Raw genomic sequence first — 236398 nt, forward strand, 5'->3', positions numbered from 1 at the left:
TATCTTCAAACGAGCGGAAATAGTTGAGCCTGGGACAGAGCCCAGAGGTGCCTCTGTATGAAGCTCAGGTGAGAAAGTGTGCCACCTGGGGGAACAGAAGGTCCCCTCCACCCCACATCCCTCCCTGCCCTCACCAGCCAAGCCTCACAGAGATCTTGCCAGGCTTGCCGAGAGGCGGGAGTGGGAGATGAGAGCCTTGTGGACCACAAGCAGGGGAGAGAGGAGAGGCCGTCTTTTCTCCAAGGGTAGCTACACTCCTCCCAACCTTCTGGGTGGTTCTCCGTGGTGCTGGTGCGGGGAACACGGCAGAGGCCACCCAGCGTAAATCGCTGCTGCCTGAAATGGAATCCAGTCTCCAGGCGTCAGGAGGTGGAGGGGCCGCTCCCCACTGCTGCTCCCCGCCCCCACATGGCCCCCCGAGCCTCACTGCCACCAGGAGAGCAGCTTGGCCTGCGAGAGACACTGCTCCGCTCACAGCCGCTATTAACCTCGGGAACTCTCCGGGCAGGATGCCAACCCGGATCTCCAACCGGGAAGGAGGAATCAGAGCTAGCAGATACCTGTGCTGTTGGAGGTGGATCTCTGGCTGAGGTCTTGAGCAGCTGCCTTTCTTTCTGTGTCTGATGAAATATGAGACATAGCCAGGGGACTCCTCCTCTCAGCTCCTCCAGGAAAATGCCCTCCAGCCTCCAGGGATAGGCGAGCTCCCCCAGTGAGCGTTTGGAGGATCTGGGATGTCTGGGGAAGGCCTGCTCGTTCAGGGAGTCCGAGGCCCAGAAGTGCCTCCATAACTGCTCTCGCAGCCTCACTCCTCACTCGCTCTTCCAGCCATGTGCTCTCCATGCTCATCCCTTTGGTCCCCTTCCTGCAGACCACATAGTACCTCTGGGGAGGTGGTGACTAAAGATACTTGGTTCTCCTTTTTGCCATTCTGGAAAACCTGCCAATTTCAGTTAGTGAGAAGTCTGTGTAACAGTACTCTGCCATACTAAACAGGGTTTGTAAAATGTCACTATGGAAGGAGCCGTAGAGGCTAGCAAATGGTGCTGAGTGTAAAAATTAGGAATAAAATGAAGTGATAGTACAATATATGAAAATTTAAAGTCCATACATGAGACAATGCTCATGTGATAAAACTACATACCTACTCAAAGAGAAATACCTTTCATAGCGATGTGGTTGCCTATTGGGAGAAAAGGGATCAACGCTGGGAACTGAAAAAGCAGGAAAAGCAGAAAATGAAGAAAAGGGGAGGGAGGAGAAAGGGGAAGGGAGGGGAGAGTAGGAGAAGGGAGGGGGAGAGAGAAATCTGCTGTAAAGATAATGGTAGCAGACTATGTCTCGAGTGTGAGCAATTCTACCCTTTAGAATGAAGTTCTAGAACAAAAGTTAAAAAAAAGAAAGGAAGCAAGCCCTACCTAGTCTAGTCTTTTTATTTAACAAATGGAGAAATGAAGACTCAAAACGATGAATTATTTGGCTGTACTCGATGGCAGAAACCAGATATTTTGATTCCTACTTCACTGCCCCCTCTACTGCGTCTAACTGCTGCACATGTGCTTATGATACCTCCTTGCCTCCTCTTCTAATGAGTAATTCATGCAGTTACAGTTTTTAACTAGAGATGTTGATCATTGCTGGCCCAACTCACATCCCCTCCTCAGAGAAGCTGGAAGACAGGAGCCTTGCTGGATACCGGATGACGCAGCCCTCCTCTTGAGGGGGCATTTGATACAAGGGCAAGCCTTCCCTAGATAGAGGGACGGATGGCCAATCACCATGATTTGCCTGATCTGAGGGGGTGCCCAGAACACAAAAATTTCTGTGCTAAAACTAGAAAATTCCTAAGCCAACTAGGACAAGTTGGCAACCCTAGCAGAAAGGGACTTATGACCTGTGTAGCCAAGTTCAAAACAATAACATGGGCAGTCAGCTTCTCCGTTAGAAACTGAGAAACTAAAAGGTTGAGGCCAGGGGGTGAAGTAAAAGTCCTATGATACAGAGAGAGGGCAAGGGGCGTTGAGGAGCTGCCGTGGTGGCCATATGTAAACAAAACTAACGGCAGGAACTATGAATAAGTAGAGGACACTGATTATATTTTAGGAAAATTGACTTTCGGTAGCTTTTTCCTTAAAAACCACCGTAGCCAATTTCAGACCCTTGCAGAGACTCTTTCCAGATGCTTCTGTTTGCTGCTGCTGTTTCTGCTTTCATTGCCAAGGAGAAGACTGTAGCAGATGACTCTTCTGTATTAAAAACAATTCTCTTCAGACCAGTGCTGCTTGTCTTCCAGATTAAAGAGAAACAAGCACAGTGCACCACACTTAGAAATGTCGAGTTGGGAAACGCGAAAGTGACTTCCTGATTCCCACCTCACATCTTCTGGAGCTCACAAAGCTCTTAATTAGCCCAAGTTGATGTAACGGATGGCTTTTCCCAAAGATAGCAACAGTAGCATTTCCCATTTCTCCTTCTCTTCTTATGCTGTTACTTTGACGTTACTCTCCTTAAGAGATGGAGTCTGTGTTCCCTGTTTTTGAGACTGATGGGCTTTTGTGACTGTCTCCTAGAATATGGTGGAAGCAACACCGTGTGACGTCCAAGGCTAGGTCATCAAACACAGCTTCCATATTGTTCACTAGTGTATTCAGTCTGGAAGACATCAGTTGCCCTGTGGACTGTCTGCCCAGAGACAGCCATGCTGTGAGGAAGCCCAAGCTGCTCCATGTGGAGAAACCACACACAGAGGTCCTGAGACTACATGGGGTGAGAGATCAATGTCTGGCCAGCCCCAGCTGCTTCATCTCTTCTTTCTTCCAGCTCCAGCTGGCAGGCGATTACAACTTCATGAGAGACCCTGAGCTGGAAGTGACGGGCCAAGCCATTCCTTAATTTCTGACCTACAGACCCATAGTTTATAAGAGATAATAAAGTGACTATTGTTACTTTAATCTCCTAAATTTGGGGGTGATTTTTATATGGCAATAGATACAAGAATCAGCTGACCTTGAAGAGGTAATCACACCTGTGACCTGATCTCTCTTCAGAACCATGCCTGCCACAGCGAGACCAGAGGAACCTAACTAAATGCAGCAGATATCCCGCACTCCAAGCTAGGAATATACTTCCACATTTGCTTGAAACACAAATCAGACCAGTTTTCTAGAAATACTCATTTTACTGAATGACTCACAAAACATCCTTGATACATGTGAGTATTTCAAATAAGTTGAAAAGTATTTTTCTTTACAAAAAATTATCTAGACTCAACTTTTGGGGAACATATCAGGATGTGCTAAATTCTAAATGCAGGACTCACCACCAGCAGTTGAAAGCAGCTGTGTTTTCTAGGCACCAGACCCCAGGCAGCTAGTTTAGCCCTGATGCTGGCCGACACATACAGAGCATACAGACAGGAGACCAAACACAAGACTGTAAGACCAGGCAAGAGAGCTGAGCCTCTTGGAGGATGAAATTGAGTTGGGATTTTAGGACTGCCCAGTTTTTCCTCAACAAGGAAGTTTCAGGTTTCAGTTGAGCACGTAATTGTCTGGGTAGAGAATATATTCAGTTCAATCTCCCTTCCAGCAGGTGTAGCCATGTGACTAATTTCTGGCTGAAGGATGTGAGTGGAACTGATCTTTGTCACTTTTGGGATCACGCCTGTGAAAGAAATGGGCGAAGCTCTGGCAATGAATGGTGGTGGAGGTTGCACAACCATGTGAATGAACTTAATGCCCCTGAATTGCACACATAAAAATAACCAAAATGATAAGTTCTATATTATGTGTATTTTCCCCCAATATGGATGAATGAATGAACAAATAAATAAAAGCGAGGGGCCCCTCTTGCCCTTTCCCCCTCCCCTGGCTACAGTGCAGACATGGCAGCAAGAGCTGGGGCAGCTGTCACAGACTGTGCGCTGAAGCTGAGTATCAAGGATGGCAACGGGACCACACGGAGGGACTTGCATTCCTGATCTCAGGTCCCTGGACAGCCTCTTGGGCCAGAGCCACCTGTCTAGCCCTCAGCTTCCTCCAGGCTGTTTTGTGAGGGAATAATACACAACTGTTTTGCTAAGCAACCTTGGGATCTGCTTGTTAGTACAGCTTAGACTAAACCCTGACTAGTGAAGCAAAATTGCAGGAACATTATCTCTTTCACCAAGTAGGAGAAATTCTACGGTGATCACTTTATCTGCATGGCAGTAAGAGGGCGCTGATCTCATCTGTGCCCCCCTGCTCCTCACCACTAGTGGGAAGAGATCATTCAGCTCAGGGACATTTCAAGGTTACACTGTGAAAGGTGAACAGTATTAGTGAATGGAATATTTGTTTCTCTGTGGGCGTGCCTGTCTACAGAACTTGACCTGAGCCATAAGGGACCACCAGCTACATTAATTCCCTGTAGCCCTTTCAGTGGCATCAGTCATAGTAGCAGCTGGTTGGAATCAGGACCCTGTAGGGCTAGCTAAAATGGAGAAAAGGGAAGAGAAAGGAAAATTAGAGAAGGGGAGCTCCTGGAAACCATCAGAGATTAACTGTAAATGGATTGAAAATCCTGGCCCCGAATTTCCTTCCCACCCTCTAGTTATTGTGACTGTGGCCGAGAATAGGTCATAACTGTTCCCAATTCAGAGAATTGCCACCGCCCACACTCCCCTCCCACACACATACCTGGTAATGGGAGCCTTCTCCTAGACCCATAACAGTGTTGCAACTGCTCAACTTCTTGAAAAATCCTTTGCATCCTGTGCCCCCATTTCCCTCACTCCTGGGCAATCTCTCAGTTCAGCCACTCAGTCGTGTCCAACTCTCTAAGATCCCATGGACTGCAGCACGCTAGGCTTCCCTGTCTACTGCCAACTCCTGGAGTTTACTCAAACTCATGTCCGTTGAGTTGGTGATACCATCCAACCATCTCATCCTCTGTCATCCCCTTCTCCTCTTGCCTTCAATCTTTTCCAGCATCAGGGTCTTTTTTAACAAGTCAGTTCTTCGCATCAGGTGGCCAAAGGATTGGAGCTTCAGCATCAATCCTTCCAATGAATATTCAGGACTGATTTCCTTTAGACTGGTTTGATCTCCTTGCAGTTCAAGGGGCTCTCAAGAGTCTTCTCCAACACCACAGTTCAAAAGCATCAATTTTTTGGTGCTCAGCTTTCTTTATGGTCCAACTCTCTCATCCATACACAACTACTGGAAAAACCATAGCCTTGACTAGACAGACCTTTGTCGGCAAAGCAATGTCTCTGCTTTTTAGTATGCTGTCTAGGTTGGTCATAGCTTTTCTTCCAAGGTGGCTTTTAATTTCATGGCTGCAGTCACTATCTGCAGTGATTTTGGAGCCCAAGAAAATAAAGTCTTTCCTGTTTCCATTGTTTTCCTATCTATTTGCTATGAAGTGATGGGATTGGATGCTGTGATCTTAGTTTTTTGAGTGCTGAGTTTTAAGCCAGCTTTTTCACTCTCCTCTTTCACTTCCATCAAGAAGCTCTTCAGTTCCTGTTGCTTTCTGCCATAAGATTGGTGTCATCTGTGCCTTAGGGCAATCTCTAAGCCTTCCTATTTATCCCCTTCCCCGTACCTGGGGGAAATTACTAAGGTCCTTATCCCCAAGCTCGCCTAGCAGCCAGATCCAATAAAGTAATTTCGGCCCTTAACCTGAGATGCCCCACTCTTGTGTAATGTCTCACACGTTTGCCACACATTCCCCTATCACCCTCTTCTCTGGCTCTGCCCCTACTTGCTAACGGTGGGCCTTCCTAAGGAAGAGCTTCGGGATGTCCCACCCTTCCCTCCTCAGCTCCAAGACCTCACTTGGGCACTGTCTCAGGCTGCTGGTGAGTTAGAGGTCTGAAGGGAGACATTTTAATACCAAAATGTACCCTTTTGTAAGAGATGTGTAGCCTTTTGTAAGGAGTGCCTTTTGCAAGGTGCCGGCATAAACCTGGTTTTCATTGTTTAGCTAACAGGGCCACCTGTGCGGTTTTCCCTGAGACTCAGTCTGGCCTGCAGGATTCAGCTGGGGAATGTCTGTGCAGGATCAGAGAGAGTTTAACCGTGCAGGAGTGGGGAACTAGGTAACCATTCACCTCCCTCCTACCTAGGGCAGCAAGACATGGCCCCTGCCCAAGTGTCCCTGACATGTTTTGAGACCACCCGCCTTCCCCCAGGGAGCTGCCGAGAGATCCAGAAATCCAGCAGAGCTGCAGGCCAGTATTTGTAATGCTCTTTGTTTCTAGAATTCTGTTCAAAAACAAGCACTTAGAAGAATTTGGAAAAAATTATGATTCTAGCCATGTCTTTTATAAGTGTCCTTCTCTAAAGAAGAATTTGTAGACTTGGGGCAAGCCATAACACCTCAACATTAATTTTTCTTCACTAGTAGTAATAGTAACTGTCACCATCATCATTATTATTGAAAGTTGGTGGGAAATGTAGAAAAGTCATCAAAGTTGAAAGTACAGAGAAACTCTAAATGCCCTTCATCTTTTTCAACAAGGATTAATATCTACCAGATTTGCTCCGTCTCTCTGCATTTGTGTGCAGAATTTTGTTCTTATTGAACCATTTGAAGGTAAGTTGCAGACATCGTGACATTTCATTTTAAATACTTCAGCATGTATCTCCTAAGAATAAGGACATGCTTCTAACCCAACCAAAATAGCATAAGCACACCTAAGGCTATCAACATTCTGGAATATTATCTAATAGCCAGACCATAGTCAATAATTCCAGTCATCTTAATAATACCTTTTATAGCTTTTTTTTCACCAAATTGGGATCCAATTGAAATTCACAGAGTGCATTTGGTTATTAGTCTTTATTTGGTCTTCAGTCTAACTTTTAGAACTTTTTTCAACTGAAGTAAAATTAACATTCAATTTAAATGCATCCATTTAAAATGTACATTTGATGAGTTTTATACACACACACACACACACACACATATATATGTATACTCTTACAACAATCACCACATCAAAATATAGAAAATGTTCTCTCATGCCAACTTTGCAACCAACTACCCTTCACCACCCTGCCCCAGTCAACAACTGGTCTGATTTTCTTATCACTATGGATAGCTTTACCTATCAAGAACTTCATAAATCCAAGAATTTGGATTTGCTTCTTCTGTGTCTGGCTTCTTTTGCTCAGCATATTTTTGAGAATCATCTGCCTTATTGTGTATATGAGAAATTTGTTCCTTTTTGTTGATCAGTAAGAGTCAGTTGTATGAATATACCAGATCATTTATCCAATCATCGATTGATGAACTGACTTGCTTCCAGTTTTATGCTATTGTGATTCAAGCCACTAGGAACTTTCATATGTAACTCTTTTTGTGGACATATATTTTCATTTCTCTTGAGTAAAAATCTAGATTTAAAATTGCTAGATCATAGAGTAAGTGTATGTTTAACTTTATAAGAAACTGCCAAACTGCTTTCCAAAGTGCTTATAATGTTTTATACTCTTACCAGGAATATATGAGTAGTTTCTCCACATTCTTAACAATACTTCATGTTATCAATCTTTTCACTTTTTTTTGTTTTCCTGGGTGTATCTCAGTGTGGTTTCAATTTGCATGTCCCTCATAGCCACAGATGTTGTACATCTTTTCATGTGCCTATTGCTTATATCTGTGTATATATACACACACATATATACTTTTGTGATGTGTCTATTCAACTATTTGCTCTTTTAAAAACTGGGTTGCCTTTTTGTTATTGACTTGTATATATGAGTCCTTTCCCAGGTTTATGTATTACAAATATTCCATTCAGTGACTTGACTTTTCATTTTTTAATGGTGTCTTTTGAAGAGCAGTTTTAATTTTGGTGAAATCCAGTTTATCAATATTTTAAGATTGGCACTTTTCTGTATCCTAAGAAAATTTTGCCTAGCCCCAGATTGTTCTTTGTTTCATTCTAGAAGTTTTTTAGTTTTAGCTTTTATATGTAGGTCTAGAATTCTTTGAGTTAATTTTTATATATAGTGTGAGATAGGGGTTAAGGTTTTTTTTCGTACATGTGTTCAGTTGTTCTAGCACCATTTAAGACTGTTTTTTTCCCATTCGATTGCCTTGACAGCTTTGCCAAAAAAAAAAAAAAAAAAAAAAATGACATTGTGTATATGGGTCTTCCTGGGTCAGGAAGATCCCCTGGAGAAGGAAATGGCAACCCACTCCAGTACCCTTGCCTGGAAGATCCCATGGACAGAGAAGCCTGGTAAGCTACAGTCCATGGGGTTGCAAAGAGTTGGACACGACTGAGCGACTTCACGTCACTTTACTTCACTTCATATAGGTCTACGTCTGAATTCTATTTTATTCCATTGTCGAGTCTATGCCAATATCACAGTATCTTGACTACTATACCTTTATAGTAGGTCTTGAATTCAGTGTGTATTTCAGGTTTGTTCTTCTTTTCCAAAATTATTTTGAGTCTTCTGGTCCTTGTCATATAAATTTTATAATAAACTTCCCATTTTCTTTTTTAAAAATAGCTGTTGAGATTTTGGTTGGGATTGTACTGAATCAGTTAATCTGTTTGGGAGAACTTGCATTTTAACAATACTGATTCTTCTGATCCATGAACATGGTAAATCTGTCCACTCATTTGTACATTTCATAGAGATATAATTTAATTTTTAAAATTAATTTCATAGAGGTCGTTTAATTTTGTTCAACAATCTATTGTAGTTTTCAGTATACAGTTCATATATGTAAGTTTATCTGAAAACAAATTTTTATATTATAAGCAGTATTTCATTTTCTGTTGTTTTTGCTGAATAAGGGCATATATTTTTCTGTCTATTGACCTTGTGTTCTATATTCTTCCTAGATTCAATTTTGGTTTTAGTAGCTTATTTGTGGGATCCTTAGGAGTTTCTATGCTCACAACCATGTTTTTTTCTTCCTTTCCAATATTTATCCCATTCTTTTCTTGCCTTTTTGCATTGGCAAGGCCACGTAAAATGTTGAATAAAAACGGTGAAAGAAAACTCCCTTCCTGTCTTTGATCTTGGAGGGAAATAGTCTTTTACCAAAATATGTGATCCCAGGGACGGGGGAGCCTGGTGGGCTGCCATCTATGGGGTCGCACAGAGTCAGACACGACTGAAGTGACTTAGCAGCAGCAGCAGCAGCTAAAGTTTAATAGGTTCAGAAAAAGCATTTTACACAGTTCAAAACCCATTCGTGATGAATTCTCAGTAAACTTGGAATCAAAAGTCAAAGACATCTATCTTGTCTTCCTTCAGAGATTGTTGAGTTTTGTTTTCATAGGCAGTTAATTCAGGGATTGACTTGATTCTTTCAGGACTTGTTTTTAAGCTTTGCTGAGGCAGCTTAAGACTTCCCTGGTGGCTCAGATGGTAAAGCATCTGCCTACAACGTGGGAGACCTGGGTTCAATCCCTGGTTCGGGAAGATCCTCTGGAGAAGGAAATGGTGACCCACTCCAGTATTCTTGCCTGGAAAATCCCATGGACAGAGGAGCCTGGTAGACTACAGTCCATGGGGTTGCAAAGAGACAGCTTAGCTAAAGTAGGTTTAGCCCTAATCCTGAGGTGTGGCCTTTCTGGTAGTCTAGCCCTAAAACCCTCCATGCTCCGTGAGGCCTTTCCATTCCGGTTGGTCAGAACTCAAGCATCTCCCAACTCTGTGGGCTCCAGGAGTTATTATGTTTACAGCTCCCTGGTAACCTTTCTTTCCCAGAGTGTTGCTTTTCAATCTAACTGGTGGTGTCTCCCACTATATGTGCACAGCCTAGTATTTAGCCACAGACTCAAAAGGAAGGGTCTAGAACTCCTTCTCTGTGTAGTTTCTTCCTCTAAAATGCAAACTCCAGCTGCCTCAGCCTCCCCTCCCCACCATTCCATGTCTGTCTTGTCGGCTCAGTGAGAACTCTGTATTCTGTTTGCACACCCCTCCCTAAGTTGGGGACCCAGCGAGTACCTCTGGTAGAAAACTTGAATGACTGTAGGGCTCACCTCATTTGCTTCCTTTCTCTCAGAGAGTCCAGCCCTGAGCTGCCAATCATGTCATGTCTGAAAACAAGTATTTCATATGTTTCACCCAGTGTCCTAGTTGTATGTGCCAGAATGGCTAGCCAGTACTACTTAGTCTGTCAGCAGTGGGAGCAGACGAGCTATTTTTAATGACCAGTTAGGTCTAAACTTATTCTGAAGAGCAAGAGAGAAAATATTCCAGGCCACACTGTTTCTGTTGCAATCACTCAGCTATGACACTGTAGCACAAAAACACCCGTAGACAATCTGCAAATTAATAAAGCATGACTGGTTTCTAATAAAACTATATTTACAAAAATAGACAGCTGGCCTGCTAGTCATAGTTTGGCAACTCTCGATCTAGAGCAGTGCTTCTGCCTTCCTTTACTCCATGCTGTAAACTTTTTGAAGAGTCCAAGCCAATCATCTTATTGAATTCCCCCAATTCTAGATTGATCCAGTTAGTTTCTCAAGGTATTGTGTAATGTATTCCTTCATCCTCTATATTCTCTGTAAACTGTTAATTAGATCAAGAGGCTTTATGAGAGTCAGGTGAAATATTTGGGGGTGAGAATGATGCCATAGGTAATGTTGGGAATATTAACTTTTGGGAAAAACCTCATCCAAGTTGATGCACTTCAATCATTGGTTGACACATTCATTCACTCACGCATCCATCATCCATCCAGCACGTTTCCACAATGAGCTGACCCTCTGTCATGTGTGATGCTGGGTGCTCTGATGGATGCAGTGATGCAGCCAAGTCTTTCCTCAATGACTGGGTGACAGAAAAGCACAGAGCTAGAAAACTCAGTGCTTCACTCCATCTTTCTGGGTCAGAGTCAAAGGGCTCATTTTATCAGAAATAGTTGCAAACATATAGATTCACCGACCCCTCAGATCCAGTGAAATAGAACCCCTTGGCAAGGTCCAGAAACCTGTGTTAACCAATTCCATGGTTAAAAGAGGTAAAAGGAAAGCAGGTTGCAACAAATGTTAATTCCTAAGGGGTGAACCATCCACCTAGGAGGAGGCTGCATTTTCCATTGATTTACCAGAAAGGCAGACATAAAGGACATCCCCAGGGTCTGGCAGCCCTTCAGTTACAGGAGCAAAAGCATCCTGGCCCTGGTGACTGTGGGGATTTAAAAATATGCCATGAATTCTTTGGGCCACCTTCCTTCAAAAGGTAGAAATTCATTTCTCTCCCCTTGAGGGTAAGCCAGACTTAGAGATTTGCTTCTAACAAATAGATTATGGTGGAGATGATCATCTTTGGCTTCAGGACTAAATTCTGAAAAGCACTGCAGCTTCCCCCTTGCTTTCTCTTAAACCTCTTGCTGAAGTGAATCCAGGCATCATATTGGGAAGGACTCCAGCAGCCCCATGGCTATCCTCATGGAAAGCAGCTGAGGCCTCCTATGAAAAGCCAGCATCACCTTGTCAGCCTTGTGAGGGACCATCTCGGTAGTGGGCTGTCCAGCCCCCATCAAGTCAAGTCAGAGGACTGTGACCTTGGCTCACATTTTGACCACCATCTCCAAAGAGACTGCAAGCCAGAAAAACCCAGCTAAGCTGCTCCTAAATTTCCAACCCACAGAAACACAAGGGATAATAAGTTTATTCATTTGGGGATCATGGGTTATGCAGCAGTACATAATTAATAATACAGAGGCACCACACATGATTTTAGAAGTGCTGCTGAGACCGTGCCAGTGAGCCCCATCTGTCTCTCCAACTCGAGAACATCATTACACAGGGCTCTGCCTGCTTTCCTGTTGAACACATGTGTCTTCTCAACTGGTGGCTGACCTCACAGTGAAACTCCTAGGCAGAAACCTGTGCCCAGCCTCCAAAGAATTGGGAGCTGGAACATCCACCCCCTGAGTGAACGATGTTTGGAGATGATGCCATCTCCCCTTCCTTATCTGCAGAGTGGTTTTTTTTTTTTTTTGAGACTTCTGTCTGAATGGATGGCAGCTGGGCAGCCCCACTCCTGGCTGGAGAACAGCTCTACTCAATGCAGAGCCAACACCACATGTGGGCATCAAAAAATGCCACCTTTGTTTCATTAGCACCGTATTCGAACAAAACCAGCCGACTGGCTGTGATTGTGAAAAAGGTTATAACATTGCTTTGGTGCCAGAATTCTCTAGTCAATTTGATAAGTCCTATGAAGAAAGGTTAAATGTTAAGGGATGGCCAGTATTTTTTGGTTTACAGTGAGTGTGGGTGGGGGAGGGAGCAGAGTACAGTGTGCTGACCTTGCCTTGTCTGCCTGATTTTGTTGTATATTTCTCTTGTAGGTACAAATAAAAAGTGAGGTTGTTTGTATCAAGTAAGACTTGGATTAAATTTTAAAAAATTAGACTACAAGCCAGTAAATAATGAGCAAAGAATGTAAACTGATAGTTCACAGAAGAGTCAAAATCCCTTGACCTTTGAAAAGATTTTCAGTCTGACTCATAGGTTATTGCTGTTCCGTCACTGAGTCGTGCCAGACTCTTTGTGACCCCATGGACTGTAGTACGCCAGGCTTCCCTGTCCTTCCCTATCTCCCAGAGTTTGCTCAAACCCATGTCCGTTGAGTCTGTGATGCCACAGGTAGAGAAGTATAAATTAAAACTGCCCTGAAATATGATCTTCCACCTAACAGATAGGCAAAAACCAAACGTTAGATTTGAATGACATGCTCTATTGATGAAGCTATAAGGAAACAAGCACTTTTATATCTTGCTAATAAGAGTGCAAAATGGCACACACCTTATGGAGGAAAATTTTTCTGTATCTAACCAAATTGACTGGTTTGATCTGCTTGCAGGCCAAGGGACTCAAGAGTCTTCTCCAACACCACAGTTCAAAAGCATCAGTTCTTTGGTGCTCAGCTTTCTTATGGTCCAACTCTCACTTCCATACATGACTACTGGAAAAACCATAGCTTTGACTAGATGGACCTTTGTTGGCAAAGTAATGTCTCTGCTTTTTAATATTATGTCTAGATTGGTCATAGCTTTTCTTCCAAGGAGTAAGCGTCTTTTAATTTCATGGCTGCACTCACCATCTGCAGTGATTTTGGAGCCCAAGAAAATAAAGTCTGTCACTGTTTCCACTATTTCCCCATTGCCAGAAAGTGATGGGACTTGATGCCATGCTCTTCATTATTTGAATGTTGAGTTTTAAGCCAGCTTTTTCACTTTCTTCTTTCACTTCCATCAAAATGTTCTTCAGTTCCTCTTCTCCTTCTGCCATAAGGTAGTGTCATCTGCATATCTGAGGTTATTGATATTTCTCCTGGCAATCTTGATTCTAGCTTGTGCGTCATCCATCCCATCATTTCACATGATATACTCTGCATATAAGTTAAATAAGCAGGGTGACAATATACAGCCTTGATGTACTCCTCTCCCGATTTGGAACCAGTCCATTGTTCCACGTCTGGTTCTAACTGTTGCTTCTTGACCTGTGTACAGATTTCTCAGGAGGCAGGTCAGGTGGTCTGGTATGCCCATCTCTTTCAGAATTTTCCACATTTTGTTGTGATCCATACAGTCAAAGGCTTTGGTTTAATCAATAAAGCAGAAGTAGATGTTTTTCTGGAACTCTCTTGCCTTTTCAATGATCCAACAGATGTTTGGCAATTTGATCAATCTGCAAGGAGATCAAACCAGTCAATCCTAAAGGAAACCAGCCCTGAATATTCATTGGAAGGACTGATGCTTAGGCTGAAGCTTCAATACATTGGCCACCTGATATGAAAAACTCATTGGAAAAGACCTTGATGCTGGGAAAGATTGAAGGCAGGAAGTGGATGACAGAGGATGAGATGGTTGGATGACATCACCAACTCAATGGCCATGAGTTTGAGCAAGCTCTGGGAATTGGTGACGGACAGGGAAACCTGGCGTGCTGCAGTCCATGGGGTTGCAAAGAGTTGAACACAACAGAGCGACTGAAATGAACTGAATTAAACTGAACAAAATTAAATATGCATCTACAGTTCAAAATAGCAATGTTACTTTTAGAAATTTACAGTGAAGATGCATCTACTCAAATTAAAAAAAGCATAAATATGAGGTTACTCACTGTGATGCTATTGTAATATTTAAAGACTAGGAAACTTCCCTGAAGGGCCAGTGGTTAAGGAGCCAACTGCTAATGAAGAGGACACAGGTTCAATCTCTGGTCCAGGAAGATCCCACGTGCCACTTAGCAACTAAAGCATAGGCACCAGATCTACGGAGCCCTTATGGTGCAACTGCTAAAGCCTGGGTGCCTAGAGTCTGTGCTGTGCAACAAGAGAAGCCACCACGAGGCCCGTGCCCTGCAACGGAGAGTAGTCCCTGCTCGTTGCAACTAGGGCAAGCCCACACACGGCAGCAGAGACCCAGCACCACCAAAGACTAATTTAAAAAACAGGGGCAATCTAAATGGCCATAAAAGCTGAACACACCATGAGATATTCACATAATGGTGTGCATATGTATGCGTGCTCAATCGTGTCTGACTCTTTGTGATCTCACGGACTGTAGCCCACAAGACAGCTCTGTCCATGAGATTTTCCAGGCAAGAATACTAGAGTGGCTTGCCATTTCCTCCTCCAAGGGGATCTTCCTGATCCTGGGATTGAACCTGTGTCTCCTGCATTGGCAGGCAGATTCTTTACCACTGAGCCACTGGAGAAGCCCAGTATAAAAATAAATAAATATATGGGTGGTTTCCCAGGTGGCATTATTGGTAAAGAACCTGCCTCCCAAGGCAGGAGACATAAGAGACTCAGGTTCGATCCCTGGTTCAGGAAGATCCCCTGGAGGAGGGCATGGCAACCCATTCCAGTATTCTTGCCTGGAGAATCCCATGGACAGAGGAGCCTGGTGGGCTGTAGTCCATGGGGTCACAGAGAGTCAGACACGACTGAAGTGACTTAACACACACACACACACATATAGGCACACATACATACCAAAAAAGAAACACTGGAAGTATATACTTGAAACGAATAAAAATAATGATGGCCTAAAGGGAATGGGTGGAACAGGGTAGATGAGAAAGGGGTGGAACCAAGACTTTTCCAGCACATTTTTTCATTGTTTCATATAGTATATGTTTTATGTATTCAAAAATTAAAAAAAAATTAATACTGAATATTAACAGGAATAAATGACTGTAATTGTATATCAAGTCAGTAATATAAAAGCAAAGAAAAACAATTATCTAAATAACTTTCAACACGCTATTTTAAGTTTACATATGTGCTTAGTAAGATATATTTTAAGGATTTAAAAACTTCAAAAAATCTTTTATTTTACTCAGTAGTTTTAATGGTAGTAACATTGAATTGTGATCCAAAGAAAGAAAGAATTCCAAAGCCAGCAACCTACTATGGAAACAGGAGACCCTTATAGAAGCTGGACCACAATTCTGGCTTTTTTCCAGAGCCAAAGGGTGCCTCAGACATGGGCCAGGACAGGAATGGAGCAGCGACCCGCCCAAGGCCACACACATCTAACCAGCTGTGAAGGCCCCGCCCCAGCACACAGCCCTGAAGGGCACAGGCCATCCTGAAGGACATCTCTGCCAGGCTCGACCCGTGGGATTGAGAACAACTGTTAGTGTTCACAGAGCAGCTGTGGGGGAACAGCTCGGCCAGCTGGACCTGCAGAGCTGTACTCTAGCCCCCAACCTGCAGGCTCCTGTGGAAAACTCCATCTGGAGAAAGCGCTGAGAGAGCAGAGCTTCAGAGCCTGAGAGAGGAAAGCTTGGAGGCAACATAGCACCTGAAGGCTTGAAGGAAGCTGGCAGCACCAGAGTGTCTGGTGGGGCCTGGAAGACTAGGCAGGCGGGGCAATGGTTACTTGCTACACGGGGCCTGGAACCACCAGGCTGGCCCTGAGCTGAGAAAGAACCACAGCCCCTCTAGGGACTGGGACCTCACCAAGCCTCTGCAGTCAAACTAGATCCTGGTTCCCTCCTTCTTCTGGAAGAGACAGTCCTCCTCATTTGTGAAAACCCTTAACAAGCCATTTGATCCACACAGCACCTGTTGGTAGGAATCACTGGCTCATTCAAAGGCCTTTAAGGAAATTTCCTAGGAGTGGTTTGGCACATGACACCAGTGGTGGCTCATCCACCCCAACCAAACTGTCCTGCCCAGCTTCCACCCCCTCAGGCCTGAGCAAGCTCCTGGAGAACTTGTAAAGCAGTTAAATCACCGCCCAGCTCTCTTCCTCATCAAGTTGCTATCTGTCACTTTGTCCCCTCAGGGAGGGACAGCATTAAGTCACCCTGCACTCCTAGCCTTGGTCCCATTCAGACAGAGGGCCGGGCACCCATTCAATGAAACAAGGTGCAGATGACATTTCTAAGCAGCCACATACTTCACTCAGCAGGAATCTCCTCCCACCCCTCAAAGCATTCCTTATTAGCAAAAGCTCCATCCATGTCCTCCACTTTGTTCCTGTTGGGGTACTTGGATTGGTGGCCGCAGGCATGATCCTCCAGGAATCCCAGGTATGCGAGATCCAGGAGGGCTTACGGCATGAAGCACCCAACCATGCATGATTGCCCACCAACATGTAGAGGACATTTTACCCCTCCACCCACTCACCACTGAGAGTGGAATATTTCCTACCATGTCAGTGAACAGAGGATGTCAGCAATTGCAGCCACATTTACGGTGAGCTGGCGAGCTCCGAGGGAACTCAGGAAGGAAGGAACACCTGCCATCTAGCAGCCATCAGACTGCAACCACTCCATATGATGAGCCCTGAGGAAATTCAGGATGTGAAAATACAGGATTCTGGCCCCAGATAGCTGAGACGCATATCGAAGGAATGACTTCAGGGAGCCCAGGCTCCTGCATCTTCCTATACATAGAAAAGTACCAAATTCCTTAATTTGAGATATCTGGTTTTCTTTAATTTACAAAAATCTTTTGATGTTCGGATTACTTGCCCTGTGTTGTAAAGCTCCTATGCATCATGGCTTCCCACCTCACCTCCTCTGAACATTTCTCTCGGGGTTACTTGACATGCTGCCTCCCAGGCTTGAGTCCTAAAAATTTCCACCAAATTAAAAATAACTCTCAACCTTTAGCTTGGGTGTGTTTTTTCGTTTGACACCACTCCCACAGCGTGCTTCCTGACCTCCCTTTCCTTTGTAGAAACGTCTACACCAGAGACTCAAGGATCAGTGTCCAGGCGGCAGCTAGCAGAGCCCAGGCCACCACACTGATTGGTCCATCATGGGCTGGGAGGAACTGAGGAGTCCTGGCGGAGGCAGTTTCATACTTTTGCCCACTTGGACGATCTTGAGCATTTTCCGTTTCAACCTGATTAGCATTTTCCTCCACTCTGTCTCATCTTGATAAATGTCACTGATGCTTCCAGTTTGTAGACACATAGCCATCTTGACTTCTTCCAACACAAAACCATGCCTTCCTCAATAAACGAGTCCAAATTTTCTCAGTCTGGGAATACAGGAGGAAAGGGTAGGTGACATCACCCTGGCTTTGTTTCCCCACTGCCTTGGAGCTCTTTCATGAATCACATGCAGAGCTGTGTAGAAGGCTAGGACTGGGCAACACCGCAAAGCCTCCATCAGCACTGGGGACTAACCGGGAACTCACATGCTACCCCTCAAAGATCCTTAGTGCAGGCTGGGAAGCATAAACAGAACCCTCCAGAAGGAACTGAAGTTAAAACAAGGAGCTCATAATCCCAGATATTCTAGCCCACAAGATGTTGCCTCTGCACTTCCCTCTGTTGTCCTCTCGGCAGTGTTTCCCAGATTCTGAGATGATTTGGGCCAGGTTGAAATGGGAGTCAGGAATTTAACATGTTCAACAATTATCTTGGTTCTTATCATCATGGAGCCTTTCAGATCCAACCAGACTACCATCTCTCTTTTGATTTGCAATGTTGTGTTAATTACTGCTGTACAGCTAGTGATTTGGTTACACACACACACACACACGCTTTACAGAATTTTGTTATTTTCTGTCAAACCTCAACATGAATCAGCCATAGGTATACATATATCCCCTCCCTTTTGAACCTCCCTCCCATCTCCCTCTCCATCCCATCCCTCTAGGTTGATACAGAGCCCCTGTTTGAGTTTCCTGAGCCATACAGCAAATTCCCATTGGCCATCTATTTTACACATGGTAATGTAAGTTTCCATGTTACTCTCTCCATGGATCTCACCCTCTCCTCCCCTCTCCTCATGTCCATAAGTCTATTCTCTGTCTGTTTCTCCGTTGCTCCCCTGTAAATAAATTCTTCAGTACCATTTTTCTAGATTCCGTATATATGCATTAGAATATGATATTTATCTTTCTCTTTCTGACTCACTTCACTCTGTATAATAGGTTCCAGGTTCATCCACTTCATCAGAACTGACTCAAATACATTCCTTTTTATGGCTGAGTAATATTCCATTGTGTATATGTACCGCAAATTCTTTATCCATTCATCTATCGATGGACATCTAGGTTGCTTCCATGTTCTAGCTCTTGTAAATAGTGCTGCAATGAACAATGGGATACGTGTGTCTTTCTCAACTTTGGTTTCCTCAGGGTTTATGCCTAGGAGTGGGATTGCTGGGTCATATGGTGGTTTTATTCCTAGTTTTTTAAGGAATCTCCATACCATCTTCTATAGGGGCTGTATCAATTTACATTCCCACCAAAAGTGCAAGAGGGTTCCCTCTTCTCCACACCCTCTCCAGCACTTATTGTTTGTAGACTTTTTGATGACGGCCATTCTTACTGGTGTGAGATGATATCTCATTGTAGTTTTGACTTGTATTTCTCTAATAATGAGTGATGTTGGGCATCTTTTCATGCATTTGTTAGCCATCTGTATGTCTTCTTTGGAGAAATGTCTGTTTAGGTCTTTCCCCCACTTTTTGATTGGGTTGTTTGTTTTTCTGGCATTGAGTTGTATGAGCTGCTTGTATACTGTGGAAATCAATCCTTTGTGAGTTGTTTCATTTGTTATTTTCTCCCATTTTGAGGGTTGTCATTTCACTTTGCTTATAGTTTCCTTTGCTGTGCAAAAGCTTATAAGTTTAATCAGATCCCACTTGTTTACTTTTGTTTTTATTTCTGTTACTCTAGGAGGTGGGTCATAGAGGATCTTCCTTTGATTCATGTCATCGAGTGTTCTGCCTATGTGTTCCTTTAAGAGTTTTATAGTTTCTGGTTTTACATTTAGTTCTTTAATCCATTTTGAGTGTATGGTGTTAGGAAGTGTTCTAATTTTGTTCTTTTACATGTAGTTGTCCAGTTTTCCCAGCACCATTTATTGAAGAGGCTGTCTTTGCCCCATTGTATATTCTTTCCTCCTTTGTCAAAGATAAGATACCCATAGGTGCACGAGTTTATTTCTGGGCTTTCTATCTTGTTCCATTGGTCTATATTTCTATTTTTGTTCCGATACATACTGTCTTGATGACTATAGCTTTGTAGTATAATCTGAAGTCGGGAAAGTTGATTCCTCCAGCTCCATTCTTCTTTCTCAAGACTGCTTTGGCTATTCAGGGTCTTTTGTGTCTCTGTATGAATTGTGACATTTTTTGTCCTGCTGCTGCTGCTGCTGCTAAGTCGCTTCAGTCGTGTCCGACTCTGTGCGACCCCAGAGACGGCAGCCCACCAGGCTCCCCCATCCCTGGGATTCTCCAGGGAAGAACACTGGAGTGGGTTGCCATTTCCTTCTCCAATGCATGAAAGTGAAAAGTGAAAGTGAAGTTGTTCAGTCATGTCCGACTCTTAGTGACCCCATGGACTACAGCCTACCAGGCTCCTCCACCCATGGGATTTTCCAGGCAAGAATACTGTCCTAGTTCTGTGAAAAATGCCATTGGTAATTTGATACTGATTACACTGAATCTGTAGACTGCATTTGGTAGTATAGTCATTTTCACAATATTGATTTTTCCTACGCAGGAACATGGAATATCTCTCCATCTGTTTATATCATCTTTGATTTCTTTCATTAGTGTCTTATAATTTTCTGTGTACAGTTCTTTTGTCTCCTTAGGTAAGCTTATTCCTAGATATTTAATTCTTTTTGTTGCAGTGGTGAATGGGATTGGCTCCTTAATTTCTTTTTCTGATTTTTCATTGTTAATATATAGAAATACAAGTGATTTCTGTGTGTTGATTTTGTATCCTGCAACTTTGCTAAATTCACTGATTAGCTCTAGTAATTTTCTGATACTATCTTTAGGGTTTTCTGTGTACAATATCATGTCATCTGCCAACAGTGAGAGCTTTACTTCTTTTCCAATCTAGATTCCTTTTATTTCTTTTTCTTCTCTGATTGCTGTAGCTAGGACTTCCAGAACTATGTTGAATAATAGTGGTGAAAGTGGACACCCTTGTCTTGTTCCTGATCTTAGGGGGAACGCTTTCAGTTTTTCATCATTGAGAATTATGTTTGCTGTAGGCTTATCATATATGGTCTTTACTATGTTGAGGTAGGTTCCTTCTGTGCCCTTTTATTGAAGAGTTTTAATCATAAATGGGTGCTGAATTTTGTCAAAGGCTTTTTCTGCATCTATTGAGATGATCATATGGTTTTTATCTTTTTATTTGTTAGTATGGTATATCACATTAATTTACATATATTGAAGAATCCTTGTATTCCTGGAATAAACCCAACTTAATCATGGTATATGAGATTTTTGATGTGTTGCTGAATTCTGTTTGCTAAAATTTTGTTAAGGATTTTTACATCTATGGTCATCAATGATATTGGCTTGTAGTTTTATTTTTTGTGTGTTGTCTTTGTCTGGTTTTGGTATCAGGGTGGTGGGAGCCTTGTAGATGGTGGCCTCCTCTGCAATTTTTTGAAAGAGTTTTAGAAGGATAGGCATTAGCTCTTCTTTAAATGTTTGATAGAATTCTCCTGTGAAGCCATCTGGTGTTGGGCTTTTGTGTTTTGGGATATTTTTGATCACAGCTTCAATTTCAGTGCTTGTAATTGGGTTGCTCATAATTTCTGTTTCTTCCTGGTTCAGTCTTGGAAGATTGAACTTTTCTAAGAATCTGTCCATTTCTTCCAGGTTATCCATTTTATTGCCGTATGGTTGTTCATAACAGTCTCTTATAATCCTTTGTATTTCTGCCTTGTCTGTTGTAACCTCTCCTTTTTCATTTCTCATTTTGTTGATTTGATTCTTCTCTCTTTTTTTTCTTGATGAGTCTGGCTAAAGGCTTGTCAATTTTGTTTATCTTCTCAAAGAACCAACTTTTAGTTTTATTGATCTTTACTATTTTTTTTTTCATTTCTTTTCCCTTTATTTCCGCTCGGATCTTTATGATTTCATTCCGTCTACTAATCTTGGGTTTTTACTGTTGTTCTTCTTCTTTTTCCAGTTGTTTTAGGTGTAAGTTAGGCTGTCTATTCAATGTTTTTCTTGTTTCTTGGGGTAGGATTGTATTGCTATAAACTTGCCTCTTAGAACTGCTTTTGCTGCATCCCATAGGTTTTAAGTTGTTGTGTTTTCATTGTCATTTGTTTTGAAATGTTTTGATTTCCCTTTTGATTTCTTCAGTAACCTGTTGGTTATTTAGAAACATGTTGTTTAATCCCCATGTGTTTGTGTTTCTTACAGTTTTTTTCTCGTAATTGATATCTAGTCTCAGTGTTGTGGTTGGAGAAGATGCTTGATATGATTTCAATTTTCTTAAATTTACTGAGGTTTGATTTGTGCCCCAAGATGTGGTCTATTCTGGAGAATATTGCATGTGCACTTGAGAAGGTGTTTTCTTCTTCATTTGGATGGAATGTCCTGAAGATATCAATGAGATCCATTTTATCTAATGTATCATTTAAGACTTGTGTTTCCTTATTAATTTTCTGTCTTGGTGATCTGTCCATTGGTGTGAGTGGGGTGTTAAAGTCTCCCACTATTATTATGTTACTGTCAATTTCTCCTTTACGTGTGTTAGTGTTTGTCTTATGTACTGAGGTGCTCCTATGTTGCGTGCATAGATATTTACAACTGTTATGTCTTCCTCTTGGATTGATCCCTTGATCATTAGGTAGTGTCCTTCCTTATCTCTTGTAATATTCTTTATTTTAAGGTCTATTTTGTCTGATATAAGGATTGCTACTCCAGCTTTCTTTTGCTTCCCATCTGCATGGAATATATTTTTCCATCCTCTCAGTTTCAGTCTATATGTGTCTTTATGTCTGAAGTGTGTTTCTTGTAGACAGCATATGTATGGGTCTTGTTTTGGTATCCATTCATCCAGTCTGTCTTTTGGGTGGAGCATTTAATCCACTCACATTTAAAGTAATTATTGATATATATGTTCCTATTACCATTTTCTTGATTGTTTGGGGTTGATTTTGTAGATTTTTTTTTCTTCTCTTGTATTTCTTGACTATATAAGTCCCTTTAACATTTGCTGTAAAGCTGGTTTGGTGCTACTGAATTCTATTAACTTTTGCTTGTCTGAAAAGCTTTTTATTTCTCCATCAATTTTGAATGAGATCCTTGCTGGGTACAGTAATCTTGGTTGTAGATTTTTCCCTTTCAGTACTTTAAATATATCCTCCATTCCCTTCTGGCCTGCAGAATTTCTGCTGAAAGATCAGCTGTTAAGTGTATGGGGTTTCCCTTGTATGTTACTTGTTGCTTCTCCTTTGCTGCTTTTAATATTCTTTCTTTGTGTTTAGTCTTTGTTAGTTTGATTAGTATGTATCTTGGTGTGTTTCTCCTTGGGTTTATCCTGTATGGGTCTCTTTGTGCCTGTTAGACTTGATTGACTATTTCCTTTTCAATGTTAGGGAAATTTTCAACTATAATCTCTTCAAAAATTTTCTCATATCCTTTCTTTTTCTCTTCTTCTTCTGGGACCCCTATAATTTGAGTATTGGTGCATTTGACATTGTCCCAGAGGTCTCTGAGACTATCCTCAGTTCTTTTCATTCTTTTTACTTTATTCTGCTCTTCAGAAGTTATTTCCACCATTTTATCTTTCAGCTCACTGATTCATTCTTCTGCTTCAGATATTCTGCTATTGATTCCTTCCAGAGTATTTTTAATTTCAGTAATTGTGCTGTTTGTCTTTGTATGTTTGTTCTTTAATTCTTCTAGGTCTTTTTGAATTAATTCTTGCATTTTCTCCATTTTGTTTTCAAGGTTTTTGATCATTTTTACTATCATTATTCTGAATTATTTTTCAGGTAGTTTGCCTACTTCCTCTTCATTTATTTGGACTTCTGTGTTTCTAGTTTGTTCCTTCATTTGCATAGTATTTCTCTGCCTTTTCATTATTTTTTTAACTTATTGTGTTTGAGGTCTCCTTTTCCCAGGCTTCAAAGTTGAATTCTTTCTTCCTTTTGGCTTCTGCCCTGCTAAGGTTGGTCCAGTGGTGTGTGTAAGCTTCATATAGGCTTAGATTTGTGCTGAGTTTTTGTTTCCTTGCTTGTTTGTTTTTCCTCTGATGGGCAAGGCTGAGTGAGGTGGTAATCCTGTCTGCTGATGATTGGGTTTGTATTTTTGTTTTGTTTGTTTTTTAGATGAGGCATCCTGCACAGGGTGGTACTGGTGGTTGAGTGGCTGGGTCTTGTGTTCAAGTGGTTTCCTTTGTGTGAGTTCTCACTATTTGACTGTGGCTCAGATCATGAACTCCCTATTGCCAAATTTAGACTTAAATTGAAGAAAGTAGGGAAAACCACTAGACCATTCAGGTATGACCTAAATCAAATCCCTTATGATCATACAGTGGAAGTGAGAAATAGATTTAAGGGCCTAGACCTGATAGATAGAGTGCCTGATGAACTATGGAATGAGGTTCGTGACATTGTACAGGAGACAGGGATCAAGACCATCCGCATGGAAAAGAAATGCAAAAAAGCAAAATGGCTGACTGGGGAGGCCTTAGAAACAGCTGTGAAAAGAAGAGAAGCAAAAAGCAAAGGAGAAAAGGAACGATATAAGCATCTGAATGCAGAGTTCCAAAGAATAGCAAGAAGAGATAAGAAAGCCTTCCTCAGCGATCAATGCAAAGAAATAGAGGAAAACAACAGAATGGGAAAGACTAGAGATCTCTTCAAGAAAATTAGAGATACCAAGGGAACATTTCATGCAAAGATGGGCTCGATAAAGGACAGAAATGGTATGGACCAAAGAGAAGCAAAAGATATTAAGAAGTGGCAAGAATACACAGAAGAACTGTACAAAAAAGAAAGTGGCAAGAATACACAGAAGAACTGTACAAAAAAGATCTTCACAACCCAGATAATCATGATGGTGTGATCACTCACCTAGAGCCAGACATCCTGGAATGTGAAGTCAAGTGGGCCTTAGAAAGCATCACTACGAACAAAGCTAATGGAGGTGATGGAATTCCAGTTGAGCTATTTCAAATCCTGAAAGATGATGCTATGAAAGTGCTGCACTCAATATGCCAGCAAATTTGGAAAACTCAGTAGTGGCCACAGGACTGGAAAAGGTCAGTTTTCATTCTAATCCCAAAGAAAGGCAATGCCAAAGAATGCTCAAACTACCACACAATTGCACTCATCTCACATGCTAGTAAAGTAATGCTCAAAATTCTCCAAGCCAGGCTTTAGCAATACGTGAACCATGAACTTCCAGATGTTCAAGTTGGTTTTAGAAAAGGCAGAGGAACCAGAGATCAAATTGCCAACATTTGCTGGATCATGGAAAAAGCAAGAGAGTTCCAGAAAAACATCTATTTCTGCTTTATCGACTATGCCAAAGCCTTTGACTGTGTGGATCACAATAAACTGTGGAAAATTCTGAAAGAGATGGGAATACCAGACCACCTAACCTGCCTCTTGAGAAACCTATACTCAAGTCAGGAAGCAACAGTTAGAACTGGACATGGAACAACAGACTGGTTCCAAATAGGAAAAGGAGTACATCAAGGCTGTATATTGTCACTCTGCTTATTTAACCTCTATGCAGAGTACATCATGAGAAACGCTGGGGTTGAAGAAGCACAAGCTGGAATCAAGATTGCCAGAAGAAATATCAATAACCTCAGATATACAGATGACACCACCCTTATGGCAGAAAGTGAAGAGAAACTAAAGAGCCTCTTGATGAAAATGAAAGAGGAGAGTGAAAAAGTTGGCTTAAAGCTCAACATTCAGAAAACAAAGATCATGGCATCTGGTCCCATCACTTCATGGGAAATAGATGGGGAAACAGTGGAAACAGTGGCAGACTTTATTTTTTGGGGCTCCAGAATCACTGCAGATGGTGATTGCAGCCATGAAATTAAAAGACACTTACTCCTTGGAAGAAAAGTTATGACCAACCTAGATAGTATATTAAAAAGCAGAGACATTACTTTGCCAACAAAGGTCCGTCTAGTCAAGGCTATGGTTTTTCCAGTGGTCATGTATGGATGTGAGAGTTGGACTGTGAAGAAAGCTGAGTGGGGAAGAATTGATGCTTTTGAACTGTGGTGTTGGAAAAGACTCTTGAGAGTCCCTTGGACTGCAAGGAGATCCAAGCAGTCCATTCTGAAGGAGATCAGCCCTAGGATTTCTTTGGAAGGAATGATGCTAAAGCTGAAACTCCAGTACTTTGGCCACCTGATGGGAAGAGTTGACTCATTGGAAAAGACTCTGATGCTGGGAGGGATTGGGGGCAGGAGGAGAAGGGGACGACAGAGGATGAGATGGCTGGATGGCATCACTGACTCAATGGACGTGAGTCTGAGTGAACTCAGGGAGTTGGTGATGGACAGGGAGGCCTGGCGTGCTGCGATTCACGGGGTTGCAAAGAGTCAGACACAACTGAGCCACTGAACTGAACTGAGGAACTTCAGAATTATTGGTTCTAGTTCCATAAAAAATATTATGGGTGCTTTCATAGGGATCACATTGAAGAGGCCACCTTAACTTTAACTGTCCCTCTGATCCACTCCAGCCTCTCAGATGGAACTTGGATGAACACATACTCACCTCCCCCTTCAGCTTTCATCCTCTGAAATCCACTTTGTTGTCTGTCCCACTCCTCCATAGCTCGTAGAAATACTAAAGGAACCTGACCTTGTCCAAAAATGCTTCAATTTCAGTAGAATTTCTTGGTTGAGTCCACTTAACTTATCCCTGGGGAAGGACAAAGATGTCACAAGAGGGGCTTTTCATAGTGTAGAGGGAGCATGGCAGCCGCCTCGTTGGGTAGTCCCACCTGATGTAGACCTCATCACTGTTTTCTGTAAAGTAGAGCATCACACCTCCCAACACCACTGGAGGAAAATCTGGAGTAGGATTTCTTATGCTCCTGATGATAATGTTTAGTGTTCAAAACAATACATGAAAAGATGCTCAACATTATTTGTCATGAGGGAATGACTTCATCAGTGAAGTCAAAACCATAATGAAATACCGCTTCTCACAAAGATGACAATAATAATAATGACAATAATATTAACAAAATAAGTGGTGCTGAGGATGTGGAAGAATGGAACTTTTGTACATGGTTGGTGAGGACATAAAATGCGGCAGCCTCTGTGGAAAACAGTATTCAGTTCTTCAAAAACTTAAAGGTCATGTATGACCCAGCAATTTCATATCTATGTATATACCCAAAAGAATTGAAAATAGATACTCCAAAAGATACTTGGATACAAATATTAATAGCTACACTATTCACAACTGCCAGAAGGTGGACGCAGCCCAAATGTCCATCATGAATAAAGTGTGGTATATACATAAAATGGAATATTACTCAGCTCCCAAAAGGAATGAAGTATTGATACATATTACAATGTGGATGAAGCTCTAAAACAGCTAAATGAAAGCAGGCAGACACAAAAGTTCACATATTGTATGATATAACTTACATGAAATACCCAGAAAAGGTAAATCCACAGTGGGAGAAGCAGGTTGGTAGTTGTCAGGGGATGGGAAGGAAATAGGAGCAGAGACTGCTTACTGGGTGTGGGGTTTTACTTAGGGATGAAAATATTTTGGAATTAGAGATGTATAGAGATTCACTATACAACATTGTGAATGACCTAAACACCATTGAATTGTTCCCTTTAAAATGGTTGATCTTATATGACTAATTTCACATTTTTAAAAAAGTTAATTGATAAAAAGACAAAAAGAAAATCAGTAATAGCCTGCCAAATGGGTTTTAAGAGCTGTCATACTTTTTTAGAAACTTCATAGGTGAAGGATGCAGCTTCCTATGACTAAAGGATTCGTCCCAGCTTGGCTGCCCGAGACTCACTCCTGCAATGAATATCTCTTGCCTAGGGCCCCCTTCCAAGGCTGTGGCTTCGTCAGCTCTCCCTTGGCTGAACACTGAGGAGATGGATGGAGGTAAAACAGACCTCTCCCACCAGAAGGTCAAACTTATACCTAAGCATTTCTAACTGCCATTTAAGTTTACTAGCATAAAGTAAAACACCCAGTTATGAACCCTAACTTTGAGCCATTAAAAAGGCTCTTGATCATATATGAGAACTTGTGTTTAAAACTTAACTGTACCTAGACGTTTTGGCTTAATCATTTTAAACAAGAAACAGCAGAAGCAAGTGGTGATAATCGACCCTTTGTCCTAATTTTAGAATGTGAATAATTAACCTTCCAGGGGGGAAAAAAGCAGAATTTTAAGAGTAGTTCAATCCAATAAATGTTCAGTTTAGAAACAGGTATGTCCTGCTGGTACAGACTGTTACCCCTGATTTATTGCAGTGGCAATTCCCATGAAATCAGTCATTACTTCAGTTAAACTATTGAAGCATTAACGCCTTAAATTCTGCTTTCAGGCACTTAAATATTGGATAATACTGATTTTTTATGGGGATTATGGTAAAAAGGGCTTTTGGTAAAAGGCATAAAAAGTTCACATCATTGCTACATCAAATTTTGTTAACAAAAATGCTAAGTTCCTACAAATTTTCAATTCTAAAAATACGTTTTTCCCAGGTTAAATCGATAATACTTAGTGATTATTGTTTAAGGTTTATATCTAGAATAAATATCTATTATAGTACCCAACACTACAAGTGTTTTTGTTCAGCAGTAGACTTATAAGAATAAAAGCTGGTGGTGCAGACAGTTGGGCACCTTATAATACAGAAAGACACATCCTTCCTGAATCTCTATGGGGGAATCTAGTTACCAAAATTCCCAAGAAATTTCTTCTCCAAAATGTCACATCATTGTAAGAAGGATTTCAGGCATCAGTGTATTGGTAACTGCCCCAGTGTAGATTACCTAGTTACCCTAACTACCTTCTTTCGAAATGAAAAAAAAAAGAAAAAAGGAATAGGAAGAGGAGGAAGAAAGAGGAGAGGGAAGAAGAGGAAGAAATAATAAATAGGAGAGTAATCTGGTTTCCCTGCCCCGGAAGCAATTAACATTGGAAACCCAATGGGCCAAGCTAAACATTAACCACTGCTTTTGGTTGGCCTTTGACAGCACAGGGTAGAGATATCCACCTGGCTTTCAGAAACCAGCTATGTGGGTTCAACATCTAACCTCACCATTGAGAAGTAATGTGACCTTGAATAAGTTCATCAGCCTCTCTGAGCCTTTGTCTCTCCACGCACCAGTACAAATGACCCCACCAATCTCCTGGAATAGTAGGTCTCAGTGAGAGAACCTGCTTAAGTTCCCATCTGGAGGTACCCTGCCTCTCCCACGGTCTAAGGCACTGACGGCTTAATCTGGAAGGTTTGTTACTGATTTTGATGCTATACCAAGAAGTCAGGACACAGCTGATGCTACTGTATTTTTTATTAGAAAACAAATTAAATAAAAAAGTGATTGATTCTATATAAAATTAAACTCGAGTCCATGGTTCATGGTGGGGAAGGCTCAGAAGATGGAGACAAGGATGTGGTTGCAGCAGTTTCTTTTTCTTCGTATCTGGGAGGCAGTTCAGATAAGAGATGGAGAGTGTGGGAGGGCTCAGAGGATGAAGCGGTCCCAGAAATAGTATATATCGATTCACAATCTCTCTCAGAGGCCGCGCCTTGGCCTTCAGGAGTTTGGGACCTATAAAGAAGAAGAGGGAACATGAACGGGAGAAGAGGGAATCAGTCATCATGCTCAAATACCAGGTGCTTTTCACGTGTTTAGTTAGATGCATTTGGAAGCATTTGCAAGGGCTTCCAGAGTAATTTCTTCCCATATATATTTTGCATAGATATGTTTTAATTTCTTACCCCTTACTGTCCTTAGAGCTGATTGTAATATTAAGACAGTTTCACTCCTGTTGTCATTCCCCTTGTCATTGAAAAGACAAAGGGTACAAACATATAGTGAAGTGAAGTTGCTCAGTCGTGTCCGACTCTTTGTGACCCTGTGAACTGCAGCCTACCAGGCTCCTCCATCCATGGGATTTTCCAAGCAAGAGTACTGGAGTGGGGTGCCATTTCCTTCTCCAGGGGATCTTCCCTACCCAGGGATCGAACCCAGGTCTCCCGTCTTGTAGGCAGACACTTTACCATCTGAGCCACTATTCACACAAACATAGATGCCTTCCAAAAAGAACATGCGCACACCCACAGCTACTCTTCTCTGCTATTCCATCTGGAGACAGCTAACATAAGGGAGACAACCTTATGCAAACAGAAAATTAAATCATTAAGCCAGAAACTTGAAGGGAGTTGGGAAGGCATACTGGTTACTGGAGTGGGCTCCAGCAAAGGGCAGACCTGCATCTAAATTTCCACCCTGCTGCTTTTGAGCTGTTTCATCTCTAAGCCTCAGCTTTCTCATCTGTAAAATGGGGGTGATGACAATGTCTACCTTCTAAGCAACTATGAGAATGATAGAAGGAAATGGAAGGAAAGCCAGGTTCTGGCATGGTAGCAGGAGTCGTTTTTAGAAAAAGTAATAAACATGTATCTATTTATCTCTGCAAAATTCATCACTGGAGAAAAGAATACAAAAATTCACAAACAGAATTCTCCAAATTCCAGAACCCAACCTCCCTTTCATCTACACAGGGCAACTCCTGCATTCATCCCAGGTCGGATCTCCAGCTCACCACCCAGTCTGGAACACTAGACTGTGTATCCTAAAACATGAATGACCAGGTAAGGCAGCACTCATCCCTAGCATGCTCAGGTCCCTAGCAATCTCTTGGGTCTCGCTTCTCTCTGCCTTTAAAAAATGCACGTCTCAAAAGTCAGTTTTCACTGAGTGCTGCTCTGTCCTGGGAGATTTTCCAGTGATCCTGTCTTCACTTCCTACTCCCTGGGTTCCCATCTGGGAAGGTACAGTGCCTTCCCAGCCCTGGCATTTCCCAGAACTCCTTGCTTTCATACCTTCCCTGCCCGTGGAGTCTCCACAGGTCCCTGGTGATTCTGACCTCTTGGTTTCAGCTGCCTCTTTCCAGTCCATGTCCAGGACCTCAATTCCCTCCAAGCTCTGGCCCGTCCAGTCTCCCTCCAAGGCCCACACCTTGCTCTCCTTCCACTACAAGCCAGCTCATTCTCTTCTCCTGATTATACGAGCCCATTCCCATCCTCCTCAGTCAGGGACCTTCCCTGCCCCTGTCTCTCACCCTTGACATCACAACCTCTGATTTTCCCATCATCCTCCACCACAGACTCCCTCCCATACTCCTCCTCCCACCCCCTTTTATTTTTTAAATAAATGCTCTATCATTTTATTCAATTTGGCCACAGCACACGGCATGTGGGAATCTTGGCTCCTTGACCAGGGATCGAACCCACGGCCCCTGCAGTGGAAGCACAGAGTCTTAACCACTAGACCACCAAGAAGTCCTGCTCCTCCCTTTCTGATCACCAGTCCCAGGCTCCTGTTACCTCCAGCCTGTCCATGATCATGAGTCAGCCTCCTAACTGGTCTGGCCGCCCTCAGCCTTTCCCCAGCTGGATCAGAGCTAACCACTGCTCACATTGCGTTGCTGTAACTCCTCAACCTTCAATGGCATCCCTCTGCCTCAAGGGAAAACACTCACATTTATACTGTTTAATGTGACTCCAGGCAGGCCTCCTAATTTGTGACATATGGGAAGCCTGGGGGATGTAGATGGGAATCTACCATTTCTCTTCAATCAATCTGAGAAGACTCTGAGGCCCAGGAACAACTTAAAATTGAGGGGAAAAGACTGGCATGCTCAAGGCAGGGTGCAGGCTGATTTCAGTCAGTCACTCAAGTATCCCCATTAGATATCAGAACCTCTGTACATGCTGGGGGTCTCCTGGGGCCCCCACACCTCCCACAGTCCACAGCAGCCTAACTTAGCAGGGGCCTCCCGAGTTCTGGTCCAGCGCTCAGGCTGGCTGACAGGTGGCTCAGCATTTTGAGACCCAGTTCTGCCACAAGTGCATACAGATGCCTGGAGAAGGCTTCACATGAGCCTGGCGTAAGCACTCTTATAATTTTTAACTTATGTGCTAGCTAGAGTTTCCTGGAAGGCACTGTGAATGTTAAGACGATAACTCTGACATCACGTCAGCAAAATGGATACTCCTCCTTGATGGTTACACCTGTGTCACACCATAAAGCTGACCTGGCCTGAAGCCAGGCACAGGCCTGAAAAGGGCCAATGCATCTACACTTCCAGTTCAAAGGTAGAATCTTACCCAGAGTGAAAGATACTGTAATATGAAGGTGGACTTTCATCTGGAAGCAAACCGTCAGTCCCAGGACTCCGGGCAGCTGCAGAGGCTGAAGACTCAGGAAAGTAAGGTGGCGGAGGGGGTGGGAATATGATCACGGCATCACCTAAGGAAACACAACATTTTGTTGAAGATGGATGGGTAATAAATGTAAGCAAATGAGCAAGAGCTAAAGACATTAATTACACATTTGGCCCATCTATAGCAAAGGTCAGAACACCAGAATTGAAAAGTGGGTCTCTCAAATGTACAGAGGCAGAGAATAGAGGTCACTAAGGAACTGGAGGTGAGGGCAATAGAGTCAGAATTTAACGGAGGCAGAGATTCTGTTCAGGATGATGAAAAAGCCTCTAGGAATTGATAATGGTGATAGCTGGTTGTACAACACGGTGAATGGACCGAATGCCACTATACATTTAAAAATGATTAAATTGGTAAATTGTAGGTTATATCTTGTTTACCATATTAAAAAAACTGAGCCTACATTTCATAGCAAGTCTCAGCTAAAGCATTTCTGGTGAGTGTTTGCTAACAATGTTCCTTATCTCCCCTGGGATGTCCCCTGCTGTTAAGTTTTTCTTATTTCCAACTTACAGTTTTAATTCTTCAAAAGTCAGCTGTTGGGTAAAGCGCCTCTGCTGCTCAAATGCAGTTTCAGCCTCTGGACAAATGACGGCACAGCCACAATATAGGCCCTCAGCCCTATTTCCACAAATGTGGTTTCCATTCTTCCTGAGTTTTTTATCTACCATCGTTTCTTCCAAGCTTTATCAAAGTCAAACTCAAAGCAAAGCTAGGGTTTTTCACCCCCTGCATTTTTTGTTGCTACTGTTCACTCCAGAACACATTCCTGTGTTTTGGGGAGGGGAACAGGGAACCACATACAAGCTCAGATTCCAAATCAGAATGTACTAGATGAGTTGCCCAGAACCTTCTAGATGTGGCGGCACCACTATGAAGAGGTCTGAGGGCAGCCTCTGCTAAGCTGGCCACTCCACATGACAGCTCAGGAAGAATTAAGGAGGAGAGGACTTTACTTCCCTTCAGGGAGGAGACTGGTTTCTACTGGTGGCAGTCCTGATGCTCGCAGGGTTCTCGAAAGCGACCAGGGTTCCACTCGCCAGTTGCTACCCGACGTGGCCCAAACAAGCCCTTTGTCCTCTCCAGGTCCCAGCCCACATCTGTAAACTGCAGGCAGTAACTTCAGCTGCCTCAGAGGACAGATAGGAGGACCAGATTCATGTGAGGGGTTAAGACGGTGCTGTGCATGGAACAAGCTCTCTCAGAGGTCACACACCCTCAGAGGGACTTTCTCCACACCCACCAGCAAGTGGCGCCTGTTTGAATGTCTGAAAACACTCCCAACTGGCCGTCTGGCCAGTGGCTCCACTCTCCCCCTTGTTGCCTCAAATGCCTCCCCTGAAGAAAATGCATAAACTCCATCTCTCCTTCTGCAAGGAGATGGCAACTGGAGCTTAAAATATGTGTGACTAACTGAAGCTCAAAAAACAAGTGGTTGTCTTGGGATTCTCATTTAATTTTTTCAGAAGGTCTTGGTAGGTCGGAGGAAGGTAGGTTGAGTGTTCACTTTAATTATACACTGCAGGACAAAGCCTCCAAAGCAGGCCAATCACCTATCAAAGACAGAGAAGGAAGTACTCCGCCTCCAGCCATCTCCGAGGCTGACCCATCCTCTGCCAGGTCTGCGCCCAGCCCTCCTGCTCTCCCTGGGAAACTCCTGGCTCCCATTCCCTATGGGGTTTCTCCTGCAGGACTTGATGTCCTCTGTGGGTTGACCAGTCATCTGCTTATGTATCCAGGGTCCAACACTGGGTGTGCCCACAACACGCATACCATGCATCTTGATTTATCTACTCTGTCTTCTATTCTGGGAAGAGCTGAATTCTGGCACTTAGATAAGATTTGCCTCATATCACCCTCAATTTCCCTCGTAAGGCAGAACTGACCATTGACAAACAACATCCAGTCTTGACAATTGTGCTAAAAGTCATGATTTCTAAAGATGTAAACCCTATTCCATAATATCAAAGGAGAGAAAGATAGTGAATTACAGTGCCGGACTTTCACAAATTTGATAGGACTTAAATGGTTATACGGAAAAGATTTTAAATTCTTCAGTGCCAACATCAGGATAGAAATGCTCAGGAGCCACCGCACCCCTGCTCCAGCCCCCAGTTCCCCTGATTCCAGTCACCAGGAGTAAGGCTGCACCCCCAAACTCCCTGATAGTAAACCCAAAGGGCACACTCAATACGCCCCCACCTAAGTGAAAGAACATGAGCATCCCACGAGTACATTTACTTGGCCTGCACTGTGTTCCCCAGAAGAACTAAGAGCATCTATAATATTGGGTGAGCCTTTTCATCATTTAACAATGACTCAGGACACCAGGTGAAGGATGAAGCCTGCAGAAACAGAATTACAGCAAGTGTCCTGGGAGGGCCTATGTGAGCATATGCGTGCCCACCGCCTCAGTTAGGATCCTGGCTCTGCCACCTGCTAGTTTGTGACCTTAGGCCAATTACTTGGGATCCCTGAGGCTTGATTTCTTCGTCTTTTACATGGAGACACTGAGTATCTGCCACAGTGGCCTGTTGAGGGCATGGATGAATTTCACATAACAGGTTCTTGAAGAGCACACACTAAAACACTTAGATCCTTATTTGGCCCAAGAATAAGCTCTACATGTGTGTTAGCTATTATTAACAAATAACTAGTGTTGATGTCACCGTAAGCATATAAACGCACAATTAAGTAAGCTGGGAACTTCAACCCTGACCGAACACAATGATCATCTATAAATCCATCTGCCCTTCCTCTATGAGGCCAATACCATGCGAGGCCCACAGCCCCAGGAATCCCCCCAGTGAGAACTGCCGGCTCAACAGACAGCCTCACCTACGAGAAACAGCTCACTTCTTCCCTGTTTCCTCCAGTTTCTGCTCTGTAATCCCCTTTGCCCACCCAGCCTTTCAGATGTTAAGGCTGTGCCTTCAGGGTGGGAGGCTGAAATAAAACAGCGATTTGCAAAAATAAGCAGCGATGGGGGCTTTTCTTTCTGTGTGAAGGTGAGACCAGAGCTCCTAATGTGGTTCTGTGGGGGCCTGACTCTGGGACATGGTGATGCAGGTCTTCTGCAGGGGGACCGAAAGGGAATCTCTGGGCATCCCATAGGGGAAAGAAGTGACCAGGGCAGTCACATTTCACCTGTATCTATGCCCCAGCTCCCAAACTTTGCCCAGACCCTGAAAGAAAGTGAAAGTGAAGTCGCTCTGTCGTGTCCGACTCTTTGTGACCCTATGGACTGTAGCCTACCAGGCTCCTCTGTCCATGAGATTTTCCAAGCAATAGTACTGGAGTGGATTGCCATTTCCTTCTCCAGGGGATCTTCCCAACCCAGGGAATGAACCCAGGTCTCCCGCATTGTAGACAGACGCTTTACCGTCTGAGCCACCAGGGAAGCCCCGACCCTGAAGTCAAGGACAAAATTACAGAAGATGAATAAGGTGGACAGCAGTACAGAAGACTCCTTCAAAACGTGGAAGACCAGTGGACTTGCAACAGACTCAGAATCCTAGAATGTCAGTGCTGCTAGGAAACTCCAAAGTGGAGTGTTCATTTTACAGACACACAAAGTAAGGCCAGGAGAACTTAAGGACTTCCAAGGGCCAGCTAGTCAAGGATAACCAGTGATGAGCACCCACGTTTTCAACAACCAGAAGTACCATAAGAGTTTGCTGTGAGTATAACAGGGGAAAGGAAACAGGGTCACGTGGCAGGTCCCTCAGGTGACAGAAGGCTCCCAGGGTAGCCTCAAGACCTCTCACTGTCCTCTTTATTTGCCCTGCAACCTCAGTCAAGGTCACAACTCAATGTCCTGATGCTTTTGTTAGATAATAGGGTATTGCTGGGAGGAAAGGATGTGCTGAGGGATTCTTATGGGGATAATGACAGAAGCAGAACTATGTCTGTGTGCATCTGTGTGTGTGTGAGAGAGAAGGACAGACAGAGAGAGGACAGAGACGAAGAGAGAGAATTTAGGCCAGACCCAAGAGCAGCCTTGATGCTGCAGCCACGGTGATATGAACAAGCAAAGCAAAGACAGCGACCCACCTACAGTCACCTGGATGGGCTCCAGGCTCTGAGTTTGTCTCTCTTCACTTTCAGAAGCATCCTGGGCCCCATTCAAATCGTTTCTCTTCTTAACGTGGGCGACCACGAAGAAACACAATCCCACAAGCACAATCAAGGGACCCAAGATCTGAAGGGACAGGAATCCACAGATCTGGGGCTCTGAGTCAGCTGTGTCTGTCTCATTCAGTGGTTCCTGCATCCAGTTTGAGCTGCACCCAGGTACCCAAATGCCCAGTACGCTGATGAGCATACCGCTCGTCAGGAACAGAAACCCAAAGATGAGACACTGGACAAACTGGCGGCTCTCCCCACAGAGGAAGGGTCGGTCGGAGTTCCTCTGGTTGTTGCCTCGCAGGCGCTCCTCAATTTGCTGAAGTCGTGCCCGGGAGCGGGCCAGGATCACAGCCCCGAGTCCAACCACGGCACACGCGGGTCCGGCGATCTTCAGCACCATGCTGCAGTCTGGGAAGGTTTCGTATTGGCACGCCTGGAACCCAAAGATGGAGAGCAAGACTCCCACGCACAGCAGGATGGCACCGATGACAAAAAGGAAGAAAATGAGCTTGCTGACATGCCTGTCTCCCTGGACCTCGTCTGGCTCGGCAGCAGCTGCAGGAGACATGGCCAGGAGAGGCCCCTTGCCTGAGGTGGGCGGGATGTGTGTGTTCAGCAGCTCTGCAGACATACCCAAACACCAAATTATAAAAGTGCTGCAGGTGTTCCTGACCTGCCCTGTTCTTTTCCCAAAATCACACTAGGATAAAATCATAAGGAACAGCTTTGTGCAACTGATACACTGTAGAACAATGAGCTGGTTCATGAGTCAGAGGAGCTGGCATTCAGAAACTCCTGAATATGTAATTTTATAAAGATATGTAAGAAGGGGAAATGCATTTACCATGCACCCAAGAGTATCTTGAAAACTCAAAAGCCATACAACAAAAGTAACTGGGTGTGGCTTTTCCTGTTATGGTCTTATGGACTCACACACACACACACACACACACACACAATGGTAAGTAAGTGAAGGAAGAACCACACGGATTGTTTTGATTTATTGACATCCCACATTTCATCACAGCTGCTCTGAGCATTTCCAAGTAGGTAAATTTTCTCCTTCAATAACTAACTTTCCATTTCCTGTTTTAGACTGCAGCAACTTTCCATTCCTGGCTTTATTCTAAGGCTCCATCTACAGAAGACCCAAGTTCAACAGTTTCAACTAAAGGTAAAGGCGGTTCAGGAACACAGTGAGTTTGGGAGATTTTAAGTTAATTCTGTCAAAATGTGAGTCTTGAGACCTCAAACAGGCACACACTGGGGCTGCCCTGAAATCTGGTGGTCTGGTTACTGGGTCTCGGATGACTTGGGGGGGTCTGGCACAGCAGGTCACGTAGCACCTTGTCCCCCAGGTGGGCAGGCGGCCTTCTGCTTCCCTTCCTTCATGCTGCCACCCACTTCCACAAAAAGTTTCGGCCCCATTAAAAATATGCAGCTGATAAAAATCACCAGTTACAAAACACTAAACAGTGACAGAACTTTGACTCTGAAAGAGTATCCATGAAATCAAGTGGGAAAGCACCTTCCACAAGACCACCCAAGCCCTGTACTTCAAGGGTCTTCTATATTAAATGTACCCCCAAGCAGTGGGTCAAAAGTTGTCTACTTTATACAGACTGACTTTATCAGCCAGTTACCTTGTCTTACACTAATGAATGGAATATTTTTCCAGGACCCTTCCAGTTAGGGCACTCAATAAGACAACCCCAGTGTGAAGAACATATTCACTTACTCAAAGGAGGAAAACTTGAGAAATATTTTATGCCACTTGTATCCATGACCCCACGAAAGAGCTAGAGACTGAGTCGCTAGAGACTGAGTCGCTAGAGCCAAGGCCATCTTGACAAACACAAATCATGTGCAAGTAGCGTCAGTTTCAGTAAAGAAAGGAAACAGCTGATCTTATTCTAGGAAGTGCTTTTCCAGGAATAAATAAGATAAAATCAGAAGGAAGTTGGAGAGAGAGGGAAATAGAAGTGGGAAACAAGTTTGTGCTTTACACTTGGACAAACTATATTTATGAAGATGAAATTAAGCTGAAACAAACATGGAAAGTATTGCACTAATTTAAAAAAAGATTCTGAATCCTGTAATATCTTTTGCTGGTCTGGAGATAGAGGTGAAGGGTGACTCTGTGCTACAAAGCCCTATCAATTCATTGTAGGGTGGTGTTTTGACTTTGATGTGAGTCACAGGGCTTCAACCGCCTTAAGGAAAATTCCCAAATACTAGTAAAGCCTAAATTTGAATGTGTAGCTTCCGTCAATGGGGTCACACAGAGTCGGACACGGCTGAAGTGACTTAGCAGCAGCAGCAGCTTCCTTTCCATGGACTAATGGACTAAGTACTTGGCATAGGTAGTTAATCCCCCATGCAAATTAGTATGTGAGTAGTTCGTCCATCTCTCTGCCCGCCACCCCCGACCACGGATGCGCTCACACAGTGGCACAGATACCTGCAGTAATAGGAAAGTAACCCTTTCCCAAATACCAGCCTACACTTCATTTCCCCAAAGCCAAATCCGCCTCACGACGCTGTTTGCCAAAGGACATTTCCAAATGAGCAGTGGGTCACCACTTCCAAAGCGCTGTGTTTGGGGGCTGACGCAAAGAGAGGCAAAGCCCTTCTTGGGAAAGAGCTCTGTGGGTTTCGGGAGCCAGAGCTCCCGCGGGAGCAGGTTTAGCGCGGCTGCTCCGCGCGGCGCCGCTCCCCGCACCCCGCCTGGACGCTAAACTCAGCGCTCGCCCCGCGGCCGCAGAGCGCGGTCCCCAGGGGTGCGGAGGAGCGCGGGGCCCGGGGCGCTTACCTGAGGCTCGGTCCTGCGAGCGCGCTGCCCGCGCCGGCAAGCGGCTGGCAGCACGGGCCGTGGGCACCCGGCAGAGCGCGGCGCCCGCCCCCGCCCGCGGCCTGGCCGGCGCCCGGCGGCCGCGCGCTCTCCCACCTGCGCGTCGGGGCGCGGAGGGCGGGCCGCGCGGTGTTTACCGGGGAGGCGGAGCGCGGAGGGCGCAGCGGCGCGCGGCGCGGGCAGGGCCGGGCGGACTGGCCGGCGCTGGCCGCCGCCGGGTGCTGCCCTTGCGGGCCAGAGGCGCGCCGGCTCCCGGGTGGAGAGTGAGGGGCAGCTTTGGGGCCCGGGAGGCTCCGCGTCCGTACCGGTGCGCGCAAGGAATCCGGGAAGAGTGGCCCCCGCCGCCACCTCCTTGGCCTGTGGCCCTCGGGCAGGGGGCGGAAGCTGGGGTTCTCCTGGCTGTCCCAAGTCACCAGGCGACGGTCGCGACCCGGGCGGCGTGTAGGAGCCTGTTCCCTTCAGGGCCGAGAGCCCAGAATTTGCCTGGGAGGGGCGCAAAGGGCAGCTCCTGCCCCTCTCTTCGGCTTGACCGCCGCCTAGGCAGGGGTCCCCGGGTCCCCGCCGCTGCGCCCTCTGCGACGGTCCACCCAGTGGCCTGTGGCCCTCCTGCCGCTCCGGAGACCTTGGCCGGGGTCAGTGGAGCAAGCCTCTCGCCGCGAGCGCCCGGACGAGCAGGTTATGAAGACACCAGGTCACAGGAACGTGCGCTCCATTGGCGTGTGAGACAAGGGTCTCCCTGCCTTCCGTCCTAGCTCGGAGACTCACGTATGGTCACAGTCGCTGTTTGCCATCGAACTCCCTTCCCGGTTCTCAGTCGCTAATGATTTGCCGGAATTAAACTGGTAACTTTGCCCTTGAACCAGGCGGTTTCGGGATGGGTTTGCTAATCCCGTGCTATTTGTAACCTGCCCCGTGTAACACGTGACACGGAATTAACTGTGCCAGTTTCCACACCAGAGGTCAGGGCGCTGTGAAAGGTGAGTCAAGCTCAAACAGGGGAGCGCCCTGAGCCCTTCCCCATCCCTGCCACTCCTCTCTGGGGTCCTGTCCACTTCTTCTGAAACCCAGTCAAGAGTTCACACCCATTGCCTTAACCTTTTGAAAGAGTAAGCCCCTTGCATGCCTAATACAGCAGGTTGTCCCCAGCCCTTTTCCACTGCAGTAAAGAATGAGTTGGTTTAGCTGATTACAGAAGTGAGAGGGAGACTCATTCAGAAGTGAGAGGGAGGCAAATAGGGAAGGGTGGCCACCTGGGCTCTGCAGCCCAAGGGCTGGGTGGGTGAGACAGGGCTGCCTCCGGGAGGAAGGCTGGCAGGGTCCAGTGGGAGGGGTTTGCTGGGCCACTCACCGCACTGCCAGATTATTGCTATCTTGAGTATCATCACCCCTTGCTCTGGGCCAGGTTCTGTGTTACCCACTTCGCCTACATACAGCCTGTGTGGGGTTCTCTGCTATGTGTCTCCAGCAACTCCAGAAAGGTTGCAGGCAACAAGGGAGCTAAAAAGTTCATTTTTCAGCTGAGGAACCGCAGCCCTAAGGGATGTAGAGTGACCCCCACAATTGGTTAACGGGGAGCACGGGCCTGAACCAGATGTACCGACTGTTCCTCCCGGGGGACGCCTGTCACCCAGAGGACACACAATGCCACAAACTCAGAAAATGGCTTTTTTATTACGTGGCTTTTTGATCATTACAACAAAACTGACACTGTTCCCAAGGACACTGCAGCAATCTGTGTCCGGGTGGAGCTGGTCAAAGTGTCAAGTTCTACCACCTGCTGGAAGGGCCTCCCAGCACGCCCAGCGAACGAGCAAATAACCAGCAGTGGCGATTACACAACACCAGGGGCGTGCAGCTTTCTAAGAACGCAGCCCTGACTATAGGATCTGCCTCCCTACACAGGCCTGCTAGCAACTCCTTTCTGTACAAGGGGCTTTCCTTCTCCTTCCCCTATGCATTTTTTCCTTCTTCCTTATTTGAAACTCAATCTCTGGCCCCGTCGTGTGTGGGGCTGCGAGGGGCCTGTTGATACAGCTGCCCCTCTGGTGCCACATGACTGCAGGCTGGCCACACATGACAGATTTGAATGTACTGGCACCAAGGACAATCAGATTAGCCTCCACTTGGGATGTCTGCTGCTTGGACTGTTTGTGTCTTTTGGAGCCTGTTTGACTAAATTAAACTCCTTGGAAACCAATCACCGGTCAAGTATGAAAGACGTATCCACCAGCCTTCAAGGTGCTTATCTTTGTAGCAGACCTGTTCTTAGGAGATTGGATGACCTTGTCACTAGCTAGAACCTGGTGGCCTTTTCCAGCCCATGCGGTATGAAAAAAGATCAGTCCAGTATGAGTCTTCAGAAAAATAGCATCAGAACAAGCCTTAAAAATGGATGAATCTTGAATTCAGGAAGTGAATATGGAGAGTAAAGCTGAGGAATGCATCCATTTATTCGTTCAGCAAATATTTATTGAGTGCTGCCTATGTGCCAATAAGAAATACAAAATCCTTTTGCCTCATGGAACTTGTGTTTTTAATGAGGAGAAAGGCAATGAAAGAAATGTGGAAATTACACAGAGTACTAGCAGGTGAATGGGGGTCCCGGGTGGCACAGTGGTAAAGAAAGTGCCAGTGCAGGAGACGAGGCTTCCATCCCTGGGTTGGGAAATTTCCCTGTAAGAGGAAATGGCAACCCACTCCAGTATTCTTGCTGGGAAAAATCCCATGGACAAAGGAGCCTGGTGGGCTACAATCCATAGGGGTGCTATCGAGTTGGATACTGCTGAGCGATTGAGCAGGCAAGCAGAAGGTGATAAGTGCTGTGGAGAAAAAGAAATCACAAGTGGAGATTGGGGATTGCTGGGGAGATTCCAGTTTCATAGGGTAGTTAAGGAAGGCATGTCCGAGAAAGTGATATGGCAGCAAAAGCTTAAGGGGAATGAGAAGGCAAGCCTATTGATATCTATCATCGCATAAGAAATGATCTACAAAGGCAGAGTTTAAACAACAAAGGTTATCCTCTCTCTCAATTTCTGATGGTCAGGAATCTGGGGACAGCTTAGCAGGGCGTGGTTCTGGCTTGGGATCGCTCGTGAGGCTGGGGTCAAGCAGTTCGCTGGGGCTACCTCTTCTAAAGGCCTGACTGGGGCTGGAGGATCTGTTTCCAGGGTGCCTGTCTCCCGTGGCTGTGGCGGGGAGGGATCTTTTTCACTCTGTAAACCTCTCTCCACCGCACTGCTTGAATGTTCTCAGGATGTGGCAGATGGCTTCCTCTGGGGGGCGTGATTCAAGAGAGGATGAATGAGGAGGAAGCTGTAGTGCTTTTTATGACACAGTCTCTGAAGTTCCACATCATTGCTTCTGCTTTATTCGGTTCCTTAGAATTGAGTCACCAGGTCAAGGAAAGAAGGATTAGGCCCCACCTCTTGAAGGGGAGAGTATCAAAGAATTTGTGAACACATTTTAAAACTGTCACAGAGAAATGTGGAGGTATTTGGGGGGAGAAGGGAAGGGCACTTCAGGCAGAGGAAACGGCAAGGACAAAGGCAGTGAGGCAGGAGCAGGCATAGCATATTCAAGGAAGGACCAGAAGCCAGGGTAGTTTGAGCAGGTAAGCAAGGGGGAGAGACTAGGAGGATGTCAGAGAGAAAAGGTGTGTCTGTCACGTCTCTAGAGTTTGTCAGGCTTGGTAGGCCCTTGTAAGTACTTCCCCCAACACCCCGCCCCACCCCGCCCCACCCTGCCCCGCCGGCCACTCTGTATAGCTCGCAAGATTTTAGTTCCCTAACCTGGGATTGAACCCAGGCCCCAGCAGTGAAAGCACAATGTTCTAACCACTAGACCACCAGAGAATTCCCCATTGTAAATATTTTGAGCATGATGAGAAGCCTTTTCAAGGTTTTTTAGCTGAGTGTGATTGATCTGACTTATTTTAAAAAAGAAAATAGGATTCCAAGTGTGAATAGCCATGGGAGGAGTAAGTGGATATGAAGAGACCATTAAGGAGGCCATAACAAATAATCCGAGAGAGATGAGTGTGGTTACTGTTTGGAGGTGATCAACACAATTAGATTCTGAATGTGTCTCATACATCTCAAAGAGAGAGTCAGCAGAGTTGTCCATGGACTGATATGGGTTTTGACCCAAAGGTTTTTGACCTGAAGAACTGGAAACATGGTTCTGGCATTGACTGAGACGGCAGGTAGGCCAGTTTGAGGGTGAGGCTTCACAGATTGGTTTGAAAATTGATGCTTTCAAACTGTGGTGCTGGAGAAGACTCTTGAGAGTCCCTTGGACTGCATGGAGATCAAACCAGTCATCCTAAAGGAAATCAACCCTGAATATTCCTTGGAAGGACTGATGCTAAAGCTGAAGCTCCAATACTTTGGTCACGTAAAGAGCCAAAGAGCCGACTCATTGGAAAAGACCCTGCTGCTGGGAAAGATTGAGGGAGGAGGAGAAGGGGGCGACAGGGATGAGAAGGGGGCGACAAGGAAGAGAAGGGGGTGACAGAAACATCATCGACTCCATGGACATGAGTTTGAGCAATCTCGTGAAGGACAGGGAAGCCTGGCATGCTGCTGCTCACAGGGTTGCAAAGAGTCAGACACGACCTAGTGACTGAACAGCAACTTTGGGATGTCCATTAGACATCTGAGTGGAGAAGGTGAGGAGGCAACGGAATGTATTGTCCCGAAGTTCAGGAATTCTGAAAGAAACAGCTTCCTGTGTCTGTCAGTGATGGTCATTAGAACATCAACAGGGTTGGACCCATCTTCTAGAAGAGTTGACACGTGCATATGTGGCTACTGCGGGCTCCAGGCAGGCAGAAAGCAAGGGGCCGACTGACGCCTGACCCTCCCCAGGGCACTGCCAACCCGGAGAAGCAGCTCAGAACTAGTGATTGGCTCAAGACTGTAGAATTCAGTGTGCTCATGTTTCAGAATTCACAAGATCGCAGAAAGACGGTTCATCAGTCGAGTCTGCCAGCTTCTAGTTTTCCTTTTCTCTTTTGGTTGCCCTCTGGTTCTGCTCCAGGTTAACCCGAGCACCCAGAGGCATGCATTCCTCTCTTCCAATTCCTGACATTTCCTGAGGCTCCCCTGGGGTACAGGAATTTGCTCTTGAGTGCTTTCTTGGATCCTTGTTTCAACTCATATTCCCAGGACTCCCGGCTATGCCTCTGAACCGGGCTGGGCCTCCTCCAGTGGCCTAACTCTGTAGAGGTTGCTGTAGGCAGGGGAGACCAAGGTTCCTGGGGCATTTTCCTCCTCCCCACCCTGGTGTTAGCTGTTGACCCAGGGGCCTGAGAGCTGTATCTGATGTGGGTTAGTTGTTTCAGTTGTATCTGACTGTTTGCAACCTCTTGGATTGTAGCCCACCAGGCTCCTCTGTCCATGGGATTTCCCAGGCAAGAATACAAAGGTAGGTTGCCATTTCCTCCTCCAGGGGATCTTCCCAACCTGGGGACTGACCCGGGTCTCCTGCATTGCAGGCAGATTTTTTACTGTCTGAGCCACCAGGGAAGCCTTCCGTATCCGAGATGGGATTTGGCAAACTTGAGTTGATTGTTTCAGTTTGGCCCCTTAGCTGACCCCCAGGGCAAAGATGAATTTTTTTGCAGAGTCATTTCATTGCCTGGGATAAATATTGCCTGGGTGCTGTTGATTTTTCATGGCTGATAACAGCTCAGCTTGAGTGTGGCTAGCTGGAACCGGATGTGTGGAACACAAGGAGTTGTTGGAGAGAGAATGAAAGTGAGGCTTTGCCACTTGGTTTTATCGATGGAGGCCTTCTCACTGTTAAGGAGAAAGAGACACCCTTCAACAGAGGTGGCAGCCCCTGGGCAGAGACTAGAGGAGGTGTGGATAATAAGAGGTCCACAGAAGTGCAGTGGTCTCCTGTTTCCTGGCATCTGCTGTTGGCTCCATCAAATACCTACAGCTCCCTGGGTCCCAAAGAATGAGTCATTCCTCCCCAGCATATAAAAAAGGGATGAATCCGAACTCAGTTTAGATCTTGGCTTTGCCACTGTGTGACCTTGGGCAAGCACACAACTTTTCTGTGCCTCAGTGTCCTCATCTATAATAAGGAAACAAGCAGACCTACTTCAAAAGATGCTGGAGGAGGAAGTTTCTGGCCCATGGAGGGCCGTCAGTGAATATTATTGCCTCGTCTTCCATCTGTGGCTCCTTCCCCACAATCTTCAGAAAGGTTGATCTGATAAATCCATAGAGAAGGTAGAGACAGAGGAAAGGGAAGGTCAGGGTCAAGATGCTTGCTGAGAGCAAGGTGAGTCCCGTTGGCTTTGAATGCCAGCTCAGCTCGCTTCTTCTGAAACACGTCTCCCAGTATTTCTCGGCATCTCGCAGAACTGTCGCGGGATCTCAAAGACGAGCCATGCAGGTGGCCACCCTGTGTTCTCTGCCTCTGCTCCACCACCGTCTGCAGCCACTCAAGCGTCAGGAAAGCACCTCTGCTGCGGGTGTCCCTGGAGGCATGAGGGGACCCTGCCCGGCGCTCCCCCAGCAGCCAGTGGCAGGGGTTCGGGTCCTGCCTGCCAGCCTCGCCCATGTCCGCCTGACGGTATTCACCCCATCACTGTGCCCTCAGCTCTGGCTTTCCACGTCCTGGCTGCCACTGATGATTCCAAAAGGGACTCAAGTCAGTGTAGAGTGTTGTGAAAATAGAGCCAGGTGAAATAAATATGACAGTAAATGAGAAAAAGAAGAGGGAAAGAAAAGGTTAACTGTATTTCCCACCTGGTTCCTGCAGGGTGGGCTGGAATCCTTCTGCTGTGCATTTGAGCCATTTACCCGTTTTAGGATCGGATCTGGAAACATGTCTGAGATGTTGGAGATGGCTCTCCAGATGGCCTGACTACTGAGGGGCTGGACGTGGGGTTCTCCAAACCCAGCTGAGGGGCCAGCGCGTGGGGCGCAGCCTCCCTGTGTGGCATTGGTTATCTCCTCACCATCACACACCCGAGCCCTGACTTCTGTTGCCACCACTGCTGGCCTCGAAAGTGAAGCAATAAGAACTTGGACACCTGAGAACCGGGCATCTGACAAATTAAAGGTGGTTTGGCAGGAAGCCATCTCCTGAGTGCCCTGCTTTTAACAGAAGGTTCCTTGTCACAGACACAGAATGCAGGTAAAGCCAGGGCCTGAGGCAGTGCTGATTCCAAAGGAAAGAAAAGAAAGCTGCTTTGGGTTTCTTTCTTTTTTTATTTTTTTGTTATCCTACCTCACAGGGTTATTGAAAGGATTAAATGAATACAGAAAGGCCTACTGTAATTTGTGCCTGGATGCAGATCGGGGAGAAATATTTTCTCCTAAACAGTGATAACAGCTAACCCTGCATAAAACCTGCTCTGTGTTTTGTGACGTCCGCCTCTTAATCTCTTGCATTTTGTAATAAGCTGATGAGGTGGCTATGGCTGTGCTCCATTTCACAGACGCACAGAGAGATGAGCAGCTCCTGGCTGGCCAGAAAGTAGCCGAGCTGGCCTTAACGCACCAAGCTTCTCCTCTCTCGTGGGTGAGCGCAGGAGGTAGCGATGGCTATTTTGTTAACATCAATTTAGATCAGTCAAGTTGGAGAAGGAAATGGCAACCCACTCCAGTGTTCTTGCCTGGAGAATCCCAGGGACGGGGGAGCCTGGTGGGCTGCCGTCTATGGGGTCACACGGAGTCAGACACGACTGAAGCGACTTAGCAGCAGCAGAGTTAGTCAGGAGCAAGCTAACAAACTCCCACCCATTCTTTAATTCTCCAGCTAAATGGCACTTCCCCAAAGAGACTCCCTCATGGGAAACAGCTCGGTTCTCCCACACCACCCGTTGTTTTCAGGGTCCTTTGTAGCTTTCATTCAGGGCACTTCTAGCCAGCGTAGTTATTTACTACCTGTTTGCTGTTTATACCACGGTGCCAGCTTCTGCCTTTCCTGTTGCTGTCATCACGGACCTCCCAGATCTCCTGCCGTGTGGCTCCGATGTTGGCACCAGGTGCTCAGATCTCTTCCATTTCAAGTCCTACCTACTACTGGATGCATTCAGCCTTGCATGGGGGACACCTGGCCCTCTGCTCTCCAGCCCTTCCTCTCGGTCCACCTCAGGGGCTGCCCCTACCAGCTCTTGCTGTGCCACAGTTGACCTGAAGCAGCTCCTCCTGCAAATGCAGGAGCTGCACCAGCTCTGTCTGTCATGCTCATCCAGTCATTCCAGCTACAACCATCCTGTACACTCACCCGGACGCTGCGCCTGCTCCAGAGGGCGCCTCTCTTTTCTTCACGTCTTTCTTATGGATTACAGTCCATGGCCGACCAGGTCAGTGGCACTCTTTCTAATGCTCTGCATTTCCAGGCCTGCATCTTTTCATCACACCATCTGCCAGCACAGCCTTTGCTCACTTGTCTGCTTTGCTCAGAGCCAGCACCTGAGCAGTTGAGTGCTGGCTGGGGAAAGAACAGCTCTAGGCTCAATTGCTCTCTGTGTAAATCAGTGTTCCCAAAGCCAAGAGCCCTAGGCAGTGCCTGGCAACCCAGCCTGGTTTTGCTCCTAGATTCACTTTCCAACGACTGTTTCAGCAGGTGGCCCAAGGCCCAGGGAGCCTTTTGCTCCACTCTTGTGACACCTCTGATGGTCCAAATCCCTGCCTGGCCAGCATGGTTCTTCAAGAGAAGACAAGCCCTTGGCAGAACCTGTTCCACATCAGATGCCCCTGGCATGGGGTCCCGGGGTTACACTCCTGAATTTGTTCTCAAATACTTGGTTCCTAAAGCAGAATGGCTTCTAGCTCAAGCTAGGGGCTTCAAGCCCTGGCCTCCCACTGAGCTAGTGCCAGTTCTTCCTTCACAGTGACCCTGCCCTGACACTGAACCCATGGCATCATTCTAGGCCCCCTTGGGATGAGTTCTTCCTCGAGGGCCCTAGATTATCTCCTGCCAAGGCCAAAGTCAGAACCACCTCCATCCATCAGCAAGATGTAAGGGAGGGAAGGTACTTTTCATTCTCCTCTTCCAAGTTCTTGGCTGAAACCCCATAACAAAAGAATATTAACAAAAAAGAAAACCGACAGAAGTTTACTATCATGGCTACCCCCTGGATATATGGGAGATACCTAGGGAGAAATGAGTAAGTCCCCAAGGTGGTCTAGAATTCAGGCTTAACTACCGCCTTAGTAGGGAAAAGGGAGGGGGAATGATGGCTTCTTAGGGGAGAGTAAGTGGTTTTTAGGAGAGATGAATGGGCCCCTGGAGAAATAGATGGGAGGTGTGATCATTCATGACAGTTTGCTGGAGTGTGGTGTTGACTTCTGGAACTTCTCTTCTGTGATAGGAGTCAGTCTTCCCTGGTTGATGAAACTTCTGGGAAGGGGATTTATGACACTTGAGTTTTGTTTGGAAGATCTGTCTTCAGGTAGACAAGGGGAGTTCTGAGAAAGACTGCATTTTGCTGTTTTTTAAACTGCCTATAGCAGTAAGAATCACTTTTAAACTATAAATAGTTTTTAAAAATTTGAAATGGGAATATTTTGTGATGTGGAATATATATATAATGTATATTTTTTTCCAAAGCATAATATATTTATTTCAAAGAAATATAGTAAGGTGATTAATAAGAAATGCTCTTGTAGTAAAACTATTACATTGGGATAAAATTCTGTGGGGAGGAAGTATATGGAAATAAAAGATTACTGTAACAAAAACCACGTAATATTTGATATATTGAATAACGTGAGTGTTAGTCACTCAGTCATGTCTGACTCTTTGCAACCCCGTGGACTGTAGCCCTCCAGGCTCCTCTATCCATGGAATTCTGTGGCAAGAATACTGGAGTGGGTAGCCATTCCCTTCTCCAGGGGATCTTTCTGACCCAGTGATTGAACCTGGGTCTTCTGCATTGCAGGCAGATTCATTACCATCTGAGCCACCATAAAAGTTGGCTAATTTTTAATAAGATATTATGATTATTTCATGAACTAACGGCTAAACCAAGTTAATCATATACACCCCGTGTTTTGTTTCAGTAGCTACCAAAAATATCTGAAGTACCTGAAGGCTCGCTACTCCCTCACAATCCCACTAACATGTGAAAGCAAAGATCTCAGACATCTCAAATCAAATTCAACTAGACATACAGATGCTTATTAAACGTCATGCACAAAGCAGTGTATATGGCTGCCCATCCCATGAGCATGAAGACGCTGACCTGACAGGAGGTGGCCCTGACCTGTTCTGGAGCCAGAATTTTCTAATGCTCAACGAGTGTCAGGTCATCAGACATCCTTGTCCATCAGCTGTTGGCTGACCTGGGAAGGGTTGAGCCACTGGTGCCTTCCGTATGGACAAGTCGACCTTGCTTACTCTAGAGTGAGGGATACCTCTAAAATCATAGCCACCCATGGGTCTTGCATACCTCAGATGCCCCAGGGAAGAAGCCCATTGCTAACTTCATTGCGCTGGTTAACAGACCACTACTTTCACCAATAAAACCACACTTCAGACCCTTTTGCTTATTAGCCAAGTCCAGGTGTGGGTTGAAATAAGAATGCAGAAGCCTTCGTGGGAGCCACCTGACCTGTGGCCTTTCTGATCTTAGCTGACTTCTGGATATCCTAACTGGCCTGTTGGAGTTTAACCTAAGTAGCATGCACACAATGTCATACTTAGCTGCAGAGTTTTAAAATAGATCACAGACACTTAACAGTGAGTGTGTATCCTACCTTTTAAAATGAGGTGTGTTTTATTTTTACATGTATTTATTACGTGACATAGATAGAAATCTTGTCTACTTAGATTTATGATGAAAATTTTACACGCAAACTTTAAATGAGCAAGGGACTGTGCTGTGTGTGCTTAGTCACTCAGCCGTGTCCAGCTTGTTGTGACCCCATGAACTGTAGCCTGCCAGGCTCCTCTGTCCCTGGGGATTCTCCAGGCAAGAATATTGGAGTGGGTTGCCGTTCCCTCCTCCAGGGGATCTTCCCAACCCAGGTTTTCCACATTGCCGGCAGATTCTTTACCGTCTGAGCCACCAGGGAAGCCCAAGAATACTGGAGTGGGTAGCCTACCCTTCTCCAGGGGATCTTCCCAACTCAGGAATCGAACTGGGGTCTCCAGCACTGAAGGGGGATTCTTAACCAGCTGAGCTACCAGGGAAGAACAAGGGACTACATAGTTTTAAAAATGAGTTCAGGGTCAGCCTCAGCAGAGTTTCTTCGGTGGTGGTGCAGAATGTCTCCTTGGCTGTTCTGTCCTCTCCTCGTCCTTTCCCTAGAACCCTCACAGCTCTGCGCTCCAAAGAGCCAGGTGGAACAGCCTCTACGACATCACCGAGACATTCCTGGGATACTGTCTCCCAGCAGAGGGGCCCATCTGGCCTTATAGTTTATAGCCGAGAGGCTCCTTGGGAGATTCTTTTTTTAAAAATTAATTTATTTATTTTAATTGGAAGCTAATTACAATATTGTGGTGGTTTTTGCCATACATTCACATGAGTCAGCCATGGGTGTACATGTGTTCCCCATCCTGAACCCCTACCCACCTCCGTCCCCATCCCATCCATCAGGGTCATCCCAGTGCACCAGCCCTGAGCGCCCTGTCTCATGCATCAAACCTGGACTGGCGATCTACTTCACAAAGATCTATCCGAAGTGGTGTTCTTCTTCTTAAACTGAGAGGCCCTGATTGCTTAAATAGCAGCTTTTCTCCTAAGAAAAAAGCGTTATTTTACCAGTGCCCTCTTCACAATACAAATTCTACGTATATTTGATTTGTTTTGTTTTAAAGATCTCTGTGTTTTATTTGACTAAAGCTGAGCGCCGAAGAATTGATGCTTTTGAACTGTGGTGTTGGAAAAGACTCTTGAGAGTCCCTTGGACTGCAAGGAGATCCAACCAGTCTATCCTAAAGGAAATCAGTCCTGAATATTCATTGGAAGGACTGATGCTGAATCTGAAACTCCAATACTTTGGCTGTCTGATGCAAAGAGCTGACTCATTGGAAAAGACCCTGAGGCTGGGAAGGACTGAAGGCAGGAGGAGAAGGGGACAATAGAGGATGAGATGGTTGGATGGCATCACCAACTCAATGGACATGAGTTTGAGTAAACTCTGGGTGTTGGTGATGGACAGGGAGGCCTGGTGTGCTGCAGTCCATGGGGTTGCAAAGACATGACTGAGCAACTGAACTGAGCTGAAGCACCAAGAGAGCAGGGAGGTGTCTGAACTGCTCCCCACCATATTCCCAGGGCCTGGAAACATTCCTGTGGAACCATGACGAAAGAAAGTTAGTCACTCAGTTGTGTCCGACTCTTTGTGACCCCATGGACTGTAACCTGTCAGGCTCCTCTGTCCATGGAATTCTCCAGGCAAGAATACTGGAGTGGGTTGCCATGCCCTCCTCCGGGGAATCCTCCTGACCCAGAGATTGAACCCAGGTCTCCTGCATTGCGGGTGGGTTCTTTACCGTCTGAGCTACCAGGGAATAATGGTAGGTGCTCAATGAATATTCACTGAATGAAGGATGAGATGACTTGAGATGGGATGAGATGAAAATGAAACCAAACCAGGAGATCCCCTGTGTCAAAGCTAATGATGGTGGAGGAACTAGGCCAGCAGTCAGCTAAGTGGATCTGGATTTCTAAGTGGCAGTGGATTTCTAAGGAAACTGGGTAAAAGCCTCTGGGGACAGAAGACAAGCCAGCCAGGTCTGGGTCCATGCAGAGCCAATCAAGAATTCTGGGAATTCAGAAGGCTGAGTCTAGATATGAACTGACATAGATAATAATTCCTTCTTACTGGTTCCTGGTTGCCAGGCTTCCACATTCCTCCACTGCTCTCTCCAGCTGTGACGGCTCATCTTTCATTTCCTGCTTTCTTAGCCTTACCAGGAGCTCCTGTTTCACAGAGGTCATTGTCTCATCAAGTTTTCAAACTCATAATTTTATACTTGGCCTCCTTATTCATGTTTCTCAAATGTATTTGATGGAAGCCTGTTTCTGGTGACTGTACTTCACCTGCCATTGGTTTTACCTGTTGCGCTTCTCTCTATTTTGTTCTCTCCTTTTTAAAAAAAAAAACAATCAATGCAGAGACATTTAAAATTAGTACTTGTTTTTGGATAAGGTCAGTGTTTTGTGGGCAAGATATTGTTAGGAGTTATGTGCAGAGAGAGGACAGGCCTGTGTTCCAAGCTGTTACAGGTATTCTCCTAGGATGTGCTGTGGGTTGTGTGAGTTGATTCTTTTAGACGCCACTCCCCGCAAGCCAGCCAAAATCGCAACTATCGAGTTCCTCTGCGGGAGCCTTCCCTACAAGTACAGCTTGTACATGTGATTCCATATTTGACCCTTCTTCCCCACATTTTCTTGGAGACAAATCAGGTCAGAAAAACTCCTGCTGCCCAGGCACTTGCTTGTTCTCGCTGCGGAATAGTTCTTTAATTGTGCGCTCAGAGTGGTTGTCTCCTGCCTTTGGAGAAGCACGTGTGTTCGGTTTGTTTGGGACACGCAGCTACAATTCCAAAGGCACCCTTCCTGCTTGATGGGTTTGCTTTCACCTAGTGATGAGGTGATGGCGGGGGGCAGCGAGCCTTCCCTCACGTCAGCCAGCAGGGCCACCCAGGTGATTCTCATTCTCTGGGTGTCATTGCACTGATACCTCTTTATTAATATTATGTCTTGTGGTTTTGAGTTATCTATGTCCTCTGGCTTTGTCCAGGGGGCAATTTGCATTTCTGTTTCTCACTGTCATCACTGTCTAGGGACAATTTTGAAGGGGGAGAAGAGGGCAGCATTTGTTGTAAAGGAGCCATCATCTGGGCTGGGGAGGGTTTTGAATGTTGGCAATGGAGAGAGGCAGGCATCCCATGTGGAGCAAGAGATGGTGATAGATGAAGGTCAGGGGTTGGAAGAGTGCTTTGGAGTTAATGAGCCAGACTGTTGCTGCTGCTGCTAAGTCGCTTCAGTCGTGTCCGACTCTGTGCGATCCCAGAGACAGCAGCCCACCAGGCTCCCCCATCCCTGGTATTCTCCAGGCAAGAACACTGGAGTGGGTTGCCATTGCCTTCTCCAATGCATGAAAGTGAAAAGTGAAAGTGAAGTCGCTCAGTCGTGTCCAACTCTTCATGACCCCATGGACTGCAGCCTTCCAGGCTCCTCTGCCCATGGGATTTTCCAGGCAAGAATAAATGAGCCAGGCTAGGTTAAGCTAAAACACTGAATGAGGTCAGGGGAAATGTGAGACAAACTTACTTGGGAAAAGTCAGAAATCCTTCCCTGCCAGATGGGATGTGTTCACTGAGTTCTGTAGGCACAGAAGGGGCTTCCCAGGTGGCTTATACCAATGCAGGAGACACAAGAGATGTGGGTTTGACCCCTGGGTGGGGAAGAGCCCCTGGAGAAGGAAATCCCATGGACAGGGAAGCCTGGCGGATTATAGTCCTTGGGGTCACAAAGAGGCGAACACGACTGAGTGCATACATATAGGCAAAGGAGAGCCATTGAAAGTTTATAAACAGAGCCTTAGCAGGTCATAGTTGGAAAACAGATTGAAAGCGGACAGAGCATCAGACAAACCAGTGACGAGATGTTGCTGACACCTGGCAGAGGAGTGTTGAGAAATCAACCTCCTGACACACACACACACACACACACATACTTTCTCTCTCTTTATATCGATTTATTCATACTATATAGGTCAACAGAGATTCAAGCAGGTTTACAAACGACATAATGCAACTACGTAAAGTGAAATAACAAATGTCATGCTATGGTATAGAACCCTGCCCGCCCACCACCTCCTCCTGACTTGAGTTCTTTGAAGACCAGACCTACATGCCTCGAATGTCTTTCTCCTCCCCTCTGGGAGGCAGACACATAAGAAAGAAGAGAAGGGCAGCTAGGCTGATAGGAAGCTGCCTGTCATCTCATCCTTCTCCTGTGGACTTTGTAGGCCAAAGAAGGGGTCGCTGAGGGAGGCAGGGGACGCCCTGGCCTGGGAGGGACGTGAAAATGGGGCAGTGGAGCCCTCACGACATCTCCATCCCCTGAGGACGTCTCTCAGACATGTGGAGGCTGCTCTCCGGCTTTGAGTTTAGGGGACGGTGGAGCTCAGGGATGCTGAAATCCATGCTCAGTCAGGAGGAGCACCCACTGAAGGTGGTGGGTGACCCTGCCCTACAGAAGGAGTCATCTCATCGTTGTTTATACAAACAGGTGAACTTCATTTCCAACACTATCTCCCCACCCTTGCTGGTGGATGCTAATCCTGCGGGACCTCTCCTTGGCTGCACTTGGATCTACTTAGATCTTTCTGGCATTCTCAAGTTAGGAGCCATATTTTCCCAGGTGAAAACCCTTAGGTGAGACGCCAGCTGGGAAACATCAACCAGACTTGTGAAACTTGCTTCTCTCTGGAGCCAATTAAAAGAATATGGATGGGACCTGGAAGACCCATGTCTCATCCTGGCTCTGAGCAGGAGCTGGGGAATTCGTTTTTCTATAGCTCAGTTTCCTCATCTGTAAAGTGGGGTGAGATGATCCCTTTTCTTGCTAGCCTCTGTCCCGAGGTCATGGAAGAGAGGAACGCTTGCTGGCATGGGAGCAGCAGCAGGAGCCCACCCAGCAGAGGAACCCTTGCTGGCCCAACACATGTCCACTGACAGTCTGACCTCGTGTCAGGAAAGAAGCAGTGGGCACCCGTCATGCAGGCCGTGAGCAGAAAGGAGCAGTGGCTCTGGAGGCAATCCCAGTCCTGACTCTGCCACTGCCTCGCAGGGTAGGGGGGCAGGATGGGCTCTGGAGCTCAGAGGTGGAGATCTTCCTTCAGCCCCAAAGCCTTTACTCAAGCGCAGTCTTAAGCATGGACAGCCAGGAAGGCTCAGTGTGTGGAACAGATCTTGGGCTGGACTCCCTTGGAACATTAGCCTGGCCCCTCCTCCCTACACACAGAGAAGCTGGACCCAGAGAAAGCAGTGTTTGCCTAAGATCACACAGCTGGTTCATGACAGGGTCAAAATGAAAGGGAAACAATCCAGAGATCTCCCATTTGATGAAGATGGATTTCCGGATGAGCCTGTAGAAGCGGGAAGATGAACGGAGGAGGGAGCAATCAGAGGTGAGCAAGAAACAGTGAAGGAAACCTTGCCCAGGATGAGAGAGCCCCAAGAGAAAGAGGCCTCGGCTGGCTCATCGGGGAAGACGGGTGCTGGGAATGGGCTTGAGTCCATTGAAGAGGGGTGGGTGGTGGCAGGAAGCAACTCAACTTTTGCCATCAAGACGGCTCTGTCAGTGGGGAGAAAGCACCACTACCCTTCCAAGTGAGGGTTCCTATAAGTGCAGGGCTCCTAGAAGTCGCTGGAACTGGGATTTCCTATATGATATGCATGCTGCTGCTGCTAAGTCACTTCAGTCGTGTTCGACTCTGTGCGATCCCAGAGACAGCAGCCCACCAGGCTCCCCCATCCCTGGGATTCTCCAGGCAAGAACACTGGAGTGGGTTGCCATTTCCTTCTCCAATGCATGAAAGTGAAAAGTGAAAGTGAAGTCGCTCAGTCGTGCCCGACTCTTAGCGACCCCATGGACTACAGCCTACCAGGCTTCTCCGTCCATGGGACTTTCCAGGCAAGAGTACTGGAGTGGGGTGCCATCGCCTTCTCCGATGATATGCATCAGTCTGTGTCATTAAGTGTTATCATGCAAATAAAGGCTTCCTAATTGTTAAGCACGTAAGCTTGAATTAAAGCTATTGGGAATGCAAGAATAGTAAATAAAATCAAAATAATAAATATGATAGAAGTCATAGTAGGCCTAGCACTTAATAAGGCGAAGGTAGCTCCTCCAATTAAAAATATTAACAGATGCCCAGCAGTAGTGCTGCCTGTTAGTCCCACCGCTAAGCCTGTTGGCTGAATAAATAGCCTAATGGTTTTGATTATTAGTAATATAGGAATAAGTGGAATGGGTGTCCCTTGGAGTAGGAAACAAAATGTTCCTTTTTTGGGAGTGGGGGGAATCCCGTAATTACAGTTTCTGCTCGTAAGGGAATGGCAATTCCTAGATTTATTGACCACTGTGTAGCAGGTGTAAATGTGCCTAGCAGGTTTTTTGAGCCAATAAATAAAGTAAGTGATGTGAGTGTTAGCGATTGCCTTTACTTACATGCTTATCATATAGCGAGGGGGCTTGCCTGATGGCTCAGCTGGTGAAGAATCTGCCTGCAGTGCAGGAGACGCAGGTTCAATCCCTGGATCGGGAAGTTCCCCTGGAGGAGGAAATGGCAACCCACTCCAGCATTCTTGGCTGGGAAATCCCATGGACAGAGGAGCCTGGCAGGCTACAGTCCATGGGGTCGCAGAGAGTCAGACACGACTGAGCGGCGGCAGCAGCACATAGTGAGTCTCAGTGCCTGCCCACCCAGAGGGTCCCTGCGCCTGCAAGAGCCCTTGCTTGGAAGGGTCCTGGCACTTTCTCCCCAGTGGCAGAGCTGCCGATGGCAAAAGCTGAGCTGCTTCAGATGACCATTATCTGTTTTGGTGTATGTTGAATTCATCATCTTTGGATAGAAATGACACAGTTACTAATTAGTTAGTGGGGTTTGAGAAACTATTGAAACAACAATAGGTAATTCTGTTATTGTTTGGGTAGTAAACGAGGTGAAAAAAAATCCTTGTTCATTTTGTTCCTCAAGGGGTATAATGTTTGATGTTTTAATTTCAGTTCTGAGTTGAAAAATAAGAGTGTTTAGAAATTTTCAACTGAAATATAGTAAATAGTACTAGAGTACATCATGAGGAACGCTGGGCTGGAAGAACCACAAGCTGGAATCAAGACTGCCGGGAGAAATAACAATAACCTCAGATATGCAGATGACACCACCCTTATGGCAGAAAGTGAAGAGGAGCTAAAGAGCCTCTTGATGAAAGTGAAAGAGGAGAGTGAAAAAGTTGGCTTAAAGCTCAACATTCAGAAAACTAAGATCATGGCATCTGGTCCCATCACTTCATGGGAAATAGATGGGGAAACAGTGGAAACAGTGGCAGACTTTATTTTTTGGGGCTCCAAAATCACTGCAGATGGTAACTGCAGCCATGAAATTAAAAGACGCTTACTCCTTGGAAGAAAAGTTATGACCAACCTAGATAGTATATTCAAAAGCAGAGACATTACTTTCCCGACTAAGGTCCGTCTGGTCAAGGTTATGGTTTTTCCAGTGGTCATGTATGAATGTGAGAGTTGGACTGGGAAGAAAGCTGAGCACCGAAGAATCGATGCTTTTGAACTGTGGTGTTGGACAAGACTCTTGAGAGTCCCTTGGACTGCAAGGAGATCCAACCAGTCCATTCTAAAGGATATCAGTCCTGGGTGTTCACTGGAAGGACTGATGCTGAAGCTGAAACTCCAGTACTTTGGCCACCTCATGCAAAGTGTTGACTCCTTGGAAAAGACTCTAATGCTGGGAGGGATTGGGGGCAGGAGGAGAAGGGGACGACAGAGGATGAGATGGCTGGATGGCATCAACGACTTGATGTCACGAGTCTGAGTGAACTCCAGGAGTTAGTGATGGACAGGGAGGCCTGGCGAGCTGCAATTCATGGGGTCGCAAAGAGTCGGACATGACTGAGCAAGTGAACTGAACTGAACTATAATAATTATGATTCATGTTAATATCTATTGTGGCTTATCCTTAGGGAAAGGTTGAAATTCTCAGTTTTTAACTTAAAAAGTTTACACTATTTAGCTTCTTAATGATTTTATAATTTGATGGTGACCCTTTTTAAAATGTTTTAGTGGAACTAATTTGAAGTCAATAGTCATGAGGCTGTGACTTGACCCCTAAATTTCTGAATGTTGTCCAAGCCTATAAATATCAGTGTTGTGGAAGATGCCCTGGAATAGCATCTGTCTTTAGACCTATGAGGGAATAGCTCATGGGTGTAGAACGTCTTTGGGTAAATTAGCATTCAGACTGTTGTTTCTGAAGGTGAGACTGCCCCGTTATCGACTGGCTGTAGTTCTCACTTAAGATCCACTGTAGGAATTATATAGGAATCAAAGTTTAGAGCTTCATAGTCTGTGTGTTCAAAGCTTCACTATCATAGGTCACCTATAGTTTTTACAGCTAGGGAAGGACTATTAATTCATCTATTATGTAAAGAATTTGTAACCATGGTAGAGCAATTAAAATTAGAATGATAGCAGCTAGAATAGTTCACACTGTTTCTACCTCTTGTACGTCTATTGTACTTATGTGAGTTAGTTTAATGGTTAGAATTAATGAAATAATGTAAAGAGCCACAGAACTAATTGGGAAAGCACTTATGACTGTATAATCATGACAATACAGAAGTTCTTCTATAAAAGGCAGTGTTGTGTCTTGCAAGCCTAGTTGGAGTGGATATGGCATAGAGATACAAAAGATTTGAACCTGTAATTTAACTTTGACAAAGTTACATAATTTTTACTAATATCTCACTTGTTGAGAAGACATAGTGATTATGAAGTTGGCTTGAGACCAGCTGGAGAAGATTTGATTCCTTCCTTCTTAAATTTATGCAAGTTATTCAAGTATGTTATGGTGGGAAACAGATGTTCAAGGTATTTGTTAATTCCACTACTGCATCTAAATTCTTGTTTAGATGCAAAGTCTTGACAAATAATAAAAATCACCGGTATTACTTCTGTTAATGATAAACCTATGGATAAGGTGATGTTTCGTGTTGTGTATACATCTGTATCCGGAGAAGGCGATGGCCCCCCACTCCAGCCCTCTCGCCTGGAAAATCCCATGGATGGAGGAGCCTGGTGGGCTGCTGTCCATGGGGTCGCAAAGAGTCGGACTTGACTGAGCGACTTCACTTTCCCTTTTCACTTTCATGCATTGGAGAAGGAAATGGCCACCCACTCCAGTGTTCTTGCCTGGAGAATCCCAGGGACGGGGGAGCCTGGTGGGCTGCTGTCTAATGGGGTCGCATAGAGTTGGAGACTACTGAAGCGACTTAGCAGCAGCAGCAGCATACATCTATGTCAGCAAGAGTAATGTCGTGGTATTCCTGAAAGGCCAAGAATGTTGTGGAGAGAGATTTATATTAATGCTTACAAACTGAATTGTAAAATGAAACTTTGCTTAGGTTGAGTCTGTAGTCTGAAAATAATGAAAATCAATGATCAATCCTCTTAAAATGGTGAATACGGCTCCTGTTGTTAAGATATAGTGAAAATGTCTTGCTGCATAGTATGTGTCATGAAAAGCACTAAAGATGAATTAGCTAGGACAATTCCAGTTAAACCTCCTATTGAAAATAAGAAAATAAAACTTAAGGCCCATAATGTGGCCAGTGGTCATTTAATATTACCTCCATGGAAGGTTGCTAGTCAACTAAATACTTCAACTCCTATGGGGACAGCAGTAATTAGAGTAGCTGATGTAATACATTCTCATGTGAACATCTGCTCCTACTGTGAACACGTGTTGAGCTCACATGTGAAAGCCTGGGAAGACATATCTCTTCAGACTATTACTGTGTACTCCAAAGGTTCTTGTTTTCCTGAATAATATGTGATGATATGTGAAATTATCCCAAAGCCAGGTAAATGAAGGACGTTAAAATCTGGGTGGCCAAAGAATCAGAATAAATGTTGATATAAAATTGGATCATCTCCACCTTCAGGATTAAAGAAAAATTAATTGACTGTGGTTATTAACAAAGTGATTCTAACTGCTAGAACTGGGAGTGACAATAATAGTATGGCCAGAATTAAAATGAATCAAACAGTGGTGTTTGGTAAAGAGATGTAGCTGGAGATTTTATGCTAATAATTGTGGTGATAAAATTAATAGCACTTAGAATTGAGTATGAACCTGCTAAATGTAGGGGAAAAAATAGTTAGGTCAACAGAAGCTCCCATGTAGGCCACATTGCCAGTAAACATAGATACACTGTTGAGCCTGTCAGCCTGTTCTAGAAACGGTGGTGGAAAAGGTGAAAAGCTGTTTTACTGGGGGAAATGCTGTCACGTGCTCCAGTTATTAGTGGAACTATTCAGTTTCCGGATCCTCCAATTATATTAATACTAGGTATAGCTAGGAAAAATCACTACAGATGCATGAGTGGTACAGCTACATTGCAGATATGATCAACTTCTAGTAAAGCTCCAGGCCTGATCTGGCACAATTAAAAGGCTTAAGGCAGGACTTCCACTCTGGCACAGACTGAAAAACAGATGCTCAGGGTCTGTGACATTATGGTTTGTTGAGAATAATCAGCAGTTTATGAACATAGAAAAAAAGACTGAGCAAGCATTAGACTGTAAATGTAAAGACAGGTTGAGGCCTTTTGGCCAAGCCCTGTGGTAAATGACATCAGTTCAGTTCAGTCGCTCAGTGGTGTCCGACTCTTTGTGATCCCATGGACTGCAGCACCCCATGCCTCCCTGTTCATCACCACCTCCCAGAGCTTGCTCAAACTCATGTCCGTCGAGTTGGTGATGCCATTCAACCATCTCTCCTTTGCTGTCTCTTTCTCCTCCTGCCTTCAATCTTTCCCAGCATCAGGGTCTTTTCCAATGAGTCAGTTTTCCGCATCAGGTGGCCAAAGTATTGGAGTTTCAGTTTCAGCATCAGTCCTTCCAATGATTATTCGGGCCTGATTTCATTTAGGATGGACTGCTTTGATCTCCTTGCAGTCCAAGGGGCTCTCAAGAGTCTTCTCCAACACCACAATTCAAAAGCATCAATTCTTTGGTGCTCAGCTTTCTTTATAGTCCAACTCTCACATCCATATTTGACTATGGAAAAACCATAGCCTTGACTAGATAGACCTTTGTTGGTAAAGTAATGTCTCTGCTTTTCAATATGCTGTCTAGTTTGGTCATAGCTTTTCTTCCAAGGAGCGAGCATGGCTAATTTAACTAGTGAGCATTTTAATTTCATGGCTGCAGTCACCATCTGCAGTGATTGTGGAGCCCAAGAAAATAAAGTCTGTCACTGTTTCCACTGTTTCCCCATCTACTTGCCATGAAGTGTTGGGACCAGATGCCATGATCTTAGTTTTCTGAATGCTGAGTTTTAAGCCAGCTTTTCCACTCTCTTCTTTCACCCTCATCAAGAGGCTCTTTAGTTCCTCTTTGCTTTCTGCCATAAGGGTGGTGTCATCTGCATATTTGAGGTTATTGCTGTTTCTCCTGGCAATCTTGATTCCAGCTTGTGCTTCATCCAGCCTGGCATTTTGCATGATGTACTCTGCATGTAAGTTAAATAAGCAGGGTGACAATATACAGCCTTGATGGACTCCTTTCCCAATTTGAAACCAGTCTGAAAAAAAAAAAAAATGCAGAGAAACTAGTCTGTTGTTCCATGTCCAGTTTTAGCGGTTGCTTCTTGACCTTCACACAGATTTCTCAGGAGGCAGGCAAGAATCTCTCTTTAAGAATTTAATCATCTCTTTAAGAATTTTCCAGTTTGCTGTGTGATACACACAGTGAAAGGCTTTGGTGTAGTCAATAAAGCAAAAGTAGATGTTTTTCTGGAACTCTCTTGATTTTTCTATGGGATCTCTTGCTTTTTTATGGGATCAAAGCCCACCAAATCTAATCAGAATTTAGTTTAACAAAAGTGTTTGGGGAAGGAAGTGGGAGGAAGGTTCAAAAGGGATGGGACATATTGATATATGGCAGAAACCATCACAAGTTTGTAATTATCCTCCAATTAAAAATAAATTTTAAAAAATGGTTGATTTGCATTCAGTTGATGTAGGATATAAGTCTTGCAATCCTTATCTTCAGGAAGTAAGTAAATAATACTTGATTAGGGCTTTGAAGGCTCTTGGTCTGCATTCATCTAGATCCTAGTCCAGTGCTGATAATATTGATGAAAAGGGAAGAAGTACTGTTGATACTATGATTAGTGGTGGTGAAAACATTATTCAATTCATAATTTTTGTATTGTCGTTCTATTTTCATGTTATTGATAGGAATGTAGTTCATGATATGGAATAGACTGTATTAAATACAGACTGAACAGTGTTCTGGTAGCTATTAATATTGGTGAAATAGTCTTTATTTCTTGAGTAATCATTCATTTAGGTAAAAGCTCAAAGTGGTAGGAGACCTCCTAATTATAATGTTATAATGAGAATAAATATAGCAGTTAAGGGTGCTTATTTCACAAATTAGGGGAGGGATGGCATTGTGGTGGATGAATTATGTATAATAATATAAATGTAGTTAGTGTTTATAAGTATAGGATTATTATAGCTGGATTATAAATGATAATAGCTGTTATTCAATTTATGTTACCAATTGATGAGCAGGCTATGATTTTTTTGTAGTTGGGTTTGGTTGAGACTTCTTCATCCTCTTACTATGATTGATAAAATAGCTCTATTTAGTAACATGTTTAGATTAATGAATGATGAAACTCAATATAAAAGAAAAGTTTTTATATTTCTATCAAAAAGAAACTTGATAGTGATACAAGTTATGTCATGTTAATAAAATTAGGTACTCAGAAGTAGAATGGGGCAAGTTCATGTTTTATGACAAAGGCTGCTGTGATAATGGATGTTGTTGAATTAAACATGTTTATATTTGTTCATTGGCTAGAATATATTAGATTAGTAAGAACAGATGTGATGGCTTGCGTCAAAAAATATTTAGTGGAGGCTTCTTTGGCTCATGAGTTGAATTTTTAATTAAAACTAATAGTTAATATGCTTATTTCAAAGTCAATTCAGATTATTAACCAGTGTGAGCTTATCATAACAACTGTAGCTCCTGAAATGAGAGTGAAATGATAATAAAAATAGGGGATTTATTACTATGGGAAGGATATAAATCAACATTTTCAGGGCATGGGCCTGATGGCTTATTTAGCTGACCTTACTATAGAATATGACATAATTGGTAGCACAGAAATTTTTGAATTCTTAGTAGGTTCTATCCCTGTAATAATAGAAATAAGAGGATTTACACTCCTATAATTTATTCCATCAAAGTAACTGTTTTGTCAGGCATTATGTTTGGTGGGATGCTTGTTATAATGATGGTTAATAATACATTTCATATTAAAAGAGCTAGTGTTAATAGTAGGAAATTTTTCATAGAAGATATATAAGTTGGAATCATGGAGAGGATGCTCAAGTTTATAGGGAAAATAATTAGGAAGATGATTTAGGTAATAAAATCGAGTGTATTTCTGGTTTGTGGGGGTCGGAAAATGCTCCTATGAATAGGATTGTAAAAAACATACTCATAACAGTAATGTTGGCATCTTCTGCTGGAAAGAGTAGGGCAAATGGGCCTGTTGCATGCTCAGAATTGAAGCCAGAGACAAGTTCTGATTCTCCTTTTGTTAAGTAGAAAGGAGCTTGCTTGGTTTCTGCTGGAATTGAGAGAAATCATATTATGGCCAGCAGCCAAGACAGAGAAATTAGACAGAAGTATTCTTGAGTAGTGATTAAGTTGAAAGGGTCATTGTTGTTCAGTTGCTAAGTCGTGTCCAACTCTTTGTGACCCCATGGCCTGCATCACTGTCCTTCACCACATCCCAGAGTTTGCCTGAACTCATGTCCACTGAGTCAGTGATGCCATCCAACCATCTCATCCTCTGTTGCTCCCTTCTCCTGCCTTCAATCTTTCCCAGCATCAGGGTCTTTTCTAATAAGTTGGCTCTTCACATCAGGTGGCCAAAGTATAGGAGCTTCAGCTCAGTCCTTCCATTGAATATTCAGGACTGATTTCATTTAGGACTGACTGGTTTGAACTCCTTACTATCCAAGGGACTCTCAAGAGTCTTCTCCAGCACCACAGTTTGAAAGCATTAGTTCTTCAGTGCTCAGCCTTCTTCATGGTCTAAGCTGAGAGTTGGACTTGAGAGTCATCTGTATATGACTACTAGAAAAACCATAGCTTTGACTAGATAGACATTTGTCGGCAAAGCGATATCTCTGCTTTTTAATACACTGTCTAGGTTTGCCATAGCTTTTCTTCCATGGAACAAGTGTCTTTTAATTTCATGGCTGCAGTCGCCATTTGCAGTGATTTTGGACCCCAAGAAAATAAAGTCTGTAACTGTTTCCATTGTTTCCCCATCTATTTGTCATGAAGTGATGGGACTGGATGCCATGATCTTAGTTTTCTGAATGTTGAGTTTTAAGCCAGCTTTTTCACTCTCCACTTCCACCTTCATCAAGAGAGTATTTAGTCCCTGTTCACTTTCTGCCCTAAGGGTGGTATTATCTGCGTATCTGAGGTTATTGATATTTCTCCCAGCAGTCTTGATTCCAGCTTATGATTCATCCAGTTTGGCATTTCACGTGATGTACTCTGCATAAAGCAGGATGACAGTATAGAGCCTTGAGGTCCTCCTTTCCTTATTTGGAACCAGTCTGTTGTTCCATGTCAAGTTTAACTGTTGCTTTCTTACCTGCATACAGATTTCTCAAGAGGCAGGTCAGGTGCTCTGGTATTCCCATCTCTTTCAGAATTTTCCAGAGTTTGTTGTAGTCCACACAATCAAAGGCTTTGGCATGGTCAATAAAGCAGATGTAGATATTTTTCTGGAACTCTCTTGCTTTTACGATGATCCAGTGGATGTTGGCAATTTGATCTCTGGTTCTTCTGCTGTTTCTAAAACCAACTTGAACATCTGAAAGTTCACGGTTCATGTACTATTGAAGCCTGGCTTGGAGAATTTTGAGTATTACTTTACTAGTGTGTGAGATGAGTGCAATTGTGTGGTAGTTTGAGCATTCTTTGGCATTGCCTTTCTTTGGGATTGGAATGAAAACTGACCATTTCCAGTCCTGTGGCCACTGCTGAGTTTTCCAAATTTGCTGGCATATTGAGTGCAGCACTTTCACAGCTTCATCTTTTAGGAGAGATGAATTAATACCAAGTCCTTTGAATTTCAGGCTATTGCATGAAGTACTCTAGTATAGTTTTAATTATTGCATTTAGGGCTAAGCATAATGGAATATTGGATTCCTGTTTGAGTCTTATTGTGTAATCAGGAATATTAAAGTCATTTTAGCTGCAACTTTTTAGCCTGATTAAAATTTATTATATTTTTAACATACTTTACACTGAAAGTTTTATTAATTTGAGTTACTCATATGACCTTGATGGCTGGCACGAAATTTCACAACTCTTGCTGTTGTTTAGTCACTCAGCTGTGTCTGACTCTTTGTGACCCTATGGACTGTAGCCCACCAGGCTCCTCTGTCTATGGGATTTCTCAGGCAAGAATACTGGAGTGGGTTGCCATTTCCTTCTCCAGGGGATTTTCCCAACCCAGGGATCAAACCCCTGTCTTCTGCACTGCAGGCAGATTCTTTACCACTGTGCCACCAGGGAAGCCCCATTTGGGCCACCAAATGTCATGGTCTGAGCAGGGGTTAGAAAAGAATTTCCAGACCCAGAGTGTTTCAGAATAGAGTTTATTAGAGCAGGGGATGCTGTTAGAGCAGTGGGGGCAGCTCAAGGGAGAGCTCATGCTTTTGTGGGCTAGTACCCAATGTCTATAGCCTCAAGATAAAGACAGTTCCTGCTAGAAGGATGGCATTAGGTGAGTGGTTAGGCTGGGTATTTTTACCTAATGTGGGATTAGGGAGCTGGCCAGTTTAGATCAGTGGGGCTTATGGCAATGGTTGATATGAGGCTCAGTCAGCTCTGGAGATGACCTTGATCTGGGGCTCTGCATCTGTGGCTTTGGTACAGCCTGTGACTTTGGTGCAGGGCTCCACATAGGTGTCATGAGCTACTTGGTAATGTGCCTCATACCTACTCCTTTTAATTGTTGGTGATCCAAAGGCCATTCTTACTTGGATGAAGAATACTTGCACGTGTAATTTTATTAAGAAATAATAGAAAGACTGGGGCCAAACCTCTGTGTTTATGGAATTAGTAATCTCATCTAGGTATTTTTAGTGCCTTGCTTTATTGTTAGAGTAACAAGCTAGATACAGGGAGATCCCTGTCCATCAGAATTTTGTGAATTTAAGTAGCACACTAGTGTTCAGTTCAGTTCAGTCGCTCAGTCGTGTCCGACTCTTTGCGACCCCATGAACTGCAGCACGCCAGGCCTCCTTGTCCATCACCAACTCTCGGAGCTTGCTCAAACCCATGTCCATCGAGTTGGTGATGCCATCCAACCATGTCATCCTCTGTCGTCCCCTTCTCCTCCTGCCCTCAATCTTTCCCAGCATCAGGGTCTTTTCAAATGAGTCAGCTCTTCGCATCAGGTGGCCAAAGTATTGGAGTTTCACCTTCAACATCAGTCCTTCTAATGAACACCCAAGACTGATCTCCTTTAGGATGGACTGGTTGGATCTCCTTGCAGTCCAAGAGACTCTTAAGAGTCTTCTCCAACACCACAGTTCAAAAGCATCAATTCTTCAGTGCTCAGCTTTCCTCACAGTCCAACTCTCACATCCATACATGACCACTGGAAAAACCATAGCCTTAACTAGACGGACCTTTGTTGCCAAAGTAATGGCTCTGCTTTTGAATAAGCTGTCTTGGTTGGTCATAACTTTTCTTCCAAGGAGTAAGCATCTTTTAATTTCATGGCTGCAGTCACCATCTGTAGTGATTTTGGAGCCCAAAAAATAAAGTCAGCCACTGTTTCCCCATCTATTTCCCCTGAAGTGATGGGACCAGATGCCATGATCTTCGTTTTCTGAATGTTGAGCTTTAAGCCAACTTTTTCACCCTCCTCTTTCACTTTCATCAAGAGGCTCTTTAGATCTTCTTCACTTTCTGCCATAAGGGTGGTGTCATCTGCATATCTGAGGTTATTGATATTTCTCCTGGCAATCTTGATTCCAGCTTGTGCTTCATCCAGCTCGGCGTTTCTCATGATGTACTCTTATAAGTTAAATAAGCAGGGTGACAATATACAGCCTTGACGTCCTCCTTTCCCTATTTGGAACCAGTCTGTTGTTCCATGTCCAGTTCTAACTGTTGCTTCCTGACCTGCATAAGGTTTCTCAAGAGGCAGGTCGTTAGTGGAAGAATTTTAAGTTACTGTGGAGGGAGTACATTTTTCTAGTCCATAGGTTTTTTTTTGATTTTTGGTTGTGCTGGGTCTCTGTTGCTGTGTGAGGACTCTGCCTATTTGTGGTGCTCGGGCTCCTCATTGCAGTGCCTTTTCTGGTGGCAGAGCACAGACTCTAAGGGGCACGGGCTTCAGTAGCTGTAGCATACGGGCTCCGTAGCTGTGGCGCATGGGCTTTAGTTGCTCACAGCATGCAGAATCTTTCCAGACCAGGGATGGAAGCCGTGTCCCCTGCGTTGACAGGTGGATTCTTATCCTCTGTACCAACAGGGAAGTCCAGGTGAGTAGGTTTAAAGTTAGAGTTCTTGGTGTTGAAATTTTCATTTTGTTAAAAATCTTGGCTAAAGTATGTCTTAGTTTAATTTGTGATTTAGATATTTCTTACAGAAAGTAAGCTTTTATGTACTTATTGGAAACTTGGCAAGATTGGTAATAAATATATACTGTGAGGTGTACAGGAACTAAGGGGAATTAGCTAATTTTTATTTGGAGCATAAATGTACACATGTATCCATTTTCTTATGTATTTCAAGCATTGGCTAATATCTATGGTTCTTGATGTTGAAAAATAATATTCAATATAGACTTGGCTATATGTTGCTTGACTATGTCAAGGACTCAGATGGCCATAGCTGCCCTCACATTTAAAAATATCAAAAGTATGACATCATAGTTAAGTGTGCACATGGGCTGATTCGTCATTAGTCCAACAAGATGTCTTATTTAAGAGGAAAGGTTGGGAGATTTTAGGTAAGATGGTCCTGAAGAACCAGATGGCAAATACAGTTCAGTTCTAGAAACCTCCATGTGTTAAATGGGCCCAAAGCAAGAAGAGGGGCATGTTTGTGAATGAGTTGCAGACTTCCCAAAGCTTTGGATTAAGGAAGTCATTGGTTGTGATAAGTATGGTGACTAGAGTTGACTTAATGGAATTTGTACAATTAGTATTTTGTTCTGTGTAATTATGTTATATTCATAGTTTGTACTCATGCACGGTGTAAACAATGTATAATTATATATAGCGTGTATCATGTACAATCAAGTATGTATGTACTAATACACTGTAATAGGGTAGGTCATTTAATATCTGAAGTACACAGCTATGTGATCATCTAGAGCTTTTTAATACTGACATAGCACATGCAGTAGTAGTTTACTGTTGATGTACAACTTTCAAGGAATAGTTTAGGTAGAATTCCAGCTTTGGGTGCTGATGGTGGAGTTGGACCTTCTTCCTTGATGTTGCAGGGAGGTTTTTCTCCTTTTCTGGGTTACAAGACTGGAATGATAAACTACAAAGATTCTTCATTTTAGGTTATTTTCAATTAAGATTGTAAGTAGCCGAAGTAGAGAATAAGAAAATAAAAGATTGATGCTAGTTGATAAATGGGCGTTTAACTGGTTATCCTCCAACTCTTTTACATTGGTAGGTCTGCTACTAGAAGTCAGAATGAGCACTGGCTGAGGGGTCAGAATGTTATGCTTTGATATATGAACTATTGAGATAATTGCTTGAATTAGGATGGAAAATAATAGAGCTAATATGCCACCTGTGAAAGTGGAAGTCCCTTAGTCGTGTCTGACTCTTTGCGACCCCATGGACTATACAGTCCATGAAATTCTCTAGGCCAGGATAATGGAGTGGGTAGCCTTATCCTTTTCCAGGGGATCTTCCCAACCCATGGATTGAACCCAGGTCTCCTGCATTGCAGGTGGATTCTTTACCAACTGAGCTATCAGGGAAGCCCAGCCACCTAAATTATTGGAATGATATTGAGGTGATAACATCAAGTTTCTGAAATTTAAAAGGCTAATTCTGCCAAAAGCTACCCTAAGACAGAAAAATGATTCAGTGGAAACTCTGGGAGCTTTCAGTGGAACAGTTTCCTGCCAACCCAAGGAAACGGCCAGTGTCAACATCATTAACTGACTTGTGTGTTGATAGGAAACTGATGTAATTAAATATTGTTATGTTAAAAAAAAGATATCCTGAACCACACTGTACTTATACATTTCTCTGTCCCTTCTCTTGATCGTACCTTTTTAAAAGAGATTTATTTGGGCAGAAAAAAGAATTGATCCTGTATTCACTTAGGAAAAATGAATCAGGGCATTTAGCTTTGAAACAAAAAAAGTGTATGTGTGTGGTGGGGGGAGCAAGTGGAGCAGAAATCTACTCCAGTACATTAATAAGCAATACAAAACAAAGTAGTTATTTTGCAGAATGACAGAATCAAGTGGAAGGTTAAGGCAATGATCAAAATAGGAAGACCATCATGTAAAGAGATACTGTTTATATCAGCTTGTACTCTATTTCTAAAACTGTTTTTCAAAATAAAAACTTTTTGTTATAAATGTAATACCTACTCATTATTTTAAAAAGTGCAATTTGGACATTAAACATTCTATGTAAAATAAAATATCCCATTACCCAGAAATTATAATACAACTTGGTACATAATTTTACAAAGGTTTTTTGCTTTAAATATATGCATTTTAAAAACAAAAATTAATTACCTTTAACATCTAACAATGTCATGGCAATATTCCATGTTGTTGCTATTGTTCAGTCACGCAGTTGTGTCCAACTCTGCAATCCCATGGAATGCAGCATGCCAGGATTACCTGTTCTTCAGTATCTCCCAGAGTTTGCTCAAACTCATGTACATTGAGTTGACAATGCTACTTAAACATCTCATTCTCTACCTTCCGCTTCTCCTTTTGTCCTCAATCTTTCCCAGCATTCAGTTCAGTTCAGTCGCTCAATCATGTCCAACTCTTTGCGACCCCATGAATCGCAGCACGCCAGGCCTCCCTGTCCATCACCAACTCCTGGAGTTCATTCAGACTCATGTCCATCGAGTCAGTGATGCCATGCAGCCATCTCATCCTCTGTCGTCCCCTTCTCCTCCTGCCCCCAATCCCTCCGAGCATCAGAGTCTTTTCCAATGAGTCAACTCTTCGCATGAGGTGGCCAAAGTACTGGAGTTTCAGATTTAGCATCAGTCCTTCCAAAGAAATCCCGGGGCTGATCTCCTTCAGAATGGACTGGTTGGATCTCCTTGCAGTGCAAGGGACTCTCAAGAGTCTTCTCCAACACCACAGTGTTGGGAGCCAGCATGAGGAACTCCGCCCATGGCAAAGGTCATGAGGAAGGAAGCTTGGCATACACAAAGGCGTGATCAAGCCTCAGGAAACCCCCTGTTCCCGAGCATCTACCCCCAAATCAGAGTACTTTATGGGGAGCTCTCCCCCATAACTATTTCTCTCGGAGAAGGAGTTAACTTGCAGCTCCAAGTTAATAAAAATTCCTGGGCGTGACAAGAGTGTTTCAACTTACGAACTCTGAAGGTTCTCTGGCCTGCCTGATCAGGCTCGTCCGGCCGCATGTGATTGTTTACAGCCTCCCAACTGTGAGAGGCACAGGATGTTTTAAAACTTTCTAAATACAGACTCTTTTGAGAAGTTAAAAGATCATTAGTATAGTATTAGTGGGTCGATTAGGAATTATATTGGTGAAGGGTTTTTTCTTCATTTGTCATGCCAATAATTACTGCTAATTCCCTGCTGCCCTCGGTGTGACAAGGATGTCTCAGGTCAAACCTCGTTGCTGACAGACTAGCTCGTGTGTGTGTGACAACCTCTCAGCCATAAACAGCACAGAGAGTTTGGAGTATTAGCATAGGGCTTTTTCCATTGATGAGTCAATGATTGCCATCAGACCTCCACATCCTTAGGCACCTAGGAATACATTAATCAATGTATTTGGAATATAGAAAAGGAAATATAGTAGTTTTTGATGTTAGCAATACTAGACTTTTGAGTTAATGAATCTTCTCTTTTGTTATAGATCACTGTACTTTGTTATAAATCACTATAAATCACTATGCTATGTAACTTTATCACTATCTTAAGACAAAATAGATCTTAAGGGGAACATTGGTGAAGGGATTACATTTGTTGAGTCAATATTTGCTTCTAAATCTCCATATTCCTGCCCTTATAATGAATATAACTAGCATATAGGAAAAATAAGTATTAACCTTTAAGATTAATCATGTTAAACCTTAGGTTAAGTAAATTCCTTTCTTGATTGTAACTCACTACACCCTCACCCTATAGGAATGCAACTTTATTTGGAGGGTGGCACCTGATTTAAGAAAAAAATCACCCCTGGAAAAATAAGTTTTCTGGTTAACTGACCGGTATCAGAAACGGCCATAAAATGTCAGCAGACCTCATGGCTAAAAAATGATGAAATTCATAAGACCTTTATATAATTTTATATGAAGCACCTGATTGTGACAAGGGTCAGGTCTGCTGACCCCCGCGTGACTCTGTATTCATCCCTATGTATAACAAAAAGGTATATAAACAAACCTGAAAAATAAAGAAATCAGATCAGTTTCTGGAAAGACTGATTCCCCCGTGTTGTTTCTTTCTCGCTCCCCGTTTTCCTGGCTGAATTCCCTCCCATCTGAAATGTGGGTACTCACCAAGCCTGCTAATTCTGCCTGGGCTTCTGAGATCGGACCGGGGAGGCCTCAGTGCCTCCTCTCCTTCGGGAGAATGAAGACGCCTGTGGCCTACATAGGTGGTGATTGGTATTCCATGTAAACCAGTTATTCAGCCTCTTTTCTCCACTAATTCTCCTACCACACTATCTGTTTCTAATCTCCCTCTATATCTGTAATTAAATAAGTTTTTTCCAGGACGCCGACTCCGTCCCCACGTTCGAATCACCCTGGATCCACCAGGGCTGGACCCCGGCACCACAGTTCAAAAGCATCAATTCTTCGGTGCTCAGCCTTCTTCACAGTCCAACTCTCACATCCATACATGACCACTGGAAAAACCACAGCCTTGACCAGATGGACCTTTGTTGCCAAAGTAATGTCTCTGCTTTTTCATATGTTGTCTAGGTTGGTCATAACTTTCCTTCCAAGGAGTAAGTGTCTTTTAACTTCATGGCTGCAGTCATCATCTGTAGTGGTTTTGGAGCCCAGAAAAATAAAGTCAGTCACTGTTTCCACTGTTTCCCCATCTATTTCCCATGAAGTGATGGGACTGGATGCCATGATCCTAGTTTTCTGAATGTTGAGCTTGAAGCCAACTTTTTCACTCTCTTTCACTTTCATCAAGAGGCTTTTTAGTTCCTCTTCACTTTCTGCCATAAGGGTGGTGTCATCTGCATATCTGAGGTTATTGATATTTCTCCTGGCAATCTTTGATTCCAGCTTGTGATTCACCCCGCCTGGCATTTCACATGGTGTACTCTGCATAGAAGTTAAATAAGCAGGATGACAATATAGAGCCTTGATGTACTCCTTTCCCAATTCGGAACCAATCTGTTGCTCCATGTCCGGTTCTAACTATTTTTTCTTGACCTGCATACAGATTTCTCAGGAGGCAGGTAAGGTGGTCTGGTATTTCCGTCTCTTCAAGAATTTCCCACAGTTTGTTGTGATCCATAAAGCCTTTAGTGTAGTCAATGAAGCAGATGTTTTTCTGGAATTCCCTTGCTTTTTCTATGATTCAACAGATGTTGGCAATTTAATCTCTGCTTCCTCTCCTTTTCTTTTTTTTTCAAATATTTTCTTTTTTATTTAAATATAAGCAGCATCCATCTCTACAGAGTATTTTCTTTCATACTGAAACCTCATCTTAGCTTTCAGAGGTTAAATTTTCCTTTGAGAAAACAATTGTCCCACCCTACTGTCTTTATGGACTACTATGGCAGTTGACTGCCAGTACCTTATCTTCCTCCTTCCACTGGTATGTATCCTCAAATTCTCATCTCTTTTTAAAAAATTATTTTTAAATGAAACAAAAATGAATATTTTTAATGATAAAGGTACAATGCATAAAGAAGATAGACATTATAAACCATTAGACACCTGACAACAAAGATACAAAGATATAGAAAGCAAAAATGAGAAGAAATATAAGGGAAAAGAAAAATATATAATCATAGTGAGACATATTAACATTTCTCTGAGAATATTTTATCAAGTGCAGAAAAAATAAGAACAAGAGCACCTTGAATGATGTCATTAATAATTTAAATATAATAGATTACATTTAATCTTATATCCTATGTAAATATATTTAGAATGTTGTATCTCATACATTCTTATTAGATTTCTATAGGACATTTAGAAAAACTGGCAAAAAAGATAAACATTGTTAAATTTCAAAAAATAGAATTCTTTTTTTGTGATTTATACATATGCACATATATTTTTGAGATTATTTTCCTTTATAAGTTATTATGACAGAGGATGAGATGGTTGGATGGCATCACTGACTCAATAGACCTGAGTTTGAGTAAGCTCCAGGAGTTGGTGATGGACAGGGAAGCCTGGTGTGCTGCAGTCCATGGGGTTGCAAAGAGCCGGACACAACTAAGCTGAACCGAACTGATAGGTTATTACAAGATATTGACTATAGTTCCCTGTGCTATACAGTAAACTTTTGTTGCATATCTATTTTTGAAAATTACGAATCTAGCATTCTATTCATACTAAATCAAATAAGTGGAATCAAAATGTCATTAATTTTTTAGTTTGGCAAAAATTCATTAGTTTTCTGAACTATATATACTATACACATTACATATATATGTGTGTATATATATATAAGCTTTTTTCTACTACCTAAAGGTTTAAAGAAGAACATACAAAAAAAAAAGATGGAGAAACTGGAAAATATAAACTTAAATGAAATGGGGACAATGAATATGAAATAGAAAAAGTGAAACAAACTAGATAAAGTAAAAGATCTTCATACAGTCCAGTTGTTTTTAGACATGACTGCTCGTTAGAAACATCTGGAACTCTGGCGAAAATAAAAAGCAATACCTGTGCATTTTGTATTTTTCAAAAAATTCCAAGATAATTCTGATATGCATCTGGATTTTAAAAAGTGATTACAGGTTTTTCTATTAAGTGGTAGTTTTGGTGATACAGAACTCTATTATTTTTCTGTTGACCAATCATGATACAATGGTATTGAGTAATGGTCACATAATCACAATAATAAAAGATGTTTACCAGTTTTCACAATCAACAGCCACACAAAAATATAATTACAATTGCAAGCTACAACGGGAACATGATTAACCTAACAGTATAAGTTACATACAATTTGGGGAGATCAAGCAGAGTGATGTAGTAAGTGAAAGTATATATATGCATATATTTTCATCCGCTCAGTCAGTTCAGCTCAGTAGCTCCGTCACGTCCGACTCTTTGCGACCCCATGAATCGCAGCACGCCAGGCCTCCCTGTCCATCACCATCTCCCGGAGTTCACTCAGACTCATGACATCGAGTCCGTGATGCCATCCAGCCGTCTCATCCTCTGTCGTCCCCTTCTCCTCCTGCCCCCAATCCCTCCCAGCATCAGAGTCATTGCCAATGAGTCAGCTCTTCACAGAGGTGGCCAAAGTACTCGAGTTTCAGCTTTAGCATCAGTCCTTCCAAAGAAATCCCAGGGCTGATCTCTTTCAGAATGGACTGGTTGGATCTCCTTGCAGTCCAAGGGACTCTCAAGAGTCTTGTCCAACACCACAGTTCAAAAGCATCAATTCTTCGGTGCTCAGCCTTCTTCACAGTCCAATTCTCACATCCATACATGATCACTGGAAAAACCATAGCCTTGACTAGATGGAACTTTGTTGCCAAAGTAATGTCTCTGCTTTTGAATAAGCTGTCTAGGTTGGTCATAACTTTTCTTCCAAAGAGTAAGCATCTTTTAATTTCATGGCTGCAGTCACCATCTGCAGTGATTTGGGAGCCCCCAAAAATAGTCTGACACTGTTTCCCCATCTATTTCCCATGAAGTGATGGGACTGGATGCCATGATCTTAGTTTGAATGTTGAGCTTTAAGCCAACTTTTTCACTCTCCTCTTTCACCCTCATCAAGAGGCTTTTTAGTTCCTCTTCACTTTCTGCCATAAGGGTGGTGTCATCCGCCTATCTGAGGTTATTGATATTTCTCCCGGCAATCTTGATTTCAGCTTGTGCTTCTTCAACCCCAGCGTTTCTCATGATGTACTCTGCATAGAAGTTAAATAAGCAGAGTGACAATATACAGCCTTGATGTACTCCTTTTCCTATTTGGAACCAGTCTGTTGTTCCATGTCCAGTTCTAACTGTTGCTTCCTGACCTGCATACAGCTTTCTCAAGAGGCAGGTCAGGTGGTCTGGTATTCCCATCTCTTTCAGAATTTTCCAGTTTATTGTGATCCACACAGTCAAAGGCTTTGGCATAGTCAATAAAGCAGAAATAGATGTTTTTCTGGAACTCTCTTGCTTTTTCCATGATCCAGAGGATGTTGGCAATTTGATCTCTGGTTCCTCTGCCTTTTCTAAAACCAGCTTGAACATCTGGAAGTTCACAGTTCACATATTGCTGAAGCCTGGCTTGTAGAATTTTGAGCATTACTTTACTAGCATGTGAGATGAGTGCAATTGTGTGGTAGTTGCAGCATTCTTTGGCATTGCCTTTCTTTGGGATTGGAATGAAAACTGACCTTTTCCAGTCCTGTGCTTCCCTGGTGGCTCAGAGGTTAAAGCATCTGCCTGCAATGTGGGAGACCTGGGTTCGATCCCTGGGTCAGGAAGATCCCCTGGAGAAGGAAATGGCAACCCACTCCAGTATTCTTGCCTGGAGAATCCCATGGACAGAGGAGCCTGGTGGGCTATACAGTCCACTGGGTCACAGAGTCAGACACGACTGAGCGACTTCACTGTCACTGTCACTGTCACTGTGGCCACTGCTGAGTTTTCCAAATTTGCTGGCATATTGAGTGCAGCACTTTCACAGCATCATCCTTCAGGATTTGAAATAGCTCAACTGGAATTCCATCACCTCCACTAGCTTTGTTCGTAGTGATGCTTTCTAAGGCCCACTTGACTTCACATTCCAGGATGTCTGGCTCTAGGTGAACACACCATCGTGATTATCTTGGTTGTGAAGATCTTTTTTGTACAGTTCTTCCGTGTATTCTTGCCACCTCTTCTTAATATCCTCTGCTTCTGTTAGGTCCATACCATTTCTGTCCTTTATCGAGCCCATCTTTGCATGACATGTTCCCTTGGTATCTCCAATTTTCTTGAAGAGATCTCTAGTCTTTCCCATTCTGTCATTTTCCTCTATTTCTTTGCATTGATCTCTGATGACGGCTTTCTTACCTCTCCTTGCTATTCTCTGGAACTCTGCATTCAGATGCTTATTATCTTTCCTTTTCTCCTTTGCTTTTTGCTTCTCTTCTTTTCACAGCTATTTGTAAGGCCTCCTCAGACAGCCATTTTGCTTTTTTGCATTTCTTTTCCATGGGGATGGTCTTGATCCCTGTCTCCTGTACAATGTCATGAACCTCATTCCATACTTCATCAGGCTATCAAATCTCTTATGATTATACAGTGCTCGGTCAGTCTATGTATTTTGGTTGGTGCATTTAATCCATTTAAGTTAATTAATGATATTTATGATCCTATCAAGAATGTGCTGAAGTCAATCCAGGGGGGCATGCTGCAGTCCATGGGGTTGCAAAGAGTTGGACACAACTAAGCAGCTGAACTGATCAATAATGTATGATCCTGTTATCATTTTCTTAATTACTTTGGGTTTATTTTTTGTAGGTAGTCTTTTCCTTCTGTTTCCTGCCTAGAGATGTTCCTTTAGCATTTGTTGTAAAGCTGCTTTGGTAGTGCTGAGTTCAACTTTTGCTGTCTGGAAAGCTTTTGATTTCTCCATTAAATCTGAAGGAGTCATGCTGGAGAGAGTCTTCTTGGTTGTAGGTTCTTCCCTTTCATCACTTTAAATATACCATGCCATTCCCTTCTGGCTTGTAGAGTTTTTGTCAAGAAATCAGCTGATAGCCTGATGGAAGTTCCCTTGTGTATTATTTGTCGTTTTTCCCTTGTTGCTTTTAATGTTTTATCTTGGTCTTTAATTTTTACAGTTTGATTATTATGTGTCTCCTTGTGTTCCTCCTTAGGTTTATCCTGCCTGGGACCCTGTGCTTCCTGGACTTGGTTAACTGTTTCCTTTCCCATGTTAGGGAAATTCTGAGCTATTCTCTCTTCAAATATTTTCTCAGGTCCCTTCTCTCTCTCTTCTCCTTCTGGGACCCCTATATGCGAACGTTGATGCATTTAGTGTCGTCCCAGAGGCCTCCTAGGCTGTCTTCATGCTTTCCGTTCTTTTTCCCATGTTGCTTGGCAGCAGCGGTTTCCGCCATTCAGTCCTCCAGGCCACGTATCCGTTCTTCTGCCTCACTTACTCTGCTACTGATCCCTTCTAGTGCATCGCTCGCCTGTCTGTTCTTTAACTCTTCGGAAAACATTTTTTGCATCTTCTCAATCTTTGCCTCCATTCTTTCTCTGAGACCCTGAATCATCTTCACTATCATTACCCCTTTTTCTGAAAGGTGGCCTATCTCCACTTCATTTAGTTGTTTCTCTGGTGTTTTTACCTTGTCCCTTCCTCTGGCACATAACTGTCTGCTTTTTCATGATTAACTTTCTATAATGTGCCTTTTTTAGTCACTGTGGGACTGTGGTTCTTCTTGCTTCTTGCATCTGCCCTCTGATAGAGGAAGTTAAGAGGCTTTTTTTTGTAAGCTTCCTGATGGGAAAGGCTGGTGGTGGGGAAACTGGGTCTTGCTCTGTTGGGCAGGGCCTTGCTCAGTAAAGCTTCAGTTATCTGCTGATGGGTGGGGCTACACTCCCTCCCTGGTAGTTTCTTGGCCTGAGGTGACCCAGCCCTCAGGTCTACAGGTTCTATTTCGGGCTCTATGGTCAGGTTAATGGCAACCTCCAAGAGGGTTTATGCCAAGGGGGACCTTCCCAGACTGCTGCTGCCAGTGTTCCCATTCCTGTGATGAGCTCCTGCCAACCCACGCCTCAAGGAGACCCTCCTACACTAGCAGGTAGTTTTGGTTGTCTCCTATGGGTTCACTGCTCTTTCCTGAGTCTTGGTGCAGGCAAGGTTTTGTTTGTGGCCTCCAAGACTGGAGTCTCTGTTTTCTCCAGTCCTGTGGAAGTCTTGTATCAAATTTCGCTGGCTTTCAAGGTCAGATTCTCTGCGGATTCCTAGTTTCTTTGTTGGATCCTCAGGCTAGGAATGGAGAAGGCAATGGCACCCCACTCCAGTACTCTTGCCTGGAAACCCCATGGACGGAGGAGCCTGGTGGGCTGCAGTCCATGGGGTCGCAGAGTCAGACACGACTGAAGTGACTTAGCAGCAGCAGGCTAGGAAGCCCGAAGTGGGGTTCAGAACCTTCACAACAGTGGGGGAATTTCTTTGGATTTTGAGTATTACCTTGCTATCATGTGAAATGAGTGCAACTATGCGGTAGTTTGAACATTCCTTGGCATCACCCTTTGGGATTGGAATAAAAACTGACCTTTTCATTATCAATGACTATAGACCTTCATGATTGTTTTAATTTATTGAAGTAGATTTATAATGTGTTTCTGGTGTATGGCAAAGAGATTGTTATACATATATACACATGCTTTTTCATATTTTTTTCCATTATGGTTTATTATAGGTATTTGCTGTGCTATCCATGATTATTTTAAATACCTATATAGTATTTCACTAAATGGCTGTTATCAATTCACTTAACCAATCCTTCCAAGCTTTTCATAGTATAAACTTATCTTTGCTTACTTGTCTCATTTTCTTAGGACAAATTCCTGACAGTGATGAAATACTAGTCTAAATGATAAATAGGGTTTTTAAAGGTTTTGGAAAACTGCTCTTAAAGGAAATTTTACTGATTCACTCTTCTGAAGATAAAAAAAGATTTAGAGCACTTTCAAGTTCACCCTGCTCCTTGAGTTAAAATTTAAAATTGTCAAGTAAGTTGGGCTAAGTGCAGAGATTTAATTGGAAATAGGCTGTAAGGAAACACGCTCACGTGCACTGGTGTGCTAAGTCACTTCAGTCATGTCCAACCCTTCAAACCTATGGACTGTAGCCCTCCAGGCTGCTCTATCCATGGGATTCTCCAGGCAAGAATTCTGGAGTGGGTTGCCGTGTCCTCCTCCAGGGGGTCTTCCCGACCCAGGGACTGAACGTGTGTCTCTTCTGTCTCCTGTGTTGGCAGGCGGGTTCTTTATTACTAGTGCCACCAGTCAGAAACTCTGTGCTGGATCTGCTGGCCAGCTCATGTTCAAGCCATTCCCAGCCCCTTCTCCTTTATCATTAAAAAAAAAAAAGGCTACTTTAAACAGTTCTGCCCCTTACACAATTCTGGCCAGTAGGAAGCAGAAATGTGCTGGAAAAGCTTTAATTCTCCTGACAGAAAAGGACAGACATACCTGAAACTGCCCCTCTCCTAGCTTTGGATGAAAACATATAATCTGAAGCTGTGGCAGCCACATTGCAACCATAGAAAAATGCCAAGTGAATCACTTGTTCTGTCCAATAATAGCAACAGAAAACTCGCAGACTCTGTGATGTGAAAAACACTTTGTTTAAAACATTTTTAGTTTTATTTTGTGTTATTTGCAGTTAAAAAATAATTGACAGATGAAATGCTGCATACTAAAGCACTGGTTTCTGAGTTACAAATAATCATAAATATCATATATAATTAGAAGAAATATGGAAATAATCAGATATAATTTAAAATAGGGGTAAAATGTGTATATATAGCAAGAGATGATGGAACAGACCCTTTGTAGTGAAAGCCACAGACACCATTAAATACACATTTAGGAGAAAGGAATAAAGCAAGTTAACGAAATAGAGAAAGGGTAGGATACATGCCAGAGGATTACTGGGTTATCAAAACATGTTTTCTTTTCCTCCTAGGCACACAGCCACACTGTATTTCCCATCTTTCCTTGTAGTTAGTTGGGAGCACAGGTCAAGTTGTTGCTAAAGGAATGTGAACGGAAATAATGCCAATTCTGGGCCTGGCCCATAAATGCCCATTTTCTCTCTTTCCCCGTCCACTGGCCAAATGGAGAAGACTTTGAGCAGAGTCACAAAAACAGAGGGAGCCTGCCCTGAATTACCGTGACGAGCAGAGCTCTTCCTCCAACCTCCTAGAACTGTGATGTGAGCAATACTATTTTACAGTGTTAAGTTCCTGAGACCTTACTTACTATAGCAGCTAGCATCACTCACTATAACAGGTGGGAGCAGGGGAAGGGGAAAAAAAGAAACTAATAAAGAAATAAGATAAGTGAAGTGTATGACATGAATGGTAAGACTGCTACCTGTTTGTTACACAGGTTCCCCAACCCAACACAACCTGTCCTTTTTATGACATAGAGTCAGCAAAATTTTTAATATTTATTAGGAAATCTTTTTCAATTTTATTTTTTTAACTCCTTTCTAAATCCACTGGTTTCTGAAAGCCTTGGTTTTCCTTGGAAGAATATAATTTTGAAACTGTAACACTGTGTTCCTAAAAAACTGGTCAGGGGGAAAGTATTTGCTAAAGCTTAACATCAATTTAAGTATATTTAGAAACAAAAATAATCCCTTGTTAAACACTTTCTACATTTTTGGGTTATATGCTAAATGAAGTTTTCCTATATAACCAATTAAAACTTAGTAACAGACCAATCTATATGCCTGTCTAAATGGTGATACAAAGTTCAAAACCAATTATTCATTACTTACCAAGCTTGCCTTGTCATAATGTCTATGACACAGCTATTATTACTATCAACAAAAGTACAGCACACAAGCCAACTGATAAATTATATATTACATGTTTATTAAGGGTACAACTTTTATGTAAAATTTACATTTTATGAAAAATCAAAAATATTTACAAAATATTGTAAGATTTGCATTGTTCTAATTACAACTCAGAGTAGTAAATAACAAATCTTAAAAACTCACATTTGTTAAGAGTTCTGTGTTTATAAATTCTTGGTTAAAGAGGCAGCTACAAAGTTTATCACTATACATAAGCAAGAACCAGCTTGCTAAAATACATTTCCCATTGAAAATCTATTGGTCTTTTTTACACCATTAGTGGATTTTTAAATGAAAAAATCAATATAAACTCATATGGCTTCAAAATTGTAACCTGCACCCGATACAAATTTATGTACCAACACTTGGTATGAAGACTGGTAATTTAAGAAAGTGCAGAAGTATAACCATTTCACTAGTTTGTATATTTTAAGGTAATACTTGATTAAAAACAAACATGGTGAGTATAATGGTGTCTATCCAATAATAAAATATTAACTGCCCAATAAAAGCAGTTTGACTGCAAAGCAATTACAGTTAAGATTTCAGTAAGGGACTGTAATTGGCATTTAAAAGGGTACAATATGTTAGAAATTCTAATTCTGTGCACTATCTAGTAAAGATGAAAATTTTAGCAAATTGTCTTATGTATTGCTTTAGTCAAATCTAAATTTAGAATGGGGCTAACACTGAATATATTAAAAAAGCACATATTGTGTTATATATATATTGCTAATGAATAGATTTTCTGCTGTATTTAATATAGCAAGGTGTTACATAAATGTATAGAGGGAGGGATTTTACTTTCTGTAGAGCTTAGGAGAACAATTAGTGATTTTATATAAATTTACTATATATAACACAATTTATTACTTCTATGCAAAATGCAGGACACTGGTACTTATCCTTATAAATAAAATTCCCATTTGTAAATTATGAAACTGTGTCCAAAATATTTACTTCCTTCAGTTAATCAGGATTTGTTATAAAGTTAGGTTTTTTACTATTTAATATTAGTAGTTTATTTTAAGAAACGCTTAACCCAATCCATCATTTCAAACAGTTTCCTCATTTTTAGCAGGAGGTGATAAGAACATAAAAACTGCCAATTTTTCCAAGTGTTGAAAATGCCCAAACTGATCTTTTCTAAAGTGTGTTCCTCACAAACTACTACAAACTCATGCTCACATCACATTCAGTAAATAAATATATAAATTTCCAATAATAAGAGTGAGAGGAAATGCTAACTTGAGTGAAAATGCCAGTTACCAATTTACCATTACGGTTTTGCAGAATTTTTTGATAAGGTTAAGATGGAACATCTGAAGGTAATCTTTTTCCCTGTAAACATACGCCGTTAGTTCTATTTCCCTAGTGGCTACAGTGTAACACTAAAGAAGGGAGCCAGGGTTCTTAAGTATAAATTGTCCTCTAGTTATTCTGAATTCCCATTGCAATTGCAACCAAAGATTTTTATAAAAAATCGCAATTATCTTATAAAAATTCTTGACTAAGATTCTGAATACAAAATATGGACTGTGAGGAAAAAAGTGAGGCACATTAATGAACACAAACTGGATAGGCACATTTCTGGGTTTTGTTATTGTTTTAAAGGCACACATTATGCAATCCATATAAAAATAAATTAAATCTACAGCATTAATTCATCAAAACAATCACAACTTCTATAAAGTTAACTGCAGAAGCAAATTTCTCTGCTGTCTTTTGCAAGCTTATTTTAAAACACATTGCACTTGAGGATTAAAAAAAATCATATAAAACACCATTTACACTTTATTAATATGTTTATATGAGAATCAAATTATAGATTTTGCATACACCTTGGACTCTGGTCTGATTACTTTATGGCACATAACTCAATTTGATTGAGTGTTATCAACATTATCCCAAACTTAGAATTCACGTTCTGTTTGTATCCATTCAATATCAAACTTAAATGTTTTTAAAAGCTATCTCTGACTCTAAAAACTTATAGAAAGCTAAATTATTTTGTGCTTCCTCTCCTGAAATTTCAGGCCTCATATTACGCTATCAGCCCCTTTTTCAACATAGACACTGAAGATAAAATTTCCAGCCTATAAAAACTTCATTTTACTGAGAATCTGAATACACGTGCTTCCTGAATATTGCAGTTGATCATTTACAGCGTTGAAAATCATTTCAGTGCTATTTTCTCCGGTGACTCACTTCAAAAGTGCAATTTAATGTTTGTAGTCAGCTCTTAAAGATATAATACAAGTCAGAATAGTGTTTGGAAAGAAAAATAATGCAGAACGGCAGGTCTGTACTACTCCCTTGAGCCAACCACTTTCCCAGGTCCATCAACAATCCGCCAGGTATCGTCCTGGAAAACACCAAGGAGACCTTTGCCATTATAATTTCACATGAACTCAAAGGAAGACATTTCCACTGTGGTTACAGATACAAACCCTAGTTCCCATCTGCTGTTTACAGTACATTAGAATCAGATCACAGGTGTTCAGCTATACTGACCATGAGTACTCTCTCTCCCAGGTGTGTCTCTATCTGGCACTTTGTACCAAAGGTCAAAGGAAACATTTCCATGCCTTCAGACTATAAACTACTTGAAAGTCATTTAGTAACTGTTAGAATATAAATGTTTCCCATGTACATGAAAAAGCTTGAAATCTCCCAACTTACCAGTGGCAAACCGCTTCTTTACTAAGGAAAGCCTGTAGCCAGTGCCTACAAGTTCAGTATCTACTCCTGAGAGGGTACTTCCCTCGCTGAGGAATTGCACTGCAAGTGTTGTGGGTTTACTGGGTCCTTCTGAAAGATCAAATTTTGCTCTGAGGGACCCAGAACCTACAAGGAAAATAACAAAGAACTTACACAGGATACTATATTTCACACCAAAAAAGGCAAGTGAGCAAGTAAAAGCTAAAAAAAAAGTCAACCCTATCCCAAATTCTTTAAACGTATACATGAATCATCGTCCTGTTTTCAAATCAGATTTTAGTCAGTGAATCTGGATTTTCATTAAGTAATCTTAATCCATGCTTCTCTTTGACTTAATAACAGTCTTCAGAGGGATTTACTATTGATATTCCTACACTGTGTGTTGTGTTGAAGTGAGTTAAAAGACAAGTAAGGCTGAGGACAGGAAGGAAGGAAGGAAGCCCTAGAAGCGATGAATGGGCATTAAAGCCAAAGGGAAATGACTGCTGAGTGCCATGGGGCGGGAGAGGTAAAGAAGCTAAGATAGCTAAGGTTGGGAAGAGCTGTTACCAGTATTACCTCTGTGTTCATCTTTCTTTCTAAAATCATGCCAAATATGTCTGAGGGGCTTTCTTTTCAATATAACCATTTATTCCACATTCCTCAGTCTAACAGTCTGGCAGAAATAGTATAAATTATGACTATTATAAATTTATATTATTATAAATTTATTATACAAAACAAAAACTATCAAAAGCTATGGACACAAAGCACATAAAATGTTGTGGGGATGATGGGGCCTATTTCAGGAAAAGGTAACTACAGGTGCAGAGACGGGAGAGCTGACAGCATGTTGCATTTAAGGTAACTTCATCTATACCAGAAGATCTGGAGGACAGATGTAAGTGGAGCAACGTGGCAGAAGATGATGGACTGGTAGCTGAGAAAAGCTCTAAGTATCTTTACAGACCATGATAAGAAATAAACATAGGGAGCCAGCAAAGACAAGGAAGACAGAACATTCCAGGTAGGAATCTTAGAAGGGCAGCAAGGTACAAGACACTACCTGAAAGTCAATAAAATGGTCTAGGACTGTAGGTGACAGGAAAAGGGTATTTGAACTGCACTGAGGGAAAGGAAAGAGGAGAATGAATTTGGAAAACATTCAGGAGTTGAAATCAAAAGGGTGAACAGGAGGAGAGGCCTAGGAGGGAGGGTTCCCAGGTTTCTGGTTTGAGGAAAATAGACAGAATTGCTGGGTAGAAACAGTGACATTCTGTGATTCCCTGTGCAGAAACTGAACACCACAGAGAAACCTGAACGAAAATGTAACAAAGACCCTACCCTATACTATTGTACCTGGTGGCACACAGATCAGTTGGGAAAATGAATTGCTGTCTAACTCTTAGCCCGTGTCCAAGTCCTCCTTAAACTTTTAGTTTGTGATATGCAACTCAATTCTGTGCAAGTGCGACCATGGGCCAAGAGCAGTCACCAGGGCAACCCTAAAACTTTAGAATATTTGCTGCTCCTCTCCAAGCATAAAGCCAAAATAGAAACAGACTTCTACTTTATTGTATTCTAATTTGGAGATCTCTTTTTAAAAGTTGACTAACCAAATCAGAACCACATTTGTAAGATGTTTCCATTTCCTCAGTCACTCTGATACCTGAACAGCAGAGGGAAACTATAATTACAATACCCAGTTAGAAAATTTGTATCCTGTTTTTCAGAGAACAAATTCAGTTCTTGGCAAATATCTACAATAATATTGTTTCATTAAATATGGGGAAAATATACCCTTTCTTCCTTGCTAACTGGCCGTACTTCCAGTTTCAACTAGGAATTTCAGGTTTATCTCCTAGTCATACAGCTAGAGTAAAAATCAGTACACTTGCCAATTGAACATAGGCAAACTTTAAGTACCAAATACGAACAAAGGAACCAGAGATTAGCTGGGTCAGGAGTGTGGTTCTCTAGTAGTAAAAGCCTAGTTCAGCACAGGAGGTATACAATACAAGCATGTACCTGGTCTTTTATGCAAAAATACCTTTAAGAAAAACTGATGATATATTTTACATTTTAATCACATGATGCTTAAAATGTTCAAAAGGAAAAAAGTGAGTAAAACTTGAAAAGCCAAAAAACCTACTTAATAGGAAAAGTTATTGGAGATTAATTAGGTCTTCAAACGGAGTAAGAGAAGTCTCCTTTGGTTAAGAGAAACTGCCATTAAAATGTTAAAGACTGTCCTGGCAATTCTATTCTGAACTGAGTTAGAGGATATACTAGGAGCGACCAACTAACTAACTAACGAGTAGAGACTTCCCCTTGGCACTGTGAACACAAACAAATGCAGACATGGAGGCAGGAGGCAATTAACTTGCTGCTTCTTGAAATAGTGATCACAGAATTAAAGGCTGATAATAGTTTTAATAAGGGTAAATGACCAAGGAAAGGTTCTCTTGAGAAAGAGTAGGCAAGATAGGCAAGGGGAGTTTTTAAAGCCTGAAAGTTTCTGTACTATTTCCGGGAGGCCAGGCAGACCTCATTAACAGAATGAACTAAACAGCATGTTAATTACTTTAATTAGTTATCAGTTTCAATTATCAAGTTTCCCAGATGTCTATAGGCAGAGGTCTGCCTGAAATGTGGGAGACCTGGGTTCGATCCCTGGGTCGGGAAGATTCCCTGGAGAAGGAAATGGCAACCCACTTCAGTATTCTTGCCTGGAGAATCCCATGGACGGAGGAGCTTGGTGGGCTACAGTCCACAGGTCGCAAAGAGTCAGACACGACTGAGCGACTTCACTTCTCTTAATGTTAGCACATGAACATAAGGAACATTTACATAATATTTATAAAGTTATAGCAAAACATTTTCTTACAGAGAAAGCACATCCAATCTAGAAGAAAAAAATGTGTTCTGAATCTCAATTGGTCCACTCTTCTTTGTATTAACTTCCACCTAGTGGTCAGTTCTAGAACTGAAGGCATGAAATTCCAGAAAATTTTCCATAAACATGCCTAAAAGATCCATTTTCAGTGCCATTACATTATAAACAAAAAAAACATGCACACACTTACCTCCATTGTCTGATTTTTCTGAAATACCAGACAGTTTCCAAAAGGCTTTCATCTGTTCTGCATTCCTGTAAGAACAAATATCTTCACAGCTAATGTGTCTAGCATAACGCCTGTACATGGATGAGCACTCCAGTAAATACACTTTAAATATTTCGCAAGAACTAGTGCTAAATTTTCTTTAGAATAGTATCACTGGTGAAAATGTGTTTATGAATAATATAAACTAAGTACTATTATTTTTCTTAATAAGTAGATATCTACCAAATTATATAATTCTATTTCTGTTGATAAGAGAAAGGAAAACAATGTATAGGTGATCGAGTACCTTCATTACTCAAGGAAAATAGTTTCATTATTAAATGGTGAAGCAGATATAAACAAACAGTAGTTAGAGTATATACTAACATTAATGGAGGAAGCAAGAGGGGCAGTTAAGACATGGGGCTAAATACTAAGCACTAACCAGGTAGGTTTTCCTATAGATATGCTAGATGCTATATTTAACTCTGTAAAATAATTATCTTTATTTTTAAATGAAAAAAATAGTTTAGAGAAGTAACGTACTTTGAGGGTAACGTTGTACTGAATCATTCAAGTCTGGGTGGGAACAGCAAACTAGTTTGTTTATTCTGGGTTTATTTGTTTATACTGTAGCTTGACTAGTGAAATGTACATTTTATAACATGATTTCCATGTGAAAATACACTAAAAATTTTCAAACTTGTAAGACAACTTTCAGAAATGAGGTCCTATACTGGAGGACTGCAGACAGAATTTAGCAGGAATTCAGAAATCTACTTCTTTACCATATTGCAGGGGGAAGGGACTGCATGTTTGTGACTCCTCCGTCCACGGGCACCACCACCTGGATGTTGGAAAGCACACTGGGTGCCACCATAGCTTCCGGGTTGTACTTATAATCCACTCTAAGATCTGTGGTGCCAGCACTACATTTCCAATATGTTGCAAGATTCAGAGGAGTGGACTGAATACCATTTGATGATACCTTTAAAGAGAGAAAAAAACAAACAACTGCCTTTGACCTACAAAGTAAACAAGTCATACTGACGTAGACATGAACACAAGAGATCACACATTCAAAAACAATAATGAGGGAGTTGTCTGTTGCTAGGTAGAGTGAAGCAGGCTCATCTCAAAGGTATAAGCATGACTCTCAAAGTGTAGACCTGGGACTGTTTACATCAAAATTTCTGTGGTGCTTGTGGACAATGCATAGTCCGCTGGCTCCAAATGCAAAAAATCTGGAGGCACTGGTGGGTGATATTAGTGGTTACCATTGCTGCTGCTGCGTCGCTTCAGTCGTGTCCGACTCTGTGCGACCCCACAGACGGCAGCCCACCAGGCTCCCCCGTCCCTGGGATTCTCCAGACAAGAACACTAAAGTGGGTTGCCATTTCCTTCTCCAACGCATGAAAGTGAAAAGTGAAAGTGAAGTTGCTCAGTTGTGTCTGACCCTTAGTGACCCCCATGGACTGCAGCCGACCAGGCTCCTCTGTCCATGGGAGTTTCCAGGCAAGAGTACTGGAGTGGGTTGCCATTTCCTTCTCTGACCATTGCTGCCTTCCAAATGCAGAAAATCTGATTCAACAGGTACAGAGTACAGAAATCAGGGTGTTACCACGTGATTCTTATTTATGCAGGTTAACATTTGAGAATGTCAACATTCAACAGAAAATTCTAAGATTCTTCATAAGAATTTAGATTTAAAACAGAAAAACTGGGTCATCATGCAGTTCTGCCAGCCTGGAGTTAGAATACTCTAAACTTCAAATGAAATTTTAATCACAATGACTTACTCCTTTTCAATGAGACCTAATCTGATCATCCTGTTTAAATTTACAATGAAAACTCCATCTTCACTCTTCCATATCTTATTCTATAGACTTTTCTTTCTCCATAGCACAATATACATTATTTACTTATTATGTTTACTATATCCCTATGCTAGTCACAGCAATTAGCAAGCACTGAATAATACATACTTGCTGAATGAATGATAAAATGAATACTTGGAATAAACTTTAAGCCAACTTAAGTGGCAGTACTTTTTTATTCTTTTATATCCTAGAAACATAAGTCATTTTTAATAGTTACCCTATTAAAAATTCAAACAAGACATAAGAATATGAAAATAGGAAACTTATCCCTTGGCACTTACTCCCCACTGTTAACCTCATGGTACATACACTTCCAGACTTTCTAGGGATGCAAACAAGATCTGTCTCATTCTTTGAAATGGCCATAATAATTAATTTAATCAATCTCTTCCTCTGTGGACATGTACTCGAGTGGGTTCCAAACAATGCTGAAATGAATATCCTTTGTACCTTCCAACCCCATCTGTGTGATTTCCAAAGAACTGATTTCTGGAACTACTGAATTAAAGGTTACACCTATTCAACAATCTAATAGAGTTACCTTCTAAGAGGTTTTCTTAATTTGTACTTCTATTAACAAGTGGTAATTTCATGGATAGAGGAGCCTGGTGGGCTATAGTTCATAGGGTCGCAGAGTCAGACCTGAATGAGCATGCACGCGCACACACACCTTTCCTAACAGAGCAATCTTTTTCATTTTGGTCAATCTAATGAGAACTAAAACTAGTATCTCATTGTTGTCTTAACAGTAATTGCTCTGATTGATTACTACTGACATGAAGCATGTTTCTAAACGTTATCTATTGAGTTACTCATCTTTTACTTCTAATTTATAAGGATTCTTTGAAGTAAACCTTTTGATATGTTTTACATAATACTCTTCCCTCATTAAATACTGATTCTGTTTAAACAAATATAAAAACACAGATTCACTTCTTTCTGTCTCAAGTATCTTATTCGCTTATTGCACGTCTTCTGGGCTTGTAGTATACTTAGGTCTTCCACACTTTAAGATTAAAATATGTAACAAACGCACAGCACACATGCATATATACCCATGGATACACAGATATTCACCCATGCTTTATTTTGGTATTTTTTATGTCTTTATTTGGGCTTCCCTGGTAGCCCAGCTGGTAAAGAATCTGCCTGCAACGTGGAGACCTGGGTTTGATCCCTGGGTTGGGATAATCCCCTGGAGAAGGGAACGGCTAACCACTCCAGTATTCTGGCCTGGAGAATTCCATGGACTGTATAATCCATGGGGTCACAAAGAGTCAGGCATAACTGAGCAACTTTCACTTTACTTCACTTCATGGCTTGATTTATTATTATTAAACATTTGATACATGCAGATTTTATTTTGGTTTAAGGTATGAACTGGGGATTTAGCCAAATTTCCCCCTCAAATCTCTAGTCTGTTACCCCAATTTCACTTATTGAAAAATTCATCATTTCCACATTGTCTTGAAATGCTACTATGTCATATAAGCAGTTTTCCGTTTATTCTTAGATCTATTTCTGGATACTCTAATCTGTTCCATTCATCTGGCCATCTATTGTTCTGCCAGTTCCAAACTATTTTAAATACTGTTGGCTTATAATGTTTTCCCATTAAAACTAAACAGTACTTTAGGTTACTTTTTTAAAAATTTCTTAATTTTCCAAGCTTTATGCTTCTGAGAACTTAAAAATGATTGTCAGGTCTCCAGAATTCACTAAGTTTCTGATCAGGATCACATTAAATTTATAAGGTAATTTAGAAACAGCTTTTTACAACATAAGTCTTCCTTTTTAAAGTATACCTTTCTAACAATATTCAAGGCAGAAGAGATAATATTATGTTTCTTCTTAATTAGTCTGAAAAAAAATTTTGTGTTCACTGTAGCCACAGGAAAGGGATGCTATAATCTTTTTAAAAACAGTTTTTAAGTATAACTGATTTTTTAGCTTCAGGTGTACAATGCGGTGATTTGATACTTATATACATTGTGCAGTGACCACAATGATCATCACAGTAAGTCTAGTTACTGTGTGTCACCATACATACTACAATTTTTTTTCCTGTCCTGAGAACTTTTAAAATATACTCTTAGCAACTTGGAAACATGTAACCCAGAATTAACTTTGGTCACCATGCTGTGCATTACATCCCCATGACTTATTTATACGTCTGTAACTTTTGACTCCTCCCACTTCACGCATTTCACCCATGCCCAGCCCGCTGTGCCCCAGCAGTCACCAATCTGTTCCCTGTGCCTATGAGCTTGGTCTGGCTGTTCGGCTTGACAAGAGTCCACATATAAGAACAGATCCTGCGACTTCTGTCTTCCTTTGCTTGGTTCATTTCACTATTTTTTGCCAATACCGTTTCAATTACTATACCTATGCCATATGGTTGAAATCATGGAGCATAATGCCTGTAGCATTTTGTCCTTTCTCAAGACTGCTTTGGCTACTTGGCTAAACCCACACAAATTTTGTGAATCCATGCAAATTTCAGGATAGTTTATTCTATTTGTGGGGCTTTCCTGGTGGCTCAGTAGGTAAAGAATCTGCCTGCGATGCGGGAGATCTGGGTTGGGAAGATCCCCTGGAGGAGGGGATGGAAACCCACTCTAGTATTCTTGCCTGAAGAACCCCCAAGGACAGGTGGGCTACAGTCCATGGGGTCGCAAAGAGTAGGACATGACTGAGCGACTAAGCACATTCTATTTCTGTGAAAAAATGCCATTGAAATTTTAATAGGTATTACATTACATCTGTTTGGGTAGTGTGGGTATTTTTAACAATATTAATTCTTCCATCAATGAGCATGGATTAGCTTTTCATTTTGTCTTTTATCACTGTCTTCCAGTTCTCAGTGTACAGGTATTTCATCTCCTTGGTTAAATTTATCTCTAAGTATTTTATTCTTTTGATTATTTTCTTAAATTCCTCTTCTAGTTTATTATTAGTGTACAGAAACACAACAGATATATTTTGGATTCTGCAACATCACTGAATCCATTTATTATTCAGTACTTATTCTAAGTTTTGTTTTGAAGGAGTCTGAAGGCTTTCTACATATACTATGTGATTAGCGAAGAGTGATAAAACTGGATGCCTTTTCTTTTCTTCCCTAATTGATGTGGCTGGAACTTTTATTACTGAATAAAAGAGTTAAGAGTGGGCCTCCTTGTCTTATACCCGCTCTTAGAGGAAAAGCTTTCAGATTTCCACCACTGAGCCTGATGCTAGCTGTAGGCTTGTCATATATAGCATTTATTATGTTGAGTCACGCTGCCTCTATACCCACTGCATTGGGAGTTTTTAATCATAAATAGATGTTAAATCTTGTCAAATTCTTTTTCTGTAATCCACTGAGATGATCATATGATTTTCATCTTCCTTTTCTTAATGTTGTATATTACGCTGATTGATTTCTGCATGTGAAACCATCCTCGCATCCCTAGAATATATCCCACTTGATCATGGTGTATGACCTTTTCAATGTATTACTGAGTTGGTATGCTATTATTTTGTTGAGGATTTCTGCATCTATATTCATCAGGGATATCAGCCTGTAATTTTTTTCTTGTTCTGTCCTTATCTCGTTTTGGTATCAGGGTAATGCTGGTCTCATAAAATGAGTTTGGAAGTCTTTCCTCTTTTTCTGGTTTGTTGTTTTTTTTTTTTGGAAGAGTTTGAGAAGTTCACTTCATCACTCAGTCGTGTCCATGGACTGCAGGACACCAGGCCTCCCTGTCTATCACCAACTCCCGGAGCTTGCTCAAACTCATGTCCATCAAGTCAGTGATGCCATCCAACCATCTCATACTCTGTTGTCCCCTTCTCCTCCTGCCTTCAATCTTTTCCAGCATCAGGGTTTTTTTCCCAATGAGTCAGTTCTTCACATCAGGTGGCCAAAGTACTGGAGCTTCAGCATCAGTCCTTCCAATGAATATTCAGTACTGATCTCCTTTAGGATGGATTGGTTTGATCTCCTTGCAGTCCAAGGAACTCTCAAGAGTCTTCTCCAGCACCACAGTTCAAAAGCATCAATTCTTCGGCGTTCAGCTTTCTTTATGGTCCATCTCTCACATCCACGTATGACTACTGGAAAAACCACAGCTTTGACCAGATGAACCTTTGTTGGCAAAGTAATAGCTCTGCTTTTTAATATGCTGTCTAGGTTGGTCATAACTTTTCTTCCAAGGAGCAAGTGTCTTTTAATTTCATGGCTGCAGTCACCATCTGCAGTGGTTTTGGAGCCCCCCAAAATAGTCTGTTTCCATTGTTTCCCACCTATTTGCCAGGAAGTGATGCGACCGGATGCCATGATCTTAGTTTTCTGAATGTTGAGTTTTAAGCCAACTTTTTCACTCTCCTTTCACTTTCATCAAGAAGCTCTTTAGTTCTTCTTCGCTTTCTGCCATAACGGTGGTGTCATCTGCATATCTGAGGTTACTGATATTTCTCCCAGCAATCTTGATTCCAGCTTGTGCTTCATCCAGCCCAGCATTCTGCATGATGTGCTCTGCATATAAATTAAATAAGCAGGGTGACAATATACAGCCTTGACGTACTCCTTTTCCTATTTGGAACCAGTCTGTTGTTCCATGTCCAGTTCTAATTATTGCTTCTTGACCCGCATACAGATTTCTCAGGAGGCAGGTCAGGTGGCCTGATATTCCTATCTCTTGAAGAATTTTCCACAGTTTATTGTGATCAACACAGTCAAAGCTTTGGTGTTGTCAATAAAGCAGAAGTACATGTTTTTTTGGAACTCTCTTGCTTTTTTGATGATCCAATGGATGCTGGCAATTTGATCTGGTTCCTCTGCTTTTTCTAAATCCAGCTTGAACATCTGAAAAGTTCACGGTTTATGAACTTTGAAGCCTGGCTTGGAGAATTTTGAGCATTACTTTACTAGCGTGTGAGATGAGTGCAATTGTGTGGTAGTTTGAGCATTCTTTGGCATTGCCTTTCTTTGGGATTGGAATGAAAACTGACCTTTTCCAGTCCTGTGGCCACTGCTGAGTCTTCCAAATTTGCTGGCACACTGAGTGCAGCATTTTCACACCATCATCTTTCAGGATTTGAAATAACTCATTTGGAATTCTATCATCTCCACTACCTTTGTAGTCATGCTTCCTAAGGCCCACCTGACTTTGCACTCCCGGATGTCTGGCTCTAGGTTGGTGATCACACCATCGTGATTATCTGGGTCATGAAGATATTTTTTGTATAGTTCTTCTGTGTATTCTTGCCACCTCTTAACATCTTCTACTTCTGTTAGGTCCACACCATTTCTGTCCTTTATGGTGCCCATCTTTGCATGAAATGTTCCCTTGGTATCTCTAATTTTCTTGAAGAGACCTCTAGTCTTTCCCATTCTATTGTTCTTTGCATTGATCACTGAAGAAGGCTTTCTTATCTCTCCTTGCTATTCTCTGGAACTCTGCATTCAGATGGGTATATCTTTCCTTTTCTCCTTTGTCTTCAGCTTCTCTTCTTTTCCCAGCTATCTGTCTCCTCAGACAACCATTTTGCCATTTTGTATTTCTTTTTCTTGGGGATGGTCTTGATCATGCCTCCTGTACAATGTCATGCCTGCGTCTATAGTTCTTCAGGCACTCCTGTCTATCAGATCTGATCCCTGGCATCTATTTGGAATCAGTTTGAGAAGAATTGGTATTAATTCTCTTAATGCTTGGCAGAATCTGGCAGTGAACTATATGGTCCTGGACTTCTGTTTGTTGGGAGGGTTCCAATTATGGATTCGTATCTCCTTACTAGGAACTGATCTATTCATATTTCTACTTTATGATTCAGTATTGGAAAACTGGTTGGATGTTCCTATCAATTTATCTTTGTCTTTTAGGTTGTCCAATTTGTGCATATAATTGTTCATAGTAGTCTCTTGTGATTCTCTGTATTTTAGTGGTATTGGTGGTAACAATTCCTCCTTTGTTTCTAATTTTATTTGAGCCCTCCTTTTTTCTTGGTGAGTTTAGATAAAAGTTTGTCAATTTTGTCCATCTTTTCAAAGAACCAACTCTTAGTTTCACTGATCATTTTTCTTAGTATCTACTTCTGCTCTGAACTTTGTTATTACCTTCCTTCTACCAACTTTGGGCTCTGTTTGCTTTTCTTTTTCTATTTGCTTCAGGTGTAAAGTTAAGCTGTCTGAGATTATTCTTTCTTCTTAAGGTAGGCCTGTATCACTCTGAACTTCACTCTAAGAAATGCTTCTGCTGCATCCCATTAATTTTGGTATACTGTATTTTGTTTCAAGGTATTTTTTTACTTCTCCTATGATTTCTTTGTTGACCTACTGGTTACTCAGTAGCATACTGTTTAATCCATACATATATGTGAATTTTTCAGTCTTCTTGTAACCAACTTCTAGTTTCATACTGCTGTGATCCAAAAACAGATGCCTGACATGACGCCAATATTAAATTTACTATGACTTTGTAACCTAATGGATGATCCTGGAGAAAGTTCCATATGCAGTTGAGGAGAATATGTATTCTGCTGCTTTTGGATGGAATGTTTCTAATTATCTATTAAGTTTATCTAGTCTAATGTGCCAGAGGGGCCTGCCAGGCTACAGGCCATGCGGTTGCAGGGTCAGACACGACTAAGTGACCAACATTAACACTTGACATATAACAACCTACCTAACAGTCCGTTTTTAAGTTGCAAACAACTTAAGTTTGAATACTTTCCAAAGCTCTATATTTTTACTTCTCCAAATTTTTTCACATCACATTTTACATCTTTTTATCTTGTGTATCCCTTCACTAATTATTGTAGTTATTTTTTTACTATTTTTGTCTATCTTTCATATTACCTATATAGGATTAATCCACCTCTACTTTATATTTACCTTTACCAGTGAGGTTTATACTTTCATACTTTTGTTACCAATTAGTACCCTTTGCAGCTTAAGAAGTCCCTTTAACATTTCTTGTAAGGCCGGTTGATTAGTGATGAACTCCTTTAAATTTTGCTTGTCTAGGAAACTCTTTTATCTTTCCTTCAATTCTGAGCAATAACTTTCCCAGGTAGAGAATTCTTGGTTAATAACTTCCTTTGAATATATCCCTCTGGCCTGCAAAGTTTCTGCTGATGGTCTTAAAAGAGTTCCCTTGTTTTTTTCCATTGCTGCTTTTAAAATTCTTTTTTACTTTCAACGTTTTAATTACGTGTCTTAGTGAGTCTCTCTGGGCTTCCTGGATCTAATGTCCGTTTCCTTCCCCAGGCTCTTAGGGAAGGTCTCAGCTATTATTTCTTCAGTAAGTTTTCAGCCCCTTTATTCTCCTTCTGGAATTCCCAAAATGTGATTGTTAGTTTGCTTGATGTTGTCCAATAAGCTGTGTCCACTTTTTAAAGTTCTTTTTTTGTTTCTGCTGTTCTGATTAAGGTGAGTTTCACTGCCCTGTCTTTGCATTCACTTGTCTTTTCTTTGCTTCATGTAGTGTGTGGCTGAACCCCTCCAGTACATATTTCAAATCAGTTACTGTATTCTTCAGTTCAGTGACTTCTATTTGTTACTTTCTTTTGTTTTCTTTTTTGTTGTTGTTGAAATTCTCACTGTGCTTACCCATTCTTCTCCCAAGTGAGGTGAGCATTTTATTACCACTACTTAGAACTCTTTATCAGGTAAATTACTTACTTACCTCTGTCTCATCAAGGTTTTTTCACTAAGGTTTTATCTTATTCTTTTGTTTCAAATATATTCCTGTTTCCTCATTTTACTTGATTTTCTGTGCTGCTTTGTATTAGGTGAAATAGCCATCCCTTCCAGTCTTGAATGACTAATCTCTTGTAAGAGATGAACCTTATTGTTCAACCCTGCCTTAGCTCTTGGTTGCCTCTCAAACCTTGGTGATTGTCCAAGCAGCATATTTTATGTTAACTAGCTCCTGGTGATCAAGGGTGTGTCAAGACCTGTTAGTGTTCCAAAACAGGAAATCTGCCAGCATGTAGATTCAGACTGATTAGGAAGCTAGACCCCCAGGCAGCAGCTTTGAAAGCAGGCAAACAGATATAGTCCTGTGGGACTGAAGACAAATGTAAGCCCTGCTGGCCACCCGGTCAGGTGATCTGGAGATGTCCCTGGGTTGACAGTCATAAAAATCAGGGCTCTGACGAGTATATAAGTTCCCTTCTGGGAGAAATGGTGAGCTGGGGCGAGGCTGAGGGAATGAACTGACTGCACCCTCAGGCCTATGTTCTCTGAGAACATATCTGCAGACTCCTAGATGTGTGTCAAATCTGAAGCCCATCCCTTGGGCTACTGTTCCAGGCCAAGCAAACGAAGTCTTTTAGAGAAAGACTACTGGAGTTTTTCGGTCTGCTTTCTGTGCATTACCCTGGTGGCAGTATCCTGCCAAGAACTGTCTCACTAACTGTTATAGTCCTGTGGGACTCAGAATTATAAGCTACCCTGGCCTCCAGAGGCAGGAGAACAAGTGGTGTCCCCTGGTCTACCGCTGCAAAACCTGGGGCACTAGACATCTATAAAAATTCCTCTAGTAGATACCAGTGTTGCAGAAGACAGCACAAAAATGACACCCACCAAGGAAAGTGGGGGGAAAGTCTTAAATAAAAAAGAGAGCACCTGCCAGCCTTAGCATGAGAGAGAGAGTCCACTGGTTGGAGGATAAAGCAGTACCCACCAAGAGAAAAAGTCTACGGTAAAAATAATCATAAAGTGGTACCTGTTTGCTTTAGCAAAGTAGAGGGGGAGCGCAAAAGAGGTGCCCTTCAGCACCTCATTCCCTGGAGAGTGTTCACCTCACGCCCTGGCCCCTCAAGCTGACACTTTAAGATCAGCAAATGAATCTCCTTCACATGGCCACTTGTATACCTAGAGTGCTTGAGTCTGCATGCAAGCCCTTTAAAGCTGTTTCTCAGATCCCTGCAGCCCTTGGTTCCTGTGGATGTGAGCTCCACTGGTTTTCAAAGCCAGATGTTTCAGGGACTTGTCTATCAAGTGCAGGTCTCAGAAGCTGGAGTGTCTGTGCTGGTTACAACTGTTTTTCCTCAGAAAGAAGCTCCAGGAACAGGCTGCCTTGCTGGGGTTGAGGCCTGTGGTGAAGCTGGATCTCAGCCTCTCCTACTTGCCTCAAGATGGTTCTTTTCTTATGTGCTGATGTGAAGGAGCTATTTAGCTATCTTTCAGTCTCTTTAAGAGGGAACATTACACATGCAGCTACAGATGTGGTGTGTCCCTGGGAGAAAGTGAATTCAGGATCTTCCTGTGTTACCACCTTGGACAACGTCTCCAGCTCTAATAGGTTTTTTTTTTTTTTTTTTGATGTGAATGTTTTTCTCCATTAGTTTTTCTAAATGGTTGTTTTGAAAGCTATTAATTTTTAAATGACCACTTTGCTAAATTCTCCTACATCAGTTTTTAAGTCGATTCTCTTGAGATATATTGATATCAATATATCTCTTGATATATTGGTTCTTTCCCAATTTACCACCAATTACTTAATTCTCTAGTTTAACTATCACTTCATGGGAAATAGATGGGGAAACAGTGGAAACAGTGTCAGACTTTATTTTTGGGGGCTCCAAAATCACTGCAGATGGTGACTGCAGCCATGAAACTGAAAGACGCTTACTCCTTGAAAGGAAAGTTATGACCAACCTAGATAGCATAGTCAAAAGCAGAGACATTACTTTGCCCACAAAGGTCCGTCTAGTCAAGGCTATGGTTTTTCCTGTGGTCATGTATGGATGTGAGAGGTGGACTGTGAAGAAAGTTGAGCACCGAAGAATTGATGCTTTTGAACTGTGGTATTGGAGAAGACTCTTGAGAGTTCCTTGGACTGCAAGGAGATCCAACCAGTCCATTCTAAAGGAGATCAGTCCTGGGTGTTCTTTGGAAGGACTGACGCTAAAGTTGAAATTCCAATACTCTGGCCACCTGATGTGAAGAGTTGACTCATTGGAAAAGACTCTGATGCTGGGAGGGATTGGGGACAAAGAGAAGGGGACGACAGAGGATGAGATGGCTGGATGGCATCACCGACTCGATGGACATGAGTTTGGGTGAACTCCGGGAGTTGGTGATGGACAGGGAGGCCTGGCGTGCTGTGATTCATGGGGTCGCAAAGAGTTGGACACGACTGAGTGACTGAACTGAACTGAACTATACTAACACATCCAGAAAAATCTTACATACTAAAAGGAATAATAGGTATCTTTGCCACTTCTTTCAATGCTTTAGGTATTTCATTATTAAGATTGATATGCTAGTCTTTTAAGGTGAAAGACATATTCATATATTTATATTTACTCAGTATTTTAATTGGTAATAGGTGGTGAATTTGATCAAATTGGTCAAAATCTCCATAAGCTTATTAAAAGATTTTTAAAATTTGAAATATCTTTCCATTGCTCAAATGAACTTCATTTTGGCCATGACATGTTATTTAATGATATGCAATATTCTATTTGCTAATATTTTAATTGAATATTAAAATATTTTAATATTTTATTAATGATATGATACTTACCTGATACTTTAATACATCTACATTATAGTAAGAAGCAGCCGGATTTTGCTCTGATAGCTTCTTGAGGTAGACAGTAACAGCTTGCATGTTCATCCAAAAATCTTTTGTGTTAGAATCACACTGTGATGGATCACTGTACATATAAGAAATTTTTCATTATTTTATTTATCTTTATGATCTGCCTCTCTGTAGTGATTTGGTGACTTGGGAAAGACTAGTAGAAATGAACCAAAAGACAGGATAGAAACAGTTAAAGTTAGGGGATAAAGAATGGTACACAGCAGAAGGCTGCCTAAAAGATGAGAAGATGTACAGCAGAGAAGGATTTAACAATAACTATTACCACCACCAGCATGCATAAAACAAAGATAGCAGAAGCCTAATTAATCATAGTAATTTTGGTACTGTCTTCAAATTGAACTATTATTGCTTCAAAGAAGAAATAAAAAATTTCTTAAAAAGGAATGTCACCTTCAAAACAAAAGTACACACACCTGAACACAAGTTGTGCATTTGGAAGAATTTGTTCTAGTCTGCTGATATTTTTCACCCTGAAGCAGAGCACAGGTGGAGATGGATTACTGGTGAAGACTTTAATAACTCCACTTGGAAATGATATTGTCATGTCACCAGTGATCTTCACAATACACCTGAAAGTGGAGATTGTGAAAATTTTAAACAGTTTATAAATAAGGCATTTAAATCTCCATTTGAAGCATATTTAGTTTAAAAAGGGCTTTATTTATATATACAGCATTTTATAAGTATGGATGAATTATTTCTTAATAAAAAATGATTAATTGTGAAATGACTTATTCATCTAACACCGGTCTTTCCTAGAATTAAATGCCAAACACAAATGGAAGCACATGGATAATGTTTGCTCAAACCATCCCCTGGCGGTCTCATAAGGCCACTGCTTCCCTGGTAACACTATCTCCAGCTGTAGCTATTTTCCCCTCCAAACCCTACAAAGTGCTGGGCCTGATGGTGGCAGTGGTAGGTGCCTTCTCACTGCTTCTTACCAACTATATATTCTTTCTTCCTTCTGAAAAACATTCTTTTGAAAGAAGAACCACCTTCTTTTGAAAAAACATTATTCTATTCTCTATCACAACCCTTCAAATCACTTTCAACATTTCATTTCCTGAAAATTTCAGCTCCCGACTCATTGTCAATCGATTTCTGTACCACTACTCCTATCATAAATTTTTAATGATTTCAATATCCACACAGATAAATCCTCTCAAAACTTTGGTCACCTAGTTCTTCAGCCCCTTACCTTCTAGATCCTGCCTTCCAGGCTACCTCAGCCACACTTCAGACCCTCTATCATCTCAGTCTGACTCCCCACTGATCAGACTGTCACTTCCTACGTTTCTAAATCATTCCATCTAGTACTGCATCCCCAGCTTCATCAAAACCCTCCATGGTCCATGTTCCTCCTAGCTTTTCCACTCACCTTCACTCTTCCTTCCCTTCACGTCCTCAGTTCCCCAGCCTGAGACGTCACGGTCCACCATTATGCACACTCCTTTGCATAACCCACCCCTTGGTTCTCTCTCACTTGACTACGCTTGCTTGGCGAAAGTCTTAACCAAATCCAGCTCCTCACCCCCTTCTATATGGCTGAATGTGACTAGAAAAATCTTATAACTATACAGCCAGAACTCTCAATTGGACCTCCTTAGTATTGGTATAGGATATTCGACTACATTCCCTAGCTCTTTTCATCCTTTCTTTCTTCTTTAACCTGTAAAATATCACCCCCTCCACCTGCAGTCAATGACTTTCCTTTAAATTTTATGAAGGAAATAAAATGAGAAAAGAACTTCCTCACAGTCTCACTGCTAAAATCCTAAATGTCCCTTAGGCTGAAGGCATCTATACCTTCTGCCTTCCCTCCAATTTCAACAGATAATAAGTCTATGCACCTAAGGTTAATCCTGTCACTTCTGTCCTGAAGCACATCTCATACTGAAGAATTTCACTCATGCAATTGTCCCCTTTCCTGCAGATTCAGTTTCTTCCATAAATATTAGATTTTTCCCACATGCATACTGAAATGCCTATTATCTTTAAAAAACACAAAAACTAAAGTTAATAAAAGCCTCCTCTGATTCTTCTCCTGCTACCGCCCACTTCCTCTCCTCCTCCTTAGAGCAAACTATCCTAAAAGAACTGCCTAACATTCGCTCTCTCTGAATACAGCTGTCTGTATTTGCATCATCTCCTGCCCCTGAGCTCCCCTGAAGCAGGCTTTCACCTCCACCAGTCTACTACAGCTGCTCTTGTGAAGGTCATTAATGACCTCTACAATGTCAATGATCGATTTTTCTTGGCCTGACGCCTGCTTTCGTGAGAGAGTTCATTCACAGTTTCTGGGACACTGCTCTATTGGTTCTCTCCTCGCCTCTCATATTGCTTGCTGTCCCAAACTCCACTGCTGATCATTCTCAGCTTAGTGATCATTCTTAGTGTTTTTAAACACTGGAGGGGGCCAGGACTTAGTTCTCATCAGATCTCTTCTTTACACCCTAATGCCCTCAGTTTAAAGTGTCATGTACAAACTAATAACTTCCAAATATTTTCTCTCTAATCTGAACCTATCTCCCTAACTCCAGAATCACGTATTCAACTATCATCAACATCTCCACTAAGGTGTCTTAATAAGTACTTCAAATTTAGCAATCTACACCCTCAACAAACTTGACAGCTCTCTTTTCAAAATATATTCAAAACTCCCATTACCACTCACCATCTCCTCTGCTAATACCCTTATACAAATAACCATCATTTCCCACCTGGACTTCAGTGGTTAACCCTTTCTCACTGCATCTACTCTGGCTCCTTCTAGTTTATTCTCCATATAGCAGGCAGAGTGCTACTTCAAAAACATAGGTTAGCAGCCTCATCACTTCTCTGCTCAAAAGTCTCGACTTGCTTCCCACCTCACGGAGAATGAATTCCAACCTCGTTATCATGGCCTACAATATCCAACTTGATCTGTTCCGTCTGTGGACTTAGCATGACTACCTTCCTCCTTGTTTACTTCTACTCAGTGACATGGTTCTTTCTGCTGTTTCTTGAGTATCTCAAGTGTGCTTCTACCTCAGTCCCTTCTAACTCCTGGAATGCTCTTCACCCAAGTTATGTGCATGGCCTGCTCTTCCCTCAACGTCTCTCACACATCTACTTAAATCAGCCAAAAAAAGTTTCCTCTGATCACTTTACCTAAAATAGTAGCAGACTGTTGTTAACTGTTTATCCCCTTAACCTGGTCTATTTTTCTTCATAGCATATTATCAATACCTCTACTTTTCATAAGTAACATTATTCATTCAACACACATTAATTCATAAAATATCTGCACGCTTACCGTATGTAAGATTCTAAGTGCTGAGGATACTTTACTAAACAAAAATTCTTCTCTACAGAGCTCACATTATCTCAAGAGAAAACTAATAAACTTTCTTTCACAACAATGCAAACTTATAATAGTCTTAGACATATTATGCACTAGAATAATTAATGAATGAATGTTATACATGAAAAATAAATAAGAGTGATCATTTACCCAAAGATCATTTTCTTAAAAGTAAGAGGTTAAACTAATCCTTCAAGAGTCTGCTGTAAACAGATATACACTGTAGGTCGTTCTTGCAAAAATCACACTTTCACCAAAGATGTACATTAGGCAAAGATTCAGAGTTCTATCCCCATCTAGGTCAGCTGCCATAATCCTGTTCTACAGATGTGTTAAACAACAGATATATCACACTGGTCATAAAACCTGGCCAAAAAGGTACATAAACTAGAAAATAGCCAACACTACTGATTATAATGGTTTCTTACATCTGAAGGACAATCTCTAAATGACTATATTTGGTAGCAAAAAGCAAGTAAACAAGTAATAGAAAACCCTAGCCTATAGAGAATCAGAAGATAACTCTCAAAATTTACCACCACGTCCCCTGTTCCCTGCAACACACACACACATACACACACATCTTTGAAAAACTAACTTGGTGGGATCTGCCCCTTTAAAGTAGGCATTAACAGATTCTGTGAGGGCAATTGCCACAGGCAGGGTGTCTTGATTTCCAAGGCTGACAGGACTGGGACCTCGTGACACACCTAGAATAAACACAAGTCTTTTGTTAATCCTATAGAAAGGTATTTATTGAATACCAAGACAGAGTAGAGTCAAAATGTTAGCTTGTCACAATTAACTCTATTACTGGTTTCAAAGATGCCCCAAGTATAAATCTGGTTAAAAGACAGAGCATAAAACAAATTGGACAAATAAAAAGTCAGGAAAACATGTCACACTGACTTTTAATGGAATGACACAGAAGGGTTGGGTTAAGGAATGTCAGAGGGGAGAAAGCTCTTCACATGAAGAGCTGAAGTTACTAAAATATGGCTTCAAAACCATTCAGATATTAAATTCTCTCAGGTTCTACCCTGAGATTTTTCTACTGAAGGTATCTCTATCCATTGGGTACTTCTAAATGAGCAATGTAATGTGATCATGTACTCCTTACCATTGTGTATGTATGTGTGTGTATGTGTGTGTGCACACGCACAGATGGTCAGTCACGTCTGATTCTTTGTGAGCCTACGGATTATAGCCCGCCAGGGTTCTCTGTCCATGGGATTTTCCAGGCAGGAACACTGGAGTGGGTTGCTGTAATTCTCTTTTACCTCTTCTTTGTCTAATGCTTGTACTGTATTCCCATATTATCTCTCCTTGAAATATGACTAATAACGTCATTTGGGTGTAACATTCCTGACATAAAGTTCACTTAGTAAGATACCTTTAGAGACAAATCATACATGTTTTAAAAGCATAACAAAATGTAAACAAATTCAGTGCATGTGTATTTTAAAAACCTAAACAACATATCTGGTTTACTTCATGCCAGAAAAATCCCTTCAAATAGTGCACTGCCTTTTTTTTTTTTCTTTACAAATGTACTCTTCTCATTTATGCCTTACCATTATTGTTACTGATTGGAAAGTGGAACATTTCTTTTAACATATGATTTATGATGCAATTTTGTAAAAATAAGTCAATAGAGTAATTATTCATTCTTAAAGAAAAAAATAACCTAGGTCAATACATATCTCTGAAATTTGAATGTATGTTTTTGTTATGTAAACATTATACAATGTTCACAGCCACCAGATAGCTTTATTTCAATGTGAGTTACTTCATGATACCTAGAATATTAATTCTGACAAAAAATCAGTTTTCTTTGCCTTGCAACTAAACTTAGTATGCTACAAACAATGACATAGAGCTTTTGTTACCTTTAGAGGACAGGAAGATTTTGTAATGTTAAAGATTTTGATGAATTCTGATTTAGAAGGTTCTTCATAATTTAAAAAAAGGGCTCAGTGATTAAAAATACACAGAAACAGGAACCGCTATTTCTAGGTCACTGGGAAAGCAAATCCTCCCTAACAAGACAACTTAAAATTTCATACGAAAATAAACACAGTATTAAAATGTATTCACGAAATCACAACAGCTACTATTTACTAAGCACTAATATATGCCAGACACTTTGCCAAAGAGGCATGGAAGAAATGGTGCCTTTTTGAACCACAAGTAGGTTTTTTTTGCAAATCAGAAACATACTTTGTGGGTGATAGGCTGAGTGATGAAAGGACATGAAAATGTGTCTGAAGAAGTGTTTATGACCCAGACAGGACATGGAGGACCTTTAATTTTATTCTTCTGGCACTAAAAGCCACTGAAAATGTTTTAAAAAAACATGATTATGTTTTTCATTCTGCAAGATCACTGATCACAGTGAATCCTGGATTGAAGATACAAATGACTTGACAGGAATTCAAGATGAGGCAAGAGATAATTAAATAAAGGGCTTGATCAAGAGGCAGTAGCTTCTAGGATATGTGATTACAACTATGCAAACACATGTTCATGCAGTGGGAAAATTACACTGTAAATTTAAATTAGTTCAATTTTTAAATAAATATATTGTTCTAAACTAGAGAGTCACTAGAAATTCAGGAAAGCATATTTTCAGAGAAAGAGGAAGGCTACAGTAATCTTTTATTAGAGAAAATTATATTTTCCTAAATATGAAATTAATCTTTTCCCTTAAATAATCTACACAAGTGAGTATTTACACACAGTCAGGGGTAACATTAATGTCTGCTACTGGTCTGACACTAAAAATCAAAAGAACCTCCGAAGTTATTCTTTTCAATTACCCAATCTGGGCATATAAAATGAGAGTTCTTGAAATAGTTTCCCCATTAATTGTGAAGCCTGTTATTGAAATACTGGTGAGGAGGAAAAAGTATTGGAGAGTTAGGGGAAAAACTCAAAATCCACTTAACATTTCTGCATATCCTCTTTTGTATTTTCCATTTTTGTTCCCAAGACCATATGGTATACTTAAAATGTTTGACATAGGAAATATGTACTTAAGTCCCTAAAAGTCTAAATGTGTACTGTATTATTCAGAATAACTCCCTGTACAGAAATAATTCCTTGGATATTCTTTTTAAGGATAATATGCATTCTAATTCTGACTTAACTGTTGCATATTTAAACACTGTATGTGTTTTGAAAGTGCAGACAGAGAAAGCTGAAATAAAGAATATCTACCTTTGTAACATTCAATGAATCGATTTTTGTGGAATTCCTTTCAGCTCAGAAGTGAAAAACAGGTGCTTAATCCCAACTACTTCCTGCCTCTGTGCCGCTGACTTCAGCTCACTGTATGAGTGGTTTTTGTATGTTAGCGTTTGCTTTGGATGTCTTTATATTATAGTTTTCTTTATACTGATATAATCTTTCTGGTTCTTTCCTAATCAGTTTTTCTCTGCTTCTGATAGCCCCAGAGTAATGTTTATTGTTATATCTTAATAGAGAGGAAAGAAGAGTGAGGGGATGGAAGATAATGCAAAAATACTGTTTATCTCTATAATTTATCCAGTATCAACAGATCCTGTATAGAAACTGGACATAATTAGTACAAAATTGAGACACTTAAACCTTAGAGTTATTCTTGATTTCTTAAACACTATACATTGCTGGAAAAGGAAAAATTGGGTAACAGTATTTTAGATATACTTTAGGATCATTAGTTAACACATACATCTGCTTTCGATACGATACCTTGTGAAGTTTCACAGTGCTTTTCAATTTCACAGAGTGTCCCAATCAAATTATCATCTTCTATCATATTTAAATAAAACAAAATATTGCAGGAAAAGAAAATACTTTCAAGAACAAGAAGAATCAAAAACTTAAATCTGAACAGAGAGCTGAATAAATATCACAATAGAGAGAGAGAACAATTTAGACAGATTTAAACAAACTCTTGCACAAAGTCCACATTACATCCTGCATGCCTGTACCATCAATGCCACCTACTTTGATTCTCCTATTGCCAGCACTGGCTAAAACTATAAATAAATATTTTCCAACTTAATCAAAATTAAAGTTTCCTTTACAAACAGAAAACCTTATGAATTATCTAGGTAATGGGAAACAACTAAAGCAATTTTGGTAATTCAGACCTGCTTGATTTCTAACAGGACCCATCTATGTTCTTTATGACTAAAACACAGATTCTATGGAAATAAAAAGTAAGAAAACCACATATGCAAACAAAATATAAAAAGAAAGTGCCCGTTACAGCAAACAGAAATACTTATTGAATATATTATTTACATAAAGTTAGAACATGGGAAAAACAGTATGCTCACAAAGGTATATAAAATAAAAATAGTAACACCATGTTCAGAAATTCAGAAATCAAATCATTTCTCTCAGCCTGTACCACTCATGCAATTTTTATACTGGAAATACACAGAAGCTGCATTTCTCCTGAGTTTTGACAAATCAAATTGGGTATAATTAAATCAGCTTAATTAGAGTTGGGATTCTGAAGCTTAACATGCATCAGAGTTGCCTGGAAGGCCTATTCAAGGACTGCTAGCCCCACTCCACAGTTTCTAACTTAAAAGGACTGCATTTCTATTAAGTTTCCAGGTGATACAGACAGATGCTGTAGGTCCAAGGATCACACTGCAAGCACAAAGCCCCTTTCTTTCAGAGTCAACTGCTTTTTAAAACAAATTTTTTTGGGAATGCAAGTAGAAAGTATTGCATCATATTCTGCCTTCAATTATATTTATATTGGTCAAAAATTTGTAAGTTTGATGCATTCTTAACAGTGCTAATCATAATTAAAATTCTCTATTCAGATAATATAAAATGTGAAAAAGGAACTATCATTATTAGTTTGATAATGCCAGGTGTGTTTCCCAAAAACCAAAATGTCAAATGTTAAAACTTTACTACCATCAGTCAACCTGATCATATTTTGGACGTTAACTCTTGCATGCAATCTGTGATACTTACTTACCTACAGTTGGAGTATTGGCAGCACTTAGGGAAGCAGAAGATGAGATAGAGGAAGAACTTTCTGCCCGCGCTAATGGAGCAGCAGGAGGTAGGCTGGTATTAGAAGTTACAGGTGGGCTGAATGGCCTGGGCTTAAAAACAAAATGTCATTTACCAAAATGCTCAAACAATCCCCCAGTTATCAGAAAATATTTTTAGGTATCAAGTAAGATTAGTTTTAACATACTATTAATAAACCAAATTTATTGTGTCTCTTAAAACTCACAATGAGATACCATAGAGCTGAAAAGACTATTTTAAAATAATCCTATAAACAGAATCTTTGTATATAAAACTTTTTCTGTAATGTATATAAAACTTTTTCTGTATTTTAAAAAGCGTACTTAAGATAGATTCTCAGAAGCTAAATTATTAAACAGTATGAAAGTTTTTCATACATAATGCCAAACTGCTTACTATTTGTGTAACTCAATTTACCCTATTGCCTATAATAATATAAGAGAATATTTTTTTGCACTCTTGCCAGCAATGAATAGATGAACCTTAGAAGAAGGAAAAATAATAAATTAAAAAAAATTTTAGCTAATTCTATAGATAAAAACAAAACTGGCATTTCTGTCTTACGAGCTGTCTATATTAGCTCTGCCTGATTTAGTTTCAGGAAATCTTCGTATTATCTGAGCTTTCACTGACTCTTTCTTTCATTTGAAGCAAGTATTTTCTTCCTAAATATTGCTGCACTTTTGGCATTTATAAACCTGTCTCCATTTTCCTTATAATTCACTGTAATTAATGCCTCCTTACTGAGAAAAGTTTACCCCATTCAGAGGAGAAAATCTGAATTCTATTGTCTTTCCAGTTTTCTAGTTAAAAACAAATACAAAAAATATGATTCTAATTCATTTATCTTTTACTTGGTGAATGGATTTTTTCCTTCCAAATTCCTAACTGTTCCAATAATACATTACCAACACTTCCTCAGGTGTTTTATCTTTAAAATATGGAATACTGAGCTTAATTAAAAAGAACCCTTTCCTGTTTATAAAGTTATGTGAATTAAGTATTTACTTAATGTCTGCTGCTGCTGCTAAGTTGCTTCAGTCATGTCCAACTCTGTGCAACCCCAGGGACGGCAGCCCACCAGGCTCCTCCGTCCCTGGGATTCTCCAGGCAAGAACACTGGAGTGGGTTGCCATTTCTTCCTCCAATGCATGAAAATGAAAAGAGAAAGTGAAATCGCTCAGTCGTGTCTGACTCCTAGCTACCCCATGGACTACAGCCCACCAGGCTCCTCTGCCCATGGGATTCTCCAGGCCAGAGTGCTGGAGTGGGTTGCCATTTTCTCCTCCAATGCATGAAAGTGAAAAGAGAAAGTGAAGTCACTCAGTCGTGCCCGACTCCTAGCAACCCCATGGACTGCACCCACCAGGCTCCTCCGTCCATGGAAGTTTCCAGGCAAGAGCACTGGAGTGGGGTGCCATCGCCTTCTCCCTACCTAGTGCCTAATACATGTCAAGTCATGGGTACTAGATACAAAGCAGTGAAAGACACTCTTCTGTCCCCAGTTATTTGGGTTCTATTCAGAGTCAGATTCTCCCAAACTAGTCTTCTTTCCTTCAATCTGTTCTGTTTTACTTCAGCTAAAACATTCAATAAATGGATTATGGGGTAACACTGCAGATGTGTATCAGGGGAAAAGATTAAGCTTGACACTCAGAAATTTAATTCTGGCAATTAAACTGGCAAGTAAAAGATGAAGTAAAGCACGGAAAATTTTTCTGTACTGTGAAGACTTGAGTAGAAAACGCCAAGGATTTAGCAGTAAAGGAACATATAGAAAAATATCATTTGCATATTAAATCAAAACAGTTATAATGAAACAGAAAAGTGAGTACATACTATTTCATTAATCCCACAGAGTTTGCCTGAAGTAAGCTTTGGTCTGGAAGCAGGCCTTGGTGGCGGGACAATAGTGCCCACAGAAAGAGGAGTTGCGGGCCTGGCTGGTGGGCAGAAAAAGAGGATTTGAAGAAAATCATTAATACATAGCAATCCTTAGATGAAAACATTCCATTATAGAGGAATTGTGAGGGTTCAAAGCTCACTTTTCAGAAGTTCTTTCTCTTTAAAATGTAATTATGGCTATTTGTGAAATGCTGGGAATCTATCAAATATGATTTTCTCAGAGTTACCAATAATATTCCTGAAAAAATTAAGTTTCCAATAAAACTGACAATTATAAATTATATTAGCTTCAATTATTTATACATATAAAAATTAAATCTAATAAGAAGGTAAAAGTAAACTAATTTAAGGCCTAAGGTCTTTAGTTTCTTGCCAATACTTCTACTTTACACTTATGTAAGAACAAGCTTTTGAAGCAACATCTTCAAAGTAATAACATAAACTCTAAATAAAATATCTACCTTAATTAAACTTGTAATCTCACTTTTAAGTTGAACCACACTGTAACAGTTTTTGGTGACAATCAAAATATCTTATTAGTTTACAAAAACCCTCCCCAAATCACTATAATTAATTTTTAGCAAACATAGAAAATTATACATTAACTTCCTAAATCCTACATAAATTTAGTGTTCAATGTTTTTCAACACTATTTGCAAATGTTAGTTTTAAAAATCAGAAATACAAATCTCAGTAGTCCTAATTAAAAATAACTCTCAGCATGACAGAAGTTAATGAATAAAGTTCAAGTGTATATTATCAAAAGTTACACACGTATTAGCATAATCAAAGCAAGAATGTAGAATGGAAGCAAATACATCTAAATAACCCTTAATTAAAAGGACCTTCGAATTCCTTTGGTCTACTCTAAGAAGTGGGTCTATAATTCAGATTGAAGAATATATCTCAGTAACTTCTGTATGTTTACAACGTGCCAAGCTAAAAACATAACAAAGTGCCTGAGTACACACAGAACAACAAACAGTAGAGCTGAGAACTCTTAGTCAGCAATGGGGGAGTAAAAGGGAGCGTGGTGGGAAGAGACGCAAAGAAAAAGGCAGTCACACAGGAGTGAAAGCAAACACATGGGGTACAGAATTATCCAGAAAGCAGGTCATATGAAGAGATAAAAGATGCAAGCACAGTTCAGGCTGCTTGAAGAAAACAGTAGAACCCTGATACGAAATCAACTCTAGCAGCTGCCATCTTCCCGTCAGCACCAGTTCTTTCATGCTGCCCCCTGACTGTAAGCTGAACCCTGGAAGAAATGTGAACTAACCTGAGGGGTGGAATGATGACACCTTAACTTTAAAGGTGTGTTCATTATCAACGAAACCAGCAGTGACCAACACTCAAGCTACTTCACGCTTGTGAGAGGGCTTACCATAGCAGAGGTATTAACACTTGAAACTTCACTACGGAACAAGTGGCATTTAGACTGATTCAATCCAAGCCTGGTAGGGGTGTCAAGTTCCACTTCTTCAAATAATCAGAATTTGCTTTTTGAGAAAAACTAACAGCAATATTCATTGACTTCACTGTTATAAATTAATCTATTAGTTGTAAGTTATAATTAATAAATTATAAACAAATCTATCCAAAGCACCAGAGAACCTGAAAGTATTTTCATTCAGCTTTACAATGCAATCTCTGGAGTACCTTCTGGGCTCCACTAGTAATTTTAACAAGTTCCTCAGTAAAGGAAATCCACCAACTTTGCAACCATGAAGCAAAAGAAAATTTTTATGCTTCCTGGTGGTGTCATCACAGCAGGAGAGCAGAGAGAGTTGGTGGAATAGTCTGGTGATGGGTTTTCTAGATCCAAAATCTGACCTGGTTTCAAGTTAACATTTAATTATCACATGCCCAGACAAATCAATCTGGGAGAGAAAAGCAGAGTTCCTATTTTTTTCATTAAGAACAACAGCAACAGAAGAAAGCAACTGAAAAACTAGAAACAACAGGAAAATTCTAAAATTAAAATATAAATCTATATAAGCAAATAGTTCTTATTTCAGGTAGTAGTATTTTTATTACTCAAAACCAGAAAATTTTAATAATACATGGAACAAGACAAGGAGCTCAAACTTTATATTAATTGGGGAAAATAATTACGAGAATAAGAAACTAAATTTATGGCCCCAAAATATATAAAGCCAGAATTACTTTTTTTCCCAGAGGAGCAAAAGGTAATGCTAAGAGTCAGTAAAAGTCTAAAAGATTTGACAAGGTGTCAAAGTGATGGTGCTGGGTACATGTGTTCCTCAACAAGTGGTAAAACTTAAAACTGTCACAGGAGGTAAGACAGGCGAAACCAGGGTTAGAGTTGAGATGGTCTATACTGCTATCGCTTCAGTCGTGTCTGACTCTGTGAGACCCCGTAGACGGCAGCCCACCAGGTTCCCCCGTCCCTGGGATTCTCCAGGCAAGAACACTGGAGTGGGTTGCCATTTCCTTCTCCAATGCATGAAAGTAAAAAGGGAAAGTGAAGTTGCTCAGTCATGTCCGACCCTCAGCGACCCCATGAACTGCAGCCTACCAGGCTCCTCTGTCCATGGGATTTTCCAGGCAAGAGTACTGGAGTGGGGTGCCACTGCCTTCTCCATGGTCTATAACAGCACTTATCAAAGGGGAGGCAGGTATGAGATATTTATATTAAATTTTATATACATGTTTTTATTATATATAAATGTGTATGTAAGTTATACATCTATAACATCTATATGGTAGAAAAAGCAACTGAAAACACTTCTGTACCAAGCTCTAAGCATGTTTTTTAAATACAAAACACTGAAAGGTTTAATGTATCAGTTACTAACTGATAGGAATTATTTTCTTAGACTAGTTTAGTTGAGATGGAGTCATTAATGAATTAACGTTCTGCAGGGGACAAGAGAGGAGGGAATAATCTGACAACCTGGCCCATTCTAAGGTGAAAATGGGTTACTGGTGTAGACAATGTTAAAATAAGGGAGACATGTACTGCAAAAAGAGGTGGAAGGAAATTTAAGACAAAATGCCTATTTAATAATTTCACTTACAGCCAGTCTTATGAAATAGAATCATCACAATGTATTCATCAGTTTTATTAATAATTATATCCTGTCCAGGTGAAGACCTAATAATAATTATGGGTGAAGACCTAGTAATAATTATTGCACAGCAGAGTAACTCTTTCCAACATCACTAAGAGTCTTTGAAGGGAAAATAATATAGTATTTTTTAGACTTAATAGGAAGGTTTTAAAAGGCATATCAAAGTAAATTTTAAAATAAGCAAAAAAAAAGTTTTATCACTCCCAACTAAACATCAAATGACAACTAAAGTATCATTTTTTTGTTTTACCCAAAGTTGAAAGTAATACGGGCAAAACATTCTTTAGATGGTAGCAAGACGAAAAGAGCAATTTTTTGAAAAGAAAGAGATTGTGCTAAAGAAAACAGAAACAATGGTGGAGTTAGGAAGAAATTTCTGTATGATGGAAACCTCTGTGAGAATAGACAATGTGAAAATTTTGATTAAGACCTTAATACAACTTCAGTTTTTCCTATATAATTATTTCACTTATAAGATCCATTAGTAAGATTAGTTTCCTAAAACTGAACAGTAAACAAAAGCCAAATGAGAAAGGCTATAATGCCACTTCAGAATATGTTCAATTATCTAATGACTGGTTCTTGCTCTTCAAAATTCTCAATTGTTTCAGCTAAGATTGCCTAAAATCCACTTAATTTCTAAAACAAAAAAGCATTAGTTTCTAAACAATCCAACTGTAAATACTAGTGTTTATTTTAGTATTTATAGCAAAGTGTTTCAATGTAGCTTACTGTTTTGTTAATCTGCCAGAGTATGATGAATTGAACGGATTTTGGAATTAGTAAAAATCCAGGTTTGAATCTGTGCCTCATTTCCTAGTTATACAGTGTTAGGGAAGTTCCTGATCATCTCTGAACTTTAATTTTTTCATATATAAAATACTGATAATAAAAAGGACTTCCTTAACTCTAAATACTATATGGCATTTCTGAAATCCCAAAGAAGTCTGAAGATCAACTTAAAGTGATTTTATTTTCTGTTTTTGAACAAGCAGTTTTATTAAACATGCTTTGATTATTGACTAATGGGATTTTATATTTTGAAGAAAAGAGGAATTTAACATATTTTTTCCAGAAGAATAACTAAAATGCATTCATTAAGTTCTTTCATGAACTTCTTGGGAAGTGCCAAAGCCTTTCTGGAAAGCAGTTTGGCAGTAAACATCAATGGGCATATCTTGTGACTCCTAAATCTTGTATTGATAAATTATTATCAGGATATGAGATATGTGGACAAAATCTGTTATATCTATTAATGCCCATAACACTAAAAATTAGATGCAGTTTGAATGTACAGCAAGAATGGACTAGTTATATTAACACACATCTATGCAGTTGAATACTAAAAATTATTATTTGTGCAGTGATATACAAAGGGAAAAAAGTTGATTTTTGATTAATTTTTACTTTAAAGACATATGGTCTTTAACATAAATTAACAAATCAATATAAAATTACTTCTATATGGCGACATGATCAGAGGACAAGTTAAATTTTTGATAGTTAAGTACAACACAGAAGTAATGGACAAATCAGAAAAAACAACTGCTGCATTCCTTTACAGTTAAAAAATATACATATATTTACCTGATGACGATGATGAAGTTAATGAAGCTGAGGAAGATGAATCAAGAGATGGTCCAAACAGGGGGTCCCAAGCAAGTAAATCACTGGTCCCTTTCCTATCAGAACATTTTAAAAAGAAGCACTTTAGCAAATGAGCAATTTATTAGTATAAAATCTAGGAATACATTTCATAGAAAGAACTACAACAGCAATATATGTGATCAAAGAACTGGATATTCTGCCAGTTGAATATATGAAAACTTAATTAGCAGGTAAATAGGTTTAATAAACTGTATTTATTAACTGCTATAAACAGAACCCTACAATAACATTATATAAAGTTCTTAAGTGAGAATAGTTTAATCCCTACTAATTAAATCTTGTTATATTCTAATAATCATAGGAGCTGCCAGAATGGAAATTAATTTCAGTTTTACCAGTGAAAAGCAGGATGGGGAGTCTAAAAGAGCTGCCTAAACTCACGTAGCTAACTCTATGGCCATGTCAGATCTGTGAATTCACATCTAGAGCCCAGTCCTGGGCAGAAATTTCTTAAGTGACATGAAATCAGATAGAAATTTTATAAGGTCATATTTATTATCAAAGATGAAGAAAGAGGGGAAAGGACTTTTTAAAAAGTATCTTTTAAGTACAGGGTGGTGGCTTAAGCCCTATGTATATAAATGTCGCCACAAGCCTCAATGGTCTGGCCACTGCAGTAGCTCATGCGCAGGCAGGATTTCTCCCTAGGTAATCCCTCCCTGGGCCACTAGATGTATGGGTCACATGTGCCTTTTTATGAGAGGTTACCATGACTGACTACAAAATCAAGAGCATGAACATTCTCGTTTCAGAAACCTCAATGTGCTGTGTAACCAAAGATTTTCCTCCACTAACGTTTCGGAATCCTCCAAACTAGTTACCCTCAGGATTTCAATCTTGGCTCTTTACTTTAATACAAACTTTTATATAAATGTTTCTCTTTTTCATTTTAGTCATAGCCCTTTTAAGATGCTTAATCTCTATTCTGAACACCTGACCTTTGTACCCATTCTTTTTAAACTAACTTTCCCAACTTTACTGAGGTATTCTTGACAAATAAAAATTGTATATATTTATGCATAAAAATAAAATTAATCCCCACTTTAAAATAATTTAATGTATCAAACTACCATTATTTAAAATATTTTTTAGAAATCTGAGAAAACAGGCCCACGATAATAAATTACAATCACTTATAAGTAGAGATCTAATATCTCAACATGTACCCATATGGAAACACACTTATGATAAAGTACAGAATCATAATTGCATAAATGATTCCTGAAAACAGTCTTAAAACACTGAACAACTTATCTTTAAAAATGAAAAATCAAATGAATACCACTGGTGTGCTCAGTTAGTGCTTAGCTTTGAAAGTTTTCATTTCGAACTATCCATTTAATTAAGTCTACTTTTACTCATGCAATAAATATTTAAAGTATTCTTACTAATATAGAAGTGAGGGGAAAAGCCATGCAACACTGGCTTAAAATATTTTTTCTTCTTAAGAACTGGCAACACGTCTTCTCTCCTTTATCAACTTAATTGAAACACTTCATTTTGAAGTTCATAAAGTACACAGTCTACTTTACAAAGTCACAGACAAAATTGAAGGAAAAGTGAGAGAATTTCCATGAGAATAACTAGTTGAAATATAGACATGTACGCTGCTGTATTTAAAGTGATTAACCAATGTCCTACTGTGCAGCACAGGGAACTCTGCTCAGGGTTATGTGGCAGCTGGATAGGAGGGGAGTCTGGGGGAGAAAGGATACATGTATATGTATAGCTGAGTCCCTTGCTTTCCACCTGAAACTGTGACAACACTGTTCATCAGCTATACTCCAATGTAAACTTGAGTTAAAAAAAATAGACATGTATGACTTTGGGATACTATCATTTACTTAGCAGCAGCAGTGAGGACCCCAAAGCCAAATACAGTCGAATGAATGTTTTTTTAATTATCATAGAAATAAATACTGTCAAATGAGAAATAATTTAAAACATCTAAAAACTGACATTTCACAGCTTAGGAAATGGGATGACTATAAACAGTCTTCTAGAATTAAAACTACAGAGAAAGCAAAACTCTCTAGAAAGAACAAAAGGATACTTAAAATTTAAATGTAGTGGGGAGGAAAGGGTTAATAGGTAGAGGACACAGGGCAGTGAAATTATTCTGTATGATACTATAATGGTGGACACGTGTCATTATCCATTTGTCAAAACTCCCAGGATACATACAACACCAAGTGTGAATCCTAATGTAAACCATGGACTTTGGGTGGTAACGATTTGTCAATAGAAGTTCATCAATTTTAACTATGCTCCTCTGGTAGTGCAATCTGATAGTGGGGGAGGTTTGGCATATGTGGAGGCAAAGCGTATATGCAAAAACCTCTGTACCTTCCACTCAATTTTGCTGTGAACCTAAAATTTCTCTAAAAAATAAAGTCTATTTACAAAAGATTTTGAACGTAAAACTTACTCATTGGATGCAGCAGATGGCTTTGATTTTGTTAACTCTTCACCTAGTTAAAAAGTCAAAATATTATGAAAAAATTAATCCATTAAAATATTTTAATATAGAGAACTACTACACATAGATCAACTTTTAAATTCTGATATTAATAACATACACACACATGAAGAAAAGGAAAACAAGCCTTTAACAAATTTTCTACCATGCTTAAGAATATTAAAATAAGAGCTGAACTTCTGCTAAACCTTTATCTCTAATACTTTTGATAAGAAATAACTTGAGTCAACTAAACCATCATATTCATTAAACTGCTGTTCACAAAAAACTATGGGATGCAACTCTCAAAATCGGAACAGATGTTTAAAAGCTTATGTACTACTCAACAACTTTAACTGATGAATCATGAAAGCATTTTTCAAGCTCTAAGATATTATTAGTGATTATTTTATTGACCAAAAGTAGATAGTAACTCTTGAAGAACACCTTTATTTTGAAAAATAAAATTTTTGTAACAACTTAGAGCAACAGTCTTTTTATGAGATAGTCTATTTTTCTACCTTCTGCATTTGCAACATGAATCATTTCATAAGCAACTGGTACGTGGGGGAACAGCATCACTAAAGCAAAAGCTCTGCTGGTTCATAAGCAGTTTTCACTGCACCTTAATGTTTTGCATCACCAAGAATAGCTGATGAATGCAAATACATCAGCGTGGGTAATTATAGTGGCCTATGAGGAATAACAGGCTTCCCTGGTGACTCAATGGTAAAGAATCCACTTGCCAATGCAGGAGACACAGGTTCAATCCCTGGGTTGGGAAGATCCCCCGGAGAAGGAAATGGCAAACCCCTCTAGTATTCTTGCCTGGACAAGAATTCCATGGACAAAGGAATCTGGTGGGCCCATGGGGTTACAAAAAGAGTTGGATACTACTTAGCGACTAAACAATAACAAATGTGAAATAATACCATATTGTACATAATGCCCATTCATATCACATTCTCCCATTTGGCTTTTCTTAGCCATATGTTTCGCCTCAATGTGTTCACTGTGGTATTCTTTATCTTTCTGCACTTTGCCCTCATCTTCAGTAACTCAGTTGCTGAAACTGAGTTTATACTCTTTCCTCATATCCCCTATCAACAAGCTACTTACCATTTATTTTTTAAAAGTATTAATGCAATCTTACTTTTAGTTTGGTATTTACCATGAATTTAACAGGTCTTTTCAACTGCGCTAGAATTTTTAATTACGACTGATGCCATGGTTTTTATTAGGCACTGTTCACAGAACTGCATAACTTTGGTATTGGCTGCTCAACTCTGTTTTCCCCACAATGTGTGCTATGTTTGGGCTTCCCTGATAGCTCAGCTGGTAAAGAATCCGCCTGCAATGCAGGAGACCCTGGTTCGACCCTTGTTATGTTTAACACATGATTCTGCAAATGACGTTACCATCCCCAAATGATTTTCAGTATAATTTAAGTTACTATACTAAAAACTTTATAATAGAAACTACAAATGTGATATGACTTAAAGATCAAGCTAAAACTCAGAAGCGCCTTCTGCTTCATAAAGAGTTATGATAGTTTAACTGTTTTATAAGCTTAATCAGAAGCTGCTCTTTGGTTTTGCTGATTTATGAAAAATGTGGTAGCCACGTATTAACACTTAATGCACATCTTAAAACTAAAAGAAATAATACACATAAATTGTCTTCTGTTGCAAAACAGGTATACTTCTAGTCTGTTGTTATGGTAAATGATGAGCAAAGACCATTTCTACAACTACATATGTTAGACTACAAGGTTGGCAAATTCTCTGATAAATTTTAATAGACTTAAAATAACTAATTTAAATGTCAAACTTACTAGATGAATTCCGATTCATCTGCACCTAAAATAGAAATACAAAAACTAAGTGCCATCAAACATAATTTAATGTGGTAATAAAATTACTTGATCAAATCTTAACACTGGGAACATAATTTTAAGTTTTCTGTATATCTGCTGAATTATAAACTGTATTTAGCTAAAAAGATTACAGAAAAAACCTTTTATTTTATAGTCAAAATATAACATGTGTACCTTTAAATAATTCAATAAAATGAAATGTTTTAAAATACTAGTATCTACAGCAAGATACTATGACTTGATAATCTAAAAGCAAATATTTTGAAAATCAATGTTTACATATACAATGATTTTTTAAGTCAATAAATAAAAATATAAAATTTTGCACTTACTGGGCTGTGTCTCTAGTAGTACATGGAAAGAAAAAGAAAAACATAGTGTTAAAAAAAGGAAAAAGAAAACCACAGTATTCATTTCAGAGTCTGAAATATATTTCTCTGTTCTAACAATTTGTCTCTTCCCTTCTTGATCGTATCTAAAATCTATATATATATATACACCTTAAAAGACATACACTGCTGGAGGAAAAAACAGCTTAAACTGGATAAGCCAACCAGGCAACAAAATATACTCTCAAGATCCTTTTTTCAAACCTGATATTAACAATTAACTTTTCTGATTATTACTTATTTTCTGAGTATGAAATCAATACATTCCTTTTTAAAAAAAAGAAAAGAGCACAAAGCAATTATCTCCCTACCCAAAAATGATTAATATTTTATTTCCTCTAGGTTTTTTATTTATTTACATATATTTTAAATTAGTTGTGCTCTTACACAATAAAACTTTTTAATGGCTTTACAACTTCCTACTTCATATATATATGCACCATGATTTAACCATGGCATTAATAACAATGGTAGAATAAAACCTCACTTTGGAAATATCTTTTTGGTGGAAAAAACAGTTCTCAAATTCTAAAAGTGTAAAGGAAATCAGTCTTGAATATTCATTGGAAGAACTGATTGCTGAAGCTGAAACTCCAATATTTTGACCAACTGATGCGAAGAAATGAATCACTGGAAAAGACCCTGATGCTGGGAATGACTGAAGGTGGGACAAAGAGACGACAGAGGATGAGATGGTTGGATGGCATCACTGACTCAATGGACATGAGTTAGAGCAAGCTCCAAGAGCTGGTGATGGACAGGGAAGCCTGGCGTACTGCAGTCCATGGGGTCGCAAAGAGTCGGACATGACTGAATGACTAAACTGAGCTGAACTGATGACACTGGGAGAAAAACACTTTTTCCAATAAATACATATAAACTACTTAAAATCTGCAATTAAATAATAAAAAATGATGAGAATTTTTATTATCCACTATCAAGAACAATAGGTTTAATATCAACTACAATGTAAGTATGTACAGATAAACTAACTTGACATTCTAAGACATGCTTTTATTCCCCACAGTTTAACATTTCTGAATTTGAAAGTATGACATCATTAGAAAAATCCATTATGTTGATTGGTTTTCTGCCTCAAAAGCTATCAAGTTTAGTATCTCAGAATTGAGGAATTAATCACTATCAACTAAGAATTCTTATCTGTGCCTTTTCCAGTATGAAAATTATGGAAAACAACCATTAATTACAGGAAAAAAAAGTAACAGGGAAAAAAAGAAGATACAATTTAATCATAATTTCATTTTAATAGAATTCCCTTTTACAATAAAGCTTACCAAAAAAAAATGGATGAAAGACTTTAACATCAAATGAGGAAAAGGTTAAAACTGTAGTTTACAAAATTCTGCCTGAGACATATAGCAGTATTTATAAAATACATCAGCGACAAAAACAGTAGATTTTCCATGCTTTCACTTAAAACACATTCAAAAGGAAGCAAAGCTAAGCCAAACTCACAAACTCATTTGCCTGTATAAAGATTATAAACTGTATACTCAATAAAGCTGAAAAAAATCATGAATTATTTCCTCATCCAACATGCTTAAATTAACTATTACTAAGTGATTTTGAGGGTAAAGCGGCTGCCTGCAATGCAGAAGACCCGGGTTCGATCCCTGGGTTGGGAAGATCCCCTGGAGAAGGAAATAGCAACCCACTCTGGTACTCTTGCCTGGAAAATCCCATGGAAGGAGAAGCCTGGTAGGCTACAGTCCATGAGGTCGCAAAGAGTTGGACACGACTGAGCGACTTCACTTTCTTTCACTAAGTGATTTTTAATTTTTGTTAGTCCTAAAACTATCCAGATGCAGGTAGATGAGCTACTAAACAAAAACCAAAGGTTTCTATATAGTGAGTGGAAACTTGCTTATTTTCTTACTTACAGATACTGCTGGGGAGAGTGTTATATTTCCTATAGATACTTTTAATTCATCCAAGGAAGCCATTGTGTGATGTGAGTTGTTTGGATGCACAGGTTTGATTTCTATCCGATACTTCTTTGGTTCTTCATCTTCAGAATCAGAATCACTAGATGAGTAGAAATGGTTCTCTTTGGTATGTGAGTACTGGTTAAAGAATCGAGTTTTTAGATTATCTTAGTGCACAACCAGTTTTTCACACATTGATAAAAAGGAACAAAAAACTTTAAAAGATGGATTTTACCAGAACTTTAACTACTAACTTATTCATAACATATCAAATAAAGAACACAGAGGCACATTTTATTACAAATAATTAAAAATTAAAGTCTCTATTAAACAATAGGTTATTTTGTTATAACTGTCTACTTATATATGCCAACACAATCCACAACAATACCCAGATGGTAAAAGGATATCATTCTGATTTGCTTCTGGTTTTATACTATAGCCTTCTTCATCCACATCAGGAATGTTCTATGGGGAAAAGAAAAAAGCTTTAACAATGGCTCCAACTGCAAAAACATTAAAAGTTATCAAAACAGCCTTAATTTAACTATTACTGAGGGATTTTACTTTAATTTATCAAATATCAATAGATTAACAAAATTATTAACACTATGGGAAATTATGTCTTTTTAGCTAGCTTCAAATGATACTCCATACTGAAGATGTCTCAAAGAGAAAAGCACTGCAAAACAAACAGGATAAACACTGAAAGGAGGAGAACAGGTGTTCCACTAGGCATGCCAGCAGTTCTGTGAACAACCAAATTTTCACCCAAATCTTCAAAATGAAGAAATAAAAGCATGGGGCTGTGTGTATCAGGGAAGAGCGGAGGTAAAATCAGAGGACTGACAGGTCGAGTACATGGAAATACATATCAAAATTACAAAACAAACAAACAAAAGACTACCAAGAAAATTTAAACTATACTAAAATACCATCTTTTACCCATGAGACTGGATAAAAATTCAAGTTTGAAAATATATTCTGTTGGCAAAGCTGTGAAGAAATGTACGCTTATACTGTGCTGGTATAAATACAAAATAGTACAATTCATACAGAGAGAAAAACAGCAGTATCCAACAAAAATATTTACATGCTTATTCTTCTACCCAAGAGTTCCTTTTCTAGGAATTTATTTGAAGATATGCCCCCCAAGAATTTAAAAATACATATGCAATAAGGTTATGTGTAACTCAAAATTTTGGAAAGCACAACATGTCCAAGTATAGGTGAATCAATTATAGGTGTATACACAAAATGAAGTACTATGCAGGTATTTAAAAACAAAAAAGATTTGAAAAGTTTTTATGAACTGATATGTAGAGACCCCCAGGAAATACTGCTAACTGAAAAAAAACAAGTACAAGAGAACATATATAGTATACTGCCTTTTAAGTAAGAAAGATGGGGAAATTTAATATTTAACATATAGATAACTGTTTATCTTTATAAAAAAAAATACTGAAAAGACAAATAAAGCTGGTTCCTAAGAAGGAAGGGCAATGAAGCAGAAGGGATACAGAAGGGTCATTTCTCTAAAAATGCTTTTGCAGTTAGGCAAAAGAATATAAAATGTATGCTCAAATGGATCTGAAAAAATATTATAAACACACGCACGTATGTAAATGTAGTAAAAAGTTAAAGGTATACAAGCGTTCTTTGTACTAGTTTATTCTTGGTTTTTTTTTTTTTTTTGAGGTTAGACTGTATTTCCAAATAAAAAGTTTTTTAAAATAGGGAGGAAAAAAGGACTGCCAAGAAAACCTAGGGTTTACTAGTTGTATGTAACTAGACAGCCAATGGGGTTCCCAGGTGGTGTAGTGATAAAGAATCTGCCTGCTAATGCAGGAGATGAAAGTCCGATCCCTGGGTCGGGAAGATCCCCTGGAGTAGGAAATGGCAACCCACATAAGTATTCTTGCTTGGAAAATTCCATGGACAGAGGAGCCTGATGGGCTACAGTCCATGGGGTCACACAGTCAGATACGACTGAGCACGCACGCAGAGGACAGCCTGTATCATTTTTACTGGTAAAGTTTCTCATTCTTCCTCCAATCACTTGTTGAAGCTCAGCAAGAGAAACATGAAGGACTGCTAATCTAAGAGGCACAGCACAAGGTTTACCCAGTTACAGCTTCCAAGTTATAACTGTATAAACCTTGTGCTGTGCCTGTTAGATTCTAATGTAGCTAGCAGTGAGTTAACAGACTGGATTAAAGTTTAGAAGTGAAATATCTAATATAAGGTAAAGAGCAGATTCCATAGACAAAAAGATGACAAGTGATGTAGTTATGACCCCAGAAGTAGAGCACTTTCTTTGAGTTCTGTATGTTGCTTGCTAATGTGCAAATAATATTTAAAATGCAAATAATACTTTAAATGCTTTAAAGAAACCTTGCCAAATGTGGATTCATTAAAATTCAGAATAAAAAAGTTTTTCTCAAAATACTTTATTTGTATTCTTGATACCCTAGAAATATAGCAGATATTTAATCTCCTAGAGGTTCTATGAGGGATCTGCTACTGACACTATTTTAAAATTTGTTTATAATACACGGTACTATACAATGTACTAATTTAAAATAATACAGAGCTGTGTTCTGTAAGACCAAATAAACTGCTGTGAATCAACCTCCTGCAGATTACATCAATAAACTCTGGTCAAAATAAACAAAAACCACCATCTGAAGGCACTGGAGAGTGGCCCACAGTAACCATCTAAAATGATATACAAAGTGATATGCTTAAAAAAAAACACCAAACTATAAATCCAAGTGAAATTCTAAAAACAAAAGGTTCAAATAACCCACAGAAAAGTAGGAAAAAGAAAACAAAATTCAAAGACAGAGAAGAACAAAAACAAAAAATTAAATGGCAGACAAATCCCAACATGTCAACAATTACATTAAATATTTAACATAATATACACATATATATCAAAAGATAGACTGACAGAATGAATTAAAAAAACATGACCTATATGCTACCCATAAGAACTCACTTCAAACAAACAAAAATAGGTAGGTTGAAAGGAAAATGAAAAAATATATATACCAGGAAATATTAGTTTAAAAAATAAAAATGACAGTGACTATTTCACTATTAGATAGACTAATAAAATAGACTTCAGAAAGAAAATTACCAGTGTCAAAAGAGAACATTATGTACACAAAGACCTGTATACAATTGTTCATAATAGCATATCTAATAGTCAAAAATTGGAAACAACTAAATATCCCACAGTAAGTGAACAGACTTTGGTACACCTACATAGTGGAATACTATTCAGCAATGAAAAGGAATGAACTATTTATACATGCAACAATCTGAAATAATCTCCAGAAAAGGGTGCTGAGTGAAAAAAAAGTCAATCTGAAAAGGTTACATACAATACAATTCCACTTAAATAACATTACTGAAATGACAAGTTTATAGAAATAGAGAAAAGATTAGTAGTTGCCAGAGGTGGTTGGGGGAGAGGGTAGTATCAGAACAAAAGTGACAGAAAAAGGGCAATTAAAATGAAAGATCCTCCCAGAAATCCAGCAATCACACTCCTGGGTATTTACCCACTTGATATTAAAACTATTTTCCCACAAAAACTTGCACACAAATGTGATTAAGCTGCTTTATTCATAAACACCTAAAAGCAGCAGCAAGCAAAATATCCTTCAATAGGTAAATAAGTAAACTGTGGGACATCTACACAATGATACACTCTTCAGTGCCAAAAAAAGGAATGAAATATGGAGTCATGAAACAATATGAATAAATCTTAAATGCATATCTAATATTCCTGGGGCAAAAGAATCCAGTCTGAAAAAGTTTTATAGGATCCCATTTATATGACATTCTGGAAAAGGTAAAAATAGAGAGGTGATAAACACATCAGTAAATTCCAGGGATCTGGGCATTGGGACAGGGTTAAATAGGTGAGGGGGAAAAAAAAGATCCTTGTTTAAAGGTAATGTTCTGTTTTGACTGTATTAGTATCAATATTCTAGTTATATATGTTACTGTACCAAAGTTTTGCAAGATGTTACCATCAGGAGAGGCAAGATGAAAGGCACATGAGACTGCTCTGTATTATCTTTGTAATGATCTGTAAACTGACAATTATTCCAAAACAAAATGTTTTCTTGGTATGTGTTTTTTTAAAAAATAGCAGTAATTTTTACTGTATCAGGTTTTCAATGCTAGAACTATACATGATATTGATAAAAACTTACACATTACCTTTTTACACCTTTGTCCATTCAATCCATGGTTTCTATATTAGGGCCCCATACTGCTAGAGGAAAGTATTCAGTCAAAAGCAGCACAAGAAAAAAAAATGAGCAGGTAACTTTAGTCAACAACCTTAAAGGAAGTTGGCGGATAGTGGTGGTAGTAATTTTTTTTTTAAATATTACAAGTCAATGGTATATTTCTCAATCTCTCTGGAGAGGGGAAATTGGCTAAAACTAAAAGAAGAGAGCAATTTACATTTCAATTTGTCAACTTTGAAAAGATCTGTATCTCAAAATAATTTTTTTAAATTACATACATAGATCTTTTAAAAAAGGAACAGAAAATGATGGATATTTCCCTACCAAGGTAGCCTACTGACATTTAAGTTATGGTAAGACTAGCTATAAACAAAAAGGTGACAAGTAGACCATAATTGCCTCCTGAGATATCTGTACGCAGGTCAGGAAGCAACAGTTGGAACTAGACATGGAACAACAGACTGGTTCCAAATAGGAAAAGGAGTATGTCCAGGCTGTATACTGTCAACCTGCTTATTTAACTTATATGCAGAGTACATCATAAGAAACACTGGGCTGGATGAAGCACAAGCTGGAATCAAGATTGCCGGGAAAAATATCGTAACTTCAGATATGCAGATGACACCACCCTTATGGCAGAAAGTGAAGAGGAACTAAAAAGCCTCTTGATGAAAGTGAAAGAGGAGAGTGAAAAAGTTGGCTTAAAGCTCAACATTCAGAAAACGAAGATCATGGCACCTGGTCCCATCACTTCATGGCAAATAGATGGAGAAACGGTGGAAACAGTGGCAGACTATATTTTGGGGGGCTCCAAAATCACTGCAGATGGTGACTGCAACCATGAAATTAAAAGACACTTACTCCGTGGAAGGAAAGTTATGACCAACCTAGACAGCATATTCAAAAGCAGAAACATTACTTTGCCAACAAAGGTCTGTCTAGTCAAGGCTCTGGAAGTTCCAGTAGTCACATATGGATGTGAGAGTTGGACTATAAAGAAAGCTGAGTGCTGAAGAATTGATGCTTTAGAACTGTGGTGTTGGAGAAGACTCTTGAGAGTCCCTTGGACTGCAAGGAGATCCAACCTGTCAATCCTAAAAGGAAATCAGTCCTGAATATTCCCTGGAAGGACTGATGTTGAAGCTGAAACTCCAATACTTTGGCCATCCGATCCGAAGAACTGACTCATTGGAAAAGACCCTGATGCTGGGCAAGACTGAAGACAGGAGGAGAAAGGGACAAGAGAGGATGAGATGGTTGGATGGCATCACTGACTCAATGGACATGAGTTTGGGTAAACTATGGGAGTTGGTGATGGACAGGGAGGCCTGGCATGCTGCAGCCCACGGGGTCACAAAGAATCGGACATGACTGAGTGATTGAACTGAACTGAGGCCATAAATAAATCATGGTGGTTTAGTCACTAAGTTGTATTCGACTCTTGCAACTTCATGGACTGTAGCCAGCCAGGCTCCTCTGTCCATGGAATTTTCAAAGCAAGAATAGTGGAGTGGGTTGTCATTTCCTTCTCCAGGGGATCTTCCTGACCCATGCATTAAACCCGGGTCTCCTGCACTGCAGGCAGACTCTTCACTGACTGAGCCACCAGGGAAGCCCTAAATTAATCACAGGCCATAAATAAAAGGAAACAACAGAAAATGAAAGCCTCCTCTCTCTGCTCATTACCACTGCAATCCTTCTCTTCAAAGGTAACCAAAACTCGACGTCTTGTAACTCATTCTTTTTAAAAAAAGAGAATACATATCATGTACACATGTATATATTTTAAAAAGCAATTATTTTAAAGACCACATAGTTCTTCCCATATAAACAGACACAGAGCCACCTAGCTCTGTAACTATTTGTTCAAGTGAATGTTTAATAATTTATTTAACCAATCCCCATTTTAACTGATGCTTTCTTTAGTGCTTCCAACTTTTTGCTAATATCAACAGTGTTGAAATAAACATGTCTCTATCTACCTTTTCTCCCTCCCTATCTATATAAGCATATGTCTTGATGAAGAATGTATACATACACGTGCATATCAGTACACGCATGCACACACACACAGTGCCTGGGACTACAGCAGTAACAGTGCAGCCCTAGCAGCAGGACTGCACAGTCAAAAGGAACACACATTTTCTATTTGGAGAGATACTGCCAAACTATGCACAAGCCAGATGAGACCAGTTTACAGTCCTAACAACAGTGCACGTGTATCAAAACTTGCCAGTATGACTGGTGAATATAGAAATTTCATTTTAATTTGCATCAGAAGAAGACTACTATTTTGAATAACATTACTTATGGGAGAAGGAAATGGCAACCCACTCCAGTATTCTTGCCTAGAGAAAGAATCCCAGGGATGGGGGAGCCTGGTGTGCTGCCGTCTATGGGGTCGCACAGTCAGACACGACTGAAGCGACTTAGCAGCAGTAGCAGCAGCAGGATTATTCACCACAACCTTTTATTTATTCTTATGAAGATTGCCTGTTTTTATCCTAATGCCCTTTTCCTGCTGGGATACTTGCTTATCTTTTATTAAACTTACTTGTATAAAAATTTTGCAAAGGAAAATAATTAGCCCCTCGTTAAACATCTTGCAAATACACTCTGCCCAACTATATCTTTAGTGATTCAAATCCTTCTATGGCGTATTTTTTCTAATTTTACGATTTTCATTTCTGTACCATCAAATTGATCAATCATTTCTTACATAGCGTAGAATTTCGTGTCTTCTTTTAAAGCCCCTTTCTAATTCCAGATAAGTACTGGCTAAAGTTCAAAACTATTAAATATTGATCATTACAGAAAAGTATCAATGAACTAAGAAAATTTTAAATATTTTATTTATAGGAGTGTGTATATAAAATAAAACAAAGTATTAAAAATTTTATTCAATGTTGCAGTCATCAAATAAATGCTATAAATCATTCAGAAATAAAATGCATGATGAGCACTACAGTAAAGGCCAAACACATCTGTTGACTTTTTCATTAATTAGTAAACTAAGGGTATCAAAACAGGCAAGTGGAAAGTAAATGTTGCAACTCCACACACATCAATAATTTTGGGCCTAGAGCTCATCAGAAGTCAATTTATTTTCACTATAATTGCATTAACAAACAATAGTTTTCTTATCTTAAACCTGAAACATGCAACAAAAATACTAGTTTTATCTTAATTAAAATAAACCACAATGTTTTACAAAATATGTAGTTCTTTATGTTGGTACACCAGTATGCTGAAAAAGACCATAATGTTTTGGAGTCAAAAGAAACAAGTTATGCAAGCAAGAACAATAAAGGAGAAAGCTTAACTCTACTACACTTAGCAACAAGACCAGTGTCTAATGACCAATCCTAATGACAGACCTGACCACATCTGTCTACCCATTACTTAACATCATTTGGTAAATCTATTCTCTCACTGTAACCACAGGGAGCTCCATTTGATGTCTTCTTTAATTATACATGAAGAAATATATTTAAATAAGAAATACATACAAATTTTCTTTAAAACACAAAATCAAGAGCACACAAAAGTTGACAGTCTCCTAAACAAACCTCAAATACATGAACAGATATAGCAGTATTTTAACAGATGTAAGAATCAATTAGTAACAGCACATTTTAAAATAAAACAGGCAGATTTGATATCTGACATATTTCCCAAGAAAAACCAATATATTATGGCTCTACTCCAATTTTAAAAGTAAATGTCCACTTTTCAAAAGTGGTTAGAAATACCTTCTATTTATTAAAGGAAAGCATCTGGCAATGAAAAACCAAAAATATATCTGTAAAATAATTTCAATGGTGAATCTCTAATAATACGGCTAGAATTTTTCTTGGAAAGATCTGCAAACAAACTCAACCCAAATATGCTCGGTATTCCTAATTAAAATGGCTAAATTGTTTGTACAAAAGTAAAATCTACTTACAAGTGAATCTGCATCAGGGCATTCCCTATTAAAACAAACAAAACATTATAAATATGCAACTATTAGGTCTGGTAAATATACTGTTTGAAAGTGTTTGCTTTGGTATTTAAACATAACTTTCATTTAAACCCCATTAAAGTATTTAGAGAAATCAAACCATGAATATTAAAATATACCAAATGATTTTAAAATTCAGACATTCTCCTTTAGTTATACAAGACAAAATAAAACAAACAGCTTACAAATATTTTTAAAACTTTTAAAATGACTTCTTTTCCATGAATTGGCACATGAATGATATTAACGAAGCTGTCAAGGATTTCTAGTGGCTTTTAATTCTTCAGGTAGAAAAAGATAAAAAAACCAAAAGCAAACAAACAAAAAACTCCCTTAAAGAAGAAAGTCTGGCTTTTAAAAAGCCTGTATTTACATTTATTGGTAAATAACAGTAACATTTTTAAATAAAAAAATTTTTAACTTACTCCCTTTGAAGTACTTCCATAAGGCAGATTATATAGAAGTGAAACCACTTTTCTCCAAATATGTTAAATAAGCAGCTAGACTTCCAGCTGGAATAGTTTCTAGTCTAATGTAATATGCAATTGAGCACTGATATTTTATCATTTAAATGATAAGCAAATATAAATCTGGATATAACCTAGTGAAAACTATTATTTTAAATCTAAAACAAAAGACACCAACCTTCTCAACTAAACAAATAAAGCCTTAAATATATAAAATTAAAGGCATTGAAGTCATTAGAATAAGGTTAGAAGAATTTATACATATACATTCTAAAACAAATTCACAAACAGAAATTAGAGTGTCTACTAAAAAGGCAGTGGATTAGGTATAGTCTTTGGCTTGACAGACTTAATTGAATATCATATCAGATTCTGCCACTTTAATAACAGTCTGAAAATGCAGACATTAGGTACACCTTAAGAGCTAAATGAACAAAATTAAAAAAAAATTAAAATATAAGATAAACAGGTAATCTGTATCAATTCGAAGACCAAGCACAAACCAGAACAATCCATAAGAACTTTCTTAAATAAAGATAAGATGGAGTAGACTAAAAGAATGATAAAAAGAGGGAGATGACTATCCTGCTCTGAATTCAAAAGGGAGCACCGAGGGCAAATGCAAATCCCACAGGCCTTTATATTTACTTAAAATTGTAAATGCTGAAAAAGGGCTTCCTTATTACTGGTAGATAATAAGGAATACTGTTATCAAACAAACCTATGTATACTCTGAGGAAATGACCAGAAAAGCTACTATAACGATCAATTCAATCCCGGTACAGAATCAAATCACTTAAGATGTTAAAACATTTCTAGTTCTTTTTTTTAAAGATAAAGTTGAAATATAAATGTAAGTGTAAAAGTTCCAAACCATTTATTCTCTGGCTTTAGGCCAGTATTCTCTCGTCTTTGTGGTAAAGCACTTATCTGTCTGCCTTCACAGCACGCGTGTGAGACCTGAAGATGAAGCCCCAGGAAGACCAAGCTCTGAGCAGGAGCCCTCGTACACAATTGCTGGCATTTCAAAAGCCTTCAGGCTATGAGAAGAAGCACGCCAAGAGCCTCGGGCATTTCAAGCAAAGTGAACTCTTAACATTTTTCCTGCCAAGCAGTGTTGACAGATGGCGATAGTGATGCAATGATTTAAGCGTTAGTTTTCTGACTTAGTATTCTTATTGATTAAAATATTCCAATATCCAAGTGGCCTAATGATCATATTGGGAAATTACTGATTATGAAAAACTATTTTAAAAACATGAAATACACAAAAATATTAGAAGCTCCCTAAATGAACAGCTGTGAAAACTGTCAATTACATAAACATATTAACTATTTATAATACAGTCACTAACAGATAAACTGGCTACATTTTAAAAATTTACTTACAAATCAACTGTTAAGACTTCAATTCCAATGTTATAAAAGAGATTAGGTTCCATCCCTTAGCAAAATACCCCCTTCACAAAGTTCAAAAGACATCTGCAGAAGAGACAGTAACTATAGGCATAAATCACTTTGCAAATAGTCTTAATTTGTTAAACCAAAATACCACTAGGGAGGAGGAAAGACACAGACATTTGGAATGTTAGAAACTCAGATAAGCATATAACCAGGGAGGAGACAAGAATACCCAAAGCACAAATTGTTCTCTTATATAGAAAGTATGACTGTCCATCAAAATATTAACTCTTGGGAGAGTTTTGCTGATTATGCTAGAATAGTAGTAGGGATTTTAAACAAATTTTCATTCAGTGTTACTGGATCAACAAATCACTTGAGATTTTACATTAGTCTCTCTGCAGTCTAAATCAGTTGAATAATCAAGCAAAGAAAAGTTCCTTTAATTCCAATTTGTCTCTGGTTAATCATAGTTTAATGACTCTCAACCCCCACTGTATATTAAGACAACACAAAAACTTTTGGGGCCTCACACCCAAAGAATCTCATTTAGTTGGTCTGAAGCAGAGGCTGGCATAGATACATTTAATTTCTCAGGTAGTTCTACTGTGTAGCCAAGGTACAAAATTTGAGTTAGTTAATAATAGTTTAATTTCTCATATGATAACTGTATTTCTCTGTATACCAATTTATTTTTTTTAAAGGTAAAAGAAGTTTATACTTCATCTTCTATCTAAAACATATGAATTAATATAAATGTTTAAAATGTGTTATGGCTTTTTTCTCCTTCATTTAACATTTTCCATTTATGTATACGTATATCACTAAGTTCCTATATGCTTAGAGTTGTCTTGAAAGATTTTCATCAAATTGTTGACCATGGAGCTGCTTTTAGGTTATTAAGACTTAGAACAATTTTTAGTTTTCACTGTACTTTTCATTTTTTTAATATGCATGTATCATTTTATAAAATAAAGGCATCTTTGAAGTTTCAATTTGAAAATACTAAAGCTTTCATCTTGAAATTTTAAAATAATATAACAGGTTAGCATTTTTAATTAAAACTAGAGGGGTTGGCAAATGTTCTTAGAAAAGTCTGTATTTTTCACACCTTAGCCATATATACTTTTGAGTTATTTCCAAAATAATTTTTTCTTTTCAAATTCATAATAATAGTTTTATTGTTATAAGACTATTTATAAAATATTATTTCTAAAAATGGAAAGAATTTTGACAATACAATATACTTACACAGACTCTGCATCCTTTTCCTTTTTAATTATTCCTGGTAAACCAAAAGTCTTTCTTTTCCTTGGTTTTATACCTTAAAATAAACATATATTGTTATAGAACATGACTCTTCCTGATAAACATATTAAATTTATGAATGCATCTTGTATCCTGACACATGATTTGCTCATAAATGTTGATACTAAATTTGGATGAAAGAAATGCAAGCATCAATTACTAAGCCCTAAAATTTAAATCAGGGTCATAATCTGTTTAAATTTTTCTTATGTTAATATAGCCTGTTATTCACCAAAAGGTTATACATAGAACTATCACTTGAGCGATGACATTCTCTCCTCCTCTAAATTACCTCAGGCAAATAAGCATCTGCAGATATCTTAAGACTTCAAAGAAAGTACATCATTCATTATAAGAGATTTGGTTATAAATGCAGGTCAGATCACGTTCTCTGTATAAAAGGTCACAAAATATAAATGTGTTTTAAATAAATAGATGACAACAGGTCCATTAACAGTATGACAGATATTTATAATATGGCATCTTTTGTACATGTGTTATCTCTAATAAAAACAATGTTGTAAGTGGATCCAACCATAAATGAGGAAAAATATCATTTCTGTTTTGCCAAATAAGGCAGTTCCTCGTCTTCCTGCATGACAGATTATTTTTTAAAAAGGTCAGTAATGCTATCAATTGTTAATAGAATTCAGCACTTAAAGCTTAGCTGCTGTTGTTCAGTTCCTAAGTCATATTCGACTCTTTGCGACCCCATGGACTGCAGTACACCAGGCTTCCCTGTCCTCCACTATTTCCTGGAGTTTGCTCAAATTCATGTCTACTGAGTCAGTCATGCTATCTAACCATCTCATCCTCTGCTGCCCTTTCACCTTCAATCTTTCTCGGCATCAGGCTCTTTTCCAATGAGTTAACTCTTTGGATCAGATGGCCAAAGTATTGAGCTTCAATTTCTTTATCAGTTCTTCCGATGAATATTCATGGTTGATTTCCTTTAGGACTGACTGGTTTGAGTACACCCAAGCTAACTTCCAGTTCTCTGGTAGCTTGGACGGTAAAGCATCTGCCTACAATGCAGGAGACCCAGGTTCGATCCCTGGGTTGGAAAGATCCCCTGGAGAAGGAAATGGCAACCCACTCCAGTATTTATGCCTAGAAAATCCCATGGACCTAGGAGCCTGGTGGGCTACAGTCCATGGGGTCACAAAGAGTCGGACACGACTGAGCGACTTCTCTTCACTTCAAGTTAACTTCACACCTTGTAGATGAGGAAACTCAAAAGCATTAGGTAACTAAGTTTTTGTAACTGTTATACAGCTAGTTATCACTACAATCAGGATAATAATCCAAATGTCTTAGAATAATGTACTTGCTTTCATGTAAAACTAATTCCCTGAACCATATATTTGTATAGCATATTACAATATTTTTAAAATAATTTTTTTCCTCAGAGTAGGTATTATTTATTATAAACATTTTAAAGAACTCTTTAAATTCTTTTCAGCTTTTGAGGAATCTTTAAAGATTACAGAGAACTTAAAATAATTACTGCTCTTAATCAAACAGCTGCTGCTGCTGCTGCTGCTAAGTCGTGTCAGTCGCGTCCGACTCTCTGCGACCCCATAGACAGCAGCTATAAAAAGTCTAGGCCCTGGAGCTCCTTGACTGCTGAAGTAATAACCTTACACACAATAGCAAACCGTTTCTCTAAACTCTTACACAGGTCTTGGAAAAAATCAAAGACTGCTTTCAAATTATTTCTAGCAGCTCACAAAGTGAGATATATAAAACACAACACACACACACAAACCCACAACAAAAACTGCAGATATCTCTTGGGCTTCATACTATAAAAAACATAAATTTAAATAGGAAGTGTTGTGGACCCTTTCTCCAATTCAAATCATCACCTATTTTGAATGACAGTCACATTAGCATTAATGCACAACCTTATTAATTACTGAAATGCTACCCATTGAAGAATAAGCAGTATACATCAATATGCAGTGATGTTTCTTATTTATAACATTAGAGTGTTTAAAGAAGGAATCAATGAAGAAAACATTCTCAATGTATATCTAAAAACAAATACATGTTATATTTATCTTTTAAAAAATACATATTCTAACACAGTATCCTTTGGGCAAACTTATTTGTAAAGCAAACATTAATACAACAAGCCTTTAAACCACATTCAGATTTTTTACATCACTCCCTAGACATGCTAACACCAATGGGCAGCAGCCTCTCTCTTCAGTAAACAGAAGCTACCAGCTAGCTGCCACACATTACAACTAGTCAACTTACCTTCAACCGCACTAGCAGGGTCACATTCTTCAAACTCAATAAGGCCTAAAAAGAAAAATGTTATTACATGGACAAGTACTGGTTAAAAAAAAAAGTGACAGAAAACAATCAGATGGGATCCCATTACATCTTTTTAATGATTCTGAAATGTTTCAGAGTGACCTGATGTTAATTAAAATATCAGCAATAATTTAAATATCAAATAGCAAGCATGTTCAGTGTTATTAAAAAAAAAAAAACTGTGACTGGCCCATTATTATGACCACAATTTACTGCAAACCCTTTATATATGATGCCACACAACTTGGGGCACAGAGATCTAACATGTAGTTGGGAGCCTGTTGTATGTATAGTTGAGAGAAAACAACAGTAAGAGGCAGTTGCTGAATCCTTGGTTGCGCTGGTGGTAAGACCAAGGGGCCAAGACAGCAAACACTCCCAGAATGGAAGCCTGGGACCTTGCTTGTTCAGTTCACCACTGCACCCTAGCAAATAATGTCTTCCATGAATATCTGCTAGATAAGTAAGTGAATTAATTACATACTAACTAAGAGGTGATGCTGAAGTCAAAACCCAGATCTATCCATACAGCAGGTCAAAGAATTTAAACTCTAGTTTGCAGGCAATGGGAAGAGCTCTCATGTGAGAAAGTGATACACATACACCCTCCTGAAAGTGGTCTTATATACAAATTAATTCAGCACTGGTACGAGAGATAGACTGCAGAGAAGGGGACAAAAATAAAATGGAAACCAGCTGAAAAACAATTAAAATAGCCTGAAATGACAGGTGTGCTGAGACTAACCTTAAGTGCTATAAAATGTGGTATCTTTCATATATGTAAAATACCAAATTATTTAGACAGTAAATAAAGTAGTGAACAGCAGGAATTATTTTTCTATTGAAATATACATAAAATGAATTATCAAACTAAAATTTCACATTCCACTAAATTGTCTCTTTAGCCCTGTTCTGTAATATACAATTTTATGCAAGTCCAGTTTTTTTGTGAAACCATTTTTAATTTAATAATGGTAATTGGTACAATCTGCTACATCAAGAGATTTTTAAATAGAGCTTGAAGTAAAGAGTGCATAAGAGATTTCACTACTCATCCTTCTGATATGTTAAGCTTAACTGTAACTATGTCCAAATTCATGATCAGAGTTCTTATAGGTCATTCCATTATGAAAGAAAACTACTAACCAACAAGGAAAATTTCTCTACAAGTAGGAGCATCTAAAACTATTGGCTAAAATGTCCTTCTTTTTACCTCTAAGTCAAAGATTTACTTCCTCAGTTCCAGTTTCTATTCAAATAAAGTAGATTAACATTTAGTGATAAGCAGAATAAAAGTTATAAATGTGCCGATAAACAAGGTCTTAACTAATTAATTAGCAATACATGCCCTACTGGGGCATTCTTATGGTAAACATCATTTGGCTAAAATGAAAAAAATACATTCACTACTTCCATCCAAAAAGTTCTTAAGAGTCAGAAAATGGCCCAATTAAAATTTCAAGGACTTCAGGTCCACTCTGTAAATCTGGAAGCTTATAAATTCATTAAATGAAAGGGTAATGAGCTTGGTCTTAGAATCCTTTAAAGGCCTACACTAATAGTTTACAAAGAGATGAGAACTGAAAGACTAATAAAGGTAAGGAATTTCAGTAGTATGTGCATCTGATAAACAGCCATCTTTTGCTGTTTAAGAATTATGAAGAATGAAAAATCTCTGCCTAAATCACCAGCAGTTTATTACATATTATTAGTTTTATCACTTCATAATAAAGCTTGGGAGACTATAACCACCCGTAAAAAAAAAAAAAAAAAGACAACCAGAAACATAGTTAATCCAAAATTTTCCTATTATAAGCACATCATTTGTGCCCAGTAACTATTTACAGAATCTCTAATACTCAAGCTATAGGCTTTTTCTAGGGAACAAAACAAAACAGCAATACCAAATTGCATTATTTACAATTTTAAAAAGCAGTATCTAGAAAACCTTTTAAAACATCACCTGAGCAAATACAGGATATATTCTTTTAAGATCTTTGGATGTCTTCAAATATGTGAAAACAGTAAAGACATCCCTTATCCCTATTAACATCAATCCTTTCAAACAAAACTCTACATTTTTTCTCACATTTTTACCCAGACATATCTTGATTATTTTTCCCTTTATCTTTTTTAAACATCTTCTTAAAATCCATCTGGAACAGAAAAAATATTCAATAAAAATAAGCTATTCAAATGACATTTCTGCAATGTCAGATGCGAAATCCTTTCAAATTATAAACTATATATTAAAAAAATTGACTTCCATCCACACATAATCTCTTTTATTAAAACAGAAATACTAACAGTTTCTGGAACAATAAAACTAAATATATGCCCTTAAAAAAACCATTAAATCATGCATGAAGAAGATTTTCCCTTTCAAATGGCATACGCTCCACATGCTGCTTCACATGGCAAAGCTTTGCGTGCCTGGCTCAGTGCCAGTTGACAGCTCAGCTGGATATCAATGCACATTCTGACCCCCCTTGTAGCATGTCACTTCTGAACTGTTTCACAAGCAGAAAGTTTATTCAGCATCTCTCCCAAATGCAGTCCACTGCCCATCATTCTGCTGTTTAATCATAAGACAAGTTACTTTTTTTGACAGTACCAAAGCCAGAGTGAGAGTCAAAGAATAGTTTGCTACAACTGGAATTTCAATTGTTTTAGGCTCAATTAATTCTGTTGTCAAAATAAATAACTGCTCTTAGTACTTAGATTTTATGCTGGGCCACAAGGGCAATTTAGTTTGTATAAAAGCAAATAAGACCATTTTGGTTCTGCCTCTTGATGCTCTTTTACACATTATCTAAAAATGCCATCAAGAGTTCAATTAAATGCAGAAGAAATTAAAGGCAGACCTCAAAGAGGGCCAATGATTCTTATATATGATGCTTTAATCATCAGGTAGGAATAAATTGTTGCTAGCAAGAGAAAAAGTCAATAACCCAAACAATTCATCCAAATCTAATCTGGAGCAAAACTTTAGGAAATGTTACAGGAGGAAAGAATTTATTTAACACTAATCTTTAATCACTACATGTATTTTGTGGAACGAGGTAGCGTATTAAAAAAATGTGAAACATTTAATAGCTTCCATTGTTTTGGAATCAATTCTAAATCTCAAGCCATCAACAAAATTAGCAACTTTGTCTAGTTATAAACTGGCCCCAAAACTCAAATAGGTTTGGGCTACCTAAATCAAGTAATTTACTACATATACTCAACTAAAACCACAGATCACTGGTTTTATCTAGAAGCCAAATTAAAACATACAAATATGCCCAGACCTCAAAGTTTAACAAAAAGTGATGATAAAGAGGGAGGGATGAGGAAGAGAGGAGGGAGAGGTGGGGAGAGAGGAGGAAGAGAGAGAGACAAAGGGAAAGGTGGGGGCGGCTCGTAAACAATGGGTCAGTGACATTTTCAAGCTTGCTTCTGGGCTTGTGGACCGCAACAGAGCCACATTCCTACGTGTCTCAGATGCTGAACCAGGAAAGCTAACAGGAAAAAGAGCACCAAACTCTAGCTTGCGGTGGTATGCAAAGGACATGGAGGTTCAGGTCCTGGTTTTGCTACTTGCTTGTTGGCTGGTTACCCTGGACTAGTTACTTATCTTTCTAAACTTAGGTCTTATCACTTTTATGAATGATATGGAGGGGTGATAATATCTTTTGCCATATTTCCTTCCTCTTTCTCTATCTACACATATGGCAGACTAGAAGGACATGCACTCATTTTCTCCTACGAGAACTCCAAAATTGCAACTCACTGCTGACCATCGACAGGAGAAATGTTGGATCCCACCCAAAAAAGATACCCCACGTCCCAGGGCAAAGGAGAAACCACAGCAAGATGTGAGGAGGAGCGAAATTCCGTTTAAAATCAAACGCCATACCCACTAGAGATGCTTGGAGGGCTCAAATAAAACCTTGTCTGCACCAGGACCCAGAGACCCCACAGAGAGTGAGACAGACCTGCCTTTGAATGTCCGGGTGTCTCCTGGGGAGACACTGAACCAGAGTCACCAGGGAAGCACCACAAACTGCCCACCAATCTTACTAAACTATAGTTTCTAATTCAGTAAGCCTGGGGTAGGGCTTGAGCATCTCCGTTTATGACAAGCATCCACTGATGTAATGCTGCAATTTCTCAACAATTGGCTGCATGTTGGAATTGGACAAGTTTTAAAATACAGTGATACCAAGGACCCACCCTTCACCAATGACATCAAAATTTCTGGGATAGTACAATGTCTGTACATTTTTTTAAAAGAGAGAGAAAGAACTAAAAAGGAAAAGGAAAATATTTTCAACAAATGATTCTCACAGGTAGCCAAGGCTTGAGAAGCAGTGATAAAGCTAATTTAGGAACCTTGGTCTCAAATAAAAAGAACAGGTTTTTAACCACAGAATTTCAGCCACTGTAAAATCTAAATTATCACCGAGTTCTCCAACACAGCATCTTGGCACTGAAATACAATCTCCCCCTATATCCAAAATCTGACACTGCTTCCATTCTCTCGACTGAGTCATGTTTTCACTTTCTGGGATCCTAATAAAACCTTTAGGAATTAACACTCTGCTTGCTGTAATCTCTCTTCTCTGGGAATTTCCCCTTGTTCACAAGTGGAACAGCAGCCACTAGTGAGACCTAGTGAGAACTGACTGAACTAGAAAGAAGATCACCCCAACCCAAGATTACCTAGACCAGGTTGTTTCTGGTCAAGAAAAAGGACAAAAACCTGGGTTAATTCTGAGCGACGGATACAATTAAGGGACAAGCGAAAATATCTAGAATTTACTAAGAGATCACCTTACATAAGGTACCTGGAGAAGCAAAGAAAGCCATTCTGCAAAGAAAAAAAAAAGCAGTAGAAATGCAGGGACTTAGCAAAGGAAAAATAATACCTAGTATTTCTACTGGTTTGGGTTTCCTTCTGTAGCCTGGCTATATTCCTGATTTTGAATCCTTGGAGTACCTCAGTCTCTTTTCCATAAACTTCCTTTTAAGGTCAAGTTGATTAACTTCTTTTACATACTGCAAAAGGAACTAAAACCCTGTCTTTATTCAGATGCACATGTAAAAACTATAATGAGCTTCCTTTAGTTTTGTTTTTCTTTACTTCTTTTTTTTTTTTTTTGATCAGTGTTTATACATTGAATAGGCTTCCCTGATAGCTCAGACAGTAAAGAACCTCCCTGCAATGCAGGAGACCTGGGTTCAGTCCCTGTGTTGGGAAGATCCCCTGGAAAAGGGAATGGCTACCCACTCCAGTGTTCTTGCCTGAAGAATTCCATGGACAGAAGAGCCTGGCAGGCTACAGTCCATGGGGTCGTGAAGAGCTGGACACAACTGAGCAACTGAACATGCACATACATTGAATACTTTTAATGGTTACTTCAAATTAATGAACTAAGTTTTCCTTAAAGTCTGCTCAAAACAGTTTAATCTTTACTTTACAATTTAGGATTATGATGATGATGATCAGTTACTGTGCTGTGATATGACCACAGATGTAGTTGGTGCAGGCTATCAGATTAACTGATTTCTGAATCCAAGAACAGCAGAACCAACTTTTGGGAAAAAAAATTAGTATTGTTATAAGTTACACAGTTCTAATGTATTATCAAGCTTGCTACCATCTACATTAAAAAGTACATTCTCCAAAGTTAGGCAAAGATTTTCTATAAAAAGTCAAGCTAATAAGTATTTTAGACATTGTGGGTCATAAAGTCTGTCACAACTAGTGACCTTGGCTACCACAGTGTGAGAGCAGACAAGAAATGGGTCACAGCAGACAAGTGTGACTGGTTTCAAAGAACTTACATGGACACCAACACCTCAATTTTATAATTTTACGTACCACAAAATACATGTTCTCCCCACCCCACATTCATTCTTTGAAGGCCTCAAAGTAACAGGCAAAGCTAAATCTAGCTCAGGAGACAATCGTTATCAGGAGGCACACGCATCCCACAGGGCAGACTTCTATGCCTCTGTCCTAGGTAGTTAGGACACCTAGGGAGAGGTGTACTCCTGCACAAAGCAAAGCTTTTCTGTGTTATCTGCTCTGTAAGTTTTCTTCTTTCAGTCTCCGATTTGTGCAAATCTTATTATCCTCTTCACTAATCATTATCCATTCTTTTCTCTTTCTCAGATCGTTCCCATTTACTATCAATTAGAAAAATGAAGTAATCACAGCAAATCTGGTGTGGTTTGTGGGTCTTTGGTTTTATCAGCTAATTTTTAATTTTGCTCTCTACAAAAGGGTTTCAATGCTTCTCCAAAAAAAAAAAACTTTGTGGAAGAAGGTTCAATTTATAGGTTTGGCATTACTCCAAATCACTGAGGAGCCTGGAAAGATGATCACTAGATTTTTTTTCAACTATATTTAAAATAATACTTTATTACCTGTACCCTATATATAAAATAATATACCTAAAATTGGAAGCTGAAAAATTCTAAAAATCTAAACTAATCAATTTCACATTTAGGTGGTCTGACTACAAGAATCTCATGTTTCCTTTTTTCTTGGTGGCTGGTTTTATGTCTCCCTTTCTGAAGCTTTTTCTATTTGTAACTGTAAACACAATATATAGTCTCTGCTGCTAAGTCACTTCAGTCGTGTCCAACTCTGTGTGACCCCACAGAGGGCAGCCCACCAGGCTCCTCCGTCCCTGGGATTCTCCAGGCAAGAATACTGGAGTGGGTTGCCATTTCCTTCTCCCTGGAAGTCCTCAGATGGAAGCCATAAACCTATATTATCATATAATGAAAATATAGATAAGCTTTGCAACAAAATCTTTTATTTAAACATATTAGACACTGCTTTACCAACCTTTTATTTATCTATCCTTTTGTTTCTTATAAATGGAAACTTGCTTAGATTTTATGAATTATAAACAGCCAGAGTGAAATTAGCAGAATGACTGTAAAATAGGAAATTAAAAAAATTTTAAAAATACAGATTTTAATCTTAATTTTAGCTGCAACTAAAATATATGAGAATGAGGATAATGTCATTAGAACATAATAAGCCTTCACAATTAGAAAACACCTGTTTATTCATGATTCTTTCAGACCACAGTGCTTTGATATCCAAAGCATCCACTTAAGAGTAACTCAAATTCCAGAAAAGCCAAGCAGTACAACATTTAAAAAGTAATGACAAAAACAGTACGGAAGTTCCTCAAAAAATTAAAAATAGAACTACCATATGATCTAGCAATTCCACTTCTCCATATTTATCAGAAGAAAATTAAATCACTACCGAGAAAAAAAATCTTCACTCTCATGTTCAGTGTATGTATGTGCTTAGTCGCTCAATCGTGTCCGAGTCTTTGCGACCCCATGGACGGCAGCCCACCAGGCTCCTCTGTTCATGGGGATTCTCCAGGCAAGAGTACTGGAGTGGGTTGCCATGCCCTTTTCTGGGGGATCTTTCCAACCCAGGGATCGAACCCAGGTCTTCCGCATTGCAGGCGGTTTCCCCATGCTCAGTGTGGCACTATTTATAAGAGCAAAGACATGAAAACAAACCTAAGTCTCTACTGACAGATGAAGGATCAATAAAATATATATATATATATATATATATATATATATATATATCTACACACACACATATATATCTCTCTCTCTACACACACAAAATAGCCACACACACACAAAAAGAAAATCCTGTCTTTGTGACAACATAGATGGAACCTGGGGGCATTATGCTAAGTTAAATAAGTCAGAGAAAGACAAATACTCTATGATCTCACTTACATGTGGAATCTAAAAAAATAAAACTGAACTGACAGATACAGAGTGGGTGAGGGGGAAAGCCACTGGGTAAAATGGGTAAAGGTGGTCAAAACATAGAAACTTCCAGTTATAGGACAAAATAAGCCCACAGACATGGTGACTTTACTTAACAATATCATATTATGTATTTGAAAGCCGCTAAGAGAGTACAGTCATCCCGCAGTATCTGAAGGCGGCTGGTTCTAGGATCCCTGCAGATACCAAATTCTGAAGATGCTCAAGTCCCTTATACGGCCTAACGCAGTCAGCCCTCCATGTCCATGGTTGTGGAATCCTCAGATAGAGAGGGCCAACTATAGTCCTTAAAAGTTCTTATCACAAGAAAAACAATCTAACTATGTGTGGGAATAGACATTAACTAAACTTACTCTGGCAATCATTTGCAATATATACATTTATCATTATGTTGCATACCTTAAAGCTAATACAATGGTTATTTGTCAATTATAATTCAATAAAAAAGTAATGACAAAAATGATACATATTATAAAATATATTTTTATATGTGTATATTTATATTTAATCTTAATATACATGTTTGTTGTGATCCACAGTCAAAGGCTTTGGCATAGTCAATAAACAGAAATAGATGTTTTTCTGAAACTCTCTTGCTTTTTCAATAATCCAACCAGTGTTGGCAATTTGATCTCTGGTTCCTCTGCCTTTTCTAAATCCACTTTGAACATCTGGAAGCTCACGGTTCACGTACTGTTGAAGCCTGGCTTGGAGAATTACTTTACTAGCGTGTGAGATGAGTGCAATTGCGCAGTAGTTTCAGTATTTTGGCATTGCCTTTCTTTGGGATTAGAATGAAAACTGACCTTTTCCAGTCCTGTGGCCACTGCTGAGTTCTCCAAATTTGCTGGCATATTGAGTGCAGCACTTTCACAGCATCATCTTTTAGAATCTGAAATAGCTCAACTGGAATTCCATCACCTCCACTAGCCTTGTTCGTGGTGATGCTTTCTAAGGCCCACTTGACTTCACATTCCAGGATGTCAAGCTCTAGGTGAGTGATCACACCATCGTGATTATCTGGGTTGTGAAGATCTTTTTTGAATGGTTCTTTTGTGTATTCTTGCCACCTCTTCTTAATATCTTCTGCTTCTGTTAGGTCCATACCGTTTCTATTCTTTATTGAGCCCATCTTTGCGTGAAATGTTCCCTTAGTATCTCCAATTTTCTTGAAGAGATCTATAGTCTTTCCCATTCTGTTGTTTTCCTTTATTTCTTTGCAATGATCCCTAAGGAAGGCTTTCTTATCTCTCCTTGCTATTTTTTGGAATTCTCCATTTAAATGGGTATATCTTTCCTTTTCTCCTTTCCTTTCATCCTAAAGGAAATCAGTCCTGAACATTCATTAGAAGGACTGATGTTGAAGCTGAAACTCCAATACTTTGGCCACCTGATACAAAGAACTGACTCACTGGAAAAGACCGTGATGCTGCGAAAGATTGAAGGTGGGAGGAGAAGGGGATGACAGAGGATGAGATGGTTGGATGGCATCACCGACTCAATGGACATGAGTTTGAGTAAACTCCAGGAGTTGGTAACGGACAGGGAGGCCTGGTGTGCTGCAGTCCATGGGGTAGCAAAGAGTTGGACACAACTGAGTGACTGAACTGAATTGAATATATATTTATTAAATGTACATTATTATATATATATTTATGTTTTTAAAATAGTCTCAATAATAGTGAGAAAATTTAATACTTTCTCAAAGTGTGATTTACACAGGAAAATTGGACACACAGAGCTAGAGGTTACATCTTTCAACAGATAACTGGCTACAGAAAAAAAAAATACTCATTTTTCAGTGTAAGACAAATGGGTTAACTTTCAGTTTATGCAGAGTTTCTAAAGAAGTGGGCCTCTTGTTTTCTTTTAAAATTGTGCCCCATAGGACTAAAACCAGTTTACAGAAGAACTCATCCACCAGAGGGAGCCCTTACAAAAGAGAAAAAGTGTTACCAGCAGTGTGCGTCTGTGAGTGTGTGTGTGTGTGTGTGTGAGAGAGAGACGTGTGTGAAAGAGAGAGAGAACGTGTGTGAGAGAGAGAGAAAGAGAGAGAGAACGTGTGTGAGAGAGAGAGAACGTGAGAGAGAGAGAGAGAGACAGAGACAGAGACAGAGACAGAGACAGAGACAGAGACAGAGACAGAGAGTGGCTGTGTGTGTGTGTGTTTTGACTCTGCAACCCCCTGGACTACAGTTAGCCAGGCTCCTCTGTCCATGGGATTTCCCAAGCAAGAATACTAGAGTGGGCTGCCATTTTCTACCTGAGGGGATTTTCCCAACCCAGCAATCAAACCCTCCTCTCCTGCATTGGAGGCAGATTCCTTACCGCTGAGCTACCAGGGAAGCCCTAGTATACACAATTGAAGCAAGTGTATTTCTTACAAAACAAAATTCTTTAAATCCAGCGATTTCTTACAATCACATGTATTATTTTCTGAGAAATACAAAGTTTCCATCACTGAAATGAGCTCCCTCTAGTGCCCACAGATAGAACAAATCTGTATGAATGAGCCTGTCGCCCACAGCAAGTCAACTACAGAAGTAGCATTTACCTTTTCCATTCCACCCCTGCTCACGCCTTCTCTTTCCCCTAAGTTAAGTTCTGGGACCATTTATCTTGAAAATCAGTCACCTATATACATGATGTCAGCAGTCATCTAAAACTGTCACCTAATTCTGGGCTAAGTAATTCTAGGAAAACCCATGTCATCACCAATCTTGGCCTCCCTCTTACCAGTTAGTCACAGAAATTTTCTACATGTCTGTGTATCTTGAGGCAAATATATTTAAATTTATAAATAAACAATACCCCATAGTACCTATCTATTAATCGAGTATGTATTAATTTGGGAAAAATAACACTAAGTACTCAATAAATATTACATTATCTCAGGTAAACCTCCCAAATCCCCATGAGGTAGGAACTATTATTATCCTCACTTTATAGATGAAGACTTTGAGGCTTACATCTCACTAGTATAGTAAAGTATAGATCACAAACTATAGGGTTAAGTACTGTGCTATACCACAGATAAGAAAGTAACTGAACTTAACGAGGTAACTGTAGATTTACAGTTTTTTAAAAAAGGAAAAAGGAAAGAAATACAACAAGGTTCCTTGTACACTTGGTCCAGTTTCCTGAAATAACATTTTGCAAAACTACAAAATAATGTCACAAAAAGGATACTGACAATGATACAATCTACCAACCTCACTCAGTTCTAAGGCATTTTCAGTTAGCCAATACACATTTGCTTTTATTCTATCAATATTTCTAAATGCTCCATATAAAAATTCTTTGCTTTTACCTCTCATAACTCGTCTTCAGTTCAGTTCAGTTACTCAGTCGTGTCTGACTCTTTGTGACCCCATGGACTGCAGCAGGCCAGGCTTCCCTGTCCATCACCAACTCCTGGAGCTTACTCAAACTCCTGTCCATCCAGTCGGTGATGCCATCCAATCTTTACCATAAATTTTAGGGTTTCACACTACTCTATAGTTATGTATCTCAGCATTCTCATTCTTTCTACATATGTAAACTTATGCAGTTCAATTTTCATTCCTCCAAAGCATGGGCCTTGAGGTCAAGGATTCTGAAATTTAATCCCAGTATTCTGCCATGTACTTAGTTTGGGCAAACAATTTAACCTCTCAATATTTCCATCATCTGTAAAATGGGAATAAAAGTACCTACATCAAAGAGTTCCTGAAGATCAAGCTTTGCCTGCAAAGCAGTTGACACAGTACATGCTACAAATAAGTACTTACTAAACTTTAGCCATAATTATTTACTATTTCTTTACCAAGACTTTTCTAACAGCATTCCATCCATTCCAGTATCTTCAACCATTCCAACCTCTCTAACATCCTAACCTTACCATATATGTCCATCTGTTCATTCACTGAGCAAAAATGTACTGTTTATACATAATGAAGATAAACAGATGAATCAAATACAGAACCTTTCTTCACAAAAGCACAATTACTAAAATCTAAGTTAGACAACAACGATGGTGCAAGTAACACATGACGTGGCTTCTTTAAGAGCTTAATTTGGCAAATAAGTGGGATATAGCATTTTCTAGAGGAGACATTAGCATAACTAAGGTACCAAGGGCACAAAGGGAGTATGAATAGGAAACAGCAAGCAGTTCAGGTTGGCTGCAATGGAGGATGACAGAAAAGAAATAATGGAAAGTAACACTAAAGACTGGGCAAGGGCAGATCCTGAAAGGCTTTGAATCTAAGTCCAGAATCTAAATTTCATTCTGTCTATAAAGAAGAAATCCAGAGTGCGTCATGAGAAAAGCTAGGCTGGAATCAAGACTGCCAGGAAAAATATCAATAACCCCATATGCAGATGACACCACCCTTGTGGCAGAAAGTGAAGAACTAAAGAACCTCTTGATGAAAGTGAAAGAGGAGAGTGAAAAAGTTGGCTTAAAACTCAACATTCAGAAAACGAAGATCATGGCATCCAGTCCCATCACTTCATGGCAAATAGATGGGGAAACAGTGGAAACAGTGGCAGACTTTATTTTGGGGGGCTCCAAAATCACTGCAGATGGTGACTGCAGCCATGAAATTAAAAGATGCTTACTCCTTGGAAGGAAATATGACCAACCTAAATAGCATATTAAAAAGCAGAGACATTACTTTGCCAACAAAGATCCGTCTAGCCAAGGCTATGGTTTTTCCAGCAGTCATGTATGGATGTGAGAGTTGGACAGTAAAGAAAGCTAAGTGCTGAAGAATTGATGCTTTAGAACTGCGGTGTTGGAGAAGACTCTTGAGAGTCCCTTGGACTGCAAGGAGATCCAACCAGTCCATCCTAAAGATCAGTCTTGAGTGTTCACTGGAAGGACTGATGCTGAAGCTGAAACTCCAATACTTTGGCCACCTGATACAAAGAACTGACTCATTGGAAAAGACCCTGATGCTGGGAAAGATTGAAGGCGGGAGGAAAAGGGGATGACAGAGGATGAGATGGTTGGATGGTATCACCAACTCAATGGACATGAGTTTGGGTAAACTCCAGGAGTTGGTGATGGACAGGGAGGCCTGGCGTGCTGCAGTCCATGGGGTCGTAAAGAGACGGACACGACTGAGTGACTGAACTGATAATGTAAAGTCAGCAATTTATGAGTAATTCAGTTACTAAGTTCATAATTATATAGCCAAAGCATTAATATGCTATACAATGTAAGATAGACTAGAGAAATTGTTACTGCACCTGTATTTAGAAACCTCCTGCTGCATTCAATGATGTAGGTAAGGAGGAAAGCCTAAAGGGAAAAATACTTAAGAAACTGAATCAATACAGCTTAAAACTTAACAAAATGTGGGAAAAAGGAAGTGAAGATGATTTAGGCTTTAAACTTAGTATTGTGAACTATACTAAAGAAAAATGGCTCACAGACTAATCAAATCACTTATTCATTTTCCTGAATTCTAAACTAGATTTAACTTCAGTCCACTGAGAACTGAATACTTTTTACCTGTAGAGTGAAAACAAGTATCTTGAAAGAATATGGAATAAATGATTTTAAAAATCTAGAAGACTATAAGTATAATCAATAGATTCAAGAAATCTATTAAATAGAAGACTGTAAGCATGCTGAGTAGGTAAGAGAATGCTGCTTATGATATCTGATATAAAATGTATATTAAAAGTGAGATTAAGGAAACCTATAATCATCTCTTCATAAAATAGGAAAGGGGATTTCTATACTCACTGGTATGTCCCCAGGGTCTAGAACAGTACCTAGAATCCTGTGAGCACTCGATAAAAACACTGAATACATATATGAATGAGGAAAGAAAATTAAAATCCTTACTAAATTTTAAGAAAGGTTCTCCACTGTCTTCAATGCTCTGAGGGCTCAATATTCTCTCCCACTCTGTCTTATTATAAGATGGCCTTCTGTTGCTAACTATACTTATGAAAATATAAACTTTAATATATTCATTTAGTAAAGTACGATAACCACTTTAGTAAGTGTTAGTTGCTCAACTGTGTCCGACTCTTTGCGACCCCATGGATTATAGCCTGCCAGACTCCTCTGTCCCTGGCATCCTCCAGGCAAGAATACTGCAGTGGGCTGCCACTCCCTTCTCCAGGGGAGCTTCCTGACCCAGGGATCAAACCCGTGTCCGTTGCATTGCAGACAGATGCTTTACTGTGTGAGCCGCCATTTAGGCGCTACCATTTTAGGGAGTACTAAATTATTAATACGGAAGGTCAAAACAAAAACCTAGTGTACCATCTGACACAACGTAAACGGTATCTGAGGTTTCACACAGATTTTTAGGTATCTCCCAAGCTCCATTTTGCAATTTTGGAATTTAAAGGCAAACACACTTGTTACTGAATGGGAAATATGAATATGTCTCCTCGTAGAGTCTGTCATCTTACCAGGTCTTTCCTTCCCAGTGCCTTTTGACTCAGCAAATTTTTGTATCAAGCTTTCAACTGTAGTATTGGCCATGTTATTTATAAATTCTTCATGGACCTGTTAAAATGAAATAAAGATAAGTTTTTTCCATTTTCCATAAATATTGTATTTCAGACAAAATTTCCACAAAACAATTAAAATAGAAGTCAGTGCAGTGACATGTTCGTATCTGAGTGTTTTAGAGACATCAGTCTTACAAGAAATAAAACTCATGAAGCAATGACAATAGTATTAGAATTTTAGTAAAAAGATAACAGACTTCATCTTTCTCTGCTATATTTCAATGCACCCTAAATATCATCATTAAGCCACTTTTATATTTTTGGAAAATTTCTAAGTATAAATTCTATAACTTACTAAAGTTGCTATTCTAAATTTTAAAATAACACAACTTTAAAAAAGAAATATTCAAAAATTGTTAACAGCAGACTTTTAATATAAAGAGACTGAGCAAAATTAATTTTAAAAATTAAATTATCATCCTTGATAGGATGACAAACTCCAGGTTATTTCATATTTAATACATGTAAATATATAGTCTTTATCTGAAATAATTCAGTACCATGTAATGAGTTTGGATTTTTAAAGTCATAAGAGAACATAAAATTCTCATGACTCGGTTTACTAAAAGCAAAAACTTACCTGGCCTATTTGCAAATGAATTTCCTTAATAGCATTTGACAAGGATCCTATAATTTCTTTTATGTGAATGAGATGAGTTTGTTCAATATCCTGAAATTTCTGGGTAGCAAATATAAAAAAAAAAAATTACACACACACAGATATATTCTGAAATTAAAACAAATTTTTTGAAGTCATCTTAATACAGCTAACCAAACTTAACAAGTTACCATTATTATACAAAATTTAACAGTGCTTTAAAAAGCAGAGGCATTGCTTTGCCAATGAAGTCCATCTAGTCAAAGCTTTGGTTTTTCCAGTAGTCATAAATGGATGTGAGAGTTGGACAGTAAAGAAAGCTGAGCGCCGAAGAACTGATGCTTCTGAACTATGGTGTTGGAGAAGATTCTTGAGAGCCCCTTGGACTGCAAGGATCCAACCAGTCCATCCTAAAGAGTATCAGTCCTGAATATTCGTCGGAAGGACTGATGCTGAAGCTGAAACTCCAATACTTTGGCTACCTGACGTGAAGAACTGACTCATTTGAAAAGACCCTGATACTGGGAATGACTGAAGGCAGGAGGAGAAGGGGACGACAGAGGATGAGATGGCTGGATGGGATCACTGACTCAATGGACATGAGCTTGAGTGAGCTCCAGGAGTTTGTGTTGGACAGGGAGGCCTGGTGTGCGGCAGTCTATGGGGTCGCAAAGAGCTGGACATGACTCAGTGACTGAACTGCACTACGCCTCTAGACAAATGAGTCTAGTTAACATAATGAAATATAACATCAGAAAAAGTTAACTTTTTATGCCATTTCACAGGCAAATATGAATTTTTTAAGTATTAGAAGATACCACAAATTAAAATCTATAATCAGGGTCAGAAAATTAGGAGGAGACCCAGAAGAGAATAGTGTCAAAAAACCAAAGGAGAAGTATTTATTTTTTTTTAGGAGAAGTATTTTAAAAAACTGGAAAACAACCAGCTGGCAGAGCTAAAACTACAGTTTACTTCTTAAGACTTTACAATCTAGCCCAGAGGCTTCCAAAATGTCTAATTCTTAAAATGTTAATATACACTCTCCAAAAGAGGTAGTCTATGGTTTAAGAAATCTGTGAAAACGTGTGTGTATACTCTATCTCAGCAGTTCTCAACTGAAGGCAGGGCTGATTCAGATGACCTGGGGAATGTTTTCAAATTACACAACACACAGATCCTCCAGGACTATTCAGGAAATGGGCTAGAAAGAAGTAAGAATATTGCTGGGAAAAAAATTCCACGTTATTGTGATCTTTACTTCCCGGGAAGAAAACCAGTGCTATACTTCGCTTCACAAGAAATATATTAAAAACTGAAGTAACTAAGAAATACTAAAGTAACAAAGCCTGTTTTACTCTGCTTAACCCTGTGTCTTCCAAATTTTTTTAACCATACAACCCTTCTTTTCCTCTCTGAGTATCTATTAATATCTCACAGAACAATTATATTCTTCAAAACAGGATTTGGGAAATGCTGAACTAGTCATTTTCAAATAAAAAGAGAAAAAATACATCTGTCATTTCCACTGCCAAACCTGATTACCCTCTTTCTTGGCAAATTATAACAGGTCTAAGGAGCAGGCCTAGATGTTTGCTATTTTTCCCTAGTTTATCAAGTTAAATTCCCTCACCCCATATAAAATATTCAGTTTCCTTCAGCATGCATCAGAAATCTCTAAGGCAAATAATCATATCCATATTTGTGTAAAGGGTATGAACTTCAAAAAAAATCAATAATGGTGAAATTATAGTTCTGGCAGTAATGCAACAACAGTCCAAAAGCTTAGCACTTTTATTCGTGAGGAATGATAAAATTAAAATACAGAACTTGTTTGGCTAATTCTGACCAAGTCCAATGAGAATACTGCAAGATCCTAAATTATTCTTAAGAACTGAGGAACAGTCAGCCAGAACATGATTCTACTTTATGTTTCTATTATAAGAATTCACCCTTAGCTTAAAATTAGGCACTTCGATGAACAAGATATTTTTTCACAGAAAGGCAGTCTCATATCCAGGAAAGACTGGCCAAATGGCCACTAATTTCATATGGATGATTCCTAATACCAAGAAAACTGTGCACCTTCTTTCTCTTTTGAAACACCAAATCTAAGTCAGATCCTTAATAACTGAGCAATATCTTGAAGCGTGAAGCCAAGCAGAACCTAAAAGCATGATTTAGCTGCAATTTTGAAATTATGCTTTATTTCCGGTGGGAAGATATTGCTAAATATCACAATTCCTCAAAATTAGTGACTACTAAATAAATTCAGTTATTTAGCAAAGGAATATAGTATCAAGTGTTTGAATATAAATGAATAAACTTTTTCTTGAACAAAAGATTTTTCTTCCTTGCATTCAAATTCACTGGGTTCATATTATTGTTACATTAGCTTTTTTTAAAAGTACAATTTTGTCAGCCACTACAGAAGAACAAAAATTGGGTTCAAAATTGGGAAAGGAGTATGACAAGGCTATATATCGTCACCCTGCCTGTGTACATCATGTAAAATACTGGGCTGGATGGATCACAAGCTGGAATCAAGACTGCCAGGAGAAACATCAAAAACCTCAGATATGCAGATGGATGATATCACTCTAATGGCAGAATGTGAAGAACTAAAGAGCCCTTGATGAGGGAGAAAGAGGAGAGTTAAAAAGCTGGCTTTGAACTCAACATTCAAAAACCTAGGATCATGGCATCCAGTCCCATCACTTCATGGCAAACACGTGAGGAGAAAGTGGAAACAGTGACAGATTTTCTTTTCTTGGGCTCCAAAATCATTGTAGATGGTGACTGCAGCCATGACATTTAAAGACGCTTGCTCCTTGGAAGAAAAGCTGTAACAAATCTAGAGAGCATATTAAAAAGCAGAGATATTACTTTGCCAACAAAGGTCTGTATAGTCAAAGCTATGGTTTCTCCAGTAGTCATGCATGCATGTGAGAGTTGGATCATAAAGAAGGCTGAGCGCCAAAGAACTGGTGCTTTTGAACTGTGGTGCTGGAGAAGACTAGAGAGTCCCTTGGATAGCAAGGAGATCCAACCAGTCAATCCTAAAGGAAATCAACCCTGACCATTCACTGGAAGGACTGATGCTGAAGCTGAAGCTCCAATATTTTTGCTGATGCTGATCTGAAGAGCCAACTCACAGGAAAAGACCCTGATGCTGAGAATATTGAAGGCAGCAGGAGAAGAGGACAATAAATGATGAGATGGTTGGATGGCATCACCGACTCAATGGACATGAGTTTGAGCAAACCCCAGGAGATAGTGAAGGACAGGAAGCCTGGCATGCTGCAGTCCATGGGGTCACAAAGGGTCAGATATGACTTAGCGACTGAACACCACCACCACAGATATATATATATATATATATATATATATATATATATATATATAAAGCACTCTAATACTAAACTTAATCTGAGGGTGTTACTTAAACAATCCTCAAATTTCTTTGTACTAGCCAAGTTACTGTTCAAAGTAAACAAAATCTCCCTACTGTTTCAAGTTAAACTGATAGTGGTGAAAAGCATAAGCACAGAGTCACAATTTTAGTCATGCTTATTCTTAACTCAGGGTTTCCCAGGTGGCTCAGTGGTTAAAAAAAAAAAAAATCCACCTGCTAGTGCAGGAGCCACAGAAGATGCAGTTTCAATCCCTGGATGGGGAAGATCCCCTGGAGGAGGAAATGGCAACCCATCCCAGTATTCCTGCCTGGAAAATCTCACGAACAGAGAAACCTGGCTGACGACGGTCCAAGGGGTTGCAAGAGGCAGACATGACTGAGTGACTGAGCACACGGTCTCAAGAGTCTCAAGTGACAGAATTCACATCACAAGTGCTCCAAGTAAAGTCTACGTTCCTTCACCCAAGGACTCAATTTCTTCTCACTCTGGTGTGGTCCTACCACCAAAATCTCATTGCTGCTAGACTGACAGACCCCCCTCCCATTAGGGTTAGGTCAACCTGCTTGGCCTGGAACAAAAACCAAAGAAGCAAAAGAATTCTTTTCCCTTCTAAGTAACCCCAAATGAAGCCTACTACCTATTAAGAAACAAAAGTTAGCCTGTTCTACAGTTGTGTGTGCACGCTAGAGAGGGGGAGGGACAAAGAGTGAGCACAAGAGAGAAAACATACACGTGTCAGCACCGTATACCACCACCTTTATTTAAAAGCAGCGTGGCTAAACTTCTGCTCCAACAAATTAATTACTCCATCTTGGGAATGGCAAGATAAACAATTAAAATGCCAATCTGAAAAAAAATGTAATGAGGAAGCAGAAAGAGGGAAGGGAAAAGTAAGTGCTGAAATTCTATAAAAGGTAGTACATACAAACGAAAACACTGACTTGAACAAATTCTAACTTCTCTTTTTTCAAATTAAATAACTGAAGGCAAGATTTTCAATGATAGAAACTAATCATTCTGATGGAAAATAAATCAATAACTGCCTTATAATTTAAAAGATAAAAGAGAACTTGCTGGAGTCCACAAGGACCACAGTTGCTACAGAAATTGAAACTTTCTACCTCACTGGAGTTGGAGCCTCATTTAAAAAACCCTTCCTGAAACATTATCACTTCTGAGCTGCCACGACATTACACTTTCCAGTTTTTTTCCTTCTCTGGCTTCTCCTACTTGGGTTTCAGCATCTCTTCCTCTTCCAAACTGACAACGATGAACCTCAGAGTTTGGCTTTAATTCCCCACTCTCTATCCATAGATGATGTCATTATGGTTTTGTGTACTGCCAAGCCCCCTATATTATAAAGGCCCAATTCTTTATTCAAAATTTTTGGGACCAAGTGTTTGGGAATTTAAATATTTTGGATTTTTTTGAAATAAAGGTAACGTGTTTTCATATATGTCATTATACTACCAGTAGGATCTGCAGTGGCATCTGTTTATCAAACACTAAAGGAAAACATTTATATTCAGCCTAAGTAGGATAAAGAGACTATATATAGCCTTACATCAGATCAAATCAAGTTCTGCTGCCAAATGAATTCTAGAAAAAAAAAAGGGGGGGGGGGTTCAGAGAATTCAGAATTGTCAATAAGGGATTGTGAACATTATGTCCAGTCCAGATTACTTAGAGCCTCCAAGACTGCCATTTGCTTTCTCCACTGAAGTATAAAAGGATTAACCCCCGATGGTTCAGTGGGTAAAGAATCTGCCTACAATGCAGGAGACCCCCTTCCAACCCCTCATACTAACAGGTCTTCATCTAGACTTTGCTATTCATCTCTGTCAAATCCGGAAGAGACCTGGGACTCCCATCCACCCAACCCTGCCATCTCCAAATGAATTCACTTCTCTCCTTCTCCAAGGCAACCACACTGACTCTTATCCTTTCCAATGGACTACAATACTACCTTCCAAATTGGACTCATGATTTTCCTTTGGCCTCACTATAATCCATTCTTCATGAAACTGTCAAAACTAGCTTTAAAAATGCAGATCATATCATGTCTTACCCCTGCATACAGCTCTTCAGTGTCTTCCAATTGCTCTTAGAAGAAAACCTAAGCCCTCACTAAAGCCTGGTCCTTGACTATCTCTTTAACCTCATTTCTAACCACCATCTCTCCTGTTTTAGTAAGCATTTTTACCTTCTAGAATGTGGAGCTCTTTCATACACCTAGGTCTTCACAGCCATGGTCCCCAATGCCTGGAACACGCATACCCTAGACTGCCTGTACTGATTCTTCAAGGCTCACTTTTAAATGTTAGTTCTCCAAAAAGGCCTTTCCTAACTCCCTAATCCAAATTAAGTGAAAGCTACTCAGTCATGTCCGACTCTTTCGACCTCATGGGCTACACAGTCCATGAAATTCTCCAGGCCAGAATACTGGAACAGGAAGCCTATCCCTTCTCCAGCGGATCTTCCTGACCCAGGAATCAAACCAGGGTCTCCTGCATTGCAGGCATTTTCTTTACCAACTGAGCTACCCGGGAAGTCTCTAGTCCAAATTAGGCCATCTCTATAATTCTATCTCATGATCTCACGGAAGCCTGTTCTTTTCCTTTGTAACAATTATAATAATCTGTAACTTTATAATTAAGCATATATTTAATGTCTGTCTCCCTCCTCTATACTGTATATACTCCACGTAAAGCACAGAGAATTTATTTACGTATATACTGTACACATCTAGCATCTAGCAGTGCCTACAACATGGTAAGACGAGTGCATTATGCCTACACACAAGCATGCAAACCCTTTGTTTCTGGGACGTGACTCATTCAGCACTCCAAGCAAGATGACGCCCTAGAATCCAAAGAGGCAGATTCATAAAGTCCTTCTTTACACCTACAGAGTGCCTACCATGAGCTAGAACTGTTTTAAATGCAGAGGAGATAGCAGCAAACAAATCACTCTCTGCTCTCACAGAACTTACTCAATGGTGGGAGACAGACAATAAAAAACACGGGCAGCAAAGCTAGTGTGCTTCACCACGTTTCTAGTCCTCTCAGACACGATGACTGAGAATGCTCTAAAAAGAGGTTTCTCTACCAGTCTCAGTGCCAGAGTGAAGAGCTGACTCATCATGGACAAGCAGCGTGCACTTGCTATTGTAATCCACTGAGATCTGCAGGGATTCTCTATCACCCCAGCATCCCCATCCTATCCTGTCTGAAATAGTAAATAGAATTCATGGTGTTAGGTGATGACAGCTGTTAAGGAGAAAAACAAAACAAGAGGACAAGACATCAGGGTAGAAGCTTTGGATACGATTCATAAAAGGCACCCATCTTAAATCTAGCCCTGTAATTAAGGCCTTAAGAATATCAAATTGAATATAATTTATCCCAAGTCAATGGGAGACAGACTTTTTTAAACTGTCTATTTTCCTTTACTAACACGGAAGTTCTATGAGAGCAGGAATTCCTGATTGCTTTATTTATTAACCACTACATCCTCAGCACTGAGTGATTTCCAGTTTTCTACTTATAGTCAATTTTAAAACCCATACATAATCTTCATCATCTACCAATGTCCTCATTTTCTCTAATACTCTTTAAACATTCTCTTCTAGTTGATCTGAATAATCCCTTATGATATTATAACTACTGACTGACCATAATTTTCAATCTCCAAAACAAGAGGTGTATTTTTAAAACAGCATTATTAAAATATTGAGACTGTGCATTTTAAGAGTTTCTAATATAAAAAAATCTTATGACAGAAAAAAATTATTTGTATCAGAAATATATTTAATATAACTTACTGTAATTTATAAACAATAAATACAAATAACCTATTTTAGATTTAAAGCCTTAAAAATACCAACCTGAGTTGTTTCTGTCATTTTCTGTTCAAAATCTGCTTTTGCTAATGCATATTTTTCCACATAGAGTTTGTAAGTATCTGTAGCTTTCTTAGATTTAACAGCTGCCTGTAACAAAACAAAAACATTTAGAATTACACAAAATCACTTTACTTTCCTTAAAAAAAAAAAGTGCATTTTAAGAGGTGAGGCCTATGCTGAGTTCAAGATGACATAAACTAACTTTAATACCTTTTTTCAAGTCTTTCTTATTAGTGTTTTTTGTTATGGTCACCCAATGATGTAGAAATTAAATCCTAATTCTCTTGTCCAATGGAATGTGCTTTTAAAAGTTAAAATACTTTCATTGATAACCCAGAGGAAGATCACACAACCTCATTTTAACAGTACTATGTTACTAAAAATTCAGCAATCAAGAATGTGACAATACCAGCAGAATATAATATGAGTCTTCTTCCTTCCTCCTACAACAAACAGATACTCCATTTAAGGTCTGATCAGTGACTATAAAGCTAGCACGAAAACTGAAAAAATAAAATCAATTTTCCTTGATGTTGCTCAATTTTTTTTACACTTCAGAAAGTCAATAATTTGTTTTAATCATTGTCTATTTTTCAAGATTTCTATTTTTTAATTGCTACTGTATTATAACAGTTTTTATTTTATCAAAGTTACTTATTCAACATAAATTTAACAATATATTAAATATTAGGTACTAAGGAACAGGAAGACAAAAGACAACTCTTTTCCTCAGGGAGTTAATAAAAGCACAACTCATACAAAAAAGGCTAGAAATAGGTGGAAAGTAACCAGTAGATTGGGGCAGACATGTGGCTATGAAGAAATTTGATTATTCTCAAAAGACTGCTCAATTTGAATACAGGAAATTTGAAGGGAAGGGGTGTTGAAGTAAATAAGAGTTTAAAGAAGATCAAAAAACAAAAGAGAGAAGCTATAGCATTTCAAGATAAAAGATCTCCACTTTCTTGGTGTGATAAAAGGTGGTCTGCTGTGAGTGAAGAGAAGGCTGTGGTTGGAAACTTCAGAATAAAGTTTCAAACCATGGTGATGGAGGATGCAACTGGTAATAATTACAGCAGTAAAAGTATCACAAAGAGCCACTGAGGGCTAAGCTGCAAAACCTGGAATTTGTACAGAGACAATCAGAACCATAGGTAATTATTTCCAGCTATGTTCAGGAGTCTAACAGTAAGTATTAGAAGCCAATCCGATAAGCATTAGAAACACAAAGTTGGGTTTACCTGGAGGATGGGAATGGCAAGAGATGCATACACTTCTAGACCCTAAAAAAGTAACTTTGCACTGTCTTTGAAAATTTTACTGCATATATTATATTAAACATATATGCTTTATCCTTGCTGGCCTTTATAAACAAAGAATATAGGACATCACTTTATCTTACAGTGTATCAAAACTATATCTTGTATCAAAACTGAATGCGGTTTCCATTCATGGTCTGGCAACAAAGATCCCACGTGCCAGGGAACAACCAAGTCCCATGCTCTAGGGCCCATGCACAACTACTGAGCCTGCGGGCTGCAACTACAGAGCCCACGCGCTGCAATGAAAGTCCCCGCGTGACGCAATGAAGAGCCTGCGTGCCACAACTAAGACTCGATGCAGCCAAATACATTAAAATAAACAAACAAACGGGAAACTGGGGCAGAAGAAACTAGCTTTTAAAGCAACAGCTGCATTTCCTCTCATAATTAAAGACTGGTTCTAATAGAGTACCAAGTGATAATGAAAGAAATCCAGTATTTTATCATTTCCTTAGCATTATAAATAAATTTATTGATATACTACTGGAAATAGTTCTGTTTAAGGGTCTATATAATTTTTCCAGTAACATCTTATGAATCAAATGTATACATAAAAAATAAGTACTTTGTCACAGTCCACAAATACAAGTAACTTCTAAATGGCGCTTTATAAAAGGGTTCGTAAATGAAGATGAGAAGCATACTATGTCATAATATCCAATAAGTATGCTTTCAAGTTCACACACACAAAAAATAGTTCAAAGATCTGTTTTTAAAAAAATCTACATTCACGGTAATAAAGAGCTTATTAATAAAGAGCTTATTACAGGCCAAAATATTACTTAAGCTTGGATTTAACTATATATAAATCAGAGACACACTAACACCTCTAGTATCACCAGCAATGATAATCGCTTCTTGAGCAGAACAATTAGAAAAAAGCACTGTTTTCTCTTATTTTTGCTGATTCAGAAGATTTAAATTATACTTTTTTCAGTAGTTATGCTTAATGTTATACTTGACTACTACTAATTCTAATATACCATTAATTGTAAAACACACCATTATTTTGTGTACCACTCAAACAGAGAAACACTGTCAATTAAACCATGAAATAATGCTTTCTTATCACTTAAAAACATTTTTATTTTAGACTTATTGTAAGAGCTCTTTTAGACTTGGAGGTAGATTTTTATTCTTGTGTGATGAAAATAAAAAAGAAAGCAAAATGAACTGTTTGAGATACTCCTCAATCTCTCTTCACATTCAGATTCTGACTCTTCTCAATTACTTCCAAGTCAGGGGCTGCTGCTAAGGTCTGTTTTTCCCCCACATATTATCATCTTCAAAGTCACCAAGAATATTATTGACAGAGAATATTTTAAAAGTGCCCCACCACCATCTTCAGATTTTCTTCCAAACAGTGGTGTTCACATTTTCTTGATTTTACCAGGTCTCAACAAAAGGTTTTCAAACAATAATCAGAACCATTCCTTCCTCAATGGTCTGTTACCTGAAACAACAGTGTTGCGGCTGTCCATCTAGCCACCAGATACACCAAGCTCACAGAGGCAGTGACGCCACACGACAGAGGCCACCTGCCCACAGTGATGATGATACCACCATTTGAAGATGCATTCTAACTTCAGAGATGTGAGGAAAAAGATATACCCGGCAGCTTTTCATATTCTCTTTTTCTCCGGTGTCTCAGTCTGAATTATCTTTATTTAACCTGCTTAATACCGAGAACATATTTGTGATCTAATTCTTGAATTTCCTTAATTCTGAAAAAATTCTGATCTGTTAACTCTTCAAATATTACCTATCTACCATCCTCTCCAATTTTTTTCTTCTAAAATCCACAGCAGACCACAGTGACCTTTACTCTCTGCATATGTCACTGGTAAGTTCCCAAATTCAGTCTTTCACTATATCAACTCTAAAGTTTATCTTCTCTAATGCTTTTTAAAAATTTCAATAACTATATATTTCATTGCCAAGTTTTCTAGTTAGCTGTTTTCCCATCTACCAGTTCTTGTTTCATCTGTCTCTCTTAACTTCTTTAATGTATGTTCATTTGCAACTCTGAACATCCTTAACGTATATGTTTCTGATCGTGTTTAATAAACCTAAATTTTATTTGAATTGAATTCTTCTTCTAGTTGTTAAATTTGCTGCCATCTGTCTTAACAAAGATCCCTTGCTTTTCCAAAGTTTGTCTTATGCCACTTTGCTTTTACTAATGAATTACATTAGTACCTGTCTTCACAAACTGGAAAAAAATCCAGAGAGGATTTTCACTTTTACAAAAACAAAGGTGAAAAGAAAAATAGTTCTCAGTGTTTGCTTTGCAGGAGCCAGTATGAAGGGAGCACACACCCTGAGACCAGTGAGAGAGATCCAAGCTCCTCTCCACAACCCACACTTAGCGTCTCAGCATTGGTCTCCACAGATCTGAACTGCTTCTGTGAGCATCTGCGCTTTAACTCAGCTTCCTTCGTACGTTCATTAGCAAGATGTGTTCTAAGGCAATTGCTTCTCTGCCATTTTGGTTCACGTAAGTTTTCATGTGAAAAACACACTGTTGTATAGCAGGGGAAAGCTATATGAGATTTCTTAAGATGTACTCTAAAAGTGTGGTTGTTTGCTCATTTCAAGTGTGAGGTTTCTTTTTTCCCCTCTCTTCTCCCTGTCCCTCCATCAGTGATACTGGACAACTCTATAGATTACAAGGTAAACATCACCTCCTAGAATTGTGCTGTACTTAATCATTTACGCTCACCCGTCCCCATCTAGCAGTTTCACGTTATCTCCTGCCAGCCCTCCAAGGTTCCAATTTACCATCAGTCATACAAAAGCAGCTTTTAATTACTTCCCTGGAAGAATACTGAGGATATGACCAAAATAGTCATAATCAGGGCAAATCCATGGCCTGATTGCCACTTAGAACTGTGTCCATTAAGCCCCAGCTTCCAATAATGCTTTAGCCCTTCAGCAGCACAAACCTTTTTTTTTTTTTCTTTTTGCTATTTATAGCCCCACCTCAAGTGGGGAGTATTTAGTCCCCCATACCATACAAGAGCTAAACCACTGCCTAACTTAGGACTTCGGGTCCAACAAGCCTGCATAATCAATCTTGACACATGCCTTTGAGTTTCTGTTCCATTTCTAGTTCATTAATAATAATAATAATAATATTCTTCTTCTGGGACCATGTTATTTTGCTTTACTTTCTCTTTTTATATTTTATTCTTAACTGCTGTGTCTGAAATGCTGTTTGAAAATCATGAATTTGCTGTGCCTCATTTTTTACCCCTCTCCAATTTTTATTTATTGTACAACACTAAAGGAAACATAATATCCCAAATTCCACTGACTGTTTTGATTTTTCCAGATTTCTAATTCTTGCCCATGTATACACAATTTTATAATTATTATAATTGCAAGATACTTTTTTTTTTTTACTGGATATTTCAAATATTCTACAAAGCTTTCAAAATTATCACTCCCTATGACTGATTCCTAAATGATAATATACCACATCAAACAAGTGGATGGTTAAACTGTTTTGAAAGGCGAAAAAAAATCTACTTTCAATCAAGATGAGAGTAAGGGAAAGCATTGTGGTTTACCACAATGCTAGATACATGGGCTCAAAGTCAGCAATAAATCACCCACAACATATATTTATAGCTTACCCTCAAGTATCTACTGCCTTGCTAAATATACCAAAGTCTAGCTTTAAATTCTTTTTTACCTTATTATTAAATCTTATACCAAGAACTATCTCATCAATTATCTTATACAAATATCCTACAAATGTGTCACTGATATAAAGCAATCATCCCTTTTCATGTATTTGCTCAACTACTTACCATACACAACATATTTTGCAAACCTACTTTTGTTTCACTTGGGAAAATCATCAACACTCATGCACAGTGACTTTCATCTTTAACATGAGCTCATTCTTGAGTGTTTGAAGATTAAGTGCACTCTTGTATTTGAAAACACCTTGAAAACACAGAGGTATTGTTTTTATTACGATCACCTTTTCCATTTCTCTCTGTGTAGCTCCTTCCTTTTTCAAACGTTCCTGTTCTACACACTTGGCGTTGTAATTCTCCTTGGACTTCTGGAGGGCCTGAGTTATGCTCTGAATGGCTTGAACAGCTTCCAGAGTTCCTGCAACTTCTTCTTTAGTCTGTTAGGTATGAAATGATTCATCAAAATAATAGAACTACAAAGTATTCAATATCTGACCAACCAATCCAATGAGTAACATAACTGATACCTTTTTATGCGATTTTACTTGTTCTTCTCCATACTTCTGAACTTCCTTTATTAATTCTTGTAATTTTCTAACAAGATCCAAGTGACAATTTGCTAATTTCTCTGTAGATGTTTTGAATACATCCCACACTGGTGCAAATGTTCTAAAGTGAAGAAAACATGGGAATACTTTACTAAAAGGAAAAAAAAGTTTAAAGCTCCAAAATAGAACCACTGGAACTAATGGGCAGAAGATGAGATTAAATTAAATCACAAATGAAATGAAAGACGGATCTTGATTTTTTTAGGCCCTGGTTAATTATTTAAAATATTTTTATTTTAATTGGAGGTTAATTACAATATTGTATTGGTTTTGCCATACAGCAACCTGAATCCGCCACAGGTATACACGTGTTCCCCATCCTGAACCTCCCTCCCTCTTCCCTCCCCGTACCATCCCTCTGGGTCGTCTCACTGCACCAGCCCCAAGCATCCAGTATCATGCATCGACCTGGACTGGCGATTCGTTCCATATATGATATTATACATGTTTCAATGCCATTCTCCCAAATCATCCCACCCTCTCCCTCTCCGACGGAGTCCAAAAGACTGTTCTATACATCTGTGTCTCTTTTGCTGTCTCGCATACAGGGTTATCATTACCCATCTTTCTAAATTCCATATATATGCGTTATTATAAAGTAATTAACCTCCAATTAAAATAAATAACTTTATATTTTTTAAAAAAATAAATTTATTTTAAAAATAAATAAATAAAATATTTTTATACCTCAGATACACAGAAATGACTTAATTCATATCACAGGTCTGGCCATGACCCTCTCTTAATTATGTCATTTTCTGAGTTGATTTGGTTACTTAAGATTTTTATCACAAGACTTTCTAATCACTGTCTGTTTAAAATTAATCTATTATCAAATCTCAATTTTAGACCCTGTAGTGCTCCATTTAAAAAGCTTCATTGAAAATAAAAGCTCCTGGAGATTCCCTGGAAATCCAGTGGTTAGGACTCCACACTTCCAATGCAGAGGGCACAGGTTGAACCCCTGGTCAAGGAACTAAGATCCCATAAGCCATGCCATGCAGTGTGGCCAATTAAACAAATACAATTAAAAAATAAAAACTCTTCTGAATTTAAACATGCAAAAGTTAAATCTGCACATGACTTAACTGGTTTTAGAAAAGGCAGAGGAACCAAAGATCAAATTGCCAACATTCGCTGGGTCATCGAAAAAGCAAGAGAGTTTCAGAAAAACATCAATTTCTGGTTTATTGACTATGCCAAAGCCTTTGACTGTGTGGATCACAATAAACTGTGGAAAATTCTGAAAGAGATGGGACTACCAGACCACCTGACCTGCCTCTTGAGAAGCCTATACGCAAGTTAGGAAGCAACAGTTAGAACTGGACACAGAACAACAGACTGGTTCCAAACAGGAAAAGGAGTACGTCAAGGCTGGATATTGTCACCCTCCTTATTTAACTACGTCATGAGAAACGATGGACTGGAAGAAACACAAGCTGGAATCGAGATTGCTGGGAGAAATATCAATAACATCAGATATGCAGATGACACCACCCTTATGGCAGAAAGTGAAGAGGAACTAAAAAGCCTCTTGATGAAAGTGAAAGAGGAGAGTGGAAAAGTTGGCTTAAAGCTCAACATTCAGAAAACGAAGATCATGGCATCTGGTCCCATCACTTCATGGGAAATAGATGGGGAAACAGTGGAAACAGTGTCAGACTTTATTTTTGGGGGCTCCAAAATCACTGCAGATGTTGACTGCAGCCATGAAATTAAAAGACGCTTACTCCTTGGAAGAAAAGTTGTGGCCAACCTAGACAGCATATTCAAAAGCAGAGACATTACTTTGCCGACTAAGATCCGTCTAGTCAAGGCTATGGTTTTTCCAGTGGTCATGTATGGATGTGAGAGTTGGACTGTGAAGAAGGCTGAGCACCGAAGAATTGATGCTTTAGAACTGTGGTGTTGGAGAAGACTCGAGAGTCCCTTGCACTGCAAGGAGATCCAACCAGTCCATTCTGAAGGCGATCAGCCCTGGGATTTCTGTAGCAGGACTGATGCTGAAGCTGAAACTCCAGTACTTTGGCCACCTCAAGTGAAGAGTTGACTCATTGGAAAAGACTCTGATGCTGGGAGGGATTAGGGGCAGGAGAAGAAGGGGACAACAGAGGATGAGATGGCTGGATGGCATCACTGACTCAATGGACACAAGTCTGAGTGAACTCCGGGAGTTGGTGATGGACAGGGAGGCCTGGCGTGCTGCGGTTCATGGGGTCGCAAAGAGTCGGACACGACTGAGCCACTGAACTGAACTGAAGAATTATTTTAGAATTGTTCTCTGAAACTTTGTTTCAGATTTTACCCACCAGACAGTCCCCTTTCTACTACACTTGGTACAGAATGTATCACATTTTCCTATCACTTTTTCTCAACGTTGAGAAGTTAATATTTTTAGCAGGTTCAAGTACTTTCAAGAATTACTACACTGTAATATCGTAGATAATACTTAGGATGCCAAAGGTCAGTTTAAACTAATTTGGTCAGTAGAGAATGATACAAGAATAATTTTATCCTATGCTTTCCTCAGGTACTTCATCAGATATTTTCAACAGCATTTGCCTTGCTCTGTGATAAAACAAAGAGCAGCAATGATCACTAAGGCAAGAAGGTAGAGAAAGAAATTACTCATCCTAATATGTACTCTTTACCAGTTGCTGTGTTTCTTAGCCAGCAAGAAAGCTAACTGACACAATCATTTTAAGCAGTAACAATAATGTTCAAGGAGGATAAATACTTAAATAGGACTGTTCTGATTAGAGCTTACCTCCCACTTTAGAATCTAATCAGCACTAAAACTGGCAAGTAATTAGATGGAAAATTTCAAGAGAAAAAAGGACACCTGAAAAGTATCCACTCACAACAGCACCAAAATACATGTGTATCACTTCAAGTAAACCTGATACCTGATAGTCTAGATTTCACAAAACAGATGAGAGTGTCCCTTTACTTCAACAAAGGAGGTTCAGCATAAGATTTCTTTAAATAAGGTTTCTTTAAGGAATTACAACTATTCCATTTTATAAAGGTTGATACACACAACTTTTTTCTGGCCAGGTAATACACAATAACATACAATAAGCACTAAGAAATGAAACTAATGTATCCAAAATATGTTTAAATGCAATTAAATTCAAAAGATAAAATTCAATTTCAGTAATATTTAAAATCTTTATAATCTTAAGTAACAACACTAACAGAAAAAATGAAATAATATCTATTATTCATGAAAGGCATACATTTCAAAGACAGAAATGTTGTCAGTAACTTTATTAGGAAACACCTTTTTTTCTACCTCTCACCTGGTAACTAAAAATAAAGTAGAATTTCCTAGATTAAAACTATGGCCTCATGTTCAGTGAACATGTTCAGTAAGACAAATATACAATATTACCCATGTGTGGACGGCATAAATGAACTTATTTACAAAACAGAAGTAATCGCAGATGTGGAAAACAAACTTATGGTGACCAGGAAAAGGAGGAGGAGGGATAAACTGTGAGATAGGAACTGACAGATACACACCACTGTATATAAAATATAACTAACAATAACCTATTGTATATCACAGGGAACTCTACTCAATACTCTGTTAATGGCCTACGTGGGCAAAGAATCTTAAAAAAAGAAAAAAAAAAAACAAAACAGAAGTAGAGTCACAGATGTAGAAAACAAACAAACTTATGGTTACCGAGGGGTGGGGAAGGATAAACTGGGAGGGGCATATACATACCACTATATATAAAACAGATAACTGATAAGCACCTCCGCTATATGCAGAGCACAGGAACGCTACTCAATACACTATCATGGCCTATATGGGAAAAGAAATTCTAAAAAGACTGGGCATATATATACATACATATACATATACACACACATACATACATATAAATATATGGATAACTGATTCACTTTGCTGTACAACTGAAACACAACACTGTAAATCAACTATACTCCAATAAAAATTGTTTTAAAATATTATTTCTAAAATATCAATCATACTGGAAACCTAAAAGAGTGAGTGTATGAAAGAAAATAATTTGCTATATATATGTAAAAAAAAAAAAACTATTGGTTAAAGCTAGTTTCTATTATTCCAGTTATTCTGTGGCCCTTCTACTCTGGTCAATAAGAAGAAATTATGTTTAGAAGAGGCAAAGTCTACATGGAGGAGTTAAAAAGAGGAGGATGTGAAAAAAGTGTGGAGAGAGTGGGAAAAAGAAGGAAGAATGAAGTTGCATGGAAGGAACCAATAGCTGCAGGACAACTGGGAGGAAAGCAAACAGCCATCAGCTACCAGTCTCCACTCTCCTCCAGGTGAAAACAGAGCTGCAGAAGCTCCTCTTGGCTGTGGCTGTTAGCACTTACATAATGGACAGTGTCACCACCCTGAGGATGAACCAAGAGCCCTACTCCCCTTTATCTGGGCTACAAACTAGGAAGACTTCTGCTAAACTCGTCCAATTACACTAGAGAATACTTTCATAAAACAGTCATTCTTAACCAGCTTTTCAGATCATAAGAACCATATGTGAATCTGCTAACCGGTATACACCCCTTCAGAGGTATGGATTAACACCTACACAAAATCTTATATAAAATTTCAGGGCAATCATAGATTCATCAGAATCCCAGATGAAGAGGAATCTTTTACTGAGTATCACTGTAAAAATCTTTATACTAAGTAAATATAAGACTATTTTAACATCTTAGTTAAAATATAATCTCTCTCCCAATTTTAGATAAGTCAGTCAGATTAAGTATTCCTTCCAGACTTGTTATTATTCAAATTACACAATTACTCTTTCCAGAGTTGTTATGGCTGTAAGTATACCTCATTGAAAACATATTCTTATTAATAATATTCATTTTTCAAAGAAAACATTTCCTGAGCACATATTTTTAAAGGGAAAATTTAAAGGTAGTCTATAAAATCCTAACTGACATTTCTAACGCATTTTAATCATTTCAATAAAATTTATATTAAGTGAGTTTTTAAAGACCACTGTTCAAGAGAAGGTAAATGAACTTACAGAAAACCAGAATAATGTGCATAACACATAACATTTATAATCCCAAAATTATACTACTGGAAGACTATGTAGTTTTAAAGGGGGAAAAGTAAGTTTCATTTTGCATTAACTGATTCAACAAATTCGGCTGTATTTTCTATGAAGTCAAGAATATATATTCATATAGGCATATTTTAAACAAATAATTATATGTTTTATATTTATGAACTATTACATCTTTAATGGAAACCTATTATTCTCAAAAACTTTGGCTAAATCAACACTGAAAGAGCTGTTCAAAGAAATTAACTCACCCAAGTTGTGAATAATTGCTTGCAGATTTTGCTAGTTTTGTCATTGACCTGGAGTACGCCTCTTCTATTGTAGCTCTGTTAAATCAAATATCAATATTGTAAGGGCTCTTGTTTAATGACCAAACACAGAAAATACAAAATAATCACAACTGCAGAAATAAACAGATAACTCAAAGTATATGTTAAAAATAAGTAGGCATGTGGTCATGAATTTCTGGTCTACCTTTAAATGCCCTTTGCGCACATCTATTTAGAGACCTTGTCTGGCATAGAACTAGAATAATGTTGGTCACCAAGAAACTTCGGCATAAAGTCACTCTTTTTTTTTTGGTACCAATGGTTATTCGAACAGGAAGAACAAAAGTACCGCTTCCTATATTCTCTCTATACATACAAACTGATTCAGTATGAAAATCTTTTGTGTTTAACATAGTGTTATTATTAACACTGTGACTTCACGATTATGCACACTGAATAGAATATGAGATTGATGACAGTCATCTGCACAAGACTATTAGCAAGTATGAGATCCTGAACTTCAAGTTCTTAATCTAGTCTGTGATTAGATCTAAAACACTAACAAATAAATATTTCACACTACAATATTGTGTTTTACTTACTATTATTCAGCATACAGAATTTTGTGCTAAAAAAACTGAACTAAAGCCATTAAATATAGAATAGAAAAAAATGTTCCCATAGGCACATAACTTACAAATAAAAAATATGATACTGTCTTGGCCTGTCCAACTCTACAAAAGTTAAGTTCTATCTTACCTCTCCCATAATTACCCTATCCCTTCTCAATCTGTGCTACCCTTAACAGAGGAAGCCTACAACCACCACTGCCTTCCATTTATTTACTTTGATAGGTTCAACTAACATTGTCTTTAATGTGCAAATTCAGATCGACACCCTGTTCTTGAATCAAATCATCTGTTTAATATTTAAATGCCTCAAGCATAACTCTACCTAGATATTTTAATCACCTCAAACTCAGAATATCCAAAATAAGCTTACCTCCAAACTCTTCCCCAAACCCAACCCCACAAAAACTTTTTTAAAAAAAGGAACTATTAATAGCAACTGACTCTCATTGACAGCCCTGTGATTTTTTTTCCCTGCTTCTTTAAACTTATATGTCTTTTTAATATACTATATTACAAGAGTAGTACTTTGATAATTTTTTAAAAGTTAATACAGAAATAATGTATCAGTGAATAAGTTAAACAACAAGGAAAAAATAGTTCAATTTCCTGTAATAACAAATTGATCTAAAGACCTTCCAATGAGAAAGGAGAAAACTAGGAGAGGTGGGGGGTATGCCTAAAGGGCATCAAAGAACTAAAGACCAGTTAAGAATCAGTAAGCCAAGATCCAAGAGGAGGCTATCCAGAGAGAGACAGACATGTAGGGCAGCTCTTCCCTGGGGGCATCTAGAAGAGGCAGCTGAGACTGAGAAATGGAGCAAAGCCTCACAAGGTAAGGGATATAAAACTAGCTTCAGACTTGCCACAGGTGGGAAGCATGAGAAAATCCATATCCTTTAAGTTGAGACCCAAAGAGTAAGCATAAGGAGTTAAGGATGAACCATAAGTAGGCAAGCTCTCAAAGTGACTACAAACTTATCTTTTCAAACTCTGATACTGGACCCTGCATGGTTGTCCAACAACCACCAGGCACACAAAGAAAGAAGATAAGATGAACAATCAGCAGAAACAAATTTAGCAATGTTCCAAATAACTTTTTGAGTTTATGCATTATAAAAATATAAATTCTATATCTGAAAAATACAATAACCAAAATTAATACCTCAACAGATGCAGTTAGACTGTAGATTTAATACACTGTAGTGTGTGTTAGTCACTCAGTCGTGTCTGACTCTTTGTGACCCCATGGACTACAGTCCATCAGGCTCCTTTGTCCATGGGATTCTCCAGGCAAGAATATTGGAGTGGGTTCCTGTTTCCAATCTCCAATACACTGTAGTGAGAACTGGTAAACTAGAGAGAGGTGAGAAGAATCTATTCTGGTTTGAAGCTCAGTGAAACATAAACTAAAATATAATATTGTAAAATCAACTACCATCCAACAAAAATTAATTTAAAAAAACAAGCTCAATGAAACAAAAGACTGGGAAACAGAAAAGAAAAATAAAAGACAAAGGACAATGCAAAAATGTCTGACATGTAAAGAAAGTAAGAACAGGTCAGAAGAAATATCTACAAGAGATAATGCTGAAGAATTTTCCAAAACTGATAAAAGCTATCAAACCACAGGTTCAAGTTAGCCCAACAAATCCTAAGAGGACAAATAAAAAGATATGTACACATTAATAAAAATAAAAAGGTAAGTCACATCATAGTAAAACTGGGGAAGGTCAAAGACAAACAGAAAATCTAAAAGCAGCTAAACCCTTCCCACCATCAAATGTTACCTTCAGAGGAGCAGCTAATTAGACTGACCGCTAACATCTAAACAGTACAATGCAATAACCTTTGAAGAATTTTTTTTTAATCTAGTAAAATGCAAAACCATAAAACTCATGGAAAATAACATAGGAGAAAACTAAGATGACGTTGGCTATGGTGATGTCTTTTTAGATAAATCACTAAAGGCACAATCTAGGAAAGAATTCACTGATAAGTTGGACTTCATTAAAATAAAAACCAGCTCTGTGAAAGATGTCAAGAAAATAAGAGGACAAGCCACAGACCGGGATAAATTATTCGCAAAAGAATGAGAAAAAAAAGAAAAAAACGTTATCCCAAATATATTGTTGACTCCTGAAGCTCAACAGTAAGAAAACAACCTGATTAAAAAATGTGCCCAACACTTTAAGAGACTCTTCACCAAAGATAACATACAGACGACAGACAAGCATATGAAAAGATGCTCTACATCACATGTCATCAGAACAAGACACCACTATGCATCTATTAGAATGGCCAGTCTAGAACACTGACAACAGCAAGGATGTGGAGCAACAGAAATTCTCTTTCACTGCTGGTGAGAACGCAAAATAGTACAGCCACTTCACAAGACTCTTACCTTACAATCTAGCAATTGCGTTCTTTGCTATGGACTCAGAGGAGTTGAAAACTTATGTTCACGCACAAGAATGGTTACAGTAGGTTTATTCATAACTGAAAAGCAACCAAGATGTCTGTCCTTCAGTAGAACAGATAGAATTGATAAATAATGGATAAATAATTCACATCCAGACAGTGGAACATTATTCAGCATATTACTAAGTGAAAAAAGGCCAACCTAAGAATGCTATTATCACATACCGTCCGATTCCGACTACAGCTGACCTTTGAGCACCACAGGTGTGAACTATGTGGGACCACTTATACACAGATTACTAAATGATCCACAGGTGTTTGAATCCATGGATACAAAATTGCAGATATGAAGTGTCCACTGTAAAAATATACATGATATTCAACTACACAGAGGGTTGGCACCCCTAAACCCTGTGTTAAAGAGTCAACTACACATATGACATTCTCGAAAAGGCAAAACCATGGAAACATTAAAACAGAACACAAAGGGTTCTAGACAAGTGAAAATATTCCGCAGAACATTATAATGATGGGTATATGTCATCATACACTGACCAACCCATAGAATGTATAACGCCAAGACTGAACCCCAAGGTAAACTACGGACTTTGGATGATTGTGATGTATCAACGTGGATTCATTCGTGGTTAAAAAAGTCTCATTCTGATGAGTAATGTTGATGATGGAAAGGCTACGTATCTGGGGACAGGGACACACACAAAACCTCCTTTCAATTTCAGCTTCCCTGGTGGCTCAGTCAGTAAAAAATCTGCCTGCAATGCAGGGGACCCAAGTTCGATTCCTGAGTCAGGAAGATCCCCTGGAGAAGGAATTGGAAACGCACTCCAGTATTCTTGCCTGGAGAATTCCATGGACAGAGGAGCCTGGCTATCAATTTTGTTGCAAATCTAAAACTGTTCCTAAAAAATAACAAAAAAAATCTTCCAACTAGAATACTATACCCAGCAAAAATACAAATGAAAGTAAACCCTTAATAAAACTATGGATCTAGGTGATGACCATCAATGGCTACTAACATCATGAAAGAGATAAAACCAAACAAAATATTATATGTCTCTGATGGAAGTATACATATTGCCGATGAAGTAGTCTCATCAAAATATTGAACTGAATTTTATCTAGTTGCTACACTTTATTCTATTACATTTTTTTCTTCTCTCACCTTAGAAGTGATAGCCTCATTTTTTAAGTGGTTATCCTAGAGATTTTAACATACTTCCTTGATGTATTAATTTTTAGTAATAATTGGTACTTTTATCATCTTCCTAAAAACGCAGGAACCTGAGAATACTACCACCTCCTGACTTAGATGCTTTGTATTCCATTATGAGAATGTGTGTTTAATTTTTTACTCTGGAAATTAGAAGTTTTCTATTTTTAAAACACTTTTTATTGTGGAAATGTACACTTATATGCCATTTTTGTGTGTGTTTCTTTAGCTTTTTATTATAAACCACTAAGTAATGAATTGTAATATAGTTTCAACAGTTTTTAGTATTTTCACAGTCTTGTTTAAAACAGTTCTCTGACATCAAATTATTACCTGTCCATAGACACTTATGTATGTATCTCTAACAGCTAATGATTTAGAGGGCAATAATATTGCCTAGCTAACAAAATTAATGATAATTAAATATTTTTAATGTCTAGTTTATTTGTTCAAGCCAGGTGGTTATTTTTTTTATGTTTTGTATAGTCATTTTTTAGACTTATTAAAATTATTTTACTTTTCCTCTGGTGCTTTTGTCCTGGATCGCTTTTCTTCTTTTTAAAAAACATCTTTTAATACCTCTTAATGTGGATTTTCTGGTGATAAATTCTCAGTTTTTGTTAGTTGGTCTTATCTTTAATTTACCTTCATTTAAGAAACTTTTTATTATGAACACTTTCAAACATGTATGAAGCTTACTCAGAAGCTAGGATCTTAATATAGTGAACTTCCATGTGCAATCTCTGTGCTTCAGCATGGTTAAACCATAGCCAGGTTTGTTCTATCTATTCCATACCACTACTACTGAACTGTTATAAAGCAGATCTCAGACTCAAAGACGTTGCATTTCATCCATTAGCATTTCAGATGTGTCTGTGAAAGATAAGGGCAATTTCAAAAACAGAACCCCACAGTATGTTACCTTATCTAAAAATATAGTATTAGTCCTCCAATGTCACCAGATCGCCAGTCAGTGCTCAGTTTTCCTCAACTGTCATATACACACACAGTACATGTAATTGATTTTCTCCAGTCGGGACCACAGCAAGATTTATACATCATGTTTAACTGATATGATTTCTGAGTCTCTTTATCTGTAGCTTTCCTCACCCTTTCCTTACTGTTTTTTTGATGTTGAAGGAACCAAATTATTTGTTCTGTAGAGGGTCCCACATCCTAGAACATGCTAATTGCATATTCATAGTTTTAATGTTTTCCTTTGCCCTAATATTTCATGTTTGAAAGTGTCCATAACAAAAAGTTTCTTAAATGAAGATAAATTAAAGATATGACCAACAAAAACTGAGAATTTATCACCAGAAAATCCACATTAAGGGGTATTAAAAGATGTTTTTTAAAAAGAAGAAAAGCGATCCAGGACAAAAGCACCAGAGGAAAAGTAAAATAACAAATCTAAAAAACGACTATACAAAACATATAAAAAAACATAACCACCTGACTTGAACAAGTGAACTAGATATTTAAAATATTTAATTATCATTAATTTTGTTACCTGGGTAATATTATTGTCCTCTAAATCATTAGCTGTTAGAGATACATACATAAGTATCTATGGACACTTACACATAAGTGTCTATGGACAGGTAGTAATTTGAGGTCAGAGAACTGTTTTAAACAGAACTGTAAAAATACTAAAAACTGTTGAAACTAGTTCATTACTTAGTGGTTTATAATAAAAAGGTAAAGAAATACATACAAAAATGGCATATAAGTATACATTTCCATGATAAAAACTGTTTTAAAAATAGAAAACTTTTAATTTCCAGAGTAAAAAATTAAACACATGTACTCACTAATGGAAGATGAAGCATCTAAGTCAGGAGGTGGTAGTGTTCTCAGGTTCCTGCATTTCAGGAAGATCATAAAAGTAGCAATTATTACTAGAAATTAATATATCAAGGAAGTATGTTACTATCTCTAGGTTAACCACTAAAAAACGAGGCTATTAATTCTAAGGTGAGAGAAGAAAAAAAATGTAATAGAATAAAAAATATTTAAGGCCAAAAGATAAGAAAGAGAAGGACAAAATATGAAACAAGTAAGATAAACAGAAAAAAATATTAAAATAGTAAAGAGGTTGGCAAACTGCAGCACCATCAGCAAATCTGGCCAATTGTTTGTTTTCATAACTAAAGTTTATTAGAACACATCCGTACTCATTTATTTACATGTTGGTCATAGCTGCTTTTGTATTAAAGAACAGAGGGACTTCCCAGGTGGTCCAGTGGCTAAGACTCTTGAGCTCCCAAGGCAGGGGGCCTGGACTGGATCCCTGGTGAGCAAACTAGATCCCACATGCCACAACTAAAACCCAGTGCAGCCAAACAAATACATACATTAAAACAACAACAACAACAACAAACACTAGAGCTGAATAGCTGCAACAGACACCAAATCAAACAAAAAGCCTTTACACAGAAAGTCTGACAGCCTCTGACACAACAAATTTGAGCCTAAATATATCTGGAAATACACTGATGTAAACGACTAAATGATCCAATTAAAGAATAAAGATTGTGAAAATGGCTTTAAAAACAAATGAGAAACACATCTACACCACAATACAGGTAAGGAAAAAAATACAAATATCACGCAAATACTAACTAAATGCAAAAAGATGAAACTTTAAATAAAGAAGACTTCAACACAAAAAAACACTGCTAGAGATATAATAGGACACTTTAGAATGAATTTTTTTTTTAAGTTCAATTTACCTGAAGATGTACTAGTTCTAAATTTCTATCCACACAGCCCCAAATATACAAAGTAAAAAGTGGCAGAACTACATAGATGAACATTCATAATCTACATATGAGATTTTCAAAACAGCTCTTTCAGAAACTGATAAAATGAGCAGGATTAAAAAAACAGAAACAATGAGAATATATTAGAATTGGAAGAGCAGAATTCACAAATTTACCATAATATATAGAGAACTTAATATCCAGCAAATGCAAAATACTTTCAGGTAGGTAAAAATATTTACTAAAATTGACTCTATCCTGGTCCATAAATCAAGTGTCAACAAATTTCAAAACACTGAAATCATACAGAGTATGTTCTCTAACCACAATGCAATTAAGCTTGAAAAAGAAAAAATTTACCTTTAAAAATGAATACATATTTGGAAATTAAGAAATACACTTCTGAATAACCCACAGAGGTAAGAAAGAAAACACAATGAAACTTTAAATATATATTTAAACAAAGTACAACGAAAATCCTATTTCTCAAAAATAAGAGAGTACAACAAAAGCAAGGCTTGAGGGAAATACACAGAGTTAAATGAATATATCAGGAAAGAAAAAAATTGAAAATTATTAAGTTAAGCATCCATTCCCCAAAATTTAGCAATAGAACAGCAAATTGAACACAAAGTTTAAGGAAATAAAGAATAGAAGTTAACAAAACAGAAAATATATAAAAAGAGATCAGCAAAGTTAATAACTGGTTCTTCATAAAAACTATTAAAACCAACAAACATCCAATGAGACTGATCATGAAAAAAGGGAGAAGATAAATATAACCAGTATTGGGAATAAAAAGTAAGACATCAGTATGGATCCTGTAGACAATTTTAAAAGTTCTCTAAAGAACATAAGAAAAACTTTTTGCCAATATATTTGAAAATTTACACAAGGGAAAACTCCTTAAAGTACAACTTACCAAACTCAATATCTGAATAGTCCTGTAACTATTTTAAAAATTATATACATGATTTAAAACTTTCCTACAAAGACAATTTCAAGCCCAGGTGGTTTTACCAGCAAATTCTATAAAACACATAAGGAAGAAACTATAATCTTCCACAAATTTTTTCCAGAGAATACAAAAACAAGGAATATACCCCAACTCATTTTATGATGCCAACACATCTTGATTAGCAAAACCTAAGACGGACATTTAGAGAAAGGAAATTTCCAGGTCAATCTCACTCATAAATATAGATGCAAAAATACAAAATAAAATAGCAGCAAACAGCTCTACTAATGTATAAAAATGATTACTACATCTCCACTAAATCTGGCTTACATCAGGACTAGAAAGTTCAAAATTCAATGTAATTCAGATTAACAAAAGAAATAAAAACAAAGAAAACATCCATTCACGATTTTCTTGAAAAGGAAAACAAAAGCCTTACAAAACAATAAGTAGAATTTCCACAATCTGACGGACAGTAGGGAGCAGCACTGGAATAAGTATCTGAGTGTGATGCGGGACTGGAGACAAGGCTAGGGCGCCTCTCATCCCCATCTCTGCTCAGCACTGCACTGGAGGTGTATGCCAGGGCAATAAGAGACCGAAGAAAACGTGCACAGATTAAAAAGGGAGAGGCAGACTGTCATTTTCACAAGGCGACGGAACACACAGAAAATCCAAAAGAATCTACAGATAAATAAAACTGCCAGAATAAGCAAGAACTCCCAGGCTGCTGGACATAAAAATCAAAATATAAAACTCAAGCATGTTTATACAAATCTGCAACAAATAACTGACAAATTGCTTTTATCTAGAATATATAAGAATTTTTTTCAATGTATTTTTTAAAAGGAAAGAAAAACCAGAAAAACAGGCAAAAGATGAACAGGTACTTCATTAAAGAAAACATGCCAATTATATATGAAAGGATGTTCAATTTCATTATTCATCAGGGACATACAAGTTAAAACCACAATGAGTACTACTTATCAGTATGGCTCAAATAAAAGGATAGATAAAACCAAGTGTTGCTGAGGACACAGAGCAGCTGGAACTCTCCAACAAGGCTGCTGCTGCTGTAAACTGGTTCAACCACCTTGGAAAAGTCTTTGGCATTATCCACTAGAGTTGAACACACATATACTCTGAGACTTGGCAATTCTACTCCAGGGTAAATGAAAGTGAAACTGAAAGCATTAGTAGCTCAGGCATGTCCCACTCTTTGTGACCCCATGGGGTGTAGCCCACCAGGCTCCTCTGCCCATGGAATCCTGTTAAATTCTACGCCAGGGTAATTAACTAATATAAATATATGTACACTGAGACACATGTTCAAGAATATTCAAAGCAGTATTACTTGTAACAGCAAAAACCTGGAAACATCCCAAATGTCTGTCAAGAGTAATAGATAAATACATTCAGTATATTTACATAATTTGAAATTAAACAGCATTATAAGTAAATTCAACACAAATGAATCTCACAACAGAAGTCAGAAAAAATACCTTCTACAGAATTAACTGAAAGTTCAAAAAATAGGCATAACTTACTTCCTTTGACAGATAAAATTACCATATATCCATAAATGGAACACTACTCAATAGCAAAGAATAAATTAGTGATGCATGCAACAACATGGACCAATCTCAAAATAATTATACTGAGTGAAAGCACTGGACAACTAAGTATATCCTGCATGATTCCATTCAGATAAAATACTAGAAAATGCAAACTAACCTAAGTATCAAAAGCAAACTAGTATTAGCTTATGGATGGCAGGGTGGGGAGAGAAGGAAGGAATTACCAAGGAAAGATAAATATGTTTACTATCTTGTTTGTGGTGATGGTCATGAGTATATGTATATGTCAAAATGTATCGAACGCTACGCTTTAAATATATGCAATATATTGTGCGTCAATTACACCTCAATAAAGCTGTAGGGAGGGAGGGAGGGAGAGAAGGAAAAGAAAGAAAGGAGCAAAGGAGAAAGGAAGGAGAAAGGAAGGAAGCATGAAGAGGGGAGGAAAGAATTACAAGGGCATGAGAGAAAGAAAGTCTGAATGATTAGCTTAAGAAGTTATTTAACCTTTCTGGGCCCCCAGCTCTTATCTATGAAATGAGACTTAAGAGTTTCCACAGGTAAACGAGATGCTGTATGCAAATCCTTGGCTTCCCAGGTGGCGCCAGTGGTAAAGAGCTCGCCTGCCAGTGCAGGAGATGTAAAAAGGGCAGGTTCAATCCCTGGGTTGGGAAGATCTCTGGAGGAGGGCAGTTACACACTCCAGTATTCTTGCTGGGAGAACCCCATGGACAGAGGAACCGGGCAGGCTGGCAAAGACCCCATTAAGTACATAGGGTCACAAAGAGTCGGACACAACTGAAGTGACTTAGGACACACACACACACACACAAATTCTTAGTGGATAGCATATGTGTGCATATCGTTTCTTCTTTTCCTTCTCATTCACTCCTTCAAGAAATATGAGTATCCAGTTGTTTCAGGCTCTCTGCTAGGCACTGGGAAACAACAGAACATTGTATACTATTTCCCTTATAGGAGAACACAGAAACAAGTAAGAAAAGTAAGAAATTACAACATTTTTTGAATGCTATAATGAGATATGTGATCTTGAGAGAGATTATAAAAGGTGATTTTGACCTAGTCAAAGAGATTAGGAAAGGCATTCCTGGAAAGGTGAGTATTAATACATTGCTGACCTCTAAGGTCAGTACGTATAAACAAGGACTAAGCATACATAAAACTTCGATTGATAAAAGCCTGTCAGTAAAATAGCCAATGTTTCTAGAGAGGAAAAAGGAGTCTAAATAAACATAAGTCTGGTGTGAGCTAAGTCTGAAAGGCAATTTGGGGTCATACCATGTAGGCCTCTTAAGAGCAATGGGAAGCCTCTGAAGTGGTTTCCACAGAAGTAACAAACTGAACTTTGAAAGACTTCACTTTGAACTTTCAAACTGTAGTCTGAAAAAGAAACCTCCAATTGCAGTACAGAGAATAAACTGCAGGAGAATAATAATGAATGTAGATAGGACAGTTAGGCACTATTGCTACAGTCCAGGCAACAATAATGATAGCTTGGATCAGGACAGTGCTGTTAGAAATGCATTCTATCAAAAAATGTTTCCTGAGGGCCTACCAAGGCCAAGCTCTATCCTAAGTGCAGGACAATGAATAAGCAAAAAAGAAAAAAAAAACAAAACCCTGTTCTTGTGGGGTTTATATTCTAGTGGGGAGAGACAGGCTAAATAAGTAAAATATCACTCATATCAGGTGGCTATTAAGTGCTATGGAGAAAAATAAAGCAGCAGCGGTCAGGTGGAAGGAGGTGTTTTCTCAATGCCCACAGAAACATTCATGGGTCAGATTCTGAACAAAGAAGGATGACCCAGGAGTCCTGGACTTCTTATAGTAACTGACACAAACAGGACTAAAAGGCATAATTACAACTGCCCTGTTGGTAGCAAGGTAGATAATTATAGTAGCGATGTAAGTGCTGGCCGCGATGGAGGCTAGAGGATGGGCCAGGAGATGCAGAGTTCCACTGTCTCTCCTTTTACTCTTTCTAGTGATGGAAAGTGTGTCAGCAAGGGACAGCTTTATCCACAGCACTTAGGGCTTATGGTCCCCCTTTCAACTGCAGCAGAAAGGTGGAAGTCAAAGAGGATTTGCCTAATGTTACCTAGTTCCTCAACTGCTACAAGTTGATAAACTCCAAGAAGGCAGAAGCTGAATCCTTATCGTCACATTCCCCGACACACAGCAGATGTGGGATATATATGGAAAGAATAAATGAATGGCATATTGTATCTAAAGGCAACATATCCCTATATTAGCAAGGAAAACATTTTAAATGTGTTCACATAAAGATTACCAAGTAGGACCAGCCACAAAATAGCCTTAATCAAATTAAATTATGCTGATACTAACAGTTTTTAATTGACTATTATATTCTAAGCGTGTTAAAGAAAACTATGTTTTATAAATCTGCACAATCTAAAAACACGTAACTAAGGATTTTTAAAAATAAAAGTCATAAAACTATATATAGCTAAATGACAAATTCAGAAAACTTAAGTCTTTTCAAGTTATTGTAGTATGTTTAATGACATACTTGTTTAAAGAAACAGTAATTCTCACCCTACAAAACTCCTGTTTTATCACCTTGCTAGCATATTTAACAAGAAATATTTAGATAATATTCTCAAGCAGTGATCTGCAAACCACTCAATGCCACTGAGAGCCACTACTTAGCCCGCAGTGTATAGATGACAGAGAACCACTACTTTAAAGTGTAAAGAGTATACTTTTTTAAAAGAGTAGTTGATTAGTTTTGTTCAAATCCAACTAAAAATTTTCTCAATTATTCAGATTCTGAAATGTTTCTCAATGATGAATTACTGAATGACTTATTAAAAAAATACATACCTTTCTCTTACAAAATCTGCTAGTTCTTTTGTCGATATCTGTCCATGTTTCATATTATGGTAAAGGACGTCAAAGCCACTATTCTTTTCCCCCTAAAATTTAAAGAGATTTTTAGTTTAACAAAAGAGATCAAAATTACTTAAGCAAAACTACTATGCAATTCCAATGTTCAAATGAACTGTTTTCCTTAAGTTAAGCATTGCTCCTCGCTGTATAATTTTAAACTGTATCAAAGGAATACTATAGGCTTTGATAAACTGTACATTACATACACATATATACACAACATACATATACACACTCTATAATCACTATTAAGCACATATTAATGAAACACATTTGAAATTAAAAAAAATGCAGTGTGATTTAGGACTTTATTTTCTTGGGGTCCAAAATCACTGCAGATGGTGACTGCAGCCATGAAATTAACAGAGGCTTGCTCCTTGGAAGAAAAGCTATGACCAACCTAGACAGCATATTAAAAAGTAGAGACATTACTTTGCTGACAAAGGTCTGTCTGGTCAAAGCTATGGTTTTTCCAGTAGTCATGTATGGATGTGAGAGTTGGACCATAAAAAAACCTGAGCACCAAAGAACTGATGCTTTTGAACTGTGGCGTTGAAGAAGACTCTTGAGAGTCCCTTGGACTCAAACCAGTCAATCCTAAAGGAAATTAATACTGAATATTCATTGGAAGGACAGATGATGAAGCTGAAACTCCAACACTTTTGCCACCTGATACTGACTCATTAGAAAAGACCCAGATGCTGGGAAAGATTGAAGCCAGGATGAGAAGGGGATGATAGAGGATGAGATGGTTGGATGGTATCACCGACTCAATGGGCACGAGTTTGAGCAAGCTCTGGGAGTTGGTGATGGACAGGGAAGCCTGGCATGCTTTAGTGCATGGGGTCGCAAAGAGGCGGACAAAACTGAGCAACTGAACTGAACTGAACTGAATTTAGGAAAGATAAACATGGACCATTACTAAATCCCATGTCAATCCCTTTACCTATATTGAGGGATTCCTGATTATTTAACTCAGAGTCTACACTTTAAAATAACTAAATCTTGATTTTTGAGTCAAAACAGCATTTACTAATCCCATAAGCACTAAACACCACAAAGCACTTTATAATCGCTAATATAAGTGCTTCAGTAAACTTAACCTGAGATGTGAGAAAGGAGGTAGAATTCTAATAAAAGAGCAGTGACAGACTACTGGCTGTGTTAGTCACTCAGTCGTGTCTCTCTGCAACCCCATGACCTCAACTAACGGAAAATTAGCAGAACCAGACTATTACAGAACCCCAGAAAATCTTAGAGCCATTTAATCCAATACAAATTTAAATCAGCGAGCAATAACAAAGAAAACATTAGAAACAGAAATTTTATGGGTGAAATGAAAGAGTATAAACTAAGTTCAACAACTCTTTTTACGATCAGCAGTTTTAGTTTTTCTTTACTGATCAAGTCCCTGGGTCGGGAAGATCTCCTGGAGAAGGAAATGGCAACCCACTCCAGTATTCTTGCCTGGAAAATCCCATGGACGGAGGAGCCTGGTAGGCTACAGTCCATGTGGTTGCAAAGAATCGGACATGACTGAGCGACTTCACTTCACTTCACTTCACTTAGTGATAATAAGAAGAAGTGAACATATTTGTTGGAAATAGAAAGCAATGCCAAAAGCAAGTATTATGCAATCTGAGACTTAGTTTTCCACAGTTCAACAAAAACAGGAAACATATTATAGACACTTCCGGCTATTTTGAAGTGATTCCTAATAAACCTGTCAGCTAGCATAGCAAGTAACCAGACTGTTACATTTACAAAAAATTAAAATATATGTAATGAGATAATACAAACAATATCCCTAGCATTCTGAACATCCATTTCCATTTTATCAAGGATATAAAACTACAGTCTCCTATAAATTTGCTGCTGCTGCTGCTAAATCGCTTCAGTCGTGTCCAACTCTGTGCGACCCCACGGACTGCAGCCTATCAGGCTCCTCCATCCATGGGATTTTCCAGGCAAGAGTACTGGAGCGGAGTGCCATTTCCTTCTCCAGTTCTCCTATAAATCTAAACACATCCATTTTTGCTTCTATAATTTTTCACATTTAAAATAAATTATGATCTAACTTTAGTTCTTTACTTTCTCTGGGTTTTTCATGCAAATTTATTCCAGCCAAAATAGTATTCTCTGAGGTAACCATTATCTCTAGTCTATAGCAAGCAAAAAAAGCAACATGAAGATTAGTAAATAAAATTACAGACAAAATAATCAAGAACCTGAAATCTCCAAGATTGGAGATTTACCTGAATGTACTACAGAAACTACAAATAATTAAACTATCCACCAACTCCCATAATATAGTCATGAACCCTGAAAGAAAAACAAATCTGAAATCTAAAATCATGAAATCCACAGTCTGGAGCTCTCAGTCCCCAAAAATCTTCCCTGACAACTGCCAGTTCTCACTGGCACATAATTCTAAGTCAGGTTCCCAATGCGTGTTATGCATATTCATTGCTGCTGCTAAGTCACGTCAGTCGTGTCCGACTCTGTGCGACCCCAGACATGGCAGCCCACCAGGCTCCCCCATCCCTGGGATTCTCCAGGTAAGAACACTGGAGTGGGTTGCCATTTCCTTCTCCAATGCAGGAAAGTGAAAAGTGAAAGTGAAGTCGCTCAGTGGTTATGCATACTCAAATTAGAAATAAGCTGGTGCTATGCTGTGTTCAGTCATGTCTAACTCTTTGCAACCTATGGACTACAGACTGCCAGGCTCCTCTGTCCACAGGACTCTCCAGGCAAGAATACTGGAGTGGGTTGCCTTGCTCTCCTTCAGGGGATCTTCCCCACCCAGGAATCAAACCCGTATCTCTGGTGTCTCTTGCACTGCAGGCAGGTTCTTTACCCACTGAGCCACCTGGGAAGCCCACTCACTCATTTGATGTTCTAAAAAGTGTAAAAACGCCCAATTCTAGGCACTGTTTTCTTAATTTCACAAACCTGTTACACAAATATTTAATGGATCATTAACTTTTCTTTGGTAAAACTAAGCAAAAATTTTAATACTTCAAGTGGCTCTATCTCCACACACACACACAAATATACATGTATCTTAAAGAGAAGTGTTCAAAGGTAAGTACCAAAAAAGAACCCAAGCCTACTATTACCTTATCAAAACTTGCTTTATAGCTTTTGATAAGAGATGACAGTGTATTACATACACACACATCTATACCCAGGTGACATACAGCAGGAGACGGAGCACTAGAGCTCAGGGCTAGACACGTGTGGCTGCAGTATCTTCACCTGAAAAAAACTGGAAATTCTGGGGAGATGGGGAAGACCACTCTTGAAACTAGCAATCCTAACTCATAATTCTGTCACCATTTGAGATTAACCAGTTTTCTTAAAACTACAAGTACTTCCATGCAAGTTCTAATTAATCTTTTAATAGCTGCCAACAGTCCATTCTGAAGGAGATCAGCCCTGGGTGTTCTTTGGAAGGAATGATGCTAAAGCTGAAACTCCAGTACTTTGGCCACCTCATGTGCAGACTTGACTCATTGGAAAAGACTCTGATGCTGGGAGAGATTGGGGGCAGGAGGAGGAGGGGATGACAGAGGATGAGATGGCTGGATGGCATCACCGACTCAATGGACCTGAGTCTGAGTGAACTCTGGGAATTGGTGATGGACAGGGAGGCCTGGCGTGCTGCGATTCATGGGGTCGCAAAGAGTCGGACACGACTGAGCGACTGAACTGAACTGAATGTTTTTATTCTAATTCAAAGACAAGTAAAATAACAAGAAATATTTCTGAATTACATATCCATTTTATCATCTTAGACCTTGAAGTGGGTATGTTCCTATAATTTCCTTTAAATTAATTTTTCTTTTATATTGGGGTATAATTGATTTACAATGCTGTGTTAGTTTCAGGTGTATAGCAAAGTGATTCAGTTACACATACACATATACACATTCTGTTTCAGATTATTTTCCCATATAGGTTATTACAGAATACTGAATAAAGTTCCCAGTGCTATACAGTAGGTCCCTGTTGGTTATTTTATATGCAGTAGTATGTACATGTTAATCCCAAATCCAATTTAACCCCATCGAGGATCATTTCCCTTTGGTAGTATGTTTTTTTCTGACACACAAAAAAATTTACCTTAACATATTCTGTTAACTCAAGCAAGCAGAGCTTCCTTTTTCTTAGCTAACTACAAATACACAAATGTACAAGTAGAATTATAACTAAAGGTGTTTTCTGGTCTTCGGTATTTCACTAAAACTGTAAATTTTCATGGCCTTAGTCCAGCAATTCCACAGTTAGAAATCTATACCACAAAAACACACATACAAAGATAAATGTGGAAAAATATTCACTGCAGTACTGTTTATAATTGTGAAAAAAACAGAACAACTCAAAAACATCCATTAACATTACTGCTTAAACAAATGATAGCATATCCGACAATGAAATATAGTGTTTTCTAATTGCATTAAAAACTTGCAGTCGAATTTTAAGTATTAATCTCTTAAATCTGCCCAGATATACATAACGTAAGTGAGAAAAAAAAAAGCATGATGCAATTATTCATAAAATCCAAAAATAATCTAATGTTGGGAACAACCTAAATGTCTCAAATTGATTAATGGAGAGACAAAATGAGGTAGAGTCACACAATGGAATACATACCAGCAATAAAAATTAACAAACACTGACACATAAGACCTTATGGATTAACCTCATAAGCACTTTACTAAGTGAAAGCCAGACACAAGAGACTATATATTGTATGATTCCGTTTATACAAAATGTAAGACCAGGCAAATCTACAGAGTTGAGGGTAGAAGAGTATTAACTGTTGAGCGGGCATAATCTAATCACTGGGAGGATAAACATGTTCTAAAACTGATAATGGCTGCACCATTTAGTAAAGTTACTAAAAATCAATGAATTGCACGCTTATATTGGGTAGATTTTATGATATATAAAATCACACATGATACAAAATTTTTAGAGTATACAATGCAAAAAATGTTAGTATATTTACAGAGTTATAACACCACTACTGCACCACGACTGCAATCAATTTTAGAACCCCAGAAAGAAATTCAAATCCAAACAGCTAAGTTTTTAAGAGAAGGTATTCACTCATCAGTGATGAGCTTTATTTTCAATTTTTTTTTAATTTATTTATAATTGGAGGAAAATTGCTTTACAATATTTTGTCGGTTTCCACCATATCATCAACATGAATCAGCCATAGCTATACATATGTCCCCTCCCTCTTGACCCTCCCACCCCCTCCCACCCCCTTCCACCCCATCCCACTCCTCTAGGCTGTCACAGAGCGGGTCTGAGCTCCATCACCCAGCAAATTCCCTCTGGCTGCCTGTTTTACATATGGTGAAGTGAAGTCACTCAGTCATGTCTGACTCTTTGCGACGCCATGGACTGTAACTTATCAGGCTCATCTGTCCATGGGATTTTCCAGGCAATAGTACTGGAGTGGATTGCCGTTTCCTTCTCCAGGATCCTTCTCCAGCAGATCTTCTCAACCCAGGGATTGAACCCAGGTCTCCCGCATTGTAGACAGACGCTTTACCATCTGAGCCACCAGGGAAGTTGGTAATGGATATGTTTCCATGCTACTTGTCAATCCATCCCACCTTCTCCTTCCCTCACTGTGTCTTTGTCGTTAGTTCAATCAACACATAAGAAAATACCTATGTCCACAAAAACAAATCAGTACACTAATGTATATCAAATGCTTATAATGTTTGTAATGTTTAGAGTAGCATTATTCATAATAATCAAAAGATGGAAACAACCCAAACATCCATCAACTAACAAATGGATAAGCAATGTGATATACCCATGCACTGGAATATGATTCAGCCACAAAAGAAATGAAATACTGATACGCGCTATAGTATTGATGAACCATGATAACATTATGCTAAGAGAAAGAAGCTAGTCACAAAAGACTATATGATTCCACTCTTATTTAAGGCCAGAAGAGAGAAAGTAGATTAGTGCGTTTCTTGAGGTGGGGTGAGGATGAGACGGGGTTGATAAAAGGTACAGGATTTCTTTTTGAGGTAATTTAAATTTGACTGGGATGATGGTTTACAAATATCTGTGAACACTACCAAAACAATGAAACTATATTTCAAATGAAAAACTGTATGGTACACAAAATATATTTCAATAAAGTTGTCTAAAAAACTAAACAACGAAGGGAAGTGAAAGCAGCTCAGTCGTGTCGGACTCTTTGTGACCCCATCGACTGCAGCCAGCCAGGCTCCTCTGTCCATGCAGTTCTTGAGGCAAGTTCTCCAGGAGATCTTCCCAATCCAGGAATCAAACCCCAGTTTCCCACATTGCAGGCGGATTCTTTACGACCTGAACCGCCAGTGAAGCCCAACTAAATAATAATTTATCAATATTATTGATAATCAATTCTAGCAGGGAAAATTTCAGTATTAACTGGCAAGAACAGCTACTAACACCACTGCTGATCCAAGGACAATTACAATGAAGGCTCAGACTGAGAGAGGATCTTTTCTCTGCCAATCTCAATGCATGCTGCAAAGAGGTAACATTTTCATAGAAAGTCCCCCTGAAAGTGCCCAGGGTAAATAAAATTTTGTCATAATCCAATACAAACAGGTGTAAAAATCTTTTTAGTAATTCCTAATATGAAGTGGGAAAAAGTTTCATCATCCTTTAAAGATGGAAGTCTAGAATCATACAGATCCTTTCAGTTCAGTTCAGTCACTCAGTCACATCCAACTCTTTGCGATCCCATGGACTGCAGCATGCCAGGAGGCCTCCCTGTCCATTGCCAACTCCCAGAGTTTACCCAAACTCATGTCCATTGAGTCGGTGACGCCATCCAACCATCTCATCCTCTGTCGTCCCCTTCTCCTCCTGCCTTCAATCTTTCCCAGCATCAGGGTTTTTTCAAATGAGTCAGCTCTTCACATCAGGTGGCCAAAGTATTGGAGTTTCAGCTTCAGCATCTGTTCTTCCAGTGAATATTCAGGACTGATTTCCTTTAGGATGGACTGGTTGGATCTCCCTGCAGTCCAAGGGACTCTCAAGAGTCTTCTCCAACACCACAGTTCAAAGGCATCAATTCTTCAGCACTCAGCTTTCTTTACTGTCCAACTCTCACATCTATGCATGACCACCAGAAAAACCATAGCTTTGACTAGATGGACCATTGTTAGCAAAGTAGTATCTCTGCTTTTTTATGCTGTCTAGGTTGGTCATAACTTTCCTTCCAAGGAGTAAGAGTCTTTTCATCATGGCTGCAGTCACCATATGCAGTGATTTTGGAGCCCCCCTAAATAAAATCTGCCACTGTTTCCACTGTTTCCCCATCTATTTTCCATGAAGTGATGGGACCAGATGCCATGATCTTAGTTTTCTGAATGTTGAGCTTTAAGCCAACTTTTTCACCCTCGTCTTTCACTTTCATCAAGAGGCTCTTTAGTTCTTCACTTTCTGCCGTAAGGGTGGTGTCATCTGCGTATCTGAGGTTACTGATATTTCTCCTGGCAATCTTGATCCCAGCTTGTGCTTCTTCCAGCCCAGCATTTCTCATGATGTACTCTGCATATATAAGTTAAATAAGCATGGTGACAATACACACCCTTGACGTACTCCTTTTCATATTTGGAACCAGTCTGTTGTTCCATGTCCAGTTCTAACTGTTGCTTCTTGACCTGCATACAGATTTCTCAAGAGGCAGATCAGGTGGTTTGGTATTCCCATCTCTTTCAGAATTTTCCACAGTTTATCGTGATCCACACAGTCAAAGGCTTTAGCATAGTCAATAAAGCAGAAATAGATGTTTTTCTGGAACTTGCTTTTTTTTTTTTTAACAGATCCATTTAGAGAAGACCAACTTAGTACCTATCATTTCTTCTAAAGACGCTAATTGAAGTAAGATTCTTGAAATTAACAGTTTGATTTGTATCAGTGCAGATTCCTCCTTTGCATACATATAAAAGCATGCTTCTTTTCAATATAAAAATGAGATCATTTATGCATATTGTTTTACATCTGAATCATCAATTTAAGTGAAATTCAGCTGAAAAGATAACTAAGTTATAAAAATTCCACCAAGTCACTAAAAATGTTCAGATTTTTTTCCGGTCTAATATAGAGTCTTGCGGCTTCCCAGGTGGCTCAGACGGTAAAGAATACGCCTGGAATGCAGGAGACCTGGGTTTGATCCCTGAGTCAAGAAGACCGCCTGGAGAAGGGAATGTTAACCCACTCCAGTATTCTTGACTGGAAAACCCATGGACAGAGGAGCCTGGTGGGCTGGAGTCCACAGGGTCGCAAAGCGCCGGACACGACTGAGTGACCGAGCATACAACATACAGGCTACAAGTGAGGCAGCCTTGAAATTCCAAGCTAAAATGTTTAAGTTGTCAAAGCTAGTTCGGCAACTCAAAACATTCACTTTTCTGGCTGATCTCATAGCTATACGCTTTTATTTTTTTAATAGTTATAAAATACAATCAAAATACAAAGTATTTCCACCTGAAGAAAACTGTGCACTGTATTAATAATGCTATGAAACTCCTATCTGAATGAAAATGGAACTGTCAACATATCTGGGTTTTAGAGAGCCATGGAAAGTAAAAATGAAAAAGCACAAAACTGTAAATCCTATAGGTTTTAATTGGGCTCTGATACTTCTTCAAAGAACTTTTAAGGGCAACCGTATATTAAGCACTAAAATTTAAAACCTGGGTATTCTTCACTTTTGGTAAGTCAAAGAACTAGAAAATAGGCAAAAGATTAAGGGTGCATGCTACATAATCAGGCTATTAATTAAAAAGTTGATTTTACCTAGTTTCCTTTTTAATCAAAAATTTTTTCTGGAAGGAGAAAAGGATCAGGAGGCACTGTCATGTGAACAGCAATCTCACGCCTAAGGTTCCTCTCCACTCTAAACTGCTTCAAAAATGAATGAACATCATCATTTCCAACCTTTCTACATTCTCCCTTTACTCCAGCTCTTACTGACATTTAACAGGTAACCTAGGACAAGTCACTGCAAAACCTAACATTGACTTGTGTTTGATATCATCTCATTTTATTCTGCCTTCTCTGAAAAACATGATGAAACATTAAACTAATTCTGAAGTTTTGTGTTTTTTTGTTTTTTTTTTTGCTTTGAAGAATGGCCCCTCTAGTGAGGAATTTTCTAGATATTTTTTATAGGAATTCAACAAATATGCCCAACAAGTGGCCCTCCAGGGCCATTTCTTTTTTGCCTTGAAAACCACTACGAAAAAAAGAATACATGCACACAGTTTTTCTACAGGTAAACAGGACTTCAACCACAAGTTATAACCTCTACGTATTAAAATTTTCACACAAGATCACTAAAACTATTATGTAGAGCTCTTGGCAAGATATTGTTAAAGCAGAAAACAGTGATTAAACGTAGAATGAGTACTGCTCAGCAGTCAGAACAGTAGTCATTCAAACACATCTGTGATTGGTTGAAAGAAACAAATCTTATTACTTAAAAAAAATCATTTTCTCACCCCTCAAATACTCCTCCCATATCTTTTAAATTACAACTCAGCTCTTCCAGTTAGTTAAATCCTTAGGCCATATAAAAAAATATTTTACAGATACAACAAAAACAGCAGAAGCAAATAGTTTTGAGCTAATTCTCTACTGTTTTATATTTCAAATTTTCTGTAGTATTCTGTATATAAATTTGTTTTCATTACTTTCAAAATGAAAAATAAAACAATTTCAGCTTTTTCAAAAACTTCTCAATCTATGACTGGAAAGACACACAAGACTATCTTCTTAATCTGGCATTTCATTCACATTAATTGGTGGTTTAAATCACCAATCCTCATAATTCATGAACAGAGAAAAACAAAAACTGAAAATAACCTAAATGTCCAAAAGGAGAATGCTAAAAATGACATCTTATCTATTCCATGAAACCTATCCTGAAAATATTTTCAAAGAATACTTAATCACGAGAAAAATGCTTTGATGTTAGTATCATTGAAGCTATCAAGATACAGAAGTATATAGTAGAACTCACTAAGAATTTTGTATTTCCAAAGAAAATCTTGGAACAAAAGGCTATAGGTAATTTTTACTTTGTTATGTCTTTTAACTATCACATAATAAGCTATAAATAAAAAGGAACACACACACACACACACCCCCAAAAAAGGAAAGCATCTTCACTGACTATCTGTTGTTATTCAGTCACTCATCATGTCCTGCTCTTTGCAACCCCATAGACTGCAGCACGCCAGGCTTCCCTGTCCTTCACTATCTCCCAGAGCTTGCTCAGACTCATGTCCATTGAGTTGGTGATGCCATCCAACCATCTCATCCTCTGTCATGCCCTTTTCCTCCTGCCTTCAATCCTTCCCAGCATCAGGGTCTTTTTCCAATGAGTCAGCTCTTTGCATCAGGGGGCCCAAGTATTAGAGCTTCAGCTTCAGTATCAGTCCTTCCATCGAATATTTAGGGTTGATTACCTTTAGGATTGGTTTGATCTCCTTGCAGTCCAAGGGACTCTCAAGAGTCTTTTCCAACACCACAGTTCGAAGGCATCAATTTTCCGGCGCTCAGACTTTTTTATTGCCCAGCTTTCATATCTGTACATGACTACCAGAAAAACCATAGCTTTGACTATATGGACATATGTAGGCAACGTAATGTGTCTGCTTTTTAATATGCTGTCTAGGTTTGTCATAGCTTTCCTTCCAAGGAGCAAGTGTCTTTTAATTTCATGGCTGAAGTCACTATGCACAGTGATTTTGAAGCCCAGGAAAATAAGTCTGTCACTGTTTCCACTGTTTCCCTATTTGCCATAAAGTGATGGGACCAGATGCCACAATTTTAGTTTTTTGAATGTTGAGTTTTAAGCCAGCTTTTTCACTCTCCTCTTTCACCTTCATCAAGAGGCTCTTTATTCCTCTTCACTTTCTGCCATAAGGGTGGTGTCATTTGCATACCTGAGGCTACTGATATTTCTCCCAGTAATCCTGACTCCTGCTTGTGCTTCATCTAGCCCAGCATTTTGCATGATGTACTCTGCATATAAGTTAAATAAGCAAGGTGACAATATACAGCCTTGATGTAATCCTTTCTCAATTTGGAACCAGTCTGTTGTTCCATGTCTGGTTCTAACTACTGCTTCTTGACCTGCACATAAGTTTCACGGGAGGTATTGGTGGTCTGGTATTCCCATCTCTTCAGGAATTTTCCACAGTTTGGTGTGATCCACACAATCAAAGGCTTTAAGAGTACTCAATGAAGCAGATGTTTTTCTGGAATTCTCTTGCTTTTCTATGATCCAAAGGATGTTGGCAACTTGATCTCTGGTTCCTGTGGCTTTTCTAAATCCAGCTTGAACATCTGGAAGTTCTTGGTTAACATACTGTTGAAGCCTAGCTTAAAGGATTTTGAGCATTACTTAGCTAGCATGTGAAATGAGTGCAATTGTGCATTAATCTGAACATTCTTTGGCATTGTCCCTCTTTGGGACTGGCATGAAAACTGACCTTTTCCAGTCCTGTGGCCACTGCTGAGTTTTCCAAATTTGCTGGCGTATTGAGTGCAGCACTTTCACAGCATCATTTTTTAAGATTTGAAATAGCTTAGCTGGAATTTCATCACCTCCACTAGCTTTGTTTTAGAGCGACTCCCAAGGCCCACTTGACTTCACACTCCAGGATGTCTGGCTCTAGGCAAGTGATCACACCATTGTGGTTATCTGCGTGGATCATTAAGATTCAGTGTATTCACCTCTTCTAAATGTCTTCTGCTTTTGTTAGGTTCATACCCTTTCTGTACTTTACTGTGCCTATCTTTGCCTGAAATGTTCCCTTGGTATCTCTAATTTTCTTGAAGAGATCTTTAGTCTTTCCCATTCTACTGTTTTCCTCTATTTCTTTGCACAGTTCACTTAAAAGGGCTTTTTTCTCTCTCTTTGCTATTTTCTGGAACTCTGCATTCAGATGGACATGTTTCCCTTTTCTTCTTTGCCTTTCGCTTCTCTTCTTTTCTCAGCTATTTTTAAGACCTCCTCAGATAACCATTTTGGCTTTTTGCATTTCTTTTTCTTGGGGATGATTTTGATCACTGCCTCCTGTACGACGTCACAAACCTCTGTCCACAGATCTTGAGGCACTCTGTCTATCAGATCTAATCTCGTGAATCTATTTGTTACTTCTCCTGTATACTCATAAGGGATCTGACTTAGGTCATACCTGAATGGCCTAGCAGTTTTCCCTACATTCGTCAATTTAAGTCTGAATTTTGCAATATGGAGTTCATGATATGAGCCAGTCACTGGCTATTAAGCCACTAGTAACTAACACTTCTTATCTAAGGACCCAGCAGCCACTAATTTGCATTACTTGTATTGTACCTTCCTATCTTTTCCCTCAAGTTAAGCAAACATGCTTGTCATATCTTCCATACATTTCACTCCTGCTATTCCATCATGGAGCATGTGTGATGGAAATGATGGAATCCTGTGCCTCAACTTCATCACACCGTTCACTAATCACTTCCCAATGTAATCCTCTCTGCCTCTGGCCACTGCAGCAATGTTCTCTAGCCTCCTTACCAGCAGATGCACAGAGGAACCCTGAACAACTTAGGTTTGAACTGTGCAGGACCACTTACATGTTTCAACAGCAACTCCTTCAGTACTACTACATGATCAGGGGCTTGGTAAATCCAAGGATGCAGAGTCCCACTACAGACAACCATGGATAGGAAGCATCAGCTACGCAGAGGTCAGCACTCCTAAACCTCATAGTGCTCAAGCTGCTGCTGCTAAGTCACTTCAGTCGTGTCCAACTCTGTGTGACCCCAAAGACGGCAGCTCACCAGGCTCCGCCATCCCTGAGATTCTCCAGGCAAGAACACTGGAGTGGGTTGCCATTTCCTTCTCCAATGCGTGAAAGTGAAAAGTGAAAGGGAAGTCGCTCAGTCGTGTCTGACTCTTCGCGACCCCATGGACTGCAACCGACCAGGCTCCTCTGTCCATGGGATTTTCCAGGCAAGAGTACTGGAGTGGGGTGCCATCGCCTTCTCCGATAGTGCTCACAGGTCAACTATAATTATAGGTCTCTATTACTGCCTGGCTTTTGTTTTTCCTCACATCTAACCAATTTTTGCTTATCCCTTTGGGCCAGATTGCTACTAAAATTCTCCCAATTCAAATATCTTCATTTTTCCACACTAGATAAATTTAAAGACAAGTCCTAATTCTCCTTTCTGCACAATTTTCCTTGCACTGTATTTCTAGAAAGACTTCCCACTGCGCTTCTGTTAAATTGTTCCACAATTATAAAATCAGGATGGATAATCTGAGAAGACACCCTATGACTCAAAAAATTACTTGCTCTCCTCCCAAAACATACGTGTGTGTATTTCCAAGGGCTTACCGGGGAGCTCAGTGGTAAAGAATCCGCCTGACAATGCAGGAGATGAGGAGATGCGGGTTCCATCCCCAGGTTGGGAAGATCCCCTGAGGAAGGAGATGGCAACCCACTCCAGTATTCTTGCCTGGGAAATCCCATGGACAGAGGACCCTGGTGGGCTACAGCCCATGGGGCCACAAAAGAATTGGACAAACGACTTAGGGACTAAACAACAACAATGTATTTCCAAAGGGCCTATGCTAATCAAACCTGCAGGAGGACACAAAGCATACTGTTCTCCCATGCCTTTGTCTAAATGATTTAAGTAGTTCTGAAAGGATTCGAACAATTAAGATTCAGTCTGTAGGGCTGGAAAAGAACCCAGACAGCAAATGTTTATCACTCTGTATCAATTCTCTAAAGTCCTTCCCCTAAATTTAACTAAATCAGTAACAATTTGTTAGTAAATGCAGACTATATTTCTTAACAAATTTAGTAAAAGGAGACTAAATCAGTAACAATTTCTCAATTTCAACAATAAAGGCAAAAACAAAAAATAAACCACCCTTCCACTCCACCTCCCCCCCAGAAAAAAAGCTCAAGGGACTGACAATAAAATTCAGTTTCATCTGAAATAATATAATTATATAATATCTACCTGACAGGTCTACTTGAACCAAGATAGATGAACCTGTAGTTTGAGTTTTCATAGCATGTTGCAGTTGAAAAAAGTTTGGGCATAGATAACTGGCTAACATATAATAACACATTTTAACATATATGCTATTTGCTTGTATATACATAGGTTACCTCTGGAAAGCTACATAAGAAATTGGTAACAGTGAATTGCCTTTTGGGAGATTTTGGTGGGTGGATAAAAGGAGGGAGATCTTATACTACATTCCTTTTGGCACCTGTTAAACACTAAAACATGTAACTATGTTAATTAACATACATATGCAAATATACAAACGTACATCCTTTAAAAATTTTTGTATATCATCTGATGGGATCAGCTCTAACTACAATATTTGTAAATTTCAAGTAACACTATATTCTGGGTTTCTATGATCACCTCAACTAATTTTCTAAAAATGTATATTTTAAATTTTTCATATGGATAAATAACCCCAAACAATGTGTATATATGTGTGTGTGTGGGGGGGGGTGCCATTAGTCTCTCATGTAGGATACTAAATTTAGATTAAATAACCAAGCAAAAACACAATAATGGTTTGCATTCCATAGTCCTTATTAATAGCAACTCCAGATCTTTTTTTAATTTTAACCCTCCCAGTTTATCCACGTAATGACAGGTCAAATTTTGGCTATACAGCATCATATGCCTTTCACACAGGGGACTGGGCATCCTGTAGATATTGGTATTGGTCCCGGAAACAATGCCCCAAGGATACAGAGAGCGGTATAACCAGGTGCTCTCAATTCATTTAAAAGCAAAGCACTACAATACCAGTGAAATCAACAGATAAACGACATCAGACTTCTTAACTAGTTAAGCACTAAAAGAAAAGAAAACAAAAGGAAGAAAAACTTCAGAACAGGGACTTCCCTGGTGGTCTAGTGGCTAAGACTTCGAGTTCCCAGTGCAGCAGCCTGGGGTTCGATCCCTGGTCAGGGAACCAGAGCTCACATGCCACAAGTAAAGACCCCACGTGCCACAAGTCAAGACCCCACGTGCCACAAGTCAAGACCCCACGTCCCACAAGTAAAGACCCCACGTGCCACAACTAAGACCTGTTGCAGCCAAAAAAAAAAAAAAGATTCAGAACAAAAATATCTAAGATAATTGTTATTCATTCATTCTTGATATGCTGAATGGAGATCTTTGAAAAAAGTTACCTAAGTAAAAATGTCATTTTATTACAATGTAATGCATGCTAAAAAATACTTGGTGTCTTTGGGAGAATGCTTTATATCTTATATAGATTGGGATCACTATGTAAAATGAGGCCTATTTAAATCATGTTATGTTGTACTTGTTTTTTCCCCTTATTACTATGAAATCTACTTCTTAAAAATAAAAAAACCTTTTAACTCCTGAATTAAAATAATTTGGGCTTTGTAAAAAATATAAATCACCATTTTAATCATTATAATTTAAAGTGGACATCTATAATCTCAAGAGTACTAAAAACTAGTACTGGACTCTGAGAAAGAAGCAGCATTTGGAGACACTTCTTCACTGTAATATTTGTCAGTAACTTTTTAAAAAAAGTTAATCTTTTGAAGGGCTAACAACTGTTTTTATATACTAAAGGTAACTGTGGATATGTTATCAAAATTATTCTTGCCATCTAATTTTAATAGAAAGAAAAACATTTTCTACTTGATTATCTTTGCAGCACTATACTCTGTGGCAAAAACTGACTTATCAGCAACAAAACACCTGTTGTGTAGGAAGTTTTGTATATATTTTCCTCTTCAAAGGTTAGTATTAAATAAAGGAATTTGTAACATAGCATATAGTTTTAGTTAAGAAAAAACTATAAAGAAAAAGGCAGGATGTGTTGCTTTCAAATGAACTCGAAGAGAGTTTGAATGATTCAAATTTTCCTCTAACAAAATGCCACAACAAAAAGATCTGTCTTTTTATATGAAAGGAAAAAAACAATTAATAGCCTGTTTGGTTAGAAACCTAAGGCTTTAAAGGTTCCCATTACCCCACTTTGACAAGTTTTATTTTGTTTTGACAGTGCCACTTTAAACATTAGGGGAGAAACGTGAAATTGAATAGAGAAATAAACTCTCTATAATAAATTATTTTATAATGATTCAGAAATATGCAAATTTTTAAGTTGTCTAAATAGACAGCTAAGAATTTTCAGAAGTTATTTAGTTCTCAGGGTTTTCCAGTTCATTTATCATTCTTTGGAGCTTTTTAAGAGCCAATTTAGCACGTTCAGCCACAACCAGGCTTGGAGATAAAATGCAGTCTATTTTAAGAATACACAATATTGGAAGTGAAAGCAAACACTATACACTAAAACATAAACTAGACTGGGGATTCCCTCTACATTTCAGATATCCAAATTTATTCCCATGCCTCTACTAAGAAGGAAAACAAGGGGCACACAAAAATCTGCACAAAAATGTTCATAAAACATTATTCATAAAATAGCCAAACACATCCCCAAAAGGCTATGTTCAAAATCATGGACAGAAAACAAAACGTAACTTTTAAATGTTAACGTGCAGTTATCAAACTTCAAAAACACAATCATGCATCAAAAAAAAAAAAAAAAATACAGAAAACTCTAAGAATGCCAAATTATAAACAATCCTTATAGAAGTTTCAGAAAATGCCTACGTAAAAACTAAAGTCTAAAATCAATAGGCTATATAGAAAATCAAGGGACCCAGAAGAGCCAAACTAATGTTGAAAGAGAAAAATGAAGTTGGAGCACTCGCACTTCCACATTTCAAAGTTACTAGAAAGCTACAGTAATCAAAACAGTGTGGTACTAACATGAGGATAGAGATACCAATGAAAATCCAGAAATAAAACTCATATATCTATTGTTAACTGATTTTTGACCAGAGTGCCAAAACTATCCACTGGAAAAAGAATAGCCTTTTAAATAATGCTGGGACAACTAAACCCACACGCAGAGAATAAAAGTGTACCTCTTCCCAGGGCTGTACACAAAAACTAACTTCAAATGGATCATAGGCCTATATGTAAGAACTAAAATGTCATATAAAACCCACAGAAATAACACAGTAAACCTCTGTGATCCTGGGTTAGGAAAGACTTCTCAGATATCACAACAAAAGCATAACAGATAATAGAAAAATTAGACAAATTCGACTTCATCAAAATTAAAAACTTACATCCTTCAAAGGGCACTATCAAGAGAGTGAAAAAGACAACCCAAACAATGGGAGATAATACTTACAAAATTATATTATGTGCAAACCAAAACTACAATGAGATATTACTTCACACCCATCCACTACAATAAAAGACAAATAACAAGCGTAGTCCATCCAGCATGTGAAAAAACCGGAACCCTCAGACATTGTTAGTGGGATTGTAAAATGGTGCAACTGTTTTGGAAAATGTTTGGCTGTTCCTCAAAATGTTCAACACAGAGTTACTGGATGACCCAGGAATTCGACTCCCAAATGAAATGAAGACATGTGTCCACATAAAAGCTTGTGCAAAAACGTTCACAGCAGCATTACTGGTAACAGCCCCAAAGCACAACCAAACAAATCTCTACCACTGATGAATGGCTAAATAAAATACGATACACATACACACCCACAAACATTACTTGACCATAAAATAGAATTAACTACTGTTGCATGCCACAGCCTGGGTGAACCCTGGAAACATGTTAATGAAAGAAGTTAGTCATAAAGGACCACGTGTATGAACCCACTTATATGATTATGCCCAGCGTAGACAAATCTACGTGGTAAGGAAAGATGACTACAGATCTACACGGTAAGGTAAGATGACTGCTAATAAACACTGGGATCCTTCCTTAGATGAAGAAATTATTCTAAAAGCATGGTTGACGTCTGCACAACTCTATGAACATAGGAAAAACCTTGAATTGTTCATTTAAATGGGTTGTATGGCAGGTGAATTACACCTCAGTAAAGCGTCGTTGGCGTCTGCACAGCTCTATGAATATACGAAAATTCCTTCAATTGTTAAATGAGTTGTATGGCGAGTGAACTGTACCTCAATAAAGCTCTTTAAAAAAAAACAAAGCTGACGTCTAGTATTTGCGTCCCTTGTGGAAAACAAGGAACATTCAAGACAAATAACTATGAACTGATTTGATTACTAAGCAAACCTGTAGGTGAGTTAGAAACTAAGAATTTAAGACATGCCTTATTCACTTTATGTGTATCACTTTAAATATTTCCACATCTTAACTAAAATGGAATTGTACCTCTTGCAACTGTCAAGCCATAAAATGAGATTCCTGAGACACTCCTGTACACGGCTGAACTCTACTCCCCAACACAACAAACAGCAACTGCAGAAAAACACTCCACTGGGAAACTGGGAAGTCATTCTCAGAGAACCACCTAAAACCAATACTGAATTTAGAGGAGAGGTGTGGAAAGAATGAGGAAGGCGAAGGAGCCCAACAAGGGGAAGTATGGATGCATTCAAGCCCAAGGAATCCAGTTACACTAAATTCAACTTTTGTACGCTTTGTGAACAGGCCCAGAGGCAAAGTCCTGGGCGCAGACCAACGAGCCGAGCTGCGAGGCCGAGAGGAAATGCTGATCCAGCCCAAGTCCGCCCGGGAATTCGTGGGGAAATGGTGGGGGGCCGAAGGGCTAAGATGGGGGCCTGCGGGGCGGGAAGGAGGCGAGCCTGCCCGCCCGGCTCCGGGCCGCACTCGCCGGCAGCGCGCAGCTGGGTGGCCGCGCCGCGGGCCCGTCGTCCGCGTCCGAACCGCGGAGCGCGCCCGGCGCCGGGAGTCTCCCGCGGGGCCGGCTCCCGTCTCCCGCCCCATCCGGCGCTTTGTCCCCGCGCGGGCGGCGGGCGGCGGGCGGCCCCTCGGCGTCCCCGCCGCGGGCTGAGGGGCCGCGCTGACAGCCCCCGCCCCCCGCCGGGGCGGCGAGCCCGCGAGTCGGCGCGGCCGGCGACCCGTCGTCACTCGACGGGCTTCGTCCAGGCGGGACGCAGCAGGCGGAGGTCCGAGGACGCCGGCCCTGCCCGCGGAGCCGCCGCCACCGCCCGAAGCGCACGCAGGCCGAGGTCAGGCGGAGAAACTCTCGGCCTCCGAAACCCACACCATGTCCAACAGCCTTCTCTTACCCAAAAATTCTCAACGAAATGCGCCATGACCATCGTGCCGCTGCCGACGCCGCGCCGGGTTCCGCGTCCGCGCCCTCCCGCCGCTCCGTAAACACGGGCCCGGCCCCCACGGCGCCCCCGCCTTTCGCTGCAGCCGCCGCCTTCTTCCCGGAGACCTGCCCGCACCCTCCAGGGCGCATGCGCCACCTAGCGGCCGCCGCCGCGGGGCGAACCTTCAAACGCCCAGGCTGGGTTGCGCATGCGCCCTAGGCCCCATTCCCGGGCTTTTCGTCCTCTTCGTCTCTGCCCATCGCTGGCGCGTCGGAGGATGAGTATTCTTTTTGGAATGGTGGAGAACCCGGCCCCGGAGGATCACCCGGGAGACTGCCCGCACCCTTCGCTGTGCGTTGGGTACCGGCATAGGGACGGAGCGAAGAGAAGGGCCGGCCAGAAACAGTGGAACCCACCGCCAGGCTGCCTTCTCTCTCCCTCCTCAGAAGACTCGCTTCCTGAGCTTTCGAGGATCTCGGAGAGGGACCCAAGTTGGGGCCAACTGGGATGGGGGAAACTTGGCCTCTAGCCAACCGGAGGAGACTCTGAGAAATGGTCAACAGGGTGCCTTTCCTTGATTGGGAATTAAGGACCAAAACAAAACTTTCCGAGGCCGGAAAAGGAGGAAACGCCCTGGAGCCAGAGAGCTGCCCGAGACCCAGGCACCAAGTCCGAGGCCGGTGACCTCCAGCACGCCCGGAGCAAACCGGCCGGGACTGCCGACTGCAAGAACGTGACCCGAAGCCGACGATTTTTCCTAACTCAGCCAGTTTTGTCTCTCTCTCTTTTATTTTTTTCTTGCAGCACTTGTTCACATAAGTCCATGGTTCGCTCAGCCACTTGTACATTTTGGAAAAAGAAACAAGTTCAAACACGCCTCCGCATTTAACACAGACACCAAATCTCCTTCCCACGCCTTGCTTTCCAGAGGTTAAGGGGAAAAAAAAATTAAACCAGGTCAGTTAGGTCCAAAATATGCAGTTCTTGAAGCCAAGCCAGACAAACAGATTTAGTGTAGCTTTAACTGTACATGGATGGCACACCTCTTCAGATCTTGTGACTTCAAACACGCGGAACACTACACCACTATTTCTTCATGGCAAACAATTTACATCCTCAAAGGAAAGAACCACACAGTGCTTTTCACAAGGATGAAGCTGTGAAGGGCAGTTAAGTAGGAATCATTGGATAATGGTATTGTGATTATATCTTTTAGAAATAAATAGGATGTTAGAAAACATCTAGGCTTCCCTGGTAGCTCAGCTGGTAAAGAATCCGCCTGCAATGTGGGAGACCTGGGTTCATTCCCTGGGTTGGGAAGATCCCCTGGAGAAGGGAACGGTTACCCATCCAGTATTCTGGCCTGGGAAATTTCATGGACTGTATAGTCGGTGGGGTCGCAAAAAGTCAGACATGGCCGAGCGATTTTCACTTATAAAACACCTAGGATTTGCTTTAAAATGAGTCTTTGAGGGAGGAGGAATGGGTAGGGGTATAGATGAAGACTGACCATCAGTGGGTAATTCTTGGGAAATGGGGTTCACTTTACTATCCTCTTTTTGGTATATGCCTTTTACTTTCTTTAAAAAGTCTTCATAGCACTATCAGTTATACCTAGTTTTGGGGAAAGTCAAACTTAGAGGTTTGCTATAATTTTCTAAGCCAGTATTCTAGCACTGTCTTTCTTGATGCTGAAGAAATTCTAAGAAAAATACAGCCACCTAGCGCGCACATACTAAGTCACTTAAGTCTTACTGGACTCTGCAACCCCAGAGGGCCTCCTCTGTCCATGGGATTCTCTGGGCAAGAATACTGGAATGTGTTGCCATACTCTTCTCCAGGGGATCTTCCCCAACCCTGGGACTGAACCCTGGGTCGCTTATGTCTCCTGCGTTGGCAGGTGGGTTCTTTACCACTAGCACCACCTGGAAAGCCCACAGCCATCTAGATCACCCTGCAGATGAACGTGGCATTAAATTCCCAGTTTCACTAACCACTACGGCACTTAGACCTAGACAGGAGTGGCCCTTATCCTGGACCCCATGCTTTAAAGGACCTTACCTATCACAAATGTATTAAAAAACATGAGTGCCTCTCCTACAGATGCTGAACTCTGGCCCATAACTATCAGTACCCTCTCCCTTGACCAGTACTATTCAGGCTCCTAGGAAACATTTTGGATCTCTTGCCCTTTATCTTCAAAACAAAAGGTAGAACTCCAAATGCAGTGAAAATTTGTGGGTGCTATAGCTGCCCGTATCAGAGATAGAACTGCTTTGGAGTTAGGCAGAATCTGAGCAGCAGAAGCAGTTAGGTAAATCAGAAGACAAATTAACTTGTGAAGGCTTCCTCTCAGCTGAGTGCATTAAATACTTGCATTACAAAGTTGTTTTTTCTGGTGGGTTTTTTTTTTTTTCTTTTTGCATAACAAAGTGGTGTCTAGTACAGATTTTCCTTGTTTTAGTGTTCCAATTTATGATTCTAACACCAACAATTTTGCACAGTATTCAAAGAGTTGCACAAGGTACACTGACTTCCATTTCATACTCTTCACACTGTTCCCATGTATTTATCAAAGGCCATGAAGAGAAATCTTCTGTATATTTTGGGTATTTATTGATACAAGATTCATCAGGCTCAAAAACCCATATGCTATAATCGCCTGGTATTTAAATTGTGGGACTTTACAGTAAATACTGATTAAGTTCACTAATCTTCAGACAAGATGGTGTAGTAGAAGAATGTGGATAGCATTAACCCCATTCTGACATCAAGTGAAGTTTCCAAGGATGCAGAGTGTAGATAAGACCCTGAGCCAGTAGCCTCACTCATGCCTTGAAGTATTTGTGCCCCACACACTTAAGCCTCACTTATCCAAACACATTCTGAAATTATTAAATATGCAGATAACAACAGTGTTCCACTCACTCCTGCCTATAATACCCAGCACTTAATAGTCACTCAGTAACTGTTCAGTGCAAGAATAGATGAATGATAGAACATATTAGAATGTCAGGGTGGATGGGCTTTGGCTTTTCAGTAATTCCATTCTGATTTTAATAACTCATACTTTTAATTGTGCTAGATCTTAGAGCTTATAAAAATGTCGTTATTTAAGTTCCACTTGACTTAATTTCCTCGCATTACTTTAAATATTTTGAAAAGAATTTGGAGGGGCTTGAGTATACTTATTAAAGTATAATCTACTTTTGTAATAAAGATAAAACTGAAATGATAATATTCAAGATTGGCTCTGGCAATCTTGGGAAGGGGCTGCTAAACAATTTAGCCTTCAGTTTTGGGGTGTCCCTCACCTCCAGAATCTTCTCCCTCTTAGGAGCTCGCTCTCATTATACCTGCTCTCCATATGTTGGCTTCCAGGGGATGCTCCTGTTCACCATTAAATCTCTGGCTCAAGCAATTATGTTATAGCCCTGCTAAAAAGAGACAACAAACCCAAAATGGAGTCATGGTGCATTTCATAGACAATTTTGGGGTGACAGAAGGATTTTGGAAATTATGTGAGTTTTGGAATCCAAGGGTTTCTGCCCTTGACCTCAGCCTGTGGGGGCCTTGGGCAGTAGTAACCGCAGTACTTGCAGGCTCACAGCCCTTGTAGAGGGCTGGAGGATCTCAGAGTGGGACTCCTTTACTAGTTTAATCCATTTCCCCAGCCCAAAGAGCCATGAGAATTGTTGGTGGTTTCCAACTGGGATCATACTGGGTTGATTTAAAAACTGGACTAGGTCCAGTAAAAGCTACTGCTAATGGGGATTTTGGAAGCCAGAAAACCTAAAAAATTGGTGGCTATGGATTGAACATTTAAACATTTTACAGTGCTGGCCACCTCAAGAAAACTTCGATGATAAGTTGATTATGGAAAAGGTTGGTTGGATGCTAAGTTTCCCACAGACTCAAGAAAATGTCTGTGCAACAAGTTACGCTGTAAAACACCCCACAGTTTCCAACACCACACGTATCTCTCTTAGGTGTTAGTTCAGCTCCACAAAACCCAAAGTCCTAGTTAAAGAAATGGCAGCCTTTATATCCAGACTTTGTTACCAAACCAGGCTTACTTGCCTGACTTGTAGCAAGCCATATGCTGAGATGCCAAGGTTTGTAGCAGAGAAAGAGTTTATTCACAAGACAGCCAAGAGAGGAGATAGAACAAGTCTCAGATCTACCTCCCTGAAGGCAAGGGCCTTGAGATATCGATGGCATAAAGAAGCAAGGTGGTCTTAGGTGTAGGGAAAAGTGATTGGAGGTAGGGAAAAGGTGAGGTAGTAAGCCTCCTAGGCAGGTATATTTGGGTTACATGCTTCTTAGTGGGATGCATATTCAAAATTGGAGGTGATTACCTTGATTCAAGGGTGGACTTTTCAGCCCTCTGACGTCAAAAGGTCATTTCATCCAATACCTGCACAGGCCCAGTTTTAGGGTCAGTGATCCCAAACAACTTTAGCCAACCTAAACTGGACAGGCTGACTCTTGAGTTTCTAGGAAACAAGCCCCATTGTAGTGACCTCATGGGTTAGAGATGTTAGCTAAGTGGTTAAAAAGTCTTGTAATATATTATCTAACCTATGTGAAGCTTGGAGTGTATACAATTAAAGAAAGAAGAATAAGAAAAAGGAATACATAAAGCAAGCTTCATCACTAAAGGCATGTTAGAAGAAGAGTTTTTAAAGAAACCGTTCCTTTATCTGTTGTTCTGTAAGACATACTTGGGGATTTCTGTTACATCAGCTTTTGTTAACCCTATGGGGCATGGTTTCAAGTTGAATGTGCTATCTTCTGGCAATCTACTTATTTTATATCTGAAAACTATGGTCCCAAAGCTATAAATGCCTACAAAGTTGACAAGATCTTACTAAAGACAATCTAGAATTTTGTTTCCTGGGAATCTGACTTGGTAACTAACCATCAGGTTGTGGTTCAGTTCAGTTCAGTTCAGTCGCTCAGTCATGTCCGACTCTTTGCGACCCCATGAATCGCAGCACGCCAGGCCTCCCTGTCCATCACCAACTCCCGGAGTTCACTCAGACTCACGTCCATTGAGTCAGTGGTGCCATCCAGCCATCTCATCCTCGGTCGTCCCCTTCTCCTCCTGCCCCCAATCCCTCTGAGCATCAGAGTCTTTTCCAATGAGTCAACTCTTCGCATGAGGTGGCCAAAATACTGGAGTTTCAGCTTTAGCATCGTTCCTTCCAAAGAAATCCCAGGGCTGATCTCCTTCAGAATGGACTGGTTGGATCTCCTTGCAGTCCAAGGGTGTGTGTCGGGGCGGGGGGGGGGGGGGGAGGGGTCCCAAAATATGGCTGGACAGAGATGTGGATTGCACCCCATTGGCAGCCAGATATGGCTGGACAAAAATGCAGGTTAAATTCTGTCTATGCCTAAGATCCCGCCAAACTGCTGCAAGCTCTCAGGGAATTTACAGTCTAAAATTATAATGGCCATTGTGAGCACTGTCCCACTTGGATAAGATTATTCAAAAAGTGCACTTAAAAGTAAGAATTCCCACATCAAACAGTAGAATAATTATTTTAATTTGCATATGGAAGCCTCCAAAAGGCCTTATAATTCCAAAAAAATAGCTTCATTGAAAGATTCACTGTTAGAGACTAATGAAAGATTAAAGATATTTGAGGTACCTCAAACAAAAGACTGTAAGACTGATATAACTCCCGCTCTCCCCGCTATACTCCTTTGAGTGCTCATTCTAGTCATCCTCTGTCTGAATTGTTTTTCCACTCTGAAAAGACTACATGACCACACACAAAACTCTGCCAAGTTAATGACCTGACAAGCACCCCTATATCTACCTTGAAAGGAGGGCACCCATTTGGGCACTTCCCAAAGTTGTCCGGGACTCCAAGGGATTTTTCTGGTAAATTGCTGTTATTTCCATAATCATCAAAGGGAAAACTAAATATAAAATTAATGGAAAACTTTGCCAAATTCTGGTAAATACCGAAGCCCGCAGATGAAGTCCTGGGAAAGCCAGCAAAAGTTGGCTGAGTGTGAGAATTCTTACCAGAGACAGCTCTCCTTAGATCTCAGTCTGTAGGTCCCAATTGAGAAAGGAAGAGATAATGTCACGTTATCCCCTCCTTTCCAAAACCAGACCCAGTGGTTATTGATCCTTTCTCTCCCAGGGACAGCTGTTACCTTCTTTTTGGTCATTATCTAAGTCTTTCTTTTGGCCATCTTTAGAGTAGCTCTAAGATCTTGGCAGGGTAATGTCTTTTGCACCTTCTTTGGAAATGCCTCCTAAAACAAAGGGATTGTTCAGTACTGCCAGAAATATTCACTGTTGTCCCAGCTGAAACCTGAGAAGATATCTGAAAAAAAAAGCTGAACTCTTGTAGTTTCCTCAAATATCTGATGACAACTCTCCAAACAAACATTTCCAGTTTTCTTCCACCCTTCTAATTTTGAATCCCTAAGAGCAAAGACTGCCCTCAAATTTCCCTGGAAAGGACTATACCAGGCCTTCTTCACTACCCAAATGACAACCAAACATCAAGAATTTGAACTCTGGATATACATCTCCTAGCTGAATACTCTTCCTGCCATCTGCTCCTGTGTAAATGCTGTACACCTTCAAATCAAATTGACTGAGAAAAGAAACAGCTGACATCAAAGTAGACCGCTTCCACGCAAGTTGCAAGATAAAGATTTCATATTTTAACTAAACATGAAACCTTCTCTTCTTCCCTTTACAAAGGATGTCAATGGCCTGCAAAATAATGATGTCACCCATATCTCCCAGGACATTGCTAAGAGGGGGTAATCTCTGGAATTTCGAACAACTTTTTATTTCAGGCCAGGAAAAGAACCTGACTCTTCGCTTGAACAGGAAAATGCAGCACTCCCTGCAAATAAGTCCAGTAACAGTACCTTAGTGAAAGTGGTTTGTGCCCCCACAGGATTTATCTTTGCCTGTGATGATTATCATTCTCCTTGAGCCTATGAATACCTAGAAGGCTGGCACATAACCAGGCAATGCCTTGTAGGTTATCTAACTGTGCCCTTAACTGTCTAAAAACAAATTGAGACCTCACTGGTCAACTTCCTAGAATTTAAATTATCAAGTTTGAAAGGGCTGACCAACAGGCATTCTTATTTCAGGATTTACTTCTTTTGGTAGGGCTCAACTTCCCTAGTTACGAGTGAATACAAATTAGACTATAATCAGGAAGCTCTCCTTGACTCTTAAAAATATTGTAGCATCTGATGCAAGAGCAGTAGCTGTGCAATAGCGTGTGTGTGTGTTCAGTCATAAGTTGTGTCAGACTCTTTGCAACCCCCATGGGCTGTAGCCACCAGACTTCCCTGTCCGTGGGGTTTTCCAGGCAAGAATGCTGGAGTGGGTTGACATTTCCTTCTCCAGGGGATTGTCCTGACCCAGGAATCAAACCCACATCTCCTGCCGTCTCCTGCATTGGCAGGTGGATTCTTTACCACTGGACCACCTGGGAAGCCCGTGCAACACAGACCCTTAGACATTCTGGCCAAAGTTGTTCTTGATAACAGGATAGCCCTTGATTATCTTTTAGCTGAAAAAGGTCTGTGGTGGTCTGTGCCACCACCACCTGCTGCAACCTTCTGAGGAAGTTGAAACTCAGTTACGTAATATCACTGAACAAGCCATTTGGCTTTAAAAGGTGACTTCATCAAGGTGTCTTTTGTTGACTTACTTGATTTTGATTTGTTTGGGTCTTGGGGGCCATGGCTCCAAAATATACTCTAGATATGGAAATGATCCTGCTTAAAATAATCATAACACTCTCTCTTGTGCATTGTATTCTAGCAAGAGCTTGTCAAATGTGTGTTCATAGCTGCTAACTACCAAGCAAAATGATCTCCAAGCAAATAATCTCCCTAAGTTTGGAACATGGAAAAAGAAAGAAAGGAGTGACCGACTTAAAGAATCCAAGCCTGAAATGCAACCTGTGAATACCATGTAAGATTCGGCAAGAAACAGGAATCAAGGAGAGCTGTGAGGACTACAGAGTGGTGGCTGAGAGAGGCGTTAAAGCTTTACATGTTGGCCCCATCCTTCAGTTAGGCTGAGAGTTTGATCAAAAGGGGGGAATTGTTAAAAAGGAGCAACAGACCCCAAAGCAGGGTCACTTACGCTAAGCCTCACTAAGATTTAATACCTAACTTAGTTCCAATTTTAGCCTCTCCCAGCAGTGGAATTTTAAACCAGTGTCTGAAATTCCCTGGTTAGCGCTAGTGAGTTACCTGGTGGCTCAGCGGTAAAGAATCTGCCTGCTAATGCAGGAGACATGGGTTTGATCCTCAAATCAGGAAGATCCTCTGGAGGAGGAAATGGCAACCCACTCCAGTACCCTTGCCAGGAAAATTCCATGGACAGAAGAGCTTGGCGGACCACAGTCCATGGGGTTGCAGAGTCAGATACAACTGAGTGACTAAATAATGACGTTGCAGTTTCATCCTCTCCCAGGAGTGGAATTTTCAACTGATATCTGGAATTTCCTGGTCAGCACTAGTGAGGTAATCTACCTAAGACCCCCAACTTTCCCCTAAAGGAAGGTGACCTTGCTTGAAATAATATACTCTTTTAATGTCTCTGTCCCAACCTCCTTCTGCTTATAAAAGCCTTCAATTTGCTGTAGCTCCTGAGAGCCTCTTTTATGTGTTAGCTGGGATGCTGAATTCGTGAATCTTCTAATAAAGTCAATTAGATCTTTAAATTTACTCAGCTGAATTTTTTTTAACAGCTCAAAGCATATTTTGAGTGTTAAAATAAACCTTGATAAGTAAAAGGGGAGAAATTAACACAAAATCACTTATAGCCTCAATTCTCTGGATATTTTACAAAATATTGAATATCTCTAAGATTTGAGAGCAAGTCACCCAGAGAACTTCCTCCTTTCATTCCTTAGTTGGATCTCCTATTTCCAGTCCTGGCTTCACAGCTCACAGACTACTAATCAACATTGAATTACAAGAGCCATTTCTTCATTATATAATTTAAAACTAGTTCTATTCCAGAAGAGTTGCCTATAAAGTAAAATACATTTTTTTCTCATTTATTTTCAATATAATTTTGCAAATGAACTTCTGCTTGTTCCCAAGCTGAGAGTGGCAGAGGGGAGGCACTTATTTAAAAAGAAAAAAAAAAAAAAACGTCTCTCATATCCTGACAGTTTCTTCAAGGAGCAGCATCCTGTGTACTCATTCTCTGTACTCATTCTATACTTGACAATAACAAGTGGCAAAAGAAAAAAAAAAAAAGCTAACCTCCATTAAAAGGCAGAGGAGAAACACGCAGGCCCCTGAAATCTGGTGTTCTCTCACTTTCCCCTACTCAATAGCAGCATAGTGAAAGCAAAAACTTTATGCAAAACAGAAAGAAAAGCACAGACCTGGCAGATGGTATCCAGACAGGCTGCTCTCCAAGGGCCAGGAGGTAGGAACGTTCATCACAATGCAAGAGGGAGCTAAACATTACCCTCCACACACTCTTCTCTGTTCAAGCAGCTTGATTAGGCACACCTTTTCTCTGTCCTGAGTGCATCTGGGATTGACTGCTCCTTGACGTGGCAGCACCTCTTCCTTCACAGTGAGATGAACTTTCCCAGGGACTCTCTTACCTTGCCATCTGTGAAAAAAATACAAAATACCTGATACCTTGTTCGGGAGGTTATAGTGCTAGTAACCACAGGGAATCCAACAGGGATTTCAAAAATAAGGGAAGAGAGGACTTCTCTGGTGGTCCAGCGGTTAAGAATTTGCCTGCCAATGAAGGGGTTGCAGGTTCAATCCCTGGTCCAGGAAGATCACACATGCCACAGGGCAACTAAGCCTATGTGCCACAGCTACTGAAGCCCATGTGCCTACAGCCTGTGCCCTCAACACGAGAAGCCACTACAAGGAGAATCTGCACACGGCAACTTGAGAGTAGCCCCCACTTGCCGCAGCTATAGAAAGCCCAGGCACCACGATCAAGACCAAGCACAACCAAAAATAAATAAACTAAATTTTCAAAATATAATAAATAAAGAGAAATTACTAAAATACAGACAGCTGATATATGACAAGTTAAAAACATGCGAAAATGTCTGTCATCAGTATTAAGGAGAAATGCAAAAGATAACACAGAAAATGAAGTTAGAAACATGTGAAAATGTCTGTGTAAATGGACAAAAACCAAAAGGAAACATGGAAAATGTTTATGTTTTATGGTTGTCAGATTATGACAATTATTAAACATTTAAAACTTGTTTTACTGTAATAACAATATGATTTAGAGAGCAATCATTATTCTTTGTTTTCATTTAATTATGACTATAACTGGGTCAAATCTTCCTTAAGTCTTTCATTAACTATCTCCTCTCTTTCATTTATTCAAGCAATTGACAATTATTGAGTATTTAATACAATGAAAAGAGTATTACTGCTCTTAAGAAATTCACAATGCAATCTGGACTTATGTGTAAGACAGCAGAGATGATTACAGTGATATAACAATTGCCCAGAAGAATGCCTGGTATATGGCTGGCAACCAATAAACATTTATTAAATGACTAAATCAGTGAATCACTTTGTTCAGAGGAATAACCTCAAAAAAATTCAATTTGTGCTTTTTCTTTTCTTTTTCTTTTTTTCTTTCTTTCCTTTTCCCCTCTCGTTCTTTCTTTTACAAGGAAGGTGACAAGAGATTGTCTGGATTCAGAGAGGCTCTTTTCCATTAGCTGGTTTGAGGTTCATGTGGGTAGTGGAGTCCAGAGCACATTCTGAAACTCAGTGTTTCTGGGAGCAGCTAGCCTCCTCTGAGGTGACTGTGTATGGCAACTGGAAGAATAGAGAGTAGAATAGGAATTGTAACCAGCGGCACCCAAGAAAAGAGATACTTTTGGCTGAGCTAAGAATGGAGGAGTGGGCTTGGTCTCCCTTTAAGACTCACTGAAGCCTGAACAGAGATCTCAGTCACCACCGGACCAGCACCTTCTGCACACTGAGGAGCACCGGATTTCAGTAACAGTGTGGTATTCCAGTAAGAAGCAGAGTCCCCAAGCTTCTTGGTCAAATGAGGAGATAGAATGAATGGTCAAATAAATGGAGCCTTGTCCATTCATTTAAGTAACAAACGTGTTTTGAACACCTATAGTAAGACAGGCCCTCTTCTAAATACTGGGGATGTTACAGTGAACAAAACAAATGCCTTTGCTGCTCTTGTGGCACGTAGTGTGAGAAGAGAGGCCCAAGGATATAAACGAGATCCTTGAGGAGAGTGATACATGCTATGAAGTATAACTGGGATACTGAGAGTGGTGAGGATTGGGTTTCCCAGGTGGTGCCAGTGATAAAGAACCTGCCTGCCAAAGCAGGAGACAAGAGAGACACAGGTTTGATCCCTGGGTTGGGAAGATCCCCTGAAGGAGGGCGTGGCAACCTACTTCAGTATTCTTTCTTGCAGAATCCCATAGACAGAGGAGTCTGGCGGGCTACAACGTCTCAAAGTGTTGGACACGATTAAAGTGACTTAGCGTGCATGCATGTGGTGAGGAGAAGGGACCTCTTTCCAGAGAGTGGCCTCTCTGAGGAAGGTGACATTTGAACACAGACCTGAATGAACCAAAGAATCAGCCAGGCAAACACCTGCACATTTCTACATTGAAGTATCAGACAGTGCAAAGGCTCAGAGTTAGCAATGAGCTTGATCTGTTAAAATAAATGTAAAGGAGGGCAGTATAGTTGGAGATCAGTGATAAATGAGAGAGGATCCAAGATGAGGTCAGAGAGGGAGGCAGAGGCTGGTCGTGTTCTAAGGAAGGTGGTGTTCTAAGCTGCAGTCCAAGGAAGCCAATGCAGGGTTTTAAAGCAAGAGATATGATCTGATTTATGTTTAAAAAAGTCACGTTGACTGCTCTGTGTAAAGGGGTTTGGGGGACAGTAATTGGAAGGCCACTTAATGAATAGATATTATAGCCCTGGGAAGAGAAGGCGGTGGCAGGGACCAGGTGACAGCAGTGGGCGTGGTAAGAAGTGGTCAGGCGCAAGATTTGTTTTTAATGTAGAGCTGACAGAATTTGCTAATGGATTAGAAGTGGAGTGTGAAAGCAAGAAAGAAATCAACAATGGTCCTAGGAGTTATGCTTGGTGTATGATGGTGTATAATGGTGTATAATGGTGTCACAGAGATGAAAAAGATATGGAGAGCAGCTGGTTTGAAGAAAGGGAGGAGGACTCAAGGGTTTTGGACATATTAGGTTTAAGATGCCTATTAACAATCCAAGTGGAAATGGCTATCAGACTTTTGGACACAAGACTTGGGAGTTGAACACAGATGTCAGTTTCAAAGACATAAATTTGAGAGTCATCACCACATATAGATGATATAAACAAATCGCACATAGAGGGGGAGGGAAATTAAGTTGAACCAAAAATTCTGGGGCACTTCTACGCTTACATGTCAGGAGAAACAGATGAGCCAGCGTCAGAGATTTAAAAAGAGTAGCAAAATAGAAGAAATATAAGGAGAAAAGAATGACATTGAAGCTAAGAGAGTATTTTAAGAACTGATCAATGGCCAAATACGAAAAAATAGCACTGCATTTAGCAGGATGGAGGAGAATCCCAGCTGCCGTCTATGGGTTCCCACATAGTCGGACACGACTGAAGCGACTTAGCAGCAGCAGCAGCAGCAGCAGCAGCAGGTAGTCTTAGCAAGTGTTGATTCTTTGAAGTGGTGGAGAAATAAACCTGATTAGAGTGAGTTGAAAGAAAAGGGGAAGTAATGACAGCAAGTACAGGCAGCTTATTCAATCAGCTTTGCTGTGAAAGGGTAGAGTGAAACAGGCAGTTATTGAAGGGATCAAGGGAGGAAAGGGAAGAAGCCTTAAATGTCATGCTTGGGGATCAGGGGGATGTGCCAAAAAGAAGGGAAAGGGGAGATATAAATGTGGTCCCTGAGTAGAGGAAAGGACCTGGGATCCAGAGCAAAATAAAAACATCAAGAGAATGTTTCTGGGGACTTTATTGGTTGTCCAGTGGCTGAGACTCCATGCTGCCAACACAGGGGGCCCAGGTTCGATTTCTTGTCAGGGAACTAGATCCCACATGCCTCAACTGAGTTCACATGCTGCCCACATGCCACAGCTAAAGATCCCACAAGATCAAAGATCCTGTGTGCCACGACTTAGACCCAGGGCAGCCAAATAAATAAATATTTTTTAAGGAGAGAGTGTTTCTGAATTCCCAGCTAATAATTCTAATAGAATCTTGATCAATTCTTTGGAAAAATAATTATAACGGTGTGTGCAATTTTAGTTCACGTATTGGGCTTCCCTGGTGGTGCTAGTGGTAAAGAGCCCACCTCCTAGTGCAGGAGACATAAGAGACACAGGGCACCATCCCTGGGTGCAGAAGATCCCCTGGAGGAGGGCGCCGCAATCCACTCCAGCATTCTCGCCTGGAGAATCCCCATGGAGAGAGGAGTTTGGCAGGATGCAGTCCACAGGGTAGCAAAAAGTTGGACACGAATGAAATGACTGAGCATGCATGTTCATGTATTACCTTACTGAATCCTCGCATCAAACTTATGAGGTCACTGCTACTGTGCTGTGCTGTGTTTAGATGCTCAGTCACGTCCAGCTCTTTGTGACCCCATGGACTGTAGCCCACCAGCCTGCTTTGTCCTTGGGGATTCTCCAAGCAAAATACTGGAGTGTGTTACCATGCCCTCCTTCCCAACCCAGGGATTGAACTCAGGTCTCCCACCTTGCAGGCAGATTCTTTACCATCTGAGCCACCAGTGAAAGTGAAAGTGAAGTTGCTCAGTCGTGTCCGACTCTTTGCAACTCCATGGACTGTAGCCTACCAGGTTCCACCATCCATGGGATTTTCCATACTGGAGTGGGTTGCCATTTCCTTCTCCAGGAGATCTTCCCTACCCAGGGATTGAACCCGGGTCTCCCGCATTGTAGGCAGACGCTTTACTGTCCGAGCCACCAGGGAAGTTCAGTTCAGTTCAGTTCAGTCGATCAGTAGTGTCCGACTCTTTGCGACCCCATGAATCGCAGCACGCCAGGCCTCCCTGTCCATCACCAACTCCCGGAGTTCACTCAGACTCACGTCCATCGAATCAGTGATGCCATCCAGCCATCTCATCCTCTGTCATCCCCTTCTCCTCCTGCCCCCAATCCCTCCCAGCGTCAGAGTCTTTTCCAGTGAGTCAACTCTTCGCATGAGGTGGCCAAAGTACTGGAGTTTCAGCTTTAGCATCATTCCTGCCACAGAAATCCCAGGGTTGATCTCCTTCAGAATGGACTGGTTGGATCTCCTTGCAGTCCAAGGGACTCTCAAGAGTCTTCTCCAACACCACAGTTCAAAAGCATCAATTCTTCGGCGCTCAGCCTTCTTCACAGTCCAACTCTCACATCCATACATGACCACAGGAAAAACCATAACCTTGACTAGATGGACCTTAGTCGGCAAAGTAATGTCTCTGCTTTTAGCTTGTGGTAAATTTCTTAACAATGGTAAGCTACAGGACCGCTAACAGAGGCATGAACAGAGTGTTATGAAGGATGGTGAATGAGACCGCAAGCAATAGAAGAAGTCAAAAGAAGACGAGTGGTCAAGGGTAAAATTTAAACTCATCCACCCAGGGCTCTTATTAACTTATTTTTAAAATCATACTCTGATGTTCATCAGTTGCTACATTCTTCCCATATGGAAGTCCCTTCTTTGCTTATTATCACTCTAACCCAGGTTCTCTAAAGGGATATGAATGATAACTAATAAGGATCACATAAAAGTTTCGAGTTAATTTATTTACATATATATTATTTTTAAAAGTCTCTGGGCTTCCCTTGTGGCTTAGCAGTGAAGAATTCACCTGCAATGCAGGAGAGCAGAAGAAGCGGGTTCGATACCTGAATTGGGAAGATCCCCTGGAGGAGGAAATGGCAACCCACTCCAGGATTCTTGCCTGGGAAATCCCATGGACAGAGAAGCTTGGCACACTGACTTGTGTGGGGTCTCAAAGAGTTGGACACGACTGAGCCGCTGAGCAAAAAGTCTTTTCTCTCCTCACCATCAGTTCTGAAACATGCAAGAAATGTAATTGTCCAAAAGCTCATATTCTAATCAAAATCTAGATATGTCCCACCCTAAACAGGACATCTGGTCATTGTACTAGTTTTTTTTAAAGTCCCTTTTTACAGGCAGAAGGAAACAGACAACCAAATCACCTTGTGAACTTGACTACAATGTTCTCTATCAACTAATTAAGAAAGACCACTACTTAATGATGAACTGTTTTCAGGGAGGCAACCAGGACTAGGCCAAATTGACCAGATCCAAACATGATAAAATTTTGTTTCTAATCTTGAAATTCCGCTGGATGATATCTGCCTTAATATATTTTTTTAATAGTGTTTTAAGAACAAACTGTCATCAATTCGAATTTTTTTTTAATTTAGGTCCAAAAAATGTTATTTTTTTCTTCTCACTTCCCACCTGCCAGCTAAAACCACTTCTCTTCTTTATTCAAAGCCATCTTCAAATATACTTTCCCCAGAAAAACAAAGTTGCTAAACCATTGCCTTCTGTATAACTCTTATATTTCTTTTTTTAAATCCATATTCACTGATATGTGCTTTAGATGAAGTAGTTTATATCTTGTCACAAAAAGCTATAAATTCTTTGTAGCATCTTTCTTGTTTGCAGCCGTATGTGTTGGTGTCAGTGTTTGGGGTAGGGGTATTCACCCTTCTTTCCTCACTCTCAAAAACATATCCTCTCCTACTTTTCAGTTTATCTGTAGGTTTCTATATACACACACACGCGCGCGCGCGCGTGTGTGTGTGTTAGTTGCTCAGTCATGTATGATTATTTGCGACCCCATGGACTGTATGGCCTGCCAGGCCCTTCTGTCCATGGAATTGTCCAGCCAAGAATACTGGAGTGGGTAGCTAGTCCCTTCTGCAGGGGATTTTCCAAACCAGGGACTGAACCTGGGTCTCCTGCCTTGCAGGCAGATCGCTTACTATCTGAGCCACCAGGGAATATATATATATATAATATATATTAAATAATATAATATAAATTATATATATATAATATATATATAATATATTTTAAAATAGAATATATATATATATTCCCTGGTGGCCCCACTTACTCATTGAATAATTGTGTGTTATGTATTGTGTGTTGATACTGTTTTAGATATGTGATATGTGATAGTGAAGAAAATAAGTAAAGTTTGCCATCAGAAATCTTACAACCCAGTAGGATTAATAGGCAAAAATAATATATAATAAAGATGTAGACATATAGTATAATATCTGATATATGTCAGATATATAATATAGTGATAAATGCTATGTTAAAAAATAAATCTGCACAAGGGCAGTATAATATTATATTTTTTGAAAAAGCACATAAGGGACTATATAGAATATGACTCTGAAATTCAACTGGGTTTTAAACCTGGCCCTGACACTTACAAGTAATCTTAGGAAAGTTACTTAATCGTTTGTATGACTCCATTTGCACATCTGTAAAGAGGGAAGAATAATATCATCTACCTCCAAGGGTTGTTGGATTAAATGATTTAAAATATAGAAAACAGATAGTTCCTGGAATATAGTTAATTCAATAACTGTAAGTTACTAGTGTTATCAAGAGGAATAGGAATTAATGGACTGATGCTGAAACTGAAGCTCCAATAACTTTGGCCACCTGATGTGAAGACCCAACTCACTGGAAAAGACCCTGATGCTGGGAAAGATTGAGGGCAGAAGGAGAATGGGGTGACAGAGGATGAGCTGTTTGGATGGCATCCTCAACTCAATGGATATGAGTTGGAACAAGCTCTGGGAGATAGTGAAGGACAGGGAAGCCTGGCATGCTGCAGTCCATGAAGTCGCATGCAACTGAGTGACTGAACAACAAAGGGAGTGATGAGGGATATGATTTCAGAAAGAATGTTCTCAATAGAAGACCTATGAGAGGAGGTACAAGGAGTGGAGGAGAGTCTCCTGTGATGTCTGGCGGAAGAACCTACTAGGCAGAAGGGAAAGCAAGGGCAAAATATAAACAGGTGGTTGATACACCTTGGGTGGAGCAAGTGGGTGGTAGGAAGTGAGGTGGGAGCTGGGGGTCAGATCAGCGAGCGCCTTGAAAGTGAAAGTGAAGTCGCTCAGTCGTGTCTGACTTTGTGACCCCATGGACTATATATATAGCCTGCCAGGCTCCTCCATCCATGGGATTTTCCAGGCACGAATACTGAAGTGGGTTGCCATTTCCTTCTCTAGCGCAATCTTTATGACCCAGGGATCAAACCCAAGTTTCCTGCATTGCAGGCAGACTCTTTACAGCTGAGCCACCAGAGAATCCCCAGATAGGGCCTTGTAGGCATAGAAAAACTGCAGATGGTGTTCTAAAGGTGGTGAGAAGGCATCAGGGGCTTCCAGCAGAGGAGGGCTGTGACCAAATGTTTAGAAGGACCATCCTAGCTGCTCCATGGAGATTAAGCTATAGAGGGGCAAGAGAGCTGATTGTGAAATATTTACCAGCACATCACTGCACAGTATTCAAGATAAAGTAATATGCAGAAAAAAGCAAGATATAGGACAGAGTGCCTGGTGTATTTCTGTTTGCATAAAGGAAGAAAACTATACGTGTGTGTTTGTCTATATGTACAAACACATGTATATCTACACAAGCATTTTACACATATGCAAAAACTTTTTATACATATAACATGTATACAATGTATAGTAACATGTTTTTTTTTTTAATGTGTACTTACCCACTCTTGTTTTCTATGATTGTGGTTTTCATTCTGTTGGCCCTCTGATGGAAAGGATAAGAGGCATATGGAAGCTTCCCAGTGGGAGAGACTGACTGAGGGGGAAACTGGGTCTTGTTCTGATGGGTGGGGCCATGCTCAGTAAATCTTCAATCCAACTTTCTGTTGATGGGTGGGGCTGTGTTCCTCCCTATTGTTTGAGCTGAGGCCAAACTATAGTGGAGGTAATGAGAATAACGGTAAACTCCTCCAAAAGGTCCCATGCATGCATTGCTGCACTGAGTGCCCCCGACCCTGCAGCAGGCCAAAACCACTCGACCACTCAGGTATGACCTAAATCAAATCCCTTACAATTAAACAGTGGAAGTGACAAATAGATTCAAGGGGCTAGATCCGATAGACAGAGTGCCTGAAGAACTATGGATGGAGGTTCATGACATTGTACAGGAGGCAGTGATCAAGACCATCCCCAAGAAAAAGAAATGCAAAAAGGCAAAATGGTTGTCTGAGGAGGCCTTACAAATAGCTGAGAAAAGAAGAGAAGCTAAAGGCAAAGGAGAAAAAGAAAGATAAACCCATTTGAATGCAGAGTTCTGAAGAATAGTAAGGAGAGATGAGAGAACCTTCCTCAGTGATCAATGCAAAGAAATAGAGGAAAACTGCAGAATGGGAAAGACTAGAGATCTCTTCAAGAAAATTAGAGATATCAAGGGAAAATTTCATGCAAAGATAGGCTCGATAAAGGACAGAAATTGTATGGACCTAACAGAAGCAGAAGATATTAAGAAGAGGTGGCAAGAATACATAGAACTGTACAAAAAAAGATGTTCACGACCCAGATAATCACCATGGTGTGATCACTCACCTAGGGCCAGATATCCTGGAATGTGAAGTCAAGTGGGCCTTAGAAACATCACTACGAACAAAGCTAGTGGAGGTGATGGAATTCCAGTTGAGCTGTTTCAAATCCTGAAAGATGATGCTGTCAAAGTGCTGCACTCAATATGCCAGCAAATTTGGAAAACTCAGCAGTAGCCACAGGACTGGAAAGGTCAGTTTTCATTGCAATCCCAAAGAAAGGCAATGCCAAAGAATGTTCAAACTACCACACAATTGCATTCATCTCACACACTAGCAAAGTAATGCTCAAAGTTCTCCAAGCCAGGCTTCAACAGTACATGAACCATGAACTTTCAGATGTTCAAGCTGGATTTAGAAAAGGCAGAAGAACCAGAGATCAAATTGCCAACATCTGTTGGGTCATAGAAAAAGCACAAGAGTTCCAGAAAAACATCTGCTTTACTGACCACACCAAAGCTTTTGACTGTGTGGATCACAACAAACTATAGAAAATTATTAAAGAGATGGGAATACTAGACTACCTGACCTGCCTCCTGAGAAATCTGCATGCAGGTCAAGAAGCAACAGTTAGAACTGGACATGGAACAACAGACTGGCTCCAAATAGGAAAAGGAGTACGTCAAGGCTGTATATTGTCACCCTGCTTATTTAACTTATATGCAGAGTACATCATGCAAAATGCTGGGCTGGATGAAGCACAAGCTGGAATCAAGATTGTTGGGAGAAATATCAATGGCCTCAGATATGCAGATGATACCACCCTCATGGCAGAAAGTGAAGAACTAAAGAGCCTCTTGATGGAAGTGAAAGAGCGAAAAAGTTGGCTTAAAGCTCAACATTCAGAAAATTAAGATCATGGCATCAGGTCCCATCATTTTCATGGCTAATCGATGGGGAAAGAAAGAATGGAAACAGTGACAGATTTTTGGGGTGGGGGGGGCTCCAAAATCACTGTAGATGGTGATTACAGCCATGAAATTAAAAGACGCTTGCTCCTTGGAAGAAGAAGCAACCTAGACAGCCTAGACAGCATGACCAACCTAGACAGCATATTAAAAAGCAGAGACATTACTTTGCCAACAAAGTCCGGCTAGTCAAAGCTATGTTTTTTCCAGTAATCATGTATGGATGTGAGAGTTGGACAGTAAAGAAAGCTGAGCGCCAAAAAATTGATGCTTTAGAACTGTGGTGTTGGAGAAGACTCTTGAGAGTCCCTTGGATTGCAAGGAGATCCAATCAGTCCTCCTAAAAATAATCAGTCCTGCATATTCATTGGAAGGACGGATGTTGAAGCTGAAACTCCAATCCTTTGGCCACCTGATGTGAAGAACTGACTCATTTGAAAAGATCCTGATGTTGGGAATGATTGAAGGTGGGAGAAGAGGATGACAGAAGATGAGATGGTTGGATGGCATTACCAACTCGATGGACATGAGTTTGAGTAAGCTCTGGGAGTTGGTAGTGGACAGGGAAGCCCGGCACGCTGCGGTTCATGGGGTTGCAAAGAGTCGGACGCGACTGAGAGATTGAACTGAACTGTACCCTCTCTTGGGAAGAATATGTAAGAAACTGGTAACTATGATTGCCTTTAAACATAATCTTAGCTGAAAGGCTAAGAATCAATCATGACTGCAATTAAAGAGGGAAACTAGGTAAGATGAATAAAAAGGAGACTGATTTTTGAACCTTTTGAATTTTGTTCCATCCATGTGAATGCACCATTTAAAAATAAACTTAAACACTAAAGGGGAACAAAAGAATCTGAATCATTTTACCAAGATGTTTAAAAATGGAGGGATAAGGCAGCAAACAAAGGTACTGAAATGTATTGGACGTCACCACCAAAGATACAAGTGTATACTTGAAACAAAACAAAAATGAAATGTCTTCCTGTTGCCTTTTTTACTTCAGAGACTATTTGACAAGCCTGTTGCATGACACTTTATTTCCTTGATTTTATAGAACTGTTCTACTGGCTCTTAGCAATAATAGTCCATGGAGACGTCTGAATATTATATTAGAATATAGTCTGGAGCTGGACGAAATTATTTTTCCCTTTTTACATTATTTTTTCAACCTGTCTGTCCAAAGGATTTTCTTTGAAGGCAAATAAATTTATCACAACATAACTTGTTATAGATGTTCCACATTCATTTTTTCTATGACCCTGTTAGGATACGCTAAACTATTATGATAGATCACTAATGAAATGGTCCTAACAAAATAGAAGTTCATTTCTTCCTAAGGTAACAGAATACAAGTATTCCAGGTTTCAGGACAATTTTTTCCCAGTAGTCATGTATGGATGTGAGAGGTGGACTATGAAGAAAGCTGAGCGCCGAAGAACTGATGCTTTTGAACTGTGGTGTTGGAGAAGACTCTTGAGAGTCCCTTGGACTGCAAGGAGATCCAACCAGTCCATCCTAAAGGAGATCAGTCCTGAGTGTTCATTGGAAGGACTGATGTTGAAGCTGAAACTTCCATACTTTGGCCACCTGATGCGAAGAGCTGACTCATTTAAAAAGACCCTGATGTTGGGAAAGATTAAGGGCAAGAGGAGAAGGGGACAACAGAGGATGAGATGGTTGGATGGCATCACTGACTCGATGGATGTGAGTTTGAATAAGCTCTGGGAGTTGGTGATGGACAGGGAAGCCTGGCATGCTGCGGTTCACGGAGTCGCAAAGAGTCAGACACGACTAAGCAACTGAACTGAAGTTCTTCACACGGTGATTCAGAGACTTGAGCCATATGCCCAGCTCTTTAGAAAAGCAGGAGAACCGATTTTGCCAATGATATGATTTATTTCTTCAGTCAGTTGGTACATGTCTTTTATTTCTGGAATATTCTTTAGAATTACATCTTAAATATTTCTTAATGTTTACTTAAATGATATCTAAACATCTTATTTAGTGTTTAGACTGAAAGACACTAGTCATGCATAAATATAGTTTTCTTTCTTTGTCTTTGTCTGATCCTGTTAAAACATATTTTTTTCATTTTGTTCTTTTTTTTTTCAATCCTGTCCTCTGTGTACCTACCTCACTGTGTTTCCAGAAATGCTTATTTTCCTTTGTGCTGCTTCTGGTGTCATGCTTACACCTGAAATTTTGAAGTGGTTATTTTAAAATATTGCTTATATACTCCATATTGTACAATATATCCTTGTAGTGACAACTGAAATTTTTGTTTTCCTTTCATTTCTCCTAGGGCCCTACCGTCTCGTGTTTCATCAATGTGGAGAAAAATATATCTTCATGTTTTTATCTTATCTTCCCTGAATGCTCATATTTCTGCTTTGTGCTCTTATTTTATCCCAGTGAATTTTATTGAGATAAAATTTTAAAACTTATCTCATGGCAGTTTGCTTGGTCTCAAATTTTTCCTGCTCCGTGGTAAAAATTCTTCATCTGCCATTTGTTTTGCCTGGTTTTTTCCACCTCATTCTTTCTCATATCTTTTCATAGTTCCTGGGGTAGCTTTCTTTAAAAAATTCATTTACTAAATTTTAAATAAGATAAGTATTCCCCAGTCTATTTACTGGAGTTTTGTGTGAAAGAGGCCAGACTTATTCAAGATCAGTAGAAACTGTCCTCATAATGCAGGGTACGCATGTGAGTCAGTTCCTTTAGGTTTTGCTTCTCCACAGCCTACTTGAGGTCAGTAACAAAGGGATGTCACAATACATCTTTCTCATTTACTCTCCTCCCTCAGCAACAGACTGCTTCCTGAAAAATATGATTAGTCCTGAAAAATATGATTAGCAAGAAATCAGCTATTTCTAGCTCAAATCTACTTCCTCAGCTTTTTCTTGGTACCAAACTGAGTCTGAAGAGGTTCTCCCCGCCAGGACCTCATTTCGCTGTCGCAAATGAGCGCTTATTGATTTTCAGCTTAAGCTATGCACATTAGAGTGACGGATTCTGCTGCCTTTTTTCACATCTTCAGCTCTGGGTTCCATGCTTCTCTGTATCTCTGTTTGACCCTTGCCACTTTCGGCAATCCTTCTTCCTATTTTAGTTTCAGACACCATCTCATTTCATTAGCTATGGGGCGGGCATTACTGTTTCTCACTTTCCTGTTATAATTTTCCTGTTATGTATAGGTGTTTTCTAAAAGAAGAGGCAGAAAAACCCAACTTTTTTCATATTAATACTCAAGACACCTTTAGAAAATAATTTTGCATTAATTCTGCTTGGTATTTAATAAGCCCGTTCAGTGCAAGCCTCTCTTGAGTTCTGGGATCTGTTCTTTTCTTATTCCTTTGATACTTTCCTCTCGTTTATTCTCACAGTTCTATACCTACAATTTTAGTTGTATCTACCCTCCATGTCTGTTAATGTTACTTTTCTTTCTTTCTTCTTCCTTTCTTTTTTCCTCCCTATTTCTTCATCTCTTTCTGTCTTTGGGGACATATCATATTCAAAGAATCTTTCAACTCAATTTTCTAACTCTTCAATTGCATACTCAAACCAACTTTTAGGTCTAGCAATTATATTTTAAAATTTCCATAAATTCTGATTGTGTTTCCTGGGAAGTATCTCTTTTTTTTTTAATGTAATATACTTTCAAGTAACTCTGAAGATATTAACTATTTCTAATCTATTTCCATTAACTCTGTTTTTTAGCATGAGCTAGTTCTGTATGTTGATATTAACTATTTCTAATCTATTTCCATTAACTCTGTGTTTTTAGCATGAGCTAGTTCTGTATGTTGATATTAACTATTTCTAATCTATTTCCATTAACTCTGTGTTTTTAGCATGAGCTAGTTCTGTATGTTGAATTTGGTGCTCTCTTTCATGTTGTTGATTCCTCTCAAATGTTTATTGGTCTTAGCTGCTTGTTCCTATTTGTAGGTGCAAGTCTAGACTAAATTTTATCCGTGGTTGGAATGCATCTCCTCACTTCAAATGAAAACTCCTGTTTACCTGGCAGTGAATGCAAGTTTTCATTAGAGAAATCTGCCTCATGGGGTTGTGGAAGGACAGGGTGACTATGAAGGTAAACTTCTCTTTTTAGTTTTGGTTCCCTGACCCTCTGGGCAATGTCCTTTTCCTCCAATCTTAGCTTACTCTGGAGCAGTGGTATGCCAGTAAATATTTAACAACTAGCTCTAGGGTGGAGGGAAGGAAGCCTTGATTTGCAGCGTTTGCTGATTTTCATGGTATAAATTCTCCTACTCTGGCCAGTTTCAAGCTGGCAACATAACAGTACTGAATGGGAATTGGGAAGAGATGAGCACAGACTCCCAAGAGCCTGTCTTCAGAACACCACTACTCTGCTGTGATAAATAACTACTTCAGAAAACTGTACCTGTGACTCTCATCTGAGCCCATACAATTAGACCCAGCTGCTGTGGGAGCAACTCCAGGAGCTGATGAGTTGGTAGAATTTAGGGGAATGGGCTTTCCAGGCAGTGCATTGGTAAAGAATCCATCAGCCAGGGCATGAGACACAAGAGACACGGGTTTAATCCTCGGGTTGGGAAGATTCCCTGGGGTAGGAAAGGCAACCCACTCCAGTCATCTTGCCTGGAAAATTCCACGGACAGAGGGGCATTAAGGACTACAGGCCATGGGACCACAGAGAACTGGACGTGACCGAGCAACTGAGCAGAAGCAGAAGCAGAGCCAGGGTATGGCTCGGTTGTTTTTCGCTTTTGTTAACTGCTCGAGTGCCCTGGTCCATGTAAGGGCTTTAGTTTCTTCTGCTCTGCCAGATTTTTCTGTCAATCAGTCTCATTTCTTTTTGAAAATCTCTTACTGTATTGGTCTGCTGGAAGCACCCTTTCTGGTTTTCCTGTACTGCTGTGAATTTATTTTTCTATTTCTTGGCCATATGAATGAGAACAAAGGAGAGGCAAAGCAGAAGTCCTTCTATCTGATGCCTTAACTTTTCGTTAGAAGTCACTCCCATGTATATCTCGGAGGCTGATGCTATGACCAGTGGTTTTCCTGCAAGCTCACTCTCCCGAAAGATGGCTGACTAACCAGGCCATCTAAACTAAACAGAAGTTTCTGGGGGCAATTTGGCTTACTGATTGAAGCTGTCTGCCTTTCCACTGGGCTCCAATTGGGGAAAACTCTGCTCTGTTCATGGAGACCACCCTTAATGGCCAGACAGGAGTGACCCAGGGGGTGCTCTGTCTCTGAGGTGGAGAATAGCTAGTGGCCTGGGGTCAAAGGTGTCTTCCACCCTCAGGTGGCCAGAAGCAGAAGGATGCAGGTTAAATGACCAGGCTGCCCAAATTTGTTCAGAGGTGCTCAGCTCTAGATCCCTCTTTTTATTTATTCATTGGCTGTGCTGAGTCTTTGTTGTGATGGGCGGGCTCAGTAGTTAAAGCGTGAAGACTTAGTTGCCCTGTGGTATGTGGGATCTTAGTTCCCTGAGCAGTGATCGAACCCACATCCCCTGCATTGGAAGGTAAATTCTTAACCACTGGACTTCCAGTGAAACCCCAGCCCTAGATCTCTTTCATGTGACTCCTTGGGTGATGGCACTTGGACCCCAACACTTGGAAAGCCTTCTCTGGCCAGAAGCAACTTTTACTTCACCTTGGAAATATGGGAAGGTGGGCACAGAGCTGAGTCCCTGGGGTGTAGGCTAGCTATGTGTCAAGTACTGTATGAGGCCTCTACATGAATTAATTCCTTTAACCTTAATGACAGTCTTCTAAAATATGTATTATTATTATCCTCAGTTTACAGATGAAGAAACCAAGACGCAGAGAGGTCACATGGTCAGTAAGTGGTGGAGGAAAGATTTAAATCCAAGAAGTCTTATGACAGTTGTCATGAGTCAGCAGAGGCGGTGGCTGCCAGGTAGGTGTGTAGATAGGTATGCAGTGACTTCCTCTCTAATGGAAAATTCCCAAAGCTTTGTGAAACAGTCAGGTCCTTCCCAGGCAGGCAGGGTCATCTGTAGGTTCAATAAACTATGTCACAAGTCACATCAAAGAATCAAGTTTACAGCAAACTTATGTCCTTGTGGTTGAATGCATTTCTCAAAAATGGGCAAAATAACACTTTTCACCCCACATGTTCTTCTAATAATGTGACTCTGACACCCTTCTCTGTGAGAGGTGGTGTCTGTTTCCTCCACTTGAATCTATGAAAGATTGTGACTACAATGAAAATAATATATGACTTTTGAGGTGAGGTCATAAAAAGCTGTACCACGTCTATCTGGTTCTCTTGGGACACTTGATCTTGACCCCCAATCACCATGCTGTGAAGAAGCCTGTGGGCCACGTGAGAGATCCAGATAGCCAGGAATGAGGCCCAAAGAATACATTCCCATTTGGCTTCCAGCCACCAGCTAGAACCAACTCCCCAACCATCTTGGAGGACACATCTTGGAGGTGGGTCCTCCCATTTCCAGGAAGCCACCCCAGCCAATGAAATGCAGAGGAGAGATGGCAGTTCCCTTCTAAACCCTGCCCTAATTGCAGAGTCACATGCAAAGCATTGTTATTGTTTTAAGCCAATGAGTGTTGAAGAGGTTGGTTGGTTATGCAGTAATAGATATTACTACATGTCTGAATAGTACTTGCTTGTCTCCATAAAATCCAAAGCTTCAGTCTCATAGATGGGACTTACCCTGAAGGCTCTGGTGGTGATCACATTTCCCCCACAACTTCTGCCAGCCACACTGTTGAGTTGTTTCAGGGGAGGGAGAATACATAGAGTATGTTTATAACCTTCCCCCGATTTCATTTTTTACTTTAACATTTTTAATCTATTTAGAATATATTTTAGTTTAAGGCATGATACAGGGATCTAACAATTTTTTTAAGTTATAACACAACTGTTTATTATATTTTCCATCATTTCATTATTGATTTAAAACAGCACTTTTAATCATGATTTGGGACCCTAAAGTCAATATTATCAAGGCAAAGGTGGGCAAGAAATAAACCTGCTGGAAAGAAGGGGATAGCAAGGAACCTTGTGGATTTTGACCTATACACTTAATGCAGAGGCCAAATGTCTGCTAAAAATTCATAACCACAAGCTAGCACCTACATGACTTCGTAGCCTGAATTCACACTATCTTAAAAAAAAAAAAAAACTGAAGCAGAGAACTTACTTCAGTGTCCCTGGGTTATTTATACGTCAAATAAGTAGCACAGGCAAACTAAACTCCTCGCTGGAGGACGATAATTTCAGTCCATGTCAACCCATGCCTCAAGAATTTCTACAAATGAAACTCCAAGGAATCTGAAAGCTAATTTAAAAATCACAAAATACAAGGAACCAGGTACCACAAGTGAAAGAGATACCAGAGGTATCAGAATCAGACACACAACAAATTCAATAATGAAATGACCAGACACAGGGTATGAATAACTAAAGAGATTGAATAAATCTCTTTAAATAAATAAAGAATAAAAAGAGAGATGGAAAATAATGAGCAAGGAATTAGAGACTATACAAAATGAGCAAATCTGAAAAACAGCATCTAGTTAATTTTAGTAAAATAATTAAAACTTAAAACAGTGGAGAAATTAATGGCAGATCAGTCAGAACTAAAGAAGAATTAGTGACTTGGAAGGTAGTGAGAAAGAAAAGAGTCTCTGAGGACAGTTAGGAAGAAATTTTTAAAAAATAGCTAAAGGACAAAAGATAAAAGTGAATTCTAACAAACATTTATGGTTCCAGAAGTAGATAAGAGATTAGATTAGTAGATAAGAAAAGAGAAGATTTACAAAAAGATTAATTGTTTGAAAAGAGAATCATAAACATTACTATTTTTAAAAAATACTTTTATTTATTTATTATTTTTTGGGGTGCTGCGTCTTTGCTGCTGTGTCGGCTTTCCTCTAGTTGTGGAGAGCGGGGGCTACTCTTCACTGTGAGGCATGCGCTTCTCCTGGTGGTGGCTTCTCTTGCTGTGGAGCAGGGGCCCTTGGGCACATGGGCTTCAGTAAAGTAATTTCATGGGCACATGGGCTCAGTAGTTGGGACTCCCCGGTTCTAGGGGCTTCCCAGGTGGCGCTAGTAGTAAAGAACCTGCCTGTCAGTGCAGGAGACATAGGAGACCTGGGTTTGATCCCTGGATTGGGAAGATCCCCTGGAGGAGGTAACGGCAACCCACTCCAGTATTCTTGCCTGGAGAATTCCATGGACAGAGGAGCCTGGCGGGCTACGGCCCATGGGGCTGCAAAGAGTCGGACACGACTGAAGTGACTTAACGCACATACCCAGGTTCTAGAGCACGGGCTTCACAGTTGGGGCACATGGGCTCCATGGCAAGTGGGATCTTCATGGACCAGGGATCAAAGCCACGGTTCCTGCATCGGCAAGATTTTTTTACCACTGAGCCACCAGAGAACCCCCTAAAAAGTATCAATAGGCATAAATCTTCAAACTTAGCAAGTCCATGGTATCTCAAGTAAGATAAAAATATTTCCGCATCCAGATGCATCATGGTGAAATACATACCAAAGACTTAAAAAAAAATTTTTTTAAACAAACATACAAACAAAAAAAAAGCAGCCAAGATGTACACTGAGTTTCCAATAGCAACAATATAAGGCTCAAGAGAGGGATATAATATCGTCCATGTGCTGAGTGAAAATAAATGTCAACCTAGAATTATCTACCCAGCCAAAATGCTCTCAAGAAAGGAAGCAAAATTAGGGAAATTTTTTTCAGACAAGTAAAAATATATTTTACTTCAATAGACCCTTTCCAAAGGAAATTCTAAAGTCTATACTCATATAATGGAGAAGGAAATGGCAATCCACTCCAGTGTTCTTGCCTGGAGAATCCCAGGAACAGGGGAGCCTGGTGGGTCTATGGGGTCGCACAGAGTCGGACACGACTGAAGTGTCTTAGCATACTCATATAAAGCAGAAATAGATGTTTTTCTGGAACTCTCTTGCTTTTTCGATGATCCAGCGGATGTTGGCAATTTGGTCTTTCGTCCCTCTGCCTTTTTTAAAACCAGCTTGAATACCTGGACGTTCATGGTTCACATATTGCTGAAGCCTGGCTTGGAGAATTTTGAGCATTACTTTACTAGCGTGTGAGATGAGTGCAATTGTGTGGTAGTTGGAGCATTCTTTGGCATTGCCTTTCTTTGGAATTGGAATGAAAACTGACCTTTTCCAGTCCTGTGGCCACTGCTGAGTTCTCCAGACTTGCTGGCATATTGAGTGCAGCACTTTCACAGCATCATCCTTCAGGATTTGAAATAGCTCAACTGGAATTCCATCATGTCCACTAGCTTTGTTTGCAGTGATGCTTCCTAAGGCCCACTTGACTTCACACTCCAGGATGTCTGGCTCTAGGTGAGTGATCACATCATTGTGATTATCTGGGTCATGAAGATCTATTTTGTACAGTTCTTCTGTGTATTCTTGCCACCTCTTCTTAATATCTTCTGCTTCTGTTAGGTCCAGACCATTTCTGTCCTTTATTGAGCCCATCTTTGCATTAAATGTTCCCTTGGTATCTCTAATTTTCTTGAAGAGCTCTCTAGTCTTTCCCATTCTATTGTTTTCCTCTATTTCTTTGCATTTATCACTGAGGAAGGCTTTCTTATCTCGCCTTGTTATTCTTTGGAACTCTGCGTTCAAATGGATATATCTTTCCTTTTCTCCTTTGCTTTTCACTTCTCTTCTTTTCACAGCTATTTGTAAGGCCTCCTCAGACAGCCATTTTGCTTTTTTGCATTTCTTTTTCTTGGAGATGGTCTTACTCCCTGTCTCCTGTACAATGTCATGAACCTCTGTCCATAGTTCCTCAGGCACTCTGTCTATCAGATATAATCTATTTCTCACTTCCACTGTATAGTCATAAGGGATTTGATTTAGGTCATACCTGAATGGTCTAGTGGTTTTCTCCACTTTCTTCAATTTAAGTCTGAATTTGGCAATAAGGAGTACATGATCTGAGCCACAGTCTGCTCCTGGTCTTGTTTTTGCTGACTGTATAGAGCTTCTCCATCTCTGGCTGCAAAGGATATACAGGTCAGGAAGCAACAGTTAGAACTGGACATGGAACAACAGACTGGTTCCAAATAGCAAAAGGAGTACGTCAAGGCTATATATTGTCACCCTGATTATTTAACTTGTATGCAGAGTACATCATGAGAAACACTGGGCTGCATGAAGCACAAACTGGAATCAAAATTGCTGGGAGAAATATCAATAACCTCAGATATGCAGATGATACCACCCTTATGGCAGAAAGTGAGGTGAGGTGAAGTCGCTCAGTCGTGTCTGACTCTTTGCGACCCCATGGACTGTAGCCTTCCAGCCTTCTCCGTCCATGGGATTCTCCAGGCAAGAATACTGGAGTGGGTTACCATTTCCTTCTCCAGGGGATCTTCCCGACCCAGGGATCGAACCCGGGTCTCCCACATCGGAGGCAGATGCTTTAACCTCTGAGCCAAGTGAAGAAGAAGTAAAGAGCCTCTTGATGAAAGTGAAAGAAGAGAGTGAAAAAGTTGGTTTAAAGCTCAACATTCAGAAAACTAAGATCATGGCATCTGGTCCCATCACTTCATGGCAAATAGATGGGGAAACAGTGAAAACCTTGGCTGACTTTATTTTTCTGGGCTCCAAAATCACTGCAGATGGTGATTGCAGCCATGAAATTAAAAGACGCTTGCTCCTTGGAAGGGAAGTTATGACCAACCTAGGAAATGGCAACCCACTCCAGTACTCTTGCCTAGAAAATTCCATGGATGGAGGAGCCTGGTGGGCTACAGTCCATGGGGTCACAAAGAGTTGGACATTACTGAGTGACTTCATGACTTCACGAGACAGCATATTAAAAAGCAGAGATATTACTTTGCCAACAAAGTCAAGGCTATGGTTTTTCCAGTGGTCATGTATGGATGTGAGAGTTGGACAGTAAAGAAAGCTGAGCCCCGAAGAGTTGATGCTTTTGAACTGTGGTGTTGGAGAAGATTCTTGAGAGTCCCTTGGACTGCAAGGAGATCCAACCAGTCCATCTTAAATTCAGTCCTGGGTGTTCATTGGAAGGACTGATGTTGAAGCTGAAACTCCAGTACTTTGGCCACCTGATGCAGAGAGCTGACTCATTTGAAAACACCCTTATGCTCGGAAAAATAGAGGGCAGGAAGAGAAAGGGACGACAGAGGAAGAGATGGTTGGATGGCATCACCAGCACAATGGACATTGGTTTGGATGGGCTCTGGGAGTTGGTGATGGATGGGGAGGCCTGGCATGCTGCGGTTCATGGGGTTGCAAAGAGTCAGACACAGCTGAGCGACTGAACTGAACTGATACTCATATAATGAATTTAGACAAAAATATGACATACAAATTGAAATGATAAAGGAAGATTACAAAAGGATAATATAATATATAGACAAATCTTAAAAAAGTCAAATATATAAAATAAATATAATGTATACTTTATGGAGAAAAAAGAAGAGAACTAAAATACTATTCAGTAATGGCACATAAGTGGGAGAGAGTAGTAATCAGAGTTAAAGCATTCTAGGGTCTAGGGAATGTTCCAAATGGAGGGAAAGGATACTGATTAACTTAAATATCATTGAATGATATGTTAGGTATGCAGGTAAAATAGGTGAAGTTACCATAAAATACTAAAATTAAAGGATTGTTGTTATTATTTGGTTGCTAAGTTCTTTCTGACCCTTTCTGATCCCATGGACTGTAGCCCTCCAGGTACCTCCATCCATGGGATTTCCCAGGCAAGAATACTAGAGTGGGTTGCCATTTCCTTCTCCAGGGGATCTTTCTGACCCAGGGATTGAACCCGCATCTCCTTCATTGGCAGGCAGTTTCTTTACCACTGAGCCACCTGGAAAGCCAAAATTGAAGGATATAACTTTCAGATAACAGAGAAAAATGGATTAAAGAAAGAGGAAAAAGTTAAAAAAAAAAAAAAGAGGTCAAGGAAAAAGAAAAGAAAGAGAACACTGTGGGACAGATAGAAAGTAGAGATGAACCCATACATAACTCTTCTGAGTCAGACTGGATTTTAAAGGCAAATTGCACTAGGGGGACTTCCCGGGCGGTCCAGTGGTGTAGAATCTGCCTTCCAGTGCAGGGAACACAAGATCAGTCCCTGTCCTGGGAACTAAGATCCCGCACGCTTCAGGGGCAGCTAAGCCCACACACGGCAATGAAGAACCCTAGTGCCTCAACTAAGACCCAGCACAGTAAAAAATTCAAAAAGTTAAAAAAACAAAAGGAAATCCAATTATACTTTCCAATAGTAATTTTTACATGACGCACATAAAAATAAGGAAAGCCAGGAAAAAAATTATAGAAAATACACATCAGGCAATATAAACCAAAATAAAGCTATTATAATTAACAGATTTATTTCAAATTACTTAATAACTTATTGCAGTGATGAAAATCCGATTCCCCTGAGATGCAATCACCACTCATACTTTATATATCTAACAACTCATCTTCAAAGTATATAAATCAAATTTTGACAGAGCTACAAAGGGAAATAGGAAAATTCACAGTCCATAATAAGAGGTTTTAATATACTTCTCTGAGAAATTTTAGATCAAGTAGTAGGCTCTGTGGATCCATGAACTCACCTGGAGTTACTTTCCAACCCTCTGCGTTGGATTAAACATATTTGAGAGGAGTTAAAGAAGATCCAGTTGGCTTCCCAGGTGGCACAGCGGTATAGAGCCCACCTGCAATGTGGGAGACACAAGTGTCTCTGGTTCCGTCCCTGGGTTGGGAAGATCCCCTGGAGAAGGAAATGGCAACCCATTCCAGTGTTCTTGCATGGGAAATTCCATGCACAGAGGAACCTGGCAGGTTACAGTCCACAGGATCGCAAAGAGCTGGGCATCACTGAGCATACACATACAAGAGAAGAATGCAAAGAAGATCCAGCTGCTTGTCTGAGTGCCAAGATTGCTGCTTCCTGCTCTACTTTGCAACAGTTCTGCCCCCTGATGATTATCAGGGCCAATCACCCCTACCAGTAAAATAAGTCTTTTTTTAACCTGTGGGCTTACTGGCATAAAAAGCCTAACATGACTCAGTAGCAATAGCAGCTTTTAAGTTTAGTGAGATTGCTCCCCTGGACCCTGTAGAAGCATCTCCCTCTGGGAAACAAGGTCTCTTGATCGTAGTCAAGAGCCTAAGACTGTGGGAGCAGGAAGCACAATTCCCAAGTGTGTCGCTGGGCATGACAGTGTTGGGGGCTGCCTCCCTGGGCTGTGTTGTGGCACCCATTTTAGCAAATGCTGAATGGGGCATCGCCCATCAGCCAAGGGCAATGGTCAGGAGAAAAAGGCACCTGTGGGTTTTTCTCAGCCTACGTTTCATCAGCTGGGGCTTTGCTAACTGGCTTTGCAAAGAGCATCCTGGTGGGCACCAACAGAGGCTGCTATATTCACCTACTGCTCAGGAGAGCTTTAGGAAAGAAGGGTTAATTCACCTCACCCACTTAAGTACTCCAACATGCTGGCTGGCTAAGAGTAAGAGGACATGGAATGAATAGTGGAGGAAGGATGTTATACATATCAACTAGTGCTCTAACTAGTTGAAGGAGAAGAAAAAAGGTCGATAGCCCCCATCTCCGGTCTCTTGCTTGACCTCTTATGATCATATTGTGCATAGTTACAAATCTTCCTTCCCTCCATTCCCTTTCTGCTGCTAATTAATACAAATCAGTTGTAGATAATTTAAAATTTTAGTTCCTAAGATAGTGGGTTGGCCAAAACGTTTGTTTGGGTTTTTCTATACAATCTTATTGGCCAAGGCAATATAAGCTATCAAAAGTTCAGGTGATAGCAGAAAGTTTAAAAAAATTTGTTTGGAAATTCAATTAGGTGTTTTGTTTGCTCTAATTCTTTGAGCTCATCTCTGAAGCAAGTAAATGCTTTCTGAGGATCTAAAGCCTATGGTTGGGGAAGGTTAGGAGGTGAGGAAGAGAGAAGAAAAGAAATGGCAAGCCACTCCAGTATTCCTGCCTGGGAAATCCCGGACTGGCAGGCTATAGTCTACAGGGTGGCAAAGAGTCAGACACCACTGAGCAGCTAAACCAAAATGCTTAATATTATCAAATTTTCATCTGACACATAGAGTCAAAATTTATTAAAATGCATTTTTCATATTGATATGAAAGAATAAATAAACAATGGGAAAGAAAAACCTCTTCCTTAGAATGTCAACTAAAATAGCATAATAGAAATATGGCATAATAGAATATAGCATAATAGAAAAATAGCATAATAGAAAAATAGCATAATAAGAATGAAAAATCAATATAATAATAATTGATTCAGGCAAGAATAATCAATACATGGTAAAACTAGTGGGTGAAAGTTTAACGAGAAACAGGATTTGCATAATCTCGAAGTATAAGCCCACAATATACTTTTAATTGCCAATGGGGAAAATAGTAACTTTAGATTTGAGAAATGTGGTAGACAGGACCGTAAGAGATCAAGGTTGACATCTCTCATAACAGTACAGATTGGCATAATATGTCTCTTAACATTACAGTGCTTTTGCCCAAAATTCATATTTCTGAATCTAACAGAAAGAAAATAATATGAACCTAAATGGAGGGACATGACATGGAAAATTTGGTTTATCATCTTCAAAAATGTCAGCGTTATGAAAGACAGTGGCTGGGGGGAATCTTACCAGGTTGAAAAAGCTAAAGCAATGACACCTGAATATGATGAATAATAAGGGAATGTTATTTTGTTATTAGTGATGTTATCAGGATAAACTAGTAAAATTTGAATAATGCAAATTAGATCCAAATTTTGATCATTTTTCTGCGGTCATATAAGGGAATATTTTAGGACAACACACTAAAGAGGCATCTTCAGCTTATATTCAAATAGTGTAGGGGGAAAAAAAGAGCATTGGTTGTCTGTTTCTTTGAACGAATTACCCTGAAACTTAGAGACTTGAAAAAACAATAATATTTACTCATTAATGCTTATCCAAGAGAATACCCTATGTTCACACAAAAATCTGTATGTGAAGAGGTACAGTAGCTTTAGTCATAATTTCCAGAAACTTGAGACAACCAAGATGTTCTTCAACAAATGAAGGAATAAATATCCTGCAGTGTCCCCATACAGTGGAATATTACTCCGTGAAAATGAATAAGCCATTGATCTGTGCAGTATGAATGAATCTTAAAAGCATTTTGCTAAGTGAAAGAGGTCAGACGCGAAAGGTTATATGCTCTATGATTCAATTCCTATGATCCTATTGAAAAGGCAAAGCTGTAGGGATGGAAAACAGATCAGTGGCTGCCAGAGCCTGGAGGAAGGGAAAGTGGCTGACCGCAATGCAGCCGCATGGGGAAATTTGTTAGGGCGATAGAGCCGTTCTGTGTGCTTTCAGGACAGTGGAGAAATGATTCGTTACATTTGTCAGAATCCATACAGCGTTCACAGCATCCTGCCCCACAGGATGCTGGGGCAGAGGAGAGTCAAAGTCTGAAATGCAGGTTGAGACAAGTGACTCTAATTGTATCATGAGAGGATGACACAACCTTGCTGAAGGGATTGCAGAAAAAGGAGCTGACCTAAGTAACTTTGGAAAATGATTTTATGACTGAATACTACATGTCAACACTGGACTCTAGTAAGCTGTTTCTCTCAGTGGTTCCAAAACTACTGTACATGTTTTCTAGGGTTGAACAAGTAAGTAAAGATGTTGAAGATAACTGGAGCCAGGCTTCTTACTTTCAGAGAAAGAACTTATAATAAAGCAAAGCAAGAGTAGGAGGCAGGACTAGACGGGATTCGCATTGGAGACACTATCAGGATGTCCTGACATTACTTTGATGTCAAATTATCATGAGATATCTCCAGTTCCATGATCTTTATATACTGATGTAGAAGTAAATGGGGCTTCCCAGGTGGCTCAGTGGTCAAGAATCCACTTGCCAGACAAGAGATGTGGGTTTTATCCCTGTGTTGGGAATATCCCCTGGAGAAGGAAGTGGCAACAACTCTAGTATTCTTGCCTAGAGAATCCCACGGCAGGCTACAGTCCATGGGGTCGCAAAAGAGTTGGACATGGCTTAGCGACTAAACAACAACATAGTAATAAATGCAGATACGTGGTGACAGATGGGTTAGTATACATACATTTCCTTGCTCTGTTCACTGAGAAGACGTAGGAACAGAGATACACCAGTAGCAGTTAGCATAACCAGCACTCAGATGTTAGTTTTTAAGTGCCATTCTCTAGAAAAAGGAACCAAGACTCCTTAGAAAAATAGCTGATTTTAGGGCTGGGGCAGGAAATACAGAGGATGAGTTTGGAGCATCACTTATCACCAGAAAGTAAAAGCTAAAAATTAGAATAGAAAATAATCAGGACATGTTAAAATTACACAGAACCTAAAAGGGAAGGAAACCCCAAAAAGAGGGGATATGTATATGCATGCTGCTGCTGCTGCTGCTGCTATGTCGCTTCAGTCGTGTCCAACTCTGTGCGAACCCATAGATGGCAGCCTACCAGGCTCCTCCGTCCCTGGGATTCTCCAGGCAAGAACACTGGAGTGGGTTGCCATTTCCTTCTCCAATGCATGAAAGTGAAAAGTGAAAGTGAAGTCGCTCAGTCGTGTCCGACTCTTAGTGACCCCATGGACTGCAGCCTACCAGGCTCCCTCCATGCATATTTATATATATATTCACTTTGTTGTATAGCAGAAGCCAACACAATGTTGTACAGCAACTATACTCCAATAAAAATTTTTAAAAATGTTTTTTTCCTCCAATAAAATTTTTTTTGAAAAGTACTCAGAAACCAACCTACAAGTGTTCCCAATGTTTAAAGCGGAAAGAATTTGAGCAACAAAGTAGTAACAGTATTAGACTATTATCCAAAAGATAAAAAAAAATCCATGAGTTGGTACTGATACAAATAATTAGATATACATACATACCTTAAGGAGAAGGGTCACATCGTCTTTAGAGAGGAATTCCAAATAACACATGTAGGTACGTACCCTTCGGGAGGTGAGGTTTAATTCCTTTCCTCTTTAGTGTAGGCTAGACTCAATGACTCACTTCCAAAGAATGGAGTCTAGAAAGAGGAAATTAGTAATTTGACTAAAGAGAAACTGGCTGATAGCACTTTATCAGGGTGATCAAAGTTAACGTCATCAGCGATAAGTCACATTGACATCAAGCACCTGCTGATATGATGCAGTGAGAAGGATGCTTTGTCTTTGTAGCAGTCTTAAAAAAAACATTCACAACTCTAGTTCAGTAATGAGGAAACATCAGACAATTCAAAATTGAGAAGCATCAACTTCCTTTTCACTAGGTTCACAAATGGGATCAAACGGTTGCTGTGGAAGATTAGGAAAAAGAAACAACATAAAGTCACATTTTCTTCTCATAATATGATGATCTAACTGAAACAGCCATTCGCATGGACAAGCCAGTGCTGACCCAGCACAGAAGCCTGGCACAGCAAAAGGCCTGCGAGGTAGACGTTAATTTTTTC

At 39.8% G+C, this 236398-nt stretch overlaps 2 protein-coding genes across 2 annotated transcripts; both read right to left on the bottom strand.

Moving 5' to 3' along the window:
- Positions 1-28823: 28823 nt before the first annotated feature.
- On the bottom strand, positions 28824-38664 carry TMEM171 (transmembrane protein 171). Its single transcript, XM_052659319.1, has 4 exons — positions 38641-38664; positions 35754-36449; positions 31584-31725; positions 28824-29019 (listed from the first exon to the last, which is right to left on the bottom strand). The coding sequence occupies exons 2-4, from the start codon at positions 36394-36396 to the stop codon at positions 28824-28826; spliced, it is 981 nt and encodes a 326-aa protein (XP_052515279.1). The 5' UTR covers positions 36397-36449; positions 38641-38664.
- Positions 38665-82810: 44146 nt separating this feature from the next.
- FCHO2 (FCH and mu domain containing endocytic adaptor 2) lies at positions 82811-200113 on the bottom strand. Its single transcript, XM_052659367.1, is given in 28 exon segments — positions 82811-82833; positions 83151-83315; positions 86255-86319; positions 87061-87260; positions 98673-98805; positions 99167-99322; positions 102698-102809; positions 107087-107216; positions 108985-109088; positions 113733-113827; positions 116242-116284; positions 118106-118130; positions 118480-118491; positions 120438-120613; positions 120893-120950; positions 128697-128721; positions 131873-131945; positions 134195-134239; positions 148502-148598; positions 149184-149282; positions 156504-156608; positions 161835-161987; positions 162078-162219; positions 167488-167562; positions 179952-180043; positions 199236-199334; positions 199336-199447; positions 199500-200113. Coding segments are annotated over 28 exon segments (3228 nt in total).
- Positions 200114-236398: the final 36285 nt, after the last annotated feature.

The sequence above is a fragment of the Budorcas taxicolor genome, chromosome 20 (genome assembly GCF_023091745.1).
Source record: "Budorcas taxicolor isolate Tak-1 chromosome 20, Takin1.1, whole genome shotgun sequence".
NCBI classification, from domain to species: Eukaryota; Metazoa; Chordata; class Mammalia; order Artiodactyla; family Bovidae; genus Budorcas; species Budorcas taxicolor.

Coding starts and splice junctions, on each gene's coding strand:
- TMEM171 (XM_052659319.1), bottom strand. CDS start 36,396: ATGTCTCCTGCAGCTGCTGCCGAGCCAGACGAGGTCCAGGGAGACAGG. Junction 31,726..35,753: donor GCCCATCCAGGTGACTGTAG/GTGGGTCGCTGT, acceptor GTGTTTCCTTAG/GTGATGCCGTGATCATATTC. Junction 29,020..31,583: donor TACAGTATCTTTCACTCTGG/GTAAGATTCTAC, acceptor TCTTCTTTATAG/GTCCCAAACTCCTGAAGGCC.